Below are 272,619 nucleotides of genomic sequence, written 5' to 3'. Positions count from 1 at the left end.
ACATCAGAGCCCCAAGTCTTCACCCCCAAAGAAAGCACAGAATGAGTCAAACTGCCCTGGACAGCAGCATGGCACTTTCTTTAGTCGAGCCCATTCCACGTGTACATCGCCCCAGAAAGGACTGCTCCACCAAGAAAGGAGGACAGCCCCCAGAGGGGTTGAAGTTCTTCCCCAGCCTCGCTGTCACAGGTGAGAGGCAGAAACAGGGAGTGACAGCAGAGGGGACACAGGAAGAAAAGGAATAAAAGGGTGCAGGATGAAATTGAAAAAAATCCCAAAAAAAAACCCAAAAAACAAACAAACAAAAAACCCCCCAAAGAAACAACAAAAAAAACCCTAAACTGGGATGAGCAGCATGACAGAGAGAGATTAAAAAAGAACAGAAACAGGGAACAGGACACAAGGATCCTGTGAGGAACAATGGCACAAGGAGTGCCACAGAGAATAAAATAATGAGTGAGGCGTGGAGAAGAACAGAGAAAAAGACAGAGTGCCAAACTCACAGCAAGGACAGAGGGATACAGAGACACAGAGGGAAACAAGGACCCAGAGGGGAAACAACCACAGCATGTAGGGCAAAATGCTTCTCCTCCAGTCACTACACAAGTGCAGCTTCCCTGCAATTTCCTGCTCAGTGTCTCTTCCAATCTGAACAGGTACTCCCAATATCTCCTTCCTTTAGGCAGCACAGACCCACCGGGAGAACCTGGAATCCAAGGATGGATCTAAACATGGGAGTCCCACTTGCTACTCTCTCCGCCTTTTCTCCAGCTTAGCCCTGGGAAACAAAAGACAACAAACATATAAAAACAAAACTTGATGTGTCTTGAGGATGTCCAGGCCTGGGAGAAAGCCCTTCCCACCAGCCTCTTGGCTTTTCCCACTCTGAGGACCTGTGGGTATGCACAGCCAGACCCGGGGCGCACAGCATGGGATGTTTTCTGCACAACAAATGCCACAGTCCCGAGCACCAGAAGCCTGAAGATGCTCTGGATTGCAATTCACAGCCTCAGTGGATTCTACATGGGAGAGCCAAGTAATTTGTGCCCAGAGGAAATACAAGTCACCATCTTTAATAGTTAAAATATCCGTGAAAGTTACTGGCTGCTTACAGCAGTGAGTTTCATATGGCCTCCTGCACTTAGGGATTTATCAGAAGAAGCGGTTTCAGGCTCCTTCCTTTTGGAGCCTAGCTCCAACGGGAAACTTCTCACGACTGCTCCTGAGAGAGGCAAGTGGAACTGCAGGAGCTCAGGAAAGTGACTCCCTCCCCCCCTGAGTCATGTCTCACCTGCCCGAGCACCCACAGTGCTTTTGTACCATCTCTCTCCCTGCTTTCCACGTTCATTTAAATGTGAGACGCCTGCAAGCTCTGCCTCCAGCCCAGCCGCATCCTCCCTGCGCCCCAGCACTGCCCCCCCTGCTGGGGTGCCGCTCCCGCTCGCACGGGGCCGGGGTGCCGCTCCCGCTCGCACGGGGCCGGGGTGCCGCTCCCGCTCGCACGGGGCCGGGGTGCGGGCAGCTGCGGGTTCTGATCCTCAGCAACAGCTCTGCCGGGCGGCCCGGGCCCGCCGCTCCTCCGCGCCGGGCACACGCCACTGCGCACGCGCTGCCCCGACCGCAACACCACGCATGCTCACGGGGGTTTCCGTTTAGCCCTTAATGCCCACGTGCAAAGGGCTTCCGCTGGAAAACGCGCGTGCGCGCTGTCCCCGCTGCAGTGCCGCTGCTCGCCAGCAGGTGTCGGCGGCGAGCCGCTGCCCCGCTCGGCCCTCACACCGGGAGCGCCCAGGGTTGGGGCGTTGAGAGGGCAAATGCCAGACTAGAATAGATCATTAACAAGCTGTAAGACTTCCAAGTTTCTCTCCAACCATTCTTACATGGAAGTCCATGATTTTCCCGCCTTCTTCTGGCAAAACGAAATTATTCATCAGCTGTGGAGTGGTCCCAGTCCAGTCCAAGCACTCGAGGAATGAACATCTGCTCTCTCTGTGCCAGCAAGAGCTTTTCTAGGTAAAAGAAGTGAAAAAGACTTGGCAACAGTGCATATTTTCCTGGAATAAGAGCACAGGCAGATGCAGCTTGTCAGCACTCACAGCGCTCCCTTCTCCTAACACAATTCTGGGCTCCTTTGCAAACTGCCTCTGCCATGTGGTTTTCTCCAGGAGAAACAAAGGAAATTTTCATGGCACTTTGGAGATTATGTTATCACAAATGAAAGAAAGTAAAGAAGAAATATTCCCTGCAAGAGCCTTTGGGACCTTCTGGGCTCTGGGCTGAATTGGGAAGGGGCATTAATTCCCTGCATTGCAAATACACAACAAGCTCCAACAGACAGCACAGACTGTCAAGTGGGGTCTGACAGCCCCACTCTGACAAACCTCGTTGTCATTCTCCCTTTCAGTGACTTTTGCAATCAAAGTCTGAAGCTGACAAGCCCAAAAGCTCTGTCCAGCTGGCCAGGAACAAAAGGACACTCCCAGGGATGAGGCACATTCCCAGCAAACGCTCCCAACACAGCACAGAGGCAGCCCCAGAGCTCGTGTGTGGGGCTGGCAGGGGCTGCCAGGAGGGCACAGCCCCCAGGTGAGGTGGCAGTGGCAGTGACAGCAGCAAACTGCCACGGCCTGATGGCACAACAGAGACACAAAGGCCAGCAATGCCCACGGGAGGTGCAGGCTTAATTCTGCTCCCTGTGCTGCCACATCCCAGCAGGGGCAGGGATATAAACTCTTGTGATGAAACAAAATGCAGCATCTGTTACCCTCATTCTGTTTAAACTCAGCGTCTGGGGCCAAACCCCACACCTACAGGTAAACACTGACCTGACCTGGATGAGTCTCACCTCCAACACGATCCCGGGTTTCTTCCCCAGGGCTAAGAGAAATCTGGCATAATGTTAATAAATAAACTTTTCTGAGAGTAGTCACCATCCCAGTCCTTCAGGCTTTGCAAGAATTTGTAATGAACAGACCCAACTTCTCATCCTTAATGTAAATTTCTAAACGGTTTTGTTAGAAAGATACTGGACAGTTAATCAGGCAACAGAATTAAAAGTCTGCACAAGGAACAACAGAAGGTCTCCCATGAATAACAGAAGGTCCTTTTTTTTTCCTCATCACAGTGGGACCATGCTCTATAAGCACTGCACAGTATCTCCTTTCCGGTTTTGGCTGAAAAGCGGGCCAGGAGCAGCAAAAGGCTGCCTTTGGCCACCCGAGGCAGCCCCACTGTCCGCTCACCTCACACCGCCAGACAGGTGTTTGTGCCAAACCTTGTCCCTGCGCACGGCAGCAAACACCCCAAAGGCCCGAGCTGCGCACGGGAAAGGGTGGCCGGGGGAGCCGCTCCTGCTCCGGCCGAGCCCACCCAGACACGGCCACCCGCTCCTGGGGACCCCAGCCCTGCTCGGGGCTCTCCGTGTCCCCTTCAGGCGGAGCCGCCGGGCTGATCGCTCCCCGGGGAAGGGGGGAGGCACCGGCCAGCCCCGCACGGCACGGGCACCGAGCGCCCACAGCGAGCCCGGCCACGCCCGGGAGCCGAGCCCCGAGCCCCGCAGCCCTCCCGCAGCCCTCCTGCAGCCCCGAGCCCTCCCGCAGCCCTCCTGCAGCCCCGAGCCCTCCCGCAGCCCTCCTGCAGCCCCGAGCCCTCCCGCAGCCCTCCTGCAGCCCCGAGCCCTCCCGCAGCCCTCCTGCAGCCCCGAGCCCTCCCGCAGCCCTCCTGCAGCCCCGAGCCCTCCCGCAGCCCTCCTGCAGCCCCGAGCCCTCCCGCAGCCCTCCTGCAGCCCCGAGCCCTCCCGCAGCCCTCCTGCAGCCCCGAGCCCTCCCGCAGCCCTCCTGCAGCCCCGAGCCCTCCCGCAGCCCTCCTGCAGCCCCGAGCCCTCCCGCAGCCCTCCTGCAGCCCCGAGCCCTCCCGCAGCCCTCCTGCAGCCCCGAGCCCTCCCGCAGCCCTCCTGCAGCCCCGAGCCCTCCCGCAGCCCTCCTGCAGCCCCGAGCCCTCCCGCAGCCCTCCTGCAGCCCCGAGCCCTCCCGCAGCCCTCCTGCAGCCCCGAGCCCTCCCGCCCGAGCGGCGGCAGCACGTACTCATTCTTTACGGGAACAAGTTTAATTAATTCGAGGCTTCCAACAATTCCATGAACATTTTCCTTGGAAAACTTTTGAAAGAAGCCCCTGATTTGTCTCTCATAAGTGTTAGGTGCTTTGACAATGTGCTCTTTTTCCCCCGTGTATTTTAGAGTAAGTTTGAGTTTACAGAAATAAATATGAATACTTACTGAAAACTCTGGAAAGTAGACACAGAAGAGAAAGGACAGCTTTATTTGATAGTGAAATACTTAATTGTTTTAAATTAGCAATACCACAGCTGATGTCACAATGTAATGTCCATTAATGCATTTAGTTATATGAGCAAATACCACAGAGATTTACAAGGATTTGACTTACCAAACACTCTCTGCAACCACAAATGCACAACTACAAGCAGTCTGCAGGTCCACTGCAATTGCCAACATAATGCAAGCTGTGAATCATGACCCTTGAGAGTGAGTAGTGGTTAAGAAAAGAGTTCATCAGGTCATAAATAATTTGAGAGACATTTAATTTTGTGTGGAATAAGATGAATTAAATTTTTCAGAGAAGTAGCATTGCAGATGTTAATATCAGCAAATCAGCTATTGAGTTTTCTAAATATTTTGAAAGAAATAAACAGAAAAATCTGCCAGTTGCAGCATTTCGTTTTATTTAATCTCATTTTGTTTCATTTAATTTCATTCCATGAAATTTAATTTCATCTCATTTTTAGAATCTCATTTCACTCCATAAAATTTGACAGAATTTCATTTCACTAAATTTCATTTCATTAAATTTTAAAATTAAATTTCATTTAATTCTATAGAATTTCTTTTCATTTCACTTCATTCCAGAAAGTTTCATTTCATTTAATGAAATTAAATTAAATCACAGATCTACTACTAAATTGTGATTTTGAAATGCAGTTCAGGGTGTGACAGCAAGACAGGGGAACGTAAATAATGCTGTGCCCTATAAATAATCCTCTGGAAGCCCAGCTTCCCTACACCCATGGGGAGTGCAGAGCAGGTACCTGCCCTGTCAACATGAATCAAACCAGACACCCCGGGAAACAAACAGGTCTGCTTAGTGGAGACACTGGCTTGTGGTCCAGCAGATGCCAAGCCTGGTGATCATCCCAGGCAGATTTGGTTACAAAGTGGATTTGGGTGGGCAGGAATGCAGGGCTAAACCCATGGCTCCACTTCCCCCCTTGGGAAATCATGGGGTGTGTCTTCAGGACAATCAGGTGGCTCTTGAGGTAAGCAAGGGCTACAAACTACCTAATGTAATTTGACCTCCAGCCACATTGATGGGAGTGGCAGGAAATATAAAGCAAATGAGAAGTCTCTGAACTTTCAAGTAAATGTCTGGGATATTCAGTTGATGGGATGAGTTTTTCTTCAGACCTCTCAGTTTTGGCTGAGTCTCTGACTCATTCTTTGGTGGAGGTCTGCCACACTGAACTTTGGCTTCCTGGAGGGTGCTGAAGCCCAGGGGAGAGAGGGCTGGTCCCAGCAGACTGTATTGGTGAGCCCTTCACTGGGACCTCCAAGACAAGAAGCAGAAAGGTGCACCCCAGTCTTCTGCTGCAGTACAGGCTGGGAGTTGGGGATGTTCAGCCTGGAGAAGAAAATGCTCTGGGGTGACCTTAAAACACCTGTCAGTGCTTAAAGGGGCTGCACGAGAACTGGAGAGGGACTTTGGTCAAGGGAAGGAGTTGACAGGACAAAGGGGAATGGCTTTACAACAGTAGCTTGAGATGCAATGTTAGGGAGAAATTCTTACCTGTGAGGTTGGTGAGGCCCTGGCACAGGTTGCCCAGAAAAGCTGTGGCTGCCTCTGGATCCCTGGGAGTGTTCCAGACCAGACTGGGTGGGGCTTGGACCAGCCTGGGACAGTGGAAGGTGTCCCTCTGCCTGGCAGGTAGAGGGACACCTTCCACCTTCCACCTTCCTCTACCTGGAAGAAGATGGTCTTTAAAGTCCTTCCCAACCCAACCATTCTGTGATTCTACATTAGCCCTTACTCACCATTTAGCTGAATTTTCACAGCCTTTATTGCATTGTCTCCATATATTCACTCCTTACATATGGGGTTTTCTTTGTCCTAATGCAGCAACATCACCTTCAATTCCTTTCTTTGACCTTTATGTATCAGAGGTCTTCAACCACCTCCCCAGCCCCACTTCTGAGATGCCTCCTCACAACTGATTTTTCCATGACCATCATGATGAAAGTTCCCTGCCTTTTTTTCCCCAAGAAGTCATTCCTCCCAAAAAATAAACTGTCCCTTTACTTCTTTTTGGGTCAGCTCCACAGATTCTGCTTTCTCCTAGAGATCAATATCCAGATGTCTGGGTGATTATTGCGGCTTCATGAGTCTGCAGCTGGAGGTCAGCTCCTGGCTTGTTCATAAAAAATCATAAAATGTTACCAGTTATAGTGTCAATAGTGTGATAAGTGCAACATAAGGCAATTTCACTGTGGCAGTCAACTTCCAATCTGTGTTATTCCTGCTGGTTTTGTATCCAGCTAAACGGAGCACTCTCTGCAATTGCTCAGCTCCTCTAGGAAGGGAGATTTGAACTTCTTGCAGTCTGTAGGATCTTGCTGTTGATTTCCAGCCCATCCAAGATTTGTCCCTTGTGTCTTATCTCCCATGGTAATAGGCTGGGAGAACATTTGCAATTTCATTTTTCCCCCTTCAAGACTTCAGCCTGAATCCTGCTGTCTGCAGTTATCCAATGGTCAGCTTTCCTGGCTCATAGACTATCCTGCTGCAGCTGTGACGATGTGTTGGGGATGGGAGTGAGGGTTGGAAATAGCTTGAGACAGGGAAAGTATTTCTATTTCTGGCCAATCTGTCAATAAATGAAGGCTCCAGGCAGCTTCTTGCCTCCAGCACCGTATGGGAATGTCCAAACCCTCTGAGCCCATGAAGGCACTGGAGTAGCCCTGGAGAGTCAGGGCTCAGAAGATTATTTTGCTCCTGCATCCTGGTATCACAGATGTCAGGGCAAATAGGGACTCCAATTAGGCAGAACCTCAGCTGGCCAATTAGACACTTCCAAGGAGTTTTTCCTAGTGAATAAGTTATTTTCACTGCTGGGAGAGTCTCTTGTGAGAGATAACAGCAGCAGTTTGGTTAGTTTAATGGCTACATTTAGTCTGTGAAAATATTATCAGAAAGTGACCTTCAGTGTCTACCAGCATGAGATTAAGTCCCTTGCTGCCCAAAAACTGTTCCCAGAGCCTCTGAACCATTTACTGTATATTTAACTCACCCAGAAGGTGTTTCACTCTAAAAGAGCAAACTGGAAACTCTGAAACAACTCACAATGAAATATTATTTAATGCAGAGGTGGCTGTGCATCTCCTCCGGGATGGGCTTACACCAAGAAAGGATGAAACCAAAGAGCAGCTGAAGTCCCCATTTCATGACTTTATAGCACTTTCCAGTGCCTAAAGGTGCTCCAAGAGAGCTGGAGCGGGACTTTGGACAAGGATGTGGAGGGACAGGACAAGGGGAAAGGGCTTCACACCAACAGTAGGTGTAGATTAGATATTAGGAAACAATTCTTCTCTGTAAGGATGGTGGGGCCCTGGCACAAGTTGTCCAGAACAGCTGTGGCTGACCTTGGATCCCTGGCAGTGTCCAAGACCAGGTTGGATGGGGCTTGGAGCAAGCTGTTATAGTGGAAGGTGTCCCTGCCCATGGCAGGGGTCAGAACTGCGTGATTTTTAAGGCCCTTTCAACACAAATCATTCTGTGATTCTATAATTCTATTTACTGAGGCAGATCAAAGAGTTGAACTTCCCTGAGACTGAAGATTTAATTAAAGCACAGCTGGAAAAAAAGAAATCTAAAGGGCACGCAAGTATTCTAAACGTATCAAACCAAAATATTTTAACATGTTAAGTTTAAGAGTGAGGCCTTTTCATTTTTCATTTTAGAAGGGCTTCTTACTTCAGTCTCTTATGTCCTGGAAAAGAAAACAGTCAAAATAGAAACAGAACACTTTGATTGACCAGAAATTTTGAGGGATTTTCAGTCTTTTTCTCCAGCTGAAGTTGTAATGTTTTCTCTGACTCAGAACAAGGACCTGCTTTGGAATTGTGGCATAGTTTCATGATGAAGTGGGTAGTCTCTGTAACCCACTAGTGATTAGAGATTATTTACGTACTGGGTTTGAGTGAAGCATGGTGAGGAACAACATGCAGTCATTTAAGGATGGAAATAGGGTATTTTATCTCATCACTCTGTGACCAGTGGCAGGACTTGAGAGAATGGCTGGAGCTGTGTTAGGGCAGGTTTAGGTGGATATCAGGAAAGGCTCTTCCCCCAGAGGGTGGTCAGACAGTGCCCAGGCTCCCCAGGGAATGGTCGTGGTCCCAGGGCCACCAGAGCTCCAGGAGTGTTTGGGCAACGCGCACAGGCACAGGGTGGGATTGTTGGGGTGTCCTGTGCAGAGCCAGGAGTTGGACTCAGTGATCCCAATGAATTCCTTCCAGCTTAGACATTCTGTGCTTCTATGATTGATTTTATCTAATCAAGGCAATAATAGGCTGGAACATTTGGCTTCTCATTTCCAGCTTTCAGAAACAATGTGGAGATCTGGGGATAGGATCTGGAGATCAGGGATAGGGCAGCTACAGCGGCTCTGGGCAACCTGTGCCAAGGTCTCACCACCCTCACCCTAATGTCTTCTCAATATTCAATCTAATCTTGCCCTCTCCGACTTTAAACACAGCTTTAAACTGAAAGTTTAAACTGAGCCCTCTGCTTCAGGCAGAAGCAGTGCAGCCCACAATGTTCCCTAAGAAAATGCTGAAGCAATGGACCTGTACAAGCTTGGAGGATACAGTTAAAAAAATGTGGTGTCCCAGACTTGGTTCATGGGGCAACAAATTTGCCTCAAATCCCCTCTTTTTTTCACTCACCTACTTCTTGGGATCTTGGCCATGATGTGGTTCCCATGTATTTTCTTCCTGTAAGACTGAGCAAAAAAGAAAAGCAATTCAACAGCCCTGGTTTTTATTTTTTTTTCTTTTGAACAATCTCCATACTACCTGCATTGCAGTTCTTCAAGTTAATTTCGTGGATGCTTGTGCACACACAGAATCAGTATGATTGCAATCTGCACATGAAAACCAATTCAGTGCAGACAGGAGGAAGGCTCGCAGGGGAAACACAGCCAGAACTCAATTGACTCAAGTCTGTGTATCAAAAGCACGGGAGAGAAATCCCATCAATAAGATATAAACCACAAAACACCTTTACCTCCCTCCCTCCTGAAGCATTTGATAAGTGAATATAAAATACATGAAGGTCACAAGAAAGGCAGTTGGCACCTCTGTGTTGCTGTTAATGAGGAAAAGAGGCAGAGAAAGCAGCAGTAGGAGAAGAAAACAGGGATATCAAAGGAACTTTGGAGAGAGTCACAGAATCGTTTAGGTTGGAAAAGCCCTCTGAGATCACCAAGTCCAATTGCTACCCCAGCATTGCCAAGGCCACCACTAACCCACCTCTCCAAGTGCCACACCCACACAGCTTTTAAATCTCTCCAGAGATGGGGACTCCACCACTGCCCTGGGCAGCTGTGCCAGGGGTGGGCAGCCTTTCCAGGAAGACATTTTCCCTAATACCCAGCCTGCAACTTCTTTGGAGCAAGTTGAGGCTGTTTCCTCCAGAGTGGATAAAAGAGATAGTGAAGGACTGTGGTTCACGCTTGCAGGGACAAATACCTGTGGATGTGAGTAGGCACCTTCGACACTCCTGCTCCAGCTTTGTGCCTCCTGCTCTCCAGGAAAACAGTCTTTCCAAAATGTGGGGTGCCACAAAGAATCCACAAACCTGGGGGGTGTGAAGTACAGGAGGGCAGGGAAGGAAAAAGCTGAAGGACAGCAAGTGAGCATTTTTCCAACCTCCTCTTCTTGATCCCCCAAGAAAGAAAAGCTGGGTTGAAATCTACTTGTAGAATTTGCCTATGGAGCTGGTTACAGCCAATGTGAATTAAGATTCAGTTACTTTGATGGGCACAGCATTCAGCAGGGACAGCAAAAAGACATGAGAATCTTTAAGCCTCTTGCCTCTTCTTCAGCACTAGCAGGAGGATTTCTGTTGCTATGATATTTTATTAAAAATCTTTTCCTAGGATTTTTCCCCTCCTGGGGAGTTGAGAGCCTCAGGAAGGAAATGTAAACAATAACTGTCTGCTGCTGTGGAATGCAACAGGTGCATCTTCCATTGGTCCATGTGGATTGTTTTCCATTGATGACCAATCACAGCCATCTGTGCTGAGGCTGTGAGCAGTCACAGGATTTTGTTATGCATTCTATTCTATTCTTGTTCTTTGTAGCCTTCTGATCTTTCTTTTCTCTCTATTCTTTTAGTATGGTTTAAATGTAGTATTTTAATATAATATATAATAAATCAACCTTCTGAGAAAAATGGAGTCAAACCTTGTGTCTCCACACATGGGGCATTCGCCTCAACAGATTTCAGCCATGGACATGGCTGCTTGGATTAGGTGGAGGAGAGCCCTTGGATAGCACAAACAATATTCACATCAATGAAGACTGGGAAAGGAATGATCTGAGGAGTGACAGGTGGCAAAGAATGAGTGCTGAAAGTTTTGGTTGTGTAAAATGCAAAAGAAATATCAGATAACAAAGAAACAAACAGGTAAAAAAGAAATATCAGATAAACAAGGAAGCAAAAAGCTGAGATCTGGGTGCTATATTTGGGTGAAAACCACAACAACAATCCCCATCTGTCCATCTAGGTGAGAAAAAACAGGCTGAAATGGAACCTGAACAAAGGAATTGCATGTTTTATCTTCTCTTTTCATTCTTATTAATTAAAAAAAAAAAGAACCAGAAAGAAATCATAACCTCATTTGTCTTATCCTGCAAAATACTTTACCTTCCCAAATCCAGGAAAATTAAATTCCTTTTTCTCCTACAGTTCTCTACCAGCTATTTTTTCTCCTGTGCAAGAGAGGGTTGAGTACAATAACATATAGATGCTTATGTCTCTTAAAAGCCAATAAAGGTGCTACACAGAGAGAAAGCCACCCCACACACTGTCACATGGCTCCTTGGCCACATCCAGGGGTTGCATCCCTGCTGCCATGCTTGGGCCAGAGAAACAAGGAGGCCATGGGGACCTCATCTGGTCTCCCTGTCCCCTCTCCATCCTCCCCCTCCTTGGGCCAGAAGAGCTTCTGTCTTGCCACGTAGCCCTGAGATGCTGTAGCATCCTCCTCATGCCCCAGCTGGATGGGCATTCAGCTTGCAGCCTGCATTAGAGGTTTTCAAAAGAGGAATATCAGGAAATTACCAAAAAAAACCACTGTGAAAATAAGCTAAGAAAAAAATTTTACCCTTCCTATACCAGCACAGTTAATATTAAGGAAATTTACAGATCTGGACAAAAAGAGGGAGGTTTAGACTGAGGAGGAATAACCTCAGTTTTAATGAAAAGGCTTCAGAGATGCTGCAGAATCAGACTGGTTAATCAAACTAATTAAATGACTGCGAGATACACTAGTAGCATGGCTCAGTGAAATGAAAAGAAAGAGAAGAGCCTAGAAATTCTCTGTTCTCTTTCTAGAAATATGCTGAATTTTGTTTCCCCTGCAGGTCCAGCCAGGCAGGCTTTAGCTGCTTAGAAATCCTTGTTATTGTACAGACACAGGAGCCTGTCTTTATTTACCCAGGAATTCCTATAATACACAAGATCTTCAGGCAAACCCTTCTTTAGGATTTAAGTGGTACTTTTAATGGGCATTTGAATGAGAGTTGGCACCATGATTTTGCCTTCTCTTGTGGAAACAAGCAGGGCAGTGTATCATAAACTAGTTAATTTTCTTTCACAAAGAGGGCACTATTTGCTGTCCCTGTTAATATCTTGGACTGCCTGGTAATGAAATATTTAATGCCAAGGTCTTTATGCCACCTGCCAACTTGCCAAGACCACAGGGGTGTGAATGAGGGTATTAATTACTGCAGGAGAAAGGAAAGGCTTGTAGAGGTCAGAGAACAGCCTCTGGTGGAGCCCAGGAGTAGCCACAGCAAAACATTTGTGATGAACATGCTACTTCCATGGAAAACAGGTGATGCAGTGGAACAGGGAACAGTTTCATAGTCTGGCTTAAGTGGCAGGTGCTTGCCTTTCTGGGCCAGGAGGATTCTGAGAATCACAGAATCATGGAATGGTTTGGACTGGAAGGGACCTCAAAGACCATCTAATTCCACCTTCTGCCATGGGCAGGGAGGGACACCTTCTACTATCCCAGGTTTCTCCAAGCTCCATCCAACCTGGCCTGGAACACTCCCAGAGATGGGGCAGCCAAAGCTTCTATTGGCAACCTGTGCCAGAGGCTCACCACCCTCACAGCCAGGAATTCCTTTCCAATATCCTATCTAACCCTGCCCTCTGGAAGTGGGAAGCCCTTCCCTCTTGTCCTGCAAGGCAATCATCTCCTATGTCCAAAGTCCTTCTCCAGCACCCTTGGAGACTCTTAAGGCACTGGAGGCTTCTCAAAGGTCTCCCCAAAGTCTTCTTTTCTCCAGGCTGAACCACCTGAGCTTTCTAGGGTGAATGCAGGCAGAATACGACCTGACACCCTGTGGGTCAGGGTGTTGGTAGCAGTCCCATTAAATGGTGGCTGCAGTCCCACTGGAGTGATGGATGTGTTTCTGTCGAAGCAGTGATCCTGTAGAAGGGTCTGGTCCTTCTCTGAAGGTCCAGTGGTGGTTATGGAGGTCTTGTGCTCGGGGAATCCAGTGGGTAGTGCTGCTGATGGTGTTCCAGACCTCAGCTGATATCCAGGTAGTAATGCTTGGTTCCTCCCCCTGTGCAGAGCATCTCGCAGTGGGGTGATGTAATTTTGAGTAATGCAGGGAGCTCTTCATGTCCCATTAGCGGAAGATATCCCCAGGAGGGAGCTATGGGAGATGAGCCATGGAGAGAATAAAGAACACTGCCCCTCCTATCTTAACAGCTTATGAAGATGGTAATAGAGTACATACTTTTGGTTACATCTTAGATTGTATCCTAAGAGACAAAGGATGTGCAGTTGTCTAGCAAAGGAGAGTCCTGAAATGCTGCATTTTGGGCTTTATTTCAGGGAATGCCTTAAGTACAAAGCTGATTTTAAGGACATGCTTAACTCCTTCCCCCGAGCAGGTTTTCTTTCCCCAGAGAGTGCCAAGGCAAACATTGTCTTTTATTTCCAGGGTATTCATATGGAATTTTTCACAAGCCTTGAACTCAATAACAGAACTTCTAATTTCTTACCAGGAAACAAGTTTCTGTGATTAGTAAAGTATGACTCCACCTAGAAGGATGCAAGACATCCTTTGATTGGTGTTCCTTGAGTCATCCTTGAAGAGGAGTAGTGGAAGGCGACAGAATAACTTTATACAGCTGCTGGCAATAAATTATTAAAACCTTTATGAATACAGCATATTATCTGTCCATGTGCCTTCAGGCATTTTCTGTTCCTTTTCTGCTTTTAAAGCAATTAATCTTGCAACTGCTCATAATTTTCAGTCAGTCTTACAACTCTGGAGAATGTGTGAAAATTGGAGAAACTGGAGTGAGCCAGTGGCAGAGGAGCTGAGGATTCATGCTTCCCACCAGAGGGGGCTTGCAGGATGGAGCCATCCTCAGTGGGATGTTTTCTGGGGTATTTCATTGGAAATTGCAAGTTCCCATGCTGGAACTCTCATCCCTTTTTTGGAGAGCTGCTCCTGGCTGTTAGAAAATGCATTTTCCATGTCAGTCTGTTCTTCCTTATATTAATTCTATTACTCTTTGCTCTCTCATTTATGCCACCCCTGAATCACTTATTTCTTGCTTGCAGCCCTAGTCTGCTTCCTGAGTGCCAAACAGAAAATTGTGCCGCTTTTTTCTTTCTTGTCAAAGTACTCTAAAAATCAAAATTTTCATTTACTTCTAGGCTTCACAGCAATGTTTCACCTAATATGAAACTATTTCGGCCCCTATAAATCATAGAAAGAGTTCAGGTCTTCATAGCCTTCCTACTTTTATGTCTCCCAATAGGAGACATGGACCAGGATGCCGCCTAAGTGGTCTGTCTGTGAGTCTGGGATCCAGGGGGATCCCAGACTCACAGACAGAGGCAGAAACTGGGGGAATGCTCTTCTCCATCTCTCTGCCCACATCAGGGCAATTTTGTATGAGTTATGAAAGAGAAAAAGAGAATGGTTCTTCATTTTTTTCTCTGTTCTGAATGAATGTTCTGCACTATCAGCTCGAGCTGTTTCCAGCGTCACCTTAGTGATTACTTAGGTGCTTCACACTTGGCTGAACAGCTTGATCAGGACACCACAAAGTCCTGAACCATGTCAGGATAGCAGCCAGCCTTGTTGCTATGGCAGGGAAGAAATGGTTCAAGTTTAAGCAGTGGTGCATGGATTTTAGGGACTCTCAGATTGTCCCAATGGGCTGCAGCTTGGGGTTGAAGGTATCCTGTGGGTCCACAAGGGCAGGGTGCTGCAGCCACTGACATTTCCAGTAAAACAGGGCTTCACCAGTTCCTCCGGCAATCCCTCTGCCCAGATTCTGCAGGACTTTTGCCTGGTAAAAATAATTTGGCTTGAATTTGTAAATAGTCTGGGATCTTGATTCTCACAAATTTATCCTTGCTGAGAGAGCTTCTCTTGGCTCCAGTACAGCTTGTGGAAGTGGCTCCAGTACAGCTTGGCTGCTCCAAATGTTGTCATGGGGAGTTGCAAACCCTCCTCTGAGCACTGTGGAAAGGAGAGCCCTGTGGCTCAGATGGGACTTCTCACCATGGGGAGGTTGGAGCCAAATCACTTTGAGTGCTGAAGATCTTCTCAGCTGGAAGGTGCTACAGACCCAACCTGATGAGTGATATACAGGGTGATTACATCCAGCTCTGAAAGAAACCTCAGAAGAGGATGATGTGGAGCTGCTGAGAAGGCCACTGGCCCCTAGGCCGTGCCAGCTCTGGGGTGGCAGCAGGGCCAGGGCAGTGCCCTTGTCCCCACTTTGGGGAAATTAGGGGAAGGGTTGTCCAGCCCTGCCACAGCTGCCCAGGGCACAGCTGCCACAGGATGTGGCATTGGGGACGTGGGGCAGTGGTGGTTCTGGCAGTGCTGGAGTTGCAGTTGGACTTGATGGACTTGGGGCAGTTTTCTGACCTAAATGAGTCTAAATGTTGTTCTGGTGTTTGTGACAGGAGCACATCCTGGGGAAACCTCTGGCATTTGGGATGTGATTTCACAGCTCTTTCAGAAAAGGACTTGCTGCATGGAAAGGTCTCTGTGAGGGAGCAGAGGTGGTGTTGGTAGCAGTGCCTGCACAGCAGCAGGGTGGTGGCAGCAGGGTTTGCAAAGCAGCCAGGAGATGGAGCCCACATACAAGACACCACGGATTCCAACCTCCTGCTACTATTCCATGGTGCTCCAAGCCCCATCCAACTTGGCCTTGAACACTGCTAGGGACGGGTCAGTCACAGCTTCTCTTGGCAACCTGTGCCAGGGCCTCCCCACCTTCACAGGGAACAATTCCTTCCCAAGATCCCATCCATCCCTGCCCTCTGGCAGTGGGAGCCATTCCCTGTGTCCTGTCCCTCCATCCCTTGTCCCCAGTCCCTCTCTAACTTTCCTGTAAGCCATGCAGCCTGATCTCAGCTCTGCCAGTCCATGTTGAATGCAGACTTTCAGCCCGGTGTGGGGGTGTTCTGATGAGGGGCAGCTCTGGGCATCTCCACGTTAGGGGGTTTGCAGGATGGCTCATCCCACCTTTCCATCTTCTCAAGAGCAAAGAGCCCTGATGGCCTTTTCTTGTTGGTCTCAACACCCCTGACTGTCACGTGCATCCAATGACCCAAATGAAGCCCCCTTGCACAGAGGGCACATGCTGGGCTGTGGCTGGGCTCAGCTCACATCTGGCCTGAGTAAAGGGACACATGTGCAGCTCTTGTGACCACATAGAGCATCCTCTGCTGTGTGATCATATTCCCCACTTGTGACAAGAGAGCTGGCTTTGGGGCAGACCTTGTCACAAAACCAGTGGGAAAATGAGGAAGAGCACCATTCCCCAGAGTCCACATGTGGTTTGTGGCCTCAGTCTGCAGAGTTTATGGTCCAGCACGGCTGGAATAGTCTTTGCTACTGTCACCTCCACAAAATACACCCAGGCTTGCATTTGCCTCATTCTTCTCTGCCTCTGCTCTGTTTGCAGAAGCACAATCCTGGCTGGGGCTCTCACACAAACCAATTTCCTTCTCCTCCTGAAAGGCTGGTTTGATCACACCACAGACAAGGTGATGTGTCCTTCTGCTGTGACAAGCACACAGGAAGAATTTGGGAGTTTCCATATCATTACTTCCTGGCTCAACAAGACACCCCAAGATACGGAAACAGAAAATCATCCCTGACTTTTAGATCACCCTTGCTGAGGAAGGCTGTAGGTACCTCTTCCCGTGGCTGGGTACTCAGCTGCCTTGTCTCAGCATCTCAAGGCAGGTGGTCCTTGGACCACAGAATCAACAAAAGGGAGAACCCCCCTACAAGTGCGAGGCCATGCTTATAAGCTTGAGATAAAGTCATCTTTGTTTTATCATCCATAACACACTCATGCCTCCCTCCTAAGAGTGCTTTTTCTTGGCTGTTAGGTCTTCCTCATGATGCCAAGTGACCAAAGCAAAGAAAATTCTTTCCAGAACCAAAGAGCCTGTCTTGGGCTTGTGGTCTGATCACTGATATCCCATTAAGCAAAAGGGACTGATTTCAGCAGTTGTTATTTTATATTTTCACAAGAAAACAGGATTTTCTTAGTCTGAGACATCTGCCCACTGCTATCAGATGCTCTGCAGCAGAGCAGCAGGACCAAGATCCAAACTCCTCAACCCCCATTCCAGCCATAACTATGATGGGCGTTAGTGAAGTTTTTCAAGTCAGATCATCCACATCTCTTGCTCAGCTTCCCAAAGAGCTTCTCTCTTCACTGTGAGGATGCTCTGTGCAGGAAGGTGGGAGCAATGGGCCTATCCCCAGCACATGAGAGCCTGGTAGACCAGCTCCAGTACAAAACATCTCCTAGAGATTCGTGCTTCCCACAGCTCCCTCTGGGGAGGATGGCCCCAGCACATCCCACCCATCCGTGGGGCCCCCTGCTCATAATGCCCCTTTGTAAGGCTTCACAAAGGCCTTCTTGGTTCATCTCCAGGCTGCTCCGAAAGGTTGCCAAGGGTGTCTCTGCAAACAATAAGGGGCCTGTGTTTGTAAGGCGGCTGCAGTCACAAATGCCTTTTTTGTGACCTGCAAATGAAAATAGCTCCTTCTTTCCCAGCAGATCTTCTGCTGTGTCTTCAAGTCACCCCTGAGGGCTGGAGTAGTGTGGCAGCCATGGGGCTGCTGGGGGGAGCAAGCTGTCTCCCTTTGCTGACATCCTTCCAGCTGAGTCATGTCATGAGCTTTTTCTTGCTTGTGCAGTCCAAGAGGCTCAGAGAGCACTTGGCATCACGTGGAAATGGTCTTCATGATGTAATTTTGTCAAGTAATTTAGCAAGCTGGATGGAAATCCTGCTGGACTCCTTGGGATGTGGGTCTTCCCTAACCATGCCCCCAAACCAGGCTCTTAGTGCCAGCAGACATCCCAGTGAAAGGATCTCAGAGGGTGCTTGAATACATCTCCCTGCTGAGGGCAGAGCTGCACAGGCACGTGGCACACTGCATTTCTGCTCTGAAAATCATTAACTCACTGAGCTGTGGAAAAGAAGTGCCACCAAAAGAATTTGGGCTGTCCAAGGTTCTGCAGTACTGGGAGGTGTCAAAAGGGCTTTGCAATGAGTGGATTTGCTGTGCAAATGAATTTTAATTATATAAAATAAATGAAATATTAATAATTAAGTTCTTTCCTGTGAGGGTGGTGAGGCCCTGCACAGGGTGCCCAGAGAAGCTGTGGCTACCCCATCCCTGGAATTGTCCAAGGCCAGGTTGGACAGGTCTTGGAGCACCCTGGGCTAGTGGAAGGTGTCCCTGCCCATGGCAGGGGAATTGAAACTGGATAAATTCCCTTCCAGCACAAACCATTCTGTGATTCTATGATTTCCTGGGCTCAGCCTCCCAGAAGCCAGAAGAAAAAAGGTCTTATGAAAGTCACATTTCTCCTTCCAACTTAAGCACTTGTATGTGTGGCAATTTTGGAAAGCTCAGCATTATTTAATTTTTTAAGCCCAAAGACAATTTTGGGGTGGCACAGGAGGGGGTGTTGACTTAAAAACCCTCATATCACAGTCAGGCCAGCTTAGTAGCACAGAGAGCCAGGGCAGAGCCTGCCCATCCTCAGATTCTTCTCTAACCCTGGCCTGCTCAGAGATTTCATTCCATCCCAAGTCAATGCCCTATATTGAAGGTGGTTGTTAAAAAATATTAAAAACCTTCACAGAGGCAGGTAGCTGAGAACAGAGCTCAAAGCACCCAGGCATGTGTCCCTTGGAAGCAAAGGTCTACATGTGTCCACCAAAGTAGTGATACAAGTGGTCTGGGTCAGGAGCAGGCAGAAAATGGAAGGATATATGGCTCCATCGAGAAGCTGAAGGACATGGGAACAGTTTGTGTGACTCAGCTTGATGTCAAGGCTAAGATAATGCCTGATGAGTACAACCAATCTCAGGCATCCTCAGGATGGAGGGAGGAGAACACAGAGCAGGCCAAGCAGAGAGTAAGCAGCTCATGCACACAAAGCATGCTGTGGCTTCCCAAACTTCCAGGAGTCCAAATAAACCCCACAGCCTGGGATGTGGCAACAGAGTGGGCCACATTCCTAATGGGCCTACATACTAAAAAAAAATTAAAGAAAAGAGTTGCAAGATGGTTGCTATAGAACAAAGCCCCATCAAAGGTTGTATAGATGGATAGTTCTTCAGGACAAACCTGGTCCTGTATTGTGCTCCTTCCCAGGATCCAGCTGAGCTCTTCTGTTTTCCCCAGGCATTCCTACATGGGCAGTGCAACAATTCCGTATTTTCAGCTCTCCATATTACAGGTGGGCTTAGGAATCTAGGAGTATTTAAGAGAAGTTGTCAAGAACTGGTTGTATGCAAATAAATTTTAAAGTGGTCTTGTAAAGCCTTCTACCATCTCGACAGTGGGAGGATGACAGAGAGGACAGACAGAGGAGAGACAAGACTTCCTACATATTCACAGTGAAGGGACAAGGTGCAATTTGCAGGAAAAAGAAATCCAACTGGATATAAGGAAGGAAAAGTGCACCGTGAGGGTAACTGAACAGAGAGGAAGAGGAACAGATATTTTAGGAATCTATGTAATGAGGTGAAACCACTGAGCAGTGGTTTCAAGGCAGGTGTAAGAAGGCTTGACCAACCCTCATCAACACCCTGTCTTGAATTGTTATTTGTACTGCATAGGTAGAAGTGTTGGGTTAATGGTTGGACTCAATGATCTTAGACATCTTTTCCAGCCTATGATTCTGAACCTGACCATATTATAACATATTTGATCACCAAACCAGCAGAAAAAAGCCTGAATAAGAAGCTTTGCAGGTCCTTGAAGCCACCTACAGCTGGAGCAACACTTAGTGTTCATTTGCTAAATTAACAACATCTCTAGATATCTTCCTCCCTGGTTGCTAAGGACCTTCCCATCAGAGCCTCTCCTCCATGCTGCCTTTGCCCCGTGGTCCATCAGAGGCCATTCCAGAGGACATGACCACAACCTCTGGTGCGTGGGGAAATGTGGACAGACAGTCCCCCAGCCCTGACAGATGAATCATGCGGCAGCCAGAATGGTTCTTCTGGGAAAAGAGAAGAGTTTCACCCTTGTGCTTTGAGGGAACAGTATTGAGGCTGCTCAGACATGGAAAAGGCATCGCCTGGAGCTATAAAATGTCCAGCTATCTGGATCAACTTTCTGCCAGCACATGAACTCATGTTTTGAATTTATGATCAATGAAGGAAAACAAAACTAGGTATACCTGCTAAAGCCTGGGAGAGTGGAGAACTCCACTCTGAGGGCAGAAAGTTATAAAATTAATGAGAAAATATTGCTGCACACTCCTCTGACCAGCACTTCCCAAGCCAGTATGTGTTTTCCCTGTCTTGCTCCCTGAAGAGCAACATCATCTATTAATGATCCTAAATAGCCGAACACATGCTTGTCTCCCAGTGAACGACAAACAAAACCAGATGACCCATGACTGAAAAATAAGGTGGTGACATGCTCTGAGCAACATTGTTCGATGATGAAGAGATACTGTCATGGCAGGATGGATTGTCCTACCAGTCCCAGGAGTGATGGACTTGGCTTGCAGACTCAGCTCTTGAGCAACCCTGATATGGGCTTAAATAAATCACTGCAAAAAATCATCAGAGCTGAGAGCAGACCAGAATCCACAAGGGCTGTGTGGTGACTGAGCATTGTTCCCACCATGTGTTCATCAGCTTGCTGTGATGAGTTTAGTGGCCTTCCTAGGCTAGACAAGCTACTTCAGCAAAGCTGTTGGGAGTAATTGCCTCTTTCCCTGGTAATATCAGGAGGATTTGGGCATGGAGACCAAACCCCTTCTTCTCTGTACAGTGCACGGTAGGAAGGCTGGGTGTGAGATGAACTGCTTGGACAGAGAATTGTTCTGCTGGCAAGTCCTCCAGGGTTTAATTTATATGTACTATAAACTCATTTACATTGGGAATATTCCCTCCTGACTCACAGCAAGGGGTGACTGGGTTTTGGCGTGGAGAAAAGCACTGAGGCACAGCAGCCCCTGGCTCGCTGAGCTCAGATGTGCCATCAGTCTGTAACCATCTCCCTTGGGGTGATCTGGAACAGAGAACTCAAAGAGAAATTGGAAAAATTTGTCTTCATATTGTGCTGAATCCATAATTTTACTCCATTACTTTGTAAGCTGTAGTACCTGAGGATTGTGGAAGAAAAAGGAGAATCAGTGGATTTACATTCCAGCCCTACTTGTAGGACTTTCTTTTCTCCAGAATTATTGAGATAGGAATATTTTGCTCAGAATTCAAGTTATGCCTTTGATGGACAGTCGGCAGGGGAGGGACTAGGGCAATATGACTCCTGGGCCTAAATTTTGAGCCATCTAAGACCCAGCCTGGGAGGTCATAGCTGATCAAAGTGACCCAAAAAATGCAGCTTGCCTTATCAGCCCCATGGTAGGGATGTCCTCTTCAGAGTGGCATAACCAGTAGTTCCTTTGTGGTTATAACTTCAGATGCTGCTGCAAAACCAGATAATATTATTATTAATCATTGAATGGTTGAAAAGGACCTTAAAGACCATCTCATTCCAACCCTTGCCACGGGCAGGGACACCTTCCCCTAGACCAGGGTGCTCCAAGCCCTGTCCAACCTGGCCTGGGACAGTTCCAGGGATGGGGCAGCCACAGCTCCTCCAGACAGCCTGTGTCAGGCCTCACCAACCTCACAGGGAAGAATTTCTCTCCAATATCCCATCTAATCCTGTCCTCTGCCAGTGTGAAGCCAGTCCCTTTTCCAAAGTCCCTCTCCAGCTCTCTTAAAACCACTTGAGGCACTAGAAGAGGTAGTAGGGTCTCCTTGAAGCCTTCTCTTTTCCAAGCTGAACATGCCCAGTTCTCTCAGCCTGCTAATAATAATTTAGTTATTATAGTTACTTACTAATAACTAGTAAGAGAGACCAGGCTATTCTCACAGAGAGAAATATCTACTTCCACAGTAAGTATTCTCCTCCAGGGCACCTTACAACCACCTCCTTTCAAGATGACCATCTCCTCCACCCAACTTACTAATGGGAAGGGTCTTTATTAAGCCCCTGAAAATCTCAGCCCCTGACTCACAAATTATTCTTTGCAGCTGTGTCCTAAATCTGGGCTCATCAAAGCCCTGACAGTCAGTGCAGCCCAGCTGGGGGATAGGATAAATGTCCCATCATTTCTATCACATTTCATAGCTCCCACGGCTGAGACTGGGCTATTAGGAGATGCTGCTCAGAGAGGGGAAGCAAGAGGAAAATTTGCTGCCTTAGGAAGATACAGGGAATAATGAGGGAAGATAGCAGCACAGGATCCTGCTGGCATTGCCAGCCTGAACATAGGCACAGATAACAGCCCCATGCATGCAGGAGATAAATCCCATCTGTGGCTGCCTGACTGTGAGATGGGATGTAGAATACGGATATAAGGACAGGAGACAGGAATTGTATCCTTTTAGCTGTGCTAGGACATTGGGCTAAACACAAGGTGCAGGAATATTTCCAGTGAGATGCTATAGGAGGTTTCCCAGCATGTACCAGGAATGGTGTGGCCAGCAGGGCCAGGGAGGTCATTCTTTCCCTGTACTTGGCACTGGTGAGGCCACATCTTGAGTGCTGTGTCCAGTTCTGGCCCCTTGGTTTAGGAAGGACCTTGAGATGATCAAATGTATCCAGAGAAGGGGCAACAAGGCTGGTGAAGGGCCTGGAACACAAGCCCTGTGAAGAGCAGCTGAGGGATCTGGGAGTATTTGGCCTGGAGAAGAGGAGGCTCAGGGGAGACCTCATCACTGTCTGCAACTGCCCAAACGGAAGTCGTAGCCTGGTGGGGGTCGGTATCTTCTCCCAGGGAATAGTGACAGGATGAGAGGTCACAGCCTCAAGCTGTGCCAGGGGAAATTTAGTCTAAGTATTAGATGATAAAAATTCTTCACAGAAAAAGTGGTTTGGCATTGGGTTGGGCTGCCCAGGGAGGTGGTGAAATCACCATCCCTGGAGGTGTTTAAAAAAACACTTGATGAGGCACATTCAGTGCCATGGTTTAGCTGATAAAGTAATGTTAGGTCACAGGTTGGACTCGATGGTCTCAAAGGTTTTTTCCAACCTAGTTTATTCTATGATTCTGTGATAATCCTTGATATCCTCCCTGAAAGTGTTCAAGGCCAGGTTTGATGGGGCTTGGATAGTGGAAGCTGTCCCTGCCCATGGCAGGGGGGTGGAATGAGATGGTCCTTTCCAAGTCAACCCATTCTGTGATTGCTTAATCATTCTATGATTCTGGTGGTCAAGAATGCCAAGAGTGGTGTGGGAGCTGGAGCTGTGGAGAATGAGGGATCACCAGCACTTGCAGACAGTCAGGGCTGGGAAAAACACATTAAGAAGATCTCCAAGAAAAATAATTTTAAAAATGCAAATGCCAAGTATTAATTATATATATTATAATTCCAAGTCTTGTATTAATCCTGCATTGAGCTTCTGAAATTCCTGACTCCGGGTTAGGAGAGGGTTAAGAGAAAGCTCTGAGCTCTCTGACTACATGGGATGCTCCCAAGGATGAGCTGAAATCTCCCTGAAAGGCATCCTACCCTTCTGACCACACTCAAAACAGAATGTCTCTCATCATTAAAGTCAATTCTTCCAGGATGGCAAGGAGGGGCATTTTCATGGCTGATTAGCTCTGCAGAGCTCAGGACAATTCAGCTGCTATGGGCAGATATATTGTGCTCCTGCCTTGCAGCAGCCGGCCTGTTTGCTGAAGTGGGAAATTGCTTGGAGCAGAAGACAGTGCACCAAAAATCCTGCACTGGGGACTGAAGAATGACAAAGCTGCAAAGCCAGATCTCAAAGCCTGAAGTTTCCTGTTTGTTGTCTTGACAGTGTTTATGTGTCAGATCGTAGAATAATATAGTCACAGGATGGGTTGGGTTAGAAGGGACCTTAAAAATCATTCCATTCCACCCCCTGCCATGGGCATGGACACTTTTCACTATCCCAGGTTGTTCCAAGCCCTGTCCAACCTGGCCTTGGACACTTCCAGGGATGGGGCAGCCACAGCTGCTCTCGACACCCTGTACCAGGGCCTCACCACACTCACAGGGAAGAATCTGTCTGCATTCAACTAGAGCTGAGCCACAAGCTGAGCTGGCTGAGTGCTGGGAGTGGGGCAGGGAAGTGAGGCATAAGTGAGGTACTCAGATGCTCTGCTCTGGAAAGCCAAATCTGATGTCACTAAGCTTTTCCTTTTCATTCCCTTCTTCTCTTCTGACTATGTCAGAAAGAAACCAAATCCTATGCAGTGAATTTTTACCTTGCCTCCCTATAGCAGTTCCCATTCAGAAGCAGCAGGGGTGCATTTTGGGGAAGCCAAGGGCTGCCAGAAGCTGTGAGACTGTGAATGTGGTCAGAGCTGATGCCTTCCCAAGGGCGTTTCCTCTAGGAAAAGGCTTTGTTCCCAGTAGTTCATGCACTTGCTTTAAATTGCACAAAAATCCTGCAAAGAGAAACTGCTGGAACTTGTCTGTGGATGGGGACATATAGAAATGAGAATTTCTTGCCCCAAACCAGAACAAAATGATATATTAACATCCCTCACAAAATAGCTTTAGAAGAAATCAAGGGCTGTGAGCAACCTGATCTAGTGAGCAGCATCCCTGTCCAGGATAGGGGTTTGGAACTAGGTGATCTTAAAGGCCCATTCCATGATTTTGTAAAACAACCCTTCCCTAGGGCAGGGGACTCTCTAAAATGGTGTCAGAAAGCACAGACTGCAGCATGGTACCTGTAGGCAAATTAGGGAGTTTGGGGTGTTAAAGCAGTGGCAAATTATGCAGAAAACAGGTTTGCCTCTGGATATTTGCTGTAAAATACTTCCTCTTCATCTTTATTCTGACATTTTTATAAGACAATGTAAAATTGTTCATATTCAACAATGCTGTTCTGTTTATTTAAGTAACAACAATTGAGCTTGCTGGCATTTCCTGGAGAAAGCCTTCTGGTGAGGAGCTTTCATGTTTTAACTACTCATTCATCTTCCTGTGAACATCCTGGTTTGACACCATGAATATTGAGGCTGCTACACGATCACTGTTGAGACAATAATGTGATCACTTAATGGTAGGTTGTTATTTCTTAGCACTTAATTATGGCAAGGTGCTTGTTGTGTGTCATTAAAATTATTTCAGCATGAAAATTCCCATTCGTTACCCCCTGGTTCCCACTCATAATTCCTCTCATAACAAGGTGAATTATTTTCCCCTCATGCTCCTCACTCTTTACCTTGAGTTCTGTGTGCAGGTGAATCAACTCTTTCTTGCTATTTTGCCCCAAAGGTAATCCATTAATTTCTAAGCATTGAGAGTAAAAGAGTAATAAAAGTAAAATGGGGCTCATTGTGGAAAAGAGACACTTTATGTGGTCACAAGGTTTCTGAGTGTGCCTAAGGGTGGAAAGGTGGTCTGAGGAGTTGGGTTATCTATGACACTCTCTGAGAGCATTTTGGTACTCCCCTATTGCTGCTGAGATCATCTTCCCAGCTCATCTCTCAAACACATTGCTCTTGTGACTCCATCCTTCCCCTGCCTCACAGTCTGAGCCTGCACCAAACAAAGCACCTGCTCTGCAGCTGTCACCTCCATTCTCCATAGAGCTGCAGTCTTTTGCAGCCCGCAGAATCTGACATTTTTGCATGCTTTTTCTTTAAGTTTCTCCTCAATCTTGCCAGTGCACTGCCCCCCACAGTGCCTAGAAGGTCACCTCTTGCTGAAGTCTGCAAAAATCACAGCTCTTCAATTCTATGCTCATCATTCCTCTCACCTTCTTTGCTTGGCTCCTCCATTGGCCAAGTCCTTCCTGCCACTCACTTCTGAGGTTCCTGCAGAAAACATCTTTTGCTTTGCTTGACATCCTGCACACCAAACCACTGATCTCAGCTGAGGCCCTGAAAGAGGATGTCTAACATGCATGTTACAGGCTGTAGCCCCTCTACTCTGGAGACAGACTGGGAGAGCTGGGGGTGTCCAGCCTGGAAAAGACAAGGCTCTGGGGAGACCTTTCAGCACGTTTAAGCATCTAAAGGGGCTCCAGGAGAACTGGAGAGGGGCCTTGGACAACGGAGAATGGCTTCACACTGACAGAAAGCAGGGTTAGATAGGATATTGGGAAGGAATTGGGATGAAATTAATCCCTCTGAGGATGGTGATGCCCTGACACAGGTTGCACAGAGATGGTGTCCAGGTGCCTCTGGATCCCTGGCAGTGTCCAAGCCAGGCTGGACAAGGCTTGGAGCAGCCTGGGACAGTGGAAAGTGTTCCTGCCCATGGCAGGGGATTGGAACGAGATGATTCTGGGATTCTACCAAGTGCAGAAATCTGCAGATTTTTGAGCTGCTGTACATAGGTGTCTGCAGCCCTGTGGTGTGTACTCTGTCCTGGGTCTTTAAAGGCTTTCCAAACACAACAGATAATTGGATCTCACTCACACTCATCTGCAGACCAAAACATGGCACAGTTTTGATTTCCTGTTTCAAATTGCTTTGTACGTTTATTTTGTACATCTTTCTTACAGGCCCCCTTAGAAGTACTGACAGGTTGCAATAAGGTCTCCCTGGAGACTTCTCTTCTCCCAGGCTGAACAATTGCAAGTTCCTCAGCCTTTCCACAAAGGAGAGGTACCCCAGAGTTGTGATCAATTCTCTACTGACTACAGAAAAAACCTCTGAAGAAGACATAATCACAGGATGGATTGGAGTGGAAGGGCACTAAAAGACAAATCTCATTCCAACCCCCTGCCATGGGCAGGGACACCTTCCACTATAGCAGGTTGCTTCAACCTGGCCTTGAACACTCTCACAGATGGGGCAGCCACAGCTTCTCTGGGCAGCCTGTATTAGTGCCTTACCTCACTCACAGGGAAGGATTTCTTCCTGAAATATCATCTAAGCATCTTCCAGTTGCTGCCAGTTTCACAGGCCTGCTGAGGTCAGTCCCAGCCTTTGGGACAGAGGCAATGCTATCCATAAAATATCAAGTAACCCGTAGCCCATGCAGCACTGCCTGGAGCAAGGATGGCGTTTGAGGCTCCAGAAGAGCCCTCACCTCTTACTCATTGCTGGAGCACAGTTCAGCCAAGGAATGCATTTTCCTGCCTCTCACTGACTCTTCAGAACTTACCCACAACGACTGCCTAATGCCAATCTCTGCATATCATTAGCAAACCTGTTGGCCATATCAGCAGCTGAGGCTGTTCCTCCAAGGTGGCTGTTATTCCATGTGCTTATTAGTATATTTATCTGCCAGTACCAAACACAAGCTGACTCACAGATTCCCAGATAATGCTTCTATCCAATGCTATTTCTAAAACACACAATCCTGTTATAAAGACACCCCTGGGGCGTGTCTCATTGCGGAAGAGCCTGCTGTTTTCAGTCTGCATTCTCAAACACAGCAGCAGCCAGTTTTGTGTGCTCAGGGTAGATCCTTTCAGCAGAGTCTGCACAAGACAGTTTTGCTCTTTCTAAACCAGCATTTCTTGTTTTGACAGGTGTCTTGTCATCTCCCAATAGTTGTGAACCTGCACTTGCAGCTGTGCTGAATTGGGGGTGTTTTTTTCCCATTCCTTTGCCTCTCACTTTTCATCCTTGTCTGTCTTTGCTCAGACTGGACACTCACATGATCACGCTGAGGAGAGCTCAAAGCAGTGCAAGAAATGTCAAAAATATTTTCCATATTTATTTCATAGATCACAGCATTTTACATTTAAGCCACATTTATTTAAACTGGAAAAAAAAATTAAATCCCTTCAGACCTTTCTGAATTATAATGAAAGACTGTTTCCTCCCAAAGGATTCCACAGCAATCTCCTTCTTGAGCCAAATGTTCCGCTTCCCTGAACAGCTGCACAGGGCTCAAATTGCAGTAGCCATCACCCCAAATTGTGCCACAGAGCTGAGCTTTTCCAGCACAACCTGGAGCTCAGAGATGTGAGACCCTCTGGGACTGTGAATGGGGTAGGAGTACAGTCTTCCCCAAGGCAACAGGATAGAACCAAAATACAGGAAGTCAGCTTCCATGAGCTGATGGTCCCTTTTTGCCTCTGATTCCATGAATTGTCAGAAATCCTACAAAAAACAGTTGTATGGTAGATCTATTTCCTACTCTGTTAACTTCTTTCTCCCTTTCCTCACGACCTCTCTACCCAGATTTTGCAATGACTCACCCAGTGGGGCAAAGGCTGCTGCAGGTTTGCTCAAAGCAGTTTATTCCTCCTGCTGTGCCACCCAAAACCCACGCCCTGGTGGTACTCCTCCTGATGGAGTTACACTGTCTCTCCCAAGCGAGGAACAAAGATGCTTCCAAGGCTCTTTTACTCCTAAAATTGGTTTAATCCCCTGTTAAGCCCTGTTGATATGTAGGCATCTGCAGCCATACTGCAGTTAAGTTGCATGAAACTATTAATCTTGATTTAGTGCTCAGAGGTGCTGACTAGTCATGTATCTTCAGGCCCCAAATATTGCTCCAAGGTGCTTTGAGCTGCTTGGTGGAAGGGGAGAGGGTTGGAAGGGAAGATTTCTGCCAACTTCAATTTTTCTGCAATTCCACGGTTCTGCTTACTTCATCCATAAGAATTCACCCCTGTATTTTGTGTGTTCTCTGTATGTCCATCCCCCTCTTTTAGGCATTTCCTACTCTCCAGTGCTATTCATGCAACCTCTAGCAAAATACCTGCTTCAACTCTATTATTATCCTGGGCTCTATTATCCCAATTATACTTTGCCCAACTATTTTGGAGAAGTGTTTGGAGAACTGGTTTCAATGTAAAATCAGTAACTCTTTACTGGTTTGGCCTGTCACGATAGGAGGAAGCAAAATGTGTTGATATAATCTAAAACCCAAGTTCCTTGTGTGCTGTTTCAACAGGCCACAGACCAGCCCATAGGGAAGTACCCCTCTTCTTCAGCTGAAAGCACCAGTTTAACTACACATCCATCCCTCCCATAGAAGTCAGCCAGACCAGTTATTCTCTTAATGATGAGTCCATGTATAAAAGTTTGGATAAAGTAGTTTCATAAACATTCTATAAATGTGAGGCTCTGTATCCCAGAGATTCCATTGCTAAGGAAACTAATTTAGCCCAAGATGGCTGAACAACAGGGTTTGCATATGTTCTGCCAACACAGTCCCCAGACAGTTGTTAAGTTGATTTAAAGCAGCATAACTTCACCCAGGGAAGCAAGCAGCCCGCCCAGGTCACTTACTGCTGAATGCTGCTGCTCCAGTACTGATTTTGCTTATGGAATCATAGAATCACAGAATGATTTGGATTAGAAGGGCCCTTAAAGACCATCTCATTCCACCTCCTCCCATGGCCAGTGACACCTTCCACTAGACCAGGTTGCTCCAAGCCCCATCCAACCTGGCCTTGGACCCTTCCAGGGATGAGGCAGCAAAAGCTTCTGTGGGCAATTTCTTCCTAATATCCTACCTAACCTGCTCTATGACATGGGAATCTGTTCCACTTTTTCTGTCACTCCAGGCCATTTTTCAAAGTCCCACTCCAGCTCTCTTGGAGCCCCTTTATTCACAGAATATTTGGAATTGGTCAGGTTGGAAGCAACCACAGTGGGTCATCTGGTCCAACTTCCCTGCCCAAAAAGGGTCATCCTAGATTACATGGCACAGGATTGCATCCAGATGGTTCTTCAGTGTCTCCAGTGTCTCAAAGGTCTCCCTGAAGCTTTCTTACCTCCAGGCTGAACAATCCCAACTCTTGCAGCCTGTCTCCAGAGCAGAGGTGAAGTACCATACCATGAAAAGGAGCAGCTCTTCTATAGCTGATGGTATTTGACTGGTATGAAGTTGGAGCTCCCTTTAGGCATGAAGCACAGATTTTTGACAGGGAGTCACCAAAACAGCCCTGGAGCCCAAGGGTGGTGTCTCCTGCCACTGCTGTTTCCTCGGCTGTAGCCAGGGAAGGTGATTAAGGCTTCAAGCAGCTGAGAAATTGGAGCTCAGTATCTTCTCACAGAGGGTGAATACCATTCCAAGATCTGTCCCAAGAGCTGGAAGGAAGCAACTTAATATATGAGCCAGAGGGGAGAGAGAGAAAATTGGTGGTAGAATTGCACCAGCAGAGGCTGGGTATTGTACAGGGTCTGTCTGTGCTGCAGCTGCAGCAAACACACCTGCATCCCTGGAGCAGAGCCTGACCTCCCCATGGTCCCTCTGATGGGGCCATGCCTGTTCCCAGGAAGTAAAAAATGCCACGGGAATGTAGGTACCAGGGGCTGACTGGGAAGGTGTTTCCACCCCAGATATGTGAGTCAGCAAGTGCTAGGCTGCAAGTCAAGGGCAGCAATCACATTTCCTTGTAGCTATGTCGGAGAGGGTTGGGCAGCACTGCTAAACTCCCAGCAGAAAGGGCTGAGGCAAGGAAGTGTTGCACTTCTGGAGCCTCTGCAAATGAGCTGGGGAAGAGGAGAGGATGGGGAGGCACTAATCCAATAGCATGTCCTTCCCTTCCTCCTCTTCCTCATCAGTAAATCTCTCTAGGGAAGGTGAGACCTCCTCAGACATATGTGGCATATGTGGCACCATCTACCTGCCTGTCTGCACCCTCGGGATGGTCTTAGCAGGGTGAGTCTTGCACCCATTGTGGGGCTGCCAGGGCTCTTGCTCTGCCAAACCACCACGGGCACCAGCTGCCCCCCCAGCCCCGACATTAGAGCAGGGGGTCGCTGAGATCAGACACAGCAGAGATGCTTCTCTCTGAGAAACGCAGAATGTCTAGTGGCCCTGAACAATGTGCAGCCTGTCTGCTGTTTTGTCTGGGGTTTGCTTTTGATTATACAAAACTGTCTTGCCTCCCTTTCTTCCTCCCAAGAACGCCCTGAATAATGCTGGCACCTCCCCTCTTTTCAGCCTCTTGCCTGAGCTGAATGTGTGGAGGGTCACATTGTGACTCTGAATGCCTTTTGATATCCTCTTGCTGGGCTCCGTTGGAAGGAAGGCAGGAGACAGAGCTGTTTGTACAGCATTCAGGCTCTCCCTGACTGCATCTAACTTGCTATTGTTGGTCAATGATCTTTCAATTACTTGCTACACTTGGGACTTTGCTCCATGCTTGAAAAAAAGGCTGATGTAGTTAACATGCTCCTTCCAGAGAGCAGGCTGGACCTGGATGATTCCTCTGAGCAGAAGATTTGCTTGCAAACAAAGCCTTTCTTTTTATAGATATTGTGGTTTGAGCATGTAGTTGGCTTTTGCCTTGCAGTAAATTTACTATTTAGTATTAGTTTTCAAAAAAATACCTGTCAGAGACGGCTCGCTGAAATGATTTTTCTGTTCCCAAGACACACAAGTCTTTTGACTTTTTTTTTTTTCCTTTTCCCTCTTTGTTCTTTATACAATACTTTGATTTTCATTGTTAAGGGGGAAGTTATGTCAAAATATGCCAGGACTTTCGAGGAGTGGTTTTGCAGAGATTATAGCTTTGGGCTGGGAGCCACACTTCCCTGGTCTGGCCCTAACTTTAGTACCTGGTCTATATAAATCAACATTTTCCCAAACAGATATCTTGGTTTCATAGTTACCTGACTTGAGGCCATCAAATGCTGCTCTTCAGAGCCTACACATCTTTCCCCTAAAATCAGATGGAGAGAAATGAATTCCATGAATCTCTGTCAAAACATGACCACAAAACAGAAAATCTACAAGAAAGAGACAGAGCACTGCAAGTAACTTGGCTGCTGAGATGCTTTTTGCTGAACCTGGATGGATCCAGCAGCTTTCCTGATTTTACGTATGATCTTTAATGTCCCTTCCTGATTCTACAGATGACCTTTAATGTCCCTTCCAAGTTAAAACATTCAATGATCCTAGGAAGTACTGCTTATTTTGAATTACATGGAAAACCAAACACCAAGCTTTTGTAATCATTAGAGTTCTTCCAGGGCCCTGCACATAACCCAAGTCCACATGATGTTTTCATAGTTTCACTAACCACCGTGTCCTCAACAGCTTTGGAAGAGTGCACTGTTCTTGATTTTCTCTCCCAATTTCTGTGCTTCAACAAAATTTTATTAATAGTTTTCCCCTATCCTAAAAATCTAAAGCAACTATCATATCTAAAAAAAAAATATCATATCTAAAAATCTAAAGCAACAATCTAAAGTAGTTATCATTCTGCTACTCATCATTAATGTGCCTGCAAATCTCTTGACCTTTGTTCCCAGCAGCACTTGACTTACTATATTTCTGCTCTTATTAAGCAATTTTTCAAAGGACCTTTGGCCATCCACATCTAAATGAAGGAAAATGAGAGATCAAACTAGACCTCTAGCAAACTCTGAATTTATACCTAGATGTGCTTAATAATTGGATTTGTATAGTCAAACATGCTCATAGCAGGATTTCCAGTTGGGTGGGTAGAAAATAGAGGGTTTCTGTGCTCACTCCTGCTGTTCTGACATTTGTATCAGCTCAGGAACCTGGGTGGAAAAGCTCTTTGGTATGAGGGGGAATTGCGCCAGTGTGAGGTCTGGGGCAGGATCAAGGGAACCAAAACAAAACAAAGGTGAGTTGTTTGCAGGAAATCTGGAGAGTAAAAAAAAAAATATTAAACAAGTCCTTCAAATGACCCAGTGAGTGTTTTGAAGGAAGAATTGGGGCTGTTCAGCCTGGAGAAGAGAAGGCTTCAGGGAGACCTTCGAGCACCTTCCAGTGTCCAAAGGGGTTACCAGAGAGCTGGAGAGAAACCTTGAACAAGGGCCTGGAATGACAGCCACTGGAATGATTTCCACTGCCAGAGGGCAGGTTAGAGTCAATATTAGCAAAAATTCTTCCTGTGAGGGTAGTGAGGCCCTGACACAGGATGCCCAAAGAAGCTGTTTGCCCCATCTCTGGGAGTGTTCAAGGCCAGGCTGGACAGGGATTGGAGCAATCTGGGACAGTGGCCCCACCCATGTCAGGGAGTGGAACAAGATGGTCTTTAGGGTTCCTTTCAACCTAAACTGTTCTGGGATTTTACGATAAGACCACGAGGTATTTTTTATGTGTAGAGTTGCCTCACACACCTCTGCAGGCAGCAAACAAGCATCTTGAGTGAATACATTTTGGTCTGGGCGTGACCGTGTTCACATTCAGACTTCACTGGTGCTGTGGAAGTGAAACACTTGGAGGTGAAGGAAAGAGGAGTTTTGGGGAAAACGGAAGGACTGTCAACAGAAGAGACAGGGTGCAAGGTGCTGAGGATTTGGGTATGTGGGCAGAGGTTGTAATGAGTGGAAATAGCAGGTTGGGTGTGGAGCAGAAAAACAGTGATGCTGGGTTACAAGATAATTGAAAGAGTTGATTCCAGGCCCTTGGCTAGGGAGTTATTTCTGAAGTTCAGGACTCCTGTGAGCTCATCTCAACAACACATAAAAAGCTTGTACAATGCAGCATTATGCTTATGGTTTCATGTGATTTTTGACCTCTGATATCACCATGACTTGATCCATTTTGATAAACATACCATTGAACCAGCCTCCTAGGGCAGATTCACTGTTTACATGCCTGTGATACCCAGCTCAGCCATGACTCAGCCATCAGCAATGATGTTCTGACCTTATTAATATCAATGTAAATCTTAATGCAGGCATAATTTCACCCCAGAGGCCAATTCATTAATTAGCATGTCCAGATATCCTGTCATTGGGCATATCGAGTGGGTAGTAACTTGGCTTATATACAGAGCAAATATGTGCTGAGTAAATATGGATTCAACTGCACACATAATGACAACAGATGGGGCCATAAATGTTTGGCAGCAAGAATGAACAGAGGTGAGTGTAACTCCTCATTCCAGACCTAATTCAGTGCTGGTGGTACTTGCTTGTTGTATTTGCTTGTTTATAGCTGTCTAAAATCAATGTCCATGGAAACGGTTGTTGAATTGGTTGTTTATTTCACATACTGCATAAAGTTGCGTGACTCATAGAATATCATGGATAGAGTAGCCTGAGTGGGAAAGGATCCATCCACAAGGATCATCGAGTCCAACTTCTGGCTCTGCACAGGACACCCCACCAACCCCACTCTGTGCCTTAGAGCATTGTCCAAATGCTTCTGGAGCTTGGCAGCCCTGGGGCCTCCACAAACCCTGGGGAGCCTGTTAAGTATCTGACCACCCTCTGGGGGAAGAATCTATTCCTAATATTCACCTAAACCTTCCATGACACAGCTTCAGCCATTCCCTGTGGTCCTGTCCCTGGTCACCGGAGTTGTTGCTCTGATGATATGTTTTTAGCTGTGATACAGAGGGCTCTTCCATCCCTCAAAGCAATCCCCTACCTATGTGTAGTTTGCAAAAACACCATTGTCCTGATGTGCCTGTTGCCAGGAAAGGGTATATAATAGATATACCAGTATATCTATTATGAAATATTTTTGTCTTTTGAAATAAAAATAGCCAAGTCAGAACTCTGGGCTAACCTAACTCCTCTCCTTCCAAGCAACATTTCATGTCAGCAAGCGGCCTGTGAATAATTAAAAAAAACAAAACAAAACAAAACAAAACAAAAACTCTAACAACAACAACAACAAAAACCAACCAAAACCAAAACAACAACAACTACAAAAAACCAAAAAACATTTTTGAACACTTTTTGCATGTTAAAATGAAACAGATTAAAGTTAATATAACAATAATTATCTCCTGCAGCTAGTATTTGATACAGACAGTGCCAGGGAGGACAGTGTGATCACTAACAAGGTTAGGAAAGGATTTCTTCTCTTGTGCAACACTCACAGATGTTACTCTTCTCCCAAGTATTTGAGATTTGCCACAGGCAGCTGATGAACACTCTGTTAGGTGGGCTGTTGCTTTATTGTCAGAACTCTCTCTTCCTGTTCTCTTTTACTGGGTGACCCTTCTTAACTCTTTTTTAAAGTGATTTAAAGTTTGCTTGATGGAAAACAACCATCAACCACTGCACAGACCTAACAATTCCAGCTATCTGGTAGAAAACCTTTTGATTCTCCAACTGCAAAAGCCTTTTGAATTGCTAATTTCCCAGGTTGCCCAGGAAAGTTGTGGCTGCCCTATCCCTGGAAGCGTTCAAGACTAGATTGGACAGGACTTGGAGGAATCTGCTCTATGGGGTGGTGTCCCTGCCCACGGCAGGGGGTTAGAACGAGACGAGCTTTGAGGTCCCTTCCAACCCAAACCATTTTGTGATTCTGTGATTCTATGACTTGTAAGGAACTACTGTGGGGAAAAGGGTGGGGAGAGATCAAGGATGGATGGCATCCTGTGCTTTATCCACCTAGCTGGATAAAAACCCACATAAACTGTTGAGCACAGAAGCAGTTTGCTAAATCTGACACCAGTGAAGAGAAATTCAACTGATATCTAGGATGGGAACAATTTCTCCAAGTATATTTGCACTCTTAACCAATGTTTTTACTTTCTGTCTTTTGTGCAACAGAGAGCTATGTTTGGCAAGAAAGGGGGGAGGAGATGTTGTGAAAATATAAGTACTGTTATCACTGATAATTGCAAGTGAACACAAACAGATGCAAGGAGACACAAAGTAGAGGATGGGGGTAAGATTTGACAGCAGATGCCAACCCCAGCCCTGAGCTGGCTATATCTGGCTAATCCATGTGGTGTTTTAGAGTCATACCAGCAACACTTCCACTGGTTGGAACCTTTTGACATCACTTAGTGGGAGCAACTTGTGCTGGCAGCACCTGTGTGACTGGGTTTGGGTTACCAGGCTTTGATCTGGGGGTGGGTCCTGTGAGGAGGTGCTGGAGCTTCCCTCCATGTCTGATGGAGCCATGGAGGGTGTGGGGGTGCAGAGATCCACGTGCAGCTCATGAACACCCACCCCATGGCAGAGCATGGGGATGCCCGAAGGAGGCTGTGCCCCCATGGGAAGCCCACACTGGAGGAGGGGCAGAGTGTGAAAAGTCCAACCCCTGAGGAGGAAGGAGCGCAGTGACAATGTGTGATGGACTGAGCACAGCCCCATTTCCTGTCCCCCTGCACCACCTGGAAGGAGGAGGGAGTGAAGCTTGAGGGAAATTGAGCCTGGGAAGGAAGGAGGAGTGGGGGAAAAGTGATTTAAGATTGGAGTGTATTTCTCGTTGCCCTGCTCAGATTGGATTGGTAATAAATTTGTAATAAATTAAACTGATTTCCTCCATCTCTTTTGCCCATGACACTAACTGGTGACTGATCTCTCCCTGCCCTTATCCCAGCTATGAACCTTTCACGGTATTTTCTTTCCCTGCCCAGCTGAGGAGGGGAGTGATGGCAGTTCTATGAGGCACCCAGTGTCCAGCCAGGGTCACCCCACCGCAGTGACAATCCAGAGAGCAGTGTCATGCACTGCCTGTATCCTGAGCTGGCTGACTCTCAGAGCCAGACTGGCTTTTCTGGCAGCACCTTGGGAAATGACTGGTATCTGAATCCACAGATTCAGGGCATGCTGGCAGTTGCCTGTGTCCCAGGAATATAGATGTATGTTAGAAATAGACTATTTGTGCCTCCATTTCTGTATAGTCTACAAGGGATTTGCAACCTATTTCTCATCACTCACACCTTTTTGGTTTTGGTTGCCTTTGAATACCAGGTCAGCCCAACCCAGCAGTTTTAAACTAAACCCAAGAGTTCATCCTCCTTCTTGAGGCCTCAAGCAGAAAAGGCAAAATCTCTGAGCAATGTTTTTTGCTAGAGATAACTGACTGACAACAAAAAACTAACCACTCTTTAGAATATTTTCTTTCCTATCTGCTCAACACCCTTCGTTGTCCCAGAAACTCACATAGAAATCACTAAAGCTCCCACTGAGAACTTCCTCAGACAGGTAAATAACATTTGAATTTCTAAACACAAATGAACTGTTTAAATATGGTGAGCTGGCTATTTCCACCCAGTCTGCTGTGTGTCTTTGCATTGCTGCATTTAAACCCTGGTCACCCTTTTGGAGAGAAAAATGTGAACAGTATCTTTTTGCCTTTTTTTTTCCCCCAATAATAAATTCTCAGCCATTGACATCTCTCCTCACTCAAAACAAATTGTGTTAGTCCAGACACAATCATATTGCTGGAGACAGACCAAAGGTAACAGTTACACAAGAACTCCAAACACTGTCAGTTTCTCATGTCTTTTTCACTCTGTTAAAAATGAAAGGTCTGAAATTTTCACCCTTCTTGCTGCAAAGGATATCCCTGCTGTGTGTCCAACTGAATTTGCTGCTTTGCCCACAAATTCAGAAGAGAATGACTTTTAACTTCTTTATTCTTCGTTATTGAGGCCTTTGTGTTACAAATTAAGGCCCAGAAATCCTTGGAGATCACTAGCTTGTTTTCCAGGGTAGAAGGGTATCCCGTTTTTCAGATTTTTTTTTTTTCTGCTCATACAACCAGAATCATAAAATCACAGAGTGGTTTGAGTTGGAAGGAATCTTAAATCTCATCTCATCCCACCCCTGCCATGGCAGGGACACCTCCCACTGTCCCAGGTGCTCCAGCCCCAGTGTCCAGCCTGGCCTGGGGCACTGCCAGGGATCCAGGGGCAGCCACAGCTGCTCTGGGCACCTGTGCCAGGGCCTCACCAACCTCACAGGGAACAATTTCTTTCTATTTTGCTTCCTAGGTTGCTCAGAGCCCTACCCAGCCTCACCTTGAACATTTCCTTTTCCCTGCCCTGCGGCCTCGAGGTCTCCCTGTGCCTCAGGCCCACGCTTACAGTGTGTGGGGTGGCTGGGAGGCATTCCCAACCTAGGGAGGACACAACCCCACCTCTGAGGGGACCTTTTCAGGCTCACCTGGGGTACAGTGACACCCCGGGATGCTGGTGGGACAGACCCCCAGCCAAGCTGAGTCCATCGTCCATAGGGGCAGTGGAGCCCAGCAGGGGTTGCTCCATCCCAGGGCAGTGCCCGTGCCCAGTGCAGGGGCAGCCCCAAGCCCCCAGATCAGGATGGACACCAAGGTGCTGGAACATGCCCAGGGAAAGGAACAGAGTTGAGGAAGGCTCTGGAGCACCAAGAGCAGCTGAGGGGCTGAGCCTGGAGCACAGGAGGCTCAGGGGGCCCTTGTGGCTCTGCACAGCTCCTGCCAGGAGGGGACAGCCGGGGGGTCGGGCTCTGCTCCAGGGAACAGGGACAGGAGCAGAGGGAACGGCCTCAGGCTGGGCCAGGGGAGGTTCAGCTTGGACACCAGGAGGAATTTCTTCCTGGAAAGGGCAGTCAGGCCTTGGCAGGGGCTGCCCAGGGAGGTGGTGGAGCCTCCATCATCCCTGGAGGTGTCCAAGGAATGCCTGGATACGGCACTCGGTGCTCCGGGCTGTTTGACAAGGTGGGGAGTGTCACAGGTTGGACTGGGTGATCCTGGAGGGCTTTTCCTACCTCAATGATTCTGATTCTGTAACTTCCATTACTCCTTTCACTGGGGTGGTGCTCGTGTTGTACCTGTGCCAGCTGCTGCTTTCTCACCTGTAATGTTTAACTAATGGGGAGCAGCAAAGGGGCTTTAATTTCACAGCTCAGTTTTAAATTGTCCAATTTCCTGGGAAATGCCATTTCATGGTTTGGGAATTGCCATGTGCTTGAAACTCTGCTTGTTAACCTTGCTGAGACGAGAAACTCACCCCTAAGTGAAGAGCTCTGCAGCTGTAGCACCTAACCAAGAACTGCTTCCACTTTTTCTACACTAGAGACTGTAATTAGTGGAACCGATCCCGTGACTGCGATTCCCTGATCCGCCCCCTCCCCGCCGCCATGGCCGCGGCCTGACGTCACTGGCCCCGCCCTCCCAGTTCCCCCCCCACTCGCGGCCACCGTAGCGGGATCGGCGGAGGCCCCGCGGCGGCCGATGGTCCGCGTTGTGCCGCCGCCCCCCGCCCCGACCCGGCAGCGGCCGCAGATGGCGCGGCGGGGACCGGGCAGGCGGGGCGGGAGGTCACCGGCACCGCCGCCGCCCCCGCTGCTGGCGCTGCTGCTGCTGTTGGTGCTGGGCCCCGCCGCGGCCGCCGGCGAGGAGGTGGCGGTCTCCAAGGAATGCGACAAGCCGTGCGCCAACGGCGGGCGGTGCCAGCCGGGCACCGGGCAGTGCGAGTGCCAGCCTGGCTGGGTGGGCGACCAGTGCCAGCACTGCGGGGGGCGCTTCAGGTGAGCCCCCGCGGGGCGCGGGCGGGGACATGCCCTGCGGTGGGCACGGAGCGCGGGGACGCGGGGGTCCGTGTGGACGGGGCTGAGGGGCTGGTCGGGAGGTGCGGGGCTGCTTCAGGAGTGAGGCGTTAGGTTTGGGGAGCGGCGATAAAAGGCTGGTTCGAGGGTGAGGGGCTGGTTTGAGTGGGGAGTTCGTTTGGACCGTGGATTTGGGGTACGGAGGGGAGCGTGTGGCAGTCACATCAGGGATGGGCGTGAGGGACAGGGCAAGGGAGAAAGGAGAAGACACAGCAGTGGCTCGATGGCCCGGGTCAGGTTGCCCAAAGGAGCACTCGAGGGAAATAGAGAGGTGGGTACGAGAAGCAGGTTTGGGCACTCAGACGGGGTGGGAGGCCGAGGAGGGTCCAGGGATGAGTGAGTAGGGTGGTGGTGGAAGGGGAAGGGCCGGGTGACAGTAAAGGTGACGGGTGGGACCAGGTGAGGTGGAAGGTGAGCGGTAGATGGAAGTGACACTGAAGGTGAGTGGCAGGTCAAGGGAATGGTGAGGGACACTGAGGTGATGATAAAGGTGAGCGGCAGGTCCAGGTGATGATAAAGGTGAGGGACAGGTGCAGGTGACCATAAGGATGCAGGTGTTAGGGCAGGATAGGAGTGTGTTGAGGGGACAATAGGGGCTCCTCTGGGCAGGGAGGATGTGAGCGTGGGGCTGATTCAGGGGGATGGGGGTGTAAAGGGATGGGCAGGAGCCATGCAGGGGGACAAAAGGGATTTGGCTGCAGAGGGAGAGGTGGGTGTGGGGAAACGGGCTTGAGGGATGGTGGCAGCATGGGTGTGATGGGGTGACAGTGTGGAAGGCTTGGTCTGGAGGTCCCCAGAGTAGGTGAGTGGTTAGGCTTCCTGTGGGAGCTCTCAGAGCAATGGGATGTGGATGTTTAGTGCCTCAGTTGGTGAGTACAGGATATTTGTTATGCAGGGAGTTACCTCTAAGTGATCTGAATTTTTGGTGGTGGTTGGCTGGTGTTGCACAGGCGTAACTGGCAATCAGTTGTGATTCTAAAGGGCTGTGTAGGAGCAGGGATGCGTTTGTAGGGCATTGGATCTGTGAGGGTCTGGGTGTGATGGATTGCAGAGCCAGGAAAATGTTTGGTTTAAGTTTTAGTAGGTCCAGACAGAAAATAAAGCTGGAGTGGAGTGGGTAGGGGGGTATATTTTTGGCAGCAGGGTTAGGTTTGGGAACTCATAAATGGAAGTGTAAGGATGGTGGGTGAATGGGGGTGGCTTTGTGCGGGGATGTGGCTGGAGCTGGAAGCCGACAGAAGCAATGAGGAGCAGGTGGACAGAGGAGGACAGCGTGGGTGTGGGGCCAGTTCCTGGGCGGGGAGAAGGTATAATGTGTGGCTGGGACTAGATCATGCTTACAACAGGTTGGAGGAGAAGGACATGCAAGTGGGCGTTGGGGCTGTGTGGAGACTCTAGAGGTGTTTGGAGGGGGGTTAAGGAAGCTCCTCTTGGCAGATCAGTAGATGCTGGTTTTGGTTAACGGTTATTTCAGAAGAGGTATGTGCAGGGGAGTGAAGCAGTATCCTTATGGGAATAGCTGGCATTTGGAAGGCTCATCGTCTGCAGCTGTAATGCTGCTGCGTCTTGTGGAGGGACAGTGGGAATAGCAGCCTGGTGGGAAAAAGCTCCTGGGCTTGTGGGGAGACAAGACTGGGCAGTGGGAGGGGATTGAACAGGACTGAGGGTATTGGGAGAGTCCTGCTGTTTCAGAGTAATTTTTTTGGAAGAAAACAAGGCTAAAGGAGGGCTCTGGGCAGAGGGGTGGATTCCCCTGGCTCTGCACTGATCCAGGCCATGTGCAAACGACTGTGTGTGGGAATGAGGGGTGTCTGCACAGGACAGTAATTTTTGGGCTATATGCTGATGAAAAGTGTGTTTCTGCAATGCTGGGGCCAGATCTTTTAGTATTGAGTTACTCAGTTGGGTTGTGTGTCTGAGGTGTATTCCACTGAATAAGAAAGTGAAAATTTCATGGGAATAGGCTGAGGATGCTCCCTGGCTTCTGTATTATGGCAAGGATTTCTGTAAGATGGTTACTTGCCTTGGATTCGTCAGCTGTGGCAGTGAGAGCCAGTGTGTGTGTCTGCATGCATTAGATGAATTCCCTGGCAGGCCTGATTCCTGGAAAAGAAGGAATCAGAAATGAGAAAAGTAGGATTATCCTAGGGAGTGACTGCTTTCTTGGGAGCTACTGAAAGTACCAAGCACCCTTCGATGATGTTCCTTGTGGATTTGGGAGGAGGGTAACTGTCCATATAACCTGAACTCATGGAAGAAAAATACTTTAATTTTTTTATTCATATTTATTGACTGTCTGTAGATGACTGTGTGTTGCAAACAGTTTCAAAGGGGTTTTGTATAGAAATTATTCCAGGCTAGGCTTGCTCTGGAAGTCCAGACCTGCCTTTTTAATGTCTTTTTGCCACTGTCATGATAAGCATTTTCTTTTAGCTGGGAGAGTGCTTTAAGAAATAGCCTCATACTTGTTACTTTCTTGGAGAAACTTGGATATTTGTGATTTTAAGGGGACTGGATTTGAGAGGCTTCTTTTCCGAATGGTAATGCCAGGTAAAAAAAAAAGCATTGGTATATATTCACTGCTAATAGAACCTCAATTTTTTATCCTCTTACCTCTTTTGATAAAACTTTTTTCTTTCTCACATACAATTCTAATCTAAAATTCTGCCTGAAAATATAATACATGCTTTTCTCTGTAGATGGTTTATTTGTCTGTTTATTAGTTTATTAAGGAGTAGAAATTTCTAGCTATGTTTTTAAACTTGGAGCTCTGAGAAATGCAAACAAGCAGTGTTCATAGTTTTGCAGTCATGTGTCTTCTTTCACATGCCTTGAGTTTGCTCTGTCTCCTGTCAGAATTGGCTCTGCAGGAGGTTTTTGTTTGGTTCAGGGTTGTCCAGAGTTTGGCTTTAAAGGACTTAATGTGTTATTAGATGCTGAAGGTACAAGTGGGAAGTAGAAGAGCAGGTGAAAATTATTTTCTAAGTGCAGTGTATTCTATGTGCTTATCTGCTGGATTGAGAGATGTAATTAAATTTGGCATGTTAATCATCCTATCTTATCTAGATGTATATGATGACTGTATTTGTGGCCTTGACTGTTTTCATTTACATTGTAAAGATACACCTTGTGCTTCACTGACTTACTAATCTCTGACATCTTCTTGTGTTCACAGTGGAGGATGAACATTGTATCATCGAGTTGCAGTCTTCTAATATTCCGTTTCCCTTTTTCCCTGGGAAATCCTTTATTTAGACTGCAGTTAGATATATGAGTAACACACCCCGGATCAGTGGTGCTTTTCAGAGGTGGAAGGCTGATTTAGGAAGGACTTCAGGTGACTGTTTTTTAAGGTGTGGAACCAGCCACTTTAGTTGTTCAAAGATAACCATCTTGGTGTTGATGGAAGCTGAAACAGAAAACACAGAATGTGCCTGATGTGCTTGTGTCTTTTATTTCAGTGCAAACCTCCAGAGGGCTCTGGGCTGGCTGGAGACTACTGTGGGCTTTGAGCTGCCATGATATGTGCAGGAGAGGAGCTGCTGCTGGGAGGGATGAGAAATTCCCTAGTCACAGAGCTGCACCAGCATCCTGAGATAACATTTGGAGCAATGGGAGCTTGGGAACTCCAAACTTGAGAGTGAAATTGGCAGCATTGATTATTGTACAATCAAAAAGATGCTGCACGCTTTGTTAACAGACTCTTGAAATCACTGTCTGCAGCTCAGTGACACAACCTCTCATCCTGCCCAAGCTGAGTTGTCAGCCAGCTGCCTAATTAGCAGATGGAATTAAAGGTGGAAAAGTCCTCTGAGATCATCCAGTCCAGCCTCCTCCCAGCACTGCCAAGACCACCACTAACCATATCCACATGTTTTTGAGCACTTCCAGGGATAGGAACTCAGCCACTTTCCTGGGTAGTCTGTTCCAGTGCCTGACCAACCTTTCCATGAAGACATTTTCCCCAGTATCCAGTCTAACCGCCCCCCTGCCCAGAAGTGCAACTTGAGGCCATTTCCTCTTGGTCCTGTCTCTTGTTCCCTGGGAGTAGAGCCTGACTCCTCCTGGCTGCACCCTTCTGTCTGGGAGTTTTAGGGAGTGAATGAGAATGAGCTCTTTTCATTCTAACCCCGAGTTTTTCCAGACTGAACCCTCCCAGCTCCCCCAGCTGCTCCTCACCAGACAAGGCAGGTAAAACACATAACAAGAAATGACCTCTGGTTCAGTTACATTTATTGTCCTGAGATTGTAAAGGGTTGGATTAACAAATTCAGGATAATGATTGACTTCTTGAACACTTAGTGTATGTGGATTGTGTGTGTAGGCTCACTGATGGGCAGTTTGATGTCTGATGGTAGCTGAAAATAATATTTTGACTGTATAATGAAATACCAAATTATTCCAGGAATATGGATTTTGTATGTAAAGGCACTAGTGCTCCTTTCATGGTAATACTCTTTTGGTGGTGGGAGATGGCAAATGCTAAGCAGGACTTAACCATGCAACCTGACAGCTGGGGAGTAAAAAACTTTCTGGAGTGTATCCTTTAAACTTCCTTTTTAGTAATATAATGGGAGCAGTTATGTGTTGCTGGTTAAATGTTATGAAGGACTTGGTGGTAGTAGAGCGTGCTTGGCCAAAGAATATTACAGTGAAGAGGAATTTTATCTCTAGGTTTGTGTAAATCACTATCTGAGAGAGCTGTGAGCTGGAAAAGAACTATCACAATTCTCTTTGTTAAATAAACAGGAACTTTTGGTTAAAAGCTTAAATACAAACAATTGTCTTTAAGAAGCTACCTGAGGCAGTTTGTAGATTTAAGAAGGTCCGGAAGATGCTTAGTAGATCCAAGGATGTTGTCAATTTCAATCAAATCAGTTTAAGTGCTCAAATTAGATCTGGGGCCTGCATTTGTGCCTGATCCCCATTCTGTTCCTCCCTTTTCATTAGGATATTATTGTGCTTTAAAATGATTTTGTCTTCCATGCTGCTTAATGAAAGACTTGCTCGAACACTGTGCACTGGTAAAAAAGAATAAGCTATTCAAGTTGGAAATACTTAAATATCATCAATTTTAATGAATACACTGAGAAAAAAAGAACAATTATATGTTTTTATTTAGTTCTTGGAGGTATATGTGGCTATCCTTATGAATGCATATCTGTATTTCTGTCTATCCATACATGTATATAATATATAAATATTATCTGTTTTGTGGCTTGGAGCAACCTGGTCTAGTGGAAGGTGAAGGAGGTCTTCAAGGTCCTTTCCCACCCAGACCATTCCATGATTCTGTTTAAATGTTCTGTTCCTTGAGAAACTCATTGGTAATATTTAATCTGAATTCTCTGTTATTGCTCCTCTCACTGTTTTATTGGACAATCTGATCTTTTACTAGGGCTGTTTTAAGAACAAAACTTCATGTGAAATAATTCAGTATTTTTGAAATATCTGAGTTCTGCATTTTTTTGCCATGCACTAAACGAGCACCATAAATATTTGACTTGCGGGAGGTTTTGTTAATGTTTGCAATAAGCTCACTGCTTATTTTCAGTCTGCTTTATAGTAAGGAGGCAGTAGTGGAGAATTCAGAGCAGTCAGACAAAACAGTTCATGCTAGATCCTCCCCATCATCGTTGCCTCACACACATCCAGTGCCTTGCCTTTTGGAGCTTTAGTTGTTGGAATTACTGAACATTCCATGTGTGAGAGGAGTAAGTCCTGTCCTGTTCCCGTCCTCCTGCTGAGCAGATCTGAGCATGAGACCTCCTGGAACAGAGCAGATAAAGGATAACATTCCTGTGCCTGCCAAGTCCAGGAACATATCACTGACTGGGACTTACAAACACCTCCTTATCTGCAGTGGTCACAATTTGTCTCATTTCTCTGTTTCTGTAAGTATCAGGGAATACTTGCCTGAGTCCCTTAGCAGTTGTCTGACACTGCTCTAGATTTTTCCAGTATTTCAGTCTCAGTTGTTCTTTTTGTTTTGGATGCAAAGTAATCATAGAATGGTTTTGGTTGGAAGGAACCTTAAAGCTCTTCTCATTCTAACCCCCTGCCGTGGACAGGGACACCTTCCACTAGACCAGGTTGCTCCAAACCCTTCCAACCTGATCTTGAGCGCTTCCAGGAATGGGGCAGCCACAGCTTCCCTTGGAAACTAATAAAATAAATTCAGGTCCAACCAGGTGTTTGTTACCATCTTCATCAATTTACGTTTAACATAAATAACTTACATTGAAATACCAAAAAATGACCAAGATTAGCACTATTTTCACAGCAAATAGTTGCTTTCTTTAATTGAGAAAAAAAATCTAAGACCAGTGATCCTTTGATCCTATGTCCTGATAAATTTAAATAACATTTGAAATGTATGTGATGGATTTGACTTTCCTGGCTTGTTCCTCTGAAGCTTTTGTGAGCAATCAAATTTCAAACCCTGAGCTGCCTGCACCTAACTTGTTTATGAAATCCATGCTGAAAATCCTATATTTAGGTAATGCTGCTGCTGACCAAGCTCTTGTATTACTGTATTAGGATACCCTTGGGTCCTCTTTTCTTGAACGGTTTCCTTGAAGAATTTTTTTCAGATTTGAAGTTCTAAGCACAGCACTTAGAATTACCTTCTTGACCAGACAGAGCTTTGCTTTTTTTTTCCTGCACTCAAAATACTCCCTGCAAGTAGGAGCTTTTAAATCACATCTTCTAAAGCATAGTGAAAAAACAGAGTAAAACAGGCCGAAGATGGGGTTGAGAATGGTGTGATTTTGGAAGCGAAGTAGTTTTGGGGGAGGAGGGAGCTTCTCCAAACTGGAATTTGCCGTAAGAAGGACCACAGCAGGTTTATGCCAGTGCTTTGTTCTTGCACAGATACATGCTCACATCTGCCCATTAAACCACTACAGCATCTTGGAAGCTGGGCTGGGATATTTGGTGATCAATTTTACAGCAATGAACAGAGATGTTAATTTGCTTTTGTGCACGATTTTGAATTAAATACTCATTTAGTCACTGAAACACTGGAGCAGTAACCATGTTTGCTTTTTGTTTCCTGCGTTTGTTCCCTTGCTTGGTTTATGGCTGATCCTCACAGAAGTTCCTTTAGATCTACTTGAGACAGTCACTTTTCCTCCTTTTGCTTAAAAGAAATATTTATTTGATGGAGAGGCAGGTTGCTTGCCAGGGTTTTGGTGGATGTGTGCTGCATACAGATGATTCCAGGCATGGTTTGGGCTTGAATGGGAAATGCTTGGGATATTCAGACCGTAAGGGCTCTGTCCTTATTGCAGAGTTGTGACATCATTAGGGTTGTTAAGAGCCCTTAATTGCACACAGAACAAGCTTTATGTAGCAATCTGATAACCTAAATTTGGGACATTGGCATAGTGGGGGATTTGGAGAATAATTAAAGGAAAATGGACTCTGTTTTGGGCTGATAAGAAGTGTCTTAGTGTATCTTGCGTGGTGAAGAAGAATTTAAATGTTTTACTGATGAACTGAGCAATATTCCTTCTAAAGAGGGGCAGCTGATGAGAACAGATTGCAAGAAGTACTTCTCAGATACCCCAGGATCTGGAAAATCTTCTTGGTCCTGGTTGTGGCTTCACTTGATAAAAGAAGTTTCCTGCAGTATCACCAGATTCACAATTTTCAGTTCCCTGAAAATGCAGAAGTGGAATTAAGCTGGTTTAAGGGACACCATGCTGACAGAGGTGGTGTGGGCATTCCAGCCAAGGGTTTTCTTGTGTGTAAACTACCTTTTATTCCCTGCTGTGCCTGCTGGGCTCACAGCTGCAGAAGTGAAAGCACTGTTGTACACAAACTTAGCTCAGGTGTGCTCAGTGCATGTTGCAAAAATTTAAATAGGAGGTTGTTGCTTTGTGTATGTACACGGTGTTATGCATCACCTTTGGGGTGAAAATTATCCATAATGACCTTTACCATGAGACAGTGCTGCTCAGCTTTATGCAGGATGTACAAATACAGCTATGAAAATCCCAGATTTTCTATTATTTGCCTTTGCCCTCTGTTTCCTGATTCTCAGAAACCTTCTTTTTTTTTTTTTTTTTTTTTCTTTGCTAGTTTCTGTAAGCTGAAACAAAAAAAAATAAGGAAAGTTTGCTAGAAAAGCACTCTTTGGAAGACTTTCTTATTAGTGTTTGTATTGCTTGAAAATTTAATATCGGTCTCCAGGGTGGTGATTGTCTACTCAAAGGATAAGAAGCTTGGCACAGATGAATTAGCATTTTTTTGTAAACTCCTTTTATAAACTCAAATGCAGAAAGTGAGAGGTATTTTTCCATTCAGAAAATTTAGGTTGGGTTTAATATTTTTTCATGGCAAAGGGAAGGAATGTCTTCAATTACTTTGTGATTAAAAGCTCTTTAGTTTTCAGTCATTGCAATGAAAAAAATTACTCCTGCAGTGGATTAGCTGTGTATTGAGTGGCTTTAGTGTTTTTGGTTTTTGTTTGTTTGTTTGTTTTTGGTGGGTTTTTTGTTTTATGGGGGGTTTTTTTGTTTGTTTTTTTTTCCCTCAGTTTCTTTGTGCTTGTGTCATTATCTCTTTCCTGCCACAATTTAGTCATTTTCCACATGTTGGTGTCAAGGCACTGCTCCCAGATATTTTGAATGTAATTGCATATCTAGGGAAAATCTATGATTCAGGTTTACCGTGAGCAGAGTTTTTAGACTTCATTGCTTGTTATGATCAAGAACGTGTTTGAGTTCCTCTAAAATAAGTTTTTCAGGGTGGTTTTGTGAAGGTTTTTTGCAGCAAGGTGCAACGTGTTTCCTGCCAGAGTTGTGCACCTGTCTGCTTAATGATTAATTTACACAGTCCATCTCCCATTAATCCAGAGTTGAGAGTGTCACTTGAATTTTATAGTGATTTCAGAGCTTAGATCTCTCATGTCTGCTTGCTGCATACTTTGATCTTGTGTGAAATCAGCAAAGGTGATGCTGCAAAGATTTCCAGCCTTTGCAAGATCTGAGTTGCAGAGTAGTGTGGAACTGAAGCGCTGGCTGGGCAGGCCAGTGCTACAAAAAAAAAAAAACCAAACCAAAACAAAACAAACAAACAAAAAAATACTGCTGTATCCAAATTGTGAGCATAGATTGAAGTTGCTGGTTTGCTGGAAGCGAAGTATTGAATTCCAAATAATGCAGTGAGAAATAATTTGTTTTGAGGTCACTAGTAATTTTAATTTTAATTTTTTTCAAGGGGAGATCAGGAACAGGCAGAATTGTAGGGTAAGTTGCTTATAGTTTTGTTGAAAAAGTTGAAGTGTATTGTTCAAGATACATAAATGCAGATGCAAACAGAGTGTATAGTTGCTGCTTCCTTGTTTGACCGTGTGTCAGTGCACTTCAGTTAAGGGATTGATTTCTTACACTGAAACACATAACAGGCAGCTCTATAAATTTGGGTCAGTCGGTGTCTTTCTCACAAGCACAAGTTGCAGTGACTCTTTAAAGTTACTGGTTTTCGTTTTGGGAATAGTAATGGGTGTTTAAATATGCCCTCGTTCAACTTCTGGAGGATGAATCATTCTGAGGAGGTGTTGATGTAGTTGAAAGTCAAAACCAGGATTTGACTTCCCGCCTATGCACACTTTTTCTGAAACATCCATACTAATATTACTGGAATTTTAAATTTTCTTGTGGATACTTTGATAGTCTGTTAACTTGTTTTATCTGAATTTATGTGATGAGCCCAAAGAAAACTCTAGAGCTACTGAAAGCTTGTTAAACCAGTATTTTGTGGATCATTTGCAGCTTTTCTCAGTATCTGAGCTGATGAAAATTTCTTGGACAGTGGGCAAATGTCAGTACCAGCAGAATTCCCTTATGTGAATGGTACAATAACAATTCCTATGCAAGTTTGATGTTTGAATATGAGAGGATGGGGATTTGGATTTCTGGTAAAACAGGAATGTGTGGTCTGGCTGGAAAAGCTGAAATTACTTTATAGCCCCTAACTTTACTGTTCCCTTGAGAATAGATGATCACAGATTTCAGGAATCAATACAGTTCATCATCTAATCCCCTTGGTCAGTTTTCCTGTCAATTAATTAGGACAAATTATTTATATGGTCTAAAGATGTTGTGATGATGACTCTATTTACATAGGAATTTGGAGGTTTGGAAGCATGTTTTAATGACAGTTTGGCATGGCAACTGGTATTCAGTTGTCTATTCTGAGAATAATACTGCCCTACAGAAGAAATGTGGTTAATGTTACTATAAATATGCCTAAATCCTCTTCACTGAGACTGATGAAAAAGGATATTGTGTGTTAAAAGTGATGGAGTTTAAGTGTGATCTTAATTTCTCTAGTCAGCACTTAAGGGAATTTGTCATGTGATATGGAAAGACAAGGAAACACAATGTGGAAATTGTGTTATCAGATCAAAGCTGTTTGAGGCATTAGAGTGGCTTTTGTGCCTGAGCTTTGCTTGCTTGCAGTGCAAGATGTGTGTGCATTAGCTAGGATGTGGTGCTGGAGGAGACATCGTTTGCTATATTCCCACTGTCTAAATCCCACTGATTTTCCAGTATCCAAGGCAGGTAGGATCGAAGCATGAGTGCAGACATGAAGGTACGGTGACTCACACTATGTACTTGTAGACCTGGGCTCCTCAAGCAGCGCCCTGTGGTAAGACAGGTTCTACATGAGTTTCACCTTTGCCAGTGAAATTGGCTGGGCTGGAGGTTCTCCCAGGGAACATGGAGGGAGTGCTTTCCCTTTTTCTTGAAGGTTGATGTGACTTCATACGTCTGTTCTACACTTTCCCAAGGGCAGAGGCACCTTCCACCATCCCAGGCTGTTCCAAGCCCCATCCAGGCTGGCCTTGGACACTTCCAGGGATGGGGCAGCCGCATCCACTCTGGGCACCCAGTGCCAGGGCCTTACAAGGAAGACCCTCACAGGGAAGAATTCCTCCCCAATATCCCATCTAACCCTGCCTGCAGTCAATGGGACAGCATTCCCCCTCATACTGTCATTCCATGTCCTTGTCCAAAGTCTCTTGCCAGCTCTCTTTGAGCTGTTTTAGGTACTGCAAGGTGCTGGAATTTCTTCCTGGAACTTTTTCCAGGCTGAACAAACTCTAGCTCTCTCAGCCTGTGTCCATAGGGGTCCTTGCTTTCTTTTTTTGGATTTGAAGAAGAAATTCTGTGTGTGTCTATTGATTTTTGTTTGCACTTGAATTTTTCATACATTTCATATTGATTTAAAGCTATAAATTTGCAGAAGCCTGAGCCCTTCATGGCTAGGCTTTGCGGGGTTCTCTGGGCATCAAGGCTGTCTTGCGTTTTTGTAGTAAGTTCAATAAATAATAAATTAACTTCTGTCATTCACTGAAGGAAATCTTTCTGTTCAGGTATAGGGAGATTAACAGGATTCTATAGACACAACTGAAATTGATGTTTCCTTGGTGTCTTGTAACACGCTGAAAATATGAAAGTAGGTGGATGAAGGCCACTACCCATTGATGCTGGAGGAGATAAACCACTATGGATGATCTCTGTGGTAACTGTCATATCTGAAGAAGAAAAAGCACCCATTTTGAGGTCAGAAAACATTGTGGAAAGTTTTTTAATTCTCCTAACTTAAACATGTGATAAGAGCAGTTAAAAGGTGACATGCCTGATGGCCAAAGTGAGTGTTGGAAGCCCTTTGACAGGCTGGGCTGTTGGTCTGCTGAAGATTAATGGCAGGTCAGGACAGTGACTTGGCACAAGATGCTTTCCCTTTAATCACCAATTAAATTGAAAAAGTGCCAGATAGTTATGATTTTAATGGGGTAAAATACATACACACACACACACACATTTTTCCTTTTCTCATGATAGACTCACATTTCAGCAGAGGTTCTCTTCTGATGACTTCAAGTCCTTTTATAAGATATACATGTTCATTATTAGGCCTTTAAAAACAAACTTGGGAAAAGTTTGGCCCTGGTGAGTTGCGTATCGTTGTAACTTCTGTGAGGAGTGAAAACAGTAGGAATGGTAAGTTTCGAAAATTTCTTTTTGGGTTTTCTTTTGGCAGCTACTTCTGTACATAGTATGTGTAAAACATGAAATGTAGGTAAAGCTTTATGATTTCTGAGATGTGGAGTCAAAGTAATTATTGTGCATGTCACTTATGTTCCTTAATACATGGTATTCTGTTTAAGTAACGGAGAAAAGAGAACAGGTCAGCAAGGCAAAACAGTTGTACAAAGTAGTTTTGATATATGTAATATGAAGTATATTATGTATCATCTCATCTGGATCTTGGTAGCAAACGACCTACTGATTATACAGTAAAATATCTTAAAACATTGCTGGTGCTAAATACTGTTTGAGATATTCCCAGACGCATAGAGTAAACTGAAACCAAACTCTTCAGGTATGGGATTTTGAAATTAAACCCTGCATAGGATCTAAAAATCTAAATAAAATGTTATGAGCTGCCTTTTGAGGAACCCTATCCATAGACTGCACAGGACATGTTTGTTCTAAATGGGCACTGAACTAAAGATAGATGGTGGCAATATGCCACCTGCAGTCTTATTCCAGGGCATCTTCAGAAATATTCCTGCAGGAGAGAAGGGGAGACTGAGGTCTGAGCTCATAGTGAACTGCAGTTCCTCCTGAGGGGCAGCTCTGGTCTCTGTTCTCTGTGACCAGTGACAGGACTTGAGAGAATGGCTGGAGCTCTGTTAGGGCAGGTTTAGGTGGATATCAGAAAAGGCTCTTCCCCCAGAGGGGGGGCAGACAGGGCCCAGGCTCCCCAGGGAATGGTCGTGGTCCCAGGGCCGCCAGAGCTCCAGGAGTCTTTGGGCAACGCGCTCAGGCACAGGGTGGGATTGTTGGGGTGTCCTGTGCAGAGCCAGGAGTTGGACTCCGTGATCCTTGTCAGTCCCTTCCACCTCAGGATATTGTGTGATTCCATGTGGAAATAAAGCCAAATGCAGTACAGCAGTCTTCCCTGCTGTCGTTGCTTCCCGGTGATATCTGAAGCAAACTAGTGGCAGCAAACTGCAACAGGACTGAAAGTAGGGAAGGGAAATTGCTGTGCATTGCTTGGTCTGGTTTGGGTTTTTTTTTTGGGTTTTGCTTTTTTCCAGAGTCATGATTTGTACCTTGGGCTGTTTTCTGTGTTTTGGCTGAAGTTTCAGTTCTGAAGGATTATAGCACACTTCCCTCTCCAAGTGCACTAATACAGGATAGAATTACAGGACTGATTTATGAAGTGGATAACAGCTGTGATGCTGAATTGATTGGTACAAGGAGGTGCTCTGCAGCCCCTGCAGACAGGCTGGGTGCTATCAGACTAATGCCATCAGAGTCTTACCTGCCAATCTGGACGTGGTTTTAGAGCGCTGTTTCCACACCAAGCTTTTGGAGAATGGCGAGTCCTTTCCCAAGCTTCCTGTTAAACTGCAGAGCCCATCCTGAGCACTGGAGGTGAGGACATAGGACACGTTTACATGTCGTGTTACTGCACCAAGGGAGTTTGTAGGACTCCTAGTCATAACATTTGCATTGTGTTGCCCCTAAAATAGTCCATGTTGTACTTTGTCCTGATTATTTGTATACTGATGGCATTCACGTTCACTGGTTCAAATGAGATTTTCTGCCTTTTTCATTGCTACTCTTTTAATCTTAATGCTTTGATTAGATTTTCAGAAGTCTTATTGTATCCTCTATATCATTAATTCACTTTTAAAACCTTTTCTTAATCTAATTATAATTGAATTTTGCCCTTGGGCAGGTGTATGGATAATCTTTTAAGAGCAATTTTAAAAGTAGGATGAAGAAGGTGAAGAACTAGTCATAGGAAGGAACATTAGTTGAGTCTTTGGTTTGTGCAGTAGTGATTTAAAAAAATGGAGGGAAAGATGATCTGGTATCTTTAGAGCGATCAATCTGACCTTGAGATCAAAATTTTAGAATGTGTGAAAGAATGATAATAGACAGAAATTGCTAGGTAGATTTACCATTTGTAAGTGATACTGTTTAAAATACAATATATATGTGTGTTGGAGGTGTCATAAGCATCATTTCGGATGAAGGCACGTGTAAGAGATAAATAACTGTAATCTGGGCTTTGGAAGCCTCTTTGATTCAATGGCACTACCCAGAGCAGGACTGCACTCTATGACCTATGAAGAACTTTTCACCTGTGTCTGGTAGTCAGGAAATCTGGAGAGTTTTATCTCCCATTTTGCCATTTCTATTGACACAGAATTAATCAGTCTCCTCGTATTACAGGTGTGGAAGGGGAGCATAAGGTGTTGAACAGGACGAAAAGGATTAAAAGAGGGGCCAAGGTAGGGGATTCTGCACCGCTCAGGTGAGACCTCACCTGCAGAGCTGCCTCCAGCTCTGGGCCCCTAGCACAAGAAAGACCTGGCACTTTTGGAGTGAATCCTCAGGAGGCACCAAGACAATTAGAGGGATGGAGCAGCTTTGCTGTGAGGAAAGGCTGAGAGAATTGGGATTGTTCAGTCTGGAGAAGACATTAGGATGACCTAATTGTGGCCTTCTAGTAACTGGGAGGAGCTGACAAGAAGGATGTAAAGAGACTTTGGACAAGGACTTGGAGAGACAGAACGAGGGGGAATGGCTTAAAACAGGCTTCAAATGTTGATTTAGATTAGATATAAGGAAGAAGCTTTTTATGATGAGGGTGGTGAGGGTGGGCACAGGTTGTCCAGAGAAGCTATGGCTGCCCTGTCTCTGGAAGGGTCCAAGGTCAGGTTGGATGGAGCTTGCACCCTGGGCTAGTGGAAGGTGTCCGTGCCCATGGTGGGGGTTTGGAATTGCATGGGCTTTAAGGTCCCTTCCAACTCAAACCATTTCATGATTCTATTGTGAGAGATAAAATAATGTTTTGCTTCTGCCATAAGAATGTATACTTAATGTCATGTAGACAAAGATGTAGCTAGCACCTGACTCAGCTGCCATGTTTATTTTAACAAATAATTTTGCTTCAATGACTTTGTTCTCTTTCAACTTTATTGGTGAGTGAGTGTTTCTCACAATTTGGGGAATTGTCTTGGAGACTTGACCTCAGACTCTGCAGAGCACGACAGCGGGAAAAGGGGAAGGCATACCCTGCTGATTCTAGCAGCCCCTGACATGGAGTATCTTCTTATGAAATGTTGTTTGGGTTACCTTATCTGGGAAGGGAGGAAGGGCTACCAATTCCTGAAACAAATGACCTGTAGCTCAAAAATTATTTGCAGGTGATAATGCTCTCTTTTGCAGATATTAGAAGAAATGGGATGTTGCCCCAAACATCAGCCCTGGACATTTACATACATCGGGTAAAACTGAGAGATTGGATGTTGGTAAAATCCTGGAAGCTTGACACTGACATACGCTCGACAATTGAGACAGCAGTGCACGCTACAGAGGGTGGGCACGTGCAACCTGAGTTAAAGGACCAGTGGAGTCACCTCCCAGGGACTGGACTGTGATACAGAGAAGTAACCCTCTAAAATAAACCCTCGAAAGATAATCTGTCCCAGAAATGAATAATTTAAATTTTACTGCCTGGATTATAATTTTAGTCCTAGTAAACCATATTTTAGCTGACTGTTGCATTAAATGCCATAGAACCTGGAAAGTTGCTGGAAAAAATCGGTGGGGTTTTACCCATCATCTCTGGCTCAATATGGCATGTTGTTCTGATAAACTTACAGAATGTCAGGAAAGGATCCCTGGTGGAACACAAACCTACTGGATTGTCCAAGATTTAGGAACGTAGGCTCAAACATCAGAAAGCTTGCCTATGTGCCAGTACAGAAATGGAACACAGTGTGGGATAACCTATTTGGGAAAACCTGATGGAGAAAGATGGGCTTCTTTCTATTATGTGCCTTTGCTGGATTATTGCTTATACCTTGTCTTATTCCCTGTTTCATCAGGTTAATTGCTAGTGTAGTAGAAGAAATGCAGGTGATCAGAATGCCAGTGAACCCAAACCTAGCAGCTGCTAGTCAAAGAACAGGAGCCCAGAAGATCATGGTCCTAAGGAGGCAAGATGAGAAAAGAGCAAAACCAGAAGACGACCTACATCTTGTTTTACACAAACTAGAGCAAAGCTATGCACCTCAGCAGGAAACAAAGACCTAAAATTTTGGAATAAGCCTAGCTCAGCACAAACACGAGTTTGCAAAATAACAGGTTTGGAGTGTAACATTTGAATAGAACCATGTTGCAAACAGGGCCTAGCCCACACTGGCCAGACAGATAACCAAACCAAGGGCCTCAGCAAAAAAGTGATAAATAAAAAGGGGGTGGATTGTGAGGGGTAAAATAATGTTTTGCTTCAGCCATAAGAATGTATACTTAATGTCATGTAGGCAAAGATGTAGCTAGCACGAGGCTAGGTCTTGGGAGGGAGCCTGGCAGGGAGGAAAAGGGGAGTTAACTGATGTTTATTCCAGGGGAGAGTGGAGGAGCTGTTGGTTTGAGTGCAGTACAGTCAGAAATAATCTAAGTTCCTGAGTACTCAGGCAGTGGGAGAGGGGACAGGGACACCCCTGGCTGAGGAAGGGCATAAAGGTTTGTACATTTTAGGGGGAGGTGTGCCTCCTTAGTGAGATGCACCTGTCACAGCTGCTGTGTTTATATTAATAACTAGTTTTGCTTCAAAGACTTAGTTCTCTTTCAGCTTTATTGGTGAGTGAGTGTTTCTCACACTGTGAAAGAAAGGGAGAGGGTAGAAAGTTGGAACTGGAACCAGCTGCAGTATTTTCATTCATGGAAAAGTGAAGAGATGTGTGCACTTCTTACATCACTGATGATGTCACTGCAGCCTGGGTGCAGAGATCAACCATCATCTGGGCAGAGCAGGGCGAATGGAGTGACAGAATGGGGCTGAGGTGGCTTCCCACTCACAGGGATTTACAGAAAAAGCCTGTTAAGATGGACTTACATTAAAAAAAAAAAGACCCAGAAACAGTAATTGGTTCTTTGAATGGTTGTTACTTGTCAGCATGATGCATTTGGGAAGACAAAGGACAAAGGCAGAGAAGAGAAGGAGGAAAAATGATACTATGGTTCAAAGCCCTGGTAGGAGTATCTCCTGGGTAATACCACTCTGATCAGTTGGTTTCTTTATAATCACGTGTTTGCAAAGAGGATTTTTCTGGTTTTGTTTTTAGGGGCTCTGGCTGTCATTTCTCTTTGTTTTTTGTCTGTTGATCAGCAAATGCTCTTGGCCTGCAGCTGTTTCTTACCAGTCTAAGAACCGGGTGGTGTTCATTCCATAGTGTTTCATGGGTGCTAAGCTGAAATTACTATTTCAATTACTGAAGGTAATTTTTAAATGGAACAAGTCCTCATTTTTAATCCAGAAGCGCTGATGATTCACTCCAGCTCCAGTCATTCCACAATCCTCTGCATCTCTCCCTCTACAGCCCAGTGACATCTACTCAGATTAGAAACTGGATGTCAATAATTGTAGAACATTTCGTCATGCCATCTTCCCTTTAAAACCCTATTAAGTTGTTTTAGAAATACTTTTTATTATTTTTTGTTACACTTTGCTCTCCAGCTCACTGGGAGCAGGTGGATACTTTATTTCTTAATTGTCACCCTGTCAGCTTTTTCTCAAATCGAAAAAATACTTTTATATTAAAATTTAGCTAGATATATAAATGCTTGTCACACTCTTAATATAGAACAGCAGCCTCAAATGGAATAAATTAGAGCAAAACAATGTGTGTATGTTACCACTTCTCATGGAGAGCTGCTGACAGCAGAGCAGGCTGGGGGTGTTTCCCCCTCTGCTTTCTGTCTGGAGCTGAAGTTCACCCCAAACCCACTGGTTGAGGAATCCTGACAATCATGACTCTTTGTGAGCCTCGCAAGGCTTCTCAGGTGTTCTTCTATGTACAAAATTAACTTGCAGGGAGTAAATTTTTTCCATTCCTTACAATGTTGTGGTGTTTGTTTTTTGTTTGGTGTGGGCTTTTTTTTTTTTGCTTGGTTTGGTTTTTTTTTTGAAGCACAAGGTTTTATGTTTCCAGCTTTCTGCTGTAAATTCTGTTCTCCCAGCTTAGTTGCCTTGTGTGATGTGTAGTCACTGTTCGTGTGATGAAGTTTAGGCTTGGAGGATTGAAACACTAATTTCAACCATTGTATCTTTCAATGATTTCAAAAATTCAGATAAAACCTCATGCCGAACATTGTATTTTTGATATGGAATGGTGGAACCTATGCAGAAGTGAGGTTAAAGTTTTTCTGTGAAACATCAGTAAGGCATGTTTGCAAATTACTATTTTTTAACTGCCCTACATTTTTTTACATAAATAATTTTTATTTGGTTTTGGGGTTAAAAAGTGGTTGTTTTTAATGCAGTGCTAAAGTGTTACTGTTAGTAACCTTGCAAAAGTTTTGCATTAACATTTTTATGTAATGCTTCACTACACTGAGTCTTTCATAAAATCCTCCTCTTGCCAGTGCCTCTGTGTTGGGGAATTGTGGGAATGTGACTGGGATAGGCAGGATGCAAAGTGCTCTGCAGCAAATTAGTGGCTGGGTGAGGTCGTTTGTCTGGCAGAGCAGCCCGTGCTTATTGACAAGTCACAGCACTGCTCGTGTAGAAATAATTTTGTCTCCAGAGAGAAGAGGAGGGAGAGCCCTGGGAAAATGTCTGCTTTTGGATTCAGTGTGGGGCAGTGAGGATCACAGGCAAGAGACAGGTTGGACCAAACTCCTAATAAATGCATCAGCCATGGCTTTCGTCCATGAGGGAATTACTTATTGATCATTATGGAACCAACATTGACACCATGAAATCCTGTGTCTCACTGAGATAGCAAATGTGTCATGCAAATATTAACTAAAATTATTTGAGTTCCAAAGCAGCAGCAAATTTCGTATGAACTGTGCAAGACTCCTGTTTCCCTCTGATGTTTAAGGGGTTGGTGGGAAAGGTCCTGTGGGTGAGTTTAATAATTGTCTTTGCCTGTACAGCCCTGTTGGCTTTCAAGGGTTTTCTGTCCATGAAACACTTTTGGATTCAGCCTTTAGGCTGTTGCCCACACATAGAAAATGATCACTTTAGTTAAACATGGAAATTAATGGTCCAGATCTTAAAAATGAGCATTCAGTATTTATCAGTTCTTGCTTTTTCTGTCTCTGAAATACCAGACAGTTATTTAGGGAGAGGGGGAAACAAAAAAAAAAAAAATCATGTAATTTATGATGGAGTTGATGGCAAAAGTCTAAATGCTGCTTGTCCTCCTTGCTTTGCAGGGTTTGGGTCAGGGTTAGCTGAGCTGATACCAACAGGCATAAGCTCAGTCTTGACCCAGTGCTATTTAATATTTTATTGATGATCTGGATGAGGGGATTGAGTGCACCCTTAGCATGTTTGCAGATGACATGAAATTCTGTGGAAGTGTCAGTCTGCTGGAGAGCAGGAAGTTCTGCAGATGGGTGAGGGCAGCTGGATTGATGGGCTGAGACCACGGAGCTGAGGGTCAGCAAGGCAGGGTGCCGAGTCCTGCTCTTGAGTGCAGCAAACTCATGGAGCATTCCAGATGACAGAGGGGCTGGGAAAGGCTCTAGGGGTGCTCTGACAGCGACTGGACAGGAGCCCAGGTGTGCCCAGGTAGACAGGGGGCTGATAGCACCTGGGCTCTGGCAGCAGGGCCAGGGCAGTGCCTGTCCCTGTGCTGGCACTGCCGGGGCACCTCCAGGGCTGGGGCAGCTCTGGAGAGCCCTGGAGGGGCTGGAGCGTGGCCAGGGCAGGAACAGAATTGAGGAAGGCTCTGGAGCACCAAGAGCGGCTGAGGGGCTCAGCCTGGAGCACAGGAGGCTCAGGGGGCCCTTGTGGCTCTGCACAGCTCCTGCCAGGAGGGGACAGCCGGGGGGTCGGGCTCTGCTCCAGGGAACAGGGACAGGAGGAGAGGGAACGGCCTCAGGCTGGGCCAGGGGAGGTTCAGCTTGGACACCAGGAGGAATTTCTTCCTGGAAAGGGCAGTCAGGCCTTGGCAGGGGCTGCCCAGGGAGGTGGTGGAGCCTCCATCATCCCTGGAGGTGTCCAAGGAATGCCTGGATACGGCACTCGGTGCTCCGGGCTGTTTGACAAGGTGGGGAGTGTCACAGGTTGGACTGGGTGATCCTGGAGGGCTTTTCCTACCTCAATGATTCTGATTCTGTAACTTCCATTACTCCTTTCACTGGGGTGGTGCTCGTGTTGTACCTGTGCCAGCTGCTGCTTTCTCACCTGTAATATTTAACTAATGGGGGGCAGTAAAAGGGCTTTAATTTTACAGCTCAGTTTTAAATTGTCCAATTTCCTGGGAAATGCCATTTCATGGTTTGGGAATTGCCATGTGCTTGAAACTCTGCTTGTTAACCTTGCTGAGACGAGAAACTCACCCCTAAGTGAAGAGCTCTGCAGCTGTAGCACCTAACCAAGAACTGCTTCCACTCTTTCTAAACTAGGGATTGTAATTAGTGGAACCATTTGACTCTGAGCCAGTTTGAACAGCCTGTCTTAACCTAAATAAAACTCAAATGCTTTTAGCAAGTTTTGCCTCCCTTTTCCCCTATTAGGCTTTAATAAATAAATTAAATAATGAGATGCAGAAAGCTCAGAATAGTACTGCAGAGCTCTTGGCCGGCAGGAGAGCAGCTGTTGCCGTGGATGCGATGAAGGGGAAAAACAAATTAGGTCCCCAACCTGCCCTTGCTTGTCCCTGTCACAGACTACTGTGACAGCTCACCTTCTTCCCAGAGCTCATCTCAGCCAGTGCCACTCCTGAGAGCTGGGCATCACTTTTCCCTCTGCTTTGGGAATTATGTTTCCTTTTTGAGGTTTCAGCTCTATGTGTTCAGGTGTGACAGGGGTTTGACATGACCTGGGCTATGGGAACCTCACCTGGTCAAGCACTCTGGGTCCAGGTACTTGGGATACTTGGAGGGGCTCTATAATTGAATGTGGGAGTTTTAAAATTTCCTAGGAAACATTGTGCAGACATATTTTAAATTATTTTTGTCGTGAAACCATGATTTTTTATTTGTACATTTGCACAGATAATTTTAGCATAAGAACAAAATGGTTCCTGAAAGCTGTTGTCCAGTCCCTGGTACATTTGGATTTTTCATATATTAAAGAGGAATTTATCTCTTTGATTGCTTCAACTTCTTACACCTTGTGCTATAAATTACCTCTGACAGTTTACTTTGATGCACAGGAGATGAGAGGAAGTACTGACCTTATGATGCATTGATGCATCTGTGGTTAGGTCTAAGAAACATGCAGCTGGGATTTCCTCCTTTGACCTGAAGTTTGGTATTTATTGTGTTAAATATCTAAAATGAGGGCTGACACCAAGATTGCCCTTGGTGTTGTACCTCTGCTACACCTATGTGTGTCCTCAGCCCCACAGCAGGGCAAATAATTGCTCTGGACCTGGAACAAAAATATATCCAAGAGGAAAAGAGCCTGGTGGACACCCAGGTCATATCAGCATCTTGAAATGCTTCCGAGCATGGACAGTGCAGCGGTGTTGGAGTGTGCTGCAGGGCAGCACTCCATGTGACATGGCTTATGGATTTCTGCTCTGCAGGGCTCCACTTAAGTGGTTCTCCTAGTACTCCATCATAGGGTACAGTGAAGTATCATTTCTTTGCTTAAGCAATTTTAAGACAGGAATGAACTTCTCCTTACAGGTTTAAGGGTGTGGACTGGGAGTGGTCGATGTTTCTCTTATAAATAATGTTTTAAGCCATCTTGGTTGTGGATATGGATAATGAAGTGAAAATGTAGGATGCTAAATGGGAAAGTGGAACAAGGCAAAACCTTTTCCTTTCCTATTTTTCTTAATAAACTAAGGCAAGCACAGCAGTATTTTGTGCACAATTCCTTGTTAGTGCAAATAGACTTTTAGAATCATGGAATAGCTTGGGTTAGAAGGCACCTTACAGTCCCTTGCATATATATTCCATTCCACTGCCATTAGTGTGGGAATACCTTCCACTGTCCCAGGCTGCTCCAAGCCCCATCTGGCCTGGCCTTGGACACTGCCAGGGATGGGGCAGCCACTGCTTCTCTGGGTGACCTGTGCCAGGGCCTCATCTCTCCTGTAGAGAAAATTTCTTCATAATATCTAATCTAAACCCTCCTTCATCTTAATGCCATTTCCTATGGACATTGCCAGAGTGAGGAAAGATTGATGGTGACTGAATCCTAAATACTTTATCTTTAGAGTTGTTTAGTAGAGAGGTGGCCTGTCAGTCATGCTCAGCTTGGTGAAGTGAGGGGTTATTTCAAAACCTTGCATAACTAGTGTTGAGCCACTGTCTTTGTTTTTGTTGTCACAAATCTGTTGAGAGCAGATGGATTTTCATTTTTTTCCCCAATGCTGTCCCAGAATAACTCCTTTCAAAGTCATTTTGGAGGCAATAAGAGAGGTGTATATGGCTGGGATAGGGATGTAAGCAATGATTTTTACAGCTACATCTTCCCTCAGGTAGTTTATTTCTCTGCTGGCTGGGTCAGATGTCCACAATTGTGGTATTTCTTTGATTGGCCTATTTGTTTGTTGCATTTGTTGTTTTGTGTTCTTGATTTTTTTGAAGGAAGAGTTTCTTTGTAGTACTTATCAAGAGATCTGCATGTCACACACTGCCTTATTAGAAGAAAAGATAACGCCCCATCTTTCCCCCCATGATGCAGAAACATCTGTCTCTGCAGCTGAGGAGCTGGGAGGCTGCAGTGTGACCTTCCCTGAACCAAGAATGATTCATACATAAACACTCCAGAGCTACTTATCCTAGAAAGAAATGCTAACAGGGCTTGGATTATAAAGATATTGTAGTGAGACTGTTGCTAAGGCAGCATTGACACAAGCCACAAATTCTGTGTAATGTGTTAAGGAGTGCATTGTTTCTATATTTCAAAGTTTGTTCCAAAAATAAAATGGTTGCATGTAGTCTTTGCTTGATTAAAGTGTGCTTAAAAAGTCATAGAATAACAGGATGTTTTAGGTCGGAAGGGTCCTTAAAAAAGCCCATCCCATTCCCCCCCTGCCGTGGGCAGGGACACCTTCTGGTATCCCAGGCTGCTCCAAGCCCCAGTGTCCAACCTGGCCTGGGACACTGCCAGGGATCCAGGGGCAGCCTCAGCTGCTCTGGCACCTGTGCCAGGGCCTGCCCACCCTGGCGGGGAACAATTCCTAATTCCCAAGGTGCCATCCACCCCTGCCCCCTGGCAGTGGGAGCCATTGCCTGTGTGCTGTCCCTGCAGGCCTTGTCCCCAGTCCCTCTGCAGCTCTCCTGGAGCCCCTCCAGGCCCTGCCAGGGGCTCTGAGCTCTGCCTGGAGCCTTCCCTTCTTCAGGGGAACATTCCCAGCTCTCCAGCCTGTTTTATTTTGTAGAAGAATATTTTTTTTTCCAAAATGGACTTTCCATGCTGCATCTTGTGACCTGCTAAGGAATCAAGGCTTGGTGTTTTAATAGCTGAGAATATCTGTTGGTGCGTTAGGAAATACCTGATCTGGATTGTAAAATTTATAGTGCAGATGCATTTAATAAAGGCATAGCAGTCTGTAGTGCCTAAGCCCACCCTATTCCCTGAGGGCTTTAGTCCGGTCCTAGTGAGGATGACAAACACACTCTGGCATATGAAAGTCCCTCCAACTCCTCACCTCCTGGGGTCTGGAGCTGTTGAGTTACTGGATGACTTTCACATTTGATTTATTTGCTCAGGCTCTTAAATAAACACTGGGATGGTTTCAGCACCATGGGTTTATTTAATTCTTCCCAGGAGCTGGTGGAAAAGCTTAGGAGCTGGTGGAAAAGCTTAGGCTGGCTGGTGGAGTAATCTGTGTGGTTAAAGTGACCTGTGCCAGCAGTATAAAGTTTTCATTGAAGGGATTAAGATGATTTAATCAAAGCTACATGAAGTCTGTGGTCTTTTCTCCATGTGCTAAGCCAGGATTTTGGCTGCATGTTTGAGTATAAAGTGCTGCAGGTGACTTCTCATCCCATATGTGAATGAGAACACGCAGCTGGACAAGTGCTTGGTATTAACGTTTTTCTTCTGTCCCTGTAGTCCTGCCTAAATTCAAGTCATCTGGATTATTCTTTATTTTTGAGTTCTACTTAATGAAGGGGAACTTCTCAAGGAAGCCAACTGTGTACACCTGTCTTCATTAGATACTCCAAGTGTTTGGTATTTAGCTCCTTTTTTTTTGAAGTTGTGTGAAATTGCTTTCATTAGCATGAGTCGTTTCAGGAAAATGCCACTCGTGCTTTTCTGCAAGGGGTTGCAAATCATTCTTCTTCTTGCTGTGATAATGAATTTAGCACAACAAACTGTGGGAAGGAGAAACAGCTGGCTCGAACTGGAAAAGGGAAGGGAGAAGAACTGATGAAGTGTTTGTGGAATTTGTTTACAATTCTGCGCCAAAATGTATGTGGAAATGATAAGTTCCTGTAAAACCAAAAATTAGGAGACAGCTTTTTTGTTTCTGTCTTTCTTACTCCTGGATATTGGCAAACATCAGTGTTGCTTGTTTGTGTTGTGAAGATGGGAACTTATTTCCAATTGCTTCTGCAGGTGCTAAAAGATAGAATCCTGGAATGATTAGGGTTTAAGGGACCTTAAAGACATCTAGTTCCAAACCTCCTGCCATGGGCAGTGACATCTCCCACTGTCCCAGGCTGCTCCAAGGCCCAACCTGGTCTTGGGCACTGCCAGGGATCCAGGGGCAGCCACAGCTGCTCTGGGCACCTGTGCCAGGGCCTGCCCACCCTGGCAGGGAACAATTCCTAATTCCCAAGATCCCATCCACCCCGGCCCCCTGGCAGTGAGAGCCATTCCCTGTGTGCTGTCCCTGCAGGCCTTGTCCCCAGTCCCTCTGCAGCTCTCCTGGAGCCCCTCCAGGCCCTGCCAGGGGCTCTGAGCTCTGCCTGGAGCCTTCCCTTCTCCAGGGAACACTCCCAGCTCTCCAGCCTGGCTCCAGAGCAGAGGGGCTCCAGCCCTGCAGCAGCTCCGGGGCCTCCTCTGGGCTCTCTGCAGCAGCTCCACGTCCTCGTGCTGTTGGCCCCAGGGCTGGGGCAGCTCTGCAGGTGGGCTCTCACCTGAGGGGCACAGGGACACAATTCCCACCTTCCTGCTGCCACCAGCCCAGGCACGGGGGGCTCTGCAGGTGGGCTCTCACCTGAGGGGCACAGGGACAGAGTCCTCCCTCCCCTGCTGCCCACTCTGGGATCAGCCCAGGCACGGGGGGCTCTGGCCTGGGTCATGTCCAGCTCTCACCCAGCAGCACCCTCAGGTCCTTCTCCCAGGGCTGCTCTCCAGCCATTCCCCACCCATCCTGTGTTTGTGCTCTGGCTTGCTCCAGCTCCATGCAGGACCTTGCACTGGGCTGTGTTGGCCCTCATGAGTTTTGCACTGTCCCAGCTCTTTAGCCTGCCCAGGTCCCACTGGGTGCCATTCCATCTCTCAGGTGTGTCACCCTCAGCACTCAGCTTGCTGTCAGCAGCTGTTGGTGGGAGGGAACAGAGCTGGAATCTCGGCTGGGTTCTCAGGCCAGCGCTGGTGCTGACCTGGGCTCTGCTCTCCGAGCCAGCGATCGCAGTCCTGCTCGAGGGCCTGTCCGAAACCCTTCAGGTGCCTGTGCTGAGACATTCTTGGGAGAGAGAGGGCATGTGGCTCAAGGGATTTTGTCTGGGAGCAGATTCACTGAAATGAGGTGGAAAACGGAATAATCTAAATAGATTTTAGGAGATCGTAGTGATAAGTTGTTGGCTTATTTTATTGTTGGTGCTCTGTGGACTTCTCCCCTCAATGAAATTCTTCTCTGCCCCTCCTTCGAGACAAATATTTACATGCCTTTCATTCTTTACAGTAATACATGTGAGGAGAAGGACATTTGTGGGACAAGTAGAATATCCTTGTATCATATAAACATACAGACTTTTTTCTTGGGGACCACACTTCTCTCCTTCTCTCAGGTTTAATATTTTATGCTTAAAAGGCTCCTTTTCTGTTGTATTATTTTTACTATTTTGTGACATCTTTGAGAACATCTTCCTTAGCAGTTGATCAAGGTGTAAGGAAATTATGATCTTGGCTGAGAATTTGTTTCATTAATATATACAGTATTTTTGTTATCAATTTCCTGATCTTTGCATGTTCTTATATTGTTTTTTCAGCCAAAGCCCTTCTTTAAAAAGTCAAAGATTTGTCATTCTCTAGGTTCACAAATGCCCCTCTGTATTTCAGGATGTACTATGATTATTTTAGGGACCTGTATCTGATGATCTGTGTCAAAATCTGCTTTTGAGGCCTCAACCAAGCAGAAGTTAACTGCAATCTTTTTCCTGACTGCTTTTATTTTTTAGGGATCAGTTCTCCCAGCAGGTAACACTGCTGCGTAGTAGCTTAAAATTTTTGAATGTCAGGAAGGAAATAAAAGGAATTATTTCTATCTCCATTAGGAAAGTGGGTCAGGCTGTGATGTTTATTTATAGATTGTCTCAATATTTTCACTTCTGTTGCAAGACTGACTGATCTTTGGCTTGTGCTTTTCTGTAAGTGCGACTACCAAGTTCTGATCTCTGCATTTGGTCTAAAAATCAGCAGTGATGGAGGGTGGGAAGTTCGGAGCTAAATCAGAGTCTAAATGAGCTTATTGAGAGTTCAATAGATTATTTTGGGGTTTAGTGCTTAGGAATAATAAGGCAGCAGTTTCATATACAACATTGGAAAACAGAAGGGACTGCTGCTACTGCTTTTACATTTCTCATAGAAACTTGGTGGGTTTGCATTTGTCTGAGGAAGTGCAGCAGGACGATGGTCCTCTGCTCCACAGGGATGGCCTGAAACTGCACTTGCTCTGGTTCCTGCTGGCCTGAAGGTTAAGTCAGCTGCTTAACCTCTTTTTTGCACAATACAGCACATGTTCTGCCAATGAATGCTTTTCCTGGTCTTAAATGTAGGCCTGACAACTTGAAAGCTTATAAAAATGAAGGGCTCTCCAGCTGGAGGAGAAGATTGATGTCTGTCAATTCTGAGCATGTGGGCTTTAAAGAATTTGAATTATGAGGCATTATTTATAAGGATCACAGGTGTGCTGTGCTGCAACCTAAATGATTGTACAGGTGCTTGAAATCCATTGAATAATGGAATATTTCTAATTTTGGGAAAGGGATGAAAATTCATCTTACAGATCTTGTGTGCATGAGCCTTTGATGATTCTCTTAGACCATTGCAACAATGTTATTTATTTGTCCTTTTGTCTGGCAGGGGGTTAAGTTTTGCAGTAAGACACTTGCAAGGGCTCTTGCCCCAAGGTTTTAAGGGGTCATTGAGTGAGTGCCTGGGAAAGAGAGGGATTGATATTTAGGTACACCGTTTATGGTAATTGGGAGTGGGATGAGCCCCATCCCCAATGGGTGCAGCTGTGCAGGACAGGTGAGCAGCACTGACAGCAGTGAGCCATGGAGTGCCCAGGTGTGCTGAGCAACCATAGCGGGCACACAGGTGCAGGGCATGAGCATGAGGGGATAAAGGGCTGGGCTGGAGAACAAGATGCTTGAAGCCTTCTGGAGTGATATGGTGTTACTGTGTGTGGGGTGAAGCTTTCTGATGTGGTATGGTGATACTCTGTGTATTGTGGCTGCGCAGTATGCTGTGACATTGATATATTCTTTTCCTGCTGTAGTGAGATGGGTTATGATGTGTGAGATGCACTTGCTTCCACTGTGCTCCATTGTCTCCTCCTGCCTGGTGTGAGTAAGACAACTCCCTACCACAAACCCCAGGAGCATTTTAGGACCACCAGGGAAGGACGAGACTCCCATTTTTCTGGGCATTGCAGACACATTCAGCTGAATTATCCTTATTTCTAAGAACTAGGCCAAGATCCAGTAAGTGGATTTAGGAACAGATGGGAAAAGCAGAATGCAACTGTTTGTTTAGATTAGTAGACAGCTGTAGTAGTGTCCACCATGTGCATGGCCAGTGTCTCAGGTACAAGTGGTGGGTATGGGTGGCCTTCAGGGGGACCTCATGAATTGGCCTTTTGTCATGGTAATGTTTCTGCATAAAATACAGGCACTGGGGAAGGTGTTCAAAGAAATAAGAGTGCCAAGACTGGAGTTCTTGCAGTGTGAAAGCAGAGATCATATAGAGATTAGAACAATGGCACAGAAAGATGTGCTGGCAAACAGCCACAAAATGTGCTGCTTGTGAGAAGAATGCATTCCTTCAGTATAATAATAGTAACAATAATAATAATAATATATTTTATTCTTTGCTTTATCAAGTTTGAATGGGGGAAAAATCTGTAGTAAAGGTAGACAGTAATGTTGACACAGTGCAGCTTGGCTGGTTGGTTCAGCAGAGATGAAGCTGTGGTTATGCAATGAATAAATGCTGCTTTGTGGTCTCTGAGATGAGGCTGGGAAATAGGAGAATATGAAGGGACCTGAAATTGGGATATTTTCAGTTTGAATATAAAACTTAGAGGCACAAACAAGTGAGGAGCTCCAGCGTGTTTCTGGTGTGGCAAACGCAGTAGGAGCTCTGGGCAGCCTCTACAAACTATTTTTTTGTACAAAAACTGGTTTTGAGGCAGTGGGAAAGTGCTGGTGCTGTTTGGGATCCAGCACAGTTCTGTGGTTTGGTTTGTTGTTTTTTTGTGTTTTTTTTTTTTCTTCCAGTGCTTCTGCTGTGGAGAAATGGAGTTGGAGGAGTGAAATCAGCTTTTCCTTCATAGTTTCTGTTATTTTAGTCTTGAGGTTAGGTAATTGGAATGATTTTTATAATTCAAATTGTTTTTAAAAATTGTGTATTTAGGATAACAATCTTTACTGTGAGGAAAAGGTTCTTCCCTGTGAGGGTGGGCAGGCCCTGGCACAGAGTGCCCAGAGCAGCTGTGGCTGCCCCTGGATCCCTGGTAGTTGTCCCAGGTTGGACATTGGGGTTGGGAGCAGCCTGGGACAGTGGAAGAGGGGTGGAACAAGATGAGCTTTAAGGTCTGCCCCAACCTAAAACATTTGGTTTTCCGTGATTATGCTACAGCATAATCACGTTTACGTGAGTTTGCTCATCTTGAGGACTTTAATCTCAGGAGACTGTGTATGTGGAAGAGAGAGGAGGAGAAAATTCTCTGTGCGCCTGGAGTAGTTGATTGTCTTTGTCTGAGGTACCTGTTGCTGCGTTGGTAAAATCCTTATCAAAGTGGATTTTGCAGTAATGTCATTACCTTCATCTGAGACCTGACCTGTAATTAATTACATCTTGTCTTCCTAGCTTTACCTGTGGTGTGGAACCCAGGTGGCAGAATAAGGGACTTAGTTGTTCTTCATTAGAAATTCATGAAATAGCTGTGTGGATAGTTTATCTGCTTCTCTCATCCCCAGTGTGCCTGATCACTATTACATGCCTATAAATTAAAGCATTTGCTTATAATAAATGTCCTTTAACCTCAGTGCTTTTAGTGAGAACATGAACAAAGTCAAATTATTAATCAATTTAGGATGGAAAGCGTTTGTTCCTGTAAGAGGCTCTAACAGCCCTTTCTTTGTGCTTTCAATTCCAAATATACCCAAACCAGTGACTTTTAATTGTGAAGTGCTTGAGCACTTGGGAAGGAGGAGGAAGAAAGGAGGAAAACTTATTGCTTGCATCTGTCTCTAGATTTAACAACTGTTAGGATGGACAAGGGGCTTTTGGGTTTGTTTGGTGGTTTTGAATGTTTAGATTTTGTTGGTTCTGTTTGGTTTGTTTATTGTGGTTTTTTGTTTGGTTTTGATATTTGGTTGGGGTTTTTTTTTTAGTGAAAAGGCTGTGAAACTTCTCCAGGCACAAGATGCTGATGAATCTTCACTGTCAGTGTCACTGCAGTCTAACTGAAAGCAATACAAACCCATTTTGAGATCCAGTGATGACACTTAGAGGTTAAATTTTAATGTGTTTTATAAACCAAACCAGCCTGCTTACCTTTGCTGGAGAGTAATGAAGGAAGGGCAAGCTGCATTTTTATTTTATTAATACTTCTGATGAAAATAAATATATTCAAAACCCTGTTGCCAGCATATAATGTACCTTTAATGTCACAGCAAGTAAGGGCTGCAAAGTTATTTAATCCTGAATTCTAAGGTACTTCTTGTGAGTTTTTATACTCACTAGCAACAGGCTTGCTTTAGATTTATTAGATAGTAATTAGTCAACAGCTTTGAGGCTTTGCTTTGTTGTGCACTTCCTGCCCACAATTTTCTCAGTGCATATTAATTTGTATTTGAAAACTCTATGCTGCTAGTATTACGTTATTATTAAATAAACTACGGATTTGTCTGGTGATTTCCAATATCAGATTTGGCTGTTTACCCAGGAGATACCATTTATTGCTGCTTGTTTTTCTTGTGTTGGTTTTGTGCTTTTCAGGGACTCCCAGAATGAGTGGGGAGCAATTAAATGTGCAAAATATTTTTGCATAAAATATTTCTTTTTGAAATTAAATCTTCATTCCTGTCATTGCTTCCCTTTTGCCTTTTCCTTAAAAGAAGCTGGAATAGGCAGCACTCAAGGTTGGAGCTCTTTGAATGTGTGTGCTGTAGATTCTTCTGCCTTACTCTCTTCTCTCCATTTGGTTTTTATATATGGCAGTCCACTTGGAAATCAGTAAAAAAATTTAGTGTACACAACATTGTTATGAGCAGTGAACTTTGAAATAAGCCTTAAGTATTGTGTGTATATCCGTGTACACATAAGTATTTATGCAGTACACTTATGTATATTTTTAATCTGAGTTTTGTGAATAGATCCTTGCAGTTGTTTTTTCTACCCTGGAGGTTTTAAAGTTGATGTTGTAGTTAAGAGCCTTGTAAGTATTGTAGTACAGGACCTGACTTACTGTTTTCCTAGGGTGTAGCAGCTGTTCCTTGGAGAGCAGGAGATGTAGCATTCGGGTAATAGGGAAGCACTTCCTGTGTAGCAGCCACACGTTTCACCAAGTTAGCAAAGACAAGTGGTATTTGATGTCTTTCCATATTTTCTGGTGTCTGATTTCTTCATGAGTCATAAAATTACCATAGAATCACTGAATTGTTGGGGTAGGAAAAGCCCTATAAGTCCAATTGTTCCCTTGCACAGCCAAGGCTACCACTGTCCCAGGTCCCCAAGTGCCACATCCTCAGGGCTTTGAAATCCCCCCAGGAATGGGCACTCCTCACAGCATTCCAGGGCCTTTCCCAGCCCTCTGCCCCAGCCTGGAGCTCCAGGGCGTGCTGTGAGCCAGCGGCAGGGCCTAATCCTAACCCAACATCACACACATGGCCAAAGCTTTCTGGGGCCAGAGGCCTCTGAGCCTGACGGTGGTGGTGACAGGTTATGTGGGGTAGGAGCCTTCTATGAGAGTGGCCTGATGTATGTCAGGTGAGCTTTCCACAACCACATCCCTCATTCCTGGGGTGTTCTTCCTTCTGGAGTTACTCCCGTGCTCCCTTCCCAAGGCTTTGCTCACAGACCAAGCCAAAATGCTGTGTGGGACATGTGCCAGCTATTCCAACACCCAGCCCTGTGTCTCTGTGACACAGGGAGCACTGAGCGTTGGGAACAGGGGCCTGTTTGCTTTTTACTGCAGCCTGAAGATCAGTTGATCTTTCTGTATTGAATGGAAAGATGAAATTCTATTTTCAGTTTGCTTTTGTGCTGAAGATTTATTTCTGTCTGGGAGAGTGCTTATAGAAGAACATGGATGCTACTGCCTGCTCTAGCCAGTCAGTGCAAGCTATTCATTTTCCTTTCAGAGATGTCAACTCTGATCAATTACAGATTTTTAATAGATTCTAATTAATAGATTTTAATAATAGATTATAGATTTTAATATCCCTCATTTGTCCATAATGGCAGGAAGTTTAGTAAGCAGTCTGAGAAACTTACAGATAAGTTTTTACTAATAGGGTATCAAACAAGTTTGACTTAGTTTTAAAAATATAAGTCCAATGTTTTGCTGAAATTTCATTGAATTGCATTGGTGTTGAAATGCTCTCTTTTTTTCCCTCCTGAGATGTGGTATGCCTACACATAGGGGCTACGCATAGGGGCTACACATAGGGGCTACAGTACTTAACAGGATTATTTTCTTTTATTTTTTATATCACTCTTGGTAGCATTTCTGTGGTGAATGAATTGTAATTAGTAATTGCTTCCAGATAAAACTGTTGCAGGACTTCTATGAGCAGAGGTTCCCTGAGAGCTTGCCACATGGCATGAGATTGTTTTTAGCTTGAGAGACTTGCTCAGGTTTTCAGAATCTCTGCTTTTGGTTGCAGGCAAAGTTCTATCAGTGTTGATACCGTTTGATTAATGGCTTTTCCATGGATATTATATTCAAAAGGATGATTTTATTAGACAAAAAGTCTAGATGTTACTGCCAACATCGAAGTTTCATTTGGTTTTGTGAATTCTTGGTTGGTGGATAAGTAGTTTGAATTGTCAAAGATGTTGAAATTTTGAAAGAAATATAAATCACAGAATCATGGAATGGTTTGGGTGGGAAGGGACCTCAAAGCCCATCCAGTGCCACCCTGCCATGGCAGGGACACCTCCCACTGTCCCAGGTGCTCCAGCCCCAGTGTCCAGCCTGGCCTCTGGCACTGCCAGGGATCCAGGGGCAGCCACAGCTGCTCTGGGCACCCTGTGCCAGGCCTGCCCACCCTCCCAGGGCACAATTCCTGCCCAATATCCAGCCTAAATCTATACCTTCTGTATGTGTATTTTTTTTAATCTAATCTCTGTTTACACTGACATCTGTGCCTCCATAGAGAGCCCAGATGCTTTTTGTGCTTCCAAAAATCTGAGTTTTTTTCTTCACTTGCTTGAATGTCCATTTCCTGCAGAACTTCAGTAATTGGCTTTTAAAAATTTTCGGCTCAATTTCTCAGGTTGAAAAGTATTGCAATAAATTCATTTATAGACAGAGGAAGATGGTGTTCAAAAACCTGTGAGTTTTGCCTTTCTAATTTGAATCAGAGATCAACCTTAAAAATGCTTGATGGAAAAGAGTTTGGAAAATAATTTTTGACTCAGCCAAAATGTGTTAAAAAGTGAGACATTAGCATTAACAGATCACTGGGGAAAGGCACAGAAAAGGTTCCAAGATACCGGTTGGAGGAATTTCTGGTTTTGCTTTCTTCTCTTTTTGCCAAGTTTAAATTTAGAGTGTTTTTGTTTTAGAGCTGTGTTGTAAGTAGGACAGTTGAATATTGCCAGAGGGCTGTTATTTGCTCCAGCAGTGTGCCGACCATGGAGTTTATAACTCGCCTAGGAAGGAATCCTGGTTTGGGTGCCAGTGTGTGCTCTACCAGAACGTGGTGTTTGGGCACCTTCAGGTGATGCTCCCTTCTGCTGCCATCCTTCCCTGTCATTTATTTTCAGCAGTTTCTGCAATACTTCAGCTGTTTATTAGAACTCATCTGGAATATTTTGACTAATTCATATGAGACAGGAATGCATATCCCAGTGGTTTTCTTTTGCTGGAGTAGAATTTGCACTGTGCAGCATTTGCAGATGTTGATAACAATATAGAATCACAGAATGGTTGGGGTGGAAGGAACCTTAAAGCCCATCTCATTGCACCCCATCCATGGGCAGGGGCACCTTCCACTATCCCAGGGTGCTCCAAGCCCAGTCCAGCCTGGCCTGGGGCACTGCCAGGGATCCAGAGGCTTGGGAGTCAGTCCAAGCCTCCATTCAGGAGGTTGTCATGGAGGTTGTGAAGAGTCAAGTACAGAATGAGTGAGAGGTTGCCACCATAGCCTTCATCTGAACTGCATGCAAGAATGGTACAGTTTGTGTAAATAAATAGTTTAGGAATAATTTTATCTTCTGTTGGGGAATTCCTTTTGCTGGTTAAGTGGTATATCCATACATATAGGTTGGGAACCATGGCATCAATATCATAGAGAAACCATCTCTCTTGATGTCCTTCAAGATGTCATTCTTGAAGAACAATCACTAGAAGGCTTGCACAGAGAGTTCAACAGGAGACTCCCAGCTGGGTTTTGTTGTGCTGTAGTTGGTTTGTTTATAGTGGCTTTTAAGTAAATAATAATAATCTAATTATGGATCTTCAAAATTTAGAGAATCCTTTCTGAATGTGTAAAACCACTAGACGCTAACGTTTGTGTTTTTGTTTGCAGACTCACTGAACCTTCAGGGTATGTCACAGATGGGCCTGGAAATTATAAATACAAGACAAAATGCACCTGGCTCATTGAAGGAAGGTGAGTGTTGGAAGCAGCTTGCGATTTTGTGTTGCTTTTTGGCACTTTTAGGTGAGTTTTATCTGCACTGAATACTGTTAGGTCTCTCAATTCTTTCTGGCTATTCTAAAAGCTAGATTGGGCAACACTTAATTGTTCTTGGTAAATAAGTTTTTGTGTAACTGTGCCCTCCAAACTGACTTCTGATTAAGAGGTTTGTGTTGAAACAGCATGTGGTGAACAAAAAGAAGTGCACTTATTATTATTAATTACTTAACTGACATCATAGTGGGCCATTCAGATGATGGGATTCACTGCACATGGGATTTTTCAGTAGTATGAGAAACAAGAGAAAGCTCTGAAAGCTTTTACTCATGAAGAATCAGTTTCTGTAGTGATGAACTTCAGATGTTTCTTTACTCACTGAGCCATGAGGACTTCAGAGACCTTTTTCTAAACTGGGAGAAGTCTCTCAGATCTCTCCCCTCACTTTGCTGCCCTTCTTGTATTTGATCCTTATATTGCTTACAGCAATTTCTTGCACAGGTTTTTAGGAGTAGCATATTTAATGTCTATCCTCTGTCACCTGATTGATGGTGCAGCAGTTCAGAGCATCTCACTTGTTGAAATATATTTTTGATAGTATCAAGCTGGTGGTGGATCTGTCTCTAAAGCTTTTCCATGGTCAGATATGATGCTGTGTGATAACGTCTGTGTGTTCAGTCACGTTCTGTGTTGTTCCCTGAACGTGCAGGTGGAGAGGGCTGTGAATTGGCAGGATGGAGTGTGAACTTGTACTGGACACTGCAAACTGAGGCCTCTTGGCATCTTGGAGGATCAGAATTTACTACAGTCCCAGAGGGCACTTTTCTATTCCTTAGTCTTCTCCCTGTGTTTAACATATCTGTTGCTGACATGCACAGTGGGGTCAAGGCACCCTTAGCAAATTTACCAGTTGATACCAGGACATATGGTGTGGGAAAGGTGCTGAAGGGAAGAAATGGCATCAAAGGGGACCTGGACAGACCAGAGACATGGGACTGTGTGAACCTCATGCAGTTATGGAAGGCCAAGTGCAAGGTCCTGCATGGAGCTGGAGCAAGCCAGAGCACAAACACAGGATGGGTGGGGAATGGCTGGAGAGCAGCCCTGGGAGAAGGACCTGAGGGTGCTGCTGAGTGAGAGCTGGACATGACCCAGGCCAGAGGCCCCCGTGCCTGGGCTGATCCCAGCGTGGGCAGCAGGGGAGGGAGGACTCTGTCCCTGTGCCCCTCAGGTGAGAGCCCACCTGCAGAGCCCCCCGTGCCTGGGCTGGTGGCAGCAGGAAGGTGGGAATTGTGTCCCTGTGCCCCTCAGGTGAGAGCCCCCCTGCAGAGCTGCCCCAGCCCTGGGGCCAAAAGCACGAGGACGTGGAGCTGCTGCAGAGAGCCCAGAGGAGGCCCCGGAGCTGCTGCAGGGCTGGTGCCCCTCTGCTCTGGAGCCAGGCTGGAGAGCTGGGAATGTTCCCTGGAGAAGGGAAGGCTCCAGGCAGAGCTCAGAGCCCCTGGCAGGGCCTGGAGGGGCTCCAGGAGAGCTGCAGAGGGACTGGGGACAAGGCCTGCAGGGACAGCACACAGGGAATGGCTCTCACTGCCAGGGGGCCGGGGTGGATGGGATCTTGGGAATTAGGAATTGTTCCCTGCCAGGGTGGGCAGGCCCTGGCACAGGTGCCCAGAGCAGCTGTGGCTGCCCCTGGATCCCTGGCAGTGCCCAAGGCCAGGCTGGATGGGACTTGGACCAACCTGCCCATGGCAGTGGGTGGAACGAGATGGTTGTGAAGGTCCCTTCCAACCCAAACCACTCTATGGTTCTTTGTTTAGGAGGTCTGATGAGTTTGGAGGAATTATTCATTGTATCTGCTTCAGACATTTATTTTAGTTGAGGAAGTTTAATTTCTGAGCTCCTTAGGTACTCATAACTGAGGGCTAAACTGCTCCATAGAACCATCCAGAATGATGAAATTGAGAGGCAACCACTCACTATTAACTTTATAAGAAGCCCAGTTTTTTGAGGTGGTTAAGAGCAAAAGTTGGATGCTCCAAGTGGCTACTCCTTTTAATTTGTGTAGGTAATACAAATACAGCTGCTGGCAGTTTGCAATTACAAATAATTTTAAAAATGCTTCACAAGAGCATTACTGCAGGCAAACCAGCCTTAGCAATCCCAGCACAGGGAGCTTAACTGTCATAACTTATGTTTTTAAAAGATATTGTGACTCATATTTTTATCAAAGTCAAAGTGCTTCTCATGAGTCCTCAATAATGTCACCAAAGCTGCTCCTCCAGCCTATAATTACTACTACTGTGAGGCTTCCTAGGGAACCACCACTTTGTGGATTTTGAAGTGAGATCCTTCTTGCTGGAAAGACAGAAATGTTCCTCCGTGTTCCATAGCCAGGCATAGTTTGGAGTCCTTCTCCTGCTTATGAGTGTTTATACCCTGCTGTCAGGGCATGGTGGTAAACAGAAAAGAGATAATCATGCTGATTAAACCAGCTGAAATATGCAGCCCTGTGTTCCTTAGTGTTCTCATTTCCTTTCTGCACTGTTCCTGATTTTTCTTGGCTGGTGTCTGTGCTCTGTTCTTGTCCCAGGGGGAGTCCTTTTTATTTTTCCCAGGCGTGTGAATGAGGCAGATGAGCTCCTTGGATCCTGAGGGACCATGTGATTGTGCAGATGAAGGCTGTCTGCTAACAGTTGTTGGCTGTTGCAAAGAGACTCTTCCTTTTTGTTTGTGGTCTGAACCTTTATTGATTGACAGTTTCTTTCTGCTCTACAGCTGCCAGGCTATTCAAGTAGAAGCAATTCCCTATGACTCCATAGGCTGCTCAGTTCTGAAGTCGTAGGTACTCTTTGTACCTTTTCTTTAAGCGGGACATTATCCTTGAGTTCCACCTGCTGCTCTTTTCCAAAGGCCTAGAGTAGATTGTTGTACCTATCAAAAAATAGTCATTTGCAGAATAACTCCCTAAAGACTCCCCCTCCTGTGGGAAGGAAGGACTATATGGCAAGCTGACATTTTTAATATTTATAGGATTAGGATTAACAGGGAGTTCATCTGAATTCAAGGGCAATGCTGTTGGGGAGATCCTACACGCTTGGGTCTATCCTTTCAACAGCTCCAGCTGTGGGTGGGAACAAGCACTGCTGATACACATTCATTTTCTATTTGTTTCAGGTCTAAGCATAATGTTAGTGGTGTTTGCACCATCCTGGAGCTGAGCCTAAGTTAAATGTCTGCTGTGCTTTCTCTGTGGTTGTCTTTAGATGTATCTTTTTTATATTGGCCTGGAGGAACAAATAGTATTTTGCCATGCTAAAAACCTGGACCTGCCCCAGCCGTGTGTGCTGGCCCCCAGAGCCCCCCGTGCCTGGGCTGGTGGCAGCAGGAAGGTGGGAATTGTGTCCCTGTGCCCCTCAGGTGAGAGCCCACCTGCAGAGCCCCCCGTGCCTGGGCTGGTGGCAGCAGGAAGGTGGGAATTGTGTCCCTGTGCCCCTCAGGTGAGAGCCCACCTGCAGAGCTGCCCCAGCCCTGGGGCCAACAGCACGAGGACGTGGAGCTGCTGCAGAGAGCCCAGAGGAGGCCCCGGAGCTGCTGCAGGGCTGGAGCCCCTCTGCTCTGGAGCCAGGCTGGAGAGCTGGGAATGTTCCCTGGAGAAGGGAAGGCTCCAGGCAGAGCTCAGAGCCCCTGGCAGGGCCTGGAGGGGCTCCAGGAGAGCTGCAGAGGGACACTGGCTTGTTTGAGCAGTGGATGAGGTCACTTGGTTTGTTCAACCTGGGGAAGAGGGGACTGAAGGGAAACCTCATCACAGCCTGCAACTGCCTTCTGAGGCAGAGGAGGGGCACACACTGATCTCTGTGTGACCAGGGACAGGACCCAAGGGGAGTGGCTTGAAGTTGTGTCAGGGGAGGCTTAGTTTAGGTCTCAGAAAAGGCTCTTCCCCCAGAGGCTGGTCAGACAGTGCCCAGGCTCCCCAGGGAATGGTCGTGGTCCCAGGGCCGCCAGAGCTCCAGGAGAGTTTGGGCAATGTGCACAGGCACAGGGTGGGATTGTTGGGGTGTCCTGTGCAGAGCCAGGAGTTGGGCTCAGTGATCCATGTCAATCCCTTCCACCTCAGGATATTGTGTGATTCTGCGATCTGTTCTGCACAACTGTATACAGTTTTCTGACCATAAAGAAATTTTTGCTTAATACCAGGGGAGGTGCATTAAAAAAAAAACACAAAACCCTGAACCACAGCCTGTTTAATGCACCTAGAGTTACACCAAATGACTCAGTCTTGTCTAGACTGGAGCTTCACACCAAAAAAGTGTGTTGGAGGGATTTTGCTCTGTGTTGAGTGGCTAATTACAAATATTGTATTTACTTATTTATTTTTTCTTTACAGACCAAACACAATCCTCAGGCTTCGATTCAATCACTTTGCCACAGAGTGCAGCTGGGACCACTTGTATGTGTATGATGGAGACTCAATTTATGCTCCCTTACTGGCAGCTTTTAGGTGAGTTCCCCTTGGTGATACTCTTAACTGTAGCCAGTGGTATTTTCTTAACTTAGAGCCTGACTTGCATGTGGCTTCTGACACTGTGAATATGATCCAGTAATCCAAATGTATAACGCTGCAAGTGCAGCACATATAGCCAGTGTCCTTTTGTGCACTGTTTGTCAGCATAAACAATTAAGGAGTTGTTTTTAGCTTTTACAATGAACAAGTCATGTTACTGCATTCTAGCATTTAAGTATTATATTTTCATTTCCAAGTCCTGATTCTTTGAGACACAAAAAAACCTATTGTTGTCTGTCTGGGCTGGAGATAATTTGGTGTGCAGGCTCCTTTGAGAGAAGAAAACTGCCCCATGTATGGATTTGAATATGATTTATGACTTAAACTTGTAGTGTGTCAATATAGACAGAAAGGCAAAAGCCAGCTAGTATTGTAGACATGGAGGTCTCATAGAATTATGTCTATCTTTTATGTACCTTAAACTTCAAATTTTTTAGTTACTTGGAGCACGTTCAGGAACAGCAATGATGGATCAACCTTGTAAAAACATCGAATCACAGGCTGGTTTGGCTTGGGAGGGATCTTAAAGCCCATCCAGTGCCACCCATCCATGGCAGGGACACCTCCCACTGTCCCAGCTGCTCCAGCCCCAGTGTCCAACCTGGCCTGGGACACGGCCAGGGATCCAGGGGCAGCCACAGCTGCTCTGGGCACCTGTGCCAGGGCCTCACTGCTGTTACAAGGAAGGATTCCTTCCCAGTGTCCCATCTCTCCTGCCCTCTGGCAGTGGGAAGCCATTTGCTGTGTCCTGTGTCTCCATCCCATGGGGAATGTTCCTCTCCAGCTCCTGATGTGTAAAAGTTCCTGTTCTGCCTACAGGTTACAGGTATTTGGCTCGTCCACGTGATGAGACATCAGTGTGGCTGTTGGTGAGCAATCGACATTTCATCCTGAGACCTAAACATAACTTGTGCTTTTCTGTGTTTCAGTCGTGCAGTGACACCACCACCTTACGCTTTTTATTCTTCAAACTGAAATTAGGAAAATAATCCCAAGTTATCCATGGAAAAAAACAGTGGTTCCCCTGGGACTCTGCTTGTTCCAAGTGGCTGCATAACTATTTCCAGAATTAACCTTCTGCTGGGCTTCCTCTCATTTGTGTAATGAAGGTCTAAAAATACTTAGTGTTTGTTCTAAAAAATCCTTATAATGTCTGTGAGAGAAGATCAGCAGAAGGACAAAAGTTGATAGAAATTTAAACCACCACATGTAGTTTTTTGGTCTTCAGCTGCAAATGCAGAATTGCTTTGGAGTGAAAGAATGTTTCCTGTAAAGCTTCAGACCAACATGAGGTCAAAACAGGACACCTAATGTGAAGAAGGAACAACTTTTCTCTTCTAAAAACCTCCAGAAATGTGGCAATGCCACCTGGAAGTGCTCTCCTGGTATCATGCTCTGATTGATGTGCAGGAAGAGGAGGAAATGTCATCTTGACCCAATGTCATTTTGTTCTAATCAAGCTATTTTTAATACACTGGTGAAAATGTGAGATGATGATTTGTGCCTGCCATTTTTTGTGGGTTTTCCAAAAATTAATGGGCTTTTAAAATGGAAGTTATAAGGAGCTCACAACATTAACAGTTGTAGTTCAGACTGGAAAATCTGTAAATCAGGAAGCCTGGGCCTTCAAGAAAATGTGAGCATAGTACAATAATGGGTTTGAGGTAGGGGAAAAAACCCTTTTTTTTTTTTTTAATTGCTTCCTTAGATGACATTTGAATTCAACTTCTTTAGCAGTGAGCTCTGGTTTTCAGTAATCCAAGTTCAGGAAATGTCAGATGCTTCTCATTTTGGTGAAGCACCAGAAAGCATCTGTTGAAAAACAACTTTCTCTAATACAAAATAAATGCCTTGGATTTTTTTAAGAGCAGTGTTCATATTTTCTCAATTTAGTTTGGGTTATGTTAAATTTATTATTACCATAACCATATTTCCTTGTTCATTTTTTTTCCACCCTGCCAGGATATTTGCAAGACTGAGCTTTATACAGTTGGGCCCTGTAAGGTTTCAGAGTTTGTTGATAAACACTAGAAATTCCTTTCTCTCAACTCAATTTTTGTTCCCTCCCTGATTTTTTACAGCAGTTCCTTGAACCTTCACTTCCTTCACTGCTCTCATTTTGTTTTCTTGACCTTCTGATGCTCATTTGTGTTTGTTCACAAGATATTTATCCTAAAATATATATATATAATCTTGTATATATATAAGATAGTCTTGGGAATCCTCAGCACTGGATTGTAGGGAAGCTTGAAATTTGTTTTATCAATTTTGAACAGCAGTAAATATTTGCTTAATACTAACATTTACACAGTTCTAGTGTGTGCATAGACTAAACTCCTTGTATTCTAAGAGCCCCTGGAGCTGTCTGGTCTTGCACATTAAGGTTGTCTAGTTAAACAGTGTTAAAAATAGCTTTGCTGGCTTATATTTGTGAGCACAGGCACAATGAGATTGTGTAAATGTGCTGCTTCAAAAATGCAGTAAAAGAACATGGAAACAAATGCAGCATGTTTGTCAGCACTGATTAAGAAATCTGAATTAGATAAACTGCACTCAGCACATGTGAACTTGGTAGGTTTTATTAACTTTACTCTGCATTAAACATTTACCAGAGCTGGTTTTGCACCTTTATTTTCATTTTGCTCTGGTTGGCGGCAGGGTGTTTTCCTGGTCAAACCCAGCTGTTGTTCTGCAGGATGTTTGGCAGCGGCCCAGCAGCTGCTGTGGCTGCTCTCAGGTGCAGGTGGAGGTTCACGTGAGCCCGAGCTCCCTCAGGAGCAGGAGCAGCTCAGCAGCCATGTGGTACTTGTTGGTGAATATGGCACCTGAGCACCCAAATTTGGCTGTAGGGTGGAGTTGGGTTGGAAAGGTCTGATCCCTCTCTCAAAGCAGGATGACCATCAGAGCCCTTTGTCCAGTCAAGGTATGAATTTATCTTTAGGATGGAGATCTTGTTGATCTCTGGGCCAGTGGTCCAGAGATTGGTGTTAAGATAATGATAAAAAATTAATCTAATACTTACATCTAGCCACAATCCCTTGCTGCAACCTGTGTGTGTTGCCTCCTGCCCTTTTCTTGTGAACTTCTGGTATTCCCTTCTCTCTAACCTCTCCTGAGGTAGTTGAGGTCAAATATTAGGTTTTACCCTTCTTCAGCTGTCTCTCCTTGAAGTTAAAGAAACCTCACTCCTTCTGCCTCTCCTTGTACATAGATCGTATGGTTGACCCTCGTCTATTTTTTCCTTCTATTCCCTCAATTCTTTGCTAGAAATTGTAACTGAACTTGCTGCCATGGGAATGTGTATCCAGCTCAGGGGCTTCCAACAGCAGAAGGGCCTGGAGCTGCCAGAGCAAGTCCAGAGGAGGCCACAGAGATGCTCCAAGGGCTGGAGCTTGCCTGCCACTGAGCCAGGCTGGAGAGCTGGGAATGTTCCCTGGAGAAGGGAAGGCTCCAGGCAGAGCTCAGAGCCCCTGGCAGGGCCTGGAGGGGCTCCAGGAGAGCTGCAGAGGGACTGGGGACAAGGCCTGCAGGGACAGCACACAGGGAATGGCTCCCACTGGCAAAGGGCAGATTGGGCTGGGATCTTGGCAAGGAATTCCTGGCTGGGAGGGTGGGCAGGGGCTGGGCTGGAATTCCCAGAGCAGCTGTGGCTGCCCTGGATCCCTGGCAGTGCCCAAGGCCAGGTTGGACACTGGGGCTGGAGCAGCGTGGGATAGCAGAAGGTGTCTCTGCCATGGCAGGGGCTGGAATGAGGTGAGTTTTAAGTCTCTGGTTTAAGCCTCTAATGCAAACCAGTCTGTGATTCCATGGCTGACTGTTTGTATTTCTCATAGAAAAGGCAGCAAGAGAGGCAGCAAGTAAAAAATGAGTAGAATAATCCTTTTTCTGCTGTTGTGGAATTAAATTTACCTCACTGCTGCAGATTTTTCAGGTGAAAAGGATATAAATGATTAAGAAATGAATTGGATAGAAGTGGTTTATTTAACTATGCTGGCTTGGGTGCATTCTCCAGGTCTATGTATCTGAACTGGGTGTCTGGAAGGTGGGTTACACATTGCTATAATGTTCTGTACTTGCTTGGTTTGTCACAGCCTTTCCCAATCATTTTTGTAGCCCACAGTCAGGAGGAGATCTGGTCTCAGCAGACCTTTAGTTTGACTTCGTAATACAGATTTTATTCTTTTGGGACACATTAATTTCCATTTCCAAACATGCCACCTTGTTTTTGGAATGGGACCTGCTTAATTCTTTTCTGGGTAACACGAGAGGGAAAGGTTTTTGATATGGATATTTAACATTCTAGATAGCTTCAGGTTTTCAGATTAAATACTTCCAACATACCTGTACTTATGATTCCACAAATTCATTATACTTCAAATAATGGAAATACATTGAGTTTCAATTATTTTATTGAAATTCAGTTATATTATTGAAAGTACTGGTGCATTTACTCTTGTTGCTTTGCTCCCTTTTATTTCACTTCTAATATTGTTCTTTTACTTTTCTAGTGGTCTTATTGTTCCTGAGAAAGACAGCAATGAAACAGTACCTGAAGTTGTAGCTACTTCGGGATATGCTCTTCTACATTTCTTCAGTGATGCTGCCTATAATCTCACAGGGTTTAACATCACCTATAAGTAAGTGGCACTACTCCACACTGATGCTGCAGGTTGAGCAAAAGGAGTTTTCCCCTTTTCTTACTTTTGTCTTGAAATAAGCAGTTTCCATTGAAGTGTGTAATTATGAGCAGACACCTGAAATTAGATTTTTATCTTTATTATACCCTTGCAACAGCTAATAAGTGGCATGTGCTCAATGTTCAAACTTGTCAGTTGTGAGTATGGACGAATGTTTGCTCCAAAAGACATCTTACTATTTATTTTATGTTATTAGATCCATTTGATTCTATGTAATCAACAAGAATTTATGTGTTTTGTGCACATCTGTGCTCCTGAGTGCTCTGCAGAAATACTCTAGCACAAATGCACTTTTCCATCAGCCACACATTTTACTTGAGATGCTGGGCTCTTCGTGCTCTTGAGGATCGTCATCCTTGGGATTTGCTTCCTTATTCAACCCCTGCATTGTATCCCTTCATCTGGCTTCTTTTTCTTCTGGACTGGTTTTATATTCTTTCATTCATATTCTAAACAGATGGGTGCTTTCTGCTCACTGACATGTATTTAGTCCTCATTGATGAGCTTTTTAAAAGTAATTCTGGTGTGCTCCCTAATTCATCAACTGCTTTTAGAAGGGTTTTGTCTTGTCAGTTGTCATTTGTAAATGCGTGGACATACTCACAGAGATGGAAGGTTTTGCTTCTGCAGCGATCATGAGCTTTGGATTTTTTTTTTGCTCCTACAGATGCAAGTTATGTTTGTGCCACACTGGGAGATTTAATTTGGGAGTAACCTGCAGAAGGACTCACCTCTTTCAGAAAAAACAGCTGGAAAAACTTCAGTTATAACTGACTTCTTGCAAAAATTGACTTTCTCTTGAAATGAGTAGCTTAGTTTTTGAATATTAAGTCTCAGTGCCTTCATCCTTAGTAAGAACAAAATATGTGCTTAATAACCCACATAATAGTGAAATTTTTTTAAAAAAATAGGGGGCATCCAGCATCCCTTCAAAACTCTAGAGGAAGATGAGGAGTGTATGCAAAGTTACTGGGATCAGAGGAGCTGAAGAGGCAGTGTTTTCCAAGTCTGGCTGATTGCATAAACCAGGACTCCATCTACTGCCAGCTGTTAGATTTGCACCATTGCAATGAAATACTGTCTTCAAGAACAATATTCTTTTAATTCTTCACTTTCTTCATAATTTCAAACAATTTTCAAGTGCTGTTTTGTGTTCTGGTTCTTAGGTTTGCTCATAATATTTTTCCAGCAAGTAGATGGAATGGTACATAACAGTCTTCATAGTTACCGCTGAGTGTAGGTAGTAGTTCACTCAGCACTTGTGAAATTATGTCTTGGAGCCAGTGACAGTGAGAATATGGGTACTAATTCCCATCTGTGAATTATTCTGGTTGATACACTAGCAAAAACTGGAGTCTGGAAATTACTATCATCTCAGAATTTGGATCTTTACCAAGGTATCTGGTTTTGCCTCAGCTAAGTTGCAGATATTATAAAATCAGAACTTATTCAAACCAGGCACGTCTTTGGCTTGGGTTTCATCTCCAGTTGTTCTCTTGGTAAGCAGATCTCAGAATAGCACCTAATTGTGAGCAGTTTAAGTAAAAATTGCACAGATGCCACAGCAGCCTTATCCTCTGATTAAAGTCCTCACTTACTGTTGGGTGTTTTAAGGGAAGTCCTTTGCCTTACAAATGGCTAAAAATCATATTTCTGATTTTCTCAGAGGAGCTGCAAGTTTAACTTGTGAAATGAGGCAGTTTTTTAGGAATAGAGTACAAATCTCTACAGATGCATCACACCGGGTAGCAGATGACTCTTTTGGTTTGTAGTGATTTGTTTTCACTTTGTTCAGCATCACTCTTGCCTTTGTTAATAATTCTTGGGAATCTCTTTCCTTCCTGACAAGCTGCTTTGTGCTCTGTCCCCAGTTTCAACGTGTGTCCCAATAACTGCTCTGGCCAGGGTGAGTGCAGGCTCAACAGCAGCACCATGGCCCCGCAGTGTGAGTGTGCCGAGCGCTGGAAGGGAGAGGCTTGTGACATTCCCTACTGCCCGGGGAACTGCGGGGCTCCTGAGAGGGGCCACTGCAGCCTCAACGGCTCCAGAGCGTGTGTGTGCTCTGCAGGCTGGCAAGGTGAGTCTCCTGGGGGATACACAGAACTTTGGGGGCTGCATTTTCTATCTATGGAGCTGGCAGTTTAACTGGGAGTATGTGGGAATGTTCTGCATGACAAGTATTAGCATTTTGACTAGGAACAGAGTATCTGCTTTTCAAATTTAAGAGGTTACACTGTATGTGGAAGGATGGATATGCTGGAGAGGAGGACACAGAGAAGCTCCAAGGGCTGGAGCCTCTCAGCTCTGGAGACAGTTTGGGAGAGCTGGAGAAGGGAAGGCTCCAGGGAGACTTCAGAGCCACTTGCAGTGCCCAGAGGGCCTCCATGAGAGCTGGAGAAGGATGTTGGACAAGGGCCTGGAATGCCAGGACAAAGGCGAATGACTTTACATTGAAACTGGGCTGGTTTAGATTAGCAGTAGGGAAGAAGTTTTTTACAATGAGCATGATGACACCTTGGCACAGGGTGCCCAAGGTAGCTGTGGCTGCCCCTGCGTCCCTGGTAGTGTCCAAGGCCAGGTTGGACATTGGGGCTTGGAGCAGCCTGGGATAGTGGAAGGTGTGGAAGGGGGGTGGAAGGTGATCTTTCCAACCTGTCCCAGTCTGTGATTCTGTGTTTTTTTATGATTGCTGTTAAAAGCAACTTTGTCACCATCCAAAGAGGGACTAACCTGTGGTGTACAGGCATTCCTTCAAGTCTCATTCCTGTGCACCTGAAGCAAATTTGAGCCTGGTTGCCATAATTGACCTGTTTGAATATGTGAAATGCCTCATTCTCATGTCCAGCTGAGCTGATCAGCCACATCCAGCTTGGCAGTGATCTGGTCTGAGCATACATGTTTCCATTGCAAAGACCTACTGACATGTAAGAACTAGTCTCATATTAAATGCAACCAGCTACGTCACTAGCAGGAGATTGACGTCCAGCTGAAATACAGGCTTTGAAAAAAAAACATTTTAAAACCTTCTTTTCCCAGGTCCTGGCTGTTCAGTTCCTCTTCCTGCAAACCAGTCGTTTTGGACCCGGGAAGAATACACTCTTCCAAAACTTGCTCGAGCATCGCACAAAGCTGTCATCCATGACAATAAAATGTGGATTGTTGGAGGCTATGTCTTCAATCATTCTGACTCTCAGAAGGTTTTAGCGTGAGTATAAACCCAGATAATAAAAACTAAAGATAGGAACTTAGATTTGAGAGTTATTTTTAGGAAATGCCACCTGACATGCTTTGCTTTGGTCTGTGCTTCATCTGCAAGGGAAAACAACCATAATAAAAACTCAGGCTCATGTTTGAGATGGGGGAAAATCTTGCTAAGGGGTGCTAATTTTGGAAAAAAAAAGCATAATGTTGCTGATGTTCAGTGAGCATTTGATTTATCTGTGTCTGACAGCATTTAACTGTTCTCTGTATATTTCTGGGCCAGCTCCTAAATTATATCTAGCCTCATATTCAAAGAGGGTTATTTTGCTTCAGTGTTTTTTAGCTCTTCCCTATATTGTGTCTGTGTGACTTGAGTTTTTGGCTCCTTAATCAACACCTACTGATTACTCTGGATGGCTATCCACAGTGGATGGGACACCAAACAGGGAGGGGCATTAGGATGAGGGCATTTATGCAATTATTTGAGGAGATTTAACAGTAACTAAAATAAAAAGTAATAATTGTGTATTTCATGGAAATACTGCATTTAAAAAAAAAACAGCTTTTGTATTGTATTAGGGCAGATTTAGGCAAAAGCTGGATTTTTTTCCAGAGATACTCAGATACCTCACTTTGGTGGACCTAAGTGAGAGCTGTGTATTCTGCATTCACATCCTGAGATAATAGTTCTTACAGGGGAAGAGGAGCTGAAAACATACATATAAATGTAGAACAGTTGTTAGTTGCACCCACAATTTACTCCTCCAAAGTCACACCTTGTTTTTTAATAGGATACCCTATGGCTTTGTTGAATGCTTTCTCAGAGACTATTTTGTCTCACAAGGCCCTAAGCTTGGCAAATATAGTGCTTTATTTTAAATGAAAAGCCACAAGCCATTTTCAGGGCAGAGGGTTTATGTTATTTTAAGCATGAATGGCAAAGACATAATTAAAAAGTGCTTTTTAAGCTCTGGCAGAGTTTTTTTTAATGAAGTAGTTGGAAATTACTGAAGTTTAATATAAAGTTTTCTGACTTTTTTTGAGGGAGAGGTGGTGTAGGTTGTCACAGCTTAATAGGCAATGCACTACCTCTTGGATTTGTGTGGAAAAGAAAACAGGGCAAAGGAAATCAACACGTGGATGTCGAGTAACAGAGGAGGCTCAACTTTTTTTTTTTAACCCATAATAGTTTGTATGAGCTTTGTGCATGATGAAATCATGGCAGGATTTATTATTTCAGTAAATAATTATGTCTAATGTACTATATTGTTAAATAATTTTCCCCAAGTCTTAGGACAGCCAATCATATTCTCAGCTTTAATACCTATTCCTTGGAAAGTAATTAAGTTTTAATTATACAGGTATGATCTCATTTCTGAAGAGTGGCTTCCACTGAACAGCTCTGTGAACTCAGTAGAGATGAGATATGGTCATTCGTTGGCATTGCACAAGGTAAGTTCAGTGCTCCAGACTCACTTCTCAGCTGATTTCCCCTTTTTCTCTCCTGTTTCCCACTCCTTATGCCAGATCAGCCTTGCTTTGGGAGAAGTGTTCCTCATTCAGAGGCTTGTCCATGCTTAGCCCAGGCTGTACCCTTGTCCTCCAGGGAATCCTTGGGTGGCTGTCCTAGGAAGTCTGTAGAGTCTCTGCCTGTGTGGTCCTTCTTTCCCCCTTTTCCAGAGATTTTGAAGATGACTTTTTGAGGCCAGTGAGTCCATTATTCCTTCTTGCTGTCTATGCTGACAAGAATGCCTGAGGCTGAGTTTGCTGGAGTTCCTCAGCTGCCTTTTACGTAGATCACATGAATATTTTTATGAGCTCTGTTGTCCAAGACACCAAAGCACAGCTGGAGGATTAGGGATTTTTGTTACTTGCTCTGCAAGTAAATTTGTGAATCTAATGTTCCAGCATCTGACACAGCAAGTGGATTTGACAGTTTTTACCTCCTTTCTCACCTGTGTGCCTTGCTGTGAGTGCAGACCATGTGAGGATATCAGCAGGATGGCAAAGTCTGTGGAAAGGAAATGAGCTGAGCTTTTATTGACATTTGGGTTTTGGAATGTTGTTTAGCTCAAACAGTGCAGGCCTGGGCAAAACTGAATCATAAATGCTCAAAAAACTCCACACACTGTCATTCACAAACAGAGCACTTGAAGAACCTCAAAGCATGGAAATTCATCATGGAATCACAAAGTGGTTTGGGTTGGAAGGGAGCTTAAAGATCATGTAGTCCCAGTCCTCTGCTGCAGGCAGGGACCTTCCACTCTGCCAGGTGGATCCCAACCCCAATGTCCAGCCCTGGAAATTCATAATGGAATCACAAAGTGGTTTGGATTGGAAGGGAGCTTAAAGATCATGTAGTCCCAGTCCTCTGCTGCAGGCAGGGACCTTCCACTCTGCCAGGTGGATCCCAACCCCAATGTCCAGCCTGGCCTTGGGCACTGCCAGGGATCCAGGGGCAGCCCCAGCTGCTCTGGGCACCCTGTGCCAGGGCCTCACACCCTCCCAGGGAACAATTCCTAATTCCCAAGATCCCATCCATCCCTGCCCTGTGGCAGTGGGAGCCATTCCCTGTGTCCCGTCTCTGCCGGCCTTGTCCCCAGTCCCTCTCCAGAGGACTTTATTAAGTAACTTCAGACCAGTAGCTTCATTGCTTACCAGCTGTTTCCTAAATGCTGCACTCCTTGCCCTTCTGTGCCTTCTTTCAGGATAACATCTACATGTACGGCGGTAAGCTGGATGCCACGGGGAATGTGAGCAGCCAGCTGTGGGTGTTCCACATCCCCAGGCAGAGCTGGGCTGTGCTGGCACCCCGGGCCAAGGAGCAGTATGCTGTGGTGGGGCACTCTGCCCACATGGTCACCCTGCAGGACAACAGCACCGTCATGCTGGTGCTCTTCGGGCACTGCCCCCTCTACGGCTACATCAGCAACGTCCAGGAGTACAACCTGGGTGAGTGAGCGAGGGAGGGAGGGAGTGCAGCCTTCTGCTGGGCCCTGCCAGGGTAGCAGCTGGTTTGGAAGTTATTTAAACGACTTGTGTTCACATAGGAAAACACAGGCAAATGTGTGCTCCTCCTCCTGTTCGTATGTACAAGTTAACCTAACAGATTTATATAACCCAATGAGCAGGCAGCCATGTGCCTCCAGCTTTATACACAGTGTTAGGTCCCACAGATATAAAGCTGTAATTGAGAGGTAAAGCAGGACAACTCTGGAGCAATTTAGATTAGTTTTCTTCTTTCCCTCTGGTAAAACAAACACTTTTGAAATTATTTTTTAATTCTGCAATATAATAATGGCTATAATAATTCAGACCAAATACCTTCTTAACCTGACACACATGTCCCCAGCAGCAGATGCTGTGGGAAACAGGTGCTGAATTTCTGGATTCCCATATCCCTGATAGGATTTGACCCCCATATCCTGGGATAGTCCAGACTCTGATTTTAAGATCCAGAGATTTCTAGTATAACCCCTGGAGAAGCACAGGAAGCTTTCCAGGCAAACTGAACTCATACCTAGCTCAGAAATGGAGGCACATTCCTGGCTCCACGGACCATGTCGGGTTCGTAGCTAGGCACAGGAAGTTCACAACAGGAGTGTGCTGGTTATTCTCAGGAGTAGTGGCCCTGTCTGCATTTCGCACCTGCTGCTCTTGCCCTCCAGTCAGGCTGATCCAGAACCTGGTTCTCTGGAATCCATGTGAGCGACATTTCTTCCTCTCATAGAAATCCAGAGAGAACCAGGGCCTGTGGGGCAGTGATTTGTTTTTGCCATGTGTGATCCTGCAGACTGTTCACTTCCTTTGCCTTTGGTGTGCCTGCTCTGGCCCACAATTGGGAAGCTTGTATAGGGTTTCATTCAGCACTTACTACAGAGATTGGTGCGTATTGTGGTATTTTTATTTCAGTTGCCATCATAATATGTCTAAAGTGCTTCAGACCAACATTATTTTAGTGAGTGAGATATAGGATCATGAATAATATTAGTTTTTAACTGCAGTGTTCTTCACAGTCAGACTTGACTTCAGTGCTGTCTGGCTTTATATATATATTTATATATAGATAAAAAGTAAAAGTGCTCTTGAGTCCCATTCCAAATCAAGTCACAGTCCTGGCATTTTCATGTCATTGAAATGCAGTCTATTATTTTTCTGCTTTTTATTTCTCATTTACTTAGCTTGTCTGCAAAATGTAAAAAATGACTGTGGAGGAGCTATTTCTGCTCTAATTAAAAATACCTGGCAATGCTTCTTGACAACAGACTTTTTGAAGGGGAATATTTTTGGATATGAAGTGATAGAGGCAGTGTCTAGATCTGAGTCAGGGGAATCCCAATTTATTTCACTATGTTGTTGATGAGTTATTAATGGACAGAAATGAACCATGTTTTGTCACTTATATTTTTCAGTGACAAATACCTGGAGCATCTTGCAGACGAGCGGAGCTCTGGTGCAAGGAGGATATGGTCACAGCAGTGTTTATGATCCAAGTACAAGATCAATCTATATCCATGGGGGTTACAAAGCATTTAGTGCCAACAAGTACAGGCTGGCAGATGATTTGTACAAATATGAAGTGGATTCTCGCATGTGGTAAGTGGTTCTTCTTCTGTCTTTTTCCTGTTTACTGCCCTGTCAGTTTTGTTTGTAGTGAACAAGAGGATGGGTATTTGATGAGGGTACAGTGGTTTATATCTACCTGAATTCAGGATAGATGCTGTGCTCTTGGATCTCTTGTTTTTATGTCCCCTTATGAATAGGGAATGATATAATCAATATAATCAAGGCTGTGAAGAAGCCAAGAAATCCATTTTAATTTATTGTTTGATTCATCAAAAATATTTGATGTTTTTTTCTTGCTAGCCATACAGCCTGTGTATGTTACTGCAGTCAAGTGAGTGATAATCCATTCTGCAGTTAAGACCGTAAAAGAATTTCTATTATAACCCTGTTTTCTTCTGGCTGTGTAACTGCTTGAAATGTTCATTTCTTAAGCTGAAATCTTCTGTGATTTGTTCCTGCCCAAAGGTGACTTTTATTAAAAAGCTATAGCCACACTTCACAGCTTGGAGCAACAGAGGTGAAATACATTTTCCTTAATTCTGTGTTTTTCTTAATGTTGATTCTAAAGGCTCCTGACTATCTTTTGGGTTTACACATGTAAATTTGAGTCACTACATCACTTATTGGGTGTTAAAATAGCTTGTGTTTCTGCAACATCTGTTTGTGAGTCTGTACTGATGAGGAAGGTAATGAGTGACTAATTTTTCCAGTCCCCCTCCTTCCCACTTGGTTGTATACACAGAAATAACCCCACTTCCTCTCTGGATTAATTTGATCTTCCACTTCAGCCGTGAAGTGGACAAATCTGGCTGAGTAGGCAGAAACTTAACAAATGTGACATTGTTCTTCCAAACTCCTGCAGCACCAGTTTTCTTTTGTCACATTTGTTTTGTCGGTCTGGCAAGCCCTGTTGAACAAGTGGAGAGTGTAGGACTGTCTGTTCATCTTTATCACTGGGGTTTTTTGTCATTGACTCTTTCTTTTATTCTTGAGTGATTTAGGCCCTCTCTTCCTTTTTAAATCTCATGAGCTTCCCGTGGGCCCTCTTCTTGAGCTCCTCCAGGTCCCTCTGGAACAAATCCTCGATGTCCCCTGGTGGAAGGGACCTTAAAACTCGACACATTCCAGCGCTGCCATGGCAGGGACAGCTCCCACTGTCCCAGGCTGCTCCAGCCCCAATGTCCAACCTGGTCTTGGGCACTGCCAGGGATCCAGGGCAGCCACAGCTGCTCTGGGAATTCCAGCCCAGCCCCTGCCCACCCTCCCAGCCAGGAATTCCTTGCCAAGATCCCAGCCCAATCTGCCCTTTGCCAGTGGGAGCCATTCCCTGTGTGCTGTCCCTGCAGGCCTTGTCCCCAGTCCCTCTGCAGCTCTCCTGGAGCCCCTCCAGGCCCTGCCAGGGGCTCTGAGCTCCGCCTGGAGCCTTCCCTTCTCCAGGGAACATTCCCAGCTCTCCAGTGTCCCCTCTTTCAACACAAATCCTCTCAGAAAAATAGGAAAATCCTCCAAAAAACGACCCTCTGTGTTCAGTGCCATCAATCCTGATTGAAATTGAGATCAGTGGTGAGTTTGATTAGTGCTTCCCATGATTTAGTCACCGATGAGCCAGCATTTTGTGCAGGTATTAACCTGTAGGGCTCCATTTTCAGAAGCTGTATAGATTTCCTTAAAATAGAATTTTTATTTGTGAGCAGAGATGCTGCCCAGTGTGAAAGACTTCTTTGTGTTTCTATAAAAACAGAGTTACTACAAAATATTGGAGTCTTTCCAAGCTGACTATGTTCAAAAGATAAGTGTGGAAACTTGAGAATCCCTAGGGAAAGAATTGATGATTTGAAAATCCACAGCTTTGGAAAGAGGCTCTCATAGGTATATTTCTCCTATAAATTGGCAAAGCAAATGGAAAGATGAGAATGAAAATGCAGGTGGAATTGAACAATGTGGAATGTAATTGTTAATCAGCTCATTAGGAAAAGTAGTTAGATACTATCCTCACCCTCAAAGTGTTCTTCAGCTTGGATTTATGGAGTGTTTTGCCTTTGCCAGGTACTTAGCAGTCTCATTAATAGATACATTCTTATTTCTGAAGGACTATTCTCAAAGACAGCCGATTTTTCCGCTACTTGCACACAGCTGTGATAGTGAGTGGGACCATGCTGGTGTTTGGAGGAAACACTCACAATGACACCTCCATGAGCCACGGAGCCAAGTGCTTCTCTTCGGATTTCATGGCCTATGATATTGGTAAGTTCTTGCAGAAATAATAACAACCCCCCAAATACTTGGCTGTTCCCAGGGAGCTGTCCTCAGTTTGTCTCCAGAATGCTGGTTTATGGTGGATATGTTATCCCAATGCTGCTGCGCACAGGGATCTGCAATCAGGAGAAGCTCATAACCTTGCTACAGAATTCCAAGCACATGAGGTGCAGTGATTTCCAATTACAGACAGCAGCAATTCCTTTGTTAACAGTTTGTACACAGCCTTGGGCATTAAAAATTAGGTTTTAAACTGCATATTGTTACAGAATCATAAAACCATAGAGTCATTGAGGTTGGAAAAAAACTTTAAGGTCACCAAGTCCAACTGGCAGCCCAGCATCACCACCATTTTCACCACCAAGCCATATCCTCAAGTGCCACATCCACATGTTTTTGAACACTTCCAGAGATGGTGATTCCATCACTGCCCTAAGCAGCTTGTTCCAGTGTTTTGCAACCCTTTGCATGAAAAAATACTTCCCAATATCTAATCTGCATCTTCCCTGGCCCAGCTTGAGGCTGTTTCCTGTCCTGCTATCTCAGCCATTAATCTGTTCTGATATTTTGAGTGTGTTTTAATCTATGGTTGATCAAAAATTCAAGTTCTTAGGACAGTTACAAGCACTAGACCCTGCTGAAACTCCACCTGTACAGTGCACTGCTTTATTCAATCATAAAGCCAAATTATTAGGTTGGACTTGCTGAGTTTGAGTAACCAGGAGAGGGCAGCATTTATTTGTGGATTTTGATTCCAGAGACTGAGTTTCAGAAGAGCAAGGAAAGAAGAGGTGAAATTACATAAAAGAAGGTACATACACACGCAGATAATTCACACTGGGGAAAAATGCCACTCTGTACTCTGACATTCACCTTCTGCTCTCAGAATGCCCTAAATGTGGCTTCCCTGAAATAATCCTGTAAACCTGAAATCTCCAAGTGAATGTCCACCAAGATCTTACTCCTGGTTAATGAGAGGAAAATGCAAGTGAATACTTTGGGCCATCAGGGTTTGATGTCCTTGTGCCCTTTTGCTCTCTGTTATAGCAGCCATTCCATTCTGCCTCCTGTGATTTGTAGTTACATCCTTTGGGAATCTTGGTGTGCTCCTAGCTAGCTTTATTTTGATATTTTATTTTTTTTTAATTGAGGAGTTAAAATGAGGTGTTTGACCAGGTTGGATCGGGCTTGGACCAGCCTGATCTAGTGGAAAGTAGTTTCTGCCCATGGTTCAGAGCTGAAATGAGATTGTTTTAAGGTACCCATCCAGCCCAGAGTATTTTGGCATTCTGTGGCAGTCATAAACAGTTTGATTTTTTTTTTTTTAACTTTGGTAGCAACAGTGATAGATTTTTCTTTCTGCATTCTGTTATCTGCCCTGACCTATTGAACTTTCTGTCAGGTGTAAAACACAAATCGCATTAATTTGACAAAACATGCCAGTATTGATGTTCAAGTTTAGGTAACATGTTACATGACACGAGTGATGTAGTCAGCGTGCCCAGTTGTTACCAGATATACACTGATGTGTGGAGCTTACATTGGCTTTACCTTTTTGGTGGGTGAGAGGTGTTCTTGAGTCCCCTCATTCCTTAGAGAAGAGATTCTCAGCCTGAAAAGAGCAGCTCTTTTTTTTTTTTTTTTTTTCAGAAATGAGACCACTTCCCTTTTCATTTCAGGAGCCATTGTGCATGATTTCCCTTATCCCATGTGACTAGGAATGCAGTAGGGTGGTGGCTCATCATTTGTGTCACAGCAGAAACACCTTTTCAGTGGTTCTTCATGCATGATCTCTGCAGTAATTAATTACCCTGGTCGTGCTCCTGTTGGTCTCCATGGGAATAAGCCCATATAAACCCCTGTTATCTATCCCTCAGTGTTCCCAAGGCATGAGAAAACCAAGCAAGGTCAGTTGATACTGAGAGCCTTCAGTGAAGAGGCTTAATAATTGTCTTTAATCCCTGCTTTTATAGTATGCTGTCTGGCTGGTTTACTTATTTTTTACACCTTGTTGATTAGTCATCATGATTGATTAATGGTCACAGTGATGGTTGGAAGACTGGGGAGAAGTGGAATTAAACCCAGTCTGAAACAAATGCTTCAAACCCAGGTCTTCTCCTTAACCTTTGTCATTAAAGCTTATTTTGGTAGTAATTAATTTTATTTACATCATCAATTTTTTCTGATTTTCCCTCCTCAAATTTCCAAGTAATCAGAGCACATGCACTGAGTATTGGGAGGACATAAAACCTTTTTTCTCTGTAGGGCAATACTAACAGCTTGCACTGAGATGTGTGCTGGGGTTGAGCAGTAAAAATTCTTGAATGCTTCTTGTCCTTTATTCTCTACTTGACCAGCTTGGGGCATATCCAGTCCAAATTGTCCAGGTACTGCCTAGTTTGGGAAGGCTTCAGGATAACAATCCAGCTGTGTGCATGTGTTATTCCCCATCCTCAGGACAAGCCTTTGGATTGTTGACATTTGGGTTGGGTGAGCACTTGGGCAGAGCTGTCTCTCAGTATTTTCCCTATTTTCTGCAAACTGAAATGGCCAATTAGCTCTTCCTATCTCCAAAATTGGTCTCTCTGGCCTTTGTCAAAGTTTCCTGCTCTGCAGCAGCTTTGTGTGGAAAAATGCCTCACTTAATCCTCCACCTGCTACTTATGTAAAGGTGCTGCTTTTAAATTAATCTTTTCTCCCCACAGAAGAGAAACTGAAACTCTTCTGTTTACCCCATGAAAATTCTGATGACAAGCACAGGGAGAGGCTGGATGTTTTTGTAGCTGATATGTTCTGTTTGAACAGTGTGTTTAATAAATCCCAGCATTGTAAGTTTTAGGTTAAGTCAGGAAGGAGAAAATTCTTTGTAGTCTCAGAATTACTTGGTTTCTCCAATATTTGATCTCTGGTTAAAAATGGCAAAGAAGCTTAGAAAACAATATTCCAGGCGTTCTATTAATCTAGAAAAACATGTTTCTTGGCCTCACATAACACACAACTTGATGGCTAAAAATTTGCAAATTGCTGCCAAATTTTTCTGAAGTCTTCCATTAAAAAATTGGAACTGTCATGCTTGGCTTGGGGGCAGTGCTGGGCTAGGTGAAATTCTTTGAAAATTGAGCAAATGGCATATAAAAATAAATTCCAAATCACGATTTATCAAAGTAGTAAATCTGTGTGTTCTGTCTTTTCTTTATCAGCGTTCTTGAACAAAATTGCTCTGCATCTGTTGTTTTACCCAACAATTCTTCAATTCAATTTAGTAACAAATTAAACCTTTGTTTTTCTTTGCCCTTTCAGTTTATGCATGGACTAGTTTGGTTTGTGGGCTTTTTTTTTTTCCAGAGGGTCAGTCCACTATGCAATGGTTTAATCTCATATTAAAGAGTCTTAGGAGTATTTGAGGACCCTGTAGATCTTTACAGAAGATTGACTTTTCTGTCTTAATTGCATAAATTGCATTCAAGTGCCTCTGGGATATTGGCCCCCAAGGTGATCCATTCCCTTTATGAAGTTTAAGTGTTATGAATTGGACTGACTTTTCCTACTTCTTTTCCTTTGCTCAGTGGGTTAGATGATTCTTAATTTGTTTTTTTCTCCCATGCTGCCCAAAGAAAAAATTACCTGGGAAACCAAGTAAAAAATGAAGCAAAACTTATAAATTTTATGCTAATAGAAAAAAATGGAATAATCTAACATTGTATTAAAAGAGAAAAACAGCCACAAATCTTTAAGCTACGATGAGTAAAAAATATTTTTAAAAACGTGGATATCTGCCCTCTAGGAACATAATGTCAATTGAAAAAGTAAAAAAAGATAAGCCTCTGTTCTCAGTGATACTGGTTTGGGGCAAAACTGCAAATAATTAATGTATAAACAGATAAAACCAGAACTTGTTACATGGTAAAAAATCCTGCTAGTAAAGGAGGAAAAACAGCTGCTTCTTGTCCTGTTCCCTGGAGCAGAGCCCGACCCCCCGGCTGTCCCCTCCTGGCAGGAGCTGTGCAGAGCCACAAGGGCCCCCTGAGCCTCCTGTGCTCCAGGCTGAGCCCCTTCCCAGCTCCTCAGCAATTCTCCAGCCCCTTCCCAGCTCTGTTCTCTGCCCTGGCCATGCTCCAGCCCCTCAGGGCGTTTGCTGAAGGATCTCAGGTACCTGGGGATCTCTCAGGAGGAAGCTGCTGTGTGAGTTGTCTTGTTCATTGTCCAGAGAAACATTTCTGAAATTGTTTTTGTCACTTGCAGCCTGTGATCGATGGTCTGTGTTGCCTCGCCCGGCTCTGCACCACGATGTCAACAGGTTTGGGCACTCTGCTGTGCTGTACAACAGGTAAGGGCACGGGTGTTCTGTAGGGAATGGGCACAAGTAGATGAAGAACTGCAGCATGGGCTGAGGGTCTGACACAAACCTCCTTGTCCATGGAGCTTTGGGCTGCCCCATCCCTGGAAGGGTCCCAGGCCAGGTTGGATGGGGTTTGGAGTAGCCTGGTCTAGTGGAAGGTGTCCCTGCCCATGGCAGGAACTGGAATGAGGTGGGATTTAAGGTTCCTTCCTCCCCAAACCATCCGTGAATCTCTGAAAGTTTTCAGGTCTTCACTCTTGTAATGTCTTCAGTATTCACCTGTTCCCATCAGCCCTTCTTTACTGGGCTAAACTGTCTCAGCTCATTTAGTTTTTTCAGTAATTAGATTTTTTGTCATTATTTTTATATATGTTTCTATTTTTTAGTTACTTAATTGTGCATTTCAATATATTTCACACTTCTTTCTTAGCTGCACTGACAACATTTATTTCCAAGTCTGAATTTGCCTCATGCTTTCTAAAATTTGTTCATGTTTCACTTTACCCACCTTATCCTATGAGGCTGCTCTTCCCCAGGCACAATGATGTTCAGTATTTGGGTGAAATCTTAGGCTTAACTAAGTCTAAGTCAGAGATATCACTACAGTCTGTAAGGTGAGATTTTCAGCCAAAATCTCACCTTACAGACTGTAGTGATATCCCTGCTTCCAGATGAACAGCTGTTACTAGATCAGTGCAACCAAGTTTGAGAAATTTATTTCATAGGAATTCTAATATAGAATGAAAATCATAATAAAAATACTTATGATTCAACCAGAACTTCTCTTTTCAGCTGCCTTGGCCCTTCTTCACCTTATTTTTAAAGGTGCATTGACAGACACCGATGCACAGAGAATTTTTGTGTGACATTTTTGTGTAACTGTTAAAATTTAATGTTTTGTTTGGTGCAGCTGGGATACTGAAGGAGGTTTGAAATCCCCCACTCCTCTCCATACAAAATATTATTTGTTTGTGGGTTGTTTTGGGTTTTTTAGTTGACACAATGACTCTGCTCAGTTGTTGCCAGCCATGCAAAGTGTGGTTTTCTTACAGAGGAGCAGAGAGGGTGGCAGCAACAAATTGTTTTGTCATAGTTTCTGAACTCCTATTTAATGCTATGGTACCATCTCCCCAATTTGTGGCCTTCCTCCATGTCTTGCCAGTGTAGATTACAGGAGGATCCCACATTTTTACAGCATTTTATGTATAATCATCTTGATCAGGTCCCTTCAAAGTTTTGATTGGAGGGGAAGATTGGTTGATGACCTTGAACAGCTTTGACTTTGTGTTGAGTCTTGCTGGCTTCTCTGAAACAGTGAAATTTGTCTGACCTTTTCTTTAGTACCTCCCTTAACCAAGAGCTATTTATTTGGATTTATATATGCTGGCATGTAATAAAACACTTCTCTCAGACCCTTAAATCCCATTTACTGGAGCAGTGCTCTGTCCATGAAAACAGCTGTGAGTTTTTCTCTCTTTGCTTCCATGTTGTCCAGCACCATGTATGTGTTTGGAGGCTTCAACAGCCTCCTCCTGAGCGACATCCTGAAGTTCACACCTGAGAGATGTGAGGCTTTTGGCAACAAGACATCCTGCCTGGGGGCTGGCCCTGGTGTCAGATGTGTGTGGGCTCCCCACCCTCCCCGCTGCATCCCCTGGGAAAATGCAACACTGGACCAGCAGCAAAAGGTCCTTGAAGACTGTCCTCCCAAGCCAGGTATGCATCCCCTTCTTTCTGTTCCCTTTTCTGAAAGGTGTGCAGGCTTTTTCCCCTTCCAAATTCCTCCCATGTTAACTGTGTGCCATTCCAAGGTCAGGTTTTACACGGGGGGCTGTGGTTGGGCTTCCATGTGTCCTGGGAGCCCTTCCTCTGGCCAAGGGTCAAGGAGACGTGTTTCTGTCTCCTGCTTCTGAAGCTGCTTGTTCATGAGATCTTTTTCCTACCCTGCTTCTTGGACTTACTTTTCTATCCCTAACAAGCATCCCTATCCAGGGACCAGACCTGGACCATCATTCTGTAAATGTTTGCTCCAAGAACTGACCTTGTGAGAGCCAAGAATTGGCTGAAGAGCACCAAGGGGCAAGGAAGGGCATCTGGATCTGGTGGAGTTATCCCGTACTCTTCAAAAGAGACAGCAGGAATACTGCTTTAGGAAAAGTTACTTTGTTTTTTTGGCAGGAGGCTGGTACCAGATGATCTTTAAGGTCCCTTCCAACCCCCAAACCATTCTGTGATTCTGTGTATAGAGGCAGATAAAATGAATTAATGTTTTAAGGTCTGATTCCTTGTTTCCCCTTAGGATAATTTTAAACAACTTTATCCTGATACATTCATTATACAGCCCTTGATTCTGTAACAGATATGCAGCCTTTAATTATTTAATAGAAACTGATGTAAGGGGACATTGCCTTGCTGGGCTCCCAATGCACAGTAAATTTTCACAAAACACAGGCAATAAATAATTAGAAAGATGAATGAAAAGTTCAAGCTTCACATGACAATGCTCCACTTGGAAGCCAGGCTTGCAGGACGAGGGGCCTGTGCTGGGGGATGGCCACTGTCCCTATGGATATCCTCTGGCATCCTTTCCCTGGGCATTAACGTGTCTTAGTTCATGTGCTTCCACGTCTTGGTGCATTATTTTCTGGTGGTGTGTTTTAGGGCTCCTTGGGCACTAAAAATGATTGCTGCTGTAAATAAAAGCAATTTTCTATCAGTTCAAACACATGAAAGTACCTGATTTTAGTTGCTAACAGAAAATCTACAGGCACTGCTATTTGGTTGTGTCTTTTGCTGTAAATAATCAAGTTCTTAGAGCTCTGTCAGGAAATGCCTGTTTTTGGTCATGCAGGTTTTTTTCTTTAATAGCTGTAGACAGTGAAAAATGTGATCAGATTACAGACTGCTACAGCTGCACAGCCAACACAAACAGCTGTCAGTGGTGTTCTGACCAGTGTATCCCAGCACACAACAACTGCACAGAGGAACAGGTAATGGCTCTTAACACTTCCCTAGTTTAAATTTACCCTTTGTAAAAGCAAATGTCCATGTTTCCATCTGTCAGTGTCATGATCCCTGTTTTGTTATTCCCAGTGCATATCTAGCTCAAAAGTGCTACATGTTTGGATTTTTTCAATTTGATCCAAGGGTTTTGCTTGGTATTTTACAATGAATTTAGGAGGATGGCTGTGGGCAGGTGAAGAGGTGGAGGTTTCACCGTGGTATGATTATTCATTAATCACATTTTGGGTTTGATATCAATAGGGCTTTCCCTAGAAAAAACAAAATAGCCCTCTTGTAAAAGCTTTAGCACAGAAAACGTGTCAGGTGGTGCTTTGGGGGAATAATTTGGATAACCAGGCTAGGCTGTACCAAGTTCCACAGCTTTTGGATATATAAATTGCTTTGTAGAGCTGGACTGTGATATTTAGTGTTGTAATCATGGCTGTTATAAACCCACATGGCTGGATATCAGAAAAAGTCTCACCTGTGCTATTTATTTTAGGTTCCTGTTACTCTCTATGACAATTGTCCTAAGGATAATCCTGCCTATTACTGTAACAAAAAGACAAGTTGTAAAAGCTGTGCCATGGATCAAAACTGTCAATGGGAACCTAGGAATCAGGAGTGCATTGCTTTGCCAGGTAGGTACTGGTGGCATAAACCAAATTCACCCACTCCAAAAGTTGTTGCAAGTTTTTAAAAATTTTTGTTGGTTTTAACCCCAAATCTGTATTTTTAGTGTTAAGATGGAGCAAATAGTGTTGTTTAATCATAACAGCTTTGGTATGAAATTTAATTTGTAGTAAATCCAGCTACTCTGCTGAAATACTTTTCATTCCCAGTTGTCTGAAGAGGACTATGATCACTCGTATAATTATTAAGCTGTATGTCATCTCTCCCTTTTCATGTGATAAAAGGTGTTGATAATAGGCTTCTGCAAGATATTAGATTTAATAATGCATGCTATTTAATTTGGGAACTAAAATTGTGCAAAACCATTATGGCACATACTGGACCAATGAGGCAAGTAAGACCTGAAGTGTTTAAGGAGAATTCTCCTATTAGAGTGTTTCCAGTGGAGCTCACAGGAGTTGGTTATTAGGTCTCTTGCAGTAATTTTTTTTTTTTTTAATCCCAGTGACTGGGAGAAAAATACAGGATTTTCAGTGATTAACATTTGTAGGTAATAAAATAGAGAGAAAGGGGAGAAAACCCTTTAGACAGGACATTTTAATGGACATGGAAGGCCTTCCCCTAGGAACGGGTAGGTCTGGACATGTCCAGGTCTGGTGTTTGCCAGTCTGCAACAGTTTAAAATTGAAGAAACTTTGAAGAAGAGCAATGAAAATGAGAAAAAACATATTTTAGTGTGATAGATAAAGAGCTTGGTCTGTTTTATTTGATGTAGAAAAGGGAATGATCTCATCGTATGTGTAAAAAGCTCATGTGAAAAATTGACACCTGAGAGCTTTTCCATCTGTAAGTCTGAATTTACATTGGAAATGCCCATCAGGGTTTTTTCGGTAAGGGAAATAATTAATCACAAAGTGTAAGGAGTTCTTCAGTAGTGGTGTTGTGCTCCAGTTGAAGTAGGGATTAATCCTGGAAGTTGGTGCTGTGGACAGGATTAGCACAACAACCCTCTCCTGCCAAAAGGTCCCCTGATAACTGTGGATGAGTGGGTGGCTTCAAGACATCAACAAAATGCAAATTTGGGGTTTTTTCCCTCTTTCTCATGCAACAATTTTATTATTCGACATTGTAATAAGCGCTTTGATTATGTACAAATGCTGATGTCAGCTCCCCTAAACAGATTTCCTTCTCCTCCAATATTGTTATGTATCAACACTTCTCAGCACACCTCTAGGTCATACTGGCTTGGAATGGGGCTGTGGGTATTTCTTAGTGGCAGGGTTCATAGCATCATTAAGCCTGGAAAATACCTCCGAGATCATCACCATCAACCTCTGTCCCAGCCTCACCATGGCCCTAAGCCACAGCACTAAGGGCCATGTCTGCTCATTTTCTGAACACTTCCAGGGGTGGGGACTTCGCCACTGACCTGGGCAGCCCCTTCCAATGCTTGGCAACTCCTTCAGGGAAGAAATTTTTCCTATTATGCGACCTAAACATCTCCTAGCACAACTTAAGGGCGTTTCCCCTCCTCCCTGGGAGCAGAGCCCAACGCCATCCCGGCTGTCCCCTCCTGGCAGGAGCTGTGCAGAGCCACAAGGGCCCCCTGAGCCTCCTGTGCTCCAGGCTGAGCCCCTTCCCAGCTCCTCAGGAATTCTCCAGCCCCTTCCCAGCTCCCTCAGCAATTCTCCAGCCCCTTCCCAGCTCCCTCAGCAATTCTCCAGCCCCTTCCCAGCTCTGTTCCTGCCCTGGCCACGCTCCAGCCCCTCCAGGGCTCTCCAGCCCTTCCCCAGCCCTGGAGGTGCCCCAGCAGTGCCAGCACAGGGACAGGCACTGCCCTGGCCCTGCTGCCACCCCAGAGCTGGCACAGCCCAGGGGCCACTGGCCCCTTTCCCACCTGGGCCCGTGTTTTTCCATGGTGGTTTCACTACCTTGATTGTTGGGAAGGCCACCTGCGTCTCTGGGTTTAGTTCTTTCCCTTCCTTGTCCCCCAGAAAATATCTGTGGAACAAACTGGCATTTGGTTGGCAACTCCTGCCTGAAGATCACCAACGCCAAGGAGAACTACGATCATGCCAAACTGTCCTGTAGGTCCAACGGTGCTTTATTGGCTTCTCTCACCACCCAGAAAAAGGTGGAATTTGTTCTGAAGGAGCTGCAGAAGATTCAGTCTTCAGTGAGTACTTCTCTTGTCTGTCCCTTGCGTAATAAAGCTGTGGCTTGGAGAAGTCCTTGCTGGAGTATTGTGTGCTCTGTACACAATGGAATTGCCTCTTGACCAAAAGAAACTGATTTTCTTTTGAAATTCAGTGTACCCTCTGGGTGCTTCTGAGCTGCAGTTTTAGAGAATGTAAATGGAAATGCTAAACATAAACATACACTGTGTGTTAGATCACTTTCTGTGCTGGAATCACACCCGCATTTCCCAGGTGGCATACCGGACTGCAGCAGGAGCCTTCTGGTGACCTGTGCACAGTATTTTGTAAATAAAAGCCCCTTTGGGGCACTGGAGATGTTTAATGTAAAGTGTTGAGTTATTTACTCCACTCAGGAAAGCAGCTGTTTAAAATGTCACCTTCTCATTCCACAGAGCTGCTTGCTTATTGGGCATTATTTGGGTGTCATTTAGTGGCAGGTGCTTTTCTGTCAGGCCCAGGGAGAAGTGAATTGGAATTTTTCCCTCTTCATGCATCAATGAAATAAATACATATTTTTTCCAGTCCCTGGGAAGAAGAAGGGAGATGTTCAGGGCATGTTGTGTAGGTGGTGCTACAGCCTTAACAAAGAATGGTGCTGTGCATCTCTTCTAAAATCCTGGATTAGCCTGGAAAGCTGCTGTGGCCTGATGGCACATCAGAATAACAACTCCTGGGTCCCAGAGACCACTGTGGAAAGCATTTAAAAGCATTTTCTCTAGGAAAAATGAGGTTGGAGGCAATAGGATTGCTTTTTTTCAAGAGAGAACACGCTTCAGTACTTAAGAGAAATATTCCCCTATTAAGAACATTCCCTGCCTTGATTCCCTTTGTAATTTTAAAGTTGAGTTTCAACAATTACAGTGTTTTAGAGGGGAGTCAATATAGTCAAGGAAAGGTAGGGTGCAGTTTAAGCAAGATTGTTCATTAAGTCTTTTGTAAAACAAGAAGCCAAGCCTGGGATACTGTAAAAAAATACATGATTCTGACAGCTCCAGGTGTTTCTGGATATTCCAGTAGCTGACTGTATAGTAAATTCCTAAAGAAACATGGTAACCCTTCCCTCATAGTGTTTAAATCTTTACACTGTATAAAAAAAATTGATAATTTACAGGGTTCTTTTTCCACCTACAGAGTCCTTTGAAAAGTGAGCCTAAAGAGACTAGGAGCCTGTTTTAATGGATATTAGGATAGAATGCGTATAAGGTGGGAAAGTATATCCTGAGCTGATCCCAGCGTGGGCAGCAGGGGAGGGAGGACTCTGTCCCTGTGCCCCTCTGTCCCATGTGAGAGCCCACCTGCAGAGCCCCCCGTGCCTGGGCTGGTGGCAGCAGGAAGGTGGGAATTGTGTCCCTGTGCCCCTCAGGTGAGAGCCCACCTGCAGAGCTGCCCCAGCCCTGGGGCCAACAGCACGAGGACGTGGAGCTGCTGCAGAGAGCCCAGAGGAGGCCCCGGAGCTGCTGCAGGGCTGGAGCCCCTCTGCTCTGGAGCCAGGCTGGAGAGCTGGGAATGTTCCCTGGAGAAGGGAAGGCTCCAGGCAGAGCTCAGAGCCCCTGGCAGGGCCTGGAGGGGCTCCAGGAGAGCTGCAGAGGGACTGGGGACAAGGCCTGCAGGGACAGCACACAGGGAATGGCTCCCACTGCCAGGGGGCAGGGGTGGATGGGATCTTGGGAATTAGGAATTGTTCCCTGGCAGGGTGGGCAGGCCCTGGCACAGGTGCCCAGAGCATCTGTGGCTGCCCCTGGATCCCTGGCAGTGCCAAGGCCAGGTTGGACACTGGGGCTTGGATCACTGGTGGCTGTGCTGGGGGAGGCTCTGCTTTGCAGTTGCTCCTTTTTCAAGTAAACTCTTATGTAGATGTGTAGTAATAACAAGAAAATATGTTGGTGTTAGCATGATATGCTTTGTAACCCTGTTGCTGTTGGAAGCTGCAGCTCTAGGGTATAAAAGTGCGTAAAATCAGTTTGAAGTAGGTGATGTTTACTTATTTTAGCAGTAAAACCACATGTTATACCAACAGAGCTCAAATGCTCCTCCCCAATATGAAAGTGTGCCAAAAAATAAATTGCCACTAGAAATAGTTGTCTTATAGGATCTTTATATTGTGAAGTTTGTAGCCAGCAACACTAATTTAGATTTGACCTGCTCCTTTATTTCTAGCCCAAAACTTTGACTCCATGGGTTGGACTGAGGAAAATCAATGTGTCCTATTGGTGCTGGGAAGACATGTCTCCCTTCACCAACACCCTCGTCCAGTGGCTGCCCGATGAACCCAGTGATGCTGGATTTTGTGGATATTTAGCTGAGCCTTCCCAACAGGGACTGAAGGCAGCAACTTGTATCAATGAGGTCAACGGCACTGTGTGTGAAAGGCCAGGTAAAAGCAGCTGTCTGGTTGATTTATATTTCCTGGAAGGTAAAGAGAATGCAATTTATTACATTTTAAACCAGTTGCATCATCACTTTGCCAAAGAAAAATAGTTCTGAATAAGTGTGTTTTACATGTATTTTATGCAGGAAATAGAAATTTTAAAAATGGCTCAACATTTATGCTGTTAACTGTAAAATATTTGAAGTACGTTATTTTAATTATTTTTTTCTTAATTGCATACCTACATGTGACATTTAGGGTAATTATGGCATGGAGCATTCTCCTGTTTCAAAGAAATAAAAAAAATAATAGTAACTTTCTGATTGAATTCCCCTTTTTCTCCTCCCCTGCTATGTAGCCAGAGGAGGATTTTATCAAAGTTTGAAATTAATTGGCCAAGACACTTTGGAGATATGAGAACTTTGAAAAAAACAAGCTATTTGCTTTTGGGAAAAGTCTTCCAGCTTTATTGAAACTGCATATCTTTTCAGATGGCTTGGTCTGTTAATTCTCCATTGTAGCTGATCATTTCTGAATATCAATTAGTCCCTCTTTAAGTATTAGGGAAGTTGGCTGATTAAAAAGAAATTTTAAGTACACTGCACCAGTTGAAATCATTCTTTGCAGAAGAGCAGGATGCAAATCCTGAATGTGGAACCTGAACTCAAAATTCCCTGTATTTTCACTTGCAGCTCTTGGGTTTAAGCTTTGTGCTGGCTTTTATGGTCTGAGAACAGTCACTTGAAGCAAAACTTAAAGCATTGGCTCAGACTACAAACTGCTGAGTTAGTTCAGTGCTTGATTGATGTCTGGAACTGATCAAATGACTTAAAGCATGTGCCTGAGTGCTCATGTAAAGCAGGGCTCTACCCTGCACTTTGCTGGGGAGGGTGACTAAGGAATGCATCAGCAGAACTGCAGAGAAAAGAGACCACTGCTCCATGCCCAGAGCAGCTGGGGCTGCCCTGCATCCCTGGCAGTGCCCAGGGCCGGGTTGGACACAGGGGCTGGAGCAGCTGGGACAGTGGGAGGGCTGGCATGGGACGGATGGTCCTCGCGGTCCGTTCCCAGCGGCAGCGTGGCGCGCTTGTTCTGGCACAGAGCTGATGTTGTCCTCCCGCAGCCAACCACAGCGCCAAGCAGTGCCGCACGCCGTGCGCGCTGCGCGCCGCCTGCGCCGAGTGCACCAGCGGCAGCTCCGAGTGCATGTGGTGCAGCAACATGCAGCAGTGCGTGGACTCCAACGCCTACGTGGCCTCCTTCCCCTACGGGCAGTGCATGGAGTGGTACACCATGAGCAGCTGTCCCCGTGAGTGACCGCGCTGGGCTCGGGGCTGGGGACGGGCTGTGGAGAGCCTGTGGGGTGTGCTGGCCATCCCCGGGATGGAAGGAACGAGGCCAGGCTGGATGGGCCTTGGAGCACCCTGGTCCGGCGGGAGGCTCCTGCCCATGGCGGGGCGTGGAACAGCACGGCCTCTTTCCAGCCCAAAGCATTCTGCAGTTGCCTGGTTATCAAATCCAAATTAGGGTTTACACAAGTGTTTTATTCTGAAGTGTTGTCTAATTACAGACTGTAGTAGGAATTCCTGCCTCATTTTATAGACATTATTTGCTTTTTTGCCCCTTTTAGGTAGATGAGAGCAAACTGCAAAAGCTTTGTGGCTCTTTGGAATAGTGTGTTTTCCTTTCAAACTGGCATAAAAAGGCCTAAAAACTTAAAACAAGTGAAGATGTAGAAATTATTTTATTTATATTGAATTCTTTAGGATTTCCTTTCAAACTGGCAAAAAAGGCCTAAAAACTTAAAACAAGTGAAGATGTAGAAATTATTTTATTTATATTGAATTCTTTAGGAGCTGGGTGTGAGCAGGGGCATCATAAGTAGCTCAAAATGTTGCAAAATAAGAGATGAAGAAAATGAATTTAAGGAACACGAAAGTATGAACTTCCCATATTGCCAGAGGTCAAAAGTTGGAGGAAACATCAGGCAGGAGATGAGTAAGCTAAAATAATGGAAAACAAACTTTTTTTTTTTCTGTTTGAAGGCAAATATTGTCTATTTAAACATCAAAATAGAAAGTCTGCTTATCTTGCAACACTAAGAATCCAGAAAATATTTTTCAAGATGGTCTGGGGAAAGAAATAGAAAAAATTTTTGTATGCAAAGAGTTTGTCACCCTAAAATCCAATTCCATTACAGAAAGGAGGGGCTAAAGGGTAGAATTTTATTCTCTTTATTTGTATTCTATGCTTTTTGCCTCAGATAAATACTTGAAATAATAGCATGTGATACTGAAACATGGTAGGAAGAGGCTCCAAGTGACTAAACTCTCTGGTTTTTAGCCTTTGCTTCCAGATGGCTCATTTGATCATCCAATCTATTTTAAATAAATCAGAGATGTTTTGTAGAGGGAACATTAACCTCCGGTGTTAGAGGGTGGCGTGTAATGGTTCGAAAAACCTCTGTCTGTATTGTGCTGTTTTGTAACTCATTGACTATTGGAACCTTTGTTAATAGTTATCTTAGATTCAGGAATAAATATGCTGATAGGAATGAACATGTTGCTGTGAATATCAGAATAAATATTTCTAGATTTGAGGAGATAAATATTTTGATGAGATAAAAATATAGTTCTAGAATACATTCTGCATTTTTTGTTGCCTATGTTTGAGACAGTGATTTATTCCAGAATGTTGTATCTTGGTTTGTTTTTTTGCAGCTGAAAACTGCTCAGGCTACTGCACGTGTGCTCAGTGCCTGGAGCAGCCGGGCTGTGGGTGGTGCACGGATCCCAGCAACACCGGCAAGGGCAAGTGCCTTGAGGGCTCTTACCGGGGCCCCGTCAGGATGCCGACCCCATCCACGCCAGGGAAACACAGCTTGGAGCCTGTTCTCAATGTCAGCCTGTGTCCTGTGGAGAACAGCTACAACTGGTCCTTCATCCAGTGTCCAGGTAAACGAGCAGCGCTTAATTGTCCAGTGTTTCCACTGAGTGCAAGGAGAGAGAGTTTCTAAGACTGAGGTGGTGTCTTGTGTCCCCTCCTGTTAATAGAGGGAGGAGAGGAGCATGGAATATAAGTAGGAATTACACACTTGGAGATGGAAGGAACTGTGAAGCAGCTGAGCTGCGCAGGTTTGCTGCATGAAGACATTATTATTTATTACTTGGGAGAAATTTTTCCTTTCCCTACAAATCTTTACTGAGATTTTAACTTTTGTTTCTTTATTTATTTTAAAGCTATTTGAAAGAAATGCAGATCTTCCTTTGAAGGTTGTCTTAAGTGTTAGTAATGATTAGGATGATTTTTAAGTTGTGTTTTTGACACAAAACCAACACTCCCATCCCTGTTCCTTGTAAATCCATCCCACCAGCAGCTTCCAGTCCAATGTGCATGGAATGATTTGCAGTTCAGTTTTCCATGTGTTGCTGTAAATCCCATTTTTTGATATACACCTGTCTTTGGGTCCACGTATCGCTATCAGGAGACGAGAGCCTCTCAGGAAGGTGCACGAAATGGTTTCGTTTGTCCTCTGCACAGTGCAGCCTCCTGAGGGTCTCTGTGAGCTGTATTTGAGCACCAGTGCTCAGAGTTTTCCTGTTTTGCTGTTTTCCACAGCCTGTCAGTGTAACGGGCACAGCAGGTGTGTGAACGAGAGCATTTGTGAGAAGTGTGAGAACCTGACCACGGGCAGGCACTGCGAGACCTGCATCTCGGGCTACTACGGGGACCCCACCAACGGGGGCACGTGCCAGCGTAAGTGCTGCCCGGGCTCCTGCACTGGGCTCCTCCATGGCTTTCACTCTCTGCTCATTCCTCTGCTGTCCTAACGCTAATTATATCCTGATCATTCATGTTTGCTTTCCTGTGGGCAAGGCTCAGTTCTTGTTTCTTCAAATCAAAGACACTCAAACTGCTGACTGGAATTACTTTCTTTGCACGTAAAGATGATTTTATAGCCTCCTTTCTAAACTTGGAATGACCACGGTGAAAAATGTCTGTATTTTAGCATTTGATGATCCTGTTTTTAAAAGAAACAATGTTGATCCAAATGCCTTGAACAAATTTCTGCTTATCTAACTTGCACCTTCTATTCCATTTGGTTAATGTGTTCTGTGTTTATAGTTAAAATTGTCTGCTTCATAAAGGCTTGCCATGTTTCACTGAGGACTTGGCTGGATATCAGTTGAGGATTAGGAGAAGCCTGTTAAAATTGCATTTCAGTTTGTAAAGTGCTTTGGGACTCTTTGGCACAAAGAACCATTTTCAGCTGTGCAAGGTCCAGTTAACAACCTGGGAAAGAGTCTCCTTTGAAAGACCAGTGCATTTAATATTGACAAATATACATGGAAGACTTAGAGTTTTGATCTGCAACCTTGTGGCATAGTTTTGCACTGCTGTGAATTTTTCAGTGCACTGGCATAGGGAGACCAGCTGTAAACCAGAGACCAGCCGTGAGAGGTGCAGATGTGAGGAAAGGTGCTTCTTGCTCCTAAGAGATTTAACTGTAGAGTCATAGAGTTGTTTGGGTTGGAAGGGACCTTAAAGCTCATCTCATTCCAATTCTCTGCCCTGGCAGGGACACCTCCCACTGTCCCAGGTGGATCCCAACCCCAATGTCCAGCCTGGCCCTGGGCACTGCCAGGGATGCATAGTTCTCACCCAGCAGCAACCCCAGGTCCTTCTCCCAGGGCTGCTCTCCAGCCATTCCCCACCCATCCTGTGTTTGTGCTCTGGCTTGCTCCAGCTCCATGCAGGACCTTGCACTTGGCCTTCCATAACTGCATGAGGTTCACACAGTCCCATGTCTCTGGTCTGTCCAGGTCCCCTGGTGTGCTATCCAGGTACTCTTGGAGGCCGTCTAGGTCCGTCTGGATGTTCCCCCTCCCCTGCAGCATGCTGACCTTACCAGTTTGTTGTCACCAGCAAACTCGCTGTGGGTTCCTCAATCCCACTGCCCCTGTCACCAGCAGAGATGTTAAACAGCGCTGGCCTCAGTGAATTATGTTAGTGGAGTATAGTGAGGTGGAATGAGACAGATACGGTGATGGAAAAGGTCGAATAAAAATAACATTGCTCAGAGCAGTGTCAGTACTTCTGTGAAATGAGTGTTGGTGGTTCGTGGCCAGCCTGGAAGAATGAAGTGGAGGTGATTAATGAGTGGACATTGAAGACTTTTTATTGCTTCTTCCAAATGTGGCGACAATCCAGTAGAAAATACTTGGATATTAATTTAGGATGTTTACTGGGAGTAGTGCTGCCTTTTGGATGAACATGAGGGTCAGTAGCTGGAGCCTGGAGTTGTGTTTCAAGAGGAGGGAGATGGTGATGGTTGAGGCTATGAAGAACTTCCCAATGCACAGATGTGAAGAAGGGGGTGAAACACTCACAGGGATACAGCTGCCTCCCTTAGAACAAAGGGATATGGATTTCCAACACACAGCACAGCGACAGGGGTTCAGCAGAGGGGGTGCATCGCTGACACTTGATTTCACAATGTTGTCTGCCAGATGAAATACTGCTGATGCTCATAAACTCATTTCAGGTGAAGATACTTTGAAATGCTCTAAACTTTACTTGAAAGTAGTGAATAAATTGAGGCTGTGTTGCCTGAGAAAATACAGAATTCTACCCTGATCTTTCAGTTTTAATCACTGGATCACAACGTGCCTGTTGGTAGGTGTCGCTTTTCCATGCGTGTGGAAATGGAGAGTAAGTTCCTTTGGACTCTTGTGCATGGGGATTGTCCCAAAATAGTTTGTTGTTGAGATAATGAATGACAGACTGAAATCATCCAGATGCCTGAAAAAGAAATTAGAAAATGTGTAGAGAGATTGTGTAAATAACAGCATTCATTCCTTATCTGATGGAGCCAGTAGCTCATGTCAGAAGTGCTTTGCTGTCAAGTGCTTTGGACCCAGGTTTTTAATTTGCTGTGATTTAACACTGTTTACTGGGAAGGGGAAAGAATGAGGGAAGCAGGAACCTGGGCAGAAAGACTGAGGTGGATTGGGAAAGGGAAAGCAAGAGCAAATCATCCTATCTGATGCAGCCAGGCTGACTTCTGCCTATTAGTCATTTTTGCTTGGTGAAAACCTTTCCAGAGGGGAATTTTTCAGATAAGGATTGGCTGATGGGTAGCAGAGCTAGCTCCTCTTTTCTCCCTTCTCTCAGCTGTGGTCCTTCCATTCTTTCCCATTAATAATGTGCTGATTTCACTTTTTTTGTGCATTTGTGAGCAATACTTAGTGTAGCTGTTTTTAGAGCCCAGGGTCACAGCCATGCTGCAGACTAATGTTGTACACTCCAGCCTGACACAGAAACATCTGTGTGCTCGCACACTCACTGCCTAGTGTGAGTCCTGGGATCATGGCATGGTTTGGGTTGGAAGGGCTCTAATAGGCCATCCTGTTCCACCCCCTGCCATGGCAGGGACACCTCCCACTGCCCCAGGGTGCTCCAAACCCCAGTGGGATACCCAATGGGCACTGCCAGGGATGCAGGGGCAGCCACAGCTGCTCTGGGCACCTGTGCCAGGGCCTGCTGAACCTCCCAGGGAACAATTCCTGCCCAATATCCTGTCTAACCCTGCCCTCTTGTATTTCAATGCCTTCAGTCCTGCATATCCCTGTAAGAAGTCCCAACACAAGATTGTATTACTTGTGTTGAAAATATTTTGTCAAACTGCAGTTATTTCTCTGAAAAAATTGTTTGCATCACATCATATGCCCTGGTGTTGGCAGAGCTAGGCAGATAATACTAAGTGGCAGGTAAATCACTCCTCAGAGGTTGCTTTTAGGAAGTGTCCAAGTAGAGAAGTATTAATCAGGAAGGGCAGGAAATGCAGCACATCAAATGTAAAAATAGCTGCAAGGTGCTTTCTCTGCATTCAGGATTTTTCTGAATTTTCTGGTTAAAGTTTCCCATGAAAATATGCTGGTGGGAGATAAGGAAGTTATTTGCAAGTGAAGGGAAGGCACTATTGTGCCTGAAATCAGATTGCAGCTGTGGCAGTGCTTCTGAACACATCCCTGCAGCCTTCACTGGTGGCCCGTGAGTTGCTGGTGCCATGGACCTGCCTGGTGCCCTCTCCCAGGGCTCATGGGGGCCTGCAGGGCAGCTAAAGCACGTGGCATCGAAGAGCAGGGTTGGGCAGGTGGGTGATGGCGTTGCCATTGGGAAGCTGGCCCATCACAAGCGTGGGAAGGGCAGTAAGAACCCCATGACCATCTCTGAGCCCATGACCCGTGGTTTGTGGAGAAAATAGAAGGAACACCAACAGGTGGAAGGTGGTTCATCATCAGGCTGTTACCACGATTCACAGTCAAAATGCCATTTCCAGTGCTTTTGGGTTTCTGCTCTGTCCTCTGACTCTGGTGGGAAATTGTCCTTTGTAGACTCCAGCGAGCTTGTCTAGAACATTCTATCAATAGTTTGTTTCCAAAGTTTAAAGTTCTCTGAAAAGCCATGAGAAGTTGTCTCTGTGCATATTCCAGTAATTTAGTGAATGATCTCCAGTTACAAGCTTGTAGGAAAGTGGATAAATGAATAGATTCTGTTGTTTTAAATAGAGATATTTGAGTGTTCAGTCTTCTTGATATGGTAAAGAGCAGAGAGGAAAGAAAAATTCATGTTATTGCTCAAGATGCTGCAGTCTGCCTTTAAACAATTTGAAGTTAAAAAATAAGGAGAAACTTCATGTATGTTCATATTGAATATTGATCCAACTTCACTTTGCTTCCCTTGTGCAAAGCATAAGGAAAGAAGTACAAGACATTCTCAATAGTACTAAGGCTTATTTTTCTTTAAGTGGCACTAATGAAAAGAGTGTTTCCTTCACAGAATACAATTATTTTGTTGAATTTTCATTCAGTCTCCTTGTTCCAACAATAGGCCTTTTTGCTTCTTCCTATTTTGCTCTGTGTTGCTGCTAGGAAACCACTCATCCACATCTGAGAAGCGCAATTAAGTGTCCCTGATACAGTATAGCTTCCATTATGTGCCAACAGAAGGAAGATATCAAAAGGATTCCTAAAATAAGGTCCAAGGCTGGCAGAGATATTCAGGATGGGGACTTGATGTCTAAGAATCTGCTGGTACATTGATTGGCATGGCTGCTTAATGAAGAGGAATATGTCTTCTTAACAAGGAGGCTCCGGCCTTTAAAGCATCTTGTTCCCAGCAAGCTCAAGGACCATAAACAAGGGATCTTTGCTTTGTGTAGTTTTTTCCTTATATTGTACACTCTGCTGTGCACAGCTCCAGATGGATGCACCTGCATTGGCAGAAGGACTCCTAAATGGCACCTACCTACATGCCAGGAGTTGTTAAATCTGTTCTTGCAGTGATAGTGAACAAGATGTCAAAGTCAACTGGCTGTGTAGGCTTTGTTCTTACTTGTTGCTTTGGTTTTGGGGGTTTTTGTGAATGTTTCTCCTCTACATCTTTGTAAATAAAGGTCTCAACGTGTGTTAATACAAGCATTTAGCTTAAATCAGGAGCATTTTTATGAAGATCTCCTGTGTGTCCTTGCTGTGCTACCTTGGATCTTGAGCAGACCCAGGTGTATGAGGTGGAGTGTTCTGGGCATGCCCCAAACCTGAAGTAGTTCAGGGCTATGCAGGTTTGCTTCAACCACAACTCAATGACATTTGGCACAAAGTTATCCTAAAATATGTTGGGGAATGCACCCCAGCTAGTCCCAGCATGGACATCATCATCCTATCACCAGATGTTTTCTACTGGTGCTGTTAATAATGACATTATTTCCTCAGTAGGACTGATGAAACATTACTTTTCCCAAGGCCTGTTTAATTATTTCTGGAAAAAGCCCCTGAAATCCCACAGGTTTTGTTTTATTTTCCCAGTTCTTCTTGCAAGAGTTGTGAATTTGGCTGAAATGTGTTAACAAGCCCAAAATTATTTCAAATATTGTCTTTTCCTTCCTAGTTATGGTATCACCCCTGCTGTCTAACAATAGGAGAGGAAGCTAAATGAATTTTTGAGGCTAAAAAGCTGAGTCTAATGATGATTTCATACAAAACACCAGTCCTCAGTAGCCTGTGCTTGCTCTGTTTTGACTCACGGTTCTATTTTCATCTGCCTTCTGTAGCACAAAGAAAGCAAAGAGCACCAAATGGGTTTTCATCTGCACGTTAATTGTTGATGTATCTCAGTTTGACAACTAAAGGACTTAATTGCTGTTGAATTAGTTTCTCTTCTTCACTCAACGTTGCATCTTCTCCCCCTCTGCTCAACAGCTTGCAAGTGCAATGGCCACGCATCCGTCTGCAACACAAACACAGGGAAATGTTTCTGCACAACCAAGGGAATCAAAGGAGACGAGTGTCAGCTGTGAGTTCATTTCCCTTTTTTATTTGCAATAAAAATTGTTCACGTACCACCTTAGACACCCCTCTCCCCCAATTTTTTTAATGATTGTGTTTATGATGTCTCTGCTCATTTCTTCCTCCTGACAGTTGACTGACTGCACTGAGGGTGCAGCCAGCCGTGGGTCCCCTGGGGAATATCATGAACAGGATGATTTCCTGAAGAATTCCAATTTTAAAAACATTTCAACTGGATATATCATGCAGAAGGGATGGGTGAAAAAATCCCCATGCCCCAAACTATACATAGAATCACAGACCAGTTTGGGTTGGAAGGGACCTTAAAGCTCATCTTGCTCCAAACCCGCCTGCCATGGCAGGGCCACCTCTCTCTGCCCCAGGCTGCTCCCAGTGTCCAGCCTGGCCTTGGGCACTGCCAGGGATCCAGGGGCAGCCACAGCTGCTCTGGGAATTGCAGCCCAGCCCCTGCCCACCCTCCCAGGCAGGAATTCCTTGCCAAGATCCCAGCCCAATCTGCCCTTTGCCAGTGGGAGCCATTCCCTGTGTGCTGTCCCTGCAGGCCTTGTCCCCAGTCCCTCTGCAGCTCTCCTGGGGCCCCTCCAGGCCCTGCCAGGGGCTCTGAGCTCTGCCTGGAGCCTTCCCTTCTCCAGGGAACATTCCCAGCTCTCCAGCCTGGCTCCAGAGCAGAGGGGCTCCAGCCCTGCAGCAGCTCTGGGGCCTGCTCTGGGCTCTCTCTGCTTTGCTTTATCCCTCAGTAGCTTCTTTTTAATCGGTACATTTCACCGTCCGTGCTCCCTGATGTTGTTCAGTGGGAGTGTAAATATATCCGAAATGAGCCTTTGACATTCGAGCAGTTTAATGGAGCAGTTTTAGAGCAACAAATTTGCTGGAGGTTTCTCTGTAACATAACAGAAATGCTTTTAGTGTAATGTTAGGGGAAATAATTTAATTCCAAATAATTTCATTGCCAGGTTTATTTTTAAAGCATTGCTCACATGAGTAAACATTTATAGGATAGAACCTGGAATAGCCATAAATGACTAAGCTAATCCAGTTCCATGCATTGTAGAGAGCTAATAAATACCTTCCAAGTGGATGCAGATGTTAATATCCAGAATTTTATATTGCACTTTTACTGCATATGAGTTGGACTTGCAGGGAACATGGCATTTCTTCATCAGCCCAGTCTAGCTCAGACATTCGTCTTTAATTGTGTACTGCTCTCAGCACAGGTTGTGTTTTCTGGTATTTAGTGGCTGGGAATAAGTAGAATGGCAAAAAAAAATCCATTTATTAAAAAAATGTATATTCTTTTTAGGTGTGAAGTAGAAAACAGATATCAGGGAAATCCACTTAAAGGAACGTGTTACTGTGAGTACCCTTGGGATTTTGTTTGGAGATAAAAAATGTGCTTGAAGTTTAAAATTACTTATTTAAAACTTGTTTCAGTTGCCTCAGCATGTGTTTAAAGTATGGGAGATTAAGGAAGGGACTGAAAAATAGCTGTAAAAACCTTCACTTTTCTCAAATACGTTGTTTAAAGAGAATGCAAATACTTTTCTTGATAAGGTCCATGTGATGATTGGATCTTTTGAACAATGTTTTGAATGTTTTTCATGTGACTGAGATGAAATCTGGTCTTTTGGAGAGCACTCTAAACTATATTCCTAACAGGTAAAAAACAAAGTATCCTTAGAATTTTTAGAAATGCAAAATACTGTTTATTTTAAATTCTGGTCCAGGTTAGAATGGATTTCAAAATTGCCACGTTTCCTCTGAAATGAGCAGTTGGATTCCCATGCAGCTCCAGAAGATCCTTTGCCAAGATTCAGATTACCTAATGGAAACTTTCCAGCTTCTGTTTGCAAATATTAGCAATCAGCAGCCTGGCAGGCTTGGAGAGATGGAATCTTAAATTACATAAAGTCTCCAGTAGTGGTTTTGTCCAGCACAGAAATGATCAGCTGGCTGGTTTTGGCTTATTTGAGTTCTGCTTGTGTGGCCAAACAAGGGCGCTGCTGGCTCCTCATGGCATCTCTGTGTAAGAATGACCAAATTTCTTGCTGAAATGGCAGGGATGGTTAAGTGGGCAAACAGTGGGGAAAGGCAGAACTTTGCAGCTCTTACAGGAAAAACCTTGTGCTGTTCAGATCCGGTCTTGCTTGGTTTCGTTCCCTGACTGTTTCTTCGTGCTGTGTCCGGATGGACACCAGCAGCTTGTCTGACTTGTGTCAGTCCTGTGAGGGGTCCTGACTTGTGTCAGTACTGGGAGGCAGAGAGAGAGAAACAGCACCTGGTGTGTCAGCTCCTGCTTATTATTGCTGGGAATATCTCTGCATGGCTTCAGGAATATGCACAGGTGACAGTCGTGTGCAGTAGTGGAAGGGTACTGAGGTGGGTGGGTGCATCCCCACAAGTGGCTGTGGCTTACACCAGCCCAGGCAGACAGGAGCAGGCAAGGACAGACAGACAGACCAGAGGCTGCTCCTGGCATGCCTGGCTGTGATGTGTCCCAGAGCAGGATGGCAGCTAGCTTCAACACTAACCAGCTGCTCTGTAGCACCTCTCCCAGGAAAATCTGTTGATGTGCAGAAACCTGGAATGGGGGGACCATTGTCCCCTTCCAAGTGGGAATTACACAGCTACTGAGCTTTTCTGCTATTCCCTTTGATCACCACGGTATTGCAGGCTGGAAAAGTAAATCTTTTGGCATGTTTTTTACAGTGTATTGGTAGGAATATTGATTTAGATCAAGGTTGGAGGCTGTTGCCTGGCAAGTATAATAAGCCACCTCTCCTCCCTCTCTAGGCTCAGCTCCTGGAGTTTTTTGTTCCTTATGTAGGTTGAAGTAATTTGCAGCAGTGTCACGACAGTGTTGTGTCCTGGTTGTCCAAGAAACCCTTCAGTGACATCATGCCTTCCTTTACAGAAGTTACTTTATTCCAGGAGATGGGATAACTGTCTCCCTGCATTCCTTACAGATACTCTCCTCATCGACTATCAGTTCACCTTCAGCCTTTCCCAGGAGGATGATCGCTATTACACAGCAATCAACTTTGTAGCAACACCTGAAGAGGTACATTTTCTATTTTCCCTTTTAACTTTGTCCTTTGTCTTCTCTTGGCCCTGGAGGCAATGAGTTGTTACAGTTCTCTGGGTCTTTAGGTGTAGTCTTGTGATATGGAAGGAGTGTCCTGCTCCATGAAGCAACCAGAGATTTTTGACCTTGGCTTGGCTGTGCAGTCCCAAATCATCAGGAAGATTTCATAAAGAACCACAGCTGATTCTTACCAGTTGGTGGAACAACCTCTGAGCCATGGCAGTATTTTTTAAATCACAGACCAGTTTGAGTTGGAAGGGACCTTAAAGCTCATCTTGCTCCAAATCCGCCTGCCATGGCAGGGACACCTCCCACTGTCCCAGGTGGATCCAACCCCAGTGTCCAGCCTGGCCTGGGACACTGCCAGGGATCCAGGGCAGCCACAGCTGCTCTGGGAATTGCAGCCCAGCCCCTGCCCACCCTCCCAGGCAGGAATTCCTTGCCAAGATCCCAGCCCAATCTGCCCTTTGCCCGTGGGAGCCATTCCCTGTGTGCTGTCCCTGCAGGCCTTGTCCCCAGTCCCTCTGCAGCTCTCCTGGAGCCCCTGCAGGCACTCCTTAGGCACTTCTCTTCTGCAGGCTGAACAGTCCCATCTCTCCCAGCCTGTCTCCAGAGCAGAGATGTTTTGCTCGTTTTCACCCCGTATCTTGTGTCTCAGTTCTCCCTTTGATATTCTGTACACATGACTTCTTTGTTATGTTTTCCTCAAGGAAGCGAACACTTCTTCCAGAAAATATAGTATGTAGTTTTTAGCTTGATGCATTTTCTTTATGTAAGTAACAAATTTCAAGATAATTTTTTGTAGCAATGATTTCCTAGGAAACAGTACAGCAAAACTGCTTATCCTAAAAATGGGGTTTCTTTTTTTGTTTCTTCCTTTAGCAAAACAGAGACCTGGACATGTTCATCAATGCATCTAAAAACTTCAACCTCAACATTACTTGGTCCACAAGTTTTGCAGGTAAGTTGAGGATGATCTAAGTAACTCAGGAGATTTTTTCATTTAGCAGTTTCTGAAAAAGGCAAATTTAAATGGGAAAATTTTGGGGGGTTTTTAACCTATGTACTTTTTGCATAGTGTTATTAAATTGTCAGCCTGAGGGGGAAAGTAAAATGTTAAAAAAAAACTATGTTTTCAACTTTAATAGTGTATTTTGTAACCATTGAACGTGCAAATTTGGTTTTTTACAATGCAGCATCTTGTACACAGTGGTTTTGATAATGCAGTGCAGCTTAACATAGTCAATTTTGAATGGTTATTTTTTTAAAATTAGAATTTAGGATGGTTTGCCCTTTTGGTTGTTTTCTTAAATACACCTTGAAATATCTTCTCTTGCTACTTATTACAACAGCTGGTACACAGGCTGGGGAGGAAATTCCAGTTGTTTCCAGGACTAATATAAAAGAATACAAGGACAGTTTCTCCAATGAGAAATTTGATTTCCGCAACAACCCAAACATCACCTTCTTTGTTTATGTCAGCAATTTCACCTGGCCCATAAAAATACAGGTAAGAGCTGCTAATATATGTCAAATTGTTTAAAGGTGCTTTTTCTATTTCTCTCAAAACTGTGGGAGTTTGCTGTGCTTGGAGTAGTCGAAGCTGAGCCAGCCTGGTGTAATCCCAGAGCAGACAGAGTTTGATGTTCCTGGGTAAGAGGGAGAGAGGGTGTGAGGCATCTTCTGATGTTGCCTCAGCCCAGTGGATCTGAAGATGTGCTGTGAAAGAGAAACACTCACTTATTAACAGGGCCGTGTTTGACTTCAAATGTGCAGATCTTGATGTTGTAGAAAAAGACTGATAAAGCTAAAAAGGAAGCGTGGAAAGAGCAGACAGAGGAAATGCTTCAATAGCTCTTCAGTGCCTGGTACTCAAAAGGCCCAGCTGAAGGGCCACCCCCTTTCTCTTGCTGCTGCCTTAGGCTGGTGACACGTGCAGGACCAGCACTCATCCTTCCCCTTCATTCAGGGTAGTTGGTTGGCAGGCAGTGCCTGGGGCACCAGGCTGGCCGTGGTGATGAAGTGGTGCAGGAGGAGCAGTGGGTGAAACGAGGTGGTGATAAAATCAGACAAAATCACTTTCTGACTGGTGGTCATAAAATCAGACAGAATCACTCTGTGATTGGTGATAAAATCAGACAGAATCACTCTGTGATTGGTGATAAAATCAGACAGAATCACTCTGTGATTGCGATCACAGATCCTGCAGCTGCTGAGACTCACAACTCAGAGCAGCCTCAGCCACCTTCTTGCAGTGGGCTGGTCAAGTATCAGCTCCCTGTGTGCTCAGAGTGATGTGGGTGTTTGAAGGACAAAGTCCTTGGAGGTCTGGAGCAGAGATCATGGAATGGTTTGGGTTGGAAGGGGCTTTAAAGTGGTCTTGTCCCACCTGCTGCCATGGGCAGGGACAGCTTTGGCCAGCCCAGCTAGCTCCAGCCCTGTCCAGCCTCGAGCAGTTACAAGGATGTGGTAGCCACAAATCTCAACTAAAGCTTGGCATATTTGAATTCTGCCTTATTGAAGAAACTTGGTGAAATATGGGACCCCAAATCCTTCCATCTTCACCCTTGTTCATGCGATTGTTTTGTGAAAGCTGACATTTCACATTAATGCACTCAGTGTTTCAAATGTATTGGTCAGGCAAGCTCACTCTTTCAGCAAAAATAATGCACAGGATAATACTGAGCAAGAAAATGAGATCCACCTGGAAAAAGGTCCTTAAGCTATAGTGATATTTTTCCTGAATTTTTAAAAAAGTATTAGGAATACTTGTGAAATGTTCTTATCACCTTCTCCTAAAGATACTGGGTTTTAATTACTTGGGAAACTTTGTCTTGTTGATTGCAGGCTGGCTTTGGACTCTTTTTAATATCACTTACAGTTTTGGTAATCAGTTTGCAGCTGGAGAGTTTTTACTTCATAAACTGGTAAATTCTTAGTTTATTTTCAAGTCCTGATTTTTAAATGTGGAGGAGTTGATGAGCTGCAATTTAAAATCTTTGTCATTGGATACTCAAGTAGCAAGTCCCAAACCTCCTCATTTTCCTGTAAGTACTACTTGTAGGGGAAGTAGCATCTGTGTACAAAGGTGAGCACTTATGCAATGATGTATTTAATATTTGAGCTTCTCTTTCATCAGATTCATAATTGCAGGAGTCAGGAAAAAAAGTAATATTTTTTTTTAACCTTATCCGTTATTTTGATTGATATTTGATTTTCCATAATCAGCGCTGGACTGTACCATACCCTGATTTATTTCTTTGTTATTTATTGCTGCAGAACTGTGTGTTAGGGATACAGCTGACTGGTTTTTCTCTTACCACTCCTTACAGCATCCACTCTTCCCTTCCAATTCTGGTTTCCTTTACTTGTATGGTTGAAACATCTCTTGCTGCTTTGTTTTCATTTCCTGAGCAATGGCACAGCTTGATTTCTGCCAGTTCTTATTTTATCTCTTTACTTCTTGCTGGCTTTAAAGAATGAATCCTTTCCTCTCCTTAATACAAAGTCTCTCTAATTGATCCTCATGTCCCTTTCGAGGTTAGCTCTGAGGATGCAGCTTTCAAATAGTTTTGCATCTTTGACCTGAGAGAAATATTTAGATGGCAGCTTTCCCATTCCTGATCTCCTTAGTCCACTTGATTTTTACTGTTTGATTTCATTTCTCATAGTTAAAGAGTGAACTTTGATTCTCTTACAACACTTAACCTCTCTTTATCCTTAATTTAATGTGAATGTGCTTGTATGCACTCAATCCAAGTTAATGTTTTATTACCAGCTCTTCTTAGTGTCTTTATTACTTGCCAAAACCAAGTCTAAAATAGCACCAGCTCATTCATTGAGACACAGTTTTTGTGAAGAAGTCTGGCAGCGACCAGCAGTCTGTGGTCCATAGAATTTCTGTCAGTTTCCTCTTCAGTGCATAGCTAAAAACCAGAACTAACTGTGTCCTTTCAGGTCTTGTACAATCTGCCGTGAGGGATTGACCTTCCCTCAGCTGCAACCTGTGTCCCTACCTGTCCCTTCCATACCCCAATTTTCTTCATTTTTGTGAATTCATGGCTCTCTGTAGTTTGTGTTCGATATGATAAAATAGAAGCTAAATCATGGTACAGGTTTTTGGGACAAAAATTTTTTTGGACAAATGCCCAGAGAAGCTGTGGCTGCTCCATCCCTGGAAGTGTTTCAGGCCAGGTTGGATGGGGCTTGGAGTGCCCTGGTCTAGTGGAAGGTGTCCCTGCCGATGTCAGGGGAGTGGATTGACACGAGCTTTAAGATCCCTTCCAACCTCATTCTCTGATTCTGTGATTTTAAGACTTCCTGGCCATCAGTCCTTGACTCATCCCATGCTACATTCTTCTCAGGAATAGTTTTTATTCAGAGCTTTCCTTCTCTCATTTGTTTTTCCAAGGGGTTCATCCCTGATTTCCCTGCAGAAAAGTTCCTGTGCTGTTGGGATCAGTCCTTCAGGGCAGACTGGCTTGTTAATTAAAACTCCATGTTGCAGTATGGCCAGGATGCAAACTGTTCTCTTATCTTCTAGCTCGTCTCCTCCAGTATTCCTCATTGCACCCCCTCTATTAAACTGTCACACAGCGACAGAACATGTTTCAATTTCCTCTGGAAATTACACTGATTTTAATAGAGTGTGTCAAAGTCAGGAAAACTCTGCTCCTGCCAAGCTGCTGGAAATTATTCTGTCCTCATGTATGTGCATCACCTGGCAGCTCATGCGTGTGCTTGGGCTGCTCCTGGGCAGTGCAGCATGTCCAAGTCATATTTTAGGGGTTTATTCTTTGTTTGACTCTCTTAGTACTGACTGTCATTGTGCACACACTCACTTGTCCTGGCTTATTTTCAATTTCAGTACAACAGATGTATTTAAACATGAGTGTTTATACAAAATTTTGCAACAGAAAACTTTATAAATGTAGCTTTTACTGCAAAGGAATTCTACAATCCACATTATTTTGTTTTTCTAAGTATTGCAAACTTTATCTTGAAGTCCTTGATTGAAATCTGTCTCTTATTTATTCTCTCTCCTTGCCTGTTAAAATCTGCACTTGGAAAGTGTAAGTGCTCCTTTGTGTAAGAGATGTGTGTCCTTGCCAATACTCAGTTCTGGCTCTTCTTTCCCACCTCATGCTCCACCTTGCTCCACCTCTTTTTCAAACCACTTCAGTTCATTTATTTTTTAAAGTATATTAGTTTAGGATGCTTTCCCCGCCTGGTTAATGACTTAAAATAATTATTCAGTAAAAGAACTAAAGCAGCAAAATGCAGAAAGCCTTCAAAATACAGCAATCTTCTTCCTAATTCCTCCTTTCTGAGCAATTCCAACCATGAAGGAGTTCACTTAAAGCCTTACTTTGCCAAGCTTTACTGAAAATCCTGGTAAGGTCTTGTCAACAGTGTCTGGATATTTCCATTTAGCAAACCCCAGCTGTTCACCTTCCTCTCCTCAGCTTGGCTCTAAACATTCCCTATCTTCCCCCAAGGGAGTCCATCCTTTAGGAAAGGACATTAGTGGGCATTGAGGGATTGAGATTTTTTTTCACTTATGTAAATGTAATAGTAATCTTTCCCCCACTATTCTTTCTCTTTGCTTAATCTTCATTGTGAGTTTGCTTTGTTATTCTTTCCAAACTTAGCTCAGAGTAGAAGAAAGACACTGACTGTAAATAATCTGCTGTACAATAGCACAGTACGAAGCAAAGGAATTCAGTGCAGAAACTTTCAGAGGAGTTCTCTTCATGGGTTTCAATCCATGCAAAGTCAGTTCACTCTGAGGTGAAACTGCAGTTCTGGGGCTGACAAGTAGTTAATGGTAAGAATTTTTAAACTCTCTTAGATACCTGTGTAAGTGTCAGCAGGTTTTAACACTGTTTAAACTTGTGTGTATTTACCTGGGGCCGAGTCCAGTGAGTGAATTGCTCTCCAGAATGTACAGGAGGGTGAAAATTCGATCTGCTAATACAGGAAACTCTCCCCTCACTGTAAGATTTCTTCTTCATCACAATTTTCTGCTGATGGTGTCTGCTACCACTCGCTAAATACAAATTGGTGGTTTAGTCTTGTTTCATACCCAAACTATTGTTTATATTCACTAATGTTCTGTCCCATTTGATATTTGATTTTTTCCTCTCAGATTCCGAGCATCTTGCATTGATCTCTATGTTCTGAGAATGTGTAAGACGTTTAGGAGCTGATTAAGGCAAAACCAGTTTGTAATTGTATCATTAACTGGCAATTGCCTCCTGTCTTTCCTTCGTGTTGGTTGAAGGATTTTGATTTGAACACGCTTAAATGTTAATTATGAACCAAATGCTTCAAGAAACAAAAAGAGGCGAAGGAATTTTGCAGTCTTTGCATACAAAATGTACCATTTGCAAAATCTCATTAGGTATTTACTGTATATCATTTTCTTGTCAATTCATTGTCGTGTTGGGCTTCAAAAAGTGCCACTGTGACTGCACAGCATCTCTGCACGTGCAGCGTGGTGGAAGCTGCAGCAGCATTGCATAGCTCCCACTGTTTGAAGTGCTTTTGAGAACCAGTGGGAAACATTCAACTCACTGAAATTGTTGCCTTCCACTCATAGATTTCATAAAGGCTGTAATGGAAAAATAGCTAAAATTGCCTCTGCTGTCTTCAATTTTAGTTTCTCAAACTTTCTTCTGATTTCCTTTACTTGATTTATTTCAGGATGGTTTATCTATATAGTCTCCTTTATATCTTTATCCCTTTTACTCAGTTCACAGAACAAACAGGTTTGGAGGGGCCTGAAAGACAATCTGTGGATTGTTTAGCTCAGTCACATATGTGTTGTCATAGTTACTCTGTCTCCAGAGATGCTGTTTACCCTGACAGGAAGGTCCTGGTGAGCCCACTCCCAGTGCTGTATTGCTCTCTGGTTCCTCTGCTGAAAGGGTGAGTGGTGAGCTGCAAGGTGAAACAATTCATGGCCCCTCAGCGGATGGCAGCTGGCACCAGGGGTGTCAGGAGGGGCAAGTGCAGAAACTGTCACTCATGGGACCTGGAAATTTGGGGCAGGCTCAAATTAAACTGTGCTGTAGTTAAACCAGAATTTGGTCTGTGGTGCTTTCTTTTGGTAGTGATCCAGGTGACTGTCACAAGTCACTGTGTTTGGACTGGCACACAGAATCCTGGAATCACAGATGGATTTGGACTGGAAGAGACCTTAAAGACCATCTAAGTGAAACCTCTGTCATGAGCAGGGACACTTTCCAGTATCCCAGGGTGCTCCAAACCCCATCCCACCTTGCCTGGAACAATTCCAGGGACGGGGCAATCACAGCTTCTCGGGGCATCCTGTGCCATGGCCTCACAGGGAAGAATTTCAAATCCTGTCTAACCCTTCCTCTGGCAGTGGGAAGCCATTCTCCCTTGTCCTGGAACTCCGGGCCCTTGTCGCCAGTCCCACCCAACTTTAGGCTCTGGGAGGGGCTATAAGGTCATCCCAGAGCCTTCTCTTTCCAGGCTGAACATTCCCACCTCTCCCAGCCTGGCTCCACAGGAGAAATCCAGGTGTCACAGCTCCAGCTGCTCTATACAGATCCATTGCAGGTGCAATCCCCAGGAATGAGATGTCAGCCATTAGCTGAGGTGCTCTTTAATGAACCCCTTCATTCGGGGCCCTCCCTCTCTGCCTTCTGTTGCTTTTCTTAAATTCCCATTGCCAGGATGACTGCATCCAACCTTGGAAGGAAAAGGCTCATTTTAGTGCTCCGGTGAAGAGCTGCAGTGCTGCGTGAAGTGAGATTTCTGATAGATGTGGGAGGACAACTGTGCTCCTGTTAAACCTTTCAGATCTGCCACTTTCTTGGATTCAGGTGCTTTGTATATTAGACCTGGGACTGCTGATTTTTTTTAAGACCTTTTTCTTCTATCCTGAGCTGTTTTAAGGGAATAGCTGAAGCTCTGTTCTTTCACAGGCATCAAAAGACTTCTCTGCCTCCCTCTGCAGCCCAAGGGTTTCCCAAAGGATTGTGTTATAGTTACTAATTGCCTCCTTTGACCTGGGAACAGTTCCCACTGATTTCCAGTGATATGCTGAACATGTCTGTAGGGATGTAGGGGAGCAAACTCCCTTCACATCTGGTTGGCTCGGCAGAGCTGGCAGTGATGTTGGAAAGAGGTCTTTTCCCTAGCCCGGAGGTATTTCCTCTCTTGTTTGTAGGCAGAGTTCAGGTGGAGCCACCTGGTGTCAGCTGCGTTTTGGAGTCAGATGAATTTTACACTAGGCTGAAATTCTGCTGAGGAATGGCTATTGTATTTTCTTATGCTGAATGTGGCTTTTCAAGTTGGAAATATTAGCCAGTATTTTGCGAACTGCCAGGAATTACATTTTTAAGAAGACTCCACAGTTCTCAAAGCACTCACTCTGATCTTTATCATTGTTTATTTCAATGCTTCATTGCTGCTGTGTCCTCCAGTAGGTAAATACTGAAGCCTTCTGAAATTCTCATTGTTCAAAGTAAGGCTCCTTCATTAAAGCAGTTTTGATTTGCAATTCTTCTAATGCTCTTCCCCATCAACCTGCTAGTTTTATTTGCAGCATTACCCCTAAAAGAGGTGGTCTGCATTAGCAAGAATCTTAATATCACTTTCAATTAAGCTTTAATTTTATTTGCCATTCATGTTTAGTGTAGTTCAGGAAGCATTTGTTTTCCTCCAGAGCTAAATGATGGATGACACTTTGCTACAGCCAAGGAAAGCTTTGGGGTACCCTTGGCTCCTGCCAGGTGAGGACAGGCCCAAAACAGAGCTGGAGGAACAGCAGATCCTCACACATTCCTTTTATTTTAGGCTTTCAGCCTCTTCAGGTGGCATGAGCCTTGCCAGCAGTGATGCTCTCTGCCTTTCCCTCTTTGAGGTTTACAGCCTGACTAAAAGGCTTTGATAATCCGTGGAAAGAGTGAAGAAACCATCCACAGTTAAAAAGCAGGGCCTGAACTGTCTCAAATGCATTGATTTGTCTCTGGAAGGAGGCTTAGATATTTGATACAGGATAAATAATCCTTGAGGACTGGATGTGGCCTGTGGAGGTTTCCAGTCTTTCTCTAAATTAGAGTGTCATTCTCAAACCAAAAGCAACAGTTTCATTGAATGAGAGCTCTCAGTGAGGGCAAAGGAGAAGTATCTTTGTTGTTGGCCAAAGAGAATAAAACACATTCAGATAGGTAGGGATTGCTCTAATAAAATAATGATGTAGGCTTGAAATCGCAGTGAGGTTGCTGATCTGGACAGCTTTCCTGCCAGGTCCTCATGTGCCTCGTGCATATTTAACAAGAAAGAGATGTAAGTGCAGAGATAAAATAATCCTCAACTCTCTGGGACCCTTTATTCCAAAAATGTTCTTTTTTTCTGTTGCTTCTGAAAGCATTGCAATGCCTAAGTTGTTTGCTAATGATGGCCCTTGCCTTTCCTTAGCTGTAACTGCAGGTGCTTTTGAGCCTCTCTCCCTGCATCTCTCTCGCCATGTGAGAGTTTTTCTTGAAACCCAACAACGAAACGTAAATCAATTTGTTAATCTGATGAAATTTGCTGTTGAATGTAATTACTTTTGGAGACATGCAATTACATGCTGATTTTTCAGAATAGGCAAACTGACATCTTCTACTGTGGGATGGAAAGATTTAAAACAGAACAGTTAAATGGTCCTTTAAAACATGAAACAGCTGCTGGTGTTTTATCTGCTCCTGCCACCTTATTTTTGGCATCAGCTGATGACATTTTTCTCCTTTTAGAAGTTGTTCCCTTTTCGATTAAGTAATATTTTTGTTAGCACCTTCTTAAATCCTTTAAAAAGAGGATTTCTCTCACAGGCAGTTAACCCTTGGCAGGAGGTGGTGCCACTTCAGTCCTTTTTGCAGGAGGTTGTAGCGTGAACAATCCTGAAAATTGTTCATGCCAGATTTTCCCCAGGTGCTGTGTTGGGAGGGAGGGGTGGATTTTTATCAGAGATTCATGGAATGGTTTGGGCTGGAAGGGAGATGAAGGATCATCTCATCCCAGCCCTGCCATGGCAGGGACACCTCCCACTGTCCCAGGTGCTCCAGCCCCAGTGTCTAGCCTGGCCTTGGGCACTGCCAGGGATCCAGGGGCAGCCCCAGCTGCTCTGGGCACCTGTGCCAGGGCCTCACACCATGCCAGGGAACAATTCCTAACTGCCAATATCCCACCCAGCCCTGCCCTGTGCCAGTGGGAGCCATTCCCTGTGTGCTGTCCCTGCAGGCCTTGTCCCCAGTCCCTCTGCAGCTCTCCTGGAGCTCCTTTAGGCATTTGAAGGGGCAATGAAGTCTTGGGGTTTTACATCTGCCGCTTGGGATTTCTTGGGATTTTACATCTGCTGTTTGGGATTTCTTGGGATGAGCTGTAGTGACTCACATAACTTTTGTGAGATTTATTGTGATACCTTTCTACAGCACTGGAAGTCTTTGAATGCCTGTTGCAAAACTTCAGCTGCATAAATAAGAAAAGTTACAGGATACCAGAGAGCAACAGTCTGCAATTCAGATTTTATAATACCAGGAGCATTTCTTGGGTTGTGTTTTATTGAGATCTGACATATATATTGATTGCCTTAATTTTAAGGAAACTGATTTTTTTCTCTCTTTTTGAATGCAGGGCTGGAAAATATATTAAAAAATTGTAGAATTAATTTTCTGTGGAAGCTAAGTCCAAATAAGGCATTAATTTCTTCTGGGTGAGGCCAGTGCTGGTTGCTTGAAGTTGCTGTATTTCTGTGATGAATAACTCTTGAAAATACCATAACACACCAGAGAATGTAAATATAGACCCCAAATTCAAATATATTTCAGAAAATGAGTGCTGTGGGCCATTGCTGAGAAGCTGAAAGAGCAAGATACTTTTCTTTATACAAAAGCTTATTTACAGAGTCAGAGTAGAGAGCAGAGTTAATGAAGGAAAGAAAAGTGTATTGGCAGTAAAATAGAAGAAACCACCCACTGAAATGCGACAGTGGATTCAGCCTGGCTAAACCACAAGGGAAAATATATCCAGAACTAAGAGAGGGTGTGTCCTGGTTTAGGGCAAATTTGGGAGAAAACCTCCAAATTGGGGTCCCTCTAGAAAGCAAATTCAAGCGACCCTTCCCCCAGCTGGTTTGGGAAAATATTTCCTTGGAGAAAAGTGGAAAAAAACTGTATTTAACAGGCAAAGCGTTCACCAGCACGAAAACTGAACGACATTGAACAATAACAGCTCTCGCCGTTGTGCAGAGATGACACACTCAGACAGTCCCTCCGTGGGCTGCAGCTCGGCTCACTCAGTCTCTGGTCAGCCCCTCCGGCGCTGGACACGCCGCGGCCCGGCCCGGCCCGCTGGCCACAGCTGGAGCTGCCGGTGGTGTTCAGGGTGTCCAGGCCAGAGCAGGTTTAAACCGCTCCAAAGAAAGAGTACAACCACAACCCAGGAAACTTCTTTGCCTCAGCGAGCTAAAAACTAAGAGCAAAGGAGAGCTCTGTCCTGCTGTCTGTCCATCTGCAGATGACACAGTCCAGGAGCCAGGACGTGGAGCAGTGAGTGCAGTGTCTGAAAACAAACTGCAGCTTCTTCTCTCCCCCTGCGCTCTCAGAACCAGCCTAAAGGTGCAAAACTCATTTCTGGGCTAAACAGACCAATGGGGATGTGAGCATCATAAAGTCACCCCAGGACAGGGTGACAAACCCAAATGCCTGTGCCTGGTTTAGCTCCCAGACACAGAGCCAGAGACACCAGCACTCCACTGACAGCTCTCAGCTGACTGTGGAGCTTCTTTTGGGGAAAAAAATATCCCTGGAATGTCCTGAAAACTTCTTTTTCTCTCACTTATTTTCCTGACTTTGTATTATTAAGATTTTGACTGTTTTTAGTGTATTGGCAAATGTTGCTCCCAGCAGTGTTGGTGAGCAAGAGCAGGCGTCAGGGCATGGTAGTACTGTCACAGTAGTGTATAGGAATAAATTTCTGGCATGACTGGGGATTTTATAGGGGTTTTTTCTTAAATTGGTTCTCTCTTAAATTATTTTTTCGAGTTATGTGTTGCGTACAGTTGCTTCTTTAACCAGTCTGTTTTGCATGCAAGATTAGCACCATCCACCTTCCCACACCGGGACCAAAAGTATCAATAAATTACGTTAATATCTTGACTGAGGATTGAAGTAAATTCCATCAATTGATTTGTCACTTCAGTATTTTACTGGGAAATTCTTCATGATAAAAGGGTGAATTACGTGTTCTAGAAATCTTTTAGTGATAGGCAGTGACTACCTGGCCTTTTTAATGCAAATCTGAGAGCTTACAGAAAGTTGTTCATTCTGCCCTACCCAGCATGGTTATTTTTTTCAGATTTAATCTTTAGTCTTTTCAGTCTTTATTTTTTAAGATTTCTTGAACACCAAATCATAGCTAAGGCTCTCAACAGAAAAACCTGTGATGGATAAAACAACCCAGCTCTATGGGTCTGATTTCATGGCTCCTTAAAACTGATCCTGATGCTATGGGGTTTGTTTAAACTAAATTTGGGGGGTTTTAATTACTGCCACTTCAGGTCATGATGTGATGTTTCAAATGACTTGTGGCTTCAGTGTTGTGTAATAATGTGATAATGTTGTCATTCAAAGGTATTTTAATTTGATTATTTATATAAATACCTATTTAGTTTTGGGCTGGAACTAGATAATCTTTAAGGTCCCTTCCAACCCAAACCATTCTATGATTCTATATGTAATATGTATAAATATATATACAATTGCACTTTGTTTTATTAAAGATGAGATTCCTGCAGCTGGCATATTACAGGATGTTTTGCTACAGGTCAATAAACATGTTAAATTTCTCATCCAATATGATCCTTGGAACTCACAGCCTCCTTGGGAAGGAGGGAGAGCTTGTTTTCCCCATTAATACTACTGCCACCCTCAGCTCTGTCTTGCATTTTTTCCCCTCTTTTGTCTGGTCAGAAATGATGCAAGACAGAAAGTTTGAAAGTTTTGCCTGTTTCCATCTGTCAGCTATATTGAACCCTTAAAAAAGAAACTTGCAAATATTGCTTTGGCTGTTTTATATTTTTTATTCTTGATTCTCTCTTGTGTACTTACATCACCTGCTCTTTAGGAAAACAACTTCTATTCCTTTGAAGCTCAGTAGACTATAAAGCTCATTTTTACTGGACTTCAAGGGCCTGAGTGGGAGTTTGAGCTGTTACGTGCTAAAGTTTTAATTGTCTCCATGCTGAACCTCTCCAGCAATAGTCAGCACGCTGCTGAACGTAACCGAGCCTGCACGCAGACGGTGCCAGAGCTCTGCTGGGCACGGAGCCAGGAACGGGGTCCCTCCTTCCTTCACAAGGGCAACGGGATCCCTCCTTCCTCCCCAAGCGCAATGGGATCCTTCCCAGATGCAACAGAGTCCTTCCCAAATGCAGTGGGATCCTTCCCAAATGCATCTGCAGCAGCTGGGACTGGAGGGAGGTGCTTGACGAACTGGAACTCAGAGGATTGGAGTATTTTCCTACTGGTGACGTGTCTTCTGTCTCAAGATTTAGGAACTTTATTTTTAACCACTTTTTCCAAGTACTTCAGAGCTTCCTTGTCTCCAGAATAATTGTTGCAATTGCAGAGTCACAAAATCAGTTATGTTGGAAAACCCTCTAAGATCATCAAGTCCATCTGTTCCCCAGCACTGCCAAAGCCAGCACTGACCCATGTCCCCAAGTGCCACATGTACATGGCTCTTCAGTCCCTCCAAGGAAGGATGCTCCATCACTGCCCTGGGCAGCTATGCCAGGGCTGCACAGCCCTTTCCCTAATTTCCCCAATGCCACCCTGCCGCTGCCCTGGCCACGCTCCAGTCCCTCAGGGTCTTTCATCTAAGTGGCCTGAAAGAAGAACTGAGAAGTTCAGAATTCACTGAGGACTCAAAAGAATTGAGTTTTTTTCTGGCCCTGCCTTGACTTTCTTGGGGCACATTTCTGTCATGTGGAGGTGTGCAGGGTCTGAGCTGAGTTTGCTGTTTCAATTATGGGACTTTGCAGAATTTTATTTCCTAGTGCTCTTTAAATTTAGTTGTGCATCACAGTTCAGCCACTGGCTGTTTACTGAACAAATACTTCTCGTTTGTCAAATTTGTGTGATAATTTCTGGGATGCTGTGAAATTTGGGACCACATCTTAAGCACTGTTTTTAATTTAGAGACAGTCGTGCCTGTGTTCACTCTGCACAACATGAGAGAGTTCACATGGGAAGACAAAACACGTATAATTGGCATTTCTGAGCCAACTGCTGACTGCAGCCAATTAGCTGAGAAGTGACAATTTGTGACTACTGCAGGAAGGCAGCACAGTATTGGAATGTAAATTGATTTTCATCTCAGAACAAGTTCAGAAGTGAAGCAGGTTTTATATTTGCACGGTAGCGAGTATTTGTGCCATAAAGCTCAATGGCTCAGTTAATATTGCACCAGGTGAGGAGTAAGTCATTAATCTCTTTCATCCTTCATGCAGGAGCAGAGTGACTCGGAGTAGTAGGTGTGAAAATCAAATTTGAGTGAGGATTAAATTTTTGCTTGTTGTAGAATGCAAATGTGAGCATGGGAACCTCTTCAGCTGCACCACATTCTCTCTGATTTGGAGAAAGGTGGATTTGATGGGTGAACTGTTCAGTAGATGAAGAATGGGTTCAGAGGAGGCTGTGGAGGTGCTCCAGGTGCTGGAGCCTCTCTGCTCTGCAGACAGAATGAGAGCTGGGAGTGTTCAGCCTGGGGAAGAGAAGGCTCAAGGGAGAGCTCAGAGCCCCTTCCAGTGCTGCTTCTGATGTCCACACCAAAGCATCAGGTGCATTACAAACTCTCTGGGGTCTCCCACCTCCAAATCATGCTCCACTTCAACTTGTGTGTTTGAGTTTTTCAAGTTACAATTAACTCTTGTTAAGATCCATTTTTCTCTGAAACCTCAGGTTTAACTTTCCACCTAGAGAATCTTTCCCTGTGCATCAGGTTAAATTTTCTACCTAACCTTCAAGTTTGGGTGAAGTTTTGCTGTTCATTTAAAACAGAGATCTGTGGTGCCTCTGCAAGAGAATGTCCTTCTGCTTCTGTGGTGTGACTGGGGTGGGGATTCGCCCAAAAGCTGTTGGATGGGGTTTGGAGCACCCTGGTCTAGTGGGAAGTGTCTCTGCCCATGGCAGGGAGTGGAATGAAATGGGCTTTAAGGTCCCTTCCAATCCAGCCCATTCTGTGATTCTGGAGCAGCAGCTGGAGGCCAGGTGAGGTGTCCCAGGGCAGCTGCAATAGCTTTTACTCCTCTTTAGTCAACAAATGGAGCTTCCAGTGCATCCATGAAACCAAGTGCAAGGATGCACCATGGAAATTTAAACTAACTAAATTTAGGGGTCAGCAAATAGATGTCTTTGTGTGCCTCAGTATTTACACTTCTGTTATGGAACTGGTCAGGTAATAATTTTTTGTTATTTGTTATGAGGCACCTGCCTTGGTCAGCTGAACCACAAATGAGGTTTCCATTGAGTGTAAAGGGCTGATGGGAATGCCCCTGTGACCCTGGATTTGGATGTCATAATCTGTGCCTGAATGCCACAAATCACCCACAGAGGGGAACAAACAATTCCTTCTGGAAAGTGTTCCTTGGAACTGACATTGCTGAGATTGTTTAAGAGCCACCTGCCTGAAAAAGGCTGTGTTTGCTCATCCCTCAGTGAGCAGGGTCAGCTCCAAAGCCCAGCTTCTGAGGGGTGTTTTTGAAAGGCTTTTGCCCTTCATTACTGTGATTAGCTCTCCGCTGCCTTAATGACTTCCATGGCTCATTAAAGACGTTCACAGAACACAGGAAGCAGCAGCACATGGCAGGACTGAGACCGTGCTCAGGTGGTGGAGCTGAGTTGCTGTGTTGGCACATTCTTTCCCAAAACCTCGCAGCCAGGGCCCTTGGCTGAGTGCTCCTCTGGAGTGGGGAGCACCAGGAGCAGCGTGGGCCTGGCCAGGAGTTCCATCAGAGCACACTGAGTTTGTGTCTCAAGGAGAACGGCAACAGGCAATGACAACACTCCTGGGCAGAAGAGAAGTTTTCCCCCAGCATTATTCTGGAGGGCAGAATGAATGTTTTGAGGACTTTGGCATCACTCAAGAATACTTAAAGCCCCTTTGTTTTACAGCAGGTCCTTTGACAAAGGCACAGGCACTCAGCATTCAGGCCACGGCGTCCTGTAAGTGTTGTCTGCATTCGCCAAGGTCAGATTGAATCCTTGCCTCTAACCATGGGAAAAAAGAGACAAGACAGTGGAGTTTTGGGGAAGAAATAGAGGAGAATGTGCATAAATGTCACCTGCAGCTTGTTTGGCTTGTGGCTTTCTTTCACTGGAAGCCTGTGGAACTCCCAGCTTTCCACTTTCCCCTGCTGCTTTTTGTTTGTTAAGTTTGGTGCTACGGCTAGATTGAGATAAAAAGCAGAAAGCACCCAAAACCTCTAAATTTCTGTGAGGTCCTGTAGACTTTCATAACACAAGTGCTGTAGCATTCTCCCACCTGCCAGGCAAGGTTAATGGATGTAGCAGTTGGACCTTTTGATATCTTCTGAATTCACAGCAAGCCCCAAGCTCTGGGAGCCAGAATCACATTGTGCTGTCTCTGTTGGGTCACTCTGGTTTCAGAAGTTAATTACAATTTTATTTTTCTTTCTTGCACAGTTCTATTCTAGGAGCATGTCCTGTACAAAATATAATTTTCAGTTTCTCTTTTTCTCATCCCTGATATAAACTAGGGACAAAAAGGAAGGCACTACCGGTGGGAATTTAGTCACTTTATGTATTTGTGAATTAAAATAGAAATATAATGTGCTAATAATCCTGAGTTGTTGCCAGGGTAAAAAAGTAGTGGAAACACTATTTTCTGTGCTTGTTCATGTTTTCTCAAGTGTTTAGAGACCCAAAATGTACCAAATTATGGTATGAAATTGCCATACTTGAAATATTACTCAGTACATTCACAGAATCCCAGAATAGTTTGGGTGGGAAAAAGCCCATCCCTGGGCAGGGACACCTTCCCCTGTCCCAGGTGCTCCGGCCCCAGTGTCCAGCCTGGCCTTGGGCACTGCCAGGGATCCAGGGGCAGCCACAGCTGCTCTGGGCACCTGTGCCAGGGCCTCACACCGTGCCAGGGAACAATTCCTAATTGCCAAGATCCCAGCCCATTCTGCCCTTTGCCAGTGGGAGCCATTCCCTGTGTGCTGTCCCTTGTCCCCAGTCCCTCTGCAGCTCTCCTGGAGCCCCCCCAGGCCCTGCAAGGTCTCCCCAAAGCCTTTTGCAACAAACCCAACTATTACATTTTCAGTTCTTTCGTTCATTTTAGATTAGGGGTGCTAATATTATGTATAATATTGGAAATTATTTGAATTTGGAGAAGCTGTTGTCCTAATCCCATTGTGGTGAATAGTTTGGCTTCCTATAGAATATCAGTAATTTCCAGCAAAAGTGGAAAGAGTTATGCTGTGCTGAATTATCTGTACATCTGTTTATTACAGTTAAATGGGAGGTGTTATTCAAATTTAATTCTTGCTGGATTTAACAAAAAATTTCTACATAATTTCTTATTTAGCTGTGGACTGATTTTTCTTAGTGGTATGTGAAACTCATTTGTTTTTAAAGAGTTCAGAACACTTGCAGATCACAAGATGGGAGGTTTAAATAATTTTAGGTATTGTTGCATGTATAGGTTTAAGGTGAACTTAGGTCTTAGTTGGCCTGCTTTAATACGAAATAGTTATCTCAAATTATTTTCAGATTTCTTTTCTCTTGAAGAACAAACTCTGGTGCTTATGCAAACCAAGTCTTGGTATGTAATTGTTCTAGATTTTCAAAATTTCTGTCAGCCACAGGCTGTGGTTTAGCTAAAGTAATATTTTGAGTTTGAAACACCAACTGTTACTGAAATGTCTGTTGGGTTCAAATATACTTTTCCTTTGCTTCTGTTATTTTGTGGCCAAGTCATTTGCCATTAACTCCTTTGAAATTTGTGTGTACTGATTTCAAAGCCAGTGCAATTTTTAGATGTTGGCTAGTTAAAGGAAGCCAAATTTTCTTCTTGGCTTCATATTTTATGCAAATCATATGATAAAAAATGTAAAGCTCTTCATAATAAATTTTTGTTAGTCCATGCAGCCAGCTACTTCTGGTTCTCTGGAAAGCAGGTGGATTATTTTAGTACTTCAAACCATGTGGCAACAGGAAAGGCAGGACAGGCGGTTGTGCTCTCCAGGGTACCTTTCCAGATAAGATAAACACCAGCTTTGTCACTTCTGTGGAATTACCATGGTTAAGTGTGAGAACAGGGTGTGAAACCTCTTGGATGGCTTGGGAAGGGTCCGGGAGCTGCTCCATGGAAAAGGACCTGGGGTGCTGCTGAGGAGGACTCCAGGTGTGCCCAGGAGAGGTTTTAGGTGGATGTTAGGTGGATATTTCCAGAGAGGGCTGGAGTCCCCAGTCCAGTCCTCCCCCTGCAGGGATTTCACAGCCCTGTGGATGTGGCAGTGCTGGGGATGGTGGCACTGGATGGGCCCTAAATCCAAACAATTCTGGGAATCTGTGATGTGCAGGTGGGGATTTGATGGTGCAGCTGAGTTCAGGTTCTGCCCTGTACCTGGGGGAGCCTTTCCAGGTCCCCATCACGAGCCCCACGGAGCTTTCCTGCACTTAAGCTGCTTCAGGCTTTGGTACAGAATTCATTTTTTGAGAACGGATAAATGAATCTTCTACTGTCAGCTAAACTTAATTAAAAACCCGGCCTGCTAAGAAATTGGTGCCATATTTTTCACGGATCCAGAATGAACAGGCTACTTTCAACAGCTATTTCCAACCAAACTTTCAATGTAACTGAATTAATTAAGTCCTGGGAACAGATTATATTAGGGGAAATTAAGCTCTAAGTAAGCAAACCATTAACAATTATGAGACCAAATTGCCTGTGACACAGATTGGTCAGGTTTGATGGCACAAAGTGTTTTCAGCTTGTGAGGAATAAATTGTAGAAACAACCTGGTTTTTTTAATCCTTGTATGAGGTACAGGTCCTCAGCTGGGCTTTATAGGAGAAGAACTCCAACAGGTAGAGAAAATAATCACCACTGGTAAAGCATTTGTAAGGCTTCTGTGTGAAATAAACCTACATTATTTTTTGTTTGTTTGTTTTTGTATTTGTTTCTTGCAGTTGTTACCAAAAAATGAGAAGCCCTTCTCTGGTAACAGTCTCATTAATCTTTAATAGAATCACTCTTATTTTAAAAATAATAGTTTCTTGTTTCTTCTAATGGGAGCAAGTTTTGGTTTCCATCATTGAAACTGATCCTGATGGTCATCCACCAGGGACTGGCCTGTCAATGATTCCTTTGTGCTTTTAATTTTCTTTTTTTTACTAAAGGATTGTTGATACATAACAAGGGCTTTATTTTGAAATGCGTCTCTTATAGTCACTCAGCATCATGGTTATTCTCAGAAATAATATGAAAAGTTGGGTTTTTTTATACTGGCTGTGTTACATGTTTGTATTTTGTGGTGAGATATTTCAGTAAGCATTATCTTTGCCTTAAAGGCATTCCAGAATATTACGTTTATTCCAGAATATCCATTTATGCAAATACTGTACCACTTTAGTTACTAGGCACTGATTTTTTACACAAAAAGTGAAATCTTGCTCACTGTCTTTTAATAATCAGGAGACTATTGGGAAGCACTTCAGAAGCAAAAATCAACAAGAAACTCTGTGTTTTCTTGTCTTGTATAGGCAGGACTGTTGATGTTGCAGCATCTGCTGTGCAGGTTTGGAGTTCACTTTCCAGCCACACAGTGGTTGTGAACTGCAAAGGAACTCTCAACTTCAAAATATTTCAATTCATAAGAAAACTATTTGGGGCAGCTTCTGTACCAAGTTACAATGGATATTTAAAGCAAATATGACCACAGAAAAATGTTCCAGAACAACAGAAACCCAAGCAATTACTCACTTTACACCTATTCATAAATTCTGGGATGTGGCTATTGCTGGGAGGAGGGATTTATGTTTATGCTAATGTTGCCATAAGTACTGTTTATTAAGGGAGAAAAACAACAAATGACACCAGAAATGGATTTAATATCCGTGACAAGCTAAGCTTTTTGTCAGTGCAGATTTCACTTTAATTCTGAATACATTCTGTTACTTCATGAAAGAGTTAATAGCTGTTGTGGTGCTGAGAGATTGATAGGCAGAGGAAATAGGAGGTACCTGGAAAGAGCTTCTGATCCCTAATATTGCACAAGTTGCTTTTCTCTTGGCTCGCCTCCCCTCCTCGTTGTTATTTTTACCCAGGCTCCCTAATCTTCCCTTTTGCCTCTAACCACCTCCCAGTTTCCTGTTGGCCTCTTCCCTCTGGTTTTGTCCCAAATGTTCTGGTGTTTTTCCTGCTCTGCCTGGGATTGCAGGGCAGTGAGCTAAGATGAATGCCATAGCTGTTTTCACAGTTTCTATCATCTTCTGTGTTTCGTGCCTCTTTGCAGCTCTTGGTGTAAGTTCCTTTTTCGAGGAGGTTTTGTTGTCTGGATATTGTTTGAAATGTAAATATTAAATTTTGGGCTGCTGTGTAAACAATAATTAAAGATTTTCACTTTTCATTAAAGATTATTTGCAGCTCTGTGAAATCTCTGTTCTAAGTTTTTGAAGCACTGTTTTCTTCAATGTGCACTGAAGAATATTTCTTGGAACATGGCTGGGAGACAGAGTTGCTTGTTCAGCTTCATTTCTGGGATATACATTTTCAAAACAATATGAAAATTCCGTTCTTTTTCAAAAGCAGTGTTGAAAAATATGAATTGATCTGAGTAAAGGTGCTTTTCATTGTAATTTTAAATCCTTTTTACATATCTTGAAATATGAATATTCTTTCCAGTAAGTAACAGAAAGCATTTGCTTTTCTTTTGCAGATTGCATTCTCACAGCACAGCAACTTTATGGACCTGGTGCAGTTCTTTGTGACATTTTTCAGGTACTTTTCATTTAAGACAGCTAAATGTTACTTCTTTAGGTTCTGGGCTTCCGAATTTGGGTTCTTCTTGGTCTGTTTTTTTTAACTTAAACATCCTGCTTACAGCACAGCCTAGAAAATGGAAATCTCCACTCTGATTTAAATATTTAATTAGGAATTATGTTAAGAAAATTAATTGTCTGCACATCTTTGTGTGATGCCAGTGCATGCAGGGAAAGGAAGGATGGGGCTGGGAGAGGCTTTTGGAAAAGGAGAAGTTCCTTTGGAGAGGATGTAGAAAACATTGACTTGCCACAAATGTGTGTGACTTAGTGCAGGTTGTCATAAAGTAGGGGAGTTATTTTGCAAAGAGTTAAGTCTGGTGTAATTTCCAGCTCTTTAGGTACCACCTTTTGATTTTAAACTGAACTCTGAAAGTATGTGAATTTAAATACAAGCATATGTTGCAGTTCAATAGAAGCCAAATACTTCTGGTTTTCACACACAGCTCTAAGTTCATTTCTTAGTGCCAAGTGAGCTGATGATTCCCTCAGAGTGGGAACTAACAAAAACCATTCCAATGGTCTCCTCTTTATTCCTCCAAAAAATACAGGCCTAACAAAGAGGTGAAAGTGTTCCAAAGCACAGCAGGCCCTCTCTTCAAAGCTTCAGAATCCAGTGTATTGGCCTCTGTTTTCGGGACTGCTGATACTCCAGAAGTGTAAACCAATACCTGATTGATAAGGAGTCCTACAGGAGGGATATACATGGAGTAAACACTGCCCCAGGTCTTACAGCCTGTTCTAAAGTAGGCAATATTATGCCTGGTATAAAATGAGCAGTGAGAATAATATCTTGCTTTAGATTTCATGCTAAATTTAATTAAAGCAAGAAGCTCCAGACAGATCCTTCAGACAAGTGGTTTATATCAATTTTTTTTCATATGGAGCTTTTAGAGAGTAGAATCTGCTTTAGTGCAGTCCCTGGGAATCAGTGGGTTTGAACCACCACCCTCCTGCCATTGGAGCAGAGGTGGTTGTTACTCCTGGCTCAGACTTAACAATTTGTTTTGCTGAATTAATCACAGCCAACATCTTCCCTAAAAATCTTTGTGGCAGGGTAATTGCTTATTAGGAAAATGAAGAGGGAAGCAGTTGGTTCCTTAGTTCTTTTCTAATTGTATAAGATAAATCTGCACTACAAAACCTGTCCATTAGTGCTTTACAGACCCAACTACATCTGCACATGAGGGTTTAAACTCCTCAGGATGAGGAATTGCTCCAGATTACTTATTGGAAGAAATTCCTAGAGCAGCTGTGGCTGCCCCTGGATCCCTGGCGGTGCCCAAGGCCAGGTTGGACACTGGGGCTGGAAGCACCTGGGACAGTGGGAGGTGTCCCTGCCATGGCAGGGTGGCACTGGGTGGGATTTAAGGTCCCTTCCAACCCAAATCCTCCCATGATTCCAGTTCCAGGCTAAAGCAGAAGGTAAGTGCACTGTGTGCTTCAGTGAGCACATGCAGCTGAACATACATGTCCAAAGGCTGCAAGTTTCCTTTCCTCCATCACTGTTATCACATGGATCTCCTTGAGAAGTAATGTTGCAATATTATTTAACATTCTAACAAGCCAGAGGAATAAGAGCATGTGGATTTGGGAGAAGACAGTTTACTGGTGTTTCCAGTTAAGCATTTATAATGTGCTAGAAATTCTTTGGTTCTTTCACTACTCCTAAGCTTCTCTCCAGGTGTTTTATTTTACAGTCACCATAACTCCCTAATTAACCAGTGGATTAGAACAGTGTGATTCATCTCACTGGATGTAGGGGAAACTATTGAAACATTTGCATTTTTAATGCTCTAGGGCACATTTCACAATTACTGTGGGATCCAAGGCAGACCATAAATAAGTAATACCTGAGAGCCCCCTGTACTGTTAATAAGCAACAGCTGGCTGAGAATTTGCTCCCTAAAATAGAGGCAGGGAAAATGCTTTGTGAAAACCTAAAACCAGTTGGTATCGTTAACACCAAACTCAAAATCTGGGATATGTATCAATTTCTTAGGTGTAATGGAGACCTGAAGAGATGTTGTTCTGGAAAATAGATGTTTAGATGCTTTCTGTTTGCACATTTAAGGGTGTTGCTTCATTTTGATGTTCTGCAGGAAATGCATGAATTGCCCAGAGCAGCTGTGGCTGCCCCATCCCTGGCAGTGCCCAAGGCCAGGATGGATGGGGCTTGGAGCAGCCTGGGACAGTGGAAGGTGTCCCTGCCCATGGCAGTGGGGTTGGAACAAGGTGATTTTTAAGATCACTTCCAACCCAAACCATTCTGTGAGTCTATGAATTTGGGAAATCTTTCTGAGCTGGAGATGCTGTAGCACATTTCTGTATTCTGGAAGCCACTTGCCCCGCTTGGTTGCAAGTCCATCCTAACTGTGCTTTTCTGCTGTGCAGCTGGAGGCATCATCTCTGCCTTGGGCTGTGTGGAGCACCTGGAAGGGACTCTGAGGGGTTTTCAATTTCACTGCTGACATTTGAGATTAATTAGGTCAGTGCAGTCCTTGCAGAGTGCTGTGGGCTTGCCAAACCCCAGCACTGCTGAGTTTTGGTATCCCAGACACTGGCTGGGCTGCCTGTGGGGTGCACAGGGGCATGGAAAAGCAGGAGCCTGGTCCTGCATTCCAACAGCAGCAGGCAGTGTGGAGCAGGACGCAGGGCTGGTTTGCATTTCATGTAGAGCTGGCTGCTGTGATCAGAGGGCTGTGCCTCGCATTTAGAGGGGCTGTTGGATTCCTGGAGTTCAGCACCAAGCCAGGCAGGGGGCTGTGTATGACCCTTAGTTTGTACACATGAATGTGTTATTTTAAGCTAAGAAAATGTCAGTGGATAAAGGTTGGGTAGAACGGTGAAGTTCCAAGGTCGTTAATATTGCATTATAATCAGAGCCAGAGGAGAAATTATATTCCAACCATTATTAACCTTTGCAAAGCTAATGAACTGCAAGGAAACTGGTTTTCTCTTTCCTCCTCTCTGCTCTTCATAACACAGCTCTTTAATTTACAGATTGTGCAGCTGTCTTTCAGTACATAGTTTGACAATTTCTAGTGAACATTTTTTATTCATATCTGTGCTTACTTATCTTCCAAAAAATAGCCAGCACACCTGTCATAGGTATTAATCACCAGTGTACCTTTATGTACAGAAGATGTAAAAATATTTGTGGCCTTGTAAGCACATATTACTGCCCAATAATCCTTCCCCCTTTTTCTTTCCACCTTTTTCTTTCTCTTCCCTTCTTCCATTCTTCCCTTTTCCTTTTCTTCCTTTCAACCTTCAGCCTAGACAGCACTTGAGAGACCTGATTGGGATCTCTACATCCTTAAAAGGGGTTCAAAGGAAGATGGGGATGGACATTTAAGTGGGACCTGTAGTGATGGAACAAAGGGTGATGACTTTAAATTGAAAGAAGGTCTATTAAGACTAGATGAGGGAAGAAATTTTTATGGTGAGGGTGGTGAGACACTGGAGTAGGCTTCCCAGAGAAGGGTGGATACCCCATCATTGAAACATTCCACTCCAGGCTGGACAGGGCCCTGAGCAGTCTGACCTGGTTGAAGATGTTCCTGCTCACAGCAGAGGGCTTGGCCTAGATGGCCTTTTAAGGTCCCCAAGCCAAACCACTCCATGATTCCATTCTGTGATCTCATCCTGAGCTTTACTACATGGATTTACCACATACCTCAGGTGTCCTCTGCTGCACTTTTCTGCTGGGTCTCACATGCACAGCTCATTTTGTTTCTTGCCTGCTGTTTGTCTTGGCTTCATTATCTGTCCTTGAAACACCCTTCTAAGGGAGTCCAGTGTCTGCTCCAGTCCAGGGGGAGGTGTTGCTGCCCATGGCAGGGTGGTTGAAGCTGGATAAGGTCCCTCCCAGGCCAAAGCAGTGTGTGATTCCATGATCCAACATGTCCCACTGGAGCCTTACAATGATTGTTAGAGAAATGGGTGTTATTTCACAAATGGAACAAAAGCTGCCAGTTTAGTGTTTTTGTGGTGGCACATCAAACCTCATGTGCCCCTATTAGGGTCTGAATATCAAATGGAAATGGTGTTGTTTTAGTTTGATACAAATAATTGGACTTGTTCCTCAGAAAAACTTGAGTAGGAGCACTGTTTGTTCAGTACAAGACTCAGGCAGATGATTTTATGTGTTGTATATGGTTTTCCCTGACTATCTGTATTTTCCCAGTGTTTTCATTAAGTGGGAATGGCCTCCTGCAGTAATTCAAATCTGTAGTTATGATGCAGATATTTTATTTACTCTTGTTGCTTATTAAATAATTTTTATTGCAGCACAGTGGCATTACTAAATATGTGCTTAAAATACAGTCTCAGTCCCCTTTGGTTTTTTTTTAGAAAAAGGAAAAGCTTGGAAATATCTTCACATGATTTCTAACAAAATGAAGGAGGTTATCAGTTCAGCATCCATAACTTCCTTCTTTCCATGTTCTCAGCACTCTTTACTTCATCCTCCATAATCGTAGAATAGAACCATAAGATCACTGAGGTTGGAAAAGCCTTCGGATCAGTGAGTTCAAGCACCCCCAGCACTGCCACCACTGCCCCATGTCCCCAAGTGCCACAGCCACAGGGCTCTGAAATCCCCCCAGGGATGGGCACTCCACCCTGCCCTTTCCATGAGGAATTTCCCAGTGCCCACCCTGAGGCCGTTCCCTCTGCTCCTGTCCCTGTTCCCTGGAGCAGAGCCCGACCCCCCGGCTGTCCCCTCCTGGCAGGAGCTGGGGCTTGCTGTCCTGGTTTTGGCTGGGATAGAGTTAATTTCTTCTCAGGAGCTGTTTTAGTACTGTGTTTTGGGTTCAGAGTTAGAATAATGTTGATAATACACCAATGGGTGTTGCTATTTAGGTTTGGCTAAGTTGTGTTTCTCAGAAGTTTGTTGGTTTCGGATTTTTTCTCTTGATCTGCCAGTGAGGAGTTACTCAAACTGGGAGGGATCATAGCTGGGGCAGGTGAGCCCAACTGGCCAAATGGATATTCCCCAGCTCAGAGCATCATGCCCAGTGTGTAAACTGGGGGAGTTACCTGCAGGGGTGTGATCTGGGAAGAGGGGCTGGCACTGGTCAGCAGGTGCTGGGCAGTTTTATTGTGCATCAGCTCTTTGGTTGGTTTCTTTCATTTCTCTTTTCAATATCATTATTTTTATTAGCTACTTATTGTATTTTGTTTTCCATTATTAAACTGTTCTTCTCTCAGCCTACAAATTTTACATCTGATTCTCCTCCCCACGCCACCAGGGTGGGGGAGAAGAGAAAGGGTTTGAGTGGATTTGCAGTGCTTAATTTCCACCTGGGTTTAACTGTTTAACCCTGCCCTGTACCCCAGCCCCTTCCCTGCCTCCACTGCCCTCCTCTGCCATAACAAAGGTGAGCTGTGGCTTGTTGAGCCTTGTGCCAACTTCAGCAGAAGGATGAGGTCAGGAATCCGGCTTGGTGGGCTGCAGGCAGCTGTTTGGCAGAGCCCAACCAACCACATGCATGTTATACACTTGTTCCAATTATTGCAGGGATTAATGCATCCAGTACTTTAAAATGGGTCCTGTAGCTCTCCAGCATATTAAAATTTACTTGTAAATAGCACTTAAATAGCTTCTAATTCATCAAAATAACTTGGGCTGTGTTTCTAGTAATCACGGCAGTGCTTTTTGAAATTACTAAGTGACCTGTATATGTTAAAGCACATTAGCACTGAGGCTGCTGTACATTTTGGTGTTTAAAGCTGCCATTTTTTACAAGCAATTCTGATGTGGATAAACATTTCACGAGGGTTTAATAATTGGGCCCTAATACACCAGATGGATTTTCTTCTCCCTTCCTGAGAATGCATCACAGTAAAGCACTGATGGAGTTTTCCAGACATCTAAAAATGAAAGTGTACTTGTTTGAAAAGCTTTAAGGATACCAGGAGTCGAGGGAATATTCTCTCTGTGGTGAAAAGGAGATTAAAGTCCAGAATAAAACCAGACAGTATGTTTAAGTTCAGGTTTTTGTGTCACTGTGGGAATACCCTGTGGTATCCTGAAGGCTAATCAGCTGAAGTTTCATGTGTGTGTTGAAGCCAGCTGAGGAGAGATTATTTATAACCACATTGCTCATTTATTGTGCTTAAATAATCTAATGAATAATTAAGAATGAATTAATAAAGCTATTTGCCAAATAGACTTTTGTCCATAAAATTTAAATGTATCTCTTCCCTGCATTGCAATATTCATGCTGTGTAAGCACTAATTTTTATAACTGTGTGAGGCACTGGCAGCTCTGCTTGGCAGAACCTGGCTGAAATGCAGTCTTGTTCAAATTTCCCTGGGATGAAAAACTCTCCAGGGTATTAGGTGGCTCTTGAGGTTCTTTTTCCTTCCAGTCTGGTTCCACACCTGAGTTTGCTGGTTTCCTTTTTTTCTGTTGGAAAAATTTAACTGGTCTCAAACTGGATGTGTCACAGGCTATAGGAAAATGGAAATCCAACAGTTGACAGAAATACAGATTAGTTTGGGTTGGAAGGAAACGTAAAGATCACCTTGTTGCACCCCCTTTCCATGGGCAGGGACACCTCCCACTGTCCCAGGTGGATCCCAGCCCCAGTGTCCAGCCTGGCCTTGGGCACTGCCAGGGATCCAGGGGCAGCCACAGCTGCTCTGGGAATTGCAGCCCAGCCCCTGCCCACCCTCCCAGCCAGGAATTCCTTGCCAAGATCCCAGCCCAATCTCCCCTTTGCCAGTGGGAGCCATTCCCTGTGTGCTGTCCCTGCAGGCCTTGTCCCCAGTCCCTCTGCAGCTCTCCTGGAGCCCCTCCAGGCCCTGCCAGGGGCTCTGAGCTCTGCCTGGAGACATTTGAGATGGGGGAAGCTGCAGAGAGAAGATTGGGTGAAGAGTGGATTTCTGGGATGAAAGATGCTCTTGGCAGGCTGTTATTTTTTGAGAAAAAAAAGAGGAGAGGGCAAAGCAAATCCTGCAGTAAATGTTTATTTTGAAAGTCATTTGCAAGCAGGTGGATATTCATGGCAGAGATGTGTCTGAAGCTGTTGAGAGAGCAGGGCAGAGCACAGCTCTACCCAGGACTCTGCCAGCCTCAGCTCTCACTCCAAATCATTTCCCAACACCTCTCTCTCTGCATGCAGCTGCTTCTTTCTGCTGCTTCCATATCTTTCCCAGAGAAAGTTGGAAAAAACCCTTCTTCAGAGCTACTGATGCTCACATCAGGTCTTTTAATTTATTTCAGGGTGGTTTAGGCTGAGTAAACGCAACAATAGATCTTGACGTTGCTGTGCTCCTGGGGCTCTTCCAGCAGGTGATGGACTGCAGCAGGCTCTGCCTTTTATTTCTCCCCAAGTGCTTCCAAGGGGTGTTAGTTCAAGGAGGAAAATATATTTACTTAGTGATTTTATAGCTTTTTTGGGTATTTGCTGCCTCCTTGTGACAATACAAAGATGTATAGTGCTGTTCCTTTGAAATACAATGGTACTGTGGTGAGCATTTTAGGAGAAGTTTTTATTAGTCTTTAATTGTTAATCCCTCTCTGTATTTTCTCAAGAAAGTCTTGGCTGTGGTGCCAGAAATGGGCAGGAAAGGGAAACCAATTAAGCACTCTGGAATGTGCAGACTTGTGCAGTGTTGCATTTTGGAAAGGGCATCTAGTAGTAAAGGTGATTCTCAGTTCTTCACTCTAGCTTTCTTCTCCAAAGGAGTAAATAAAATGTAGGGAGACATATTTACAGTGCCACCAAAAATGTGGCATCTGGGGACATGGTTTAGTGGTGGCCTTGGCAGTACTCAGTTAATAATGGTTGGACTTGATGATCTTAGAGGTCTTTTCCAGCACAGGTTCTGTGATTCTATGAAATCGACCCAAAATAGGAGGTCCAAGAGTTTTCATTGCTTAGGTCACTTTTTTCCTAAAAAGGGGCCATCCTTACAGCAGTTCAGCATGTTTTGATGTGTGTCTTCCATTTGCTGTATTTCTGGAGCTGTCTGATAGATACACGAGACTGGAGGGTGTTGTTGTGTAAAGGTGACTGACTTCGTGGCTGAGGGTGGCACAATGCAACTTCATCTGTATGCCTGACCTCCTGAGAAACTCCTCCAGAGAAACTCCTCTGAAATGGGTAATTTAACAGAGGTGCTTGAGATGAATGGTGTTTTTGACATTGCTGGCATTTTCCTCTGCCCTTTGGATTTCCATCTTGTTTCCCCAAATAAAGGTGTACTGAGGAGGTAAACACTGATGAGCCCTGGCAGCAGCTCATGGTGCACATAAACTGCATCTGAAATCATAAAATCATGGAATGGTTTGTGTTGGAAGGGACCTTAAAGCTCATCCAGTCCCGTGGGCAGGGACATCTTCCACTGTCCCAGGTGCTCCTAGCCTCAGTGTCCAGCCTGGCCTGGGACACTGCCAGGAATCCAGGGGCAGCCACAGCAAATCTGGGCACCTGTGCCAGGGCCATGCAAGTCAAACAAGTGCACATTTTTTAATATTATATGCTGTATGATAGTGAATATGATAGATATTTCTGTGCATATCTAAGCCTGAGAAATGTAATCGCATCACTGACTGGCTGCCTTTGGGTGTCTGTGCCCCATGCATGGAATTTTCATATCACATAGTCTGTAGATGGTGATATGGCAACAAGAACTCTCTCCTCACCTTTTGCATTTCTCAGGGAATGGTTCCTGCTGTCTATCCTGGTGTTTAATTATAGGCATTTCCAAGTCATAGTATCACAGAATCATTTAGGTTGGAAAAGCCCTCTGAGATCAGTAAGTTCAAGAACTGCCCCCACATCCACAGGGCTTTGAAATTCCCCCAGGGATGGGGACTCCACCCTGCCCTGGGCAGTTCCAAGGCCTGACCCCCCTTCCCATGAGGAATTTCCCAGTGCCCACCCTGAGGCCGTTCCCTCTGCTCCTGTCCCTGTTCCCTGGAGCAGAGCCCGAGCCCCGGCTGTCCCCTCCTGGCAGGGTGCAGTGTGAGAACATCCCTACAGTGCTGGGCACGTTCTCTCTTGGAGAGAAAGCCCTGTGGTTACTGTCAGTGCTGCAGCTGAGCACGTAAGTCACCTGTTCTGATTGATCTTCCTTCCGTGGAAGGTTTCCTTTATCCCGTCTTTCAGTACACGCTGGAAGGTGGGGAGGGCTTTGGAGATGTTTTCTGTAACCCATCAGTGCAGTCCTGGAGAAGGAGGCTTCCACAGGCGCTCAGATTTTAATCTTGGCTTGTGTGCCTTGAAGTTGCTCATTCAGTGTGATAAGATCATATCTGTCAATACAGACTGTCATTATTGAAATAATAATAGTAATTATTGTTATTATTACTATTTTTTATTATATCTGCTTCCCTGCATTTTCCCCAGAAATTGATATATCCATTCATCCTTTTCCCCTCCTCTTTTGATGAAGAAAACCAATAGAGATTTGGAGAAATCAAGAAATGCCTGTAGCTCTGCAACAGCCTGCCTGCTCTACATTGTATCTTATTTTTGTAATTTGGAAAGGAAATAATAATCAATTTTCTCTGCTTCTTTCAAGGCTTTTCTTTTTGGGGGTTATCCTCTCACTTAAAATATCACCAGAGGTAGGCAATAGTGGCTTTTTAAATCTGATTAAATCTTTCAGCCTTACTGTCATTTAGGGAAGTCAGATAAGAAACTTTGAAACAACAATATAAATAATGAAAATAAGTGTGTCATTCCTCACTGGGTATCAGAAGCACTGAACTGTGCTGGATGATCTTTCTTCAGTGTATCTCTAATATACGAAGTTTTCATTTAACTTACCATTTCCTAGAGTTTTTCAGCTGCCAGTGTGTTATGAGCAAGAGCAATAAAATATTATTTTCTTTTTTTTTTCCCTTTCCTTTCCAGTTGTTTCCTGTCATTGCTCCTGGTGGCAGCTGTGGTTTGGAAGATTAAACAAAGTTGCTGGGCATCACGACGGAGAGAGGTAAGAAGGATAAAGTGTTGTTCCTTAAATAACTTTTTAATAGTCGTACTATCTAGATGCATATTTATTCACATATGCATCACATTAACCTTAAATTGAAGGCTAAGCTAATTCAGTTAATGCTGCTGTTTAGGCCTTTAGCGTATTTTTGATTACAGTTTCCGTGATAAATTATGTTATTTTAGTATCCTGATGCTGCAGTTTCTGTGAAGCACTAAAAAAATAGGGGTGAATCTTCTGTTTCTAGACAGCATAAGTACCAAACCACATAAATCAGGAGATTCTTTATATCTGTTTCAAAATAGAAAATAGAAACATTAGCTCTTGTGTAATACATTAAAAAAAGAAGTCAAATCCCCATTTTCCAATTAAATCTTATTCAAATATTTTGGGTGGTTGGTTTTTTTCCCCCTGGAATATTAGGAGCATAAGAAAAAGGTGGGGAAGCCACCCAGTAGCTTACTCCTTAAAAATGTGAATTTTAGAGCCAAAGTTTTTTTGTCTTCACCTCCCCATGGTCCAAATGAGCTTCACAACTTTTTGTGTTTGCATCACATAAATAACTTAGTGCTTTACAGCCCAAAATCTGGTTCCTCCTTGTTTATCCCTGGTTTATTTTTTTCACTACCTTCTTTTCTTGCTTCTCAGTGGAACCTGATTTCCTGTTGCACCCAAAGCACTCAGGGTGACCAAGGTGAGGTGGCCAATTGCTGTGGCACAAAGAGCATGTCCTCAGTCCTCAGTTTTCAGCACAAATGCTCACATACAGCAGTTGTGTTTGTAGGGCAGTCCTGGGTGCCACAAGCAGCTGCCCACACACCCATCTGGTTTTCTTGGTGTGCTAGGGCCATGGAACATGCGGCTATTACAGGCTGGGCTGGGCTGGGCTGCACTTAAAATTATTTTTAGGAGCTTTGTCATGTGTTAATCTGTTTATTTCTTTGCAAAACGAGAGAAGCCACACATCATTCAAATGTGCACTTTCTGTGTATAGTTATCTATGTGTCATCACCTGAGGCCAGATTCCCTAAGGAACGGCGTGTTTCTCCCTGCTTTGGGATTTTCAGGCGAGATTTGCCCATTCCTCTGGGTTTTCCTCCCAGCTGTCCTGCTGGGATGAAGCTCTAGGCAGCTGCAGACCCACCCGTGTCACTGTTGTATTCAAGAGTGGTTTGTTCCCGTGTAGGAGTTGATCAAGAGGATTGGGGGGATTAATTTTTACGGTGTTGGAATTCTTTGCAAGTCCCTGTTTCCTGCATATCTTCAGAAATCTGTAGCTGGTTGTACTTTGCAGTGCAGTGGTGTGAATAATATGAATTTATTCCATATGAGGAGCTCCTCTCTGGTAATAAAGCAGGATGATGTCTGATAACTCTTCTTCCTCTTTCTGCTTCAGATGTTTCTGCTCTTAGTGGTGAACTCACTGCAGAATATAATCATTGCTTTTCAAACAGATAACCCTTAATCTTGGAAATAATGGAAGTCTTTGAGGTTTTCCATATTCTCTGAAGGTAGATAAATTTTTACCAGGGCAGCTGGTTTTTTCCTGCTTGCTTTCTTGGCAAGAAACTAAGCTGGAGTCAGCATAACATCCCCTGTGGCTCCTGGGGTTAAATGTTATCTAGGAATGTATAAGGAACATAGACCAAGAAGTAAATACTGTGCTTTGGAGTTAAAGTATTTGAGTGGTGGCCTAAGTGAGAAATGTCTCTATAAATTAAGTTACAATCTGATACATGTTTTAAGAAAAAAAAAACCAAAAAAACAAAAAACCAGCCCTGGAGTACTGGCAATATATTGGCATGTTTCAGTCTAAATTCAATCTACATGTGTGGCTGTTTGACAGGCAGTTCATCAGGGTGGTGTTTTCCAGGCACATTCCTGTCTTTTACTGTTATTTGTCTTGCTCTCTTTTAATCTAGTGACTCTGTCTTGTTAATTCATGGATCTCTGCTGTTCCATTCATTTCCTGTTAAAACAGTTTAAAATCTTTGTTGTGCCATCATTACATATGTTAATACACTTTCTCCAGGAGCAAAAATCCACCCAAGAATTTGCTATCTAAGATGATTTTATAGCTTGAAGGTGGAGGTGTTTTTTACTGATTCTTGATAAACCCAAGCAAAGGTCTCTTTAGTATTTTAAATAATGATCAGTGGCCCTGGATCCCTGGCAGTGCCCAGGCCAGGCTGGACAGGGCTCGGAGCACCCTGGGATGGTGGAAGGTGTCCCGGCCCATGGCAGGGGTTAGAACTAGATCTTCAAGGTCCCTTCCAACCCAAAGTGTTCCATGATTCCACAAAATGCTGCAGCCCTGAAGGAGATCTTTGTCTGGTTTGGGCTGTGTTTTTTGCAGTAGTCAAGTTACAATCACCTGTTTCTCATGTCTGTAGTGACTCTGTAGTAACTTCCCATGTGTGTAGTAACTCTGTGCTTGCTCTCTGATTTTGGCCCAGAGGCCAGTAAGATATGATGCAATGTGCAGGTAATTCCCAGCTGTCCATCCCTTCTGCTTCCAGCAGGAACACTGCAAGTGCCAAAATCCTTATGCTGAGTGAAAAGCTGATGGCTGGGGTTTATTCTGAGATACCTGTAGGGCAGGAAGGGAGTGTGCTGACAGGTTTAGTGGTCAAAATTACACAGGCAGGATTGCTTGGGAAATGTGCTGGGAGAGGGCAGACAGCTGTGCTTGGTGTGGCTGGGGAATGGAACACAGCAGCATCATTTAGTTGAAACCAAGTTTGCTTTGCTCCTTACGGAGAAGGCAGCATGCTGCAAATCCAAAGTCTCCGTCAGGATCTTGCAGAACACACAAGATTCTCCTGACTTTTCTTTTCTGTAGTTCAGCTAAACCTCTGCCCAGCTGCTTGCAGGTGTCTGTGTCAGTGCTTCCCAACCTCCCGGCTGAAGGGTCTGTGCGGTGTGCAGACACAGTGTAGCAAATGTGGGCTTGTAGGAAAATGAGTTTGGAACACTGAGCTGAAGTTCAGGCCTTGCAAAGTGTAAAACTTGACCTGCAGTAAAAATGGGAATGATTTGTGTCATATCAGGCATTCAGGAGATGGAATTGTAAACTGTGTGTTTATTCCCTTGCCACTGAGCCCCATGTTTGAGTATCTTCAGACATCTTAAAAAGGGAAAATAGAAATAAAAAGGCAGCTTTTATAGGAGGCTTAGAATGAGGTGAATGACAGCAAGATATAGGGATAGGAAACCTCTCTGTCTTGTCTGTAGGAAATGACATGTTAAAGGAATCACAGTGGTAATAGAGAACAATGCACAAAGTATGAGCATGATGTTAGAATTTCAATATGCTCATCTGCTGTCAGGAATTTTCTGTCCTGTTGTTCTGTTTTTGCATCCAAGTCCTCCTCACCCTCAGTTTTCTTTGTTTCCTTCACTGGGAGCAAGGAATAGCTCCCTACCAGCAAAGGGACTGTGGCTGACCCAGGGTGGGGAGGGTCAGCTGGATCACTCCCTGTGCCTCTTTGGAATGTGGGGAGAGTATCAATAGCAAGCACCTACAGAGAAAACTAAATTTGGCTGCCTAGAGCTCCATTTCACCCTTAACAAAATGATCTGTATTTTGCCTCCTTTCTTGCCAAGGCTATATAAGACTGAATATTTTTACTCTGCAAGTTACCCATTTATTCAGGACGGGGTTTGTGTATTGATTTGCTGCAAGAATTATCCTTCTCTGTCTCGACCTCCTTGCTGGAATTTTTTTCCCTCCCAAGTGTATTCAGAACTTAGTCATGCTTCAGTTTCCACTGGCATCCTCTGCTGTAGCATCCATGCACACAGAATACCATGTAGGCAAGCAGATTCCTGTGGTTTTTACAGCAAAGATGTTCCAAGGGATCTGTGCTGTGTGTTATTTATTGCCCTGCCCTCCTTTTCTTCCCCTTCCTGCTCTCATCCCTTAGCATTTCATTCGTCTCTTAGATCTGCTCTCTTGGAATGTGATTAAGGGCATTCTTGGTCAAAGAAAAGCTTTAGATTTGGAATATTTTCATCTAACTGTAATTCATGATCTTCATCGTTTAGAGTCTTCAGTGGTGTTCTGGACCAGGATCTGCTCCAAAGGATTTGGTGTCAAGGTTATGCAGAAATACTAACAGGTCTGACAACAAATTTCTCTAGATTTGGGCAGGCCCAGGCGCTTTGGAGGGTTTACTGGTGCATTCTCCAAGCTCCCAGCAGTCATTTGCCACATAGATCTTCTTGTTACATAGCACTGACAGCACTATTTGGTGTCTGACAGCAAAAAGAAAATATTAAGCTTGGGTTTGGGGTGGTTTGTAGGGAAAACAAGAATTGGAGGAATGAGAAATCACAGCCAGCAGGTGACTGAGGAGGTCGAGTCATGTGGTAAGCACAATAATTTCTCTCATTACGGTGGGAAACATGAACCTGGATATCTTTTTTTTATGCAGTGAAGGTGGGTTTACTTCCCAGAATAGCTGTTCCCAGGACAATAGACTGAAGTAATGGTGGCTGTGGTGTTTTAAAAGCTGTATGTAAATTTCCATTTCCTGCATTTATGAGTAGTAAAATAAGACCTGAGTGTTACTATTAGGTGTAACCAGTTATTGGAGTACAGTGTCCACACTACTTTCAGCAATGTTTTGGGTGTTGCAGATGGTGGAGAACAACACTGCAAGGTTAATTTGTTATCTGGAAGGTAAGCAAGAGTTTAAAGCATCACAAATTCCTCATTTTCTCCAAGGAAAAACATATTGAGGTTTGGTGATGCAGAAAGAAATCATATGGGAAATGGAGTTGTAGAGAATTTTTAAAGTTTGATAGAAGGCTTATTAGAATCATAGAAGATTCATGATGGGATGAGGATCTTCTAAAGGTTCAGCCAAAAATTTAAACAGTGTGTCCCTGCCCATGGCAAGGAATTGGAGCTGGATGAACTTTAGGTCCTTTCCAAACCAAACCAGTCTGTAACACCCAATGTTTGCAACTGGGGGTAAAAAAGTCAACAACTGTTCAGTTTTTCTCCTGTTTTAAATGGAGAGAGTGGCAATGCCAATAGTTTATATTTTTAGAAACATGGCTCTCAGAATCAGTGCTTTTGGAAGGACCTTTTCTAGGTCAATCACATGGTGCAATTCAGTGACTCGTGCTAGGCAGGGGGTCAGATCAAATAATCGTAACTTTCCGCTCTCCCTAAATTTAAAATCCATGAATGGGAACCAGCTCATAGTGCCAGGAGGCTTTTTCCGAAATACAAACACTGTGTGCTCTGCAGTGAGCCATGTGGCTTTGGTCACCAACTGAAGGAAATTGCAGCAGAAATAAGAGATGCCCTGAAGAGGAAAAGCATCCCAAAATATTAGTGCTGACAAGAGATTCCTGCCTGGGGAGAAATTGGTGGTCTGGTTTTGTTTGATAATGCTCCTGTCACTTGTGTGCCCAGTGCAGCTCCTCTCGGGGGAGCCTGCAGATGGCCAGTTCCAGCTGACCAGCTGGATCCCTAACCTCCCTGTGCAGGACACCATCAGATGGAGCTGGCAGCCACAGATGTGGCGTTGGCAGGCCATGGAGCTCTGTGACAGTGTCCTCAGGGGAGCTGGTGCTAGAGAATTCAGTTGGTTTTATATCCTGTAGAAGAACTGGTGGGAGCTTGAGCAAAGATGAAGCTGGAGTATCAAATAAGATGAATCTCGAGTATCATGCTTGGGATACCAACCCATGGGGTCAAACCTTCTGTTTGGCAGGGGATGGAACTGGATGGGCTTCTAGGTCCCTTCCAACCCAAACCACACCATGATTTTATGATTCTATCAAGCCCAGCTCTAGGAGAGTTCAACCTTATTTTAAAAAAAGCCCACTACTGGTGTATTGAAGCTGCTCTCGTTTCAGATTCCACGGTCTCTTTCTGATGGTAGGCATCAGCTATACAGGTATCTAATTTAGTTATTTGGAAAAATCAGGGAGAGATAGTGTAATTATTCCAGAAGAGCTCTACTCAATCAAAGCTTCACTGTGATATTGTGTAATTATCAGGTATTGGTGTATATTTTAGTCTGCATGGACTAGATCCTTCTGGTCTTTTAAAAATGATCTCATTCTTCTTATTAAAGGTCAGGATTTCTATGCCCTCCTACTGGGCGTGATTATGATGAATAACTTGCTTATCTTAATCAGCCCTGAATTAAATATCTTCTGTAATTTCAGCATGAGGCAACTTCCCAGCAGCTTTGCTTTGTGGTTTGTTATAGTTTTGAAGTGTGGAAATGCCTGTTGAGAAGGATTTGAACATTAATTCTCTCCTCCTCTCTCTTTCAACATAGCCTGCAAAGTCAGTTACAAAACTAATTAGCTAACATTAATATGTGCACTGCTCTAGGGGCTTAAAAACTTAATTTTCAGTGATGATGAAAGCGTCAGAGAAAATTGTTTGTTTGTTGACTTATATGGTAGTTAGTGTAATTGTAGTTAAATACTTTAAATCACTTAGTTCTGAGACATTTGTGGCTTGTCTTCATGGAATATTTATGGCTTGTATGTTTATTTTTTGCTGATGCCAATTTTTATTTTGGAAGGTAACTCCCTTTCCCCCAAGGTCACCAAGTTATGATGACATAAAGCAAATATTCCTACAGCATAATCTGTATGTTACTTCCAAGTATTGTACAGGGATTCTATGGAGCCAGGCTGGAGAGCTGGGAATGTTCCCTGGAGAAGGGAAGGCTCCAGGCAGAGCTCAGAGCCCCTGGCAGGGCCTGGAGGGGCTCCAGGAGAGCTGCAGAGGGACTGGGGACAAGGCCTGCAGGGACAGCACACAGGGAATGGCTCCCACTGCCAGGGGGCAGGGCTGGATGGGATCTTGGGAATTAGGAATTGTTCCCTGGCAGGGTGTGAGGCCCTGGCACAGGTGCCCAGAGCAGCTGTGGCTGCCCCTGGATCCCTGGCAGTGTCCCAGGCCAGGTTGGACACTGGGACTGGAGCAGCCTGGGACAGTGGGAGGTGTCCCTGCCATGGCAGGGGGTGAGATTAGATGGCCTTTATGGTCTCTTCCCACCTGAACCAGTCCATGATTCCATGGGGCCTTAGCACCTGTTGGAGCTGGCCCTGCAGACGTGCAGAGCCATCAAGCTGCCACTGCCACCAGGGCTGGAGCCTTCTCCGTAGGTCCTTGGGAATGCCGTGAGGGTGGTGTCCCCTTCCCACACTGATTGTCAGCAGCCTGCAAGCTGCAGTTTTGGGAGATGTCATTACAGGCGGGTTCTGGGACGTGTTCTCCCAGCTGAGTTAATCATGCCTGAAAATAGGGTGTTGATAGTTTATGTGCATACGGGAATGGTTATTTGTGCATAAATGGGACATGCAGCCTGCTGAATTCAAATGGAGCCCTTGAAGCAAAAGGATTTGCAGGAATAAGCTCAAAATACCAGTCTGAACAACCTCAACTAACTCAGCCTTTACTCATAGGTGTTCTCTCCCTCTAATCAGTTCCATCTTCCTTATCTTTCTCTCTTGCTGTGACACCAGAGCTGGGACTTTGTGTGATACTGGCAAGGTGTGGCTCAGAACACACAGCTGATTTTGGGGTCTCCTGGGTTTTAAAACTGGCTGTGGACAGCGTGGAGAACACAGTGCATGATTTTGCTTGTTCATGACAGAGTGTAGCTTGATGTTTTCCATGCTGGTACAGAATTCCAGGATCAGAGGCCCAGTTCAGCAGGGGTTTGGTCATAACTGTAGCTTTGAGGCACCATCTAAAATTTACTGCAGCCTTGAAGCTTGCCATTATGAATTTTCAAGGATGACTTCTAATAGTATTTGTCTTATCAGGACGAGAGGAAATGGCCTCAAGCTGTACCAGGAGAGGTTTAGGGTGGATATAGGGAAAAGGTTTTCACAGAAAGGGCTTTCCAGTCCTGGCCCAGCTGCCCATTCCTGGAGGGGTTTAAAAGCCATGCAGATGTGACATTTGGGGACGTGGGTTAGTGGTGGCCTTGGCAGTGCTGCATTAGTGGTTGGACTCAATGGTCTTAGAGGGTTTTCCAGCCTTAATGATTCTGTGACTCTGTCAAAGTAAAGGAACGTGAAGCTTGCTCTGTGAATGTCTTTAACAAAAACAAACGTTCTTCTCAAACCAAATATGTGTCCTCAGAATTCTCAGAGTAGCTGTACTTCTAAAAATCAGTGGGTTCTGAGTTTCAGAAGTACCTTGAAAAATTAGAGCTACAGATTTCCTGGCTCAAAACCCACTGTTGATCAGACCATTGCTCTTGTCTGGCTCCCCTTGTTGAAGTTCACCTCCTTTGACTGTGGTCTTCTGCAATGGTACCAGACACACCAGCAGACATTCAGGCTGCCTGGCTTGAATACGTCCTGTCTGCTGGAATTTCCTCCCCTTACTGCAGAATCCTGCTTGCTTTTACTGTCCATTAAAATGAAAGCTCTTTGATGCCCACTGCTCACTTAACACACCCATGGGTTTAGAATCATAGAATGGCTTGGCTTGTAAGGAACCTTCATGCTCATTTTGTTCCCCCACCTGCCATGGCAGGGACACCTCCCACTGTCCCAGGCTGCTCCCAATGTCCAGCCTGGCCTTGGGCACTGCCAGAGATCCAGGGGCAGCCACAGCTGCTCTGGCACCTGTGCTAGTACTTCACTAGTGTCCTCCTTGAGTTCCTGCTGTTTTCCTTCCTGGTGTGTTTTCCTTCTTTAAAAAAAAACTTGAGACAAATTGCTCATGTAGATACTGGAATTCCTTATGAATTCTAGATCACTGTTTTGATAAGCTTATTTTTAAGGCCTTTTTTCATAAGGAGCAAATAAAATCCAGGATATGTGACTTTCTTCTGGAAAAATCACTGTTATTTCATGGCTGAAAATACCAGAGCCCCATCCCCAAAGCTGCCTGGGGCCCTATGCTCATGAAACAGTCTCTGCAGGGGCAGTTGCTGAGATGGATGTAAGCAGGATGGTTATACTGAGCCTCGTGGCTGCTTTATGGTGGGAATAAAATGTCCAGGCTTTTCCTGTCAGAAAACACAGCGTAGGTTATATTAGTCAATTAACCTGGTAACCTGAATAGCTGTTTGTCTTCTCTGGGAGAGCCTGCACTACTGCCTGGCAAGGCTTTCCTCACTTCCTCGGGAGGTTTTTCTGCCATCAGTAACACACTCTTCATTTTAGATTGTCCATCACTCAGTGTCTGTGAATTAAAAATATTCCTGGTAGGAATCACTTTATTTGAAGGGTTCCAGGCTGGGTTGGACTGGCCTTGGAGCAGCCTGGTCTAGTGGAGGGTTGTCCTGGTTTAGGGCAAATTTGGGAGAAAACATCCAAAGGGGTCCTTCTAGAAAGCAAGATGGAACAAGATGGTCTTTAAGGTGTCTTCCAACCCAAACCATTTTATAATTCTGCAATATGGAAAAAAATCACACTCAATGCAAATGAAAGGTGTGCACATTCTCTCAGTTTGCAGTAACATAAATATTAAAGGCCAGAGGTGTATTCTAGGACAGGCTTTTTGATGTGATTTCTTTGTAAGGCTGTCAAACACTTTGCCTTTAAAATCCTCTTTGGGCCTAACTGATTTAAAATATTCCCAGGTTGTCCTATTAATCGTGTTATCTGGAAAACCACGGTTTGCTTGAAAGAGTATTGAGGTTCATTATTTGAAATCTCAGAAGGCCCATCATTAGGAATGAGGGAAAGGCAGGTTCTGGAGTATCTAGATGTTAACAGCTGTTGTAAAGCCATGCTCAGCCTCTTGACCGGGGAAAAGTCACATTTTCTCCCTTAAAGCATCATAAAATCTTTTAATTAAAAATTTTGACAAACCAAACAAATATTGAAGGATTGATCTGGGTTAAACAGGCATGGTGCAAGCCTTGGGTAAAGCATGACATTAAAGTTATAGCACAATTGCTTCTTAAATTAGTTCTTAATTTTTAGGGGGAACTTTGTAACATGACTTGTGCTACACCAGAAGCTGATGATAGGAAAAGGATGTTCCCTTAGACATTTGCTGCTTTGGTTGCATCCTGGACCACTGACTTCATCTGGTTTGGGCATTTTTATGCTCAGGTGAGAGCCCACCTGCAGAGCCCCCCGTGCCCGGGCTGGTGGCAGCAGGAAGGTGGGAATTGTGTCCCTGTGCCCCTCAGGTGAGAGCCCACTTGCAGAGCCCCCCGTGCCTGGGCTGGTGGCAGCAGGAAGGTGGGAATTGTGTCCCTGTGCCCCTCAGGTGAGAGCCCCCCGGCAGAGCTGCCCCAGCCCTGGGGCCAACAGCACGAGGACGTGGAGCTGCTGCAGAGAGCCCAGAGGAGGCCCCGGAGCTGCTGCAGGGCTGGAGCCCCTCTGCTCTGGAGCCAGGCTGGAGAGCTGGGAATGTTCCCTGGAGAAGGGAAGGCTCCAGGCAGAGCTCAGAGCCCCTGGCAGGGCCTGGAGGGGCTCCAGGAGAGCTGCAGAGGGACTGGGGACAAGGCCTGCAGGGACAGCACACAGGGAATGGCTCCCACTGCCAGGGGGCAGAGGTGGATGGGATCTTGGGAATTAGGAATTGTTCCCTGGCAGGGTGTGAGGCCCTGGCACAGGGTGCCCAGAGGGGCTGTTTCCTTGCCATCCCTGAAATCGTTCAGGGCCATCCTGGTTGGAGCTTGGGGCAGCCTGGGATAGGGGAAGGTGTCTATGTCTGTGGCAGGGGGTGGAATTGGATAATCTTTGGGATCCCTTCCATTCCAAACCATCCAGTGATTCTATATTCTCAGAGCTACTTTTGACTTCAGTAGGAGTCATGTTGCCAAATTGCACATTTTCTTTAGTAAAATAACTTCCTTTGAAGAACTAATAGCTTTTAGTTCGTCAGTCTCTTGGACATCTTCATCAGGACAGCTTGTTCATTGATTTTATAGCCATTAAACAAAGCACTTTGCGATAGCTGAAGGGGACAATTACAGGAACAACAACCCAGCAATCTGTTTCACACTTGCTTTCGTCTGCAATCTGCTGGTGTGCTTTAAATACCCGAACGCTCCTCGTGTCCTTTTTCCCAAGTGTGAGTTACACACAAGTTTGCTTACGAACACTCCATTTGTGTGGATTTGTTGGGTTTTTGCTTCGTGACAGTATCTACAATCTGCTCAAAATGCCTTTTTTTTCCCCATTCTTTTTTTTTTCTTTCAAAAATTAAGGAAAACTTTACCACATGCCTTTTATGGTAGTAAAATTTTACAGTTTTTTTTAGCTAGACTGAGAGCCATGGAAGCTCATACACCCCCACAAGCTTATCTACGTTGACCTCATCATGCCCTGCCTGCACCCCCAAGTTACAGAGACAGTCCTCTGCTGTGAAAGAGTCTCAGAATTATAGGTGATTCGGCAAAGCAAAGGCCATAGAAGGTTCCTGGAGAGTGGCAATGAGTGGCATAGGGTCTAGTTGGAGGCCTGTCTCTAGTGGTGTCCCCCAAGGCTCTGTACTGGGCCCAGTGCTGTTTGGTTCATCAGTGATTTGGGTGAGGGGTGGGTGGCTCCTGGGCAGTTTGCAGTGACACAGAGGGGGCAGGAGCCCCAGGGGATCTGTGCTGCCCTTCAAATGGACCTCAGCAGAGAGATGGGCAGAGAGGAGCCTGCTGAAATCCCACAGGGACAAATGCAGGGTCCTGCGTCTGGGGAGGAGCAGCCAGCAGGTCCTGGTGGACAGCCAGCTGTCCCTGGGAGCCAAGGAGCCACGGGGATCCTGGGGACAGCAGGAGGAGCAGCGCCAGCAGGGCAGGGGGGATCCTGCCCCTGTGCCCAGCCCTTGGAGGCTCCTCTGCAGTGCTGTGTCCAGCTCTGCATCCTTAGCACGGGAGGGAGGACATGGATGTCCTGGAGCAGGGCCAGCAGGGGCCTTGGAGCATCCCTGTGCCCAGGAAAGGCTGAGGGAGCTGGGGCTGCTCAGCTGGAGTGGAGCCCCAGTGAGAGGGGCCACAGCCCTGGGTGTCCCCGTCTGTCCCAGTCTGTCTGTCCCAGTCTGTAGGCCCAGCAAGAGGTCAGGGCAGGCCCAGGCTCTGCTCCAGGCCCAGCAATGGCCTCAGAGCCACAGGCAGGGCCTGAGCCCAGCAAGGGGGTGGCACTGGCTGGTCCCTAAGGGCCCTTCCAATCCAAACCATTCTGGGACTGGGTGATTCTGGGAATCAGTTCCCAACAATGTTGCTGGATAACAGCACCTTTCTTTCACCCTCTTCTGTGCTGCATGGGCGTATTGGGGCACAATGCATTTTGTGGGGTTTTCTATGGGGTTTTTGTGTGCTCTAAATGATCAGTTTGGGCTTGGAGTGTCAGATTGCCCAGAATTAATGGGAAAATTCAGGTGGCAAATGGTGGGAGTTCTAGAGAGCATTTGATGGTGCCTCAGTCCAGCTTAAAAATAGAGGATAACTGGTATTACTGTAGTAAGTAGTGATGGTAAATGTGTAAATCTGTGTGAGAGCATTGGGCAGTTTCTGCATTTAAGGTTAAGAGCACTGGGTTTTCCCATGCTGCACAAAGTGTATGCCTCTTCCCTTATTCAGCAGAGACACTGAGTCCCATTGGACCCCTTGCCTCATGGAATTCTGGCTTCTGCCTCCCCTGTCAGGCTGTGTTGTCACTATCAGAGATTAGTCACTGGAGCCAAAAAGAAGTGTGTCCACAGCTCAGCTAAAACTGACATGCTGTTTCCAGCCCAGCTGTGTAGAAAGTATCTGGTTTTTGTGTGTTAAAAAAGGGGAAACTGCATTGAAATGCTTAGAAGTGCTTAAGAGCACAATAGAGAGATGTGTTGTGTCATGAGGTGTTGTGGGGATTTGCCCAGGAAAAGGTTTTTTATTTTAATAAAACATGTTGCAGTAAGGACATGTTTGCCATTTTCTATATTCAGCAAGGAAACAATAAAAAAAGGGGAATATTCAATAGAAACCTAACAGTGTTTTGCTGGTGCTGTTATAAAAAATAGCAACTTCATTCTTACAGTAGTTACATACTGCTGCTAGTTTAATTTTAAAACGATTCCCACAAATCCTGTGGAATGGGAATCAGACAGGTGATGACAAACAACAGCTTAAAAAGTAAATCACTGCTTTATGGAAACTCAGTCAGATAGTTTTCCTTCCCAGACATGTCAGGCTCACATTGTGCATTCAGCTTTACTTCCAATAACTTGTTAAATTGTAGTAATGTGAATATTTACCATTATCTGTATTCTTAAGGCCATTCAAGCCCCTGGAGGTTATTTTTCCATATTCATTGATGTCCCTTTGTATTGGGCAATACCTTTTAGATACATTTGTCTTTCATCTTTGTGTTGGAACAATATGATGATAATATTTTTCTGTTTAATAAATTAGCAACTACTACGTGAGATGCAACAGATGGCGAGTCGCCCCTTCGCCTCCATCAACGTTGCCTTAGAAACAGATGAAGAGCCACCAGATCTCATCGGGGGAAGCATAAAGGTGAGAGCTGAGGCTTTGGGATGGTCCTCACCACGATTAACCAGGGATGTTTTACACAGCAATCCCAAATCCTCTCATTTTTGTATATACCTGCAAGAAACTGTAAGTCCAGGAGGTCCAACAGGAACCATTTTAATTTGCTTTTATCGCTTCAGATATTCAGTTATAACTCTTGGGCTGGTTCAGATTAATGTATACTGATGTTGGATTTGCCTTGTTAGTTTTTATGATTTGAAATAGAGAAGAATTCCAGCTTTACATCAGACAACACTGGGCTGGAAATAATTGTAGGTGCTGCAAATAGAAACCCTTCCCTGTGATATGTCAAGACAAGTGTGAATATAATCATGTCTGTGTGCTGGATAACGTTAACATATTTCTGATTACAAATATATATTCCAGTATATCTTGTGATTAGCAAATAGGAGCATGAAGAAATCATGGTCATACACCAGGCTGGCACATTCTTACACACAACATGTTGAATTTTTAGTGAAAGCTATTTAAGAGGTGATGAATTAATTCAAAGGTCTCTTTGGATGTGGTGCTTTGACCAGCACAGACTTTTATACAAAAAAAAAAAAATTAAGAACCTGAAAGCACTGATTGTTTTTCTTTCTCATCTAAGGCAGCTGGATTGTTTTGTTCTATTTAGACTGAAGTTTTTTGGAAGTTTTTCTCATTAGGCTTTAAGAAGGGCAGACATAGATTAGATGTTGGGAAGAAATCCTTCCCTGGGAGGGTGTGAGGCCCTGGCACAGGTGCCCAGAGCAGCTCTGGCTGCCCTGGATCCCTGGCAGTGCCCAAGGCCAGGCTGGACACTGGGGCTGGAGCACCTGGGACAGTGGGAGGTGTCCCTGCCACAGCAGGGGATGGGGCTATGTGGGCTTTGAGGTCCCTTCCCACCCAATCCCTTCTGACATTCTATGATTAGTATGATTAGTCCAGGTACTAAGTTTCTCACACTCCCTTACTATAACAAGAGAGCTAGTTCTTAAAAAAAAAAACCAACAAAACCAAAAACAAACAAATAAAAAAACCAAAAAAACCATACCAAAGAAAAAAAAAACAACCCCAAAAAAAAAAAAAAAAAACACAACCCAAAAAAAACCCAGAAAAAGAAACATGGATTTTAATCATTGTAAAGCACATGAAAGCAGTCTGACCCCAAAACTTCTGTTTGGTCAGTAATAATTTTTAAGTCATGGTCCAAGTACAGAAAATGCCACCATTAAGGTTGCCTGTATAGCTTTAGCTCTGCTTTATTTGTGTGTAAATATAGTCTGTCATGGCAAGTTTTAATACTTTTCTGTGTGACTGGTGTCCTGCACCACGTTCTGGGTGACCTTGTGTAGAAGCAGCTTTTCAATATATTGAATCACAGAATAGTTAAGGTTTGAAAATCCCTCTAAGACCATTGAGTCCACCCACTCCCCCAGCCCTGCCAGGGCCAGCACTGCCCCATGCCCACACAAGTGCCACAACCACATGGTGTTCAGATCCCTCCAGGGATGGGGACTCCGCCCCTGCCCTGGGCATCTGTGCCAGGGCTGGGCAGCCCTTTCTGGGAAGGCATTTTCCCTAATTTCCAGTCTAAACCTCTCCTGGTGCAGCATTAGGCTGTTTCCTCTCATCCTGTCTTGTACCTGGTTTGGAGCATAGTGGAAGTAAAGTAAAATTTGCAAAGGTCCTCAGTAATTTGGTGATTGAGTATCTGGACCTCTCTTTGGATGCTCTGTGTGGTTCTCCTCCCCACTGACTTTCTTTTGACTCCAGATCCTCCGATTTTCTGATTTTTTATGATTTCCCTCTTTCTGTCATGAGGCAGGTACTCGGAGTCATTACCTCTAACACCTCACCAAGACTTGGGAATCCACCCTTGCAAAATCAGATTGTCACTCGCCACATTAGACTGGACCTTTATTTCATTGCTCATCAAAAAGGCCATGGGATGCATATGGATATTGCATGGAGCTGGAGGCAGATCTGGGAGGATGTAGCCTGGCTGCTGATGGTTTTGGGTTGCAGTCTGTCTGTCTGGGGCCCTTCCCTTCATCTTCTGTTGTCTGGGAGTAGCTAAAAACACCTCTCCTGTGGGATCAGGCCAGAACAAAGCTGTTCTAAACTTTTTGATCTCTGACAAGTTGTCTGCAGTCAAACTACAGAGAGGATAAACTCTGGGTCTCTTCAGTTCTGATGAGCATGTTATTCCTCCTCTTGTTCTGCTGCTCTCATCTTGTCTGGCCTCCTTAGGTTCCTCTGGAATGGATGGAGAAGCTGGTTTGAACCATAGTAAGACAGACTGTGGAGAAATATCTTATTTTAGACCCAGAAATCATTAGGAACTGGTAATTGCCTCTGTGCTGATAACTCAGGTACATGTTTCTTAATCAATTTTGGGCACAAATGAGGTGGTCTGATCCCTGGAATGGCACAAACCCTGTACAGTAATCTGGAGCTGAGGAGATGAATGTGCATCTGAAATGTTGTGCCAGTGGGTAACTCCATAAAATCAGTCAATGTTTTGGGTTGGGGGGAAGCTTAAAAATCATCCTGTTCCAGCTACCTGCCATGGGCAGGGACCCCTGCCATCATCTTCTGGCAGGTGTGGCTGCAGAACAAGGGTGTCTCTACATGACAAGGAGAGTTACTAGACTTGGTGGGATTTATAGAGCTTTTTCTCATCTTGGAGAACTTTGCTAGGGAATAAAAGTAGTCATAAAAGGCCAGAGTGTTTCACAAAAGGAGAGGAGGCTCAGGAATGTTGTGGGTTGGAAGTAACTTGGGGAATGATGCTTCTGAGATAGTCTGACCTGTTGGTCTCTGCATGGAAATGAATTTACACAGAAATTAAAAACCAGTCTGAATATGTATGAGGTGTTATGGTTTAACACTAGCCAGCAGCTTGGGTTTTTCTCCTTATCCCTTTTGCACCTGCATGGGAAAAAGCTCTTGGCAGGAGGGAGCTGCAGGAAGATGTGCTGGGGCAATACAGAATTGGACAACTGCGCTTCTCTTTGTGGTTGCTTTGTGATGTGGCTGTTCTTTAACTCTTAGCCAAGAAAAGAGGGAAATGTTACTGTGGTGCTGGATGTTGTATCTGCCCTCCACTTCCGCTGCCATCCACTATGTCAAAATTGGAGTCTTCATTTTAATGCAAGAAAGCCAGACTTGCATTATCATGAATTCAGTGATGCTTTTCTTTCCCCATGGGAGTCAAAGCCGTTGGTTAATGGCAAGTTGATTTGAAGGTTACAAAGGAGAAGTTGAAAATGGTATGTCTTGTCTGCAAAAGATTAATTTCCTATTCCATTGTCCATAGCCAGTTGGCAGCCAGTGTCAAGCTAGTTCCATCCTAAGCTAATGTTTTCCAGCTGGACAGTATTAGAACTCTGTTTTCAATTAGTAGTTTTCCTGGGGTACTTAGGAGTAATAGAAAGTGATTTACCTGCAGGGAAGCAATTCCCATTAGAGGCTGCAGCTAGGCAACATGTAACTAGCTGCTTTGCTTTATTTGCCACTCAACAAATACCCACCGAATCACAAATCTACCGCTAAATTTGCTTAGTTATTAAAAATCTGTGGGCTTCTCTCTGCAGCTCTTTGTGCGTTCAGACGTGCCGAATATTGCATTTATTTTTCTAAGTGTGTTTAACTTCCTTGGGTGCCTGGGACTCATCCAAGTGTCTGAACTGGTATTGCTGTAGCTCAGGCTTTTTTAGGGCTTGTTATCGGATTAATCTAAGTCTTGTAATCCTCTGCAGCCATGCTTAGAAGCTTTCCCAAAAGAATTTGGGAAGTTCATAATTTTGACATTGATTTCCACCTATCTTGAAGTTGCTAAAGGCAAGAAGTTACCTTGGAAAAAACATGCACAGCCTAGCAAGTGCTGAGGTTGAGCAAAGCACTTACAGGGTCAACAAGAAAATGGTTGCATTGGGAAAGAATAATCCTCAAGTTGGAAAAAAAATTATTTTGGAATCTTTTAGAGCAGAGCTGGAGCTGTTTTTGCTGTGCTGTGTTCAGGGATTCAGCACGTGAAGCTAGTGCTAAGTGTTGATTATCTTTGCATCCATGATCCTTAGTTTCCTAAAGGGAAAGGGAGAAGCATTTGATGAGCAAAATCCTTATGAAGTTCATTTAGTGTGTTCTGTACCATTGTACCAATGTGCATTTAATGCTGCTGTTTGAGGGCTTCACTGCAAATCCTGAATCAGACAGCGAGCTGATTCCTTAAAAATAGCAGATAAATAAATGGGAAATAGCATCTTATTCTAGTAATTAGTTTGCTTTGTTATGGGAGAAAGTGCTTTTGAGTGGTTTAAAGGCTGCCAGAAGATCCCATCTGTTTGTGAAGTGCAGAGCTAAAGTGATGAGCTGATTTGGGAGTGGGTAGGGGGTACCACAGATTAATTAATAGATTTTCAGTCGATTTGTATTTTGCATCTGAGCGATACCCTTGTTAAATTCCTTTTATATTGTAATGAAGTTGCAACCAGCAGTAAAGGAGCAGAGAAATGAGTAGTAAGTCCTGTGTAAGTAGTAAGTGCAGGGTTTGGGGAAGCTGCAGGGTGAGGAATGATTTGAAATGAATCATCTGCCAGCTCCAGCACTTCCACAGGGTGAACTCATGTTGATTTTGACATGTAGCTTGATTTGGGCTGTTTCATGCAGCTGGAGTTCAGCGAAGAACTAAAGGCCAAGGAACAAGGTTTTTCCAGCTTTTATCCTGTTCTGGTTGTCTCTCTGGATGACTCACTTTCCCCTTTACTTCACATGTTGCTGACCTGCTTTTGGTCCATCAGATTTGCTGATGGACCAGCTTTTGTGACGTCTCCCAACCCACTCACCTTCAGTGAGCTGGGTTAGTGTAAGCACGGCAAGGACAGCTCCAGCGAGCTGAGACTGGGGGTCCTGTGCAAGAGGAGCATTTGGAAGGAGGCCAGGCGTGAGGTGTGATGCACAAAAGCCTCGTCAAAAAGCAGAAATGATCAGGCTGTGTCAAATCATAGAATAGGTAAGGCTGGAAAAGGCCTTTAAATCACCACGTGCATTCATGAACACAGCACCACCACCGTGTTCACCATTGAACTGTCTCCGAGTACCACATCCACAAGGTTATTGAACATTTCCATGGATGGTGGTGCCCATTTCCCTGGGCAGCCTGTGCAATGCTTCATAACTCTTTCCATGAAGAAATTTTCCCTAATATCCAGTCTAAATCTCCCGAGGCACAACTTGAACCACTTTATTTTTGTCTGATGTGTTAGAGGGGGACAGAGCAGCTTAGGGTTTCTCAAGGATGATACAAATGGGCTGAAAGTCATTCCTGTCCTCAGAAGGATAATACTTGCAGGAAGAGGATGAAATTGAGGGACAGGGGGAAATAAAGAGAATAATCCTGATCTGCTGTAGCACTTGCTGGAGATGGATCACATGCAGCCTTTGAGACCAGAAATGCCAGTGTGGTTCTGCCTGGCCTAGCTAAGGTAGTCTCTGGGTTTCTCAACTTGCCTTTGGAAAGGCAGTTTAATTTCTAAAGTCTTATTTCTGGGCTTTCTGGCAGTTACTGGTTCTAGGAGCTCTTCCATATGTTAACACAGAGGAATTCCAAGGCTGTCTGTATGTAGCTGTTTTCTTGTCTTCAGCAAAACCACTTCCACTCTTTAGGCTCCCTCCTGGAGCATCAAGGTGACAAAGGAATACACAGAGAGGACACCCCAGCTTGTACTTTCTATTTGGTGTTTATTCCTCTTATGCTGGCCCACTTCTAGGGCGTGGAAGAGTGTGGGATCCCCTTTGAAGGAATGCCAGTGGTAGGAAGGGAGCGTTCCCTGGGCAGCTGGGGTGTGTAAAGCAGATTAGCTGCACTAGAACCCCATAGAGGCTGGCTGTGATCCCTCCTACCAAAACAGCAACAAAAATACCCAATAAAACCTTCACCTAATGAATTATTTCCAGTAAACAAGTGCCTAGCATCTTGTTTTGAATGCTATTGCAAAATTAGGGAAAAAATATTAGGGGAAACTTTTTCTACTCCCATGATACAATATCGAATATAGATCTTCGGAAGGGAGCTGTCGTGAGATCAGCAGACATATCTGTTAAGCCTGCCTTGTATTTAGGGAACATTTGGCTGATAAGTGATTTTAACTAGTTTTAGGTTTGAAGACTGTAAACATTTCCGCAGGTTGGACTCTGATTTTAGCTGATAAGGGGGAATTTGCTGGAAGGAGAGGAAGGAGTCTGAAGTTTCCCACAGGAGAAGGATTTTCTAAGTTCATTTTTTCCCTCTAACGAGCATCTCAGTGATTGAAGTACTAATAACACCAGCAGCTTCTCAACAGCATTATCAAGGACTTATTTGCATTCATTTATGCCAAGTAGTTGTTTTGTGTGTTGTGTTTGCAATCTTCATCCAGCTGTCCCACTTTGTTGGTTTTTTTTGTTTTGTTTTGTTTTCCTGTGCAAAAACCAGCTGAGTGCTTGAAAAGAGCTGTAAAGGTCCTGCCCCTTCACCTGTACAAAATCAGAATAAATACCCACCACTGGCCATATATATGCACATATGTCCCAAATTTGCTCCCCTTGGCCTCACTCATCCCTCCCTGGGGTGTGGCTGGAAGTGAAGGAGAAGGACGAGGACCATCCGTGAGTGGCCAGGCTCAAACTGTGACAGAGACTTGGTCATTTCAGGGGAGCTGCCTTGGAGACCCAAATTCACCTCAGAGACCCCTCCCCTTCAGCCCGAGCTGGTGGCCGGGCGCTGCTTGCTGCTGGACTCACAGAGCAGTTGTAGAATGGGGGAGCAGCCTCGGGGGGGCTGGTGGCTGTGGGCTGCAGATCCGGGTGCTCACATCTGTGCTCTCCATGTCAGGCTCCAACATCCATCTCAGGGTTTGAATGTGATTTTTGTTAGTTTCTCTCATGCAGCAACCCAGTTCTGGGACCAATTCATTCCTCAGCCCCTCTAAAATTCCAAGGTAGCTATCAGGGACAAGGTAAATGTAAATTTTTAATCTAAACTCATTTACTGTGAATTATTGCTAGAAGTTCATTCATCTCTATCTTGCAGGACACACATACTACCCTGAGAATATAATTTTTAAAACTTAATAGTCTATTTTTAATAGGAAATTGCTTGTAAGTTGTTTTGCAAATGTTCACTCAGATTTTAATGGCACAATTTAAAAACTTGCAAATGGAATTTGACCCTTTTTCTACAGAGTGAAATCACCTGAACAAGTGGAATCAAGTAATAAAATTGAACTGTTTGGGTAATGTTCCTTTTCTCATCCACCACCATAAGATTTTTCCTTTATTTTAATTTTCTTCCTGGAAATTGAAAACCATGTAAGACTTATTTGATCAAACCATAGAAACATCTTTTCTTGTTAAGGAAAAAAAATTCTCCATGTTATTTTTTTTAATACATCTTGAAACGCAATATGCTGGCAATGTATCACAGAACCTAAATAAAACTGATGCTGTGTTTGTGAAATTATACAGAATATTTATTGTTCTGGCCATTAGTTTTATGTGACACATTATTAACTTCTTGAATTTTTCGAGTACAAGCAGCATAAACAGAAATAATGAGATGAAATAAAAATGTTTAGGTTGATCATCACACAATTCAACCTACTTGGGGAAAGTATTTGGCTGTGAAATTGACTCCCAAGGGAACTGGTGATGTATTCCACATCTGGGTCCCCTAGAAATAGCCCAGACAAATTCCTGGCAAATGCCCTGTTCATGTGGAAAATCCCGCTGGAGAAGTTGGACTAATGAAATCACCTGATCTCTTATTGATTTTAATGTCTATAATGTTTTACGCTTTATGCATGCTAAATACAGATCAAAACTCTGAAACAACTGGAATTACTTGGCTTTTAGTGCTGGTTTGGGCCAGTAAAATCATCTGTGGAAAGCAGCTGACAGCAGCTTTCACTGCCTCTGGGGACAGGGGCTTGTGTCACCACCTGTAAAGCACCTTGAGCTGCCTGTTTCCACCCAGGCAGGGCTGCTCCAGGCTAGGAGAGCTTGGCTGGCTTTCTGCTGTTTATTTGGCATTTGAACCCTTCTGATTCTTGGAGTTCCTGGGGTTTTTCCCATCATGTCCATTGATTGTTGCTTTGCTGTGGAGGAGCATGGAAAGCCCCTTGCAGGGGAGGGTTCAGGTTAGTCAGTGCAGGGGAGAGGGGACTCTGTCCCTGTGCCCCTCAGGTGAGAGCCCACCTGCAGAGCTGCCCCAGCCCTGGGGCCAACAGCACGAGGACGTGGAGCTGCTGCAGAGAGCCCAGAGGAGGCCCCGGAGCTGCTGCAGGGCTGGAGCCCCTCTGCTCTGGAGCCAGGCTGGAGAGCTGGGAGTGTTCCCTGGAGAAGGGAAGGCTCCAGGCAGAGCTCAGAGCCCCTGGCAGGGCCTGGAGGGGCTCCAGGAGAGCTGCAGAGGGACTGGGGACAAGGCCTGCAGGGACAGCACACAGGGAATGGCTCCCACTGGCAAAGGGCAGATTGGGCTGGGATCTTGGCAAGGAATTCCTGCCTGGGAGGGTGGGCAGGGGCTGGGCTGCAATTCCCAGAGCAGCTGTGGCTGCCCTGGATCCCTGGCAGTGCCCAAGGCCAGGTTGGACACTGGGGCTTGGAGCAGCCTGGGACAGTGGGAGGTGTCCCTGTCCATGGCTTTAAGATGAGTTTTAAGGTCCCTTCCAACTGAAACCATTCCATGGTTCTGTGAGCAGCTCCATGAATTTGTCTCTCCAGTGTGCTGGAGGCACAGCTATCCATATTTCCTTGAGGACAAGAGGTGCCTCAGGGCAGGGGCCTGATGACTCAGCTGCAGCTGTCTGTCCATGGCCACTGACTGTGGACTTTGCCCACCCACTCCAGCACCAGGGCTTTGTTCTCCCCTCCGTATCTGCTCCCGTGATGGGACTCTGCTGTTCAGGCCTCTCTCAAAGCAGTCCTCTTGTGCTGAGTGTCTGAGAGATGCACCTTATTTGAATAGATTTGAATAGTGTCTACTTTATTGTGCCATTAAGCCTTCAGTAAAAAAGAATCACTTCTATAATTCAACAATGGGTTTATCAAAACCTCTGAATGGAAGTTGCTGGCAGAGGCAGGTTTTAAGCATCTGATAGAGGTTGTTACAAAATTTGGAAATACACCTTTTTATGTATCTTTTTAAAGTTTACCCTTAAGAGCCATCTCTCACATCTGATCTCTGCTTTCCAAGTTCACTCAAAATCTTCTTGCAGGAGAATGGCTTGGATTTGCAACAAAAGAGTATATAGGGCTGCGTCAGGAGTGGGTTAGGTGGAGATCAGGAAAGGTTCTTCCCCAGAGGGTGCTGGGCACTGCCCAGGCTGCCCAGGGAATGGGCACGGCCCCGAGGCTGCCAGAGCTCCAGGGATGGCCAGGATGGGATTGTTGGGGTCTGGGCAGGGCCAGGGGCTGGGCTGGGTGAGGTCTGCAGTCCAGGTCCCAATGAAGCTGCTGGCTGGAATCTCACATTTCCCTCCCTGAGTGCAGAACCTGCTCCCTGGCTCCAGCACTGGTTCTGCCTTGCAGAGGGCACAGCGTGTCCTTCACTGCTGACCTCCCTGCTCCAATTCCAGATTCCTCATCCCTCGCTGGCTCTGAGTCATTCCCTCCCTGCTCTGTCTCCCGGCCGGCGAGCAGCGCGCAGGGACGAGATGCACAATGAGTCACAGTTCAGAAAACAGGTGCCTGAACTGGGGCTGTCAAAAATAAATGTGCAGGACTTGATTCTTTAGGCGAGTTTTTGTTGTTATTAACTGCAGCTTGTCTCAGGAAAAGCTGAATTTGATGGACAATAGGCCATTTTTCCCCTTTTAGTTTTAAGATGAAGCTTAGCTGCAGCAAAGTGATGTCGTACTTAATTCCTTCCAAATTAGTTTGCAACTGCCTGACAGATTTTGGGTGCATCATTATCCTTGCTGTGCATGGTTGAGAGAAATAAGGTTCCCCACACAGGGAAATATTAACAATATTTTACCAACCCTCATCTTTTTTGGGATTGTTCAGCCTGGAAAATAAAAGGGTTTGGGTTGACCTAATTGTAGCTTTTCAGTAGCTGAAGGGCCCACCAGGAAAGATGGAGAGAGATTTTACAAAGGCCTGGAGTGACAGGACAAAAGGAATGTCTTCCCACTTCCAGAGGGCAGGGATGGATGGGATATGGGGCAGGAATTGTGCCCTGGCACGGTGTGAGGCCCTAGCATGGGTGCCCAGAGCAGCTGTGGCTGCCCCTGGATCCCTGGCAGTGTCCCAGGCCAGGCTGGACACTGGGGCTGGAGCAGCTTGGGACAGTGGGAGGTGTCCTTGCTCCCTGCAGGGCATGAGATGAACTTTAAGGTCCCTTCCAACCCAAAACATTCCATGATTCTGATTGTTTTCTGGGCAGGTTGACAATGGAAGGAGGGAGGCTCAGGGGCTACATCCTGTCCCCAGCTATCTGTGCTGTGGAAGCAGGAGAGCAGAGTGGAGCAAGATGTGTGACCTTGAGGACCAAAATAAGAATTCCATGGAAAGGGAAGATTGTGCCCACAGGGACTCATAATGACAATTTCTGCTACACACTCAGGGTTCTTAGCTGGAAAGGGCAGAGGAGGAGAGAGGGTCTTGCCTGGGGCTGAGAGATGAGCTAAATTCCTCTCCAAGTCCCTTCAGCTCTGTGACTGAGAGCTGTATAATGAGCAACTTCTGTTTCTTTCTATTTTATGATGTGCAGGAGACTCAGTGTGATTTGGATACCACAACAGAGGCACTGTCAGAGCCTGAAATGCCTCTCAGGTCACTCGAGAACCAACGCAGAGAGGGGCGCTTGGAGAGCTGGAGGAGGCAGTGCTTGTGTCCAGAGAAGGAATTCAGAGTGTTGCTCTTCCAGTTGATCCAAAAGAAGGCTGAGATATACAGCAGGGTAAAGCCCAGGGAGAGGATTAAGGCACAGAAGAATGTCAGGCAGATGAATGAAGTGTGAACGATTTGAGGTTAAAAGAAAGTTTCTGGGGAGATCCAGACCTGGGGATCTGGAAAGGTCTCCCAGAGGTGATGGCACAGGCTGAAAGTGTAACTATTCTTAAAGCAGAGAATTGTGCTTTTATGTGCAATTGCCTGTGTTAGTGGAGGGCTGGATTGGGTGACCCCTGAGATGGATTTTCCAGCCTCCTGTTTCTGCAGGTTGGCTGGAGGATGGTGTATGTGCTGCTGACCATCCTCATGGGTTGGGAGGGACTCTAAAGGTCATCTTTCCATGGTCTGCCATGGCAGGGACAGCTCCCACTGCCCCAGGCTGCTCCAAGCCCCAGTGTCCAACCTGGCATGGCCATTAATCCATTGAAAATAAATATATTAAAAAGTATGTAAAAAGAAAGTTTCTTATTCAGTTACTCCTTCACTGTCTTCCCTCCATCACTTGTCTGTGTGGTCTTTGCTGCTCATTCTGCTCAGTGCTGAGGGTGAGCACAAGAGCTCTCTGTAACCCAAGTGCCATCCTCCAAGCTCTGGAATTCAGCAGAACTGTTTTATTAACAGTAGAATAAGTAGGATGCTTGAGTGTCTCCAAAAGAAAATCAGCTTTGTGTTGGGTTCTTGCTCCCCCCACAAGGCAGAAGTCCGTGGGCTCTGTTCCTGCAGTTCCTCTCCGTGCTCTCTCTGTTACCTCTGGCAGTTGAGTCTCTGGGATACAGCACCAGGGTGTGCTTGTTTCCTTCTGGGAAAAGCTTTACTCTGAGTTGGGTCCCTTTGTTGGGGGTGGGGAGATGGAGAAATCTGCTGTCATAAACCAGGCAGGCAGCAGCTCCATCATCCAGCCTGTGCAGCACGTATTTATCTGCCTGGCACAGACCAACAAACACTGCTGCAGTCATTGCAGTAAATGGGAGATATGGCAAGTTTTAAGTTTCATTTTGCTTGCTGTTGTCTCCTTTTGTCTTTTTTATTGAGCAGCTGTAATTTAACAGCATGTTTGACTCCTGTTCAGGCTTTTTCATGGCTTACATTGCATTGAGTTTCTGTTGAATATTTGAGTACTGTGGTGTAGTTTGATGCCTGATAGAAAAAGAACTAATTATTTCATTAACACCAGAGTGAAATTTGTCCATACTAAACAAGAAAACAGCACTGAGTGTATTGGGTAAAAATAGTGTTTCTCAGCTTTTTTAGCTGATGTGGAACAAAAGAAGAAACTCTCCTGAACCTGTACTCATTGGTGAGCACTTGCATCCTAATCTGGCTGTTGTTGCAGCCCACAGTAGCACTGATCCTGTGTACTTGTGTGTGGGGTTGGGGCCCAGCTGAGAACATACTTTAGTTTCTGGGCTGGGCTGTTGCATTTTGGCTTTCTAATGACGTACTGAAGCTGGCTGTTGATCATTCAGGTAAAATCTTCACAAGAGTGCAGTGGGAGGGAGATGGCCACAGGCACTGAGGGTTAGCAAGGGATCCCGTCCTCTGCTCCTCCAGGGAGAAAGCTGACTGCCTGGTAAACATTAGAATGACAGATTGAAAGGGCCCTTAAAGCCCATCTAATTCCCCCTGCCATGGACAAGGACACCTTCCACTAGACCAGGTTGCTTCAAGCCCCGTCCAGCCTGGCCTTGAACACTTATTTTTGTTCTTGGGAAAATGTTGTTTACTGTGTTAATGCATAGAGTGCTGTTAAGGTGGTACATGGACTTTAATTCTGGAAATAGAATGTGGAGTATCGAATCGCCGTGGTGGTGCATGCTGCTATCAGTGACAGGCTGCTGATGGGGTCGATGGAACAAAAACCTCAATCTTGTTGATTACATAAGCTGCTCCTTTGTTATTGAATTTGGGGAGAAATACAAGCCTTGTGTAGTGCTTGACTTTTTAATAGCCTGATTTTTATTAAGTGAATGTGTTTTCTTGTGATGACTCATGTTTTGATTGTTGCTGACAGTGGTTTTAGCTTTGCTGGCTGTGTGCTGGAAATCTGCCCAGCACAGCAGTGTAGTTCATGGTGGTTCATGCCCTGGGGCTTGCAGGAGCTGAAGGAAGGATGCTGGGGGCAGAGGGAGGGTGTAACACGCTGTTTAACATTTGTTTTGTGCCGCTGCTTCCCTGGCTGCAGACTGTCCCGAAGCCAATCGCGCTGGAGCCCTGCTTTGGGAACAAGGCAGCTGTTCTCTCCGTGTTCGTCAGGTTGCCTCGAGGCCTTGGGGGTATTCCACCACCAGGACAGTCAGGTGAGGATTGCTGTTGTCTCTGATGGCTTGGAATTAACTCTGTGCTGCTTCCCCAGCCTTACAGGTTCACCTTCCCTGATCCCACAGAAGCTGCTGTAGCCACAGTTCAGCTTGGGATGTGCTCAAGGTATTTTAGGGCTCCCTGGTCTGGGCCCTGCTGGCTTCCAGCATGAGTTTTGAGTTAATTACTTAATAAGGTCAATTGATGGATGAACATTTGATATTGGACTATGCTTTAATTGACAGCTGGGTGGGGGAAAGAGTGATCTGGTACAGTCATGTTTGCATTAATTACCTGTGAAGTAACTTGGCCTTGTCACTTGGCCTGTCCGACTTTGTTCCCAGCTCCGTTTGCAGGGGAACATCGGGTCACAGAATGATGGAAAGATTTGAGTTTGAAGGGACCTTAAAGATCATCCAGTTCCACCCCCTGCCATGGGCAGGGACACTTTCCACTATCCCACGTTGCTGTAAGCCCCGTCTAACCTGGCCTTGGACACTGCTAGGGATGGGGCAGCCAGCCACAGAGCAACTTGTGCCTGAGCCTCCCCCACCTCACAGGGAAGAATATCCCATCTAAGCCTGCCCACTGTCAATCTGAAACCATTCCCCCCTGTCCTGCCACTAGAAGTCCTTTCAGAGCATCTCTGCTCTCCTCTTAGGAGCTCTGGACAAAGAGCTTTTCCCCACCCAGCCTTGTTCTCAACCCCTTCACACCCAAACCTGGTGTCAGGGCACTGGGACATCATCTCCTGGGCAGTGTGGGATTTAACTGGGGTTCCCCGGTGCCCAGTGAGCTTGGTGAAGCAAAGGCTTTAGAAAGAGAGTTAGCAGGGCTTGAATTGGATGGTTTGGTGTTGAGCTGGACTGAGCTAAGTCGAGATGTGCTTTGTCTGTGAATAGAGCAGGGAGGCCCTGGCACGGGGTGCCCAGAGCAGCTGTGGCTGCACCATCTCTAGAATTTTCCAGGCCAGGTTGGACAGGGCTTGGAGCACCCTGGGATAGTGGAAGGTGTTCCTGCCCATGGCAGGGGGTGGAACTGGATGGGCTTTAGGGTGCCTTTCAACTCAAACTATTCCATGACTCCCTGATCTGCCCTGAGGAGGTTGCAGAGGTGCTGTATCCATGGAAAGGGCAGTGAAACCTCCATGCACATTTGCTTTCAGGTTTATTGTAGTCCATCTACTGGTGCAGAGAAAGGCACCTTCAGTATTAAGGGTTCAGGTTTCAACATTTAGAGATTTACATCCAGTAATACCCACCCTTATTGCATCTTTTCCTCCTGCTGTTGCTTCTAATTAAACATGCAGTATTTCAGCTCCTTTCAGAATATTGGCTGGAGTTTAATTCTTGGGCCACAACACTTTTCTAGTTTATTTAAAAAATTCTACACGTTTTGTGGCATGGAGGGATTTTCTCAGCTCTTTCTGAAGGGTTTGGTGCTGTGGCTGTCCTGGTGCCTGACTGTTGGTTCTGTTGCCCAGGTCTCGCGGTGGCCAGTGCTCTGGTGGACATTTCACAACAGATGCCAATTGCCTACAAAGAGAAATCGGGCGCCATCCGAAATCGGAAGCAGCAGCCCCCTGCACAGCCAGGAACCTGTATTTGATGCATGGACATCAGAAACTGTCTAGGGTTTTAAACAAAATGGAAAAGTGATACCAAGGAGGAGGAAGATTTCCAAGTTGTGTCCCAAGAGACTAGAAGCACCCGGAAAAAACCACAACTTCCTTGAACCCAGTTTTTTTCTCTCATCTACGTGCTAGTTGGCTTTATTTGACAACTGCTCCACCTAAGTTTTACTGACACATGGCTTCAGATTGCTCCTTTGTTTTCTTCAAGGTTAAAGCAAAGTGATTTCCGTGCAGGTGCGGTGAGGTCCGACGCCGCCACTCCTGGTCAGTGTAAATACAACAGTAGTCCAATGAATGACACTCAGGTTTCTACATGGAAAGTGCTTTGTAGTTCATGTATTTATCAAACTGTACAAAAAGAAAAAGATCCAGTGTTTACAGGTGTCAGCTCTCAACACATAAACACTACTATTAATCTTCAAAGCATCTTCATTCTTTGTTTTCATTTAATATGTAATTGTTCCCTCATTATTTCAGTGGAACTCTCTTCCAGGCACAGCCTTTTTGTAGTCATCATGGTCCAGGAAGGCAAAAGCTGGGATGGTTTAAAGGTTGATGTTGCTCAGACCACATGAAATAACTGGAAAGTTGGATGTTGCTTTGGAAAGACTCAGTGTTTACATAGTCTTATCCTGCTTGGAGTACACCACACACAAGTGCCTAGACGTGAACAGATCTAGGAGTGAGGAGACTGCTACACATGCTGCTTTTTAACATAATTAAATTCTTTTAAAGGTATGTATACTCACATCTAGAGTCACCCAAGGCACTCTGTGTCCTCTGTGCCGTGCAGTCAGACAAAAATTGCATTTTCCTGACCAAGCAGATGCTCACCCAGGTGCAAATGCCGGGAAGGCACGTAGAGTTTCAGTATCCCATAAGAAAACTCCCAGTTTCACCAGCATTTTCATAGAAGCAGTCTGTGTTCCAGTCAGACACATCACGTTTTTCTGATTTTGGCCCCTTTCTTCCCCCTTCCCTCTCGCCATCCTCTGGATGAGAGCTGAGCTTGGAGGCATTGCTCCTCAGTGGTTATGGTTTGCTCCATCTTCTTACAAAGTGTAAAAAGCAACGCTCTGGGTGCCAGATCACTTGAGGATGAAGTAAGAAAAGAACTTTAAATAAAAATCAAGCAGAGCAGCTTTGTTTTGCCACAGGTTTGAGTTCTACACGATCGGATCCTGGTATTTCCTGTTGAGCTTGAGCTCTGTTAGAGGTTGAGGAAGTTGCTGGCTGGTGAAAGGATGAGACTTGCAAGCAGCAAAGAGAAGGTTTGGTGCTTGGGGGGTGCATCAAACCATCTGAACTGCTCTGACGAGCTGGGATTGTGGTTTGAGGCTCAGGGTTGGACTGAGCCCGCCCATCTGTGTGTGGTGGTGTCCAGTGTGCCCCTGGAATGCGGCACAGGGCCACACGGCGTGGTGGGCTGCAGCTGGTGGGAAGGGCTGGTGGAGGTGCCAAACGAGGGGTGTGGTTATGGTTCCATCACAGGCATCGTGGATTCACCCGGGTCACTGGGCTGGCGGGTTCTCTTGAGGACATCTGATACTTGATAAATGGAGAAGTAACACGTGGAAGGGAAGTGCTCTTGGGTCTGCCCAGGCAGCACCTTTCCAAACTGAAACCCAAATAACTGCTCCTTTTTTGTGTGTGTTCTGGTGATCAGTCACACATCAGCCATTGATTCCTGGGGTGTTTTTTTCCTAACCATGTATTTTGAAGAAGCTCTTTGGAGCCTGGCAGCATTGCAATAAAGGGGTGGATTGCTGTGTGTGTCCAGACAGTGGTGATGGGAACAGCCTGATGGCTTAAGGACTGTGGTGGATGATAATTCTGATTTAATGTGTCATTTAACAAGTGCAATGGGACTGAAATAAAATATTTGGACTGCAGAAAAATATTGGGAAAAAATGCATTATATATACAAATATATATAAATGCATCTGTTTCTAAACTAGAAGTTTCAGTGCTCTGTGGGGAAAAGGAATTATGATTGGAAAAGTGTTGAGATTTGTCTTAGAATGAAGGGATTCAGGCAATTTAAGTTTTACCTGATGCACGGATTACCTCAGACAGATTCATCTCCTGCTAATATTTTCTAACTTGCTCAGTGATAGGGTTAATCTGTACTGGAGAAATAAGACTGGACTAAAGTCCCTCCCCTGTGTATTTTCAGCCACAATGCACATCCTGATGTTTGCAGATTTCTTCTTGCTGCTTTTGGGAGGAGAACTGCCAGCCCAGATGGTGAAAGCCCCTGTGCTTGAGTTTCCCTCTTCAGGACAGCTCTTGGGCAGGTGCTTAAAGTTGTTGGGCTGTCCTGATCACAGACAGCTTTCAGAACCGTAGGCCTGGAGGGGTGATAGATTTTTACTTTAATAAAAAGACATAAATACAGAGTTTGGGATGTTTTCTCACTCCTGGAGAGCTGGGCTGTCTGGTCTGCAAAGCCTGCAGTATGCCAGGAGTGTGGCCAAAATGAGGTGTCAGATACTGAAAAAGTGAGCAAAAATGATCAGTCAAGGTTTATCAGAACCAAAAGATGTAAATAGAGCAACAAGAATTACTTATGTAACTAAAAGGAACTGGCTCCTTTAGGATGTAGCTCTGCCCTGCATCTGATCTCCATCCTGATGAGGGAGAAGAGAACTCTCATACATAGCTCTGCTGCAGTTTCATCCCAGCTTAGAGGTAAACAGGGAAAAACAAGGGAAAGGATAGGGGAAAGAGGAATTGCTGGCAGTTTATCACCAGGCCAGTATCAAAAGTGAAGGATTTTTGGGTTTATTTCATTTGGAGGTGAGGTGGGGGAGAAAGAACAACCTTATTTCATGGGAGAATCTGTAAATAAATGACAAATGGCACACAGATTTTGCACTTGTACATAAACTCTACAGTAACGTGCAGAACATGGAGAGATTTAAAGTGTATATAAACCAGAAAAAATATTGAATGTATTTTTGATGATTTTAAGTTATGTATGAGTTTTGTCTTAATAACTCCTTCATCTGATCAGTAGTAGATAACTTTCCAGAGCTTTAAACACCAGATTATATCATGATGTCTTGCAAAGCAGGGAGGCGTAACTTGACTTTTGTGTGTTCAAATGTATTTCACTTAAATGTAGAAACCAAGTTAAATATTGGCTTTTCCATTTGAAAGGGGAAAAGCAACATTTGGATACAAGTAATAAAGGTCCTTATAGTGGTCACTGCGTGGAGGATTAAATCAGTAGTTTAAGGCTTTTGTTACTAAAATTGTGGCAGTGTTTCCGTTCAAAATCACTATTTTCAGGTGTTTGTAACTGGCTGAAATTCAGCATTCGACATCTTGACCCTCAGAAGATTTTCATTCTCTGAGAGGAGCCTTTAAAAAAATTAGTACTGAAATTTCAGAACTGTTGGGGCCCTTTTATTCGAGAAAACAATGGTGCCAGTGGATCTCCAAACAGCACTTTTTTTTTTTTTAAATATTCCCCATTTTCCATGGTTTTTAGCCCAGAATTTTCTCTGGGCTGGTGTAGCATGACCTTGCCACACTCTGGCTCAATACTTTGGATACAAGAATATTTATGAGACACAACTTTTCAGTTGTTCCTATCACTTTCTCTGGGCATAAAATGCATTGTAGTGAAATTACCAAAATAAAGCAGGCATGGGGAAATGCCTGCAATTGACATCAAGCCATGGCATATAATGTCCCAAATTCAGAGGTGCGTTTCCGTGGACGTGGCAGCCTGTGCTGGCAGATCCACGCTCCTGAGGGTATTTGTGTCCTGGAGGGTGCCCAAAGCTCCAGTTCTCTGCAGGGAAGGTGGCCGAGGTCCCCAGGCCCTGGGTTCTGGGATGGCTGCAAATGGCACTCGGCTTGCTCGGCCCTGCCTGAGCTGAAGGGAGGGTTTGAGGCTGAAATCAAATTTGGGCCTTTTCCACAACCCCTGGGGCTCCAGTGCCGTGTGGCTGGGCTGCCCCTCCGTCCTCCTGCTCCAGGTGTTCCAGCTGCTTTTCCTTCTCCATGAGACCCTGAGCTGGGGACAGCACCAGCGGCACCTGGGAGCCCTCAGCCCCTTCCCGCTGGAAACGGGGATTTGTTGGTATTATATTGATATTAAACTGCGCTGTGAGAAAGCAGCGAGCAGGCTCTGCGTGCCCCGAGCAGCTCCTCGGCCCCTCCGGGTCTCTCCATCTGGGAGCAGCAGGGAAGGGAGGAAGGGCTGCCGTGGCAGAGCTCCGGGAGCTGCTGTGCTGGGAAGCTGCTCCCCAGCTGCTGGGGCTGCGGGAGGGAGGGAAGGGATGGCTTGGGGCGTGCTCCTCATTCTGGGGTGTGTTCTCTGCAATTTTAGACAAATTCCTGCTTTTTCTGTTGTAGCTGCTGAAACGAGCTGAGTTTCCATGCCAGGACTACTACAATATGTGTATCTGCTGACTTTTTCTGCATCAGGGCAGGTTTTGTTCAGTCTGTTTCTTTGTTCACACAGACTATTTGTGTGCGTCTTCCAGGTACTAGAATTCTTTAGACATTTCCTCTCCATTTAGTATTGATTCCACAAACCTCACCAGTAGAAAAAAAAAGAAAAAAAAAAAACCACAATTGTTGCAGAGTCTATCACATGTCAGTCCATTAAAAAAAAAAAAGAAAAAAATAAAAGAAAAAAAAGAGTTTTATATTACTCTGGAATTTGTGCACAATAAATGTTCTTTAAACTAAGATCCTTGAATTAATTGTATTCTGGATTTTTCCCTCTTTGTTCTGTAATTATTTATGATTCTTATCTGTGTTCAGACTTGAGCTTAGTTTGTTAATATGTATAATTTAGCATTTATTGCATTCATATGTAAATAGGAGCAAGTATTGTAAACTATTTCATTGCTGGGGTTGTGGGTGTTATACATACACACATTTAGGATTGCAGTTTTTTGGTATAATTTTTTGTATTGTAAAATAACAGCTAATTTAAAGCCGGAACGAGAAAATTCTTGGGAGGTGTGTGCATTTTAAATACAAATGTGAAGTACATGTATATAAATAAAAGTAAATAATGCAAATCTTTCCTCTGAAATAAAAAGTAGATGATCTGGTTAAATTTTTCCTCTTATTTTATTTTCTTAAAATGGTGCGGGGGAAAATAATTGCAAGTGTTTTGAAGGCTTCTGGCTGAGGTGAGGGTGAGTTTCTCTTGTGGTGTGGTGGGTGTCAGTGGCTCCTGGCAGGTGCTGAATTTGGGAGGAGGAAGGAGGGACGTGTCCTCTGGATGGGGGATGGAGTAATTCCAAGAGTTAAATCTGTAGATTTTTAAGACAAAGACAGTCATTAAATAGTTTCCATTTCTGCCCTCAGGTTCACTTTCCCCAGGTGCCCCTCTGGGGGAAGAACCTTTCCTGACCTCCAGCCTGACCCTGCCTGGCCCTGCTCCAGCCGTTCCCTGTCCTTGTCCCAGAGAGCAGAAACCAGAGCTGCTCCTCCACTGCCCCTCCTGACATAACTGCAACAGAGCTATGAAATCTCAGCCCCTTCCCTTTCTTACTAACAATTTGTTTCCAGTAAATTTCGTTGTTTAAATCCAAAGAGGAAAAGCTCTCCCCCATGGAAGCTATCACCAGTTTTGCTGATGGTTTATCAGATGTTGGCACCAGCTGGTGTTTCGGACACGCAGCAGCTGCAGAGGGAGGCAGAGGTGGCCGCTCCTCTCCCACCACAGGCACTTACCTGCTGTTTGTCAGCTGGTGCAAGGCTTCTGCCCTTCACAAAAGCTTGCCATTTGGTGAAATAAGTCACTAAAGATCGCCTGTCTCATGGTTATTCAGGCACTGGGAAAGTGACACTACTAGCTGACAATAAACATCTTGCTGTGGAAGTAAGACTGTGGAAAGATCAGCTGGAATTTTTGACTGACAGACACTCCACTTTGCAAACTATAAAAGCTGCACCAAACTTTCACAAAGCAAAAGTCTTCTGCACATTCTCTAGAAATCTGTGGGGCTTTCCCCAAAGCTGGGACATCAATTTTGTGGTTACTCGCTCGAGGGCTGAATGGAAGGACTCTGTACTCTATGGGTGGTGAGTTCCACTGACTCCTGTTCTCTACTGTGTCTTTGCTAGCTTTAATATATATAGCAATAGTATATAACAATATATATTTAATATATAACAATAACCTTAATGTTGTGCACTGTTTTATGTAATCTCTCAGTAGTTCTCTTGTTTTGTACTGTGTAGGAACTGTTGAAGGCCTTTTGTCTGTTACCTCCTGTCTGTTCAATAAATAACACATTTTATAATAGCCCTAATCAGCCAGCCTTAAGATCTTGTGAGCCAGAGGGACTGAGGTGCAGGTCACCTAAGCAGAGCTGCTGCCAAAAGCCTGTGCCTGAGGCAGGGCTTGTCTGAAGCTGTCACTTGATCCGTGACACCCAGGCAGCCGCGCTCCGAGTCCTGCCGGGACGCAATCGCTGCTCTCCATTTATTTTTATGTCACTCTCCAACTTTGGAATTAAGCACTGCTGGGATGAAGCAGAGTTGAACCTGACATTTATGAGCCATGAGGGTTTCAGCCACAGTCGCCTCCGAAGGCTGCTGTGCTGCTTCATTCCATGGCATTAAACTGGGATGCAGGAGCCCAATTCCAGCAATTGCTGCAGAGCTGAGCAGAGGATGCCAGGCTGACAGCACAGCGTGGGGTGTCCAGACTTGAAATGAAATGGGCAGGGGGTAGTGGTTTTAGAGCTGCTTTAAATTTATTTTGGACAGCAGGAAAAACTACAGAGGGCTGGAGCCATTTTTCATCCCTGCTCTGATTTTTCTTGTGTTGTAGCAAAGAAAAGAGGTTGGAAGGGAAGAGAGCGTGGAGGTTTTCCAAGTGTTGTGTCCATCCAGGATGATGGTCTTTGTCTTCAGCTGTCATTAATGAATGGTTTTGGGTAAGGAGCCAGAGAGGAATTTGAGGTCCAGCTTTTCTTTCCACAAACCTTAAATATCAACCACTCACAGCAAGAAGGGAGTTTAAGTCTTTTTAAAAACCAGTTTAACTCCCCCAGAAATCCTGGAGTGGAGGCTGGGTGGTGTTTCTTTCACCCAGGGAGAGGTGTGGTTTGGGGAAGCTCTTGGGTAGTTCCACATGGCTGGTTGGTGGTAAATTATCTACAACATGGCAGAAACACCAACATTTCCTTTTTTTCCCCATTGGTGGGAAGAGAGGCATAAAAAAGAGCCAGAGTTCCATAGCCAATTGCCATTTGGGAAAAAAAAATTAGCAGATTCTTGAACTTCTCTCTGGGTTTTTGGTTTCTGAACTAATCAAGCAGCAAAGCAGGGATTGCAGGGTCAGAATGGAACCCTGAGATCTTGCCAAAGGCATGAGGTGGGAGGAGATTTTCTAATGAGGTGAGAGCATCTGCTGGTGATTTTTATGGCTGGTAATGAGGCTGCTGGACCCAGGTGTCAGCATCACTGGAGGTGGGCTGAGCTCCTTATGTTCCCCATTTCAGGGTGGCTGGGAACAGCAACACATCCCCAGACTGTGTCAGAGTCCCAATACCCTTGGCCACAGGATTTTGGGACACCATCATCACCCTATGGAAGCTCTGAGGTAAGGTACATGATGTCCTACTGTCACCTCGTCTTCTCCTTGGTGGCTCCTGAGACTCAGTGACAAGCTTGGGATTTGGGATCTGCACCAGAGATGTCTCAGAAGAGATAACTCTTCCACAAAGAACAAGATTTCAGGGCTCAAACTGCATTGAAATTGGATGTTTTTCATTGGCATGTAGGGTTGGGACAAGGGAGAATGGCTTCCAACTGCCAGAAGGCAGTGATGAATGGGATATTGGGAATAAATTCTTCCCTGGCAGGGTGTGAGGCCCTGGCACAGGTGCCCAGAGCAGCTGTGGCTGCCCCTGGATCCCTGGCAGTGCCCAAGGCCAGGCTGGACACTGGGGCTGGAGCAGCTGGGACAGTGGGAGGTGTCCCCATGGCAGGGGTGGAATTAGATGGCCTCCAGCCCCTTCCAACTCAAACTATTCCATAAGTCTATGATCAGCTGCAGGATCAGGCCCTTCCTTGCCCCTCTTCTCTGTGTTCCTGGCCCATGTGCATCACTCAGAAACCACATCTGCAGGGAATTTAGCCAAAAAAACACTGACTGGAGCACTTTGGCTCTACCAAGAAGGACAGCACCTTTCCCCTCTTTATTTCCCTGCTGCTTACAAGAAGCCTGGGTGCAGCTCCACAAACCTGTGAGGGCAGGGGCTGTTTCTGATCTTCCCCCATCCATGGTGACCAGCAATGCCATGGGAGGATGGGATTTAATCTCTCCTGGTGCTCATGCTGATCTCTGAATCCAGTTTGGAAGCAAAACTTCAGTGGGTAGGTCTGGACTGTGGTGGCTGACCATGAAGTACTGTCTGGATGGGGAATTGGAGCAGAGCACAGCCATGTCTGGGGTCTCCATCTGTGAAAAATGTGTATTTTATGATTGGCTTTTCGCAAGTATTAAGATGAATATTGTATGTGTTATGTTAGAAAGTTATGCTGTATTAATTTTCTTAAGTATTAAATTAACTATTAAATACTGTTTTAGGTTATAACATAATGTTAAAATAGAAACCATGCTATGTAAGATATTTGGTTAAGAAAGGACTTGCACCAGATAGAAGCCACAGGACACCTAAATCTTCCAGAGAAAGGGAATTTATTGCTCCCTTATCAGCAGAGAACTAACTTCTTCCCACCTCGCTCAGAGAGAAAGACGGCATGAGGATTCAGAGGAAGAAGTTGACAGTGACCAGACAGAATCCTGTGTTTGAATGGAATTTATGCATCATGTATGAGGTATATGAATATGCAACAGGCTGTTGTTTTTAAGGGTCATCCATCCATCCCACCTGCAGCTTGCTGGCTGTTTTATCAGCTCTGTCTTCCAGGCTGCAGCCACAACGTGCCTCCAACAGAGTGACTGGGGGGATTTCCATTGACATGTTCCCTGGGATCCTTGCTTTCACCAGAAATAATTTCCACTTCCCCTTAGAAAAAAAAACCCCATGAAATGACTGGAACATTTTTCATGTCAGAACTAATTCTGCAGCTTTTCCCTTTGGCAAACATCCACTATTTTTGCAGAAATTCAGTGTTTTAATAACCGAAGCAGGATGTCTCCATCCCTATCAGCATTTTAGCACTGTTTGCTTGGAGATAACGTGTGGTAAATTGTTGTTTCTGATTTCAACATCCCCTTGCAGCAGTTGAACATCAGCTGCAGGATTTCACTTGTGCTGTGTCTGCAGCCACAGCATGATGGGGACTGTGGGTCCTCTGCAGGTCTCTCCTTTAAGCCTGCTGTGCTGCCCCAGGCTCTGGTGTGTCATGGAAACAAGGAATGGTTTGGGCTGGAAGGGACTTTAAACTCCATCTGGTCCAAGCCCCTGCCATGGGCAGGGACACCTTCCACTAGAGCAGGCTGCTCCAACCTCTGTCCATCTTGTCCTGGGGGCTACACAGGTGAGGTAAGAACTCTAAGACCTTTTCTCTGGGAATGTGGAAAAATCACTTCCTGTGCTCTTTCCTCTGTTTAATGTCTCTGGCTGTAGGAGGGAGTGGTGCTCAGCCAGCACCCCCAAAACCATACCCAGACCCAGAGACAGGGTAGAACTGAGGGTCAGCCAAAGCTTCTTCCAGCTATTAGTGCTTCTCGTGCTCCAGAATCTCCTCACTCTAAATTTAGGATGACTTCCAGGCTTTCTTGGAGCCAGTTGCTCCATCCCAGAGCAGGACTGTTGCAGCCAGCCCCTGAGCTGAGCCCCACGTGCTGTCCCTGTGCAGAGCCTGGGGGAGTCCCACTGGGGAGTGCTGAGATCTCCTTGAATGCCAGGAGCCCCTGGAGCCCCCTGCAGCTCCTTCACCCCAGCACTTGTGGCCCTGGACTGGCCCCACCAGTTTTGGGTGCTGACCTTGGTTGAGCAGCTGCTTGCCAAGAGCCAGGGAAATTCCACAGCATGTTTCATGTTTCAGGTTTAGCTGGCTGGAACCTTCACAGGAATTGTCCTTTGAGTCAGCAAAACCCAGCCTGGGCACTGTGGGAGGGAGAAGGCTTTGAGGAGGGTCTAAGTCCTTCCCTAACCCTCAGGTTCTGCTCCTCAGCTGCTCCATGCACACATGGAGGCAAACATGATTTCTGGGAGGAAAAAGTGCAAGATTTATGTGTTCAACCTTGAACTCACTTTAAGAACTGACTTGAATTTTTTCATTATTTTAATAAAAATTTCAGGTACATTTATTTTCAATTTTTTTCCCCTACCCAGAATTGGTAAGAAAACATTCTAATCAATTTTCCTGTGATTTTTTTTTTCAAGTTGCCAAAAATAGTTCATGGATGTTCATGGCATGAGCAGAAGGCTTCCTGGCTGGCAGGAGCCACCACCCTCCCTTCTCCTCCATCTCCCTTCCTCCTGAGTCCAGCACAGGGTGCAGCACCAGCCCTTCCCAGTTATTTCCACTCCGCGGGTCACTGGTGACATCCTGGCACCAGTGGCTCCACAGGCCCCTAATTGCAGGTGCAAAAAATATTCCCATCCCTGCTGTGTCTTGCAGTGCTTCCCTCCTCCTGTGCTGGCACCAGCTTTGAGCCAAACCTGCCCCAAATTTCTCCCAAACCTTTGCATGTTTCACCCCCTCAGGCCACAGCAACAGCCCAGGACTGCTGTGGAGACTCGTGTCTCCTTCCCTGATGACTCTGGAGCCTCTCCATCCCAGCAGAGCTGCTTTTCACCTGCCACCCCTCCTTGCTGGGAGATACGGATTTGGGGCTGGGATTGGGGCTGAGAGGAGCCCTCAGAACTGTCTGCAGCTCCTCCCGAGGGCAGCTCCAATCTCTGCTCTCTGGGACCAGGGACAGGAGCTGAGTGAACAGCTGGGGCTGTGCCAGGGCAGGTCAGGCTGGAGATCAGGAAAGGTTCTTCCCCAGAGGGTGCTGGCACTGCCCAGGCTGCCCAGTGAATGGGCACGGCCCCGAGGCTGCCAGAGCTCCAGGAGCATTGGGACACTGCTCCAGGGATGCGCAGGGTGGGATTTTGGGGGTCTGGCAGGGACAGGAGCTGCACTGGGTGATCCCTGTGGTCCCTTCCAGCTGAGGATATTCCACGATTCCATGATTCCAGCCAAGCACGGCTCATCTGAGCCCCACCACTCTTCCAACCCCTGGAGAAGATCCCCAGTTCCTTCCAGCTGCCCTTCCAGTGCAGGAGCAGAGCTCAGCACCATCCAGGATGTGCTGGCATGGCAGGCAGGAGTGAGGGGTCAGGAAAATGCATGTGTGCTTTATTCATGGATATGTTTGGATATTGACACGTACAGAAAAGGTAAGTACAAGTTTGACCCCAGTTTGGGCTGGCACCCACCACCCTCCCCTCGAGCAGGGGCACACAGGAGGTTCCTGCTCCAGCACCACCTCCCAGCCCCGGGTCTCCCTCCCAGCTCCTGCTCCCACCTGGACAATGCTGGACATGACATGACATGACAGGTATAAGTACATACACAATATTTCACAGGCTCTCAGGGCTGCCAGCCACTGGGAGTAGTGCTGTGCAGCCAAAAAATAGAGTTCAGTGGCTACAGAAAGTCTGGCTGGTTCTTTAACTGTGGGGTTTTTTCCTTTCTTTTTCCCATGATTCTTCTTTGTGCTTATGGAAGTTGTCAGGAATGGAGTAATTCCTAAAAGAAATTGTCTCCCTGTCTCTTGGCTAGCTCAGTCTTTTGCCTTTACAAGCAGCTGCTATGACTTCTGTGGTTAATCAAGAGACTTAAAAATGAAGATCCATGGTTCACTTCACAGAATTCAGCAGAGATGGAATTTCATCCAAAAAAATACTGACTTTTTACAAGGAAAAAGCAGTGGTCTGTGCACACATGTTGGTGGGTGGGAGGAGAGTAATCATGTTTGCTTCCTCCAGCAGAAAGGTTCAAAAGTCATCATTTTTTGCAAAGTTTGATTCATGAACAGGCTTGGAGGGAGAATCAACATTAAATATTGGTGAAAAGAATAAAATAATCAGAACAAAGCCATGAAAGTTTTGGGATTTTTTTTTTTTTTGGCTAATTCCTACTCCCCAGCTCTTTCCTGCTGGATGAGAGGCTTCCTGCTCTGTGCCTAATTCATTTCAACCCAAAGCATCCATGAACCCCAAGGGACCCCCAGAAGGGCAGGACCTGGCCTGGGACAGGGCTTGGAGGACAGGACATGGGAACTGAGGATCTGGTTGGGCTCTGATGTGTGAGACAAGTAACATCTGCAGAGCCCTTAAAGCAAGACAGCCCTGCAAGTGTCCAAGGCCAGGCTGGATGGGGCTTGGAAAGCCTGGTCAAATGCAAGTGACCCTGCTCATGGCAGGGGGCTGGAACAAGATGAGCTTTAAGGCCCCACCTGACCCATTTCATGATCCTGTGATGTGAATCCAGGGGAGATGATGATGATGATGTCTCTCACTGAAATCACTGAAGTGCTGATGTGGGACATGGTACTGGGACGAGGTAACCTCTGGAAGTCTCCTCCATCTCATCCAGTCCTTGAGTAGGATTCTCCACACCTCTTTTTACAGCATATCAGTCTGAAGGGAGAGGTGAGGTGGGGCCACCAGGCATCCTGACCACCCAGAAAAACTCCTCTGCTGAATGAGAAGGAAATGGCAAAGTGGCACTTCACCATCACTGACATATGAGAGACACAGGAGTGTGTGCTCCTGGAAAGAAGCTGGTACTTGCATCCCCATCCTGTGCAGACAGCCTGGGCACGACTGAAAGCTGCTGGAGACTTGTCTGATGGGGCCAGATGTGTGAAAAGCAGAGCATGACTACAGGACTGGAAAGGAAAGGGGCAGAAGAATGCAATTCCCAGCAGGACCTCGTGGTGTTGAGGTAGTTCCTTGCCTTTGAAGGGCTGAGCAGGCAGGGTTTCATCCCTCTCCACCTGCAGCTGCGAGGACACAAGCTTTGTGTCACTTGGTCTCTCAGGAGACTGCTGTCCTGGATCAAGGGGAGATGTTCACAGCAGCTCTGTGCATGTGTGGGGTCACTTGAAAGGACTTTCCTGCCTGCAGCTCTCCCTCCTGGTCTGCTTTCCTGATCAGGGTGAGCCCCTTGGCCATGCAGTTCTCACATACAACCTTTGGCTCAGGGTGTGACTTATCACCCTGCACACAAGCCTTGGAACTTGGTGTGTTCCTTTGCACAGCCCTGGATCAGGAAAACCAGGTGCTACAGCCCTGAGGACCTCAAGGAGCAGCACTTTGGACAGGATGCAGCAGGAGAATTTCTGTTCATGCCAGACACATCCACAGGTGTTCAGCTGAAAACCAGAGTGGTTTCTGGTTGGAACAAAAGCCCAGGAAGTTGCTGCAGTTTCTCAGAAAATCTGAAGCAATAAACAATGGGAGAGGTTTTGCAGGAAATGGAAATAAAAAGCAATGGACTTTGCTGTGTCAGATGCTTCCTAAGCCTTTCCATGCATTCAAAAGCTGCCAAGGAATTGATATTTATTGGAGGAGCACAAACCAAGCAATAAATGGACTGCTGCAAAGGCCAGGCCTAAACACACTCAGGGGGATTCTGGGGCTACTGCTCTTCTTCCCATGGCACTCAGCCTGTGTAAGCATTTATCCTGGGAAACCTTCTCATTCTTCCTTACCATCTTCTTTCCTGGCTTAGTAAAGGGGTTCAGCCCCCCAAGAGAGCAGGGGGACTCCTCAGCTCACCTCCTCAAGGAAAGACCCTGGGATGCTCCGGTAATCCAGGGTGACACACCTGCCCCTCTGTGCCCCAAGACACTGGAGAGATGTTGATCCTCACTTTCCTCCCTTGGGCTCTGGCTGTGGCTCAGAAAAAAGGGTCACTTCAGCAGTTCTTGCTTAAATGACATCCTCACTGAAAAAACAGAAATTGGCAAGGGGCAAAGCCCTTGACCTGCTCACCTGGACACAGGTGGTTGCCTCTGCCAGTTTTTCAAGGAGGGGAAACTGTAGCAATCCAGCCCCTACCCATGATGTAATTCATGATGTGGCCTTTCTTGGCTGGATATTTCTGTCTTCAGGGTGGTTCCTAGCAAACTTCTCCTATCCTATCATCTCTTCCCAGGAAAACCAACAAAATCCATTGCCTGGAGACCCAGTGCCTGTGAGACTAGAGGGTGAACAGGTAGCAGGTGAGAGAGGGATGTGTTGGGCTCACGTCAAACCCTGCCCATGGGCTCACATTGGCCCCTGATGGAGAAAGGGTAGCCTGGAGTGGGACAATATTGGTCTCTGGTTGTTTGGATGTGACAAAAAATGCCCCAAAACACTGAACAGGACCAGTGGATAGAGATGTTTGGGTTGGGACACAAAAAACTCAGCTGTAAACAAAATGCAACACACGTGTTTCTTCCTGAATACCATCAATACAGGACACAGGTTTCCCTAAGGAGGAGGGCCCGAGGGGAGGTGACAGCTGGGATGCGGATGCTGGTTGCACTCTGGCCATGGGTTTGAGAGGGTGGATAATCCTTGCCAGCCAGTTCAGAGTGTGGTTATTTGGTCCTCCCCCGAGGTGCTTCAGGTTCCTCTCCAGTGAACAAAACCAACCACCTTCCCACCAGTTTTCTGGTTTCTTCAGGTGCATTGTCCTTCAGGTCCTGAGCAACCGTGCAGACAGTCTGAACCCCACGTGTCCTGTCAAGACCCCTCAATGTGGGCTTCAGGAAACCTCCTGGCAGGTCATCCAGTCATCCATCCATCAAAAGTCTTTCCCCTCTTGGCTGGACAGGAAAAAGCATTTCCTTTGCAGCTCTCATTTCTTGGATCAACTCTCTCCTTCATCTTTTCCAAGGGAATTGTCCATGGCTTCAGCCCTATCCATAGAGAGCTGGAGAAACAACAACCAAGCTGTGGTGTGGAAAGGTGGCCAGGACCAAGAATGAGCTGGTTGTCAACAATGCTGATCATATAAAATCAAATAAACTGGCAGACAGATGAGGAGGAGGAAGGGATGCCCAAACACTCACCTTCCCTTCCCTTCCCCTCCCTTCTCCCTGCTCTCCTCCTGAAAAAGTTACTGGTCTGGTTGTTCAGTAAAGAAACCAACACAAATTGAGTCTCTCCTGGCGTGTGCCAGCCCTCCTCACATCACGGGAGGCTCAGCACAGCAGGGGCGAGGAGAAGCCACATCTGCAGCAGAGAGGCTGCCCAGCAGGGAGGGGTTGCTGGGCTGCAGGTCCCTGAGGACAAACGAGTGGAGCCCTGCAGGAGCCTCTCCTCTCCAGCCACCTGGAAGAGAAAGGAGACAGCGTGGAGTGAGAGCTGTGGCTGATCATGGAGTCATGAAATGGTTTGGGTTGGAAGGGACCTTAAAGACCATCCAATTCTAACCCCTGCCATGGGCAGGGACACCTTCCATATCCCAGGCTGCCCCAAGCCCTGTCCAACCTGGCCTGGAACAGCTTCCCAGGGCAGCCACAGCTTCTCTGGGCACCCTGTGCTAGGACCCCCCCACCCTCACAGCCAAGAATTTAGTCCCAGTATCCCATCTAACCCTGCCCTCTGGCAGTGGAAGCCATTCCCCTTGTCCTAGCATTCCAGCCCTTGTCCCTAGTCCCTCTCCAGCTCTCCTGGAGCCCCTTCAGGCACTGGAAGGCGACAATTAGGTCACCCTGAAGCTTCTCTTCTCCAGGCTGAACAATTCCAATTCTCTATTTTTCCTCACAGGAGAGGGGCTCCATCTCTCTAACCAAACTGGAGTCCCTCCTTGGTGCCTCAGAGGATTTGGGGCTCGGGGGCTGTGCAGCCCCAAGTGTGTGCATGTGCAGAGGGGTCAGGGCTGATTTCAGCACCCAAACTCTGGCCTGGAGGTCAGCACAGCTCTTCAGCTGTTGGTGAAGGTGGTGTCACAGCAGCAGAGTCATTTGTGGGCACAGCACTTGTTTGGACACTGGCTGGAGGTGTCTGTAGGAGGTGGGTGCCTGGATGCCCTCTCAGGTCAGTGGCCACCCACGTATCTTACGGAGCCACTGCTGGCCGGTGGCTTGACCTGGTGACCTTAAAGGTGGATGTGGAATATGCCTCCATGGTGCTGGGAGACATTTCACCGGCTTTCCCCCTCAGGTCCAGAGGTGCCAACCTCATTAAACGTTGAACAGGATCTGGATTTGAAGTTGAGTCCAAAGTCAAGACCCAAATCTCTAGTTTGCAGCAGGGACCATGCTCCAGCAGCACTCACACCTCAGAGGAGGGATGTGCTGCTGCCACGAGGAGGTTGGAGATGTGTCTGGGCCATCCTCTACTGCAGCTGCTTTTTCCAGCTTCCTACTTGCTGTTGGGAATACTGCCCTGGTCACCAACAGTTCACAGCTTCTCCTTCACTTCCAGGATGAAGGGCTCAGTGCTAGGTCTTGACCTGGGGCCACTTCTTGGATTTCTCTAAGATCTGGGGAGCACCAGCTGGAGGGAAAGCCTCCAGATCTGCTAGGTGCCAAGCTCTTGGCCTGGGGAAGGTGCCCCTGTGCCCTGCAACGGTGCCACCAGCGCCCTGGAGAGCAGTGAGGGAACCTGAGGTCACTTTTCTCCACCTCCCAACCTGCCCTCTGTGAAAACAGGATGGAGAGAGGTGAATCAGGTCTTCTTCCAGCAAAAGAAACAGTGATAAGCCTTAAAATAACCCACACTTGGAAGTTCTGAAGGTATCAGTCAGCCCAGTGCAAAGCCCACGCTCAGTCCTTGGAGTCTAGTTAAAACTGACAGCTTCTGTAACCTGAACGTTCAGCAAATCAGGGTCACTGTTAATTATTCAATAGGAAAATAATTGAATCTGAAAATTACTCTGGTTGGCAAGTCAAGGTCATTTTGTTTTATTTAAAAATAAAATATTTAATACCTATCATGGCCATCATCAGTAAATGAACATGTTATTTGTTTTAAAATTATTTCAATTTAATATTATTTTGATAGTAATAATTTACTGTTGAACAGAACCTTTCAAATTTTCCAATGCTTAGCAAATTTTAAACCTCTGCATTATCATCTCTAGAATCCTCATCTGACAAGGGAGGAACTTGTGTCCTGGGAAGCTGAAATGCTTGTCTGAAGCTGAACTGATGCTCTGAAGGACAGTGAGGAGCCAAGCCAGTGATGCTGGGTGAAAACTCCATGGATTTCCCAGTACTTCCAAATGAAGGGAAGGGAAGGGAAGGGAAGGGAAGGGAAGGGGAATCAGGAGGTGGAGGGATGTTGGATGCCTGCATGTGACTGAAATGATACAAGCAGAAGAAGGAGTTGAGGTGAGGAGGCTGCAGGAGGCACAGACATCATCTCCCCAAGCCAGGCCTGCCCTCTGTACCTTGGTGGGCTGGAGGTGCTCCAAGCTGTTCTCTCTGAGGGTCGCCACAGCTCTGTTGGCATTTCTTTCCTGCTTGTACATCTGTGTGGTGGGGGGGATGGACGGGGCCACGGCTGTGTTCAGGTGAGTCCCATTGCCAAAGGCCTGAATGGCATTTTCTTGGTGTGGGAAAGATGGAGAAAACAGTTGTCAGGGCAGGGGGATGTAGCCATATTTCTCTTCACAGAGAAAAGCAAGGCACGACTTCCCAAGAATATTTCTGAGATTCACATTCTCTGAACCTCAGAGAAAGGAAAAACAATTCTTATCTCATTTGCTGTGCCTGCATTTGTGCAAAAGTAGAATGCAGTATGGAGATTGTTTACCCAGAGTGATGGTGTTTTTCCTTGGCCTGTCAGGGCCAGGTGTGTGTGTGTGTCGGGACTGTCAGCTGACAGTCACGAGATGTAGAGTGCAGTTGTGTGCAGAGTTGAGTGCTCGGCAGATTCAGTTTAGATGTAATGTAATATAGTGTAATATAATATAGAATAATATAGTATAATAAAGTAATCAATTAGCCTTCTTTTGCTCTTTCTATAATTCTGCCTCTCGCCTGTTCCTGTGTCATTCTCGGCACAAGAGTGACGGGGGAAGCCTCCCTTTCCCAGCCTCTTTCTGTGCATCACCCAAAGGGATGCCTGAGCTCTGCAGAGCTCCTCTGTTGGTAACACAGGGAGCTGGACACGTCCAGACCCCAGAGCACCACGGCATCTCCCCGTCCCCACCCGCAAAGCCCCCGGCGTGCAGCAGCGCCACTCACGGAGACAGATGTTGTTGGTGAAGAGGTGCAGGAAGCTCTCGCACTCGTCCTGCCGGTTCCCGCTGGCGTTGCAGGTGCACCAGGGAGCGATGCTGGACGTTGAGTTGTCGATGTAGTTGGGGGTGATGGGGCTGCCTGCCGGGACCGACGGACAAGTGTTACTGCAGGGCAGGGACTCCAGGAAGGGACAGGGACATCCCCTCATGCCGCTCTCCTGGTTACTCTGCCTCAGCCAAGCCCCTCCATGACAGCAGCAAAACCCTTCAAGTGCTGGTGTCATGGGTCTGGTTTGCTCCCAGGGAAGAGAAGAGGAGCAGTCACAACCCTTTTGTTCACATCACCATCACCGAAGCCTTCAGTCAATTAAAAAGTGCTATCAGTCCAAGGAATGGGCAGTTTCTGGGAATTCAGGTTCCCTAGTAACATTAAGAGAATAATGGAATGGTTTGGGTTGGAAAGCACCTTAAAGCCCATCCAGTCCCAACCCCTGACTATGGGCAGGGACACCTCCCACTGTCTCAGGTGCTCCAGGCCCAGTGTCCAGCCTGGCCTTGGGCACTGCCAGGGATCCAGGGGCAGCCACAGCTGCTCTGGGCACCTGTGCCAGGGCCTCATCACCCTCACATCCAGGAATTCCTTCCCAACATCCCATCTGATCCTGCCCTCTGGCAGTGGGAAACCATTCCCCCTCATCCTGGCATTAGAGGCTCTTGTTCGATGTCCCTCTCCAACTCTCTAGGAGCCTCTTTAGGCCCTGGGAAGGGCTCTAAGGTCTTCTTGAAGCCTTTTAATCTCCAGGCTGAGCATTCAAAAACTGTATGTGAATGTGTATAAAGGTTTTCATCCTGTCATTGAAAAAGCCAAGCTCAATCTCCAGAATGAAGGATTAAAATGGAATGAAATGTTGGCCCAAAAATGTCAGTCTGTCTCATCTATCGGGACAGACCTGGTCCAAAGGCCACTGGCACTTCTCTTTGGACTCTTGTCTGTGCCTGTGCCAGCTGCTGCCATCTGGGCTCTGCAGCATCTGAAACCCCAATGTGACACCCTCTGAAGTTGGAAAAATGGCAGTGCATGGTGATTTCCAGCGGCATCACTGGTGATGGCATCAGGGAATCCCTGTCAGAGCAGGCATCCTGGGACAGCCCGTCTATTTCCACCGGAGAGAGAAGCTTGAATCTTGCCCATGTTTTTTCTCCCTCCACTGCAACCATCCTGAAATTACCCCATACCCATGGCTTAGTCATGTCACTGAAGGGAGAAAGACCAGCACCAGGTTGGATATGGCTTGGAGCAACTTGGTCTGGTGAAAGGTGTCCAAACCCATGGCAGAGGGTTGGAATGAGATGGGCTTTACAGGTCCCTTCCAACCTAAGTCATTCCATGACTGTGTGATGTCCAAGAGAGCTCAGCTCTCCACCTTAGTGTCCTCATAGTCAGAGTAAGAGGAGAGGTTTCCCACCCAGAAGAGACATTTCCCACCCAGAGGAGAGGTTTCCCACCCACGGGACAGGTTTCCCACTCAGAGGAGAGGTTTCCCACCCAGGGGACAGGTTTCCCACGTGGAGGAGAGGTTTCCCACTTGGAGGAGATGTTTCCCACCTGGACGAGAGGTTTCCCACCCAGGGGACAGGTTTCCCACCCGGAGGAGAGGTTTCCCTCCTGGAGGAGAGGTTTCCCACCCGGACGAGAGGTTTCCCACCCGGAGGAGAGGTTTCCCACCTGGACGAGAGGTTTCCCACCCAGGGGACAGGTTTCCCTCCCAGAGGAGAGGTTTCCCACCCAGGGGACAGGTTTCCCACCCAGGGGACAGGTTTCCCACGCAGGGGACAGGTTTCCCTCCCGGAGGACAGGTTTCCCACCCAGGGGAGAGGTTTCCCTCCCGGAGCAGAGGTTTCCCTGCCGGGCTGGCACAGCCCGGGGCACGGCCCTTACCGATGATGCCGGTGTAGGCCAGCAGGCAGGCGGCGTAGCTGTCCCTGCGGCAGCCGCTGGCGGCCTGTGGGGACGGCTGGCAGTTGAACTGGAACTCTGCGTAGCGCGACCTGATGGAGCCAGAGCACAGAACGGGACATGTCACCTCGGGTAACTGCGGCAAAGGGGATGTAACAGCACACCGTGGTGTTCACAGAGGGGAACATGTTTGCAAAGTGCTGCTGTAGTGTTCTTCAAACAGCTGGAACACATGTCCTTTTACAATCTGCCTACCCCAACAAACGCAGGAGAAGGTTTTGAACAGGTTCTGCAGTCTATGTTTTACATTTACATCTGCAAGGTAAGTCCAGTCTTGGAAGAAATGTTTGCTTTCTGTTGTGTGAAGTTGGTTTTTGAGGGAAGAGCTGATGCCAGGAAGGAAATCAGTCTGTGTTGCCATTTTCTACCTTTTGGGTAATAACTTTACCTAAACACCCTAGCTTTCATTTTTAGTCTGATTTGATGAAACAGAGAATTGCTCTGGTCCAATTTCTGTCTCTAAAGACTCTAAATACAGCTGAGGTCACCTCAGATCAAGGGAAATGTCCAGAGGTTCAGACATGAAATGTCCTATCCATTACCAGGGCTCCTGCCCACCCTCTGCTGCAGATACCCATTCTCAGGAGAAGGACTCTCTGGAGCCTGTGGAGCAGGCAAATCATTCTGCCAACCAGTTATCTGCCACCAAACTCTTCAGGCATGAGTCAGCTCTTGGCACATGGTGGTGTTTGGAGATCATGGGATATCTGAGGCATCAACACAGGGCTTTCAGGCAGGACACAGCAACAGCTGGAGACCCAGATCCATCTCAACATTCATTCCAAGGCCAGGCAGGAAGGGATTTCACGTGGCATTTGAACTACTTTGGAAACTCAAGCAATCACCAGCACTGACAATACCTGAAGGGAGGGTTCTCAGGTGACAACCTGCACTGTCTGAGCTGAGAACTGAGAACCTCAAATGTTTACCCTGCCTGGGCAATCTCAGAAAAACTGAGAATGTTGCTCCTCCCAGACATCCTCTCTCTTCCAGACACGTTGCTCTTGCTCCTGGTCAGTGTCAGCATTCCAGTTTGCACTTTCCAGTCCACTTCTCCCTTACACCCTTCTTTTTTTCTCATCTTTGTTCCAACATTTGCCCCTTATCAACCCTTTTCTCCTGTAACATGGACAGGCAAAACTTGCTTTCCCAAAATTTGCTGCATTGTTTGGAGATTTAGAGAAGGGAGATAATGACTGCAGATTTTATATAATCCATATTAGTAGAACCCACCCCTCTGAGCTGGGAAGTTCAAAGGGCTAGAGCTGTGCAGACAGGGTGAGACTTGGAGTGTTTCACTCCATTTTTTTATGATTTATTCCTGGCTCTCCTTGTGGATTCTGCACTGCTGGCTTTGACCTGGTCACATGTCAACCTCTTGCTCCCTCTGTCTCTAGAGGATATTTTATATTATATATTCAGAGACCAAGGGATCAGATAATTAACAGCTGTGTTGCTTGCAGGAAATAGTTTCCAGTCTCCTGGGGAGTAACACTCTCCCCTTTGAACCTCTTCCTCCTCACTGGGCCCTCTTGTCATGTTAGGGAGAGGCTGCTACCCGTCCATTGTGGACTCCCTGGTAGCCAGGGGACAACATCTGAGCAGGGCCTGGCCAGCCCAGGGGCTTTGCATCTTTCAGAGTCTCCTTTTGCACAGTTCAGTCATTCTCCTGCCTCCATGTTTCTGGGGTGCAGAGTGCTGAGGGTGTTTGTACTTTCATGCTTCCAAGAGGATGCTGCTGCGCTCACCTTCCTTTGTGAAAATACATCATATTTTTATTGTAATTAAAAGATGCTGTGCTGGTAGGGGATGGCTGCTGGAAGTGCAGCTCAGGAAGTCCCAAACCCCACAGCAATTAGAGACTGAGACAATACAGGGAGGTGTGTCCTACACTTGTTCTTGTGCTCTTCCCCAGGTGTCTGCTCACGGCCCAGCTGCACGCAGGGCACTGGGCTGGGCCCGTGGTGCTGTTATTGCCTCACATCTCTCACTGCCAGCTGGGCTCTGCTCCCGAGGGCTCTGTGTGCATTAACCTTCCGGAACACCAAAGACTTTTTGAGAAACAGGGAGGTGAAAATAGTGCAGATGAAGGAGAAGCACTGAAGGGGTTCTGCTGTCAGTGTGCACATGGGATGGGTCTGTGTGTGTGTGACTGGGGCTGGGTGGAAACAGAGGAGCAAACCAGGCTGGCCACAGACTGTGCAGTGCATCTGGAATGACACCAGGACTCTGGGACTCCTGGAGCAATCACCAAAACATAGAATCACAGAATCACTGAATCACAGTATCATTGAATCATTGAATCACTGAATCACTGAATCATCGAATCACTGAATCACTGAATGGTTTGGGATGGGAAAGACCTAAAAATCATCTCGTTCCACCCCCCTGCCATGGGCAGGGACAACTTCCACTATTCCAGGGTGCACCAAGTCCTGTCCAGCCTGGTCTTGGGCACTGCCAGGGATCCAGAGGCAGCCACAGCTGCTCTGGGCACCCTGTGCCAGGGCCTGCCCAGCCTGCCAGCCAGGAATTCCTTCTCAACAGCTCATCTAAATCTACCATCCTCCAGTTTCCAGCCATTCCCCCTTGTCCTGTCTCTTCTTGCTCTTGTCCAAAGTCTCTCTCCTGCTCTCCTGTAGGCTCCTTTTAGGTATTAGAAGGTGCTATAAGGTCTCTCCAACACAGCCTCACAGTAGAAGAGTGTATTTTTTACGTATATAGATTAATTTTTATAATTAAACAAGCAAGCAAACAAACACAGTTTTAAGGCCTTCACAAGTGCCTGTGTCTTTCAGGATACCTTGGGTGCTCCTTGAGGATGCTCTGGGCTGGGGAAGAGGAGCAGAGAGGGAGATGGATTGGTGAAAGTGGCTGTAAGGACCCTCCCCCAAATTCCTGCTTAGCCTGCACCTTCCTGGAACTGTTTCCATAACAGTTCTTTAGAACCGAAGCCAAAAATCCACAGAAAATGTCTAAACAGCTTCAGTGTGACCATCTCACATCCCCTTCTGTCTGTGAACACGTTCTGTAGGATACAAGGACAGGGCTGATGGAAGGGCCCGTGGCGGCACGGCCTGTCACGGCTGTGTGGGACAGTGCCCAGGAGCACCCTGCAGCTGAGGGCAGTGGCTCAGGGCTGTCTCCAAGCCCTGCCCAAGGGAGGCTCTCCCTGGAGACCAGCCCTGCGCGTGAGCATCACCTGCAGACGTAGTTGTCCCGGCAGGAATCCAGAGGCGCCAGGCAGTTGGGCTTGTCCTTGGACTCGTAGGAGCAGGCGGGGACGATGGTCTGGCGCCGGCGCTCGGCGCAGGCCGTGTCCTCGCAGGGGCAGAAGAGCAGCTCGTGGGTGTACTCCGGGGGCACGCGGTCGAAGAACTTGCGCAGGGCCTTGTGGCACTTGGAGCGGTTGCAGGTGTCGGCCCGGGCCAGGCGGCGGATGCAGAAGGAGACGTACTCCGTCCGCAGCCGCTGGCACATCTCGTCCACGTTGCAGGCCTTGGCGGCGTCCAGACACCGGTTCACCTGTGTCACCTCGTTCTCAGACCCTGTGGGGTGGTGGGACACGGTGAGGTGGCTCTGCGCTGACCTCCCCACCGGCAGCACCACCCCTGAGGCCTTCATCCCCCGCTCCCATCCATGGCCACCCTGTGACACCGCACCTGCTCCAGCCAGGCTGAAGGGCAGGTTTGCTCTGCGGGTCCTGGTAGGACCAAATCCCCTTTCCACACTAATCTTTTCCCAAGAAGTGCCACAGTCACAGACCAGACTTCACCCCCCCCAGAGCTCACTTCACCAAGCCTGTAACTTTAATAAAATGAATTTTGCTTTGATCTGAGCATCTGGTAACACTTTACTAACGCAGATTAGCCAGCCTGAGGCCTGGAAGACAGCAGGCATTAGAAAGTCCATCTACTTATGGCCATGAGTGGATCCATGAGTGTTGGGACCTCCACTAATGGACCTTCTTGTTTCTGCAAGCTGCTCAAGACCAAAGACTGAGTCTCTGCTACATGGCTGATCTGCACTAATTCCTGGCACCTCAGCCTCCCTGCCCTGGACACGGAGTTTCTCCTGGCCTCTGAAAGGTCATGTCTGGCTTTGGCAGCAGCTCTGTTTTCTCACCCCAGGATCTGCCCAGCTAAGTGAGACCTGTCTGGGTTGCAGTGTGCCCCATGCAGACCAGTCTGAGCCAGTATCCCCCTGTCCCCAGTAGGGACAGTGCCTTCACAGGCTGGGAGCAGAGGTACTATCCAGCTTTGTGCCCCTGGGACCTGATGCTGCCTGCACATGAGCGCACGTGGGTCTCTCCCTACAACCTTTGCAGGGTCACCCCTCACTTACATCAGCAAAATCACTCTGCATGTCCACCCTCCTAAACAAGAGGAGAAAGAAGGTCCCAGTCTGGGTGGGAGAGCAGAGATGTGCTGTGGGATGCAGGGAAGGTGGAGGAAACTTGCAGTAAGGGGAAAGGTCAGGAAAATAAAGCAAAAACTGTAGTGATGGATGAGAAAAACAGTGTCTTCAGTGGGAAAGTAAGGGATCTCGTGAGTTTATATGCCAACAGCCTTCTCTGTGAAAAGAGGGAAAAGAAGAGGAAAAGGCATTTGTCTAACACTGGATGTAGGGCTGCTTCAAAGGTGGATAGGGGTCTGTTTTATAGAGGGGAAAAATTCTACAGCGTCCCTGGCAGGAGTCAGTGGGAACATCAGAATGTGTCTGATTGAACAGATAAAAAAAAGGTCCTTCAAGCTTGAGAGAGAAGATGAATTTGAAACTGGTTTTCACCTCTCTGAATTAAAATCATGACCAGCAGCATACCAGAAGGACTTTCTCCCCAGCAGAGAAAGATTTTTCCACTGAGGAAAAATCCCCAGAATGATAAATTTTCAATGCAGAGTCAAGCCCTATCTTTGACTGGGAGTTAAAACCAGCCAGTTGCTGCTGACAAGTGTTAAAACATTGACAGTCTCCCTGAGCCCTTCAGAGCTGGCTGCCCTCCTTTATTTCCCTGACTTTATCTGATGCTCCTTCTCCCAGCATTTATTTTTTCCTTCCTGTTACCCCCTATTGCTTACAGTGAGCTGGAAGTCAAATTCCAAGTTTCTCAGTTATTTTATGGTGGGTGAAACTTTTGCTTGTTGTGATCCCTTCAGTAAGCACTTACCTTTAAAACTGCCCAGAGATGAATATTGTCAGAGCATCGGTTTATGCTGGGAAGCTGCCAGCTAACGTGTAGGAAACAGTTACTTGGAAGGGTTTCATTACCCATTCAGCCAATAAATCAAATGCTGGATTTTCTCCTCTTCCCACGCAACACCAGCGGATGTGCTTTTTAAATCACTGCTACAATTAGAGTGGAGGGATATGGTTCCATTTGTACAGTTTTAGTAGTGGCCATATATTGTTTATGTAAAATTTAGTTTAATATACCTGTTGTTCACTTGGCCTACGGTCACAGGAGTGTCTTATGTTTCAACAAGTTCTTGGGGTTTCTTTTTGGCAGATTTGAAAGAGGGTCCTTTGGCAGTATTCACCATATGACCCTGAACACTGGACAGGCAGAGGGCAGCAGGTCATAAGTTATGTAATAGAAGATATTGATTAGTATGAATAAGGACAAAAAGGCTAAGAAATTTTGTGTCCCTAAGTGGATGCCAAGTCCTCTGAAGAACCCCTGCTGCTCTGGGCCCATTTGCTTTGCTGCACGACCTATTTCAATTTGCTTTAAAAACCTGAGAATGTGTTAACCACGCATAAAAATCCCCATCCCTTGATTTCCCCATGCTCTGAAGCTTTCTGGGACTCAGCAGAAGGGGAAAAGCTCCAGTAAAGAAAACCGTGACCCAGCAAAAAAATTCCCTGTCCATGCACCAATCTGCCAGGTGGAGTCAGTAAGAGCAAGGTCAGGGAGCACCTCCCATCCCCTCTGCTCCCCTTGTCCAGGGCTGATGGGTTAATTTGCTGCAGGACATTGTCACCCAACAAGTGCCTGGCCATGCTGGGGACTGCAGACATTGTCTGCTGCAGGGACATGCTGCTCCTTCCTCACCTGAGTGCACTCCAGCTGTGGATGTCACCCCAGAGCAAAGCACACTTGGGAAAGCTGTTTGGGCACATCTGCCAGAGACACAGGAGGAGCACATTACCTGCTCCCAGACAGGCAGTTTGGTAAAATACCCACTCTTGGAAAGCTTCCTCACAGCTGTGGAGCACAGGCTGATTGTGGTGGCAGCTGTGCCATTGGTGATGGACGGGTTATTGGCGGCCACACCGACCTTTGAACTGCTGAGCCCTCGAGCAGTTAAAAGGTGTCAGACTGCTCTGCTCAGCCATTAACAGGGTTAGATGTACAGCAGAATATGGCTCTGGGTCCTGAGGTTACCCTCAGGGCAGGTGGTTAAAGGCTGTGGCTGGGATCAACACATAGGTTGAGTTATTGACCTCTTTTCCTGCAGAGTTCGATCCCGTGACTGGTGTGGAAGCGCCTTCTCAAGCCTAACAATGCCCAAGCAGCTCCTGTTTGATGAACTGTCTGCATGGAACAGATCATCCACCTGCTATGGAGAATGAGTGTGCCTGGGATAGGTCATTGGAAGGGGTCTTTGTACCACATCTAACTCCCAGTCCTTCATAGTACAGACATGAAACATCCAAAAAGACAAAATTCACAATTCCCAGAACATGTAATAGTTTAGCAAAGGAATCAGAGGCAACTCCTTGGAAAAAACAACTGCTAGACATGAACCATGCAATGCTCACAAGGAGCACGAAGGACTTCCCTGTCTGCAGCCCTTGACCCCTCAGCCAGGGCCCTCCCTGCCTGCACAGGAGGTGTCAGAGCATCTCCCACCCACCTACCTGCAGTGATGGATGCCAGCCGGACGTAATCCAAGCCCCTGATGAACGGCTCGTAAGGGGAGCTCTCCAGGACATTCATGCCTGGGGGAAGACAGAAGCTGGTGAGAAGGCAGATGAGGCTCCTCAGAGATGGCTGAAATGCACAAGGTTCGACATCTGCAGTGAAACATTGTTTGGTGGGTCCAAGTGGACTATGCTCTAAAGGCCACGAGCAAATGGACACTCAGAGCCATGGGAACAGGTGTGCGGACACATCCTTGGAGATGGGAATAGAATGTAACTGGCTTTAAAAATGTATCTCCATTTTGGAGTGGGGCAGCCTGTCAGGAACTGTTGAGTTGCAGCTCTGTAGCCAAGCTCTGGGGCACACTGCAGGGATTGCCAGAGAGGACATCAGAGTGTAGCACAGGCTCCTGCTCCAGGGCAGAGCTCAAATCACCAGCTCCCTACATACACAGGGTTCCCGTCACCATTACTGCCGTTTCTTCTATGTCTCTCCCTGAGTCAAAGGCCCTCACCTGTTTTTAGGACACAGACAGAGCTGTGCGCAGGATTATGTGGGTGATGACACACTCCATATTTACTATCACCTCTCCCTTTCTCCTTGCTGACAGCGTTTTCTCACTTGGCACAAAGCTAATGACCCACAGCTCCTGAAGAAACTTCCTCTTGTCATTTTTAAGTCTCTGGGAGCCTGATTTTATTCAACTGGTGCTTCCCTTTCATCTGTGCAATGGTCTGTAATGCCCCATCAGCCTGATGGATACCATGGAATATTACTGAAGCAAACAGCTCAGTATCTGTTTGTTTTTTGATTAGACATCTAGATGGATGTGGACAGCAGCAGCAGATGTACTGGCTGGGATAGAAGAACTATCCAGCCTGACGCTCTGGGCATGTGCTGACCTCCAGCTGCAGCAAGAGGCAGCAGAGGCAGCAAGAAAGGCTCCCAGTGTCCACAGCCCTGTGCAATTACCACCGGCGCATTACAAGGCAGCTTTACACCTTCATTGAAATATCTTGCACCGTTACTGACTAGAGAGGGGCCCATTTGTATTTTCCAGCACAGCAGTTTTATGTCCTGATGATAAAGCACCTTATCAGAGAGTTGTTATCGGGTTGTCATCATGTTATTGTGTCTCTAAGTGGGAAGGTGGCTAAACACGGGTGTGCTCAAGAGAAGCTGAGTAAATAGTGTGCTTTGTAAATTCCCTGAGCACGCACTTCCACAATTGTTTTTGCAAGAGGGATTCTAAGAAGCTTTTTGCAGCCTCCTGGGTAAGTGTGATTGAGAAACAAAGCTCTACATGGACTGTGTGGATTGGCTTCCTTTCTCAGTCAATTAAACATGTGTAAGGACTCTGAAACATGGGACTGCTACGAAATGTATTTCCCTGGGGAAATTAAGGCAAGGAAATCAAAAGTTTGGTGTGTGAATCTGCATTGCAAATGAAGTCAGTTTGAAAAAGTGTGTGGCTCAGGACATGACAGCAGAGAAGTGGAGTAGAGCTGTTGTCAGCCTCCAAGAACAGCCCTCTCCCAGTCATTCCCAAGGTGGAAGTCCCAGCATACTGGGCAGGGAGTCCATCCAGCACCAAACTGTTATTCTGCATCTGGAGACCCAGAGCTGGCCCCTGCCTGCTCTCAGCACTCCTTGCTGGCCTCTCTTCTCTTCCTTCTAGAGGAAGGTGTCTCTCCCTGCCCATGGCAGGGGCTTGGAACTTCCAGGGTCCTTCAGATCCCTTCCAACATAAAGCTCTGTGTTCCAGAGCTGGAAATCCTCATGACAGCACTGCCCTACACAGCCATGTCACAGGTGACCTGTTTTCAAGTTTGAGCCATGAAGGTCAGCTGGGAAGGGGCTGTGACAGCACCCACTGAGATGAATGGAGAAAATGGACTGCCATCTCTTCCCCGGACTTCCCTTCAATGAAAACAAATCTGGCATTTAATTATGGGAAAGGCCAGATACTGGAGGGTGCTCAGGTCTTGTATTTGCCCAGTCAGTTCATAGCACCATGCTCTGCACCCTGCAAGCTGTGGCACCTGGAAGCTTCCCAGAATTTGATCAACCAGTTTCCATCCTGGAAAGCCTGTGCACTGCTTTGTCCATTTGCTTTGTTTTGCTTGGCCTTTTGGCCTGTGGTTTCAACCCTGCACTTTTCCTTTCAGGTATCAGCCAGCAGTGTTTTATTAATCCACTTCACAGCCCATGGCTGGAAGGGTCTGTTTTATTCCCCATTTTAATTTTCATGGTGCATAAAATACTCACCAGCCTGACAAGGAAGAGTTATGGTCACTGAGGTGCAATTTTATGGTGACTCTTAAAAAACGTCAAAATCCAAACCTATTGAATACTGGCTCTGGGAACACTTTAAGTTCCAACTTGATGTCACCAGCCCCAAATCTTCACTAACACAAAGACACTGATGCACTTGAGACATTCTAAGAGAGTGATTTTTTTGAAGTTCATGCTGTTTTTCCTCAATGCCTGTGCTTTATGTTGTGTTTCTATAAAATTTACAGTGTTTATGGTCTTGGTTAGCATACTTAGATACAAAATACGCAGTGCATTTCTCCAGCAAAAGATCTCAATGTATATTGGGAATGTCATAAAAGAGAGGTTGGGTAAAAAAAAAAAAAAAAGGAAGGAGGCATCTCAGATTTTCAGTAGTGCTTTTACCAAAACGTCAATACCATGGGGATCAATAGGATCATCAAATCTCTTGAGCTGGAAGGGGCCCACAGGGACCCTCAAGGCCAATTCCTCACCCTACTGGACACCTCAACAATCCCACCCTGTGCCTGAGAGTGTTATTCAAATGCTCCTGGAGCTCTGGCAGCCTTTGAACTGTGCCCATTCCCTGGTAGACTGGGCAGTGTCTGACCACCCTCTGGGGGAAGAGCCTTTTCTGATATCCACCTAAACCTGCCCTAACACAGCTCCATGCTGCTCCCTTGGGTGTGATCAGCACGCCTTGAGACAGAACAGGATCATACAGGGGTATTCTGCAGCAACCTCAGAGCTGGGGAGCCCTGCAGAGCGGCCCGCGAGCAATTCCCTTTTAGGACGATCATCAGAAAGGAGCCCCGTTCCACTGACCTTCCATCAGCGTGTGGTGGATGCTCCAGTAGACACTGAGGCAGTGCTTCTCCTTTTTCATGCCGCGCTTGCACTTGCAGCCGTAGAGCTGGCTGGAGAGCAGGGCGCTCACGGTGCTGCGGCACTGGCTCTTGGCGTCGGGGCCCAGCTTGTTGGCGCCGTTGCCCGCGATGCACTGGCGCAGCGTGCGGAACTTGGCGCTGCACACGGGGTCGGTGGTGCAGGCCTCGCCCGCCTGCAGGCAGTCCCTGCTCGCGCCAAGCGCCGCTGCCATGCCTTCTGCAAGGGAAGGGGAGAGCGGTCAGCGCCATGGAGCAGCCCCGCGGGAAATGGCGTGTGTCTCCCGGGAAATGGCGTGTGTCTCCTGGGAAATGGCGTGTGTCTCCCGGGAAATGGCCTGTGTCTCCCGGGAAATGGCGTGTGTCTCCCGGGAAATGGCCTGTGTCTCCCGGGAAATGGCCTGTGTCTCCCGCAGTCTCCTTCTTCTAGGTGCCCCAGAGAAGCTGTGGATGCCCCGTTCCTGGAAGTGTTCAGGGCCAGGCTCGATGGAGCTCTGAGCAACCGGGAAAGTGGAAGGTGTCTCTGCCCATGGCAGAGGGGTGGAACCAAATGAGCTTTGAGGTCCTTCCCAACCCAAATCATTCCATGGTTCTATGACAGGATCAGCCTGCTAGCAGGATTGTAAGTGACAGAAACTTGACCAGTTCCTGGTGGTTGATTTTTCCTTCTTGGAGAACAAAAATATTTTCAAATCCTTTCTTTCCCAGCTCTCTATCTCATTTCTGCCCTTCAAAGTTAACTGTAGCCCAATGTTACAGAGACCCTGGCCTCTCCTCCTTGAATATGGTTTAACTGTGCCTACACCTTCCTGGAGCTATAAATGGCTCTGTGTGGGTGTTTTGACATGTAGTCAGCCCACATATATCCCAGGAGTTGGCCCTTGTTCACTGTCACCATCTCCCCAGGACTCACACTGTTTCTGTCTTGGCTTTTTCCAATCTTTTGTAAATTGTCTTCAGAGTTCCTTTACCAACACAAAATGCTGTGCTCTCCATTTGGAGAGGAGAGCCCAAAGCATGGGAGAAAGATTGTATTGCTATACATACACCAATAAATTAGCTCATCAGGGCTCAGTGGTGCTGTGCCTCAGTGCCAGGAGCAGACCAATCCCCCGTTATTTATTGCTCTTCTAGCTAAAGCAGGCTGGACATGTCCAGGCTGGCTCCTGGGATGTGCTCAGCCCAAGGCTCGTGGCTGCATCGCTGCTCCTGGCAAAGGGCAGGGCCAGCTGCTCAGCCCTGCTCAGGTGTGCTCAGCAGGATGGCGCTGTGTGGCACCCAGCTGGCAGAGAGGGGACTGGTGTGATGGTCTGGAGCATTTGACACAGGACAGGCAGGACTGCTCCACGGCTTGGGAGAGTGAGGAAGAGCAGACCTGGTTTATGAAGGGGAGAATCAGTTCCAGTGCCTGTACAGTAATTTTGGATCCCACTGTACTATCCAAACAGAAACTACTGTTATGACCTTGAAGGAGTACTACAATACTTCCCAAAGGAAAACTCTCTGTCTCTAACATAACTTGCCTTCCCTTTGGGTAGGAAGCAGAAGGGGAAGGACAGAAAAGACCATCTGCTTTTTGACTCTCTCCAGTGTCTCCTTCTGGTGAGACCCAGCTTGGACAATATTAGAAAATCCTGCTTCCTGAGAAAAATATGAGTCCCTGATCTCCATCTCTGAGAGCTTCATGAAATCTCTGCTTTCTCCAAGACTCTACAGGTCTCTTCATAAAGTCCCCTTTTCAGCCTTCCAACTGCTACCTCTCCTTAATTTCTGCACCTCCCAGTTGAGCACGCGAGCCCAGGAGATCCATTTCTGTTCCCTCAGCAGTCACAGTGTGTTTGCTAAGAAGGAGCTGCCTCTGTTGCTCTTGATTAGAGTAGAAAGTAGCAGCTGGAGTTCAGATACTTCAATTATGTTTATTACAAACTTTGGATGAACCCACTAGGAGGTTTCCTCCTGAAGTATCCCAGTGGAATCTCAAATGAAAAACCTTTCATCTAACTGCAGACTATTTCAAAGTGCCTCATGGCCAATGTCAAGCTTTCAGGTATTTCAAATCTCACACTATCTCAAATTTGAGTTCTCCTGCCCCTGATTTATTCATAGACCTAGTTTATTTAGCACTCAAGGCTTGTTTGGATCTGCCAAACGTGGAGAGAGAAATTATTTCCAACATGTGGGAAACTCTGCCTTGGGCTGTCATATACTGAAGAACTTCGAACACAGGCAACGAGTTTCCTTGAAATATCATTTGGGCAATTTGCAAATTCACTGAGATCCATAAAATGAGCTAGAGAACATATCTGAGCAGAATCCATAGGAATAAAGGAAAAAATACTCTACTTATCTTACTCTGGCTTTTTCCAAAGGGTCTCCTCTGAATGAGGATAAAGCCCAGCAGGTTGTATTCCAGAAGAGATGACTTTGTCAGTGTCCTGTCAGCTGCTAGAAAAGTAGGTTAAAATAGAAATTATGACCTTCCTTCCCTTTCTCCACTACATGAATTGCAGAAGATACTCCCCAGGATGGTTATAAACACAACCAGCCTGTAAAAGCCATAAAACACTTTGGGATCTCACTTTAAATAAATCAAGCAGATTGACCATTTGAGAAATTTTTCTGCAAAATTTTAAGTAACTATATCCTCAAACCAAGCCTTGCTTCATAGAACAAAGGTCAGGGGTGAATATTTACAGCCCAAACCCACAGCATAAAACACCTCCTTTCAGACTTTACGGCAGAGGTGCTTGAAGCCACTTGGAGTGTCATGAATGACCCGTTCTGTAATTGTGTCACTTAAAAACCAAATCATTCAGGGCCTTTTATTGTTAGCAGTGTCTTTGCAGCTGAGACAACATAACGCCACGTTTTTCTCCTCACTCTGCCCCTGAGAGAGTAATTTTATGCAACATTAAGACAGCACCTCTTAGGGAAAAAAATAAATCTCCATGACTTATAAAATTGATGGTCCTTCCTAACAGGCAGGGACAAGAGCAATATTAGGTCTTCTCTTCCAAAGATGGAGTGGCCTTTCTGGTTTTGCCTTCAAAAATAGCTCCTGGCAGGCTCTGTGCTGTGGGATTTTCCTCCTCCTTGACTAACCAGGGAATTGGGATATGCATGGAGCTGTGTGTGGCTTGGGCATTCTGTGTCTCTGCTTTTCTAATAGCAGCCCTTCCAGCTCCCTCTGCTCCCTTAAAAAGCCATTTGTCTGGAGTTTTATTCCTCACTCCCTGCTAATTTCACGCTGTTTACGGTGGGCAGATGGAGTAATGAGTTTATTTTCACATCCTGTTTGTAGCTGTGCACCACATCTGTTTCTGCTCACTCTTATCTCAGTGCCATTCACCCAGAGTTACTCCTCAAGTGTGGGAGTAAGAGAAAAACCCGTCTCTTCCCATTTTAACAGACCCTCAGCTCCTCTCAGATAGGTGTCTCAAAGTGCCTTGTGCTGACCAAGCAGGTCTGACTCTCCTCCAAGGATGTAATTTCCTTTCTCAAGGAAGTGCAGCTGTGTCTGGGGTACAGAAGTGTGAAGGTGATTCCATCTGGGCTGGAAATAGTGAATAAAATGCCTGGAGAGCACCAACGTGGAGTCCTGTCACTCTCTCTTTTTTACTCAACTTGGGCTTTAGATGTTTTAGCAGGAACCACACCAGTTCCAGTGGGGGCCCTGGGATACATCCCTCTTCCCTCTCCTCCAGTTTATATATGAATTCAGTGGGAATCTTTTTACACTCCTCATTTGAGGGGCTGGAGAATGTCCGGAAAAGGGAAACAAAGCTGGGGAAGGGTCTAGACAGTAAGTCCTGTGAAGAGCAGCTGAGGGAGCTGGGAAGGGGCTCAGTCTGGAGAAAGGGGGAGCAGGGATGTCTTGAAGAAATATTCCTAGCATTTCCCAACTATCCATAAACCAATAGTCATGCATGAATGGGCCCAGGTGGCTAATGGAGGTGGCCCCTGCTAAACCTGGTTTAAACTGTGTTTTCATGCCATGATTTTATAGCCAAATGCTCAGGATCACACAAGGAACAAACTCTTGTACACAGCTCAAATTTCATTTTCCATTTGCTGCTGAAATACCTGCAGAGCAGCCCCAGTGAACACCTCTGCCATACCTATGCTCCTTCCCCCAGCCTGCTTGAGAACAGCCCTCCCACGGGATCCCACACACCTTGTCCAGAGCTTAGAGCTGTCACCTGGATTTTGTAGAGCCCAGAAACCTCCTTTGGGATGCTGTTCTCCACACAAGGGGAAGTTTTCTCCCTTCCACCTGTCTTGCCCTGATCTCAGGGCAGGTTCCATGCTCCAACACCTCTCTGAGGCTGCCCCAGTGTCTCCTGTGCTAACTCAGAGCAGCTCACCTGAGGAGTGACAGCATAGGGATGTCTTTAAAATCATGGGATATTCAGTTGAGTTGGAAAGAAAGGTTGGGCCTGGTAGGCCCTGGGAGAATGTTAGGCTTTACTGGATCATGCGAAACTGCACCTGTATAATAATTCAATGACTGTGATAAATGATATGATTGTTATATGATAAAATGAGAAAGTAGGTTTGGGGGGAATTGTTTGGTAATTGGATACAATTATTGTTTAATCATAACAAGAATCATGAGAAAGTAGGTTTGGGGGGCTTGATGGAAATGACAAGAATCCATGCTTGGGTGAAATCAGTGTATACAATAGAACAATATAAATTTAATGATTAATATGTAGTTATATAACTATAAGGGTATAAAAATGTGCTCATCCTGAGCCCATGTCGGAGTCAGATTTGGGTCTGTACCCCTGACACCCAGAGCTCTTCAGTAGAAGCACCTGCATGTGATCATTCCGTGATTATGTGTTTCTGAACGCTCACAGGAGGACACCGCCTCTCCTTGCTGACAGTCCTCTGTGGACTTCCATGGTTTTACCAACACAGCACACACATAACGCAATCCCACACTGCAAACAGATCTGCTCCTAGGGATCCTTCCCAGCCAGCACTGGGCTGATGGAATTTGCTGAGAACATCTCAGGAATGCAAGGTCTGAGGGTGTTAAAGCAATACTGGAAAGTTCAGGCCAATAACGTGCTGCGTGTCTTGATCAGGCATTAAAAATGTGCTGCCTGACCCTTTGTCCCTCCAGCTCTGACCCTTCACCCCTTCCCTCCACCTTACGAGCAGTATTTTGTCTCTATTTGATCTGTGCCTCCACACAGGACTTTACAGGCACTGAGGAGATACAAATAACCGCAGCAACACCCTGAATATTTCCAACACACTGAACATTTCCCTCTCCACCAATGGCTGATCCATGTAGGAGAAAACCACTGTAAGGACTCAAACCCAAAGAAAACATTTCTCTGATCTGTCTGGCTGTTTATCATAGATTTATACATGACACCCAGATACCATGACAAGTTGTATCATGTCTCCATTACCCTTAAGGAGAACAGAACTCATCATGAAAGCCCTCATGATGACTTGGGGTAAAGTCTCCCTAGATATCATTACTCCCCTACACTAACACATCCTTTTTGACAAGGCTTCAGCCTTTGTTTTCTAAAGATGCCTCTGGAATGCCCCATCCTACTGGACTGACTCAGCCAGACTAGCCACCAAATCAGCTATAAACAATATTCTTATGAAAGGAGGATGAAAATCAGACCATCATGCTCAGTGCATGACCTGGTTGCAAATATTTGTCTATCTATTTTAAATTAGTTTAATCCATCAGACCCAGGAAGAGGGCTTAAAACTTTTGTGGATTCATGAAGTCCCAAAGTAGAGTATGAAGTCCCAAAGATTCATGAAGTCCCAAAGTATTATTCTGAAATACTGTGTATCTGAAACAGAGATCACACAGCTAGCTAGAAGTTTTGGCAGAGAAAATGATCCGTCGCATTAATTCCTCACCGAAATCTGGGGACACCATGATATTGGTGTATAGGGAAGGTTCAGTCTGATTTCTGCTGGAACAGAGGCTCTTCTCCCCCTCCCAAAGCTAGGCAGTCATACCAGACAGGGTGACTGGGGTTTGTGATCAGCAGGGTCTCAACACTGGGGCACTGTATCCCACAGTTATCCCATCCTGTGGGACAACTGGTGGTCTCTGGATATCAACTCCTCGTATGCCAAGGTGAGAGAACATCTAGCAGAGAGCAGTAAGGACAACTGAGGTCTCAAGGGTCAGAGGTGATCTTTAAGTATGTACAGTAGATATACAAGACCTCAAGTTCCACCTAATTTTGACTTTAAAATGTTCTGGCCCTGGTAAAGACATAAAGATTCTCTGCTGAGGCAGAGCAAAACAAGCTTAGAACCAGGAGACAGCTCCTTTTTTGGTCTAACTCTGCCTGGTCTGCTCAGTCACATCACCCTGTGACCTTTCCCACCTCTGACCTGTCATGCTCCCCATCCAGAGATCTCCCCATGTGTTCACCTGAAAGATGATGGTGAGCAACAAGTTTGTTCCCTTGTCTTTCTGTGGCTTCCAGTCTAATATTTGACCTGCACATAGAATCATAGAACCATTTAGGCTGGAGAAGCCCTTTCAGATCACTAAGTTCAACCATTCCCCCTGCACTGCCCATGTCCCCAAGTGCCACATCCACAGGGCTTTGAAATCCCTCCAGGATGGACACTCCACACTCTCATGGGCATCCTGTTCCAATGCCTGACCACAATCCAGAGTCTGACCAAAATGCTGCAGAAAGCACATTCTCAAGGAAGGTGACTCAATAAGAATGCTGAGGATTCTCGATATTCAAATGATCTTTACTCCCCCAGTTAGGCTGATCCCAAGAGGACACTGTGAGCACCCTGTCCCAAAGAGGAATCCCTCATGTGTTTTCCTGGAGAGCCATGGCACAGCCAGGCAGTGCAACTGGCCATGGCTGCAGAGGGGAAAGCATGGGATTCCACGGATGGGGCAGCCAACACCTCTCTGGGCAAACAACATCTGCAATTGCAGTGTTGTGACTCTCTTTGTGCCAGCTCCCAGAGGCTGATGGCCCTGGTCATCAGCTGGATTTGTCACACACAAAGGAAACCAAAATTCCATGCCCTGGATGTAAGCCTAAGGTAAGGAACAAGCAGAAGGATATCAGTGTAAGGCAAGGAGCATCCTGCAGGTGCCAGAAGCACAGCAGAAAGGGGGCCTGGTCATGTGCAGAGGCATGCCAAGACAAATGAGGTTTGTACATGGGGAAACTGGGAGAACTAAGGAATAATTTAAGCAAGGCGGTATTTGTGCTATCAGCAACATGCTGGACACTCACAACAGCCTGCCCCCACTGGGCTTACATGTTCAAGTTCCTGATCAGTAATTGCCATGGGGCTGCTTTTCCAGCCTTTAGAGGAAAGAAAGTGCTGTGTGCTGCAGCTCCTGGCACAGCGTGTCCCTGGTGCTCCAAAGGGCTGCAGTGTCCAGGCAGAGCAGCCACAGCACCACATCCTTTAGCTGCAGTCACTGAGACCCCCAAAGAGCTCAGCACAGAGGTGTCTGGGGTTCCTCCACTGGCCACACCTGGAGCAAGATTCACTGAGACCCCAAAGAGCTCAGCACAGAGGTGTTTGGGTTCCTCCACTGGCCACACCTGGACCAAGATTCACTGAGACCCCCCAAAGAGCTCAGCACAGAGGTGTCTGGGGTTCCTCCACTGGCCACACCTGGAGCAAGATTCATCTTTAGAAGTTCCATTGGCCAATACTGTGATTGGATGCTGGAGCACACACTGTGACATGTTTTCCCAGTGTCTTTCCTAGACAACCTCATCATTAAACCCTTTGCATCTTCTCCTTTTACAAGCAAAATTTCTTCTCATGTTGCAGTTTATGCTTGCCTGCCACTAAAGCAGCATTCAGGAGTCATCAGCCACAGAGTCTGAAGTAACTGAGCTCCTCAAACATCACTTGATTTTGTACATGTATTTTTATTTCTCTATCTGTGCATCAAGATCAGCTCAGCTTCCCAGCCCAGGTTGGGATAAGCAAGGCAGCCTAATACTCTATCTTTCTGAGCAAAATTTCAGCTAACAACACCCAATGCCTTAAAGGCAGTCTGCTTAAGTCCAGCAGAGTGAGATCCAGATCTTTCTCGGTGCCTGTAATGGTTTTACACACATATAGATTAAATATCTGAGAATTTTTTTAACTCCCTTAGCTCCACTTTGTTTCAAATAATTTGACTGAAGAGTTCTGGCATTTACCAACTTCTCAAAATCTTGCAAAGTCCTATTAATTAACTGTGCACTGATGTAAAAAATTACCATTTCTGGAAGCCCATATGTGCCACATAAAGGTTTATTGTTTCCTACGGGGTAACTTAATATGAGAGTCTCTAATAATGCAGTCTCAGTGCCATGGATGATCCCACAGGTCCACCACATCTGACCCAGCATTGTTGTTTTTTGTCTCCAAGGTAAAAACTCCTGACACATTTCACACATATCTATTTCTTCCATCCCTGTGTGCATTGGTGGCCACTGCAATGGTTTTTCATGATCTCACAGATTCTGCAGAATCCCTCAGGGCTGTAGCACTGACACTGCTAATTCTTGCATCTGTGCACTGTGCTCTCAGTTCCAGAAAGCTCTGATCTGGATTGATACCCAGCTCCCAAGCCTCCTGCCAGTGACACTGTCAAAAGCTTTCTGCAGTGCCTTCTCCTTTGCCATGGCTTCCAGAAGTTTATTCCCAATGATGTTTGAGATGAGAGAAATCTCTTCCACCAGATTTCCATGGCCTGTGCAATTCTCCACCAGCACTCAAGAATGATGCTCAAACACCCCCAGGACAGCAGTGCCTGCTCTCAGCTCCTGTTTTCCTGGCTTACACTGCTCAAGCTCCATGGATGCAGCTGGAAAATTAAAGCTGAACACCCTCCTGTCTTCTCACAGGTGAATGGGCTATTTCCTTAGCAACAGTGAAACTGGAGTCAATTTTTTTGAGATTCATTTGCCCTACCTGAATATTTTTCTTTAACAACTCCTGCAGCAAAGGCATTCCTCTGTACATCAAGGTGCTTTTTGCAGAGTGATTGAGAAAACAATTCCACCAAAGTGCACAGGAGTTCTGTCACACTGTCCTGAGTCATTCACAGAAGGATTTACCGGCCAGGTGGTTGATCTTGAGGTGAAATATTCAAGATCAGGTTGGACAGGGCTCTGAGCAGTGTGATCTAGTGGAAGATGTCCCTGCTCATTGCAGGGGGTTGTACAGATGGCCTTTAAAGACCTCGTCAAAACCCAAACCATTCTCTAATTCTCTGGCACAGCTTGCTCAAACTCAGGTGCTTGCTTTCCTCTCTTTGGCTGGCAAAACTCCCTGTCCACGCTGGCACTCCTGCTTCACTTGGAATCCTGAATAACAGCCCAGAAAGAACAGAGCTCATTTAATTCCAGGAGCCAAACCCTGCAAATCTTTCTTACCTGTCAAAGCAGCATTTCTGTATTCACATGGCTTTGGCCAGAGTCTGTGTATACGTCAATTCACTTACACTTTCTCCCAAATACCCCACATTTCTGATTGCAAATTAGATTTCTTTTGCCATGCCCTATTTTTTGACCCTTTTGCTGCCCTCTCCCCTACCCCCCAGTCTATGTGGACTGGAATGTCCTTATTTCCTTCAAATAATTCTTGCATTTTCCTGTCAAAAACCTTAGGAGCAAGTTAAAAACCAGAGGGAAATTTTTATAAGGAACGTGTCCCATCAGGGGCATTAGAAATGCAGATTTGCAAAGTCTTCTTAGTCAGGGCAATTTGTAAAGACCCAAGAGGGGCAGATCACAGGATGAAGAAACCCACATCTCCAGCTATTGTCTTCAAAATACCTCCCTTGGTACTCAAGGGAAAAAAATTTCTCTGAATATTCCTATTGAGTTGTTTGGACCTAATCTCCATCTGAGGGACATGTCCTTCTTTCCTACTGCTCCCAGGGGCAGGCATATTGCAGTGACTTCTATTTTGAAAACCAGTTTTCAGTGTTTGCAGATAGTCCAAACCCTTCCCTTAACTTCTGCCTCATGAACAGAGCAGCATTTCTGGAGGCTGAAGCACTGAGGGTTCAGGATCTGACAGCACAGATTTCTATGCCCTGCTCACCAGTGCTATTAAAGACATCTCAACACTGTTTTATTTTCTCTTTTTCCCCTGGTCTACACTTCCTTTCCAGATACCATCCAGTCATTCACATCCTTTTCCACATTCACAAAGGTCTCTCCATCTGCTGTAGTCTGGCTGCGGCCAGCTCCCATGGAGGAGCTGCTGACCAAAAAAGAGATGGTGGAGCAAGGCTGAGGGTGAGCAGAGGGATGGCTGTGCTGGCCAGCCATGGCTGCACAGCTGCTGACTCAAACTGGGAACAGAAATGGATCTGGCATTCGTGCCACGGGTGTCTCCCTCTGGCATAACCAAGACCAAGACCTGGAGCTTCTGCTGTGGCGCAGGTCAGAACACGTGATGGGTGATGAGAGGGGCAACAGCTCCAAGGAGACAAAGTAATTTGGGGACACGGACCCTTTTGGGCTAGACCTTTGGAAGGACATCCAGGCTGCTTCTGCCACCACACTCTCCATGGAATTAGAGATTTTCCCCTCCAAATTCTGCTTTAAAATCCATTTCCCCTCATGCCACTGAATTGCTTACACAGAAATACATTCTCCCAGGGGTTGCTGGACCCTGCCAGAGAGTCTGTGTATATGAGTCACTAGAGGTGGTAGAAAAGTAAAATCTTTATCTTTCTAACTCTTATGAAGAATGAGATCCCAAAGGAGTGGAAAAGGAATGCCCTTTTTAAAGAAGCAGGAAAAAGAACCAGATGAATTATGGATCAATCTCATGGATAACACTGTCCAGGAAAATAGGTGTGACATGTGGTTTGACCTCTCCAAGATATTTGGAACAGGTCCAAGAGTGAGTGGCCTCTGAGCAGTCACAGCCAAGTGGGTGCTCATGAACACAGAGCTCCAAAACCAGAAAAGACACGTTTTCAGACTCAGAGGTGTTTGAGAGTCTGTCCTGAGTCTGGTACTATTCAATATTCCCATAATGGCTCCAGTGATGGAATAGAGAACAGATTTCTGTAATTTGTGGCTGACAGAAGATGAGGAGGGGGTCACAAGAAATGGGCAAGACAAGACTGGAATTCAAAATTATCTTGGTCTGTTCAAGGCAGTGTATGAAATCAGGAGGATGACACTGACCAGAAGCAAAAGTGGCACTGGGAGATGTGAGTGTGAAAAGACAGGAGGGAAAGCAAAGCTAGGAAATAGAAGCAAGGGATACGGCTGTGGGGAGACAGGTGGTCACAGGCTGAACAGGGAAAAGAAACAGGATGAAAACCAGAAAACATGTGGTGTGGGGCATAAGCAGTATGTGTTTATCACAGAAAGCAATTATTCTGCACTTCTCAACCCCAGTAAGGCTTTAGCTGGAGTTTGGGTCTTTTCATAGGACAACACACGTTAAGGAAGATGACAAGATCCCAGAGGAATTTTATTAAAATTATACATGTTTTGCAGGCTGAGGTGAGGATGAAAGAAAAGGATTTGTGTAGTTTAGGACGAAGGCTCTGAAGAAACAAGATCAGAGCACTGATACATAAACAAGACATTTTGGATGTGGACAGTGATAGATATCCCTCCACTGTTGTGGGACATGAGATGAGATGTAATTCTGAGTAAATGTGCAGCAAGGGAGATTTAGATCAATATTAAGAAAAATGTTACATGGGAAGTTAAAAAGTGGAACAGATTATGGAGGGTCTGTTTAATCCCCAGCAGTGGAATTATTTACAATAGCACCTGTCAGAAGCAACCCTTGCACCCTCCCTTCCCTGCTGGAGCAGCAGTGTCGTACACGTGGTCCCCTCCCCTTCTCTGTCCCTGTGACACCTTCCACGGGAGACCCTGTGGCAGGTGTGGACTTGTGAAACGAGGACAGGCACCTCCAAATCAAACAAACAACACTGGAGACAGGCACAAATGGAAGGGGAATAAAGTCTGTGTGAAGTGTGGCTCTCTCAGAACAAGGCCAGGCTGGACACTGGGGTGGGAGCAAGCTGGGACAGTGGAAGGTGTCCCTGGGCAGCTCTTCCCTGCCTCACCAGGCTCCAACACAGCTTCTAACACTCTGTTTCTATCCACTGGCTCCCACCGAACGCTGACACTTCCACCAAGCTGCAGAAAGGTGGCTGGGTTTTTAAAGCACGTGCTGGAGGTCTATGTCCTCCTTTTGCCACCCCTGCCAGAGGGAACTGCTGTTCCAGGGCAAGCTGAGCCCATTTGCACGCCCCACACCCTCCTTTGTGCCTGGAGCAGTTTGGAAGGCAGAGCACGGAGCATCCCCTGTCCACGCTGCCAGTAACAACAGAAGGGCAATGCCTTCAGAGACAGAGCTCTGGGAACACGGAGTTCATCGAGCTCTCCGGGGGAGCTGTGATGCCCACGGCATCAAACAGCCCTAAAAACCTCTGATGCTCTCGGTACAGCAGGGCCCAGCAGTCATTTTCAGGTCCCTGTTCTTGCTGTAGAGAAGTGAGGAGAAAATTACGTTTTCCTCGTTTGATCTCTGGCACTTGCTGGATCAGAAAAGTCTACGGGTGTTGAGTTTGAACTGCTGCCAGACCAACAATTGTTAGCAAAAATGGACAGTATTTGGATCCTGCCTTCAGCGGTTTCAACACTCTTATCTGTCCTGCACATCACTCCATATAACTAAGCACTGGAAAACCTTCCAGCTCTGCCTGCAAAACACACGAGCAGCCAAGATGGGCCAAGACAACTGTGCAGACCTTGAACATTCACTGCTAAGGACAGAATCTCACCCGCTTTTAAAGGGTCACTTATCAATGAACCCTCTTCTTAATGTACCTCTTTGAAGCACTTAAATGCCAGCGTGCTCTGTGCTGCATGGTTATGATGGGGATCCCAGCCATGTGTCAAGCAGGAACTGTGACCCCTTTTTCTGTGATTAAGTTCATTTTTGTTCCATCCAATTTTTTTTTGTACATGATTAACCGGTGAATAAAAAGGCCATTTTTTATTTTTCTTTGCAAGGGCTGAAGCAGTTTTAATCATATATAATTCAACACTTGCTATGCGATTTGCATTCCCTGCTTTAAGATGAATTTGGCACTAAACAAGCACTCAATTATACTCCCCCGCCTCTATTTTCTCTGGAAGTTGCAAAATTCATTCAAACAAAAGCTAAACCCTCCTGAAGATTTATGAAGATTAATGATGATTAAAATCAAAGAACAGAGATTCTCCTCTTGATGTTACGAAGCCACAGGGCTCCCATAAATGTCCTCCAGTGACACTTTTCCAGGCAACCCTGGGTTCAAAGACAAAATTGTGTACATGTCTGTACCAGCACAGGTCATTGCATCTATCCATCATCCCTTCATCTCTCACTGACCTTTTCTTGCCTCTGACACTAAATATTAGACATGAAGGCTGGAGTTTGTAAAGTAAATCACAAGTAAGGACGAATAAGACATACAGCAAAACTGGAAGAGGAAGCCAAGTTGGAAAAACCAGGGAAGATTTTAGCTGAGGAAGGGAAAAGACAGTGAGAAGCGAGTGGTGACACAAGACAACTGGAATTTAGGCATATAGCCATACATGTGTATTTACACATATAGGAAAATAGTCAGGGAATACAAAGAGGAACCTAAATTGCAGTTACTCCCTGGGATCACTCCTGTGCCCTCAGTGACTTGAGGAGAGCCTGGGGAGCCTCACTTGGCTGGAACAACTCCCACAGACTCTGGGGCTCGTGGGGGAGTCAGACTACAAACAGACAGTGGGAGGGCATGAGGGGGAAAGGCAGGATGTGTTGGAACAGCAAAACTACAAAACCATGAGAACTTACATTGCAATACACAAGACTTCACAGTAGAAAGGCACTGAGGTTGTAAATGCAAGGATTCGCAGTCTGAGACATGCCATGAATAATCCAGAAGGAGCTGAAGTCCATCCTCCCATGCCACACCAGCACAAGGGCACAGTCTCACAACAGCCCCAGTCTGTGCATTCATAGAACTCACACACAGGAAGGTTCTCATTACACACATCTGCCTTGCCCAGAACATCAGCTGGCTGACAGTCAGACCACAGATACTATTTTAATCATCAGACCTGGGTGGGAATTGTAGCTGTGGAAGCAGTGCAAGCCTTGTGCCTGTACCTCGTGTAATATTTAGAGTGCTGTGCCGAGCAGGGAGAGGCTGCACTGTGAGATCTGCACAGCCTTGGCAAGTCTTTCCTAACACATCTCATAAAAGGGAGAGCAAAAGAGGTATTTCAGCTGGGTAACTGAGTCATAAAAAGCATAAAACCGACGTGGAGGACACAGAATAAGGAAAAAGAGTGGAAACATGGTCAGAAAGAGAGAAGATGAATGGATCATGTCTTGGGGTGGCTCCAAAACCAGGATAATAAATTGGTTTCCCCTAGGGCTGCTGAGTTGAGGCATTGGGCAGAAATGTGCAACAAATGAACAACAAAGGCAGTGTGTTAAAAAATAAAGTAGAGAGTATACAGCAAATAGCAAATTATCTGTCATATAAGGGTGGTACAGAGGAAAAGAAGTCAGGGCCTGCTTGGAGCTGCTTTGTCTGGAGGAAGGCGTCCCTGCCCACGGCAGGGGGAGGAACAAGGTGAGCTTGAAGGTCCCCCCAGCCCAAACCATTCCATGGCTCTCTGACAGTTGTGCTGGCAGCCATTTCATTCCCCCTGAGATGGGGTCTGTTTCTGTGCCACTGGGGAGCCCGCTGCCCACCTGTGGGTACTCAGTGCAAGCTGGGACGCTCCGAGGAATCGGAGAGGAACGGGGGCAGACGGGACACTGGGAATCCTGCCTGCTTCTGGAGCAGCAGCTGGGCAGAGCTCCAGGCAGGGCAGCACCTCAGCTGGGGCCTGGCAGATGAACTGGAGGGAGACAGCCCTCGGAGCTCAGCCTGCTCCCACAGCAGGGAAACAGAGAGAGGGGGCTGTGACAAGGAAGTCCCAGTGCCAAACGTGGCCACGATGAGTCCCACTGCTCAGGGAAGAGCCTGACCTGTGCCAGGGATTAAAAAGGCACCTGGAGCCAAGCAGACTGAGGGTTTGCTGAGGGTGGGACAGGCTTTTCCTGCTCACCACAGCAGCACAGGGCCAGCAGTGCCCCCGGCCACGGACTCGGCAGCGCTTCCCAAACTCCAGGGGAGGAGCAGCATCCTCAATCCATGGGGTCTGCACCTGAACCAGACCTGCAGTTACAGCAATGGCACGTGCCCTCCATCCCACAGATCCCAGGGGATGGAAGGAAATTAAATAATAATAAGTTATTAAGCAAGGTTTGAACCTTTGTGCTGAACTTTCTCCTTATGCCCTCACTATTTCTGCCATGGAAATCTGGTTTTGGTCTCAGCTTAAATAACCAAACATGAATTTTGCTGTAAGAAATTATCTTGTAATCCAAGATAACTTGAGCCATACAAAGGTCTAGTAACTTGCTTGAAGGCTTCTTTTACCCTTGTAAAACAAGAGTTCACACAGCAACAGGAGCAGAATCCTAATATTTAATTACTGGCTGCAGTTCATACGCAATTATTTATGACACGCTTTCAATGATTATTCATAGGTTTCATATTGGGGGTGGGGAGAGGTCAGCAGGTTGCAAACAAGCCTGAAATTCAGAATTAGGTGCTGAGGAGAGTTGAGGAAAGATGATTATGATAGAAAATGCAAGAGAAGAGCATAAAGAAAATTGATTATGAAGATTTACCAGGAACATGTGTACTATTAAAAACTCTATTGCACATCAGTGAATTTCAGACACTTAAATCAACAGAACCTTTAAAGGGAAATCATATTTTTTATCATCTAATCAATGTAGGTAAAAGAGTTGTTGGTCTCTCGTTCCTGTTCCCTGTTGACTTCAGCTTCCCAATTTAGAGAAGCTTAGAGTTCAATCTAATTTTAAGTGTCATGAAGTTTGAATACACCAGAGGCAACTGAAAAAGGTAGAAGTAATAAAGTTCAGCTTTCGTCCTAACTGTCTGTAAAATCCAGGTAATCCCAGCTCTCCTTGAATGGTGTTTGTAATTTCAATAACCCTTTTCCCCCTACATGGAGCTGCTCTCAGCCTTGTGCTGCTCTACTGAAGAACACAGACTGTGCCAGTAACCCGCTGTGGGGACCTTTCCTCCACCTCACATGAAAATACCTCTGGGTTGTCTGGGGCTGGCCAGGACCACTTCACTGGCCAAGGGCAGCTCCTCTGCTGCTTTCAGCTGCGGAGTCACAGCTCTGTCTGCAGAGCTGCTGCAGTCAGGGCCAGCTCTGGGCTGAGTGCAGGGATGAGCAAAGGGCTGCACTGCCTGCTCTCCACCCTGGAAGTGTTTCACCAGCTGTGGATCAACTCAGGATCCCAGTGCCCAAGGAAGAACTGAGCTGCTACAGCATTTCCCCATGGCACCCTCAGTGCTGGCCTTTCTGCTCGACAGCAGAGAGCATCTGGTGCAGGAGAGGGCTGGAAGGTCCCCTTTAACCCAGAATATCTGATTCTGTGATTCTGTGCAGGTTGGGAACCTCCAGACGAGGTAATGCCTGCAGTGCCCTGGTTAAAAAGATCACAGAATACCTTGATTTGAATGGGACCCATCAGGATCATCCAGCCCACCCCTGTCCCTTCACAGACACCCCAAAATCCCACCCTGGCCATCCCTGACAGTGCTGTCCAAGCACTCCTGGAGCTCTGGCAGCCTCGGGGCTGTGTCCATTCCCTGGCAGTGCCAGCACCCTCTGGGGGTGAACCTTTCCTGAGATCAAAGCTAAACCTGCCCTGGCCCAGCGCCAGCGCTCCCTGCTCCCGTCCCTGGGCACCAAAGATTGCTACACCCGTTGGAAAAGAGAGAAACCAGGAGGAGAAGGAGGTGGCAGCCAGGAGGGAAGGGGATGAGCCCTCCCTGCAGCAGGGCCAGCAGGGATGGCTGGGGTGGCACAGGGCAGGACACTGCTGGGTGTGCAGCACCCGGTGCTGGGTGTGCAGCACGGGGCCCTTCAGCGCGGCTGCGAGTGCAGGCTCCCCGGCGTGCGCCGTCTCTGCCGAATCACCAGCAGGTGTAATGGAGGAAACAAGGTCAAGGAGAGGCTGCAAGGGAGGGTGGACACAGGGACTGGAGGAATGAAGGACGAACAGAGGCTGGACGTGGTTCAGTATAGGGTCATTTGGAGCAAAAACCACCGTGGGTGGCAGAGGGTGAAGGTTGGAGGCTGGCCCCTGCCAGGAGCTGCGCTGCAGCAGGACGTGCTGAGATCAGCCCGCAGCTGGGGCAGCCCAGCGGGGTCTGAGCGGGGCCAGGCAGGGCCCTGAGACAGCAGAGCAGGGCTGAGCAGAGCTGAGCTCCCTCACACAGCCCTGCACCCACCCACGGTGGCCACGGCCCCCGTGACTGGTCTTGGCTCGGTTTGCCAGAGAAGAGCAGCCATTGACATGAAAACCTCAAGAGAGAAAGAAGTCTGTTATCACCCCAGGAAGTTTGTTCCAAAGGTTAATCACCCCTCTTGCCAAAATGTGCTTTCTTTGGCTCCTTTGGTTGTAACTGGCCCAAATTCTTCCCCCACCTCTTTTTGCTGCTTTCCTGTGAGGATTAAATTCTTGGAAATGCTTTGATAACAGAATCACTCATCTTCCTTCTGCCACAACACTCCTTAAAACTTCTGTCCCTGGGAGGTCCTTGCAGAATTCTAGACAATTTTTGTAGTCCTCCAATCCACTGACCCAGTGGCTCAAACTCTGCACTCCCAGGCATGGGGTGGGTGTCTGTCCCCCCTTTTCTGACATCCCCCTCGGCTCTGCTGGTTGGCTCCAGTGTGGAGTTTTTATCTGAGTGCCCAGGAAGGGTTTGAGTGCTGCACACAACTTCTCAGCAAATCATCAGCACTGCCTGTCTGCCATGGCCCCTGACTCCTCTCTCTGCTGAAATATCACCATTCTGTCATGAGGGATTGTGTTTTCCTCCCGTCCTGGAAACCCAGAGCTAAAGAAAACGCTCACAGCATCTGCCTCGCTTGTCTACCAAAGATGAGGATTTGTGTCTTCGGTTATTCAATACCTCCACACTACAGATTTTTATCTTGTCGAAGAAGAGTATCAATATTTTTAATCATGCAGTTAAAGCCCATATCAGAATGGAAACACACGGGAGGAAGGGAATTACATGGCACAGACAGCCTTGGATCTGTCACCGCCTGTCTTCCGACTGCTTGGCTTTCCTGCCTCAGCCTTCTCTGATAATATCACACCATCCTCCTCACGAGGTACTAGTGGCTGTAATGTACCTGTGCTGACCTCCCACTGTCCTCAGGAGTGCAGAACAAACACAAAATAAACACTAAGCACTTCTCAAGCTGCCTTAGAGAGTGGCACAGGCACCTCGCCCTGCCTTGCTGAACCCCCTCCCCTCCTGAGCCCTCTGCAGAGCACACCTGGGGCGAGCCCACGTTCTCAGGGGAGGACTCAGAGCCTGCTTTGGGATGTGTGCCTGCTGGATGCACCTCAGGAGCGGGCTCCTGGCCTTGCTTCTAGCAGTGGGAATTGCTCAACCGCTCCATGCAATGGTGTCCCCAGCAGGGAGGGGAGTTTGGAGATGCTGGCGCACAGCTTTGAGACCCTGGGGGTTCTGCCAAGTAGGTGACAGCCACAAGGTGTTTATTCTGTTGGTTTTGGAGTGAAGCTGGAGCACTGCAGAGCTGGGAGCAGGCACAGAACAGTGGTGTCTGTTCTGGCTCAGCTGGCCAAGGGCATTTGCTCATGGCACGGCTGTGCCTGGCAGCAGATCCCAGCTGCAGGGCCCTGATGGCACTGGTGCCCACGGGACACAGGGAGCCTCCAGTGCTGAGCAAGAAGCCAATTCACAAGGGAGTGATTAAATAAGGAAGAAGCTCCTAAATCCTGGAGGAGTTTTGATCATTTCAGCCTAACTTTGTTTTCTGGAGCTGAATCCCCTCTCTTTCAAGGTGCCTCTGTACCACTACTGGCCACATTCCCTCTGAAGTGCTTATTTCATCCTGCACCCAAGTCCAGTTTTCTTTGAGCTCTCATGGGGCATTTTCAGAGACAGATTTCATGGAAACAAGATGGAGGTGGGTTGAACTCTGAGCTGAGAAGTTCCCCTGAGCTCAGCAAGCATCCTCACGCCTCCTACATCTACCACAGGTCTGGGCTGATGGTTGGGGGCCAGGTGTTGAACCACACAGTTCCCCTGGCAGCCACAAACTGCATTTGGGATTGCATCACAAAGAGATGCTGGTCACAGACCCCCCTGTCCTTCGGCTCTGAACCATGGGCCAGCACCATCCCTGTCCCTTCACCAGGCAGTCCCTCTCTGGTCTGCTGTTGTGAGCTGGGAATTCTGTACTACACTTGTGCTGCACGTTCCCAGCTCGCTCCCAGCAGTGCCATTCTCCACGGAGAAACCCCCATTCCAGGGAATTAAAGCTGGCACAGCTGAGTGAAGACAGGGCTGACTCAGACTGCTCTGATATGCTGATTTACACCGGCCTGGGGGAAGCCACGCTGCTGCTCCCTGTCTGTGGCTGAGCAGCCACGGGGACAAGAGAATGAACAGATGACAGGATCAGAGATCATCAGTCTAGAACCTGCAGCTGGAATTTCCCCAGCAGACTCACAATGTGAAACATCCCAGAAAAGGCTTGTGAAACATGAATTAATGTAAGGACAAGGTTTTAATCATAGCCACACCACTTTCAAACCACAGAAATTCCACAGAGCTGAGTTTGGTGACTCTGGGTGTTTGCTGACATCACAGATGCCTCTAGTGCACAAGGAGCAGGCTTTGATCTTATTTCTGATGGTGTCAGTTCTGCACTGAAGTCAGTGGTGTATAAAAGTGTGAGATCAAAGGCAAGTTTCGTGAGCTGGTGTGCCTGGGTAGCTCTGCTTCTTCTTCTGGACACACAAACGTGTCCTGGGGAGGCCCTGGCCCTGCCAGTGGTCAGCAAGGTTGTTGCAGAGTTTCTGCTCTGAATCACAGCTTCATTCAGGTTGGGAAACACCTCCAAGACCATCGAGTCCATCCTGTGACTGATCCCCACCTTGTCCCCAGCCCAGAGCACCAAGTGCCGCCTCCAGGCATTCCGTGGACACCTCCAGGGATGATGGGGACTCCAAATCTCCCTGGGCAGCCCCTGCCAAGGCCTGACCACCCTTTCCAGGAAGAAATTCTTCCTAATCCTCAGTGAAATCCTCTTTGTGGTGAAAATCAGAAGTGGAGGAAATGAAAATCCAAATGCTGGTTTTCATTTGCCACTCACAGGACTGTACCAAATGGAACATCACAGCCAAACTGCTGCTGAGCCCTGCAGGACTTCAGCTGCTCTGAGAGCAGAGCAGAGTCCTCCAATCCACGCTGAGCAGCAGAAAATTGTGTGATGGATGTGTCTGTCCCATCCCTTGCCTTGTGGCACCTTTACTGAACCATCTACAGGAGACTCACCCTCTGCAGCCCAGACTCTCCCCGGTGTCACCACAAGGCCACCTGGGAGCAGGTGGGAACTCCCATTGTGGCTTGGACAGAGAGGAAGGGTCTGCACTGGTGGTGTCCAGGTGAAATGCAGAGACACCTGATGCCCGTGTTGCTGGAGTGTGGACAGGGCTTGGCTGTGTCCTCCCAGGGGTGACCCCAGGCCAGGATGGTTCACATCCCCCACTTGGCCCAGCAGCCACGCAAGGTAGCCCCAGGGGAGGTTTATCCACCTCTACACAGCACACTAACCCAGGGGAAGGTGTCCCTGCCCATGACAGGAACTGGATGAGCTTTCAGGTCCCTTCCAACCCAAGCCATTCTGGCATTTCACAACTACAGGACAGGAGAGGAAGACTGACAGAAATGAGCCTTGCAGGCTCCCTGGGTCCTTCCAGGCTGTGCCTCCTGGCTGCCTTCCTGGGTATTCCATACCCAGGGCAAAGAGAGGCAGAGCCTGAGCCCTGCTGCAGGGCTGGCCAGGGCCAGGGCCCTGCAATGGGCACAGCAACCAGGGATTTCCCCTGGTACTCTGTTCTGTGAGGGATGTGCTCCTAAAACCACAGAACACCTCTGGAAATGAGACTCCCACCTCCCCTCAGTGCTTCTGAACACAGAGCTCCTCATGTGAGAAACACAGGGGTGCTCAGGTCCAGAGAAATGACAGATTTCCTGTGGGAATCGATCTCACTTCTTGTAAATGAAGAAAAATACTGCATTGACCTTGTATTGGCACTTGTATGTGCCTGGCTGGGCAAAGGCACTGAATCTTGGCTGCCCGTGGGGAGGGTGAGAGACCCCCTGTTTCCTCACTGCTCCTGCCACAGAGTGGTGAGACCAGAGGATTAGACCCAAGCTCAGCTGTGTAGTCACTCCACAAAGCAGACCTGGTGAGAAACTTCATTGAAACCAACAAGGTTTTGCTTCAACTTATGTGACCAATCCTTCCCTTTCCCTAATGAAACAACCCCTTCCCTACATTTTATTTTGGGCAAGGCCTATTCTCAGGGAAAAATTGTCCCAAATAGCAATTTTTTTAAGAAAATTTCTCATAGGATCATAGAATGAGTTATTATACAGAATCATAGATTAAAGGTCAGATAGGATCCTAAAGATTGTCTAGTTCCAACTCCCAGTTAATAATCTCTCCAAGAATGATCTCCCAAAGTGCTGTGGGATGAAACATTTCTTTTTACCCACCCACAGAGAAAATGGAGATGCACAGACAAAAAGATGACATATTTTGGCTACAAACAGAAAACCCAAATGTCCCCAAACTAAGACAAATGTGGCCTCTGAACTGCTGCCACCGGGTGTCCTGCAATCTGGTCAGCTCTGCTCAGAGTTTTGCAGCTGGAGCTCATCTCCACAGTTGCAGCTCAGGAGCCAAACCACCTCTTTTTTTGGCCAAAACCATTTTCTCTTTTGCCAAAAATTCATCAGGTTGCTGGGACCATCTTTCTTGGCTCTGATTTTGTCAGTATTTCCCAGAGAGCAGAGTCAAACTCCAAAGGTTTTGCAGCCCACTCTCAATCAGAGCCCCCACCCAGTCCCTGGGGCTGGTTTTAGGCTGTGCCAGAATGGCCCCACAGCTGGCTCTGGCCTTGTTTTGGGTGAGTCACATCCTCCTGGGTGGCCTGGGCATGCAAAGGGCTGTTTGATGGCTGTGGCCCTGCCCGTGCAGCAATGCAAACGTGCAGCGCAGCAGCTCCTGCCCAAGGGCTGTTTGATGAGCCCCACACGCAGACCCAACACGCCCTGTGGCCCTGCCCGTGCAGCAATGCAAACGTGCAGCGCAGCAGCTCCTGCCACGGCGCGGGGGACGCGGAGCTGCAGGGCTGGTCCGTGCTGCAGCGCTGCTCACGGGCTCTCGCAGCTGCCACTTGGCCATGGAACCCCTGCATTCTGGGATGTGGCACCTGGGGACAGGGGGCCCTGGCAGTGCTGGAGAGTGGCTCCTCTTGATGGTCTCAGAGGGGGTTTCCAACCTAAATGATTCTCATACAGGAAAATCTTGTGGTCATCAAGACTCACCTCGGGGATCTTTTAATTTTGCAAGGACAAGAGAAGGTTGAAAAATTTACTGGGCAGTTTTGTACCCAGGCTTCTCTGAGCCCTCCACATGCATCCCTGGCAGATGTGCCCCTCACTTGCACAGTTCCATGATACCCTACAGTCCAGGGTTTCTCCTCCCAGTGCTCAGGAACTTCTGCTCTTGGTTCATGATAAGCCATTGACTCCTTGCCCCCGATGAAAATGTGCAATGGACAGATCCCTCCTCTGCTGCCCACAGCTGCAGCTTCTGCACCCCCAGACCAAATGAGTCCCACTGCCCCTCTGGCTCCCTGTGAGAAGGGCTGAGGCCCAGTGATACCTTAATGATTCTATAACTCCACGACTGATGAAAATGTACATTTCTCCCTGAAGACCCAGACATTTGCAATTTTTGAGACCCATTTCCAATTAGAAATCAGCATGAGAAGAAGAAAAACCCAGAAGTTTTGTTTTTCAGTGAGTCTCTCCAGTATAAGGAAACAAAAGCTGATGCAAGGCAAGGTTTAGCTGGGCACAGAATGGCCACAGCTCCTCACCCCTCACACCACTCCACGATCCCAGGGCAGACCTAGGGATGGGTCCTTGCCAAATCATCCTGCAGGCATCAGCAAAGAGCTGCTGGCCCTCAGAGCAGAATGCCCCCTGCTCAGCTCCCCAGCTAACCTGCAGGGAAACGGGGGCAGAGACAGCACCCTGCCCAGAGAGCCTGGTGAGGCAGAGCTGGTGCTTGCTCATGTACACTCAGGAAAAGTGCTTTTAATCTCATTAGTGTTTGAAAGAAGCAGTGTGGATGAATCATCTGATGCAAATGGAATAGTTTAGGGAATACATGCATTTTCATTAGCCTAACTTCTCCTCCAGCCTTACGTATTAGCATGGAATTAACCCATTAATTCTATTGATTTCAGTTAATATTGTGCATTCCATTAGTGCTCGAATCCCCACAGACTCCTTTCCAACCATCTATAGGAACTGGCTTGTTTAATCAACACTGAGCAACTAATTGAGGCAACAGTTTGGGTCATGAAGTGAAGAACAAAATTGTTTCTAAGTGAGAGAGCAGGAGGAATTTGGGGAGGCAGGATAGAGTCACTACTGCTGGAGCAGGGCCAGGGTACCAGAGACCCCACTGCTGGTGCTGGCAGAGTGCACAGGAGCTGTTCTGTAAGCACAGCTGCTGCAGGCAGGAGAAGATCATCCCACCTGTTCAGGGAATGCCTTGGGCTGGAAGGGACCTTTCCAGCCCATCCATCCCCAACCCCCTGCCACGGTGGGACACCTTCCACTAGACCAGGGCTCCCAGCCCTGTCCAGCCTGGCCTTGGGCACTGCCAGGGATCCAGGGGCAGCCACAGCTGCTCTGGGCACCTGTGCCACGGCCTGCCCACTCTTATCCTAAAAACATTTTCTTTATATCTAAACTAAATCAACCCTCTTCTATTTTAAAACCATCACCCCTCATCCTTTTGCAGCAGGTCCAGCTAAAACACTTGTCCCCATCTTTCTTTCAGTCCCTTTGGGCACAGGAAGGTGTTCAAAGCTCCCCCTGAATCCTTCTCTTCTCCAGACTGAACACCCCCAGGTTTCTCAGCTTTTTCCTATGGGAGCAGTGCTCCATCCCTTTGTCCTCCCCTCCCAAAATCCAGCCAGCACCGTGCTGGCAGGAAACTTGCACCCTAAAATCCAGCCAGCACCATGCTGGCAGGAAACTTGCACCCTAAAACCACTCTGCTCTTCTCAACCACCTGTCTGTGTGCCACAGACTTTCATCACCTCTGTCACAGCAGTGCCTGGTCACCTCTCACACTCCCTGTGTGTGCTCACAGCTCACTCTGCTCCTGCAGCCCCTCCAGGCCAGGTGTGCCCAAACTGCAGCTCCACCGGGCCAGGTGTGCCCAAACTGCAGATCCACCTGGCCAGGTGTGCCCAAACTGCAGATCCACAGGGCAGGTGTGCCCAAACTGCAGATCCACTGGGCCAGATGTGCCCAAACTGCAGCTCCACCAGGCCAGGTGTGCCCAAACTGCAGATCCACCTGGCCAGGTGTGCCCAAACTGCAGATCCACCGGGCCAGGTGTGCCCAAACTGCAGATCCACTGGGCTAGATGTGCCCAAACTGCAGATCCACGGGGCAGGCGTGCCCAAACTGCAGATCCACCTGGCCAGGGGAGCCCAAACTGCAGATCCACCGGGCCAGGTGTGCCCAAACTGCAGATCCACTGGGCTAGATGTGCCCAAACTGCAGATCCACGGGGCAGGCGGGCCCAAACTGCAGATCCACCTGGCCAGGGGAGCCCAAACTGCAGATCCACCGGGCCAGGTGTGCCCAAACTGCAGATCCACTGGGCTAGATGTGCCCAAACTGCAGATCCACGGGGCAGGCGGGCCCAAACTGCAGATCCACCTGGCCAGGGGAGCCCAAACTGCAGATCCACCGGGCCAGGTGTGCCCAAACTGCAGATCCACTGGGCTAGATGTGCCCAAACTGCAGATCCACGGGGCAGGCGGGCCCAAACTGCAGATCCACCTGGCCAGGTGTGCCCAAACTGCAGATCCACCAGGCCAGGTGTGCCCAAACCCTGCCTGCCAGGGTGGTGCTGACGGAGCCTGTGTGGGGTGCAGCCCCTGCAGGCAGCAGCTGCTGCTCCACGGGCTGGGAGGAGGTGCTCAAAGTGCTGTGTCCCCATGTAGGACAAGGAAAACTTCCCATCTCTGCAGTGCCAAACATTTCCCTGACACTTTAATGTAGCCACAGGAGGGATGGTGTCACTTGGAGAAGTTCAGTCACCAAGGAACAGGGAGGATCTCCAAAGACTGTCAAAGTCAAAGCAGGGTCACAAAGATGGTGTTTCATGTGTTTAGCTCAAAGCCCCTGGACTTTTTTTACTGCTCAGGTAGAAGGGCAGCTCTGCCTCTTGTAGCCTTTGCTTGGAGGAGAGGATAAATGAGGTCTTTGATGTAAAAATCCAAATGAAAGCAAACGACAAAGTTGCTCTTTAAACTTAGCTTATTCACCAACATCTAGTTCTGGCACTCTCCTCCCTGGGCAGTCTGTGCACTGGACTCACCCTCCCCAGGACTGTGCAGGCTGAGACCACATCCATGACATTTTTTACAGCACTCTCCAGCAATATTTCCTCTCAAATTGCTTTTGTAAAAGACTGTCTTTATTCCCCTCATCATAAGCCCTGCCTCATTTTCAGCAGCAAGCTGAACTCTCTCTCTCTCTTGCATCCTGGCCTAATTATTAAACAACCCTGTCAAAGTACTTGGTTGTTTGATGATATTTTACTCTCAATTAGAAGTATGAATGTGCTCCATTAGGCTTCTAATATCCTTTATGCTCAGCCTGACATTTGGGGAGCTGTTTTATTACAGCTGACACTCTGGGAAATGGGGCTGCCATAGTTAGCATCAATAATGGTGTTATTGACCCCAATTTATGAATGCAGGAGGATGTCTGGATGTTCCACACTCAGTATCTCGAGGGTTCTCACTGTCTCACACCAGTGTCTGCTCTGGGAGCTCATGTCCCTGCCTTTTTGTGGAAGTGTGTGGTTGTTTCCTCACGCTGTTAAGCTCAGAGACACTTTCCTGATCAAGTGTTTGGCAGCTGGTTAACACACAGAAAAGCTCATCAAGATAGTGAGGGCTGAGGTTGAGTTTGTCATTGAAAAGCCTGACAGCCTCTTAATAAGCATCAAACACAAGCAGGAATCCTCAGGGCTGCTCCCACTTCTGAAACAGGCTGGTGGCACAGCCCTGGACAAGTCACCTCCCTTCTCTGTTAGTTCATCCTGGGACTGAGGGAAGTTCCCTCTCTTTAAAGCATGGGATCATGGAGTGATTTGGTTGGAAGAGACCTTAAATATCATCCAGTTCCACTCTCTGCCAGGGGCAGGGACCTTCCACCAAAGGTCCAGCCTGGCCTGGGCCATCTCCAGGGGCCCGGGGCAGCCACAGCTGCTCTGGGCAGCCTGTGCCACATCACAGAGGGATGGTCCCTGCTAGGAAGGCTTTCAAGACCAAAGAGAAAGCCCTGATCTGAACAAGAAAGGATAATTGTGAAGCTGGTGTTGGGATGTGGGGATTCCCACACAGTTCTCAGCTTCAGACCAGTCCCACCCAATTCCTGCCAGAGTCTGGGAGGGCTCCATGTGCCTTTTCTGGGAGCTCACTGACTGGATCTCAGCCCTCAGCAATGGTGCAGTGGTGCTGGGACCTCTCTGGTGCCGCTCCTGCAGCAATTCCAGAGCTCCTGGCGCAGAACAAAGCTGGGGCAGGGAAGCAGCAGCACTCCATGCTGAGCCCCTGCTGTCCCCCATCCCCTCCTGGCAGGACAGACACATGGCTCTCCTGTCTGCCCAAGGTCACCTGGAGCAGCTCTCTGGGAGGTTCCAGATGGGGATACAGGGACATGACTCACCCACAACCCAAAGCACTGCCTTTCTGAGGCTGCATTCGGGGTGAGCTGCAAGAGGACACAGACTTAACCCTGCTGCAAGGACTGCAACAGCAAAGTGTCAAATTCAGCTGCAATTTGTAAAACCCATGTCTGACTGATGCTTTCACCCTTTTTTCCATAGCAGACTACTGCACAGACTACTACACTTTCACAGAGCAAGAAAATACTCCCCTTTTTTGTCCCCTCTTTTCCCAGTAGCACATAAGGATTTTGGGACAAAAAGAAATGGACATTTTGGAACACAGGAAAACACCTAGTTCTCATCAACTTGAGATTACTGCTGAATTTTTGCTCCATTTCAGTGCTAAAATGTGGAATATCTTGCATTTGAAGGCCGTTATTGTACTCTAGAGCCTTTTCAAAATAATGAAAAGCAGCATCCATCCATCTGTCCATCCATCCATCCCTGTGGGTTTGGCAGGCATGGGCCCGACAGGGTGGAGAGGTTTCCTCAGGGAACACAAAAAGTCTGTGGCAGAGAAGAGACAGCCCAAAGTTCCCCAGCAGTCCTGTGGCTCCAGTTTGTATTCACTCCTGACCTGAGAAATCCGGCAGAGCCTTGGCTCCATTCTGCCTCTGCTCTGTGTCTGCTGCTCTGGCAGGACAGTGGGCTGCCTGTCAGAGTGCCAGACCTTGTCCATGCTCCTCCAAAACCAAGGCATCCAAAGGGCCAGCCAGCACCTGTCCAAATGCAGCTGGATATTTGTGTCCAGGGATTCCATTTGGGCTCCCCTTTCTGCAAAAACTGCCCTTGCACTGCACTCGGCATCTCCAGCCCTGCTCCAAAACATCCCTGCCAATGTCCCTGAGCACTTTCAGGCCACCACGGGGGACCCGGAGGGGAACCCAGCGGCACAGACAGGAAGGGCCGTGCAGGAGCAGTGTGGGCTGGGCGGGTGGAGCTCAGTGCCACCGAGGGGATGCTGCGGCAGGACAGCCTTGGAGCTGACAGCTGCCCTGCAGCACGGCAGGCTCGGGTGCCTTTGGGTGCCTTCAGAAACGCAGGGCTGCATCACCAGGAGCTCCCAGCTCTTTCTAACAGGGGATGGAAGCTTCCAGAGCCCATCCCCAGCCAGGAGCTGTTTTCTTTCCCAGCTGGGTCTGTCCTTGGACAGCCCCACAGACCAGCCCTGCACTGACTGCCAGTGAAGTCAAACATCCCTCGTGCTCCCCAGCACACACACCCCTCCTTCTGCAACAACAAAGCTCCAGCCTCTGCCTCTGAACGTTAAATCTTATCTCCCAAAACCACTCCAGCTCCGCTCACCTGGGATCCCATCTCTCCCTCTCATCTGACTTTAATAGCAACACCATTCCCCTCAAAAGGAGGAGGACGGAGCCCAGATTAAAAGGAGCTGTTTAGCTGGCAGCAATATTCCCTTCCTCTGCCCTTTGATTTTTGATTTTTTTGTTGTTGTTGTCACTCTTGCATTTTTTATTGAGCACCTGGGCTGAATAGCAGAATAAAATCGAACTTCCCAGCTGAGACCACACCACAGCTGCTTGGCTGTGCATACCTGAGGGAAAAACGTGGGCAATTTCCATTTTGGCCAATTATTATGTGGGGGAATCTTTTATTCTGGTGGGAAGGTGGATAGGAGGAAGAAAAGCCTTTGCAGGCACCAGTCATCTTTTAAAGGAATGCTGGCCACTTAAAATTGTTGAGCCAGAACTCCAGCACGCCTGAATCAGCAGAGATCCCTCATGAACATGGGGATGAAAGCTAAGGATTTAGCTGGGAATCTGGGGGTTGGGTGTGGATACTCCCATGTTTGATTTTATATCACTGCAATTCTCTTTAATTTGGTTTGTGCACTTTTTTCCCCTTCCTTTTGCCCTGAGCATTGGAAATCAGCTCATTTGCTTGGGATCACATTTCTGTGATTTAAATTAATCCCAGGACACAAGCACTCCTTCCTCCTACCCTTGCCAAGCATTCACAGGTCCTGCACTGCTGCTCTTTGTGCAAGCCCAACCCCACGCTCACAAACTAACTTTATTTACCTTGTTAGTGCCCAGATCCCTTCCAGGGCACCTTCTCCTCCTGCTCTCCCCCTCACTCTCCCGTGCTCTGTTCTCTCGCGAGCGTGTCCAGGCACCTCTGCTGTGCTCACCTGAGTTTTTCCTTCCTGCCCCTGAGGCTGGAGAACCCTGCAGGACCACGGCTGCTGCTCCAGAGGAGCCCCCCATCCCCGGGGCGAGCCCCTCTGGGCTGTGGGGACCAAGGGAAGACGCCTGAGGATGCTGAAGGTGGGGCCAGCACTCGGGGCTGTCCCTGGCACCTTTCCAGCCTCCAGCTCCTCTCACCCTGTGCACGTGGAACCACGGAATTGTTTGGGTTAGAAGGGGCTTTGGAAGGTCTTCCAGTGCCACCCTGCCATGGCAGGGACACCTTCCACTGGCCCAGGTGGCTCCAAGCCCTGGCCAGCCTGGCCTTGGCACTGCCAGGGACGGGACACCCTTCCTGAGCAAAAAGTGCTTTCTGTGCAGATCAGTGGCTCTCAAAGTTTATTTCTTTTGGGGAACATGCCCAGTGTCTCCACAGACCCACGTGAACATCCACAGTGTCCTGCTGTGGGGAGCTCCACGGGTTCTGCTCCTGACATCTGCCACCTGGAACCACTCCAGAACCTCAGAACAACTCCAGAACCTCAGAACAACTCCAGAACCACTCCTGTGAGCCTCAGAACAACTCCAGAACCACTCCTGTGAGCCTCAGGGCTTGTGCAGGTTCACTCCTGTGAGCCTCAGAGCCTGTAGAAAATGACCCTTCCTGGGGTAACAGGGGGGATCTGCACAAAGCAGAGACACAGGAGGGGGATTCCAGCTCTTCAGCTTTACTTCTGACAGACATTTCACGTTGAAATTCCCACCAGGGAGCTTCCACCCCGGGTGCCTGGCGGTGCTGCTGTTGCAGCAGGGTTTCAGCTGGGGCTCCTCTGTCTGTCCTGGGACACCCAGAACCCAAAAAGTGACTTACCAGCCCCTAAACCTTCTTCCTGGGTAGAGGCAAAATAAAGAGAAAAAATCATCCATCCCAGGGCTGTCCCTACAGAAAGGTTGTTCAGGAGGAGAAAAGTTCTCCTGATGTTTTAAACACTAAAAATATGATACAGATGGGTGTTTGATACCATGGGCCAAAAAAGGCTGTGTAGTGCCGAGTGTAAAAGCCTCCTTACAAGATTTTAAATAAAGAAAAAATTATGGAAAGTCTGCAAAAAAAGAGAAATAACCTTTTGTGATGCCAACAGACTTGTCCTGAGCAAACAAGAGGAATGGGAGGGAGTGTGTGGGGGAAATAGTTGGATGATTTAACTACTTGGCTTTGGTTCCTGGATCTTTCCTTGGATTAGTTAAAAATGAAGTTAGAAGGGAAAATATCAAGAGATATTTGGAGTGGCCATATGACAACAGCCCTGAGTCACAGGACAACTGCAGCACCATAAGTAAAATTTCCAGAATCACTCTCTCTGCCTTAAGGTCAGACCTTTGAAGGGAAAAGAGTGAAAATGAGAGTGCAAGTATGAGGAAATCCATTGCAAATATGTAAAATACATAATGGTTTTTTAGCTGCTTGCATTTGGATTTGAGAAGAGACTGCTCCCATGGGGACAAATGGACAGGAAAACAACCTGGAGAAGCAGACCCCGGGCTCACAGAGACCCCAGGAAGCTGCCAGGGTCATGTTTGTGACCCAGGCGAGTCTGAAGGGGGGACTGTGAGAGTCCTTGCCCAGGGCAGCCCCTCTGCACTGCCCCCAGCAGGGTCAGAAATCCCAGAGAATGGACTCGCACTGCCCCCCTGCACAGGGACTGCAGCACTGAACAGGGCGTCCTTCTGCTGGGCTGCAACATCTCCCTTTTCCTTTCCACGTCTGTCAAGTTTCTAGTCCTGGGATGCTGAGAAAACCTGCATTAAATACTCCCTGACAGGCCCCAGGTGTGACCTTGAAAGCAGCAGCTTCTCCCCAGCATTTACCTGCTCCTCAAGGAAGGTGAGGAGTTCCTTTTTTAAACTGAGGGGGAGTGCTTTCCCAGACACTAAGAAAAGGGGGCAGAGGGATCTCCCCAAGAGCCACTGAAGCCTGCACAGCCCATTTTTGCCCATTAACTACCAGCTTGAGACGGATTTTCATTTTTGCTTAGTTGCAGAGCTAAAAACCCTTGTTTTGAGCTCCTTTGCTCCTGTGCCCAGCCCGACCCTCCCGGATGAAGGGCAGCCCCTGCTGCAGCCCTGGAGCATCTCTGAGCAGGCTGGGGCCCAGCCTGCACACACAGCACTCGGGATCTGCAGACACAGGGCAGGCAAATCCTCCTTCAGCAGCAGCCTGCAAGGAATTGTGCCTGGCAGCATTTCTCCAGCATAGAATACTGCAAACCATTCCAAACCAGCATAGAATACTGCAAACCATTCCAAACCAGCACAGAATACTGAAAACCATTCCAAACCCAAAGAGCAATCTATTTGCTTATGAAGGTCTGAATAGCAAAGAAGACCCACAAAGCCCAGGCCTCCAGGCTGGATCCTGCACGAGGAGACAGAGGTGCTGAACCCACAGATGTGCTGGTGCCACAAGATCTCCTCTGCCACGGGGGCTCTGGTGACAAGGAATGTGTGTTTTAGAGGTGAATTTGTGCCTTGGTCAGATTTGATGCTGACAATTCGCATGCAGACCATCAGGGAGGGGGAGGAGAAGCACACAGCTGGCTAATTCTGGAAAACAGCAAAATTTTGCTGCGAAAAGCAAAGACAATGAGTGAAGAGCCCAGGGTGTGTTGAGGTGCAGACAATTGCCAACCTAAGCACAGCAGCAGCGCAGGGCACACTGAAGCCTCCTGTGCCTGTCCCCAGCAGTGACAGCACTGCTTTGGCGTGGCCAGGCCCTCCCAGTGCCACTTCCCCTCCAGTCCACACCAGTGCTCAGGCTGGGAGGGCAGGCAAACAGCACTCCATGGCTCTGTGCCACCCCTGGGGATCAGGGAGCACTCTGATGTCTCCATGCACCCCGAGCTGGTGGCAGCCCCCAGGATCTGTCACTGTCCTCTCCCAGCCTGGCTGGGGGCTGCTTTCCCCAGGGCTTTGCTCTCCCAGTGCCTGCAGCAACCCAGTGTGTGCTACAGAACCACAGAAAGGTCTGGGTGAAGGGGACATTTAAAGGTCACCACTCCCACCCTGCCATGGCAGGGACACCTTCCACCAGCCCCAGTGTCCAGCCTGGCCTTGGGCACTGCCAGGGATCCAGGGACAGCCACAGCTGCTCTGGGCACCTGTGCCAGGGCCTCACGCCCTCACTGTAAAACATTTCTTCCTTATATCCAGCCTGAATCTATACTTAAAGTAAAACCATTCTCCCTTTCCCTACCACTACAGGCCCTTGTAAAGAAGTCTGTCCCCGTGTTTTCTACAAGACCCCCTGAAGTGCTGACAGCTGTACCTACTGAATGCTGCATTGGCTCAAGCTGGAAGAATTTAACCTCAGGAGGTTGCTCTTTCTTCTTCCCTGATTTCTGCTTGTTTTTGCACACACAGAGGGTTCACAGCCCCCAGCCCTGCTTTCCAAGGGCTGGCAGGCTCTTACCCCATTCCCCCTGGTGCTCTCCAGAGGCGCCCCTACCCTTGCCCCTGCCCTCAGGCACCTGAGCCCTGCACCCCCGAGAGCAGGGGGCCACAGACAGCCCCAAAAACCAGGTGTGGTGCTGCAGAGGCTGATAACAAACCAGCCCCACAAAGTTACCTCAGCTATAAAATAGTACTGCATCATCAAATGCAAAGCTTGGTCTGCGCTCCCCACAGCTTTCACGGCTGTGTGAGTGACAGAACAGCGGCTGTGCTGTTTTAATTAGTGCCTCCAGATTCCTTCATTCCTCTGCCAGTTCAGGCTGTAATTTTTGGAGTACCTGTCCTTCATTAAAATAAAGAGTCTGAAAGACTTTGGAGCCTGAAATACCTATTTTTTTTCCATACCGCTGGAGATCAAGGCTCAGGCATTTAAGACATAGTGCTGCTCAAATGCACTTGGACCTGCCTCTCCCTGCACCTCAGCCAGCACAGTTTTCTCCACACACACCTGGAGCAATCCCCCTCTGTGCCAATGCATGTGCTGTCCCTTCTGCTCAAAACCAAACACATTTTTGTGACTGATCTTCAAATGCAGCAGGGCCAGGGTGGCTGGTCATGACTTGTCTTTCTTAAAACTTCCCTGTGTTTAACTGTGTTTTCTTCTGTGCTCCAGAATCTCTCGGTTCAGGTCCCTATACTCAAAGATATGGAAAGCACCTCTCCAAGCTTTGCTTATTCAGGAATTTTACTGAGTTATCCCATGTTTTGGGGTCTCTGAAGGAGCTCCCAATGGGGTGAGCCTGAGAGGAGAAGGAGCTCCTCACAAGACAGGGAGGGAGCTGCAGTGGAAGAGGAAAATCAGCCTGGACAGAAAGGGTTGAGGTAGACTCGAGAAGAGGGAATGTTCTGAGATGCTGGGGCAGCCCAAAAGGTGCAGCAAACACGGGTGAGACTTGTGGAGTCTCTGACATGGCAAAGTGATGGACATCCCTAGTCTGGCACTTGGGGAGAAGGTGGGCAAAACTCCTAGGAAATGGAATGTCATGTACTGAGGGTCAAAGAACAGCTCAATGCATTTATGAAAATAAACAGAATAATCAAGACCTTTATGTAATAAAAGGATTTTTCTGCTGTTAGTTAATTTATTTTTGTCTCCGTTTGATCAGCTTTAATAATGATCCTGCAGCACTGTTCTTGTTCCCTCCTGTTCAATCAAGAAGCAAAATGGGAAAGAGGGATTTCTCTTTCCTGCACACAGAGGGGATGAGGCATTGCCCCCTGTTTCAGGACAAATCCATTAAATCCCAGGACGTGCCCTAATTCTTCACCTGTATCACAATGACCCAGCACTGAGTTACCCGGGCTGCGAGCTGCACTGACCCTGCCACGTATCTTCTCTGCTATTTAGCAGCTGTAAGGAAGAAAAACAACTGTTATTATCTTTTGGATATTTTTTAATCCCATTCTGAACCTGTTTGTCATCACGAGAAGGAGTCAGAGGAATTCAGACTCTGCAATGAACATGGGATGGGGATGTTGGTACTTGACAGGAATTGTGAGGCTCTGAGTGATGTGCTGGGTACTTAATGAAGCCACCTAGAAAGGCTGACATATTTGCATTCCTGTTAAAAGAAAATAATAACAATAATTTGCGGCTGTCAGCTCTGCCCTGACAGCGCTGGAAAACGCCTCTCATTTCCCCAGAGACACAAAGCAGCCCCTGTGCCTGCAGGGCTTTCGGAGCCCCTGCCTGGGCTGGGACACGGCTGAGGCTGGCCCCATCCCTCTGGGCCTCCTGCACCCCCTGGCCGGGCTGGGGGCACAGGGACAGCTCGGTGCCCCTGTCCCACACCCTGGGGCAGCCATGGGCAGCTGCAGGGCAGGGGCTGGGGGCATTCCTGCTGCTGGGACACCCCAGGTCCTCCTGCAGGGCCGGGGAGCAGAGCCCAGCCCAGCTCCCAGGGCAGCAGCATCTGTCCCCAGCGAGGGTGACAGGGGCTCCTGCTGCCCCAGCTGCACAGCCCTGTCCTGGACCTTCCTCCCTGCATCCCCTCCTGCCCTCAGGACCGGGCCCTGGCCTGCTGCACTTTGCTATTTCAGTGTCAGGACCACAGCTGAGGGACTCTGCAGCTGCTGGGGATGCTGACTCTAAACTAAATCCTGTTTATTTTTGCTGATGTGTGCTTTGGTTTTGAGCATGCTGGGTCTGGGTTTTGTCCTTCCTTCCTTCCCTGGGTCCTCAGAGTCTCTCAGGTCAAACCTCAGCCTGCCTGGAGGGTTTTCAGCATCCCCAGTGTCACCATGACAAAGGCTTTGAGGGTCATCTCTCGCTTTTCTCAGAAAAGGAACTCGCTGCTCTCCCCACAGTGCCACATCTGAGGTGACCTGGGAGCTGCTGCTGCCCAGCCACGGGTGCTGGCAGGTTGAGTCCAGATGTGCTGGGATCCACTCAGGATCCCCCACTGTGCTGGGATCCACTCAGGATCCCCCACTGCAGCTGGGCTTTGGGCTGGGAGGGCGGCTGAGCCTCTGCTCCACCCTGAAAAGCTCCCACTCCACTCCAGGCTTTGCAGGAGAGGCTTCACTGCAGAGGATACACCAGGGAGGAAGGTAACGGTGGGAAGTAACGAGGAGAAAAGCAAAGAGAACTCTGGACTGGAAAATTTCTGCCCAACGATTGTCTCTAATAAGGTTTGACTGTATTAATTAATTGAGATGTGCTTTGGAGAGTGGGAGCTGCTGCTGGTGGAAGCCAGCCAGGAAGGAAAAAACCCTCATTTTCTCTGCAAACCTTCTGACTAGACCAGATCTCTGAGGTTTGGTGTGGCAGGCTTTGGGGAGACGGGCAGGTTTTCAGGGCCTGTGACACAGCCACAGGTAGAATTTGGTTGTCACAAACTGCCAGGGAAGGTGGACAGGGGTGGAGGAGGACAAGGCTTTGCAGTGGCACCAAAATGGGTCATTCCCTCACACAAGCTTTTGATTCATTTCCTACATGAAGCCAAAAGGTCTGCACTTTCCCTGCCTGTGTAGGAAAAAAGGCAAAGTAAGGATGCGTGTCATTCCTCAGAGGCTCAGTCACTGGCAGGGCTAAGAGCCCCCAGTCCTGGGCTGCACCCCAGCTCCCACAGGGACACCCCTGGGAGCAGAGACATGCTGGGCTGGGCCAGGGCTGCAGCAGGGACCTCAAACCAGCCCTGCCAGACGCTGCAGAGCCTGCAGCCCTGGGGCAGGAAACGCCTCAGCCTCGGCTGGAGCTGGCCTGCAGCTGTTCTCGAGAAACAGAGCCCAGGTGTGCCAGCCTGGCTCGCACCCAGGGAGCACACAGCGGGGCAGGAGCAGGGGCAGCACCAGGTCAGGGATGCAGGGAGCACACGCCCACAGTTTGCACAGCTGTGCTGAGCCTTGGGAAGTGTGCTGCAAAGATGCTCCGTGCACCTTTCCAGTTGAAAGGCCAGCTGAGGACCGGCAGGAGAGGACAGACCTGAGCTCTCCAACCCTGCTCTCCTGTGATGCACAGAGACTTGCTCCCTGCTTTGAGGGCTGTGGGAGCACAGCCTTGTGCCCTCAGCCCACCCATGGATCAGAGTTCCTGCCTCTGCAAGAAGGGATGGATGTGGAGAAACATCCTGCAGCCCTGTGACCTGACAGCAGTGCACGAGCCGAGTGCCAGCACAGAAATATCAGCTTACCCCAGAGAAAAATCCTCCCTGGAACAGAGACTCGTCTGGGTAGACTCATTGTGCCCCAGGGCTCTTCTCATCTGATTTTTCCTCTTGGAAATTTCAGCCTGGGAGCAGAAGGAATCTTTTGTATAGCTGTTCACTCTTCCTATTTTTTTTCTAAAAAAATTGTAGCTCCTTTGATTTGGATGTTAGTGACTGCATTTACACTAAACAGAGTGGAAATGAGGCTGACAACCCCCGTAACTCCTGTTACAGTTTCTAGACCCAGGACTTGAGAAAATATTGGGCAGAGGTGGGTACTGCCTGGCACAGGCTTCAGATGTGCAGGAATAAGAAATGTTGAGCCAGTTCTGGGATTCCCTCCCGTTCCCTTTGGACATGATTTCAACACTCTTGGAAAGAAACTGTCCAGCTTTCCACAGATGCTTTTTCTGCCATAAGAGGGAAATAATCGAGACTGAAACCACTTCCACTAATTGCCTGTATTTTAAATCTGAAGTGGTGCCAAGTTCCTGCTTGGAAATTGTTCAAGCAGCTGCCGTTACCAGGCTCCCAGGAGGACAGCACAGCACGTGGGCACTGGGACATGGGGCATGGGACAGTCACAGCCCTGCCAAGGGATGGACCTGGGTCAATCACAGCCCCTCTTCACACCCATCCAAGGGATGGACATGCTGCCATGTTTCTGCCTGTGGAACATTTTTAGCTCTGTGAAGGCTATATCATGACATAATTTAAAATCCCAAAATAAAAGCAAAACAGAAGGCAGATGCTTTCCCCCAAAAGACAGAGGATTCCAAGTCTCTGCAGAGGATGAAAGGCACGTATTTGCAGAGGAAGAAGTGGGATGAGATGTTTCCAATGACCTTTGTTTAACCCAAGAGACCACCAGCTCCCAAGCCCTTGGCTGGCTTCAGCCATGGTCATTGCTGTGGTGCTCTCTGGAGCCCATGGCTGCAGAACACATGGATGTTTCAAGCAGGGAAGGCCACAGGACTCAGGGAGAACAAGAACCAGAGGAATCATGGTGATGAGCTCAGCTCAAGCAAACTCCCCAAAATCTAGATGTACAGTAGATATCTGGTTCAGGCCCACAGATTCACCTCCTTCTCTGGTACCCAACTCTCCCAGGAACCCATGGGAAGCTCAATGCCCTGAGACAGTGAAAATACCTCAGTATTTTGGAAGGAATTATACAAGGCAAGGAACTGTTCCCTGTGAGGGTGTGAGGCCCTGGCACAGGTGCCCAGAGCAGCTGGGGCTGCCCCTGGATCCCTGGCAGTGCCCAAGGCCAGGCTGGACACTGGGGCTGGAGCAGCTGGGACAGTGGGAGGTGTCCCTGCCATGGCAGGGGTGGCTCTGGATGGACTTTCAGGTCCCTTCCACCCCAAACCAGTCTGTGACTCTGTCCTTTGATATGCCAATCACTTGCTTTCCCAGCAATGCCTTTCAGCACACAGCCATTGGCTGCCTGGGGTATGAACAGGTAAAACCAGCAGAAATTCACCCAGAAGAAAGGAAGTCCCTGTCCATGAAGAAGCAGGAGAGTGAACACGGATGTACCAGCAAAGCTCTGTGCCTCGTGTGTTTCCTGTTCACATTTGCTGGCTGCTGTCCGGTTGTAACTTGGCCTCAGCGTGTGCCTGGGGTGCTGAGGAGCAGTGAGGAACAGGGAGCAGTGAGGAACGGGGTGCTCAGGAGCAGGGAGCAGTGGCCAGCTCCGGGTGGGAAGTGTTTCTCTGGAGGCTGAGCTCAGCCCCGTGCTGCTGAGGCTCTGGGGCTTCACTGCATGCCCACACCAAACCAGCCTGGCCAGCACCTCTGCCTCTGGGCTGAGAGAAACACAGGACTATTGCATGGTTTGAGTTTAAAGGGCATCTAGTCCACGCCCCTGCAATGAGCAAGGACATCTTCAACAACATCAGGTTGGTCAGAGCCCCGTCCAACCTGGCCTTGAGCATTTTCAGGGCTGGGGCAGGCACAGCTCCTCTGGGCACCCTGCTGCACACTGCCCCTAGCTCTGCGGGCCCTTTCACCTGCTCAGAAGTGGCTTTGGCCTCACCCCACGTGTGGCTGTGCCTGAGGTGGTGACGGCCACGTGCTCGTGTGTCCCCGCCGGAACGTGCTCTACGCTGAAGATGCTTCGGCATTAATGTGTAAATTAAAGTACGACTGCAATAATAGTCAAAAGGGAGCCCAAAAGAGAACAGAGAAGATTGATTATGTGCATATTTTAAGTGCTTTGTGACTGTGAATGTTTATCTGAAAAATAAGAGTGAACGAGATGCACTAACGCTACAAATAAAAATAATAAAGGGAAATACATCTATTTTATTATTAAATTATAGATTAAAATAGGAAACAAGGGGGAACATAGAAACATATATCTCTTTGTGGAGGCTTTCTATAACAATCATCATAAAATAACACAGCAGTACCTGACAGCTTAAATAAAGACAGGAGCTGAGGCTCCTATCTACACATTTATCTCTTCTGATCCAGACAGGGTAAAGAGGCATAAAAGGCTGGGATAATAACATCTTCCCTGCACACCAGCTCCCAAACGATAGGCAGATTTTATACTCGGTTACTCCACATAATGTCAACATTGTTAGAAAACAAAAGCACCATGAAGGAACATCTTTTTCGCTCCTTCTCTTTCACCCTTTTTTCCCTGTGATCTATCACTCTGCGATTTCTGTGTAATGCACAGAGGAGCAGATCAGAAGCTCTGTGCCCTGGATTTGTGGGCAGCAGGATAAGGAACAGGGGAAGGGGCACTGAGGTCCAGATGGGAGCACACCACTCAAACTCAGGGGAGCAGAGAAAGCACCAGGCAGGTCCCCTAATCCCTGTCCCTTCCCTGTGCAAGGCCCCAGGAGCTGCAGGAGCCAGCTCTGAAGCCTTCCTGCCCCCCAAAACGTGGGATGGACAGAGCTGTGTCCCTGTGTCCCACCCGAGCCAGCAGCCCGGGGTGGGCACACACTGGCCTGGGGCTGGAGCTGACAAAGAGCCCTGGGACAGCCAGGTGCCCCCTGCCCTCCAGGCTCTGCCACTGAGAGGGACTCCAACCCTGGGGGCTTCTCCCTGAGCCTGTTCTTTCCCCAGTTCCCCCCACCATCCAGAGTCTCCTGCTGCCCCAGAGCGACTCTCCCACAGCCTGGGCACGTCCAAGGCGACACCACAGCAAGAAAATACAACCTGGGGGAGCTCCTGCAGCAAGCCACCCACACTCCTAAGAAAAAACACTCACCTGGTGTTGCAGCACACATCACAGTTGAGATGGCCACGACACCCAGAGTGTCACCCCACACACGGTAACACCAGAAGGCTTCAAGCATGTGCCCTTGTTTTCCAGCCCAGCCCTTTATCCCCTCATGCTCATGCCCTGCACCTGTGTAGTAACACCAGAAGGCTTCAAGCATCTTGTTTTCCAGCCCAGCCCTTTATCCCCTCATGCTCATGCCCTGCACCTGTGTGCCCGCTATGGTTGCTCAGCACACCTGGGCACTCCATGGCTCACTGCTGTCAGTGCTGCTCACCTGTCCTGCACAGCTGCACCCATTGGGGATGGGGCTCATCCCACTCCCAGCCACCACAAAGTGTGTGCCTGCAGCCTGGCACAAAACAAGAGCATTCTGAAAGCAGCTGGATTTCTACATCTCCTTCCACACACACCTCTTCTGCTCTGAACTAACTCTTCCCACAGTGGGGAGCACAAGGAGCTCATTCCCATTTCCAAAGCTTGTAGGATCTGAACTTCTTCTGAAACTTCTTACCAAACAAGGTTGGGTGGGGCTTGGAGCAGCCTGGGCTGGTGGAAGGTGTCCTGTGGCAGGAGGTGGAAGATGAACTTTAGATCCCTTCCACCCCAAACCATTCCATCAAGCTATGATTCTGTCTGATCAGCCCAGGGGGCTCAAAACCTACTGGGGGGGAAATTCTGACATACACAAGATTCATTTGCTCAGGAAGACACAGTTGGAAGAACAACACAAATAAACTGTTTACCTTTAGTGGATCAACGTGTGAATTCTTACCAGCCTGAAGGGTTTTCTCCAGGGACACCTATATTTGCCCAGCTGGTTTGTCATGAGAATACAGAGTTCTTGGCACTTACTTGAGGAGAGGAGGGAAAACATCTTGGCAGCAGCAACCCGTGTTTTTTTGGAAACATTCACTTTTGAGTCCCAGGATAATGGAAGGTGACAACAGGAGCAGCTGTCCAGGCTGGACATGGAGCCAGCCCCTCGGGGAGGGGAGCTCCAAACTCCAGCTCCATCCAGGGAGAGCAGGGCCAGGGCTGGGGCAGAGCTCTGCCTGGCAGGGGGACACAGGTGTGAGGTGCCCAGGCTGCCCTGGGCACAGCAGCACCCAGCTCACCCCAGGAGCTCTGTCCTGGCAGGGGGAGCTGGGTGTGAGGTGCCCAGGCTGCCCTGGGCACAGCAGCACCCAGCTCACCCCAGCAGCCTCAGGCAGAGCTCAGGGCTCCCCAGACCCAGCTCCAGCCCTGAGCCTCTCCCAGCTGCACATCCAATGGCACATCCAATGGCACGGGGACTGAGCAGCACCACCTTCCCTTGGGACCTTCCACACCAGTTTGGGATGTACTGGGGAAAGGGGAAGAGCTGTGGCCAGCCCTGGACTCCCAGAGCAGCACGGTGACCCTCTGCCTGGTGACACTGTTGCTGTCCCCAAGGCCACACTGGCCCCTTGTTTAACTCCAGTTCCTGCAGATCCTTCACAGCCACGCATTGGTTACTGCTCATGCCTGTGACTCACAACTCCCCTGAAAAAATTCATCGAGCCTCAAGGATAACTTGAACTGAGACCCTGCAATTTATTTTCCCATCATAAATGAGAAAGAAAAATAGCCTAAACATTTCACTCCTAATACTCAAAACTTTTTCCTTCAGTGCTTCACGCTGTTGCTGTCTCTCCTCCCCTCCCTGTCTTACAGCAGTGTGACTAATCCTCTTCTTCCCCTGGCACTGTTACCTTGAAGGTATTTATAGAGTGTGATCATGTTCTCTCCTGTGTCGCTCTTCCCCCCTTAGCTGTGGATGAACCAGGCACCCTGGGCAGCTCTCATGTGCCTTCCATGTTCCTTGAGGCCGTGCTCACTGCAATGCAGGCCAGGAGGGGCTCTGCCTGCTGGAGGGCAGGGCAGGGCTCACGGGAGCTCTGCAGGAGCTCCTGCTGGCCTGGCACCGGCCTGGCACCCGGCCTGGTGCTCAGGCTGGCACCCAGCCTGGCCCCCAGCCTGGCACCCAACCTAGCCCCCGGCCTGGCACCAGCCTGGCACCCGGCCTGGCACACAGCCTGGCACTCAGGCTGGCACCCAGCCTGGCCACCGGCCTGGCCCCCGGCCTGGCACCTGGCCTGGCACCTGGCCTGGCACTCAGGCTGGCACTCAGGCTGGCACTCAGCCTAGCCCCCGGCCTGGCACCCAGCCTAGCCCCAGACCTGGCACCCAGCCTAGCCCCAGTGAATTTGCATAATTATCCAAAACCTGGGAGAGCCAGAGACAGATGCTGCAGTTCCTCATCCTATGAGACAGACTCACCCTGCAGATTAAACACTTCTGGGGGGTTCACTGGATTTCTTCTTGCTGTTTGGGTTTTTTTAATTCCTGTTTGTTAGTTTGTTTTTTGCTCCAGCCCTTCCATTATGATCAAACCTTACTGGTAACGCAATAGCATCTAATGAACTCAATTAGAGATCTGGACCCCTGGAGTCAGGTGCTTAATTACCATCAGGCTTTCCAGCACACATTAAGGGTTGCCCTGGCTGGTCTGTCGGGAGCAGGAATGAAGCAACACCAGGAGAGGTGAATTGCTTGCACTGGTCCCAGGAAGGTGGAACTCTGCTGCTGCTTCTCCTGGGATGTGTGTCCACAGCCCACGGTGACAGATGGCCCCGAGGTGTCACCTCACCTGCAGAGAATGACATCCCCGTGGCAGAAGGGAAGTCCAGCCCTTAGGGCACGCCTGGATCCAGCAGGGCTCAGACCTGCAGTCCTGCACGCTGCTCCTGCCAGCTCCTGAGCTCCTGTCACCACGGGAGGCTGCAGCTGCACTCCTGTGTGACCTCAGGAGCCTCTTCTCTTCCACATCCCACCTCCAGAGCACGATCTGCTCAGACCTTCTCCACTGTTCCCAAATCTCCTGGCCCTGACAGAGAGCTCTTGTACTGCAAGTTCAGCAAAGCTCCCAAAACAGCAGGAGAGCCTCTAAAGCTCTGTCTTACAGGAGGTTTCTCATCTCAGGACATTTCCTTTTAACATCACAAAAAGGAGACAAGATTTCTGACTGGATAGGGAAAATCAGCATATTCCCAGGGAATGGGGCACCCAAACACTTTTGGGAGTTCCCCAGTGCAGCACTTTTGGTTTAAGGTTTGCTAATTCTCCAAAGCCTGGCAAGTCCTCCCGTGATCCCATCAGCCCTCTTAGGGGAAACTGGCTCTCCTCCCTTCAGGTAATTTGAAATCAAAGCTTTTATTAATAGAACCATAGAATCTTTTAGGTTAGGAAACACCTCTGAGATCACAGAGTGCAACCATTTCAGTTTCTCCTGCAGCAGTTCCCTGCCAGGCAGCAGACAAAAGGTGCAAGCCCACAGTCTTGCCCAAATTTGGGGCGCTCAGGGTGAGGTGTCAGAGCCACAGCATCTGAAGATATTACATGCTGTTCTGGAGGTATTACATTCCTCACACACTCGAGCTCCTCCTCATTCCAGCTCCTTGTGGAGACACCTCTGTCACGTTAACTGGAAGGCTTTTTGGGCTCTGAGCACCATGACCCCCGAGCACCTTCCCCACACTGAAGGAAAGCCCTGTGCTCCCCCAGGGATTGTCCCCTGTGACAGCAGCCCAAGGTGAGCAGGTTGTCTCTCAAGCAGCCTCGCTGGGTTATGTTCTCTTACCAAGAGGAAGAAACAAGACAAATGTCTTGGAAGGGGAGAAAAATGTACCGTGAAATTGCTGTAACTCGTGTCAAATCAACTAACCTTGCAAGGAGGAGTGAACTCCTCAGCAGGCAGGGGAAACACTTGAGCACACTCAGCCTCAGCCAGGCTCACACAAACAGCTCCAATGCCTTTGGCTCTTCCCAAGCCCGATAATTCAGCGTGCAGCTCTGCTCCCTCCCCGCTCACAGACACCATGTCCTCACCTGCACTGCCTTACCGAGGGCTCCAGGGGCTTCTGTCACCTCCAGCCCTGTGACAGCCCCTGGAGGGGCCAGTGCTGCTCACAGCAACACCCAGGGAAGCTGCAGGGGCTGAGGCAGCAGGGCTGGGGTCCTGAGCTCGGGCAGCTCATCGCCCTGCTCACGCAGGAGGGACAGCACCAGGGAAACCGGGACTGATCCCAAAGCCGCTTATCCAGAGCCAGACCAGGTCACTGAGGAGCTGTGAGCCTCCTCCTGATCTCCCTGCTGGAGCAGCTCTGAGGAGGGCGGTGGGATGGCTGCAGGACAAACCATTGCATCTACAGCCAGGCTCTGGGGTGCAGACCCAGGCAGCACTGATGGGGACACAGAGCACTCAGCCATGGAACATGGGCTGCTTTGGTCTGGAAGGGACCTTAAAGCCCATCCCATTCCACCCCTGCCACGGGCAAGGGACAGAAAGACATGCAAGCTGTCATCACCATGCAGGTGAGGCCTTTGGGGCATCCAGTTAGAGCAGCAGGAGGAAAAAATAAAACAAAGTTTAATAAAGGCTGCAGCAGTTAAATAAGGTGGAGGTGACACTTAGGGGGGGTCCAGTCTGGGCAGCAGGAGGGGGGGAATAAAAAGAGCAAAGTGTTCAATAAAGACTGCAAGGGTAAAAGAAGATGAATTGAGAAATTCAAACCCCTTTATGATTGATTTGACTGTTTATGTAAAATTCTCACGGACAGGACCACATGAACTCTGCAGAGTGGTGGCCCAGACACTGTGTTTGCTCAAAACAAGAATTCACAGCCACGTTCCAAGTGAAGGCTCCCTTCCCACGAGGCTGTGGCTGCCCTGTACTTCCTTTGCTCTGATTAATCGAGGAGGATGGGATTTCCCAGGAGGCACCAGCCAGCCTCATTTGATGCGAAGCTCGAAGCAAAGCCTGATTATTTTGCAGAGATGGAGTCCACCCCAGCACCTCTTTAGGCACCCTGGAGCTCTCTCAGGACCTGTCCTGAGCACTTGCTGGGTCCAGTTCAGCTCTGAGGCTCCAGACACCTCAGATCTCGCAGGGCTCCCCGAGCTGCTCCTGCTTGCCTGGAGCTGAACTCCTCCTTGGGCATGCTCCTGGGCTTGCAGCCACGGCCAGCTCAGCTCCCTGGACGAGAGGAGAGCTCATCCCCTGAGCAGCTCGGGCAGCAGCGCTGCAGGTGGGGTCCAACCCAAATGGTGTGCCTGCCTTCTTTTCATTGTACAAGTAACAGGAGGCGAGGAGGGAAAACCCGGCAATTTCTCAAGTCTTAACTCACAGCCCGTTAGCATCTGGAGCTGTTTAAGCTCCCATCCCAAAGTGCACTGCCACCCCCTTGGGGGAACAAAGAGATGGCTGAGCTGGGAGGTGTTTGAAAGATGAGCAATTTGATCCTCCTTTTGGAAGAAGCACCAAAAAATCTGTCCCATTCCTTTCCCCTCAAAACCCAGCTGCCTGCACTTGTGTGTCAAAGCAGCCCTCGAGCCATATGTCACCAGAGGGGGAGGGCTGCAATAACTCTGCCAGGGCCCTCGGAGGGGACAGGTATCACAGACAGGGCTTGCCAGTTGGATTCTATAAATCAGAGCCACAGCACAACTGTTCTTACTGCATCTTTCATGCAAACTGCTTTCCAGATGGATTTGCATACAAAGAAAAACAGAGTCCCAGAATAATTTAAATTGGAAAAGCCCTCTAAATTGGAAAAGACCATTGAGTCCATCCATTCCCCAGAACTGCCACCACTGATCCTGTCCCCAAGTGCCACAGCCACAGGGCTCTGAAATCCCCCCAGGGATGGGCACTCCACCCTGCCCTTTCCATGAGGAATTTCCCAGTGCCCACCCTGAGGCCGTTCCCTCTGCTCCTGTCCCTGTTCCCTGGAGCAGAGCCCGACCCCCCGGCTGTCCCCTCCTGGCAGGAGCTGTGCAGAGCCACAAGGTCCCCCTGTGCTTGGAGGGGACACCTGTGGAGGAAGGAGATGGATTCACATGAAGGGAGATGAGACTTGAGTGACAGGACATGGCCAGAGCAGTTTTGAGCTGGAGAATATTTATCCAACACAACAGGACACAGGGAAGAGCTGTTCCCCATGAGGACACTGGGGCAGTGAGGTTTGTTCTGTCCCTCTGGGGTCATCCATCCCTTCCAGCACCTGCAGCAGGCAGCTGAACCCCGTGCCAGGGGGGCAGAGAGCAGGGCAGGAACAGGCTCTGAGGACAGCAGGCGTGTGGGGTGAGCAGGATCCCATCCCCAAGGGCAGGGACAGATGTGCCACTGCTGAGGGACTGAAGGGCCCCAAGGAGACCTGCAGCTGGGGCAGGACTTCTCACCACAGAGTCACAGAACAGTCAGGGCTGGGAGGGACCTTTTAAAGTTCATTTAATCAAAAATCCCACTCATAGACTGGTTGGAGTTGAAAGGAACTTTTCAGGAGCAGAGACATCTCCCACTAGGCAGGCTGCTCCCAGCCCCATCCAGCCTCAGCTGGAATGCTTCCAGAGGTGAGATGCAGGGAGATGCCTGGCAATATCCACGAGGCCCACAGCCCCTCTCAGCACCCACCAAGCTCACTCCACTGGCCAGAGCCAGCTGTGCATCCCCTGGTATCAGCCCCAGCTCCGGGATGACTCACGGGTGATTTAAAGGTGATTGACCTTCCTGCACACTCACTTCCCTTCCTTGTGGCACTCCCAGGTTCTCCCTGCCCAGGATAAATGGTGGCTTCACCTCTGCAACCCTCCTTGCCCGGTGTGAGTCAGCCCTGGGTCCCTGTCCCCCGCAGCACACCCCTGCCCCAGGCTGGGCTCTCCTCCCTCTCCACCTGCAGGAATCCCCCATCCCTGGTTCCTCTTCCCAACGCCTCCTCAGTGTCACCCTCTCAGGCAGCAGGCTCCAGCCTGCATTCCCAGAGATCCAGCCTGCATTCCCAGGGATCCAGCCTGCTTTCCCAGAGATCCAGCCTGCTTTCCCAGAGATCCAGCCTGCATTCCCAGGGATCCAGCCTGCTTTCCCAGAGATCCAGCCTGCTTTCCCAGAGATCCAGCCTGCATTCCCAGGGGTCCAGCCTGCATTCCCAGGGATCCAGCCTACTTTCCCAGGGATCCAGTCTGCTTTTCCACAGATCCAGGCTGCATTCCCAGGGATCCAGGCTGCTTTCCCAGGGGTCCAGCCTGCATTCCCAGAGATCCAGCCTGCTTTCCCAGAGATCCAGGCTGCTTTCCCAGGAATCCAGGCTGCATTCCCAGGGATCCAGCCTGCTTTCCCAGAGATCCAGTCTGCTTTTCCACAGATCCAGGCTGCATTCCCAGGGATCCAGGCTGCTTTCCCAGGGGTCCAGCCTGCATTCCCAGGGATCCAGTCTGCTTTTCCTCAGATCCAGGCTGCATTCCCAGGGATCCAGCCTGCATTCCCAGAGATCCAGCCTGCATTCCCAGGGATCCAGCCTGCATTCCCAGAGATCCAGCCTGCATTCCCAGAGATCCAGGCTGCTTTCCCAGCGATCCAGCCTGCTTTCCCGTGGATCCAGCCCCACAGAGCGCGCTGGGATGCACCAAAGGGAGGAAGGCAGGGGCTCAGGTGGGTGAGCTCTGCCCAGCAGGCACGGGGGCACTGCCAGGAGGTGCTGCCAGAGGGGATTCTGACAGATGCTTTCAAAACAAGGGAGCTGTACTGAACTGAAGATTGACAGGAACAAGCTTCCCATAGTTTTGTTCCTTTTTATTTTTTCAGTGAAATGTGTTCTTCTGAAAAAATTCTTCTAGCAGGAGAACTGCCTTTCAATTTGTCCTCTCTCACTTTTGGGTTGAGAAGAAAGAGGTCATTTATATATATTTTAAGGAAGCAAAAGGAATATAAAGTCCACTAGAGGGAAAAAGAATTCATGAATATCTTGGTAGCAAGGTATTTTTATCAAAAGGTGGCAAACTTTAGAGACATTAGAAGTCATGTTTTAAAATGACCAAGTGGTGAGTTATAAAAATGAACAAGTCTTGTGTGAAAATGATGAAGGGAATTTCAGGCACAATAGAAATCATCTGTGAAAATTGCCAGGAGAACAGGGAAGACATTTCTGTCTCCAAAAGCAAAATAAAATGTTATTCACAGTAATTCATACTAATTATTAGCCTTAAGTAGTACTAATTTTTACCCAGCAATAATTACTATTTAAGGCTGCAGAGCTCTGGAAAAAATATTTTCTGGGTGTGGTAAGGTCCTTGCAGAGGAATCTGCACAGCATTTTGTGGGCAGCCTGTTGAGGGAGAAGTTTTATTTCTCTTGTGCACCAACACGGACAGACATAATTATCACATTCCTTGATGCAAATAACGGATTGCTCCTGTCAGAACTGACAAAGCCACTAATTTAAGGAGAGTTTCCCTCCCTCACAAACAGATGCATTTTTCAAGAGATTTTTTCTGCTCTTCCTGTGGGATCTGAGTTCCCAAAGCAGGTGAAGATCCGCCAGACGATCCCGTGTTTGATGGGATCTGTGAGGAGCCTGTGGCAAACAGGGAATCCTGCAAGGGACCAGCCAGGGAAAGCTGCAGCAGGAATCCCCCTGGAGCCCCCTGGGGCTCCTGCCCTCCTCCTCCCAGGGCCAGAGCTGACTCCTGCTCCCACAGCAAACTCCAGCCCCATCCTCACCTCGGGCCAGGGTCCTGCCAGTGCAGAATGTTCCTCTGAGACCAGCAGCTCCCTGGGGCTGCTCACAGCTGCAGCCCAGCGTCCTTGTCTAATTAACCACACTCTGTGTAACTCTATCAGTGCTTCCTGGAGCCCTCCTTCTCCACAAAGTCTCCCTGAAAGCCCCACCACTGCCCCGTGGGTGGGATTTCTATTCAATAAATTCCAGGGCACACGACAGCAGCCACGAGCTTGCCCCGAGCCATGCCCTGGTCCTCGGGGTGGCACGGTGCTCTGTCCTCACACTGCCACCAGCGTGGTGCTGGGGGACAGCTCAGGGAGCTGATCTGGCTGAAAAGCAGCTGAGGAAAATGAGAACATTGTTCAGTTCTGCAAGTGGCCTGCTCCGGGCCACCCTGTGTGCTTGTGCCAGCAGGAACCTGGATCTCCATCCAGGCTGGCTGATGGTGACATTGCCATTAGGAGAGCCCTCATCTCACCAAGAACTGCCTCCTGCAGCCAGGATCATCCCAAAAATGCCAGAGGGGACACACCAAAAGCGAGGAGCTCGCACTGCAGCCCACTGGGATGAAGCTGGGAATTGCCAGGCTGGTGTCTGCCCTCGCCAGCCCTGCACCCTGGATCCCTGCAGGGAATCTCCCAGGCACATCTCAATGTCCATCCACACAAACATCCCAAAAACACCTAGGGAAAAGGCTGAGGGTGTCCAGGAGCTGGGGTGGTGCTGTGCCTGCAGGGGTCAAATGCCAGTCCAGGGGTGAAAAGGTCCCTCTGGAGACCCCAGGACCAGAAGGGCAAAGGGTGAATAGCAGCTGATGGCTTTGCTCTGGCTTGGAGCAGAGGTGACAAGTGTATCCCTAACACCTGTCCCCTATTCCCAGTGGCACTGCCGACAATGGGACCGGCCATTTGCTCATTTCTCTAAGTCCACTTTCTCTAGAGAAATCGATCAGCCCACCAGTCAGCCATCAGGCAGTCAGTCAGCGAGGCTTTCCAAGCGGCAGCCAATCCGAGCCGCTCGGAACGCGGATCCTGCAGGGACCGGGACTGGCACCCGAGCCCCGAGAGCCTCGGGGGCAGCTGCAGCCCTGGGGGAGGCTGAGCGCATCCCTGCCCCGGGATGGAGCGGCCATCCAGCCCGGCCGTGCCAGCTCCCGGGCATCCCAGCCCCCGGAGCACAGCGGGCCCTGCCGGAACGCGGCCAGCCCCTGCTGGGGTCGGACTGGACCCCCCACCTTCGGGACTGGGAAGAGTTGCTGCTGCTGACATCTAGTGACAGGGAGAGCCGGCACGGGGAGACACCTGGAGCTCCGGGAGAGCCTCCCCACCGCGGGAGAGCCCGCTCGGTCCTGCCCGGGCTCGGTCCTGCCCGGGCTCGGTCCTGCTCAGAGCTCGGTCCTGCCCGGGCTCGGTCCTGCTCAGAGCTCGGTCCTGCTCAGAGCTCGGTCCTGCCCGGGCTCGGTCCTGCTCAGAGCTCGGTCCTGCCCAGAAGCTCGGTCCTGCCCGGGCTCGGTCCTGCCCAGGAGCTCGGTTCTGCCCGGGGCTCGGTTCTGCCCAGAAGCTCGGTCCTGCCCGGGCTCGGTCCTGCTCAGAGCTCGGTTCTGCCCGGAGCTCGGTCCTGCCAAGTCCTCCCAAGAGCTCGGCTCTCCCCAGGCGCTCTCTGTCCTGCCCAGAGCTCGGTTCTCCCCAGGAGCGGGGCTCCAGCGGGATGCGGGCCGTGCAGGGAGCGAGTGCCGGGCGCCCCACGATGTCCCAGCCACTTGCAGTCACCCCAAGACCTTTTCCTCCTGCAGTGGCACCCGAAGAGAACAGGCGCACTCCGTTCCCAGCCTCCCCACAGCCTTTTCTGGTCTGTTTAAGCACAGGCTCAGTGTTGGCTTTGGTGCCTCAACCGGGCACAGGGAGGGGACAAAATGCCCCACGGGGAGGAGCCGGGGTGACACTCGGGCAGTCCCCAGCCGCTGCCGGGGGCTGCAGCCCCTTCACCCACGTCCCCTTCGTGCCAGGGACGCGGCAGCCCCGGGATCCGCGCAGGAGAAGCGGCTGAGCGGAGGAGGCTGCGAGCGGGATGCTCAAAGCACCGGAGCTGCAGCCACATCCCCGCGGGCTCGGGGCGCTCCCAGCCACGCCAGGGGACGAGGGCTGCCTTTAGCGCTCCGCAGGGATGGGGGGAACATCTGGGGCCCTCGCTCCCTGCTCTCGGGGCAGGAACAAAGCCCTGAGGACAGCTGGGTGCGGGGGGTGTGAGGGAATCTCAGCAGAGACCCCCGAGGCACACGCGCGGCTCGGCGGGGCTGTGACAGAGCGGTGACAGAGCTGGGGCTGCCACCCCGCACACACCTGCCCCGACCCCGCAGCCCTCGGCCTCGGGGCATTCCCGGCGCTGTGCAAATCCGCCTCCCGCTCCCAGCACAGCCCCTGTGCCCCGGGAAGTGCCTGAACCGCGGGGCACATCTGGGCACCTCCGCGGCAAGCAGGGGATCCGAAAGGACAGCAGCGAGCCCAGCGCTCGGGTCCAGAGCACAGGAGGCAACAGAAAGCGATGGATGAGCACGGAGCCGTGGAACGGTTCGGGCTGGAAAGGACCTTCACGAGCATCTCGCTCCGACCCCCCTGCCACGGGCAGCGACACCTTCCACGAGCGGCTCCAAGCCCGTCCAGCCCGGCCTCGGTGATGCCACCCGGGCTCATCGCCGCTCCCGGAGCGCTGGGGAGCGGAGACCCCCCTGCCCGGGGGTGCCCGAAACGCCCCCGCAAGCGAGCCCGGCAGAAAGTTGTGCCCCCGCTGCCCCCGCGCCGCGCTACTCACCCAGGAGGATCAGGGTGCAGAAGCAGAGGACGCCCCTCATCCTCCCGCTCGGCTCGGCTCGGACCCCCGGCCCGGCCCGGCGCGGCTCGGCGCGGCTCGGCGGAGCCGGAGGATGCGCGGAGGGCTGGGCAGGGCGGAGGGAGGGAGGCGGCCCCGCGGCCCCCGGCCCGAGCGCTGCCCCGGCCCCGCTCCGCGCCCGGGTCATGCCCGCAGCCGCGCCGGGCACCGCGCCATGCTCCGGAGGGGCCGCTCCGGGCTGGCCACGGCTACTTCATGCGTACTGATTATTTAATCTGCCTTTCTTCTCACTGTAATTTTTTCCTTTGTTGTGTTTGGTTTCTTTTTTCCTCCTTGCGGTGTGTTTTTATGTTTTGTTTTCTCCCTCCCGTCTGAGCAGCGGAACTCGCGGCGGGCGCCGCTCCGCCGTGCCCGAGCTCCGGGCAGCGCCGCCGCCTCGCCCGGCCCGGGGAGGGGCTTGGCCCGGCCCCCGCCTCCCGCTCCGCGCCCCGCAGCCCGGGCGGGGGTCCTCCCTCTCATTTGCTGCACCCGTGTCCTGGCCGTGGCCCTTCCGCCCTGCAAGCCCCAGGCTGGCTTCTTCCTCACCCGCTGCCCACCTGGAGGGGCACCTCTCCCCTCCTCCCAGCCCTCCCAGTCGGATGGAAGCACCGGACCCATCGCATTGGAGACGTGTCCCACTCTCGGCTGTTGCTGGCAGTGACACAGCCCTGAAGATTTGGGCAGCGTCCTACTCCCCTCCCGGCCACGGCGCCTTCCATAATCCCCCTGCATCGTGATGACCTCCCAGTTCTCCTCCAAAAGCCTCTGTAAACTCGGGGGATGTGCTTCCATAAGTTCCCATGCAGGGCCCACAGCTCCTTCCCCGTGGTGCTCGGTCCCTCGCCACCATTCCCTGGTGCTTCCCCAGCTCTGATCCCCACGGCCCGGCAGTGGCCCTGGCCTGGGGAGCCGAGCAGCACAGCCTGGCTCCTTAATCTTTATGATGATGAGTGAGCATCATTTTTCACTACCTCCATTTCATGCATGGAGTACCTGAGACACAAAACGTGAAGTGACATCCTCAGGTTCCCCAGTAATTAACTGACCGATGGAGGAGGGACAGCCTCCTTCCCGAGCCAGTGTGCTGTGCTGCTCCTGACACAGCCCCTTCCCTTCCCTTCCCTTCCCTTCCCTCCCCTTCCCTGGCTCCCTGGGTGATTCAGGGGATGACCAGGACACTGTTCCCACAGGCAGTGCTTTTGGATGTTTGCACAGAGAGCTTTTTCCCACTGCTGGCTCAGATCTTTTCACTGAACAGGTATTTAAATGCTGTGGGAAGTTTTTTGGTTTTTTTTCTGCTGGAGCTGTTCAGGGTTCTTAACTTGCATTTCCTCATGGCATCACCTCATTAATCCTTCCTGCAAAGGAACTGAACACTTTTATTTTTCAGGAGTAAAACAGAGAAGGGAAATAATTCATACAGCCATTTGTAGGTGTTATACATCAAACAGAAAAAGTCAAGAAAGTACTTTTTTTTCTTTTTTCCTTTTTTTTCTTCCCACTTGGAAAATCAAAAGGAAAGTGTGATCCTTGGCCTTCCTCCCTGGCCTTCCTCTCCTTTTGAAAGCTTCTACCATGTTCCAGTCTGGAACTATCCACTTAACAGGTTTCCTAGTCCTCTGCCAGAATTGAAAAGTTGTAAATACATGAATGTCTCTAGCAACTGTATTTCACACCCAAAATGAGCATTTCCTGAGCTACTCAGTGGGGAAAAAGAAAGTGTTAATAAAGCCTCATTTGGAGTAAAAAACATTGCTCTGGAGCTAGGTTTTTTGATTTCTGTAAGAAGAATATGATTATGTTTAAGCAAATTTCAAGCTGAAATTGCACTGAGCTGCAGTTGAAACATCAACTGGGAAACTGGGGAAATGATTGGATTTCTCTGCTTATTATTTTTAATTATTTTGCAGATTCTTTTTCAGTGTTCTATTTTTGAAGTGGCTGTTTGTCCAGGAAAAAAAAAAAAATCACTGGAACATATGCGAGTTTTAGTGGGGTTTTAACAAATGAAAAAAGAAAAAAAAAAAAACCCAAACCTTTGAAAATGTCTTTTCCTCATTGAGGAATGAGGAATTCTGTTGCTCTTGGATGAAAGGAGGTGTCCTGAGCCCCATCACAGCAAAGGGATGGGTTTAGCTCAGCGTCCCACCTCCCACAAGAGGGCTGGCGTGTGAGGACTTGCTTTCCCTGGCTCTGCCTTGTCCCCCTCTGAGGTCTGAGCAGCAGGAAATCCTTCCTTTGGTCAAAGCAGGGGAGCTGCCCCAAATTCCTGCCCGCTCGCAGCCACAGCTGGGGGAGCAGCGTGGAGGCTGCCCTGGTGTCAGCCCTGGGCTGAGGACAGGCTGCAGCCTCCCCCTCTGCACAAGGGGAAGCTGCCAAGGAGTCAGTGCAATGAAAGCACCATTTCTTCCTTAGTCTGAAGAGGAAATAAAAAAATGGGGGGTTTGGGGACGCGGAAAGTCCAGGCACAGACAACCCCCCCCGGCCATCCCACCAGGGAGGCATTTCCTGCCTCCTGCAATTACTCGTGGGACAACCAGGACAGACAAGAGTTGCGCTGGGAAAAGCTGCCCAGAAGAGATCCTACAGATCCTGTGCAGAGAGGAGCCATTGTTCCCTGCTGCCTCCTTCATCGGAGCTGCTCTCCCCTCCTTGCTGGGTGGGTGCTGGGATGGGTGGAGGGAAGCCACTCCTTCCACCCCCCGAAAGTCACCTGCTCCCTTTCTGTGCAGATGAGTCAAGGTATTGATCAGTCAGCTGGAAAAACATCCCATTGTTGCTCCTGTTAGACCGATCCCAAAAAGCTGCTCCCCAGAGCTCCAGACAACAGATTTAGCAAAGGCAGTGAAAGAAAGGATTGTTTGGGTAGGTCCGTGGAGAAATCACTGGGCAGAGAAAGCACAAAAAATATGCTGATTAAAAAATTGCACTTGTGAGAGTGAAACTGGTCCCACTGGAAACTGAGGACAACTTTTGGTGTGTGTTCTTGAGTCAGGCTGCTGTGCAGGACCCTGCCATGCACAATCCCATGGCCAGAGATGGGCTCCAAATCCCAAACCAGCCGTGGGAGCAAGACAGGAGAGCTGCAGTGCCACTTTCCGTGGGTGGTGAGGTCACTGCTGAGAGCAGCCACCCTCTCCTGAGCTGGAGAAGCTGCTGGGACCTGCATCTCCTGCTCCTGGGACTGCATCCCCTGCTCCTGGGACTGCATCCTCTGCTCCTGGGACCTGCATCCCCTGCTCCTGGGACTGCATCCCCTGCTCCTGGGACCTGCATCCCCTGCTCCTGGGACCTGCATCCCCCCTGCTCCTGGGACTGCATCCTCTGCTCCTGGGACCTGCATCCCTCCTGCTGCTCGGGCTCCAGCTCACCTGATCTGCAGCACCTCTCTGGCCAGGTGGTTGCTCCTGACCGAAGGAGGGGCAGGAGGAGGGTCCTGGCTCTGGCCTGTCAGCAGTTTGGGAAGTGCAGGAGCTGTGAACTGAACCTGGGGGTTGTCTTTAGCAGCTTTTCCTCTGGCTCCTCTTCATTGCTTGCAGATGTGTTCTTACGGGACCCTCTCACTGCTGAACTTCTGGAACAATTCAGCCTCTGAAACTGGACTGGCAGGAGAGCAGGAGAGTTGCTTGCTAGTATTTAGGATCAAATCAAACCAAAGCAAACCCAGTAGCTGCAGCTGCTGTGAAACCTTCTCAGGAATATCTTCATTCTCCCAAGGACCCTGGAGGGTCTCAGCACCTGCAGGGTGTGTAAACTCGCTGCCAAGCAGGTTAGACTTTCCATGGCTTGAAATAATTTTGATGTTTCCAAAGGGAAAAGGGAATTTGAATGATGTAATCATTCAATCTCAATCTAATGACCTGTACTCTTTGTATATTCATTCAGGGGACCCCTCAAAAAGGAACAACGGAAGCTGGACAGACCCTGTCCAGAAATGAAGGAAGAATCACAGCTGATACCCACTTCTGTGTTTGTCTTGGTGTCCGTAAGATCCCTCAGAAAAAAATCAATGTGACAACTTTGCTTTCTGTAATATGAACCGCTGAGGAGGGTGGGAAAAGCAAAGTGCACTGAGAAAGAAAATGTGCTGAGAAATGAGAATTATAGATTCATGGAATGGTTTAGGGTGGAAGGGCCCTTAAAGCCCATCGTGTTCCACCCCCTGACACCTGCCATGCCCCAGAGGGCTCCCAGCCTGTCCAGCCTGGCCTCCAGCAAGGTTTCTGATTGGTTTAAGATTTGCCACAACGATTTTGGCTCCCAAGATGGAAATTAAGTTCTAATGAAAACCCTCCAAAAACACAGCAGGAGCTGAGTATCTCACAGAAGATCTCAAGAATGAGCAGAAACAGGATGAAATAGTACAGAGCCTGAAGTCGTGAACCCGCAAGTGAAGTTTCCTTGCAAAGGGCACTCGATGCACCCTTTCTCTGCCGGATGGAATTGCCAATGAGCTGTGGCAGGATGAGCTGGCCCTGGGCACACCTGGACTGAGGGGCAGCATTTCTGGTCACAGGGAAATGCTGGGGGCACCATGCCCAGGTGCAGGATGTGCTTTAAAGCACCTGAGCCTCTGAAAAACCAAACAACCCACTGCCAGAGGCTTCCTGCTCATCACCCCTGGTGAAGCAAGGAGCAGGAAGGAATATTTTGGGAAAGATCCCTGGGTAAGACAGACCCAACAGCGTGCTGTCCCTGCCAGGGTGTGACACTGTGTCTGGTCCAGCTCCCAATTCCCGAGATGGAACCACTTCTCCTAAATCCACTTAAGATGTGCAAACAGCCCTGTCAACAGCAGCTCGCCAAGCTGTGTGGCTTTCTCTGGGCTGCAGTAGCCTTGGTAACTCTCAGGGAAAAAAATAACCTAATTTTCTCTTTCATCCATAAGCCAAACCCTTTAATTTGCTTTCGAGTGAATTAAACATAAGCCTCCATTTTTCTAATTCCTTTGTCCTAATTTAAAAGTACTGACATTTATCAAAGGAGTTTTCTGGATTCCCCATTTGCAGCTCATTGTTTTAGTATTTTTTTAAATAAACCAGAGACTGATTTTTTTTTTTAATTGCTGAAATGCTTTCCTTCCCTCCTCCTTTTGTTAATAACAAAGGGATATTGTTCTCATTTCTAAACTTTCTCTGATGACCTGGAGAGCAGCCTGTGTCCTGCTGCATTATCCAGGTGCCCCTGGTTCATAAGTGACGTTTGCCATCATTGTCCTGGGTAATGCAGGAGCAGCCTCGAGGGCACAGAGCCTCGTTCAGTGCCCCCCCTGCACCTTCCCCCCTTCAATATTCAACACCCAGTGACCCACAGTCCATCCCACGGAGTTATTGGAGGTACCAGGTGCTGGAGAACAGCCCTGGCATTATGAAAACAGTGACATAGCAGCACCAATCTGTTTTATTTCCAGAAACAGCAGCTGCTTCAACAACTTTCACCCTGAAATGTGGTTTTGGTGCCCTTGATCCTTTCTGAACAAGAGATTTCGCTTGTTCAGTGTTTGCACAACATCACCCACACTGAAACCAGCCTCTAGACACAGAAGAGAAAAGAGCCTGGGGCAGAGAATCACCTGCCCCGTGCTGGGAGACCCTCCTGCAAAGCCTGAGCATTTGCTTCCCACACGTGTTTTATTTTGGGGTGCTGGGACTGCTCTGGAGGCTGAGGGCAGCCCGGGGGAGCAGTGCTCTGTTCGTGCTCTGCCTGCAGGGCTGCCTCTCCAGCCTTTCCCCACGGCTGGGCTGGCTGCCCCAGAGCTCTGCTGGAAGGACAAGGGGACCAAGCTCCCGTCAGGAGGTGACAGCTCTTCTCCAGGCAGCGCTATTCATTCCAGCACCAGGCTGGTTTTTAGCGGCTCATGACAAATCTCCATTTCCCCGCAGAATTATGGGTTGTATTTTCCTCTGCTTTCTGACCCTGGTAGCCCTTCCACCAAGCATTAAGTTATCTCAGAGCAGCTGATCTCCCGTCACTGTTAATCTTGGCTCTTGGCGTTTGGGGAGGGGTGATGGGAAGTGTTTAGCACCAGGCCCAGCTCCACAGCCTCTCCTGGCTTGGTCCTGTCAAGGTCACATCCTGAGGCTTGCACTCTGGCAACATTCCTGTCTGCTTGGAGACCTCCCTGCCTGCGCCGGGGGCGAAGGAGATCACCACTAAAGCAAAGATGGACAAAACAGAATTATGCTTTTCAAACCTGGGGAACCCTGGGATGAACTTAGCTCAGGAAGAGGACTGGGTGTCAGCAGAAGTTACGTTGGATGTGGGGAGGAATGAAGCTGAAAGCAAGTTTAAACTGTGGTTTCCTTGTTCTTTTGCTGGGGTTTGGAAGGATTTCCATAGAGGCTTCTCCCTGGTGTGTCTGGCCCGGCGTGGGCACAGCTCAGCTCCTGCAGGCTCTGTGCCCCCTGCACGGCCAGCCCTGCCAGAGCCGGGCTGCAATGGTCAGTGGGGCTGGGGCTGCTGCCAGGGAGGGCAGCACTGCGACTCAAGGCAGCAAGGTCCACAAAGTGGGAATGGAGCTGAGAGCAAACCTGGAATGACAGAGTCCTTCAGGATGCAAAATCCCTCTGAGCCCGTCCAGTCCGACCATGCCAGCACTGCCAGCGCCACCACTGCCCCTGTCCCCGAGTGCCACAGGGCTGGAGATCCCCCAGGGATGGCACTCCAAACCTCCCTGGGCACTTCCAGGGACCCCTGACCCCCCTTTCCATGGGGAAATTCCTGCTGATGCCCACCCTGAGGCTCCCCTGAGGCCATTCCCTCTGCTCCTGTCCCTGTTCCCTGGAGCAGAGCCCGACCCCCCGGCTGTCCCCTCCTGGCAGGAGCTGTGCAGAGCCCCAAGGGCCCCCTGAGCCTCCTGTGCTCCAGGCTGAGCCCCTTCCCAGCTCCTCAGCAATTCTCCAGCCCCTTCCCAGCTCCTCAGGAATTCTCCAGCCCCTTCCCAGCTCCTCAGGAATTCTCCAGCCCCTTCCCAGCTCCTCAGGAATTCTCCAGCCCCTTCCCAGCTCCTCAGGAATTCTCCAGCCCCTTCCCAGCTCCTCAGGAATTCTCCAGCCCCTTCCCAGCTCCTCAGGAATTCTCCAGCCCCTTCCCAGCTCCTCAGGAATTCTCCAGCCCCTTCCCAGCTCCTCAGGAATTCTCCAGCCCCTTCCCAGCTCCTCAGGAATTCTCCAGCCCCTTCCCAGCTCCTCAGGAATTCTCCAGCCCCTTCCCAGCTCCTCAGGAATTCTCCAGCCCCTTCCCAGCTCCTCAGGAATTCTCCAGCCCCTTCCCAGCTCCCTCTGGAATTCTCCAGACCCTTTCCAGCTCCCTCAGCCCCTCCTGGGGCTCCAAACCCTTCCCCAAATTTCCTGATTTCCACTAGCAGTAGCTTGGGTGCAGCCCTTCAGTGCAGAGGAGTGGAAGAAGAGCTGAGCATGGGACCTTTGATTTCCCTTTGATTTCCCTTTGATTTCTGTTACTCCATTGCTCCTGAATCCATCTCAGTTACCTATTGCAAGGAATTGAACTTTAAAAGGAAAAATCAGCCCGTTGTTTTTCAGTGAACATCTGTCCTTCATTCACTGGTGGACATTTTCTGTTGAAATGCTTACAAATAAGAAAGTTTTCTTTATAGGCTTAGAAAGTACCCTTTTAAAAGTAAAGCAAGGTTTCAGTCTCTTCTGGCAGCAATTAAGAATACAGGGTATTGTGCCTTTGAAAATTGAACCTCTTATTTAACTGTCTAAATAGAGATTTAATTTTCCTGCTTTTGGCACCTAAGCTTGAAAATTTTCTTCTTACAGATGAAAACAGAACATTATAGAAATTGAGTCTGTGGCATTTTTATTCTGCTTTGTGAGAGAGAAAAAACTGAGGAAGATAATTTATCAGTATTTGCACCTCTGTTCTAACCCCTTTGAACCAAAATCCCTCCTAAATGTCAGCTCTGGCTCACTCAGGATGTACCAAAAAGGCTGATTTCAGTGCAGACCCCGCGGCAGCCAGCCCAGGGAAGGGGCAGGTGCTGCACGTGCTGCCCGAGCTTTTGCCTCAGCTCTGTTCCAGTGAGCTCTCAGCAGAGCTGGGCAGCACATTCGGAGCAATAAATGAGGAAAGCCCTCTGAGATCAGCCAGTCCAACCATCCCCAGCAGTGCCAGGGCCACCACTGCCCCTGTCCCCGGGTGCCACAGCCACAGGGCCCTGAAACCCCCCCAGGGGCTCAGATCCAGAGTCTGTGAATTCCTGCTCCTGTGCTGTCCCCCGGCCTTTGGAGCAGGCTCTGACTCTTCCTCCAGGTGAGCCTGACAAGGTGCGCAGGGGCTCAGATCCACAGAGTGTGTCAATTCCTCCTCCTGTGCTGTCCCCCAGCCTTTGGAGCAGGCTCTGACTCTTCCTCCAGGTGAGCCTGACAAGGTGCTGGTCTCCAGGTGGGCTAGACAAGGTGCTGGTCTCCAGGTGAGCCTGAACAGGTGCTCATCTCCAGGTGTGTCTGACAAGGTGCTGGTCTCCAGGTGAGCCTGACAAGGTGCCCATCTCCAGGTGTGTCTGACAAGGTGCTGGTCTCCAGGTGAGCCTGACAAGGTGCCCATCTCCAGGTGTGTCTGACAAGGTGCCCATCTCCAGGTGAGCCTGACAAGGTGCTTAGCGCAGGGGCTCTTCAGACAGCGCTGGAGCTGGGTTAGAAAGCAGCTGCAGGGAGCACCATGGTGCATCCCCCCACCTCTGCATCCCCCCAGCCCCTCGCCTTCCCTCCCTCTCTGTGCACCCCAGGGCCCTTCTTTCACGGGAAAGGAATATTTGGGCTCTGCCCACAGCACAGGGGGCAGGCTGGAGGAGCAGGGGCCCCTCGGGGCTCTGCTGCAGCAGCGGCTCCAGGGTCTCCAGGTGGCGGATCATCCTTCCAGGCAGGGTTTGCTGCAGGGCTGGACTCACGGGAGCGGGGCACAATGACAGACAGAGTGACGGTGACAGTGACAGTAGCAGCGGGGAGAGCAGCTGGGGCTGCCTCTGGTGACCGCTGTCCCCAGCAGGGATGCCCTGCTGTGTCTCAGTTGTGTCGGGTTTTATTCCTCAAGCCCGATTTCATGAAGAAAAATCCAGCACGGGAAAAGGAAACGCAAGCCCAGAGGGCGATGCCTCTGGTGCTGGAGGGCGGGTGAGGGGCCCTCGGAGGCGTTTCCATGGTTAATTGTGGTTAATTGGACAGTCCTGGGACGTGGGCTTGCCGAGCCCTTGGGGTGGCCGGTGCATCCTCCCAGCCGTGCGGGGAACACCTTCCCTGCGGAGCCTGGAAACCCGCCTGTGCCCGGAGCCAGGAGAATCCCTGTAATTACCGTAATCTGCTGTCGATTAGATCGGATAGCTCTGTTATCACTGTTAATCACAACTAATTAGTGAGGCTGTCACTGGGAGCGCTGCTGTAAGGGAAGGGGTTTGTCCTTAACTTCTGCTGAAGGCTCTATTCCACCTCAGAGGGAGCGCTGCCTTCAAGGGCACTCGGGGACGTGGAGTCCCTTGCATTGTAATGGAAATGCTCCACAAGTTTCTCCCGAAAACTGCCGGCAGGGCAGGGGAACAGGAGCTGGGATGGAAAATGCAGCAAGGTCCCGGCAGCCCTGGAGGGATGCAGGGCAGCTGGAGGAGGAGGGGATGAGAAGCTGGAATAAAAGGGCAAAGAATGATCTTTTCTTCGTAAAGCTGGAACAGCTGGAGCTGTGCCAGGGCAGCTCAGGCTGGAGATCAGGAAACAAAGCTGGAACAGCTGGAGCTCTGCCAGGGCAGCTCAGGCTGGAGATCAGGAAAGGTTCTTCCCCAGAGGGTGCTGGCACTGCCCAGGCTGCCCAGGGAATGGGCACGGCCCCGAGGCTGCCAGAGCTCCAGGAGCATTGGGACACTGCTCCAGGGATGCCCAGGGTGGGGTTTGGGGGTCTGGCAGGGACAGGGCTGGATGGATGACTCTGGTGGGTCTCTCCCAGCTCAGGTTATTCCGTGGTTCTGTGCTAAGTACAAAACTCCCTTCACATCTCAAAAGATTCCTTGGAAGATGACAAAGGCTGCCACCGAGGAGTGAAGGATGACTTCCTTCCTTTTAATGTTTTAATAGTTTTAATAATGAGTTTAAGTTTTAATAGTGAAACATTAACACGTTGCTCACCGACATTTTAGGTTTGGGTTTGGTTTTTTGTTTTGTTGGTTTTTTTTTTTTTTTTTAAATTTTTTTTTCCCCTGATGGAAACCTGCTCAATTAAATGGAAAAAAACCCTCACATTTCTCTTTCCTAATCCTATGATTTCCTCCGTGGCTCAAACCCTCCGTAAACCAGAGCTGCTTTGTCAGGAGAGGAGAGCACAGGAAAGGAGCTGGTTGCTCATCCCATGTCCCGAATGGGTGACTCTGCAGTGGGAAAGTCAGGAACCCTCTGAGTTTTGCTTAGGAGGTTCACACTCTCAGTACTGCTGCGGCAGGGGCAGGGATTAAGAAGATGGAGATGCTCCGAGGAAAAGGAAGCAAATAAACACACCCTTGGCTCCTTTTCCTTCGTGTAAAAGAACATAACTAGGGTCTGTTTCGTGTCACAGCTGGGTGAGACATTGCCCTCTCCTCTCACAAGCCATTATTGAGCTAGAAGCAAGACTGCCAAAATAAAACTCCTTCCATGCTCGGATCCGTGCAGAACCAGCCCCCTTTGCTCCTGAGAAGCAAAACCCCCCCAGGACCCATCACCGGTGCTCACTGACTGAAACTCCTGCTCATGAGCAGCCCTGGAACCTTCAATCACCCCGGCAGTGCTGCCTTTGCTTTCCAATATTCGGTAAAAATTCCCAATCCTTATGGTCTCTCTTTTAATTAACTTGGTTAATTGGTGGTGGGTAGGTGCAGTGATGGTGCCCCAGCTGCTGGCAGGTCCAGAGGTGACCCTGGCCCAATTTGTGTCAGCTGCTGCCACTCTTGGGGCTTTGGCATCTGGGCTCCTTTGTAAGACAAAAGAGGGGCTGCTCCTAAAAGCTTCCTTAATGGATGTTCGGTACCTCGCAGTGGGAAATGCTTGTGGTAAAATGCCACAGGGGATGAGCTTTGCTTCTGTCCTTTAATCTTCCCCCTTTTCCCTGGCCCTTAAATCTGCTGCGGCTGTCACCTGCAGGCGCTATTCTGCCTCCCAGGCTGGAGAGAGAGCAGTGTCCCATCCAGGAAGGACATTTTGTAATGTTCAAAGCACTGGCCCGGCGTCCCTCCCTTTGCTTTGGCGAAGGACGGACCCCCTCGGAACTGTCACTGCTGCTCCTGCTGCCTTCCTCAGTTTCCCCGGCTGAAAAACGAGTAGTGCTCAGAAGAGGTGCCAGGGACCTGACAATTACTTGGGGGTAAGAAAGCACTACATGGAACTGCTTCTGCAGGGGCACAAATACGTGCTCTGTGCTCCTGTATTAAACCCGTTCCCTGCCCAGAGCTCATGGTCCACGTTCCCATCACACATCTCTGCGGGCACAGCACAGGTGTCTGTGGAAGAGGCAGGTGCTGGCAGCCCCTGTACAGGTTGGGACAAGTGGCAGCAAAGAGCCCCAGTGCCAGCCAGGAGTGTTCCCTGCTCCCACAGCTCCAGAGTGTGCCTGGGATGTGCCCAGGATGTGCCCGGGATGTGCCTTCCCTGGCAAACCCAAGGCTGGAACTCTGGGGATGTGCCTTCCCTGGCAAACCCAAGGCTGGATCTCTGGGGATGTGCCTTCCCTGGCAAACCCAAGGCTGGAACTCCAAACACGTGCCAGGCTGATTGCTGGGGGCAGGCACTGAGATTTCCCTGGCAGTCAGAGGGGAGGAACAGGGGTTAGGGTTCAGCTCCTCTTGTCCCAGGCTATGTCAGCATCTGCTCCCATGAGCTGTGTCTCAGCTCCACTGGCTCTGAGAGCAGCAGCTGAGAGGGCCAGGCTGGACACTGGGGCTGGAGCAGCTGGGACAGTGGGAGATGTCCCTGCCATGGCAGGGGTGGGGCTGGAGGATCTTTAAAGTCCCTTCCAACTCAAACTGTTCTATGATCCTGTGATCCCAGAAGTCCTGGAAGATGCTCAGGTGGGTCCTTTTTGGGGACAGCTGGGAGCTGTGGGGCCTGGAGGCTGTGCTGGCGTGGGAAAGTGCCTCACAGCAAGGTGAGGAGCACTGCAAGCAGCTCAGCTCTGTGCTGGGAACAGATTCCTTTACTTTGGACTTGGTCACAGGTTGGATGGATGATCTTGGAGGTCCTTTGGAGCACTGCAAGCAGCTCAGCTCTGTGCTGGGAACAGATTCCTTTACTTTGGACTTGGTCACAGGTTGGATGGATGATCTTGGAGGTCCTCTCCATCCTTAGGGATTCTGTGATTCTCTTTAGCCAAGTCTTGGGATGGTACAAACCAGCAGGGAGCTGAGTTCCACTCTCATTTGGATCATCTGCACCTGAGGTGTTGCTGGTGCCTGGCTGGCCCCAGTCAGCCCAGTCTGACTCTGCTGTGCTGGGCCAGGGAGATGCTGGAGCCAGCCCACAGAACCATCCCAGAGCCACAAGCTTCCTGTGCACCGTCCTCCTGCCACACACCTGTCCTCCCTTTGCTAACCAGCAGTGAAAAACCAAATTTCAAAAAGAAATTCACTGCAGAAGCTGGATTTGTCCTGATGGAACGTTCTGGTGCCTTTGATGCTCTTTGAAGCATCATTGCAGGAGGGGAGGGAGAATTTCCAGTGGAATTCAGATCCAAGCTTCGAATCAAGTTACATTTCAAAGTGCTCAGATCTTGCCTTGGATTAGGAGGAATTTGGATCTGCCCTTAGCAGCTGTCTCGACAATTTGGAGAATTCTGAGCCAGAAATTGGTATCGATTTCAAAGGGATTTTTCACACCTCTCCAGGGCCTTGATGTTGGTGTCATCCATTGGTTCATTATCTCAGAGGGTGTAAGAACAGCCCAGAGGAAGGTTTGAACTCAAACTTTTCAGACCACTTCCAAGTTTTCTAAGATATTCCAAGAGCTTGACCTTACCAGCCTTTAAGGTGGATGTGGTTAGTAAATGTTTTGTTCTTTCCTGAAAACAGAGATAAAATCAAACAAGAAGAACTTCTGTTCTTTCAAGGATAAAAAAATATCAGCCTTTCACTGAACACAGTGTTTAGTAAGGTTTTGGCCAAAAAAGCTTCCCCAGGTTCAGTCTTCAATGAGCAACGTGGGTAGTTTCAAAGGAAGCAGACACTTTCCACACACACAACAAAAAGAAAAAGAAAAGAAAAAAAAAAAAAGAAAGAAAAAAAGAAGAACTAAACTGTTCCATTCCCCTCAAATCACTCTTACAAATGATATAATTGTAAATATTTTAGCAGCTCTCGCCTGGATACACTGTCACTTTTTAACTTACTAAATCACTTCCTAGGAGAAATACTGCCAAACTCTGCTTTTCTTAAATCCTCACTGCCCAGGCTCCTTCATGCTGAGTCCAGTGATCAGGGGCTGGATGGATGCCACAGCTGCTTCCACTCACCCTCAGGAGCCCAGGGCACTCCAGATCCTCCCTCTGGCTCAGAGCACTGCCCACAGCTCTGCCAAGCCCATGCACAGGTGATGTGCATTGCTGACTTCTAGGCCTTAAGCTGAGGGGGCTCAGGGGTGGATGGGATTTTGGGAATTGGGAATTCCTGGCTGGGCTGGAATTCCCAGAGCAGCTGGGGCTGCCCCTGGATTTCTGGCAGTGCCTAAGCCAGGATGAACACTGGGAGCACCTGGGACAGTGGGAGGTGTCCCTGCCATGGCAGGGGTGGAACAAGAGCATTTTTAAAGTCCCTCTCTAGCCAAACCATTGTGTGTCCCTGACCCTGGGATCCCTCTGGCTGCAGCACTCACCTGTGCCCTGTATCCTCTCCTGGGTGTGACTGTGTGACTCCTTCAGAGAGCACTTCCCAGTTTATTAGAGGAGATTCTTCCATTTCATTAGCCAGGACATTTTCTGAGTTTGTTTTTTTTTAAACACCACAGCATGCTAGACCTTGCTCTGTGCTCTCCAGTTGGTGTTTCCAATAAGCACTCCAAAAGTGAGGGAGAGCATTATTGTCCAGGCCTTTATTCTCTCTCACATTTACTCTCACAGCTTTTAAATTACATGTTGTGTGGCTTTCCTCCAGGGAAGCACTGGAGGATGTTCTTTGCTTGCAATGACAATTATCATCTCTCCCCTTGCAGTTCATCCCCCTGGGCTGGGCCACGGGCACAGATTCCTGCCCTGTGGGCAGATTTTCTGCCTGCTGCAGGAGGCAGGGCCAGGATGGATGTCCACAGAAGAGCTGCAGTTGTTTTATCTCCCTGGTACTCCTGAAGATCCTTTTGTGGTTCAGAGGGAAGGGGCTCTGCTCTCCCCCTGGGCCTGACAGGACAAGGAGAATGGCTTCAGCTGGAGGGGAGGCTTAGGTTGGGTATTTGGGAGAGATTTTTCCCTGTGTGGGGAAGAACCCTGGCACAGAATTCCCAGAGC

The 272,619-nt window shown here is 47.0% G+C and overlaps 2 protein-coding genes across 3 annotated transcripts; one reads left to right on the top strand and one right to left on the bottom strand.

Moving 5' to 3' along the window:
• Positions 1 to 38,654: 38,654 nt before the first annotated feature.
• ATRN (attractin) lies at positions 38,655 to 182,063 on the top strand. The gene is made up of 29 exons (XM_041427574.1): positions 38,655 to 38,990; positions 73,250 to 73,333; positions 77,739 to 77,852; positions 82,424 to 82,552; positions 84,484 to 84,689; positions 85,649 to 85,817; positions 87,175 to 87,265; positions 88,522 to 88,765; positions 90,226 to 90,409; positions 92,469 to 92,623; positions 96,878 to 96,962; positions 98,470 to 98,690; positions 99,843 to 99,964; positions 100,480 to 100,618; positions 102,605 to 102,786; positions 104,966 to 105,182; positions 106,300 to 106,485; positions 107,897 to 108,130; positions 108,795 to 108,932; positions 114,437 to 114,530; positions 115,845 to 115,897; positions 117,508 to 117,602; positions 118,509 to 118,587; positions 118,979 to 119,136; positions 138,610 to 138,671; positions 148,589 to 148,667; positions 162,011 to 162,118; positions 175,236 to 175,350; positions 176,835 to 182,063. The coding sequence occupies exons 1-29, from the start codon at positions 38,695 to 38,697 to the stop codon at positions 176,957 to 176,959; spliced, it is 4,164 nt and encodes a 1,387-aa protein (XP_041283508.1). The 5' UTR covers positions 38,655 to 38,694; the 3' UTR covers positions 176,960 to 182,063.
• A 9,676-nt stretch (positions 182,064 to 191,739) lies between these two features.
• On the bottom strand, positions 191,740 to 258,182 carry LOC121348270 (GDNF family receptor alpha-4). Of its 2 annotated transcripts, none has more exons than XM_041427598.1 (8): positions 258,097 to 258,182; positions 207,107 to 207,385; positions 204,004 to 204,084; positions 200,345 to 200,690; positions 197,065 to 197,174; positions 195,130 to 195,264; positions 194,331 to 194,488; positions 191,740 to 192,265 (listed from the first exon to the last, which is right to left on the bottom strand). In XM_041427598.1, the coding sequence occupies exons 1-8, from the start codon at positions 258,134 to 258,136 to the stop codon at positions 192,125 to 192,127; spliced, it is 1,290 nt and encodes a 429-aa protein (XP_041283532.1). In that variant the 5' UTR covers positions 258,137 to 258,182; the 3' UTR covers positions 191,740 to 192,124. The 2 variants fall into 2 exon arrangements, with proteins under 2 accessions (XP_041283532.1, XP_041283534.1); XM_041427600.1 differs by having other exon boundaries at positions 207,107 to 207,382; positions 258,097 to 258,150.
• Positions 258,183 to 272,619: the final 14,437 nt, after the last annotated feature.

This window comes from Onychostruthus taczanowskii, unplaced genomic scaffold (genome assembly GCF_017590055.1).
Source record: "Onychostruthus taczanowskii isolate IOZ18803 unplaced genomic scaffold, ASM1759005v1 scaffold117, whole genome shotgun sequence".
Taxonomy (NCBI): domain Eukaryota; kingdom Metazoa; phylum Chordata; class Aves; order Passeriformes; family Passeridae; genus Onychostruthus; species Onychostruthus taczanowskii.
This window is presented reverse-complemented; position numbering and strand designations above follow the sequence as displayed.

Bases quoted from the DNA above. Each gene is read 5' to 3' on its own strand.
- LOC121348270 (XM_041427598.1), bottom strand. From the start codon at position 258,136: ATGAGGGGCGTCCTCTGCTTCTGCACCCTGATCCTCCTGG. The intron at 200,691-204,003 runs GTAGGTGGGTGG...ACCACCCCACAG, and splicing joins GCTGGCATCCATCACTGCAG to GGTCTGAGAACGAGGTGACA. The intron at 195,265-197,064 runs GTAAGGGCCGTG...CGGTCCCGGCAG, and splicing joins GGCCTACACCGGCATCATCG to GCAGCCCCATCACCCCCAAC.
- ATRN (XM_041427574.1), top strand. From the start codon at position 38,695: ATGGTCCGCGTTGTGCCGCCGCCCCCCGCCCCGACCCGGCAGCGGCCG. The intron at 77,853-82,423 runs GTGAGTTCCCCT...TTACTTTTCTAG, and splicing joins CCCTTACTGGCAGCTTTTAG to TGGTCTTATTGTTCCTGAGA. The intron at 117,603-118,508 runs GTACATTTTCTA...TTCTTCCTTTAG, and splicing joins TTGTAGCAACACCTGAAGAG to CAAAACAGAGACCTGGACAT.